This window comes from Corvus hawaiiensis, chromosome 3 (genome assembly GCF_020740725.1).
Source record: "Corvus hawaiiensis isolate bCorHaw1 chromosome 3, bCorHaw1.pri.cur, whole genome shotgun sequence".
NCBI lineage: Eukaryota > Metazoa > Chordata > Aves > Passeriformes > Corvidae > Corvus > Corvus hawaiiensis.
The window spans coordinates 90,676,082-90,884,732 of record NC_063215.1 but is presented as its reverse complement, the minus strand read 5'-3'; the positions used below and the strand labels follow the sequence as shown (position 1 = coordinate 90,884,732).

The 208,651-nt window shown below is 41.2% G+C and overlaps 4 protein-coding genes and 1 long non-coding RNA gene across 9 annotated transcripts; 3 read left to right on the top strand and 2 right to left on the bottom strand.

Moving 5' to 3' along the window:
* Positions 1-1,323: 1,323 nt before the first annotated feature.
* On the bottom strand, positions 1,324-144,966 carry LOC125323790. Its single transcript, XR_007202648.1, has 4 exons — positions 144,727-144,966; positions 136,467-136,628; positions 90,613-91,088; positions 1,324-3,347 (listed from the first exon to the last, which is right to left on the bottom strand). It is a non-coding gene; the product is annotated as an uncharacterized LOC125323790 (long non-coding RNA).
* On the top strand, positions 11,097-52,735 carry EPAS1 (endothelial PAS domain protein 1). 2 transcript variants are annotated; one of them, XM_048299059.1, is made up of 17 exons: positions 11,097-11,170; positions 16,233-16,423; positions 26,611-26,762; positions 27,348-27,432; positions 27,752-27,814; positions 27,924-28,042; positions 28,138-28,340; positions 37,404-37,510; positions 42,842-42,989; positions 43,732-43,940; positions 44,265-44,452; positions 45,331-45,441; positions 47,103-47,587; positions 48,704-48,827; positions 48,913-49,030; positions 49,566-49,745; positions 50,464-52,735. In XM_048299059.1, the coding sequence occupies exons 1-17, from the start codon at positions 11,112-11,114 to the stop codon at positions 50,613-50,615; spliced, it is 2,694 nt and encodes an 897-aa protein (XP_048155016.1). In that variant the 5' UTR covers positions 11,097-11,111; the 3' UTR covers positions 50,616-52,735. The 2 variants fall into 2 exon arrangements, with proteins under 2 accessions (XP_048155016.1, XP_048155017.1); XM_048299060.1 differs by lacking the exon at positions 27,752-27,814.
* A 195-nt stretch (positions 144,967-145,161) lies between the features above and the next one.
* RHOQ (ras homolog family member Q) lies at positions 145,162-167,641 on the top strand. Of its 2 annotated transcripts, none has more exons than XM_048299071.1 (5): positions 145,162-145,360; positions 145,517-145,575; positions 160,593-160,757; positions 161,494-161,589; positions 162,335-167,641. In XM_048299071.1, exons 1-5 carry the CDS (start codon positions 145,219-145,221, stop codon positions 162,488-162,490), a joined length of 618 nt encoding a protein of 205 aa, XP_048155028.1. In that variant the 5' UTR covers positions 145,162-145,218; the 3' UTR covers positions 162,491-167,641. The 2 variants fall into 2 exon arrangements, with proteins under 2 accessions (XP_048155028.1, XP_048155029.1); XM_048299072.1 differs by having other exon boundaries at positions 162,339-162,426.
* PIGF (phosphatidylinositol glycan anchor biosynthesis class F) lies at positions 156,417-180,132 on the bottom strand. Of its 2 annotated transcripts, none has more exons than XM_048299068.1 (6): positions 179,644-180,083; positions 178,357-178,448; positions 177,404-177,520; positions 172,801-172,909; positions 162,913-163,046; positions 156,417-161,557 (listed from the first exon to the last, which is right to left on the bottom strand). In XM_048299068.1, exons 1-5 carry the CDS (start codon positions 179,869-179,871, stop codon positions 162,933-162,935), a joined length of 660 nt encoding a protein of 219 aa, XP_048155025.1. In that variant the 5' UTR covers positions 179,872-180,083; the 3' UTR covers positions 156,417-161,557; positions 162,913-162,932. The 2 variants fall into 2 exon arrangements, with proteins under 2 accessions (XP_048155025.1, XP_048155027.1); XM_048299070.1 differs by lacking the exon at positions 156,417-161,557 and adding an exon at positions 180,090-180,132 and having other exon boundaries at positions 162,672-163,046; positions 179,644-179,891.
* On the top strand, positions 180,105-184,881 carry CRIPT (CXXC repeat containing interactor of PDZ3 domain). Of its 2 annotated transcripts, XM_048299073.1 has the most exons (5): positions 180,106-180,207; positions 181,061-181,126; positions 181,547-181,601; positions 182,266-182,369; positions 184,408-184,881. In XM_048299073.1, exons 1-5 carry the CDS (start codon positions 180,192-180,194, stop codon positions 184,470-184,472), a joined length of 306 nt encoding a protein of 101 aa, XP_048155030.1. In that variant the 5' UTR covers positions 180,106-180,191; the 3' UTR covers positions 184,473-184,881. The 2 variants fall into 2 exon arrangements, with proteins under 2 accessions (XP_048155031.1, XP_048155030.1); XM_048299074.1 differs by lacking the exon at positions 182,266-182,369 and having other exon boundaries at positions 180,105-180,207.
* The last annotated feature ends 23,770 nt before the right edge of the window (positions 184,882-208,651 follow it).

The window sequence follows — 208,651 nt, the reverse complement described above, 5'->3', positions numbered from 1 at the left end:
TGCTTCACAGGACAACTGTTCTCACTAGGGGAGCACACACCTTTCTGAGGAGGGCTGGCAGTGGTCTTGAATGTGCAAGGGATAGCATGGGGCTCACTGAGCAGATAGCCATGGGAGCTTGCCATGGGTGAGGATACAGCAAGCTGGTGAGCAGAAGCATGGGAAAAAATACTTGAGCATACAGAAAATAGATCCTGATATAAGGTTTCTTCTAGTTTTAGTTTTTCGGGTTGTGGGGTTGGTTTGGTGGTTTTTTGAGGACTGAGTTGTATCTACAACTGTATACAGTTGCAGTCATGTATGCTTCTATGAAGGTACGGCTTAATAGAAGGTGCATTTTTATCTTTTTTAAAAAGTTTTTAGCAGTATCTTTTCCTCTTCCTTATGATACCCCTGTGGGAATGAGAAGTGTATCTTTCCTGACAAAGCTACTGTGTGTGCTGAACCCTTTTGTTCTTAAAAAGTGTTATTGATGGAGTTAAACAGAATTAATCTTTGTCCTCCTGACAGTTCTTAAAGCCTGGTTAATTAAGATGATCAGTGCTTGCATAACTAGAACTTAACAAAGTCCAGATATTCCTGTATTTCAGGCACACCTGCACCTTTTCCTCTCTGTGAAGCAAGACACTTAGGGTGAAAAGTTCTTGACTCCTCTCTTTATCTAATTCTAGCTCTGCACTTGGAAATGTTTCCCATATTCTTGAAGTCTTTCTACACTCATGGGATTCTTTTTTGGTTGTGTGCTTTCCCTTTCCTCTCTCTAAATCTGCTGATGGCACTCCCAAATCTTTATCCCATTTTCTGAATTGTGTTATCTACTTCCTCCAGAGATGGTTTGATAAAAATCTGGTTTCCAGTTCTCTCCATGTTTCAGGCTTCTGTGTGGAAGAGAACATCATTTAATGAACCTCTGTTTGTGGTCTTTCTTGCTTTTTAATATGGTATTAATTTCAAATGCTGCTCAATATGTTATTTATTTTTCTCTACTGAAATAGATTTGTATTGAGGCATTTGGAAATACTGTATCACAGACTAGCTAGAGATTCATTGTTCATGGCCTCTGGAATTATGTGAAACTTTCATTGTTTTCTATAATAGCCTTATAGAAAGAGTTACTTTTTTTTCCTTGCAGAGCCTTGTTTTGTTTAAACATTTCCCAAAACTGTTGTTTCTACCAACTTTCTCTTCTAAATCTTTATCTTTCTTTCTTGGTAGCCAAGTAACAGAGCTGATGTGGATATCTAGATGTTCCTTCCCATGCTGAACAGTCACTGCTTCTTAATATCTGATCTGGTGTAAGGAGTGTGACATGTCCCAGGAGACTCTGAGAGCAAAGTATTTCCTCTTTATTGGCATTAACACAACACAAGAAAACATAAAATAGAACTTATTTTGAAGAGCTGTATTCCAATCTCCCATTGGCGCAAGTCAGGATAACTCTATTTAAGTTAATGTGATAAGGTAAGAATTGATCCCAGGGACAGGTGTGGTGTGATTCCCCAGAGAAACACCTGGGGGGGGGGGGAGGGGGGAAGAAGACCTTGCCCTTGTACTATCTCAGGCTAATCCTTCATCCTGAACTCTGCTGGTTCCCCCCTGTGTCCTCTTCCTTTGTACCACAAGTACCGTTGTTTGGCTAGAGTTTCAGATGTTTTTTGCTGTCCCTCATCTTCTTGGGTTCCCTGTTTGTGTGTGGGGATGAGTGTCAGTACTGGATCCCTGCTCCAAGCGGGAGTCGGATGGGTCAGACATGGGACATTGCATGTCAAGGATGTTTTTCCCAGTCGTTTTGTTGCTGTTTTGTTTTTAATGCTAAAATGAGGAAGTGAGGAGTTTAATATTTCAAGAAGATAATTTAAATAGCTGCAGCTCCCAAAAAACATGGGAAAGACATGTTTTTAGACTGGTTTTGCAAAGCTGTTTCAGTCAACTCCGCATCAGAGGGTATGCTCTATGGCATTCCATCCTTCCCATGTAAACACTAGGGAGGGAGAGGTCACAGAAACAGGCTTTGCAGCTGCAGCCTGTAGCCACTCTTTAGTTTTTACTGTCCAGAGCAATCTGTCTGTGGCAGTGTTTGTGCCCGGCACAGCGAGTGCTGACGGTGCGTGATGGTGAGTACGAGTGAGCGCAGAGACTCTGGGAGCACCTGAGCAGTGACTTGCTGTGGCTGCTACCTGTGGAAGGCAGAAGGGGAAATAGCATTCACCAGATGCAAACACTGTTTTTTCTGGGAACTGGGGTGGGGAGTGTTTGTGTGTGGCTTTTTTTTCTCCCTAAACCCCACAGCTTATCTTGATTGTTTCTCTGTCTCTCCTTTCCCCTCTGGCCAAACTCGACTTTGTAATTCTTTGCTCTTTCCTGCTTGGCCTGATGTTTTCTCATGTTAAATGTTGGGTTTGAATTTGCACCTAGTTTCTGCACAAAACATAGCAGTGATGCAAGATTCCTTGGTTAGGAGGTTTTTCAGAGTGTGAAACAGAGACTGAAAGTGAAGCGGTATTGGGTTGGTACACCTATGGGCCCAAAATAACTTCAGACCTTTAAAAATAGGCAGTAAGAAATAAATTATAATGGAGGAACAAGAAAATCTGTACAAATATTTTGACAGTGAAGGTGACTGACCAGTAGAGCAACTTTCGAAATGTTGCAGTGGGTTGGCTTTGGTTCCCCATCCTTGAAAGTTGCTTAAGTTGGTCAGATTGTTGTTTTAAAGAAATGCTCCGATTCAAATTGTATTAATTCAAGTGAATCCTGCAACCTCTGATCTACAGGTTAGACAAGTTGTTGGCATTCTTCATTTCTGGGCTGATGAGGCTTGACGCTGTCATTCATCCTTCTCCCAGAGCTGTTAGCAAGCTAGAGCTTCAGGGAAACAAATCTTCATTCAGGTTTTTAATAAAACATGCTGTAACAATCACAATGAACAAAATCCCTGTGTGTGCAGAGGCACAGACCTCCGCCCTACTTCACTATGATTTGGAGCTTAATTGAAAATATACAGATAGAGGAGAGCCTCTTTCTTTTTACATGGTGGATTGATTTTGTCCACTGTGTTGTTAGAAAGGTTTTGTCAGGCTTTTGTTGTTTAAAACTAAACTACCTGTTCTCAGCTGTGGTAAACATTTATTGGTAGATAATTAAACTTTTATCAGTCATGAAAATCACCTGTTTGATTCTTTACAGTCTGAGATACTGGTTTCCTCTTAAGTGGAGAAACTGTGGTTGAAATGTTCATCCACATCGGTTTGTTTTGGTAATGGCTGTTGTCTTACAGTCCTTGAAGGTTTTTCCCAATGTTTTCAAGTTTTCTTCAAAATAACCAGAAATTGATAGAAGTCCATTATCTGTATGAGGAAATGATAATAAGAACAAGGGAGAAAAGTTTATATAGGTAATTGTTATACACAATCATGACTAAAATGGCTTTAATTTTTTTAAAAATGTGTAATAAAGTCAATAGTATGTACATGAAGTGTACTTCTCCAAGGCTTGTTATTTTATAAATGTACCATTGACTAAAAACTATGTTAAATCAGGTTAAGTCACATTTGTACAATTTAGATTGACTCTGTTAGATGTACTATGCCTTGCTCTTTAATTATGACTCTTGTTTTCCATGGGCCTTATTCTTGAATGTGTTTCACAGTAGCATAAAGCTGTTGCAGTAAAAGAGTTAAATATTTATTCATGTTCTGTATTCTGTATGAAAGGACTTTTTTTTGTCCTGTCTATGAAGGGGTAAATATATTTTTATAACTGCTCTTGGCCCCAGCAGCCTGTTCTGTACAAATGTAGCTAACTGCAGATGCACACAGTTCAAAAGAATACATTAGCACAAGAAGCCATGTTCCCTTTTGGATTCAGCTTGTATCAACATGTGTACGTGGTGCTCTCTCTGCGCCTGTCTCAGCCCTCCCCTGCACCTCTGGTGGTGGTGGTACAGCTGTTTCTCAGCCTACCTCAGCTTTGGCCTCTGTAACATCCCAGTTGTGTTTTCTAATAACAAAACCATGATTTTTTGGCAGTGAGTACAGCTTTTTTTCTTTTTTTCCTTCATTTTTTTCTTTTTATTTTGCTTTTTCTGAGAAAGCAGTTGGGTTTTGGGAAATTGTGCAGTTCAGTTAATTAAGTTACATAATTTAGGGAAAGGATGAGAAGAATAAAAATTTTATTTTCCAAGAGCCACTGTAAGGAGGCACAAGGTATGTTTACAAAGTAGTGTTGGTAGTTACTGGGATGAGAACACCCTCACCCCTGCCTTGGGAGAGGCCATCTGTTTTGTGTAACTCTTGTGGCCACTTCTGTGTGTACTGATCCAGTTGCATGCATTTCAGTGTGTGTATGTTGGATATTCTCATCAGAAATTTGGTTATATATGGTTAGAATCGAAACAGTGAATATTGAGGTACCACACCCTGACAGATGCACAGTTCTGATAGATCTCCAAGACCTGCCTGGTTGTAAGATGTTGTTAGGTAAGCTGACAATTGTAGATGGTATCAAATGAAACAAAAAAGTCTTGTTTCTTTTCTGGAAGAATTGAGTTCTTCCTATCTGTGCCTTTCATAAACAGAGTTTATCACAGCTGACTCCTGCCTCCTGCCCTCTTGGGGTGATGGGACCATGGTGGAGATGAGAATCAGGCCCAATATATGCATATGTGCCTTGTTTGCTTAAACTTAAGGAGAACAAAACCTCCAGCAGGAATAATGCCAAAATACAGATATGTTAATTCATAGTTCTGAAGTAAAACCCAGAAAATATTAAAAAAAAAAAGTGGCCATGTGAATTTATCTTTGCATATGTACAGAATTTCTTCCTGGCTTTGCTGCTTCCCATTTTCCTAACTATTTTTTTCCTTTTCCCAGAGTAACCATTTTTTATTGTAGCTACATAGCAGTTTAAGGAGTTAGTACAGTAGGAGTAGGGCAGCAATAAAGCAAGAAACACCAAAAGAGGAGGACTGCATCCAGTTAGTTACAACACAGACTGCCTTTATATCAGTTCCCTTTGAAAGTTAGTGTTCAGCAAGTAATTATTCAGGGTGATGTGTCAGTGGAGCTAGCGGCCCTTTCCCGACAGAGAACCAAGCCTTAATTTTTAAAATATTTGAAATACTGCAGTTGAGTGTTGAGGGGCCACAATTGTTTCCTCCTCAAGTACTGGAGTTTCCATGTCCCTCCGGCTTCTGCCACAGCCGTGGGTGTGGGGAGGCAGGTCTGCAGTGAGAAGGCTCCTCAGGACTTTGCCAGGAGCTGAAGGTGTGTGTTTTGGGGTTACTGGCTGGCCCCAGGTTACATCACACCAGGCTCTGATTTTAGCTGTAAATTTAGAGGAATTGCCGAACTTGGCTGAAGTGGCTACTGCTTTTCTGGCCAGGTAGCTGAAGTAGTCTGACCCTTCAGTTTCAATCCTTTTACTTTGTAGTAAGCGAAGAACAAAATTTACCCCAGCTCAAGCTACTAAATTTCCATTTTTATTGACTTAAACTAGTGGCAGATTTTGAATATTAATGAGAACTCAAAATCACAGCATGCAAAGTTATCACTGTTCCAGTTTACCTGATGACTTAGGAGGAGACAGACAACTGAAGAGCTACTGTGTAAAATAACAGCCCTCTGAAAAGAAAGCAGGGGCTAAGAATGAGCTGTGTCCTGGGATGTTTGTACAGACAAAACCCACACCCCAGAGGGCAAAAAATGTAGCCTGGCCCTCAGAATCTGCACTTGATCATTGTTGCAGGAAGTGGAGGAAGCTGTGTTACAAGGAATGATCAAAATTTAGAGCATCTGTATTGTTATTTTCAGGAATTATTATTCCCTGCTTGCCAAAGAAATGGCTGTTAAATCTGTCTTTCTGGATATCCATCATCTTACCATGGAGGGCCAAGAGATAGAGAAGGAGAAATCATTAATTTCCATCGTTACCAAGTGCAGGCTAAAATGATGAAGGTCCAAAAAGTAAAGAAGCGTCGGCATTATTTAATACAGATTTTATTGCAAGATCTGTTTTCTTAACTTTATTATTAAAAGATTTGACACTTTGGGAGGACAAAGCACGACTTATTAACAGACAATGTTGCAAAGTAATTTGAATGAGTATTTTGAATGTTCTCTAAAGGAGACAAAACATTTTCATTTAGGCTTGTGCTCCCACTGCAGTCTTTAGAGCGTCCGGCACAGAGACCTCATGCTTGAAACAAGGCGAGACAAAGTGGCTGAATTTCTGTTGTCAGTGCTTTGCTGCCTTTCTGTACAGAGCTAATGAGTAAGGATGCTGTAAAGAGCACCATCCGAGAGCAGCCCAAAGCCTTAGGAGAAGGAGCTATTTTTGTGTTCCCAAGGCTAGGGGCTTCACCTGCTCGATCTTTGCTCTGCTGGAAACCTTGCTGACTGTGATGGAGACAAGCCTCTGTGAGAGCATGGCCTCCAAAGACTGGCTTCCAGTTTACAACTGCTTGCTGATTTCAGAGACACATTTAATTATGGATTATTTATTGCTTCTTTTCTGTCTGGCTGCTGTTTTATCTGAAATATTTTATTAGTTCTAGCTGAAGTTGGTAGGAAAAAAATCACAGCTAAAATGCATTGTGGTGGACTGTGTAGCAATTTTTTAAATTGTGATTATATATTTACTTTTCAATCCCTATAAATGCTCACTATCACGTATTTACTAGCCAATACACTTTAAAATTTCAATTTTTTTACTCTGAAAACTAGGATGTCTGTTTGAGTCAGCTTACATGGAGAGCCTAGAGATGCACAAGAGAAGAAAGTGCAGAGAGGTTTTGGTGGATGGCCTCTTAACATGGCTCTTTTTGGTGAAGATTTCTATGTCTTTATGGCTTGCTGATTTCTCTTCAGGGGTTGGAGAACCTACAACATATTGAAGGGTGGGCTGTTTATTTTCCCTGTGTTGTTTTTATGTACTGAAATATTGTAGTGAAAATAGCTGGGTGGGGTGTAATGAATGTTTTCAAAGACCTTCCTTTGAAAGAGGCCTTTTTCCAGCCCTTGGTGGTCACCACCCATTTTCCTGTGCTGTGCACGACTCTCTCATTGTTCCTACCCACAAAGGCCCCTTGTGTGAACCTGTCAGCAAATGTGCCAGCAGGACGAGATTAAATGTCCTGAGATACTGATCCAAGCCTGCTGAAGCACCAGGGTTTGGCCCCACAAATGTTGGTGGGTATTGCCCAAGGCCCAACACAGGGTTAGATCGTAAAACTTGGGATTTGTCAACAATGCTCTGCGCGTCTCTCTGAACCATTTACGGTTGAGTGGGCTTGGGGCTGAAGCGTCGGTACGCATATCACTGATAGCGAAGTCATGCGGTGGCAGTGCTTAGGCGTGAAATAAAGCTTAACTGAAAAATTGTCCCTGTTTACCTGCAGCTGCACCATCTTGATAAATAATGGTGGTTGGGGTTTGGTATGGGCTGGGGCTGTGGTCAGTGCCCTATCAAAAAATGAGGCTGGTTTTGAATTTAACTTGGGGGCCCACCTCCCCACCTCCCCCCCCAGCCTGCGAATTGCACTTCATTCACCTTTAGCTTTAACCCGCTGGTGAAGAGATAAAGCACATCCTTTGGTATGTGTTTTTTAGAGTAGGTAAATAGTTGGGTTATCTGAAAACAGATCTTAGCAATACCTGCTGAGCCTTTGAGCAACAATGTGTATGGACCTCTAGATTAGCTGTCAAAATTGACTGATTACTACAAGTAATGCCCCAAGATAAGGATCTGTAATCTCTCAAACACAAATCATTGATAGACATCTGGGGTTGTGCATTGTCATAACCAACCTTATCCCCACACTGCAGTGCAATTCCAGGAGAGAAAAGCAGAGTGGTACATTTATTACCAGCAAAAAAAAACTTGGCTGATTTAAAAGCAAGTTCAGTTTTGGCCCATGTTGAAACAGTAATTTCTGTTGTGTTGTTTAGAGTGTTTGGTGCTGGGCCTCTTTCAGTCTTGGAGGTTATCTCTGAAGCTTGCCTTGGCTGGTGTCCGAGTTGATTGCCACAGGGAAGGAATCCATGATCTTGATGGAGCAGAGCAATGCAAAACCAGTCTGGGGAGGGAAGACCTGGGCTGCCATGATTGGCTAGTCCACTGAGATTTGGCTATATGCTGTCTTCCTTGTTTCTCTCCAAATGTCTGTAATATTTGAGAAGATAAAGGTCTTGTTTCACTGACCTGTTCTCGATGTGGGCTGCAGCAGCTTTAAAAGGTGACCCAGAGCTGTTTTGACCCTCTCTGTGACCAGCACTGGTGCTTTCTGAGCATGCAGTGACTTGGAGTAAGACACTGCACTTCCTGAAAACTAAGCCACAGTGAAGTCATCTAGCCCTGGCAATGAGTTGGAAAGGCAAAAAGGCAGTGCCACTATCTGCTCTAACAGCTGATCAGCAGCCTGGTATCTTCTCTGCACGCTGTGGGCCTCAGGTGGTTGCATGGGGCTGTGCCTTGCCCCGGACACAAAGCATTTGGCACATCATCTGAGGTACCAGGCTTGTGCTGGTGTGGCAGCTGCGGGACAGGCTGGCACTCACAGCATCGTAAAATAATCCAGGAAGAGATTAATGGCTGCCGAAATCCTAATACTTATCTTTCTGTTCAAGGTACTCATAAAACTAGAAAAAAAAATGGAAGAACATAAATCCTGTAGACATTGTTTTGCTTTCTGTGATTAAATTTATCAGACTCTGTTGACATATTGTGAACCTAAATGCTTAAAAAAATGTCAGTGTTCCTGCAGCCTCAGTGAGGCTTGCAACATTGAACTTCCAAAGTGCTACATAATTGCTGTGGTAACTTCAGTATTTACTGCGATACCTTAAATTGCACTTGCAAAGTGTTTTTCTTTCAGTAGCTGCATTAAGCACAGTTAGTGGTATAAAAAAAGATGCCAGTGCTATAAACATTGCAAAACTGTATAGGTATAATGCTTTTTGTCTTAGCACCACCTTTGTTTGTTTGTTTGTTCGTTTTCAGAAATTAGTGCCAAGAATGTTCATGAAAATAAATAAAATACAAATCCAGTACAGTTTAATTATTATGCATAAAGGTACCATCAGAGCTTCAGACACTGAAGAAGTTATAGTCTTATGTGTGGCTTTAAAGTATATACAAATTTATCCCCTGTAAAGAAAACCTATTCCTGGCTATGTTACTGTCAGCTGTGAGGGTCTTGGAGTGATATGGACTTAGTGAATCATAAATATGCTCAAAGACACCAAAAGTTTGGTATTCATTTAGGCTTCATCTCTTGATACTGTAATTGTAGTTGCCAAATCCTCTATTGTTGTGCCAAGCATCCTAATGAGAATGGAAATGAGTTCTTCACTCTTAATGTAGTCTCCTCCCTCCTGTGTCCCTGAGACACTCAGATTTCTCATTTTCCTATCATCTTGCCTTTGGTTTTAAACTTAGGTGAAGGAATTGCATCGATATTGCTATGGCAGTAGGTGCCGAGCTTTGCTGAACTAACAGGGATTTGTTATTTAATGAGTATGTACAGAAACACAAGAAATTCCTCAAACAAGCCAAGGAGCTGGTGGTGAGTTACTCTTAAGTCAGGGCAGCTTTAAAGGAAGGGTGGAAGATACTTCATTTCCTTATTTTTGTAATAGCCCTTTCTGTTAGTAGCCTTTCTTGCTTGTTACCTTCGAACTCTCATTTCCTTTATTAACGAATTCCCCATTTTGGCATCCTTTGTTTTGTCTGTGTACTGGGTACTGTATCCCAGTGGGCAGTAATGCTGCTTTAGCACTTCAGCACTCCATGAGCACTCCACATACTTCAAACTGGTTTTGGATTTTTTCCTCCTGCTGAAAATAACTCTGTGTCCTTCCCTTTCCATTTGCTCTTGCTGGTGTGCTGAACCTGGGCATCCGGTGTCTTCTCAGGCTTTAGAAATAGTTCTTTTCACTGGAAAGAGGTATAAGGAGGGATCTGCGTGGCACTGTGTTTGGGTTTCCTTCACAGCTTTCATAGTTTGGCCTGAGTTCCTGGGGAGTGAGTAAATTGCTGTTTCTAGCACTTTTTATTTACTGATGGTCACTTTTATTACTTTAACGGAGGGAGCTTTCAAAAGCACAGCATGCCATCCAGAATAAACTGCTTGTCAGGTAGAATGGTTACAAATACTTCTTAAAGGAATTTTAAGGCTAAGTAAGCATGACTGCTGGCTGCTTGGTGTCTGCAAGCTCATCTCTGGGGCAGTCAAGTGGTGTGGTTCTGAGATAGCTATAGAGTGCCTCACAGTCAGCAAAACTCCTTTTTTATTATTCTGGTTCAAACCAACTAGGGATTTGCCAAGCAGAAAGTAATGCAAAATATAAACTCAACAAAAAATGGATTTGCTAGTTTGAAATAAATATTTTTTTAATCTAAGGTATTACTGCCTATTAAAATACTTTTATTGAGTTTTTACAGGTTTTAATATGAATTTTCTTTAATGCTAAGCATCTGATCTTTCATTTATCTGTACTGTAAAGTATTTTCTTATCTTTGCATCCACAGAATGCATTTTTCTTGTTCTGCAAGTTAGCATTTGACACTTTAACTCTAAACCACTCGAAATGAGCATTTGCTACAGAAATTTCATGTGACAACTTAATTAACTGTGGATTCTTGACCTTTAAAGTGCTGAAGCTAGAAACATTTAATAACCAGCCATTGGATATAAAGTAATATGCTTGTTGTTTTACTAGCTTGCATACATGGCAGTTTGAAGCAAAGTCCAAGGGTCACCAAAATCATGAAGTAAACTCAAGCGAGTCTGTCTGAACTGCATAATTCAAAGTGCTGTCTGGATGTGTCACACAGAGTGTAGGTATGAGAGAAGGCTACCGGGTTACTTAGGAGATATTTTTCTGCAAGGTGTGCATTTCAGTTTCTCTGAAAGCTTCAGTGATCTGGAGCCTGCACAGTGGGAGTGTAATTCAGTGCAGTTGTTGCACTGCTGAATCTTAAACAAGCGTGTGTGTGTGTGTATGTACACAACCTGAGTATCGACCCACGTGGACTTGTGAAGAGCAGCGAAACCCCGAACAGAAGATTGCTGTCCTGGCAAGTCCCTCCATCAGCTTAAGAGGAGACCACCAATGTCCTTGCCAGGAGGGAGGACCCCTGAAGCTGACTGCCTGGCACCCTCATCAGCTGAGTGCGTACCCAGGGCTTTGCAGGGGTTGGAACAGCCTGCAGGAAGGAGCAGGCAGATGTATTGGGTGGAGGTGGTGGGCAGGGATCACCGGTGGGGATGAAGTGCTGGTGGGATTGAAACTGCAGAGAGCAAATACAGTCAGGCAGTGGAAACAGGACCGAAACCTCAGGTCAGTCCGTGGCTGCTGAACTGAGGAGGGTTGTGTGGGTGCCTAACCAAACTCCGGATCAGTGACGCCGTGTGCCTAAGCTCCTTGCAGGGATGATCTGTGTGCCCCATTGTTTGTAGGGCTGATCCTTCCTGTCTCTGGGTCGCAGTTACCTTCTGAGGATGCTGCAGGAGGGCAGTGCCAGCACTGCAGCCCCTGGCTGAGGCTGGCTGCCTCAGCTATTTTCCTGACAGCTGGAGCCCAGAGCTGTCACAGCAGTGGGCGCTGGGAAGGCAATTCCTAAGCTGACACAGTAGTTTTGCAGGATTGTTTAAAACAGATGGGTTATGTGGAGCTTCATGTTTTGCCAATAAATTGCCATCCTTGAAGTTTCCAGTCCTGCAGTAAGAGAGGCTTCAGAAAGTCAGATTATGATCTTCACCCCGGGTGTGCAAGACCTTTGTCTGGAGGCATTCCTGCTGATTTCGGTGAAGCTGTGTTGCAAGGGCCTGCTGGACATGAGCAAAGGGATAGGAATCTGGCTCCTGGGATCCATGCAGGGCATTCCTATGTCACCTGGGATGTTTTCACCCAGTGGGATGAAGTGCTCTGTTCCTGGGCATGGTTGTACCCTTGGGACTAATTTGGTGTTTGGACTCTGGGAAGAAGCATGCAGAACTGCTTATAAAAATTTGGAAGCTTTGCCTGGGAGTGTAAGTAGTTGCCAGTTGTTTGTGATCTTTTCTCACGTGCACTGGCCTATAAATTCTATTTTCAGAGTGCAAACTAAACCCACCAGGAGGGAGTAGGAAATCATGTAAACAGCTGTCCTGAGGGTACAGTGCCACACTTGTGTTCTGTGTCACAGAACTGCCTCTGCCTCCGGAACTCTTCTGTTCCCAATGGCGTGCACACCCATAAGCAGTGCAGCACCAGTGCATCAGATCCAGCAGCCCTGGGAGAGTCCTTACTGGGAAGTGGCACTTCCCTGTTCCTTCTCCTCAAGTCTCCTGACCACCTTTTATGTAGCCAAGTCCTGAATGGAGTCACCAGACCCATTCCTCAGCTTGGCTTCCCCATTTCCAAAAGAAATTTGACCTTCTTCATTCCTTTCTGGGTTTACTGGGACCAGTTATGCTGTGATTGCAGTGTGAGGGTGCATGTACGGCTCAGTGGAGTTTTATCCTGCCGGATCCTGGGACTCCTGAAGAAGCGAGTGTCCGGGAGCTCCCAGGAGGCTTGCCCTGCAGTACCCCATGGCTTTGGATCAGCATACAGGTGGCTTCATTCATGGTGGCTTTCTCTGCTCTTCCCTCTGTGCTTTTAGAAATCTGTCGGAGTGAGCGAGGTTTCTGCTTGCGTTGCTGTCTCCAAGCAGTGACGCACGTGTGTGCTCTTTTCTGCCACATAAGTGGGTGGTTTATGTGCTAGGAGGGAATGATTCATAAATTAGCTAGAGCCCAGGCCTTTTCTCTATTGCCTGGGTGATGTGTGAAGAGGGTTCAGTGACAGCCTTTCTTTCCTCCTGGCCTTCAGTCGGGTAGGTCGCTCAGCAGTCACACTGCCACTCTCCAGCTATGGGTGGTCCAGTCTCACCCAGGGTGAAATCCTAATCCCCTGTATCACATGGGGGTAACTGCAGAGAGAATTACTAATGGCCTGCAGTCTGCAAACAAAAATCATGCAAATACTGCTTTTTGCAGAATTCTGTCACTCAACTGCACTTTTGGGAGTCTTTTGCAACCAGGACAAGTAAGCACGGAATGACCATCTTTTACATGGACATCCCTGGGAGGCACAGCAAGCAAGCATAGATGGACGTCTTGAGTGGGGAAATGGCACAGGGGCATTTTGAGTCTTGGTGGACTCATGCTGGGCTGGCTACAATAGCAACATGACTCAAGGGTGTGCTGTGTGAGGGGAGATGGGGAGGAAAATTGAGGTGCAGGAAGCCACAAGGGGAGAAATGCTTAAAAAGCAAGTAGTTTGTTTATTTTAAATGATAGTGAATGAGCAAAAAAGTCTTTTGAAAGCAACAGGCAGGCTGATTCCTCCTCTTGTTTTTTCATGTGAGGAAGCTCTTGTGTGGTATGTAATGAACGGAGATGTCTCTCTGCAGAGGACCTTAGCAGGACAAGCAGAAGCAGTGTTGAGGGAAAGCATCTGTCACAGAGAGAGAAAATCTTTCTCTGCTCATAGTGTTAATTGTTAGAAACCTTGAGCAACCCATGGTTATTGAAACCAGCTTGTCCCATTAGCCACACTTCAAAATTATATTTACAGAGGTTAGAAAACTAAATATTTTTCTTTGTGGCTGGAGTGGTGTCATGAGAGACCCTGTCTTATACAACCTGTTTTTGCTGTATAAATTGCGACCTGGCTTTGGCCTTGGTTCCCAAAGTTTCATATTTAAATGAGGAAGGATTGGATCTTGTTTTGCCCAAGTTGGTTCTAAAGTGAAAATTGTGGCCTCTAGATTTAGAACAGAGCTCAAACATTTATGGTTGAAGTTATATTTTTCAAGCAACAATTGGAAATGCTCACAAATACTGCTACATAGTTTTTGTTCTGTTTGGTTTTGTTTTGCTTCTACTCATTTATTTTCTTGGTATAATTAGAAACTGAGAAGATTTGTTCCTGGTCCATCATCTGTATAGGCACAGGGTAGGCACATTTTTCTTTAGAGAACAAGACATGTTTCTGAAAGTACCATCAGTGTAAGTATTTTACATGACTCTCCTGTACCTAGCACCTGCCCCAGGAGAACATGGGGCATTTTCTGTAGTATCTTCTCCGATAGTTGTAAGAAGGGACTTTTTTTTCCACATGGATGTAGTATGACTCTTACTTGGCCAGGAGAAAAGTAATGTTAGTGTAACCTTGTGAATATCTGATCCTTTAGATTCAAACTTAGGTGGGTTGGTGCTCGCTTCAGCGAGACCCCTTGAAGTAATTATTGAAGTTGGATCCTGCCATTATATACTGAAATGTGTGCAGGTCTCCTCCAGCACATGCTTCCTGTAACACAGACGATGTTATAAAACATTCACCTTGGGCAAAATAATTGTGAAAGAAGTTTGCTGAGGGCTGATCACAGATCTTGAGAAGATACTGTAAGGATTTGAGCCCCTTGCCCTGTTAGCACACCCACTAGTGAGCACCTGTCTGATCCCACGTATGTGCCCAACTTCATGTGTTTTGCAGGACAAGGGCTCTACTGATGTGTTGTGAGCCCCCTCCTGCTCTGAGTGATGATATTGAGTGTCCAGCCTTGTCGAGCCCCAGCAAACACCTCGCTGTGACTTTACTCTTGGCATTTAATGTGCATCATGGCTACTTTTCCTTCTTATTAATTTATGAAGCCTCCTGTGGTTTCAATGCAAGAAGCTTTTGCAGACTGCCTAGGTCTTCCAGAAACAGTAATCTTCTTTAAAATACTCTGCTATGTATTAATACTCTTTTTCTATTTTAGGCAGTTTTGCATGAGACCAATCATGATTGAAACAGTTTCTAGAATTAAGTAATGGGATTAATACTTGTTTTCCTCATAATCTTCGTGCAACAGAATATATTTATTGAAACTTTGTTTTGATAGGGTGGGGTTTTTTGGTGGATCCATTTTTAGTTTACAGGCTCATTATTTTATATTGATGTTGGAAAAAACAAGTTAAAAGCTGCTTCATTTTTGGGAGCCTCGCGAATGGAGAGAGGTGCTGCTGGTGATTCTAGAAGTGAATGTGCAGCCAAAACAGCAAAAACAGTGGAAACATTCTACTTAGCACCCTGTTCTGTGCTCATTCAGGTGGCACTGGTGGACTGTTGCAGGAGTCAGCCTGAAAAGAAATGTATTTTGTGTTGGTGTGACTGCAATCCTCAACTGCGAAACCTCAACTCATGCAAGTGTAGGAACTTGTAGTATCAGCAGAGCTACGTGGGGTTGAAAAGGCTCATGGTTTTAAATGGATTCAGATGCTTCATGTTCTGAAATAAGAATTGTACTTCATTAAAGAACGTTAGAGTCAGTAGAGTTCGCTCTTAAAATGCTCTATCCCAGAACCATTATAAATGTATTCCTTGCGTTTCTCACATGTTAAATTTAGCTTTATGTCCCTTGGTGGCTTAATTTTGCATACTTGCTTCATAAAATGTCTTCCCCTTTGTTATTTCCTGCTCTTCTGTTCTCTGTGGAGTTTGAAGGAGGCTGGCTCTATTGGTCATGTTATTTTACTCACGAAAGGATCTATTTTCATAGACAATGGAGAGATGGTGATTTATTAGAACAGCTTCTCCAAAGAAGGGCTATCTTGCAAGCAACAGCATTTTCCTCTTTGTACCCTTCATGGTCAAGGAAAGATGGCTTTCTGGACGAGTTTTGGATTAAGAGCTGAGACAGTTCTATAGACTAACACAATTCGATACTCTACTACTACTTTTATTTTAATGTGGAGTGCAGCCATTGAAACTTCACAACATTGTTGTATCTATGACACAGCCGTATTCACTGTAATTATTCTAACTTTAAAATGGACTACCACCTCATCCCAGAGTAAGTAAATTTAGATTGAACAAACAAAAAAATTATTTTTAATGCATCCTGAATCCCAGAAATAATATTTTACAATTTCATTTTGAATTTCCTGCCTAAGGCAGATCTCAATCCTGTTACATTGCGTGGGGATTCAGGGTGTTCAAAGGCTGACCCATGTACAATCGGAGCCCTTTCCAGCTGTGGCAGTGATCTCCTAATTCCCATTTAAAGGGCACAAATGGGTATTAAAGTCTGGCCAATTGATTTCAAACACTTGACAGAATGGTATCTTCTCATTACTGAGAAGATACACTCTTGTAAATGCCTCTCAAGTTGTGAACTGCATTTCAAGAAATGCTTTTTCCTTTCTTTTCTTTACCTGTCAGAAGCAGTTCTGAACGGAGGAAGGAGAAATCAAGAGATGCAGCAAGATGCAGAAGAAGCAAAGAGACTGAGGTTTTCTATGAACTGGCACATGAGCTGCCCCTGCCCCACAACATCAGTTCCCACCTGGATAAGGCCTCCATAATGCGCCTGGCAATCAGTTTCCTACGGACTCATAAGCTTTTGTCTTCAGGTAAGATCTGGCTAAAAGAAGTCAGTTGTCAGGCTGGCTGATGGCAGCTTGGTAAGATTATGCGTGCTCTTCTCTGACTAGAGGGTTACCACAATAACAATTAGTGCAGGTTTTTTTGCGTCTCTAAAAACCCTCTGAGAACTCTTGAATGTGGTTTATTAATCTCGGTTATGAGACTTTGAGCTTTTAAGAGTTCTATCAGAATTCAAATGCATGCCTTAAGCTTCCATGCTGAAACAAATAACTTTTGATTTGGCGTGGCAAGCGTGTTTGTGCCTGCACATTCAAACAGCAGCTGGGACGCTCTGAAGGTCCACTGCTTTGTTTGAAAGGAGTAATCGTGCTATCCACTGGCAATGAGTAGGTTGTTTAAATGGTAGGTTGTTTAAAACTAGCTACACTAAGATAGCTAAAACAACTTCTAAATACTTGATGTGAATGGATTCTACACAATCAGAGCCTTGCTCACGTTGGACTAGTAGGAAATGCAAACAAGCATAATATTTATAGCCTGTGAAAACTGGTAAAATTAGGAATATTCTTATTTTGCCCCTATATTTGAATAAGCACTTTGATGGAAATATGTGGCTTGAGTAGCCTGTAAGATCAATGAAAATAACTGATGCTTCCAGAACTTTCACACGGTGACCTACAAGTGTTGAGAATACATTAACACAACAATGCCTGCGTTGTTTGTGAATGGTAAACCCAAAATTTTGTCTTTTCCTTCATTAATGGCAGGACTCCCAATAAGGTCACGACTGCACTTCCTCTCCTCAGAAAAGTTGAGTCATACGAGAGCAATTACTTTAATAAATGTTATTAGGAAGCGTCCCATTTTGTGGTTGGATTTTGTTAGTCTGAAAGATATCGCAAATTTAATTCTGCTTCTGTGTGCTCTGTAATTTCTTGTAGCACTTTTGGCTTTTGCTGAAGCCTGCTGTATAAAATGTAGGTATTTTCATCTTAGCTTATAGAATGTGATTTTATCGTGTACTTCTGTGAAAGAGAAGTTTATTTGCTGAACAGTGTTTGGAAATCATCTCTGATTTTGTCATGTAACTAATACTTGAAGTTGCGTAAATAGGTAAATGTTCTTAAACAAAGCCAGTTTGTTAGTAACTTTCTCATAAAAACACAGCCTCAGCTCTTCAAATATTTATATGGCATGAACTAGAGACTGACACAGCATAGGAAAAGTAAACTTCTGAAAGGCTGTAACCGATAATATAAGTAATGTGCGTGCCTGTGAAAATTGACATGAAATAGTCGGATGCAGTCATCATCAGAAAAATACCTTTGCTTACCTGCTAAGACTAAAGTAACTTTTCAAATGAATTTACATTCCTCAGTGAGGAAAGAATCTACTGATTAAAACATTTGTTTTGCTGGTTCTATAGTGCTAAGGCTTAGACTCATTATTTGATGAGATTTGATAACAATTCAGTACACATGTATAATATTCATACATACACGTAAAGATATGATATATCTGAGTGGTATTTCTGTGACAGTGTTTGAAAAACAATGTGATTCATGTAGATAATTTACATTTTCTTCAAGTACCACCAGTACCCAGCAGCAGAAAAGAATCTGGACATAAAATCTTACAGAAGCGACAGGCTGTGCTCTAATATTTCATGCTTTCTCTGTATTAGTTATTTGCTTAGCCTTTAATCTGATGCCCTCACTTCCTCAGTCTAAATATTAATTTGGAGTAAGTCCTCTCATGAAAATTTGTGTTGTTAGTTAAATGCAGATTTGTCCGTGGCTGCATCTTTAGACACCAGAGGCGCAGGTAAGGGTTTCAAAATCTTACATACTTATATTCTGAGGAACTGAACTTAAGGAACTTAAGGAACTGTAAAAGGACATATTTTCTGGAAGTTTTGGGTATTATTTTCTGATAATGAAAATACGTTAAAATTAAAGAATCAAGTCAGAAAACCTTGCCTGCTGCTCATCTACTATTCTGAGTACAGCTAACATATAAATTAAATTTCCTGTCTTTGTGGACTTCTGAATAATGTCAGTCTTTATAAGGACACTGGCTTTCACTAGAAGGCCATCCAATGTAATTCAGAGTGGTAGGTTTTGATGCAGCTGGAGGCTCACGGATCAAGAGGTTCGCTGCTCATCCTGTTTTGACAAGTGTGAAGCAAGATGGATAATGGGCTTGGGCGATGTTTGTGCTGGTTCTGTTCTTGCTTCTGCTTTGGACCCTTTCTGAGCCCCAAGCAAAGCTGCAGCAAAGGTTTCATGTGCATGTTCAGCAGCTTGGAATTTGACCATAAATTTCCTGTTGCATTTGAGAAGTCTGATTTGACTGACAGGGAGCATGGGGGACACTGTCATCTCTTGATGGATGAACTGGGAAATGGGGAGGTGGAAGTGCATGAGAAGCAAATGCCCACCTCAGCCTGCAAATTCCCTCTTTGCTTTATGTTGTCTTTATTGAAATGGTTTTGATTATTTGGGCTGGACACCTACTGTAAACTGGAGTTAAGTGAGAGTATGTTTCTTGTTTCTAATTTCGTCTATCAAAACCTACTAGCACACCATATTTTATTTTGTATTACTGTTTGTGGGCATGATTCTCAAACACATCACACATCTCTCTGTTTCAAGGCAATTTTGCCTGAAGCACAGAGAACAAGGCCTTTCCCAGGACTGTACCCTCATCTTTCTGCAAGCTGATGCTCCAGGTGGGATTTTGGAGATGGCTGTAGGCAACTTGTGAGTCTCGCTCCACTGGCTTTGAGTGTCTCATGCCCTTTCCTATTATTCCCTGAGTTGGAATAGGGCTTTTCACTTGTGTAACTTGGGCTATTTTGTTAGCTGTGTCTGCATAGTGATCATTTATCTGTTGGGAAGCCAAGACCTAGGGAAATCTATGCCCACATTCTTCCAGCAGGTGAATGGCAGAGCCTCTGAATCTGAGCCCTCATTGAAAGCTCTCCCACTACGTGCCTTGAAAAATCCCGACTTCTGGATTGCAGAGTGCACGTCTCCTGCAGGCGTTGCAGGGCCCGAGCTTGGCCCTTGTATCCTATCATAATAGGAAATAGCTGGTTGTATATCTCAGAGTTCAAAAGGGTAAAAAATACCAGGTTTTGCTTTATAAAAGTTGCTGCTTTACTTAGTAACACGTTTCCCTTTGATTTTCACAGTAGGCAATTCTGTGTGGGAATGTTGGAGAGGAAGCCTTTAACATTTAGAAATGCAGGCTGTTCGTCTGACAGCCTGATTGAGATTAGTATCACAGGAAGCAAACTGAAACAATAGCTTTATAACACTGTTTCCATGTTGTGCACAGAACAGTACACAGTATAATTGGAATGCTAAGTAGAAATATTTAATTATGATCATCTTAAATATTTTTCAAGATGTCTCCTAATTCTGTTGGCATAGTACATTTTTGCCATCGTCACATTCAAATGTTTGGGATAAATTTAGACCTGATCTTTGTTCATTTCAAGTAAAGGTTTTGATCCCATAAAGTTGCTGCTGAAAATAGGCATTCTGATGCTTATCAGTAGTAGAGCTTTTGGAGTTGGGATCTTATGTCCTTTAGTTTACTCAGAAAAACTGTTAGCAGTACTCTTCCCATGTTATTTTCTAGTACAGCTAGTAAGTAAGGCTAATGCTTTTGGGGGAGCTAATAGATGGCAAAAGAGAAATAATACCTTTTGCTTAAGAATGGCTGCCTTGGTTAACAGCTAGCATTGTGATAGTTGCTGTGGCTGCCTCAGAATATTCTCTTTTTGTCTGAATATGAGGAGGAGAATCCATTTTAGGAAGCCTGTATGTGCAGTGCCAATAACTTTAAGTGTTTATTTGAAGCATGCTGATGCTAAAGGTGTTAGAGGAACCAGAACTCTTTAGTACGGTGAGTTTCTCTGTGCCGGGACTACAGACTTTTTAATCAGGCTAATCAGGCCAACACAATTTTATTGGCTTGCCTTAATCCCATCCTGTTGTGTGGTCACCTGGGTGTCTTTTCTGTGCAGAAATCCAGCAAAGGAAACTGGCTGGGAGTTGCTCTTGTGTAGGCAGACAGCAGCAGAAATGGGGAGGGAACAGGGATGCAGACAGGAAGTTGTTTGGGAGAAGGGAGGCCACAAGGAAGCCAGTGTGAAGTTGTTTCAAGGGAGGGAGACAACAGAGCCGGAAAGCCAGCAGGGAGCAGAAGGGGAAAAAATAGCTTTTCTCTGGGCTTTTAAGGGAGAGGACAGACTGTAGGGAGAAATGATGTGGGCATTGTTTTTGAATGTCTGGACAAGCTGCATCTAATGTCAGACCATTGTGGCATAAAACAGTGCTTTAAAAATAGCATGTCTACTTGGTTGCTTTTATTAAATTGGAAAAATAGTTTTATGCCAACCATGCTGCTAGGAATGAGAGTGAGCTGGGTGCTGAGTGCTTCAGCTGCTTGAAGTGATGTCCCTTTTCAGGGAAGGTGCACCCAAAGGTCCTATGGGACTCAAAGCCTGGTCTGATGGGGTGCTGTATTCCCACCATTCAACACTGATGGCTGCAGGACTCCAGCAAGTTCCTGGGAGCAGCATCTGAATGATTTGGCTAGATACAAACTCTGCAATCAAAACAACACTAACAAGTGTTTTCTTTATCCAAGATTGCTTGTGCACTTGGAGATAAGAGCCCTTCAGGAAGCTTCAAGTTTAAGAGTAGCTTTTTCTTGATGTATCTAAATTGAAAGCTTTTATTGAACACATTGAAAATATCCCCTTGAACAGGATGTACTGCCCTGTCAAGACAGAAAAAAAGGGGGAAAAAAATCAGTCACTCTCCTTTGATGGAAAACAAGAAACCAGGAAGAGACAAGTCTGTCTCAAAGCTGCTCTCTCTGATGCAGGATGAAGCTGCTGTTAGATCTTCCCTAACTTTTGCCTGCTGGCATCAGGCAGTTTTTACAACCCTCCTCTGGAGTGGCAGCTGTAGCTTGGTATCTGTTATGCACAACATGTAAGCAACTTACTGGTACTTACAGGAACCAGGACAAGAGACAAAGCCAGGAAAATTCTGTGCAGGTGAGGATGTGACCTCCAGTAGAAACACATTTTATCATTGTCTACCTCTGAACAGACCAAAAAGACCCTTTTGAGTCAGATCAAAGGTGTTGAGAGGAGTTATAGGCTGTTTGCTAGGAGGTTGTTTATACCTGCGCAGTTATTTCTTGTAAGGAGCAGCCTGATTTTTGAGCCTTCAGACTTGTTCCAAGAGGTTGGACTGAAGGAAATGAGCAAGCATCTACGGAAAAAGTGTTCTTAAACTTGGGAACAGTGCACATCCTGACAGTGAGAATTAATCAAAGCTTGTTTACAAAAGTTATTTTTAGCATAAAAGGTTATCATAAACACTGCAATAACCATTTGCTGTTACAGTTCAAAGTTTCTTGTCAATGAATAAATTCTGTTTGGTGGTTAGAAAATTTGTCAAAATAAATACTTACCAAAATTTAATACAGACTGAGACATGGACTGAAAAATACTGTATCAAAATTCAATGCAGTAAGAAATGCTGCCTTGGGGCAAAGTGAACAGTGGATGACCCAGCAAATGTTAGGACATGGGACACTGTTGCTCTGTTCCTGGTTCTCCTGTAGCTCTGACAGTCACCCCAGGAAGGCCATGGCAGTTTTATGAGGCTTTTTTACAGGTTTCAACATCTCCCAATCTCACCTAGACAGGGATTCTCCTCCTGTATAGGCTTCCCAGTGTTAAATGAACACAATCTTGGCTGGGCTCCATCAATCTAGCTATAGTATGAACAACAATATTACAGCGCTTCATTCTGCTGAATGTGCTGTTAATTTAAACTGGCATATTTGCAGTCCAGTCTCCCTGCTACACTGTCATGAGAGACTCCTATTAGTTGAGGGGAGGTGGAAAAAGTTGTAGAAAAAAAACAGACACACATCTTTATTTCAAAATTTAGCTAGAAGCTATTTTGAAATGCAATGCTAACAAAGAAAAATTTTAAAAAAATTAAAAAAAAAAACCACCCTAAATATCAGTATAAACTGAGTCCCACTGTTACCTTTCTTGAAGATGTGCAAAAACCTGGCAAGTGTGCATGAGGTGCTGCTCTCTGAATAAAGTGACCTCAGACCTACTGGAAACCAAAGGTTGAAGTTCTGCTCTCACCTCCTCATGCTAACTTTGCACTTCCATTTGGTCCCAGCTTTCTCAAATATTTTCCATCTGAAGCTGAATTTTCTTATGTTTGTGCTCCAGTTCAGCCCCAAGGTAAATAAATGAAGACAATTTAAAGCAAAGTGAAACACAATAGGGATTTCAGGGAGGAGCTTGCAGTAGCCATGCCATTATTTGTTTTGCATCTGCAAAATAGATTCCTTCTAAAGCAAACCAGATTTTTGCTAGTGGCAATGACTGAATTGCTTCTGAGGTATCACTCTCCTAAAGTGTGTATATCCTCTGAGTATTAGTAGCTAGTGCTTTCCACAGGAGAAAGGGAACATGCTCTAGTGCTGACACTGCACCCATAGGAGGGACTCCTATTTATTATTTATATTACTATAATTATACCGAGTTACCTGATACAGGGCATACCAGAGCCGCCACAGTGCAGCCCAGCACATTTCTTTGCTGCAGACCGAGGATCCTCAGGTAGCTGATCTGCTTCAGCGGGTTGGCACAGACGACACCTTCTGGGACTCTGTGTTTGCAGCCACCGCAAAGAACCGGGAAACAGTCGGGGACACGAGCACCTTTGGTGTGTCCCCCAGTGCTGCAGCTGCACTGGGTAGGCTGCTGGGGGCTGCTTACGGGGGACAGGCAAGGAATAGATGGGCAGCAGAGTGGCTCTGGAGGTACTTGGCACCCACCTTTATGTGCCTGATAGCGCCTGCAGTTTCCTCAGCTTTGAAACGTGAGCACGCCCTATTAAGTACTACAAGAAACCCGTATCTGCCAGCTCCCCTTTCCTGCTGCAGCCAAGCTGCTGAGGAGAAAGGAGAGGGGTGCAGTGGGGTTTATTGAGTTACCAGGGAGGCTGGAGTGTGTCTGCAAAACACCTTGGTTGTGCTTTTGGGTTAGGTTAGATGGGGTGCACAGCAGCACAAACAATGATCTCTCCCTCCTCCCCATCCACATCACAGATGCCTCCAGCTGGACAAAGATAATTTTAATAGAAACAGTTGAACTCTGATCCCACAAACCCCGGTAACTACATGCTTTAAAGCTGACTATATCTTTAAGTGCTGTGCTCAGCTCGGACCTTAAGGGTTTGAACCTGCAGCCCTGATGTGAGTGATCCATGTCCTCTGTGTGTGTTTGTATAAGTAATATAATTTATATACATGGAAAAGCAAACTCAATCATCTGATAATACAAGTAAAGTGTTTGTCTTTCACTGTTGGAGGCATTTAAGAATACAAATGCTTTGAATAGCCTTCCTGCCTTTGAATGGTCATGTTTTGTTAATGCAAACTTAATGAGCTGGGAAAAAAAAATGGAAAGGAGGGTCTGGGGTTAGAGCTGAAAAGTCATTTTTTCTCTGAACCCACACTTGGCTGATTGTCTTGGGCTATAGCCATGATCCCTGCTGAATAAACCATTTGTTTGCTTCCGGAAAAGTAAAAAAAGACCCTTGACATTCTTTACGCAGTAGAAACAAGCTTGGGAGCAGATGGTCACTTACCTCTTTTTTTTTTTTTTCTTTTTTTTTTTTTTTTCCTTCCCTAAATGTCATTTTGGTCAAAGTGCATACTATTCAAATATATTATTGTGTATTTTCTGTATTTTAAATGCTAGTCCTGATGTAATTTCCTGAAGTCATTTGCTTTGTACTGAGGAGGAACTGGCCCTTGCATGTGTAGCCAGAATTGCAGTGCAGGGACGTGAAATGATAAATCCCCAGCCTGTGCTGGCCATCCCTGGAGAGTGTCCTTTCTTCCCTGCTACTAAACAGTCTTGTTGAGAGGCAAAGGGTGATAAACCAAGTGCTCCCCATGGCTCTGGGGCCGAGTCCATTTCTTCCCTTGTTTGCACGATGCGTGATGGGCTGCTGCGGGGAGGGATATTGAGAAGCAGGAGGATGCAGCAGCCAGCATCATTTTTGTCACCCTTCATCTGTTCCAAACAGTGCTCGGTGGGCTCTGCATTGCAGAAGCTCATCCCTCTTGGTTCACTTGCAGTCCATCCTCAGGCACTAGCAGATGCAGTTCCAGGAGCTGTATAGATCAAACTTATCCTTTAATCATCACTCATTAGGACTTCAAAGTACAAACTGCATTAGTTTGGCTCAACCTCTTCCCTATTCAAAAAAGTAACAAACCCAAACCATATAATGTTTTACAAAGCTTTGCTCTATTCCTGCTTCTAGACTTCTTGCAAAATGAGTATTTCAACAAGAAACATGAAGGAAAGTGATCAGTGTGCTGTTTCATTGAGGAAAAGAACAAAAATGAATTAGTTTTGTCAAGTGCTAAGAGTATGTACCACAGAACAAACTGTAAGCTGAAATTGCAACATTAAACCAACAAGGAAGAGCATCTTCTCCAAGAAAATTGTTTGTGTCCCACTGTTCTTGCGAGTAAGGCTGATGCAATTATGGTTGGAGCCTCTGGACAGCAAAACTGGTGGTGGGCCCAGCCTCGAGCCTGTGCCACCAGGAAAGGGCACAGAAAGCAGAATTGTTTCAGCTCTTCTCCCATCATCCTTGTTGCCATGGGCTCTAGGGCAGCTTTGATCTAGATGAGACTTACTCATGGCCTTATATCTTGAAGTTGGTTATTCCTTATTCTGAGACAATTAGGTGGGGTTTTGTTCTTCATTTACCTGCTTTTTCCCTTCAAAATCAGAGCTTTACTATGACATTTGCAATGACTGATCACAAATGAGCAGGCTAACTGACAAAACTGTAAAGATAAGCTCATCACAGCATCTCTGAGGTACACAGACCAGATACAATATCTCTAAGTGGTTTTGTAAAAAATTACTCCAGAAGTTTCACATAAAACATATCAAGTAATTATTGGGCTGGCTCCTACGCAGAAGTTTTTCAATGTTAGTTGTCTGCACGTCATTCCCTGACAGCTTATTACTCATGGAGCTGAGACATGCTTAAAAGCATAGAAGGGAAATGGGCATTTGTGTGACTGGCAGCAGAAGGAGCAGTGCCTTTCCCCTCCCTCCCTGCCTGCAGTTTTGCCACGTGTCACCTCCCATGGCACGAGATGGGCTGTGTGGAGCACACATGACGAGGGCATCGTGGTGCCATCAGCTGTCGCTACACTGCAGCCCAAAGGTACCAGAAAAATGTGTAACCAAAAAAAAAAAAGCTGTAATAAACATTCTAGCACGGCCTTAGATTTCAGCTGGACAGTGGCATGTCTTTCCCAAAAATGAGTAAGATGCACTGGGCTCATGAATCTGCACAGGCAGACATCTGGGACATAAGCAGAGTCTGAGGCTCTCCTTGCAGGACAGAGGAAGTGGGGGTGGATGACAAAGCTTGTCAGAGTTTGGTGGAGTAGAGCATAGGAGGTTCTAATGTCTGCAGATGAAAAAGCAGGTATCAGTGGGATGGATCTGTGGTTTTCTGAGGAATACTGAGATTTATGGGATGACAAAAAGATTCACCCAAAATGACTTCAAGGGAGCAGTTTCCTACTTTTTCTACTCAAAGTAGTGTTAACAGATGTGTCTGTACTGAGTGAAGAGGTCTATTTAGACATGCTTTGTAGGAGCTATGTTTGAACTTCTTAGAAAGCCTGACCTGATGGAAGAGTCCCGTTAGATGTAAGGGATGCACAGATTTATGTACCTTCTGTAAGATTTGCCCTCTATCTTGTGCCTCCTGTTAGGAGGTACAAATGTTGCATGTGGCCAAGAGAACGTGCACAAAGAAGATGCACTTCAGTGCCTGAGTCTGTAGGTGTTAGTGACTGAAAGCACATCTTGCAGAAACATGCTAAAGGTGAAGAGAGGATCTTGCATTTGCCAAAACATTTTGAAAATTATCTCCTGCCTTTCTAGTGATAAGGGTATCCCTTTCATATACTGTTCAGAAGGCCCCACCAGAAGGGGTTTGTTGAAAGGAAATTTTAACAGTAGAAATTCTGTAACCAGATGTGCTTGCATTGCAGAAGGCTGGCTGGGGTGCTGAAGGCTTTAAATGCTTTTTTTGCTTTTTTTTCTCAGTATGTGCTGACAATGAGAATGAACTAGAGGCAGACCAGCAGATGGACAACTTGTACCTGAAAGCTTTGGAGGGATTTATTGCCGTGGTGACACAGGATGGAGACATGATCTTTCTGTCAGAGAATGTCAACAAATATATGGGTCTTACCCAGGTAACTTGTTCCCTTATGCTTTCCTCTTTGTGATACAGTTCATAGAAACAATTCTTACGCCTAAATGCAGAAAACCCATCTGTGTGTCACTGCAAAGAAGACTGGAAATAAAATGTCTTCTTTCTCAGGCAGGTACCCTGCACAGCAGACAACACGGGTTGGAGGTTCCCTCTCCCTTCCTACCAAGTTGTAGTGTCTTTGGTGACTGCAAAGTTGCCTTCCTAGATATTACTGGGGAGAAGAGAAGGCATTTATTCCACTTGTGCCTTAGACTATGGGACAGAGCTCTTTTGGGTCCCCCTTTTTCTGCTTTGTGGATTGGGAGTTTTCTCCTGTGTTGAAAATAGCAAGTGGTGTTGACTGTTAACTGCACTGTGCAAATTCAAAGATAAGAGAGTTGTTTTGGGGAGAAAATGAGGAGTTATGCATAGGATAAACAAAGGGAGGGTCGTGGGATTTGTGCCCGTGAGCATCCTGTTGATGCACTTAGTTCTAGTGACCAGTTTCATTTGAATTGTATTTAAAAACAGATAAATACTTTCAATTGCTCTGATTTGGCTAAGTGTAGCTCTTACTTCTACACAGGTGGAACTCACTGGACACAGCATTTTTGACTTCACTCATCCATGTGACCATGAAGAAATTCGAGAGAATCTGAGTCTGAAAAATGGTAATAATGAAAATACAGAAGTCCCTGCTTGCTTTTGAAATAACCAAATGAAGTAAATGGCTAGTAGAGATCTGTTAGTCATGGTAAAGGGAATTTTCAGTAATCATTAAGTGTTATTCAATGCTTTGCAGATTTGTTTTGTTTTGCCAAATATTTTTAAAATATGATATTACTAAGGAATTGTCTGTTTAGTATTTTCCTTCCATCAAGTTTAGATGGGTATAATGTTTTCAACTGTCATTCTTTGGAAAGTTTTATGTGCTGCAAGCTAAAACATAGGTTTAAAACGCACAAAGTCCTATTTACATTGTACTTAAAGTTTTAGGTCTGAGCTCTACTAACTGCTCTGCAATGGTTGATGCATCTTTGATGGTCTCTGCAGGTAAATTATCTGAGAATTAGTCTGTTATTTCTGTTGAATGCTTCATGCTTATAAGTAGGAGAAAGCAAGAAGGAAAGTGAGAAAACTCACTTGCCTTTTCCTGATTCAGGTCCAGGCTTCGGAAAGAAAAGCAAAGAGACGTCAACTGAGCGGGACTTCTTCATGAGGATGAAATGCACTGTTACCAACAGAGGCAGAACTGTTAACCTCAAGTCTGCTACATGGAAGGTACCATATTTGAGCCAAATTAAGTGGTTTTGATTTTTATTGACATTTTGATGTGTAGAGAAAGTACATCCTAAGTTTGGTTCTCATCATTTCAGGTTTTGCACTGCACTGGACAAGTTAAAGTATATAACACTTGCCCTCCTCACACTCTGTGTGGGTATAAGGAGCCTCTTCTCACCTGCCTTATAATAATGTGTGAGCCTATTCAGCACCCTTCAAACATCGATATCCCCCTGGACAGCAAGACCTTCCTGAGTCGCCATAGCATGGACATGAAATTCACCTACTGTGATGACAGGTAAACTCCACTGGTTTTTCCTTTCCATAGGTGTTTTTATCTTCCTGAACAAAACAAGCAGGTCTTCCAAATGTCCTCTGTGGTCCTGGTAAGCAAGGACTAGAAGAAAGTACAGCCTGTTACCAAAATGGCTGTTTATGGCTTACTTAATTCACTTTAAATTTCAGTTTGGGCAAAGCAATACTCCTGATGTATTTCCTCCTCCTGCCAAGTGAGAAATTCAATTTTACTGAGAAATGTGAGGCAACTTGGAGCCACAAACATCAGCTTCTCGGGGTTTAACACACTGAAGGGTATACAGGATTTCTGTTCCCGTGTTTTAGAGCGTGCCCCATGGGACACCATATGGACCTTAGTCAAGGACTGTTTTACGGTTGGTTTGGCCCAGGATGCTGTTATCACTTAGCTGGCAAGTACTTCAGGCTCTAAATTAACCAGGAATTGCTAAGGCATCCAGAGTACCTGGCTGCTCTGAAATGGAGTTGCAGCCTCTTGCTTAACGAAAAGCAAACAGCCTGTATTGGTTATCTACATGCGCCTCTTAGTGACGAAATGGTGGGGGGGAGGATCTTGGATCAGGCAAGGGGCTTGTCCTCTGCTCCCCACGCTTCACTCTTGAGTGGAAAAAATGGAGATCCATCTAGTCTCCATGTGCCTGACTAGTGCTGGGACCTCCATGGCCTTTCATGCCATCTGCCTCCTCTGCCTGTCTAGGTACTAACAATCTTCCATGCATGCGAGCGAGCCAGAGATCCCTTCCCATGAAGTGTCTTCCAGTCCCCCATTTGCCCAGAGAAAAGTCTTGTCTTTACTGCTGTGGATTTGGGGTTTGTTTTGGGGTTTTTTAAGTTTATGACATCATCCCTAAATTCAAGATGAACTTTTGAACTGCCTAAAGAAATTGATCTCCTGAAATTCAGAGATGCTAGCAACCTCTGAGGTCTGGAGGCTTATCAGTGAGATTATACACATGCTTGCAATTTACACAAAAACTCACAGGACCAACAGCTTTGCTGTTTTCTTCAACCTTCAAAGGTTTTCTTAAACTTTGCTAAGTAAGATTATTTTTTTAAACAATGTGATGAAGCGGCCATATAAAACTTGCAGTGTTAGCAGCTGTGGATGAAAGCAAGATTTTAAGTGTGAAACCTGTGGCTGACCTTCTGAACTCTCTGAGAACTGAGCAGCAAGTGTGCTTTAACTAGAAATGGTCTCTGATGTAATCACAGTCAGACTTCTTTCTTTGTTAATATTTTCAGGATGAAAATATTGAGATATCAATAGGATTTTGCTGCTGGAGGGAGAAGCAACAATATGGTAGTGACTCATTATTAAAAGCAATGTGACTCTGAATTACTGGGGTCATTCAGTGGCAGGCTACAGGAGAGTAGCAGAGGATTTTGCTTTATTGCAGCATTCACATGTCTCTGCAAGACCTAATGCATAAGCCATTATAAATGAGAATTAGAGGGACTGATGCTATCCCATTAAAGATACACATGCTTATTTTTTAAAAAATTATATATTAGGCCCTGTCTTAAATAGTGGGTGTTTGATTTACAGGGAAAATGTTTCACATGGCAGTGAAATACAACAGCTTCCTGTGGAGGATTGAACTTGTAGGGATTTTAGAGATTTTTTCTTTAAAACCAGACTACAAAGTAGTACATCTTTTACTAGATAGTTTTGGTTGGATGTTTCATTCCTGTTTTATTCAGATCTTGATAAAGCTGCAAAAAGCCAGCCAGGGCAGAGAAGGAGGAGACCTCACAAACCTTTCAGGTTCTTCACAGCAGATCCACCTGGCTCCCACTTCCCTTCCAGAGGGATGTTGATTTCTCTCCAGCAGGCGACACTTCACAAGGCACATAAAAATGCAAAACACTCAGCTGTTCTTTTCAAATTCAGTGCTGCTAGACAAATTGCATTGAAGGAGCAGCTTATGCCAAGAATGTAAGTCCAGGCTGGGGAGCAGAGGAGGGAAGGCAGCATGTGCCAGTGTCTTTCCTATGTACTCTGTCCTTTCTGCAGTGATGCAGACGGTGTCTTTCCAGTTCAGGGCTGGTATCATTGAGGGCAGTGTGCCTCCTCTGCCAGGCTTCTGCAGTGGTCCTGGTATTGTCCTTGCAGTTCATCTGGTGTGGATGATGCCTTAGGTTTTAACTTTTCTATTTTTCAAATCCTGTACTGGCTAGTTTGTAACTCTGAAACTTCATACAGCCTGTTAGCTGCTGTTCTCTCATGCTGGTTAGACATGACAATCCATCTCTAGGTTTTCTCTTCAAGGGCACTTTGATTGTCCCAGGCCCCAAAATGTGTAAACTATAAGCCTTTGAAGAGGAGGAGCAAACTTGGGGCAATGACATCATTAACTGAAATTATAATTGGAGAATTAACCCTGGTATGCAAATGAACCAAACTTATAAAACTGTGAAGAACCCGTGACCCAGGGTCTATCTTGGGTGTGGTCTTTTGACTGCCCAGGCTGTACCTTTGAAGGCCCTTCAAATAAATACCTCCTTTTATTCTCTTAATCTTTAGCCTCTGTTTTCAGGTAGCCACTTCCAGGCATCATGGACAGGTCTGCTTCCAGGGAGCATTAAGTTTTTATTTTCAAAGCACTCAGTCAAAGACGCTCTCAGATTTCTGAGTATAATCTCCTTAGGGAGGCCCATAGTCTCTGTCTGACAAAGCAACATACAAAATACAGGCTGGCTACCTTGCAGCACTTGGTGACAAAAACTAGTTGGCTTTTGCCTCGGAGGGTACAGGGTAGATGCAATATGAAGCAGGCAAGACTGGCCATCATTTAAAACATGTGAGACAGTAGCCCATATAATTTGCCTTCCAAAAATAAATTATGTATGTGGGCCTATGACTTGGCAGTGGTTAGGTGGGATATGTTTGTATTCTTAAAACAGTTTTTGCAAGGTGATGAGCCTGTAGAGAAAGGTTCATGAGATATGAATAATAAATAAGGGTTGTTCTGTTAAATGCCTGCTTCAGCCATTCCTGGAGAGTGATTTAAAAATGTTCCCTTGCTCCACTTATCTTGGCTAAGTGGTTTACAGGAAGGATTATTTTAGCTGTAATACAGAAATGCTGATCAGTGGTACAATTTAATAATCCAAGTGAAAGCTTAGTTCAGCTGCACAATGCTTTTGTGTCAGGAAAGTTTGCCAGTGAGCGTGTTCTAGTCAGAAGAAAAGGCATGTCTTTGTACAAAGGCAATTTTGTTACCTTGGTGGCATAGCTACTGCTTGGTCTATCTTCATGTGCAGGGCCACGGGGCCAAGGAGTAGGTAGAAATAGTGGCAGTGTGTTCCTGTTGTGGAAAAATCCACAAAACGAAAGTGAAAACTGTACTTGAATTTGATAAAAACCCCCAAAACTGCTTCAGGTGCCCAAGCACAGACGGTTAGTCTGAGCCATTATGCCTTAAGTACATCAAAGGAAGACCATATGCTGTGGATTGGAGGGAACCAGGGTTTCAAGAGCTGTGAGGGCAACGCGCCTTTAACCTTCGTCCCTGCGACCTGTGCAGTGCTGGGGAGGGGAGAGGGAAGCACTCTCCCTTTGCCTGTAATTGCCCTGGGGAGCATGTGTGAGGGGAGGGAAGAATGGATAAGGAAACAGATTTGTTGTGCAGGGGGTGAGATGCACAGGTGCCAACTCCAGAGGCTGCGTCATCAGTTGCCCTGGCACTGGCACACTGAATGGCGTATGTCTCCGTTACTTTGAAGGCATAGCTTGCTGTGGGGAATCGTATGTCCCTGAATACTAGAAACCAAATTAATTATATACCCTTTTCTGCTTTTTCTTGATTGGGACATTTTAATGGTAAAGTTGAAGAAGACAAAAGGAGCAGTGGAGGATAATGTGGTGATTCAGAATAGGACGGTGTAGGAAGATGCAATGCCGTAGTGTTGGTCCCAGTTAGATTTCCCACATGAGTATTCATGTGGCATCCAGGCTGTGCCCAAATGAGAGGAAACTGAGTTTTCTTGTGTTTCCAGTCATGTCCCAGTAAATAAGAAATATGCAGGCATAGGACTTTGGATGAGGATTTAAGTCAATTTGCCATTTGACCTATACTTGGGGAATATTCTTAAGTTTAATGAGAATGCAAGGAAACATTTGAATGGACCTCCTGTCCTTTCACTCCTGCTCGGGGGAAAATGCAGTATGAAGATGAGTGAAGTGGTGATATCTGAAGCCAAAGATCCACATTTGACAAGACTGACTTTTGGTATGTGTCATATTTAAGAGTAAAACATGACCTACTTCTTTTGTTAATAACAAAACCTTGATTTAGGTAGACAGAACGAGTAGGAGTGACAGTCCTGGTGGAGATTTTCATGTACACGTGTAGTTTTTTTGCCTCACAGGGCAGATACACCTGACCAGGCCATCCATACTGCTCAGGAGTGGTCAGGAATCCCAGGATTTTGCATTTTGGGTTTTTTTTTTCCATTGGCTTGGGTTAGAGTAGAAGCAGCCATGAATATTTTTGAGAGGAGATGTGGTTAGTTGGCAAGACTGCCCTGCTGCCTGCTCTAGCAGGCTGACAGAGTGCTTTACCCCAGGCACGGTGTCTGTGTTAGGCTTTATTATTTTTTCTCTTTTTTTTTTAACTCATTCTGCTTTAAGTATAACTTTGTTTTGTTTGTTCCCTCCAAGACCATTTTAACTTCAATACCTTGGTAACAGTTTGAATACAGAAGGACTTTGTTAAGAGATCCACACCCTCACACACAGAGTCCGCACAGGGCCCGACAAATATACACCCAGCTATTTTTTATGAGCAGTAAACATTAGAGCAGTCTTTCACAGAGCCTGACTTCTCAGTTCTGATGGTTCTTACCATACTATTTTAACTCAAGAAATGGTATACAATGAAAAGCTTTGTGTTCCTATAAAGGGACAGAAAAGCACAATTTTAAGAAAAAAAAAAATACTTGAACTAGCTCATCTTGTAGGAAATGCACCCTCAAAGCAGTGAGTTTTGTTTGCTTTGCCATGTCTCAAAGAGATAAAATAGGGCAAAATTGTGCAAACCTAGAAATAGGATTCAGATCACTTGTTTCTTGATTGTGTACCCTAAGCACAAAACTTTGCCATTTTTCTGTGTCCCAAAAATAAAATATTAAGATACTTATATATATTGTATATATAAGGGAAACTGAAATAGTGCTCAAAACGCACTTGAGTGGTGGCAGCTGGGACAGATCTGCTACTGCAGATGGGTATTGCCCACCTCTTCACTGTGTTTTCTGAGATTTTGACCTCTGTACATCATGATGACAGGTTTAGCTCAGAAAACTGAAGTGCCACTCTGGCAAAAATTAAGATTCCCCCAAAGGTGTGTTTGTGAGAAATTTGTGTTCTCAGAAATGAGCTGGTAACAGGAAAATAAACAGCCTTGCAGCCCACCTGTCGTCTTCAACAAAAAAAATTATTATTATCTTACTAATTAGCATTCTACAGATGCAAAGGAAACACAAAGCCTACCATGGCAGGAATGCCATCCAAAACCACCATACAGTTTGTTTTCTAATTTTGTCATTCCACAGCTTGCACAAAGAGCAATTTTCTGTCTGGTGTCTAAGCAAAAGTGGAAGTCTTGTGCCTGAACTCAGTTTTGTAAATGATCCCTTGGTGCCATGGGACACAGACGTTTCCCTGACTTCCTTAGCTGTGTACTCCTCCTTCTCATAGCTCCGTGGGATGCCTTTTCCTTTGCATTTAGTCCTCTGTGTGTTCACTTGGCATTTTGTGTTGCTGAGGCTCCTGTGGAGAGCACATGGAGTTTGGAGGGTGCACCTCACTGGCAAACCTCAAAGTGATGCTCAGGTGAGGTCAGGGCAAGGACCTGTGCTGAAACACTCACTGCCTCCTGGCCCAGGGGCTGCTCAGGCTCTTGGCTGTGCCCAGTCTTCTTCCACAAACATCTTGGGAGAGCCACAGGATGGATGTGATGGATAGCGGGATAGCTGCCCGCCTTGAGCCTGGTGTATAATGTGGCACGAAATACGCTAATCTGATTTCCAGCCCTGCACAGCCTGCAGCCTGTAAGATTTTTTTTAAGTTTTTCAGGGTCAGCTGCACCACTGGAGGAATAAAGAAAGTTATTATTAGAGGGTGTGAGCTGCCAATTTATGCACCCAAAACTAATAGAGATAACAATTATTGGAGAGAGAGTGTTTGTTATAAAATAGTGGTATTTTAAAATGTATTTAGGAAACACTGTCAGCCCGTTTTAGGGGGGTTTTGTGTGTGGGAAAAAGGAACATTCTACAATTTTTTTTAAAAAATCATGTCAATGCTAGGAGTCTTCAACGAGAAGTATAATGAATCTGAATAGTGTTAACAGATGAACAGATAGGTCAATGAGAGCATAGAGGCTGTTTAGCCATTTATTATTATTTTTTAAAGTAACTATTTTAAAACAATTACTCTTTATCAGTATTTCACTGTTACCAGGCATCGGTTTAGAACTTAGCCAGTGTTGTGGGGTTTGTGGGTAATTTTTTGATACCTTATTTTTATCTTTTCGTGTAATATGTAGTTGGTTGTAGTAAAAAGATACTACCAACCGACCACTTGCTAACTTCCATCCAAGATTACATTAAATCTAATTAGATTTGTCATTGTCACAGCAGGATTGCACCACAAGTCATTTTGTGCCATGGAATGACAAGAAGAGTAATTTTATAGTGAGGGTGCTCATTATGAACAGCAAGGAGCAGTTTGAGAAGGGGAATTACAGGATTGGAATACATAAATTTTGTATAGAGATGACAATTCCCATATAAGAAGAGTCCCTGAGCCTGCTGTACCGTGTAGTTTTCGTTTGCTGTCTCAGTTCCACTGTTCACATCCATGAAGGCTGTAATGTGGGTTTGGATTTGCACTGCTGCTGCTGGGTACATGGTGCTTCTGTTTTTTCCCCATTATCTTCATTTCCTTTTCCTTCTCCCTGCTCAACCCCCACTTGGCTCTCAGCTCCCAATGACTGGATTAAGAGTAAATACTCAACTTCCTGAACTTTAAAATCCTTCCCCTTGCGATGAGCTCCAAACTAACTGGAATGGCTTTATGATATTGTGCCATTATATAACAAAAGGCCATCGTTTCTGTTTTTAAAGACCATATGTTTACACTGGTCCTGCCAAAGCCTCTGGTCACTTACTTGTGTCCCAGCTGGCTGTGTAAAGGCTAGCAGCAACTGTATTTTGTGAGCCTTAATTTTGTTAGGACTCCTTCAGTGTTTGTTGTTTTCTCCTGATGATTCAGCTTTGATGACCAACTCATGATGAGAACTACTTTTCAATATGAAAGAAAAAACAACTGTGGTTTCAGAAAAAAGGTAGATTTGAGTGGGATGCAATTTAAAAGCTCAGAAGTTTGTCAGCAGAGAGTAAAAAAAAACTCTTTGAAACCTGGATTCAAACATTTCCCCTTTGTTGTGTAAATAAAACACAATAATTGTGACTGTAAATAAAACTAAACACATAAACAGAAGAGTAAGTTTTTGAGGGGAACCCAATACAAGCTACAGCTTTTGCTCAACTAAAGTTTTATAAACCCATGTTTGTTCCATGGAAATCAGGACAGAGAATAGTTTTCAGAGTGACAAAACCAAGGTGTCCTGGGGCTATGAGCTATAGAGTTCTGTGGAGGGGGAGGTGAGGGAAAAGCTGACTCAATACCTTGGCGTTCAAGCCATACACAAAATAGCCCCATCTTATGTGTCTTCCTTGCTGGAGGGGGATCCAGGAGATGAATACCATGCTTTTGCTCTGTTTGTCTAACAGTATTTACATGTCTGTCTTGTAAAGACATGCTTGTGTCTGGAGGGCTAGGCCAAAGCTGTCCTTCCAGGGAGCACCCAAACCTGAGGATGTCTCTTAAAAGTAGCAACACCACAAATCAACTCTGGTGGTGGCCAGATAAAGCCATTCCGAGTGAGTTAGTGATGAGGCACAAAACCTGGGCACTGCCACTGACAGCTGTGAGGTGCTGCAAGATGTGACCATTCCTTGCAAACCTCCCAGCTTTTAAAGGATTCTGACAGCTTCACAATCAGTTTGGGTCCTTTCTGCTGCTGTTCTCTGTATTACAGGTTATTGTTAGAATTTAGGAGCTAGGAAGATGCATGCAAGAGTGTCAGTCACTGTCTTGTAAACCAGAAGATAATCTTTGCTTTTGAATTAATTTCATGTACTTTTTTAAACTCACCGTGTTTCCTGTAAAGTTGTGTGTGATGGTATTTCCAATTGAAGTACATTTTTTTTCCACCCCCTCATTAGAGAAAATCATCTGCACAGTTTGATGACCTATTTTCATTGATTCAGGAACTTGTGAGAAATCCTGCCTTGTGTCAGAAATACTCTGAAAAAAAAGTCTAGTTTTTGAGATCATAGCTTTCTTTGTGTAAAATCCTACTTAGTTTGTGGATTAGTCACCCAAGTAACCTAATCCATATGCCAAAGTTCTCAGGTAACTGAGGAAAGACTAAGTAGACGAGCATTTTTTTCTTTTAACTGCCCATAATTTCTCACCTGGCATTTTTATTTTATTTAAAACAGTGCTCAAAGTGGTGATTTAACCCTTTTGTGTATGTTTTTAAAATGTATGCATACTTTTAAACCTGGTGGCGCCAACCACTACCCCCTCACACATACTTGATTTTGAATGGTGGTCGTTGGGAGTTTCTGCATGTAGTGGACAGCTTGAGAACTTTGTCAGTAACAAAACTTGATACTTTCTATTACAGATAGCATGCAATAGGTATAAGAAAATTGGCAATGCACATACTGACATCCTTAGGAATTTTTATTCCAGTAGTAGTACAAGGCAGTTTATTCTGAACACGGACATATTTCAGAATGTGATCAGAAGTCCTCTACAGCTTCTCATGTGTTTGGAAGCTCAGAATTTCTCGTATTGCTTTTTTAATTCTCTTAGTCTAAGGACTCGAGCTGATAGCTGCCCTGCACATGTAAGCATAAGGCTACAGTGACCTGAATTTTAAATACTTGCTTTTTTTTGTTAAACAAGAATAACAGAGTTGATTGGATACCATCCAGAGGAGCTGCTGGGTCGTTCAGCATATGAGTTCTACCATGCCTTGGATTCAGAGAGTATGACCAAGAGTCATCAGAACCGTAAGTCGTGTTCTTATTTTTGTTTGTAGTTTGCATGTAAAGCATAAATGGTGGGTACCTCAATATGCAGTTGAAAATACAAGTGCATTTTGTGTGCAGATACTCTCCAAGAGCAGTATTTACACCAGGTTACTCTGCTTGTCTAGCTGAAATCTGGTGCTGGTCTTTCCCGAGGGTCTGTTTTTTGCCATAATTAAAACTAAACTTGGATGTTAGAGAGAATCACTGCCCCTCTAAGGTATAGTGCAAGGTTCAGCTGAAAATTTGAAAAGCTGAGGTAGGCAGTTCTAACCTGGTGAGAAGGGCATTTACTGGTGGCCAAGAGAATTGGGATTGTTCAGCCCAGAAAAGAGAAGGAATTGGGTTGATCTTCCAGTACCTGAAGGGAGCCTACAGGAATAATAGAGAGGGACTATTTACAAGAGCATGTAGTGACAGGACAAGTAGGAATGGCTTCAGATTGACAGAGGGTGGGTTTAGATGAAATATTAGGAATAAAGTCTTTAGTATCAGGGTGGTGAAGCACTGGAACAGGTTGCTGAGAGAGGCTGTGGCTGCCTCATTCCTGGAAGTGCTCAAGGCCAGCCTGGATGGGGCTCGGAGCAGCCTGGTCCAGTGGAAGGTGTCCCTGCCCATGGCAGGGGCTGCAACTAGACAACCTGTAAGGTCCCTTAAAGATCCCAAACCATTCTATGTTTATCTTTCTCATGTGCTGTTGGGCTCAGCAGGCAGAGCTAAAGGGAAATAGGAAGAGCTTATTGCAGTGTTCTTTCAAATGTCTTTCTTTTGCTATCAAATAACAACTATCTTCCCCATCCAAAGTAGATGTGCAAGGAGATTTTCCAAAAGGGATATTCGTTATACAAATAATACCTATTGCCAGGAACAGCTGCTTCTTGTTATGCCTATGGGAACTGCTCCCATAGCTAAAACTGTTCTAGCTGTTCTTAAAGTAAAGTACCTGAATTATTCTGGGAGCAGGGATCAGATCCAAGATCCCTCTCTTCAGCAGGCCACACAGTTACAATTTCCATCTCTCTCACATCAGGTGTCTTAAAATAATTGGATTTAAATCTTTAGTCTCTGTCCTTAAGAGTTGGTGCTTTGGCTGGAGACAAGGTGGTACACTAATGTACAAATGACATTTCCCACCCTTGGCTGTTATGGCCCCCCGAACCAGTTTATTGGAGAGTTCTCAGCAACACATCACTAAAACCTCTGCAGATGCTCTTTTTATAGAAACAAAGCAAAACAGCTAGACTGGAACCTAGAAGATCATAAAGAAAAACCCCACACGCCTTGTAGTTGCTGTGATGAAGGTCTCTGTCCTCAGGAAAAAGCCCATTACTTAGGTCACATCTGTGGGGAATTGCCTGCCAAACAGACTTACAGAAAATATTTCTGTACTTCCCAGAGAAAAGTTGCAGCAAAGAATAGCTGTCTGACCTTAAGGGGTTAGCTCCAATGGCAAAAATTCAGGACAGTTTTAAGTTGAAATGTTTCTTGAAAAAAATGTTTGGCAGTGTTGAAAGTTGTATGCTGTAAAACAGTGTTGATATGAATCATCCTGTTTCCAAAGCTGCTTAAAAGAAAAAAATAGATCAGCCAATACTTAGTGAGAGTTATCTGGGAACGTAATTTTTAAAATTGTTTCTTAGGTAATATTTTAGTGGTTTTGCCAATAAAAATGAGTAAGTGGTATTTATAGATAGGATGTTCATACCCTATGCTGGGCTATTAAAAGTCATCCTGAGAAATCAGGGGGTGTGCTGCACTGGTACTTTTGAATCATTGAGTTGGATTTCTAAGAATGGGACACCACCAGGGAGGGAATAAAATGGGAGCTGGCAATCCATTTGGTAACAGGAAAGGGAAAGTGAGCAAGCCCTTGTTGGTTATCCCTATCTAGTTAATGAAACGGGAGCACTGAGTTACTTGTCCATGTAAAGATTTCTGGAGAGTTTCTAGTACTCACCAGGACCAGGCACTAACAGATGTTTCTCCTCACTCCAGCAATTCAGTTAACCTCACAAAGTGCAGGGTGTGTGTCTAGATGCCATTTGTGCCCACTGAAAAGGGCCATGTCCTGCAAACTTGCTGCAGGGTACAAGGTCTGATCAAGAAGCAGAATGAATGCAAGAGTAAGTCTTAGAGGGGTGGTGTTGCACCAGCAAAAGTCCTCAAGGCACCGTAGAGGTTATAAATGTTTAGGATCAAACTGTTCCATAGGATTTATGATAGCACAGGATCAGCACGGATTATCTTTTTACTGTTCAAAGCACAGGACCAAAGTCTATTGCTGTGATAAATGTCGTTGCCCACAACAGAACCATCAGTTTAAATCACCAGCAAATTTGACCCCTTTAGTTTTTCTAAGATAAATAGTACCTGTGTCTTCTGGGACCATCAGGCTTCTTACCAAGTCGGAGAACAACCACAAAGACAAAGTGACAGCCAGCTGCAACTTGACAAAACACACATAAACCCTTCAAACGGGAAATGCCTGGATTCCATTGTGTGCCATTGAGGTGCTGTGTAATGCACAGGGTAACCAAGCAGGTATAGAGCTTATACAGACCTTACTTGTTCCTCCAAGCATGTGGCTATACAGAACTTACTCATTTTCCCTGGCCACGTCCTCAATCCAGCTCAAAATTCATGTTCAGCCCACTTGCATTTATTAAACAATAATTTTTATTAGAAATACGCTACGTATAGAGTATATCTCCTTGCAGTAATGCAGTCATCAATTCTGAGTGCCCACCAGTTAGTGTTGTAAAGATGTATGGGAAATAGAGGAAGGAGACCAAAGTTGGAAGGAAAAACCTCAGATTAATCTCTTGCACAAAGCAGAACTCCTTCCCTTTCCTTCCTTCTAATTTAGTGATAAATCATGCGTCTTGCAGCTTTACTGTACTGCAGGGTTGGGGTTTTTTTCTTGAGGTGAAATAGCCTCACGCTCAAGCAAGCCACAATAGTGCCTGTGTTCATGGCTGGAAGTACAACTGCAGAGCGAGCACGGAAGCCTTAATTAGTCACTATCGCGTGGAAGATGAGCGTGCGCTTGGCAGTGCTTCACATACCCCGGGTTTTATGTTACACAAGCAAGATGCAAATTTCTGTCTTGTTACATAAATCTACAAAACAGATTGACTGTAGAACTGTATTTTCTGATTCAGCAATTAAGAATCTACAATCTATATTTAAGAATCTATAATCTATAATTAAGAATCTTTCCACTAAGAGCTGGTCTTGTTGCCATTAAAGCCAGTGGGAATTTAGCTCCTGACTTCAGTGGGGAGCTGACTGTCACCACCTGGGACCTGCCACTTGGTAGTACATAGCAGAAGTTCAGCAAGCCTTGCAAGGGAATCATGGTTTTGTGTTCTATTAAATTCATCCCTGCCTTCCCCCTCTCCACACAAAGATAAGGAATATAATTGGAGCCTATTTCATTGACATGTAACTAGTTCTGCACAGATACAGGTAATGTATACTTTATAAAAAGTTTTAAAAAATAAAGAGAGAAGTGAGAAGTTCACTTTGAAGGCAGGACCTTAAATGTAGCATTGATAACAAAGTCAGCAGTTACAAGTGTATTAGTAATTTATGAGATTACCCCATGGAGGGATTCTGCTGTACTTTATTATATCAGAACATGACATGCTTTGAATAATAATAATAAAAAAGATTAAAGCAGTAAAAAGCTTCTTTGTAATGTAACAGGCGCCTACACTGTGACTCTTATTGATGAACTGATGATTAGGAAGCAGTGTAATTATGTTTCACAGTCAGAGCAGAACAGTCCAGTCACTAAAACACTTTGAAATGAAAGCCTTTTGATTTTGTTCCACCAGAAGTATTTAATCAATAAAAGTAATGTTCTACTTTGTCTAAATAAATTAAATGAAGGATGATTAAATACTCCTAGGAAGAAAACAAACAAACTTCAGAAATAGAAGGATAAACACAGCAACAATTATCTGCAAAACAGTTGTTGTATTTTACAGGCCTGGATTTGTACATTTGTATGGTGGCGATGTAGGAGAGGCTGACAATAAATAGCTTCTGTTAATGGCCACATTCACAAGGAATTTTTCTGTAGAAAGACTACAGAATCAATTTCCCAGTCCTCCTGAGTCAAATTGCATTATTTCTAAGGCATTAGTTTGATGGCATACTTCTTTTGGATGTAAAAGCTGTTTAAAAGGAAAGGTTGCCAATGTGTGGTCAGGTTTAGTTCAGCCAGTTCCCGTTTCTGCTGCTACTCAGTGTGACTATATCTGCTTACAAGTACAAACTCTTATTAGTGTGAGTATTGCTTGTCTACTCCAGCTCTAATTTTATTGCCATTGATCGACATTATTTTTTCTTCACTGACAACTTTGAATTACAACAGACAGGACATCATAAAACTTTACATCTCAGAAGTCCAAAGCTCCCCACTGAAAACTCATTCTCTGCAAATACTGCAAAATATTGGGGGATAGCAGGGCTACAGATTTCACCGTTCGAACATTTAGAAGCTTTAAACCCAAGTTGTACTATTGTCAATTTATTGCTTGAAAAACACAGGACAGTTCAAAAAACAGAGTTAAATAAACATTATTTGATTTGGTCACATGGATCTTGGTTTCTTCTAGGCTGCTAATTCCAAGCTTGCACAGGAACAACACAGTTCAACCAGAGGGAGAAATACAGTAGTTCAGCTTTTTTTTGTCTAGACAAAGCAGTCCTGTTTACTATTCTTAATTTTTATACTTTTTTAAGAGTGATATTACTACCACAAGATCTTAATTTTAAAAAAATTCTTAGTGAAGATAGCTTTTAAATCATCTGATTCTTATATTATCAATCACCTAAATAAGGAAACTATTCCTAATTTTTTAATTTCCTAATAATTCCTAAAAACCAAAATAGTTTCCTCAATAAATTCACTTTTCTACAGGTCAATTTGGAAGCCCAAACTGAGACGTGTACAGTACAACAGGGACTCAAGAAACATGCAGTCAGCAGGCATTATTTTGGGAGCAGTTGGAATATTATATTAAATTTTTAAAATTCCACATTCTGATCTGAAGATTCAGACCATCTCAAGAACTCAAATGCCGGAACTCAAATTTTCAGTCTTGAGTAGAAGCGTCAAATGAACAGCCCCTTTCATGTTTAAAATGGCTGAATTTCCCCAGAGTTAAGCACATCCTTGTTAAGAAATGCCTTAGTGCACTTCTGCATAATGAAAACTCAGAAATGGGTGTATTTAAAACAAGTGTTACATGTTGTGTGTTCCTGTCCTGCTGCATTATTTATATCTCTGCCCCCTTTTCTCAGTGTGTACAAAAGGTCAAGTAGTGACGGGCCAGTACCGTATGCTTGCCAAGCACGGGGGATACGTATGGCTGGAGACCCAAGGAACTGTGATTTACAACACCCGAAACCTACAGCCCCAGTGCATCGTCTGCGTCAACTACGTGCTGAGGTGGGTTCAGAACACATGTGCATTTGTGTGCCAGAGAAACGCAGTATTTGGAGGAGCTTTTCAAGGGTCTATTTATTCAGCGTTGTTGTTCTGAAATCAGCTTAGTCATGTTTGTTCAGTCTTGTTTACTGATGTTAGACATCAATGAAAAATGTGGCATGCCTGTTCACATATGCGCTGTTGAAATACACCACAGCCTTTCTCCTCTGTAGAGCGGCTGCTGTGTTCATGCAACCCAGTGTAAGGTCTGCACCGAGTATTTTATTGTGTAACACAACTGCTAATGTGTTTTGTTTTTCTAATGCTGTGACCAAGAGATAAAACTAAGTAGTAATTGTATCTCATGTTGCTAGGAGAAGCTGTTTACAGCCTCAAAAATCAGGACCAATCAGAAGTTTTGCCTTCATTTGGCAAAACTCAAGTTTTTTTGGTCCTAGTTGGGGCCAAAATAGGAAATACTTATTTGAGTAATAGTCATTACAGCCTCAACTACATCCCTTTAAAAAGCAGAGCAACAAAGCCCCGAGTATTCCCACAGAAGTCCTGACCACACTCTCTGCGTCATCTGAGATGGTGGTGGCTCAGCAACGCTGGAACTGTGCCTTGCCTGTCGAGAGCCTGGCGTGCAACCGAGAGGCCGAAATGCTCCTATAGCCCCAGCCTCAGAAAGTTTGTACTGCCGACTTTATCCACATCTTTCATCTTTACAGTACAAAATGCCTAAAACCTATTTTCTTCTTAGTGAAATTGAGAAGAACGATGTTGTGTTCTCCATGGACCAAACAGAATCACTCTTCAAGCCTCACCTGCTGACAATGAAGACTGCCTATGACAGCGGCATCCCTGCGACAGAGAAGAGTGACTTCTTGTTTACTAAGCTAAAGGAAGAACCAGAGGAACTTGCTCAGCTGGCACCAACACCTGGTGATGCCATTATTTCCCTGGATTTTGGTTAGTATTTGTATAAATTATTTTTGTGCAACAAAGAACCACGTGTGAACCTACATTTAGAAACTTAATAGACAAGGTCTGTTTGCCGTGTGTACAAATTGGGAGTAATGGCTAAAAGAGCCCACATGCTCACACCAGTGGAAAATTTCCGTGAATGAGAGCAGAATCAGGCTTTCTTGCTGACTAAATAACATGCATTAAGTCTATGCCAACTTATTGTCATGGCAACTAGGAGCAGTGTTTACTTTTAATGAATAGCTGCAGTTATATCATAACACTGCACCAGATAAAAGTATTCATTAATATTGTTAAAACTCCATCCAGGAACACAGAAGTTTGAGGAAGCCCCTGCCTTCACCAATGCTGTTTTGATACCAAACAAAGCATGGCCAGTGGAAGTGAAAAGCCACCCTGCTCAAGGTGAAACACTGACAATACCATCCTTTACAATGCCTCAGATTGCACCTGGCAGCAGTACTCCAAGTGCAAGCAGCAACAGTAGCTGTTCCACGGTAAGAAGAGCTTGAAAAACATTAAAAGCCTGTTATGTTTTGGATGCAAATCCCATCAATATATGTAGACATTTTTGTGTTAGCAGTCCTGTCTCACTCCTTATTAGCAAGGCCCAGCATATCTCTATCCTTCCTATATTGCATCATGCCTTAAGAATCAATAGCAAAACTATCAAATGGGAACAATATCCTGGCTTCACACTGCAGTTCTCGTTGTTGCCCAGCTGTCCCTCAGTAATTACTGTAACAGATAAAACAACTAGCAGGAGAACATGCTACCACCTTTCATGTAGTTAGCCTTATATAAAAAGCCAGTGTAAAGCCAGTGGCTTTATAAAAAGCCAGTGGCTGCTGGGAGCATTGCCCCAGACCCATCCTCTTTCTGTTAAATAGAAGCTGCAGCTTTTAGGAAGCTTAGCCAAGTCAGACTTTTGAGAGCAGCTCCTTGGAGTTTCCCACTGAAGGAATGAACATGCTTACGTGGCACTGCCCCCAAGAGCTAGAGCCACTCTTACCAGAGGGCATCCAGTCTTAAGAAAAGCATGGAAGTATTGCTAAGTACCTTCTTTCTTGACAGTAGTATTTAATGGTGCACATTTCTTGCTCCTGGTCTAAGTTGCCAAAAAACATTTAAAATAAGAGCACAAATAGGTTCCTGTAATGAGTGCCTATGTTTTGTATTGACAATCTTGTGTCAGAAAAAAGCTTATGATAGAAATGGACAGTTTGGGATTCTGAGGGCACTAAATATACAGTCTGGTCATTCACTTTTTGTAGGAAAGATCTGTTACTGAATAACAGTGTGGTATAAATGTCATGATGCTGAGGCAGTACTGTGGTTGTCTTCCTGCCTATAACAAATTGTTATTTCCATGCAGCCCAGCAGCCCAGGAGATTATTACAGTTCTGTGAATGAAGATCTTAAGATCGAGGTGATTGAAAAACTTTTTGCCATGGACACTGAATCAAAAAGTCAGTGCACCTCCCAGGTAATGAACTTTGTCTTCCAAAAGCCACCAAAATCAGTCCCCTGCTGGTAGACAGTACAGCTGCATGTTTTGTGTGCGGATATTGGGATACAGCATGTAAACCAAATCATGTACACCAAATCTTGGATGCACGTTAACAAAACAGTGCATTTCCAAAAGCTGCCATGTCAATCTGTCCCTTACTCTCTGAAGCACGAGGTTTAGAGTGTTGCTGTGGTGGCATTGCTAAGAAAGGATCACCAGAGAGCTTTCAAAATTTGGAGCCTTCTGTAGATTGGATAAGGAATATAAGCAGCAGCAATTTGTTTTTAAATCCAGCCAAATGACTAATGAGTAAACATCCTTTCTAGAACAAAATATAAATGATTCTTGCAAAACAAGCAAATGAGAGAGGAATGCCCCCCATAGCATATATCTCCTTTAACTACAAAATGAAAACTCATTTAAGATATATTCTTCCTGTTTTGCCTCTTGAAGGTTTTCAGAGAGACTTGAGTATTATGTGCACAACAGTAACACACAGTCTTCATCTCCCGCATTCTAATCATGGTGTAAGTGTAGAAATTTCCCCTATAAATAAATAAACCCACTGTTGCAACATTACAGCAAGTGAGCTAGTGAGTAAAAGGTGTGGGCCTGATTCAGCTTATGTAACTTTAGATACTTAATTGAAATGCCTTTGTGAAGAGCTTATACTTTATAGTTAAGAGAAAGGAACAGGCATCACTGATTGGTAGCGCAGACCTCACACTCATCTTCATCTATTAATCCTACAGAAAGTTTGGGGTGCTGGGGTCCAAATTTGCCAACACAATGTACAGGCTTAGGTAGGTTGTAATCCATGTTCTGAAGAAATTTTGGCTAAGGCTGGACATAGAAACAGAAATGAAAGCAAGAGAAAGAGTGGACAGATAGGAGAAAAGTGTGGATCAGGATGAAACTTGGTGCAAGACTTGGCATGTGCAAACTTCAGTATTGTCAGATTCAGCATCTGCTTGTTCAGGTGTGTCCCACCACATCAGCTGCTTTGGTGGGAAAAACGAGTGTTAGAAAAGTGCTGCAGAGGTGTTATGAGCTGACTGGGGGACCAACATTGATTATCCCCTCTGTTCAGCTCTGGTCAAATGCCAAGAGAAGTGACTGTGGGTATGACTAGTCCTCCAAGGGAAAAAAGAATACAGTGTGATAGTATCCTTCTGGCTAAATTTTTTCAACTTTTGCATTTTTAGACACCTTTTTTTTTATGTAGCTGGTTTATGAGAAAGCTGTATTTTCTATTTTAACATGAAAAAGCCTGAGGTTGAACTATGTGCCGCATGTTGCAGAGTCTTGGCAGACAAGTTATTCAAAGCTTAGTGAAACAACATCTACTTCAGATCACAGTGATGCTGGAGGCTGCATGCAAGCTGCTTTACCAAATATTGCTCCTCTGGGAGGTTTTTTCCTTTGGTTTGTTGTCTTAATTTTGCTGCTGATGATATGAGCATGTATGCTAGCACAGAACTAAGACGTCTTTAAACAGGAGTTGGCCAGTTTCATTAGGTAAATTTGGCATACAGTGATTTTTCATCTTTGCATCTGTTAGTATTCCGTATCACACTAACTGCCACAACTGTTACTAACTTACAGTTTCTTTATGAACTTCCTTTATCTTTGCACAGACTGACTTTAGTGAACTGGACCTTGAAACCTTGGCTCCTTACATTCCTATGGATGGAGAAGATTTCCAGCTCAGCCCCATCTGCCAAGAAGAACATCCTCTCTCTGAAAGTGCACAAAATACCCAGCAGAGTCTAAGTAGCATGAGTACCATCTTCCAACCCCTCACTCCTACTTCACAGAATCAGTTCCTCCCAGAGAAATATTGCCCACAGCTAGCAAATGAAAAAATGAACTCTGGTCATGGGTCCCTATCATCAGTGTTCTTCAACAATATGAGTAGGTCATCACTGCCACCACACCATGACCAAGCCAGCACTCCCCTGTCTTCGATGGGAGGAAGACCAAACATCCAGTGGCCACCTGATCCCCCATTAGAATATGTTCCTGCAAAATGGAGACTCATGGATAAATACTCAGGATCCCTATCAAGTTCCCCCTCGGGGCCACCAATAACTTCCCAGAGGGTGCCCATATATAAAAAAAGGTGCGTGTTTCTGTGGTATAACTATGTATATTTATCCAGAAAATATTTTGGGAAATGAGAAGGGTCGTAATCTTGAAAATAAATTTTTCTCAATTCAGCTGAAACAATTAGTTGTGATAGGCATCAGACTGCAGCTCTGGGGAAATTATTGTGGTGCTCTCCCAGTGGCAGTGAGTCTGGAGGAAGCAGAAGTCGGCTAATTTTGCATTGCCTGTAATGATACACAAATGAATTTCCTGCTGGTCCAGTTAAAATTACACCAGTAATTTTGCAAAGCTTTATGCAATTTAAGAACAGTACCAAAAAGACTTACTGGTCCAGCAGTAGCAGGGACACACACATACTTTCTTACCTTGCATTTATTTTCTGCATAACAGAAAATGGGGAAGAGGGAGGAATGAAAGTACATTATTGCTGGCATATGTAGATACTACAGCCAAGACTTAAATTGCAGGCTCTTTTTCTACAACCTTTTTGTTTGCTTTCGTACACATGTGAACGGTATGTGATGAGATGTAGATCAGAGGGTGTAGTCCTAGAAGTTGCCCCATACTAGAAGTTTCTCTCTAGCTCTTGTGTTTTCAGCGTTGGTCACACTGACATGTTCAGGAAGTACATAAAATAGCGATGGTCATTTTAAAATGTGAAGCTGTGCAGTTTGCTTCCTGGGATTTCTTGCTGGCAGAAATACCAGTGTCTGAATGCGCATCTGGAAAGAAAGGGTTTGTCCCCAGTCAGCAGCTTGTTCATACTTAATGTGTAAAGTATGAACTGTGTTCATACTTAGTGCATGAAGCAAGGGGACATGCATGGCTCTCAAATCTAATTCTTAAGAATTATATGACTTTCTTTTCCACAGCATTTTTCTGTCTGCCTGGAGATACCTAGGGGCTGTTTATGCTAAACTTTCCTAAGTCTTTGATCCCAAACATCAAAAGTTTCTAAAGATGGTGGGATGACTAATAAAAGGAAATACAAACATTTGATGTTTTAGATCCGTCCACTGACAAATCTCAGACACCTTAAATGTCTTTAAATGAAAGAAGAATCTGTATATATGAACAAGATGATTTTGATCTGCCTCCCTGGGCACTCACAAGGATCTCTTCTCCACAGGCCCCTGGATGCTTTTGGACAACGAGGCATAGATGTAAACCCAGCAAGACTTGCTCTGTCCAACAGTTTGAAACTGAAGCGACAGCTGGATTATGAAGAACAAGCTTTGCAACAACTGAGTGGGGTAATCATAAGGAATGCATCCCCTTAACAACTTTGGACTCATCACGGTCATCAGTGTAATTGTTTTGCTTCCCTTCTCATTCTAGGGAGATCCATCTGTCATTAACCCATCTCACTTAATGTGGAAGAGAATGAAATTTCTCAAGGGGGAAAACTGTTCCTTGGTTACAGAAAAGAAGTCTCTCAGCACAAGTGTTCTTACTGGTAAGACAAAAGAAAGTGGTTTTGCAATGTTACATATTGAAACACCGTTTTAAGACAAGTTGAATAGGGAAAAAAGCTCTTTCAAAAGGAAAGGTAAATAAGCTGTGTAAATATTACACTAAGCTAAAATTAAAGATCAAGTTGTATCACTAAGAGCTGAACAATTTAAAGGTACATTTGATAAATACCAGTTAGTTGGCTTCATGTACGTTCACACACTTGCTTTGGAGGGAACAGAAATCAGCTTAATGGAGCTGTGTTTACCTCCTGCTGATCCAAGGTGTGAATATCTCAGAGCTAGAACAGATACTGCTGCTCTGCAGCACTGTGCTTCCTTACACAAGCATATCTTGACTGCAATACTACTGCTAGAGCTGGGGCTGTTTCTAGACTTCCTTTGTGATAAGATGCAGATTTTCCTATGCTGTGACACCACCACACCGAGGTTCACTTTGCTTTGGATCAGTATAATCTACTATAATTATTACAATGGCTTCATTTAACTTTCTTTTTTTCCCTACTATGTAAATAACAGATGAATTTTTCTGTAACTCGAGAGGTCTGAGCCAACCAATGAATCAACTGCAGCAACAGCAGCAGCATCAACCCACCTGTGAAAGTCTGGGTGAGAATTTGAAAGCAGGAGCATTTCCCCCTCTGTTTTACAGCTCCCATTGTCACGACTACAGTGTCCAGCCAGCTCATAAAGCATCAGGTAAGAGCTGTCAAACACAGAAATTGGAAAATGTTGGTATTTTGTTCCAATACTAATAAAAGGAAATTTTGATTGAAAAAAAAACCACACAAAAATATGGAGGAGGATAATAAAGCAAGATCTAAATATAGCACAAAAAATTAGTTGTGTGGTTTAGTATGAAACTGTAATGTTTACATTTGTAGTATATGAGAAAAGTATTTTTATGCTTCATTTCAATTAAACTTAACACCTTTTCACCTTGGAGGTCCTGTCATCCTCCAGCCATACTCTTGTCTTGTGACAGAATTGATTATTGCATTGTACTAAACAACTCTGCTGAAACACTGATACGGAAGTTTGTAGCTTAGTCTTAACATGTGCCTTTTAAATGTTGAAATAAGTAATTAAAGGGGACGTGTATCTGTTCTTTTTAATACACGAGGGGAGTGGGTGTCAATTCAGAGACCATGTCTTTTACTACAGCTTTCCTCATCTGCACCAATACAGTTTTTCTCAGAGCAATCAGAATTTGGGGTGGAGGTGAAAAATTGCACTTGTTTGTGTGACACCCTTGCAGCAGTTTAAGGCAGAGCACGGGTTTGCTCTGACACCTGGAACTACTGGTGGTTTTATTGACATAAAAACAGAATGAAACTGGTGTAAACAGAAGAGGTGGGAGGAAAAAAGTGCCCTTTCTGGTCTCAGCACCATAACTTGCTTCACTGCTGTGTTCCAGGTATGACGAGTCGCCTGCTGGGGCCCTCCTTTGAACCCTACTTGTTGCCTGAGCTGACGAGATATGACTGTGAGGTGAACGTGCCTGTGTTGGGCAGCTCGATGCTGCTGCAGGGCAGCGAACTGCTCCGAGCACTGGACCAGGCGACCTGAGCGATCCCGCAATATTCCATGGCCTATACTGTTCAAAACAGCTTCCGTTTTTAAATATATTTTTGCAAGTAGACAATTTCTAATACCAGTACACTTTTACAGGATTTTACTTAGATATTGAACCTGTCCACATTACCAAATAGTGGCCTTTTGAAGTTACTCACTTTATTATTCATATTAAAGAAATACATCTACTGTATTTTCTCTATTGCAATTAAAGTGGTGTTTAGAGAGTTTGATTACCCTCCCCTTATCTCATTACCTGTAATTTATATTCTGAATTTTTTTTTTTTCAAATTTCATGCTATTAAAAAGCTGTGGTATAAATGCCTCATCATGTGATACTTTGGCTGCAGTACTGCAAAGATATATTTTTATTGCCAAAGATGAATTAAACAAATTTGATCTCCAACCACAGTTTTTTGTTGATCTGCCAAATTAAAATCCTTTGAGTCTTTCTGTTTTCCAGCATTTATTTTATTGTAACTTCAATAACTTTTGGAAAAGCATACTAAGGAAAAATCCCAGCCTTCTGCCTCCCATCCCTATCCTTCATTTTTATACACTTTGTTGAAAGAAATGTGAATGGTGAAATGCCATGTTTGTGGGTATCTGTGAAAGTTGCACGTTTTAAGCTTTTTTTCTCAGAAGCAAGCCACATTCTCAGCTGCCTTAACCTGGCTTAGCTCTACAGCCAAGGGAGTCCTACAGATTTGCCCCAGTGGAGGATTTAGACCTGTGTTTTTGTTTGTGTTGAGGTTTCTTGTTTTGTTCTTTGTTGTTGCCTTTTATTTTTTACACAAAACAGATTTTTTTTTTAATTATTATTTCTCTCTGGGTCAGTTGTTAATCATCTCTTGGTACTTTTGCTATATCTATGACACAACTACTTTAAGAGCTGTTTCTGCTAGAAACTTGCAGTATTTGTTATGATGTTGCTGATATTTCAGGAATCGGAGCAGTGGCCAGTACTAACACCTCTGATTAATGTTACCCTTTTTCATTTTGTACGCTAGCTAGCAATATAATTGCAATATTGAATCAACAAATCTCAAAGTAGTATTTCCCAGTGTATTAGGCTAACTCAGTTATAATTAGATAAAAAGAATTAGGGACTGCATAGTGAGATGAATAGCCAGCAGGGAGGTCTCTCATTTTTACTTGCCTTGCATTAATCAGTAGCTAAAAAGTCATTAAAAGGCAGCCAGACATTTTCAGAGCTCCTTTCCAACTATCATTAATTGTCATACACGTACTTGAAAAATAGGGCTTTGAATCCTTTCAAAGGGTTTTGAAAGTTCAAGTTACAACATCTCTAAACAGCAGGAAATATAAGTAAAAGGCAGATGAGCAGTTCTGACTTTAAAATACAGACTTAGATCTATGTTGGGATGTATCATCTTGTTTCCTCCACTGGTATAAATCACTGTAGATTCACTGAAGAAAATGAAACAGTGGCAAAGTACTAAAGGTAAAACTCTGGCCCAGAAACTTAGAACAAAAATATTTTTGAGACTTCTGAGTCTGCTGAAGCCTGGTATATAAAATTGCTTTTTATCATGCACTGACACTTGCATAGAGAGAGCCTTGGGTTCGTAGAGCACTTCAGAGTTCGCTGTGTTAAGCGAGTCTTAACCACACATACCTAGAAAAGCTGAAGGCCTTTTGTTATGGGTACATGATGTAAAAAAAATATACTCCCTATTGTAGGCAACCTTTCAAGAGTTTATTACCAAAAATAATCTACTCCTAAAGTGAAGTTATTACTGTGTGGAAAAAATTTATTGTAAGGATCAAAATGTGATGAAAATTGGCCATCCAGATTTGTCAAATTTGCAGTAGCACAGACTTAAGGCTTCAAGGATTAAAGACACTTGAATACTGCTCTTCTGTTTCTTATTTGTGTAGTTTCAGCATTAAAAATGTTATACCCTAACAGTTTACTAAAACACTCTGAAAAAATATTCCATGTCTTAATATTAATCATATTTTTATCATAATTATTTCATAATCTATATTGCTGAATTCTTATTGACAATATTATAACTGTATGGGAACCTTAACTTGATAAGGAAATGTATTTTGACACTGATACCTTATTAAAGTATACTGATCCTAAATTCTTTGTGACTCATTTGCTATGAATTTGTTATTTGTTGTATCATTGTAAAACAAAAGTATTTATTAAATTATTTATAGAAATTAAAGGTTTGCACTGATCTTTGAAGACTGAAAGAACAATCAAATGTCACCCATATTTGAGAGCTCGGAATGAGCCTGCCAAAGGTCCATACTGCTTTGTAGAGTTTACCCATCTTTCTTCAAATGAACAATTAATGCCCTGCAGGCCACTGCCCTTCTGAAACTTGTCCTGTGTCTCAGACTGCTGCTTCCATGCTGAGGGTGCCTTTTGTAATGCTACCCTTACACTTACCAAAAAAAAAAAAAAAAAAAAAAAAGGGAAAATTAAGACTACCAAATCACAGTTTAGAGGCTGAATTGCCACAGTTCCCAACCTGAGTTTTGGTGGAGAAACAGAAGCCATCATATTCTAGCAGTCCTGACAAACCCATGATTAATGGGCTTTCCCCATCAAATCCTTCCAAGCCTCTGCTTCACCCTCACAGTCGATAATCCCAGTGCTGTTAAACAGGTCAATCCTTTTCCATATAGAAAATGCCAGTTTTTTCCTGTGTAATTACACCAATTGCATAGTAGGAGGACAGACACATTAAGAAATTCATTTCCAAACATGCACTTCAACTGCAGGGCTGTGTGAAAGCTGTTAATGCTTGACCCTTCTGATAACTGCCTTTGAAACATTCAGTGCCCATACAGGCACCAGCGAGCTGCTCAAACAGCAGCAAATCCTGTGAAGAGCCTGCAAAAGTGGGCTATCATTACCTCCTTTCTTAGATTGGACACTCAGTAGGAGTAGAAACCAAATCCTTGCCTCTATGTCTGTTGTAACTAACGATACAAAACTCTCCCTTTTAAAGTATCCCCTTAGTCTTGGGGACGTTTGGACAAAGACTAACTCAGTATAGCAGATCTTAATCCAACTGAGTATTGGAAAAAAACCAATCTCTAAAATGGAGGTTAACCTGTTCAGATCAACTTCTACCTTTTAAAGATTGTAATAGCTAACTGTTAATATAAATTATTGCTGTCAGGAAATTTTTTTTTGGGGTATCCAAACAGCTGATTGTTCACACTCTCATACTTAAGGTGGTCCTGCATTCACCATTCCCATGTTCAAATAGCTGAAGGAACATATTAGTAGTGCCTTGAGCTGCTTTTTTTCTTTCCCCCTCTACAGCTAAACACTTCTCATGTTAGTGAGTTTTAGTGGTTTTTCCTTACATATATGAGAATCGTGGACAGCTAAACTCTGACAGTACAATTTACATACCCCAAAGACCCAAACCCTGGTCAGAAACACAATGCAACCTATGTATTAAGAGCTGAGTTTTGTTCTGCTGAACAGGGATTTATTGCAGCTTTTAATTTTTTTTTTCTTCCCAGTAGGCCAGAAGTGCTTAAAATTCAGCGTACATCATCTTTCACTGCCTAAAAGCACCATTTCTTGGCATCAGACTTTGTATCTCTAACAGCACACCACTGATCCTAACAATGTTATTCAACACTCATTACATTCTGCTGAAAAATTGGCCTGTTTTGCCAAGCTCTCATGACTTGGGCTGGTCTCAGTCTCTGGCTGATTATCAAGTCTATCGTCTTTTTAAAATGATCAAGCAGCCATTTCTCCTAGAACACAGATTTCACTCAGGTAAGATTCATAATGTCTATCAAAGAAATGCTTGTAACAAAATACATGTGATTACTAATAAAAAACCAAGAAAGCCCAGAAAACTTGGATAACAAAGTCCAACTGTCTTTTCATTGGAGACACAGGCTCCTAAGCCATACTGAGATCGGCAGACACTACGTGATTCATCACACTCACTTGGAGCAGCATGCAGAGTACAGGAAAACTAACACACAGATGCTCCAGTTCTAGGTGGTAAAGGTTTCATCTGTTACTTCTACCTGAGGAGCTTTATAAAGCTATTCACAGACATGCCACATGCATGTGTGTGTGTATATATTTTTTAATTTTTTTTTTTAAGTACAGTGGAGAACTGGAAATATTCCGCTACTTCTAAATAAACAGCTTATTTTTTCTTCCCCCTCATACCCTAATTATAGGCTTCCTAAGGGAGGAAGAAATAATTTCTAAGAAAAAAAGCAAGTCCTTAACAATATTTTATTAGGACACTGTCTGTCCCACATCCCTGTCCTGCTCCCTTAGCACAAACCTTAGCAAAAACACAGCACAAAGGCTGCCTTTTGGGTTCCTGGGGCTGCATCTGAGCCCACCCTTGCCCGCAGCAGGGGGGGGGCAGGCGTGGATTCTTGCTGCTCCGGGCTCAGTTCATTGATGTTTCCTTAGTTAACTGATACAACAAAAGCGCCATCAGAAGGCTCCAGTAACTGGGACATACCCCAGTTTTGGGTGTTTGCATTAAAAATGCATTCAAATAAACAAAAATTTTTCAAAAGTGAGAAAAACCTTAGCTACTGTTTTTATGTTGTTGTTTGTCTGAAAGCCAGCCTGAAGTTTTGGAAGCTTGTGATGTGCCACAGGTCTCACATGGAACATTTTCCTTGAAGAAGTCCTAAATTCCTGTAATCAAGAAGCTACTTAATTCCCTTCAGTCATTCCTCCCAGTTAGTAATGTGGCTAGCAAGTCTCATTAGGGAACAGCAGCACATGCATGAGCTTGGCTTGCAAGGACTACAACACTGCAAGCCAACCAACACCAGTCCTTGACACGCTGGAAGCAGCAGCAGCTGTGTCGCACCTTGTACACTATCTGATGTGGAAATTCCTGCATCTTAACTGCACCTGGGTTGCATCTCAAAAATCCCAACTCCTTTTAGCTTTATTTAAAAAAAAAAAAAAATCCCAAATCATCCCCCAAACTCCTCACTTGAAAAGCCTGTGTTTAGGTCTTGGAATTACAGACAAAGCTGGCAAGATAGATCCTCAAAGGCACCGGCACCAGAAACCAGAGTGACTTTGCCCCACCAGGCGTATTTTAATATTTGGGGTCTGGCTGTTGATCTTTGAAGGACTGGCACTGGCTCTAGGGACTGAAGCTGTCTCCCCACAGCACTGGCAAAGGCAAACCAGAAGAAAACTACCTCAAGCATTGCCTCCTCCAGGCTCATTGGTGTCACCCTCCAGTGCGCAGTTCCAGGACTAAAGGTCCTAAATAAACCACAGCAGCACGGCACCACCATCTTGATGGCTTGTTCATCCATCAAACATGGAAAGTCCTCTCGTCTCTCAACAGCTGAACACGTTTCTTAGCTGCAGCAAGCAACTGCAGACAATCACTTAGTCTTGACTCCTGTCCTTTTCTCCAACCCTGATGCCATTCCTTCCACTAGCCCCTGGTCCTTACATAGGTCTGTGGTTTCATTATTCTGTTTTCTGCCTCATGCTGCCTTCCCCTTGCCCAGCTCACCTTCCCTGACAAACCTGCTCCAATCTGTCCCATCTCTACACAGCCCTCATTGCAGGCAGCAGTTTTCTGTGAGGATTTGGGGAGTTGCAGTGTGGGTTCTTTCTCATCATGTCCTTGCCTTGGCTTCCTGTTTGATATGACTATCAGCCAGACTCCCAAGCCCTTTTCACCCAAATCTCAGCTTCTCTGGTTCTTGAGTTGAGCTCGTGTTAAAAATGTCCAAACCCCATTCCCACTCTAACCACGGGGCATAACAGATCACAATCCTTTGCCTGACATGAAAGCAGATTTAATGCTCCAGCTCACAAGAAGTCAGTGCATTCTCCCAAGAGCTGCAACACCACCCCTGAGTCATTTCATACATTTTCCTCAGCTGTTACATGCCTACTTCCATTTGCTATTCAGGAAAGCAGTGGTGGGGTATGAATGAAAAAGGTTCTGCTGGCTCACAGAAAATGTAGTGTCTCTTTTATCAGCCCCTTGACACAGTGCTTCAAGAAAAATCCCAGCAAATTTCAGATGTGCACATAATTTATCCTGCAGTTTTGGAAATCAGAGCAGAGCTGAGCAAGTTTCCCAGATGGCTGAACTCTGGTCTGTAAAGCCAGAACAATTTCCCAGCCATAACAGGAGCAGGATGGGTTTGCTCTTTTAGTCTTATCAGCACCACAGAACTAACACTAGTGGGAAGAGAATCCATATTTGTGGCTCCCCAAACCTTCTTCCCATACAAATACTTGCTTGTTCAGGACAAGAGTTAAGCCTGAGACAGAGAGAGGTGCATACACTTGTTAGACTGCTGCCAAATGCTGCTATGCACTTGACGGACACCAACAAGCTCACAAAGGGTGTGATTTCCAAATCCAACTTATCCATCAGTATTTTCAGCCCTGGACAATCCTTATATGCTCACTCCAGAGTTTGGCTGCGCAGAATTTGGAGAACCCTGGGGTGCCCCAGAGGAGAGTGATCTGTGGGTATCTCTCTCTGTCTAGTTATAACCCCTAAGTCAGAAAAATCAAAGTTAAGACTCACGCAGGAAAACTAAAACCCACTCATATGTCCACTGGAGAGAGTGACAGGAAAGTGATTACAATGCCAATTCAGCAGAATTTTCCAGAACAAAGCTATTTTTAAAGACATTGGCAGGAATGCATTTTCCCAGTTACAACTGTTTATGCAACTGAATTATATTTTATATTCTCTAGTGGGGGGGAAAAAAAAAATCAAACAAACCCAGCAGCTTGAAAATTATGCTCTTTTTTTCTCAAGATGTTGGTAAACACCAAATTTGAGATAGAAGGGGAAAGCACAATTACAAAAATCCCACAACTGTCAAACCCCCAGACCAAAGCACACAGCTCCCTGGCATTATTTTGTAGCAGAAGTTGAGCAAAATTCTAAGTGGCAAACCACAAAAGTTGCCTCATATAATGAGCCTTATGATCCATACAAATACATATTATTTTAGTTCAGCCTCTCCTCCACACAGCAGCACCACAACGGTACTACACTGGATCAAACGAAGCATAAAATGGGTGTCGTCACCATCCATTTTTAGATGCATCACATGACATCCATTGGCTTTTTCCTGGAAGAGCAGGCAATACTAATTGTGTCTATGCTTTACTGCTAACACAGATAGTGCTGTCCTTAACTGCAGCCCCCAGAACACACCAGGAGTTCACAGAAATCAAACCAATGGAAGTTTACCAGGAAAGCAGGTTGCTCTTCTTTATTTTAACTTCAGCTGCAAACATCATGAAGAGTTTTCCTGTGCCTTGCTCAACTACAGAGGTGCTATTTTTAAAACATATTTACACCTTCTAACACAGGTTGTTGCTCACAACTTCAATTTTAATCTTTAGTCAGTTTTTGGAGTGTGCAGTATGATCTATTTCAGGGCCATTTTGATCACCACAGAAATCTCAAAGATGAAAGTGACACCAACACTGAATAATTCTTGGTGAACTTCCCTCTTCCCTCTCAAAACCTCTCTCCTGCAGAAGAGATTCTTTAATGAGAGGCAAAACCTTGAAAAACTGCGTGGTGGGTTCGCTTTTATCCAGCACCCCTTTTTGCCTTCCCCAGATCGACAGCAAACAGCCACCCAAGCACTCTGAAAAGTGGACATAAACCTGGCTATTTTAACCATCAATTGTATCTTAATATACTGAACAAACACTTTAACTTGTACTTTCATTTTTAGAGGGACTTCTTCAACATCCCCCCTTACACATTCTCCCTCCCTTCATTCAAAACAAAGAAGAAATCATCTTAAAGTCACTAAAACACTTGTCTGGGTAACCAGCAGAGGAACCAGGAGCCCATGAAATATCTGGAACTCCTTGGAAAGACAGGGAACAGGGAATATTCAAGTCAACAGTACTCTCATTCTTCTTTCTGCAACAGTCCTTGCTGGGCAGGGTTTGTTTGCACTGAGGTTTGTATTAGAAACACACACACTTAGCTAAATTACACAAATTCCACAAACCTATGCTGAAAATAATAAACAGAGTGAAAAGTGCCCATGCCCAGCACTCAAGAGCCACAACAGGTGCCTCTGGATGGCAGACTGCCATGATGGCCATACTCAAAACACTTGTCCCAAAACCTGCTCAAAGAAGAGATCCTCCTTCCTCCCCCTTCCCTTTTTCCCATATAGTCCCCCCTTTCCATGGAAACATCTCAAAGAGTATTTTGATCCTTATAGGCAAAATCATGTCCTGACTCATGTCTGGGAAATAAATCCCACGTACCTACAAAACCTACATTACAAAGTGGTTGCTAAGGGGTGACCATTCACAAGACCCTGAAAAACGGGTCTTCTGCAGCCTGTGGCAGGAGCTCATGCTCTCCATAGGCCCTCCTGATCCTGGCATGGGAGCACCCAGCACGCTGCATGACCAGTAGTAGCTGTGCCCAGCAGACACTGCTGCTCCTCGAGTCATGGGCCAGAAGGGCGGTGGCTGAAGAAGCTGCACATTTCATGTGCTGTCCCCAACACAGGTCACCTCTACAACACCCACCTACTTAGGTTTGATGTCGGTAATGCACAATCCACTTATATATGGAGCAAGGGGGTAAATACACCTGGAAATGCATTACTTCCATGGTTCATGGAAATACTTTGTGGCTGCGCATTACAGAGCAACGCCATTCACAGCAAAAGCCGCCTAACAGGAAATTGCCCCAGGGAGCTTTCCAAACCCCATACATTCTACTGTCACACTAAACCTCCAAGCTTCACTGCCCGAAGGGCAACAGCTTAGCACACCTCCTACACCAATGTCCTACCCTGTTCTTCCCAGTGAGACAAACCAAGACAGCAACTTGCTAGGGCTGAAAGCAGCACTACAGTCACACTTGTGCTCAGCCCCTCACTCACAATGATCACACGGTGATCATACACCTCTCCAATTTGCAGGAATCCCCAGCCATACCCTTCCTTTCCTCACTACCAAGATGGCAAACTCTCCTCCTGAATGAACATCTCCAGCTCACTTTTCCACAATGTCCAACAGCATTTAGAAATCCTCTTCCAGATGCTCTTATTGGAAATGCAGACGCCACAATTATGAAAGGAGTTCTGGGATCCCAACTGTACTAGTGTGACTCATCTTTGAAAGAAGTATTTCAAAATACTTCTTCGAAATACACCAAAACGTACATTCAAATTACTTGTTCTTTTTTTTTAAGTGAGCTACAGAAGAAAAAGGACATGAAGTCACACAGTGACGTGCAGCACACACACTGCAGTTGGACAGACCTAGTTTTGACAGTACGAGATGCATGCAGAAATCAATCAGTTCATACCTAAAGAGATATGGGCTTGTGTGACTAATCTCTGCTAAGAAAACTAGGCATTCAAACCCAAATTTTAAAGCTACTATGTTGTAGCTGTACAGCTACACTAAAAACAGGAGATTGCTGCACCTGTACCACACAGTGCCAGTAACTGAACTAATGCTGAAAGAGGAAAATCACCTCTCTTCAGGATCTCCCATCAAGATCCAAACAGGTATTTTTGCAATAACCAAGGAAACAGGACAGAGTGTATTTGAAAGCAGAAGTCAGGAAGATACAAAGAGTCCTTTCTGAAAACAATGCCAAGTATTCTCTCAGATTTTTAAATAGAAACAACAAGTAGCCCATCATCCATTTCTACACAGTTATAACATGTTCCTGCCCAACGTATGTTTTCTACTGATAACTTATTACATCTTCATGTTTCTCTGCTCTATTAAAAAAAAGCCAACCAACCGATCAACCAAGCAACCAACCAAAAAAAAACACGTGACAGGCTCATTTGGATTTTTCAGCTTCTTGTGTCTCCTCTTAAAAGCTACAGAAATGTAATTTACATGCTCTAAAAAATGAGCTACTTTAAAAGCTTAACTTTTTAGACAGCTCAGAGAAGATGTCTGTCATCCTTTCATTTCCAAGCAGCAGTTTGTGTAGATTTTAGTACAATCAATTCATGTCTATGTCATGTTTCATTTTCATGCTTCATTTTACAAGCCCACTAATCAGACTAATGAGGTTGAATGTGAAGAAATCCCTTTGTTTCAAGCTGAACAGCCTCTGAAACCACAGTTATAATGGTCTTTCTTTGCTTATTCATTTCCTGTTTGCAAGTAATTAAAAAAAAAAAAAAAAAAGGCATTACAGTGTTTTTCTGCTAAACCCTAAAGGCAGAAAGCCATTGTAGTACAACATCCCCTGTAATTTGCAGGAGCTCAGGCTGTATGTTCCTGTAAGGGAGTCACAGTGCCTTCTGCTTTGTGAGCATGCTTAAATGAAAGTAAAATCTTATTAACTTCTTTGGGAGGGTCACGAATATGTTCTATATATTCCAAAGTGGGGGGCTTAAGACAGTCCAGTGAGCAAATGCCTGTCTGCAGGCAGCAGGGAATTTGTGCTGTGCTGAGCACACTCCCACATGGAGTCATCAATACCCCACATGCCTGTGTACAACATGTCTAGGACCTGCCTGGGGACTGGGAACTTCCTGGCTCCTTGGCCCATCTAAACCATCAACCTCACATATACAGATAATCCATGGCATGAGACAGAAGCTAGAGGTGAGGAACGGAAATTCCTACTCAGAGAGCCCACCAGCGCTCCTCGGAGCTTTCTGTCACGCGTCAGTAGGAACACAGAGAGATGCACCGAGAGACCTACAAGGGAATACACCCAATTATGGGACAGTGCCACTAAAGGCAACACTGTCTACCTTCCAACAGCTCTAATAAATTTGAAATCACAATCTCTAAAGAATTGAATTTGCTCATTCTGATGTTGGGTTCTTTTTTTCTTTGACATCACATACAAGCAAGGTTTGGTTTTGATCCTCTAAATGCCTAAGGAGCTGCCTGGACCACCTGCTGAACAAGTGACAAGTACATTGCAGAGTTAGGGGATCACGGAGCATTCCACCAAGGTTACTATGCCACTAGACCTGCCCAGAATGAATATAAAAGGTTCAACTATGGTTCAGAGTTCTCTGAAAGAAGCTGGATATACCTGTAAAGGGGCATAGAAACGGAGAGGGGGCAAGTTTCTCTTTTTAGCCTGTAGCATGATGACAGCACAAGCAGCACAGTGCTATGGTTTACATCTGAGGATGGTCCCACTCCCAGTCAAAGCACAATATCTATAGACAAAATCCAGGCAATCCATTTCCTCCTAAAGCTGTAAGTCAAAAATAGAAGCACACTCCTGCTACAATACATCCCAGGGTATGACAGAAGCTTTAAGTCCTTCACAGATCACCAAGAACATCAGTAGGGCTTTAGGGAATTAGTCATACCAATTACTAACCCTCCTGTCCCCAGCCAGACCATAGAGAAGGGATGAAGATGTCAGAAGACAGATTTATGATTGCACAGCAGAGGCCAAAACTACCTCAGTATGGTCTCTGCCTGGCCAACCTCCAGCACTTTCCTTGGGGAGAGGAAGAACACCACAGGTGAGAAGACAAAAAAGGCTTTTCACCTCCTGCTCTTTCCCACTCCTGGAGCAAAACCACCAATCACGTAGCAGCATCCTCCATATCAGGTGGAGCCTGGCTGCAGAAACAAATGTGGAAGAACTGGGGCAGAGTCCATGGTGGGTTACAGCACCAGTCTGATGGCTGCTACCCCCACAGCATGTGTGCATGACTATTAGCCAGAGCCTGCAACCACCCAGAGTAACCAGACATTTGAAAGTGTTTTTGCTTTCCACCTTCATCGGAAACAAACCTGAGCCCTCAGCAGCAGTACCTTGGCAGGAAAATAACTGAGAGCTGATGGATCTGAAGAATTCTGTGCAGAAAAAGCATTTTAGCTTTCAACTATCCCAAATGATCCTCTGATGTTTAATTAGGAATAATTAAAGAGCAAACAAAAAGCCTGAATCCTTTCATGAATACTTCATGGGTATATGCTAGTTATTTCAAACAGGAGCTCAGTTCTAGGGTGCCAGACTCCCTATGCACAGGAGCCGAAGAAAAGCAAACTAATCTGTTAAAGAAATAGAGCAAAAAGGTGTCAGATTTCTTCCAAAACAGTGGTAATTTTTGTCAACAAACTGGTTAGGAAGCTTAAACAAGATGCCTGACTAATGACAGACAGTGATTCCCCACAACCAGCCTCAAGACACAGGTGTTATTAAAAATCAACATGTAGCTTTACTGAAGTCTTTAAACAGTCTACTGCCTCCCAGACACGGGAAAAGAATAAAACTGCCTGAGCAGCTTGGGTTTGGCACAGAAAAAGAGCGTTAATTAAGGAGTTGGGTTATTCCCAAACCGTGCTGTTTAAGAAGCCCCATTATACCTGCTGCTCAATAGGTGGGATCCATTTTCTTTCAGCAGTGCTTATGTCAGATGTTAGTTGAAGACTGTATCACAAGAAATACTCCCTTAAGACAAACTACTCTGCTGAAAAGATACCAGTCATGTTGCTGGGAGCACTGCAAGGGAAGGTCACTGAGTATGTGGCTGAAGAGCTGGAGATATGGCAACACACACTCAAGCAACTTTAAAGCTCGAAGATGGAATATTGTTTAGAGCCATCAGAGACACAGGAAGACCAATAGAAAAGTATGATGGTACTCCTCACACCAAGGGAGCACAGCCTCTACCATCCTACTACACCTCCTGACTTCTCTCTGGTTTTTGGCACAATCTGTGTTTTGCCGACCTGAAGAATGTCCCTTCTGTGCTGCCAGATGCTGTTCCCACACTGAGGAGAGCCGGAGAGAGTCACCACCTCATGAGCATCCCCAGGCACGCTCATCCTCCCATGGGGGCACGGGGAGAGGACAGGACAGAGCCCCATGGCTTTGGCACAGCTGTAAGGGCAGCAAGCCACACGCCACTTGTGAAGCAGCAGACACGTCGCCTCTCCAGCAGATGTGGAAGCCTGCGGAGACCTTCCTGTGTGAGGACGCAGCTGGCATGGGGGCTGCCCCCACATCCTGCCCCCACCACTCCAGCTGCACGGCCCAGCTGGGCACTGCTCCGGCCAGGGGGACCAGCACGCACTGGCACGGGAGGGGTGGCGGGCACAACAGAGACGGCCAAAAAGCAGCACGGAGAGAGAGTGGAGAAGTGAACAACAGCACCCTCACCACAACGTTGTACCTCTTCTTAGAAAGCCTGTGCCCCAGAAAGCCACAGGGGCTCACCTTCCCCCTCCATGGCCACAAGAGCCTCCTGGGTGCACCAAAAGTCACCAGGGCAAGTGGCAGGAGCATCAGTTTTAGCAGCAGGACTGAGAAATGGTGACCAGGCCAAGCAACCTCCAAGGGCAGCTTTTGCTTTATTTTAGCACCAGGTCTGCAGACCTTCTGAGGGTGCTGAGGAAGGCCCTGAAGATTAGTCTTGAGGCTACATTCAGAAACTGAGAGGGTGTGCTGCAGGGGGAACAGCAGGTTCCTGGCTGCTGACTATGGGAAGGAAGGAGGCTCTGCAGCCACACTGGGAGGCACCCAAGGTGTGGAAGGATGATGGGGCTGTGACCCTGTCTTCCTTGCCTCATGGGTCCCTTCAGATCTGAAGATCTCTGGTGCAGGGATTTTTCTCTCCATGCTGGTTTTCTAAGTACCTCCAAGAATGGTACCTTGAAGGCATTTGTGGCTCTGCAGAAATTTCCATAGATATAAATTATACTAAGCAAGAAAGAGGAATTTTAGTCACAGGATGACAATGTAGAGCAGGTATTTAAATCAGCCTCCACCTCTAAGCACTTACTACTCACCAGTAATGCTGTCACTGTACTGGTGTGCATTTCTTTTTTGGCCCAGCAATGCATTACACCAACATTACGTATGAATCCCCCAGGCAATTTCTGGTTACCTCTTCATGCCCAGCCCATCTTCCCTTGCATCTACAAAACCAGCATTTCACACAAAATAATCCGTAAGTCTGCTGACTAGAGCACTTCCAAACTAGAGAAAAAGCATCACAGCTTCCCCCGTGTTCCCAAGGGCATAGCACTCTTCCTGTGTGATGGACAGCCTTTCTATCTACATATCATAAAGAGTGGCAGGGCTGAGTCCCTCAGCATCAGTTAATATATATTAATTTAAACCACACAAACTACAGCCTGATGCACTGATCACCCTGGACACAATGAGGTCCAAGGCAGTCAGCAGACACCCCACCCATTGCCCCAGGCAAGATAACAGACCTGCCCTTGTGAAGCTAAAATGCTGAATTTCATCTAGAATCCCAGTCTTGCAGATGTTCCTTCACCATCTCCTGGCCCAGCTGCTGTTCTTGCAGTTTTTAAATACTCTGGAGGAACCACCATATCTTTCTGAAGGAAGTTCAGCTGCACAAAGTGAGCAAAGACAAACAAAACTAAGTAACAGTGCCTCAATTCCATTTCAAAACTAACAACCGTACATAGCTTGGACAAGCAAAACCATTTGCAGAACAAATGATAGTCTACAGCTCACCAGCAGGAAAGGTCACATTGTTATAGTTATTCTTCATGCTTAACCCTTCCCATCTCATTTGTTTTTCCATTCCATGTCCACAGATAGTGCAGTCTGACCTCAGCACGGAGACTTTCAGAATTTAACCAAAACACGTGAAAGACTGAAAGACTGTTTCACTGATTTAAACATAGGACATTGACCTTAAAACCATCCTGAATTATTATCCATCTTAGGAAAGCAAGAAACAAGAGATACTGTACTACCATAGGATTTTCAGCTACAGCTGTTCAATAAATTTAAATTTTATTTCACTTTTTTTTCCAATATTTTCTGCAGAGAAATTGTCAAGAAATACTATAGAATATCATGAAGGGTACAGACTTGGAAACAAAAGAAAAATAAACACCGAAACTCCCAGATTACCATCTCTCCCCTCAATAGCTTTAGATCTAAAAGAACATGTTTAAAGGCAGAATACTTATGCAGTGGGAAATATATAGAGCCAAATGCTTTAGTGATTATAACTGGAGGTAGGGGGGCAGTGAGGGAAGACAGGTTCCCCCTTTCCTCCCATATAGTTCAGGCAAGATTTTGGACCTGAAAAAGTTTACACATCCCAAAATTAGTTACATTTTGGGGAACAGAATGACACAAATACATTATGAAACAGACCCATATAGTTTAACAACAATAATGGAACATCACAATGTTACCTCATTTTTCTTGGAGTTTTTCATAACGTGTTCTCACCCATCCACCCTTCATACTTATGCCAGGGAAACACACAGCAATAACTTGTGCATATTTTACTCTACAATCTTTCCTGAATATAAAAACATTCTTTTTCTTAAAGTGTTCTTACTCATTCTTCCAAGAAACATTAACATCAGCTGATCTGATCAGGGACAAAGTCTCCCCAATGGTTAGACAGTGTTTATACTTACAATAAAAAAACCCTCACAACAGATTAAGACCGCTGGGATGAGTAAGCAGAAAAGAACATCTAGACAAGTGCAACTATGCCGTATGTTTCTTCAAAAAAACAACTGTGCAACACTGAGCTGAAAAAGCAAACTCTATGCCTCTCCAGTAAGCACTGGGGAAAATGACCTTATTTTTCTACACAGCTTGCCCTTTAGCAATTGTCATTTGAAGGACAGCAAACCACAGGCAAACGAATTTGATCATCCCCCAAGGATCCCTGAAATAGTTCAGCCCTGATAAAAAGTTCTTAACGGGCTCTTCCCAGAAGCACGCATATTTTGTCGAAAGCATTTACCTAAGAAAAGTGAAGCAATGAAGAACACAAATGCCGGTTTATGTAAGCCCATTCATGTGCAAACATGCGCATAAATACCAAAGGCTGAAACTGTGGGATCTTATTCGAGGGTACTTAGAGTGCAAACGTCTGACTTCGTGCAAACAAGATCTTAACACCTGAGGTTCTGCTGACTGGAACTTAAAACTCCCATGGTGAGAAATCTTGGTCATGATGACATGCAGCTGTAGTCAATATTTGGCTTCTGAAGGCATCAAGTGTTTTGCATATATAAATGTTGACAATTTAGCTAAATAAATCTCAGACATGCATAAAGATAAATTATATTGAATTTAGTTACACATACACAGCACTATACATAAAGCTTGTCTACTTTCAGTTTTATATATGTAAAAACACTTTAACACCTTTTTTTTTTGTCTGTGCTACTCAGTTTTCCTAGACTGCACTGAAAAGATGCATTTCACTGACAGAGGGAATTGTTTACCCTTCTCAGGGATGACAAAACCCAAATGGACTCTGGTCTGGAGACTGAATTATCTGTGTAAATGTATGATTTAGACAATTTTGAGCAAACCTAGAGATGCGAAACCATCCTATTCAGAACATTTTCAGTCATAGTATGAAATGCAAAGAAAACAAAACTTCATTACATTTTGTTATCCATAAAGACAAGTTTTTAAAACTCACTTCTGAATCCATTGGAGAGAACAGAGGACTAAAGTCCCTTCAGAACATTTCCCTGCATGGCTTACTTATCTACGGGAAATTCATAAAACCCTCATTGTGATAACAAGTATGATCATCGTTGCAACTGCTCCCACAATTGCCAAGATGCCTTCTCTATGAAGGAGAATCAGGAATTACAGACGTGTGTGAGAAATGTTAGACCAGTGGTAAAGTACCTGTGACCTTCCACTACAACCTTTTATTTCTTTTCCTCAACAACACTTGCTAGCTAAGAAATCTCCGGTCCCTGAATTCTGAGTACCTGTGATGAAAGAAAAGCCTCTAGGTCATATTCCCACAATCCAGAGCTAGACTATTTGAAACAGATCCATATGCCACTCCTACAGTGATTTTGACGAGCTGAAATCACTAAGTAATGATGCCCAGGAGGTATTTTTCTACCCTCTGCAGAGCCATCAGCATCATTTTCAAGATTCTCCATTACCCACTACTGATAGACCTTTCTATCACCACAGCATATTGCTGCAACTTACATTCAGTCTAATTTCCCCTCAGTTTTATGCCCTTGTTCCCTAGAAGGATGCCAAGAATCATTGCGTCATACCATGAAGCAACTAACTTTGCCAACAGGTCAACAGCAGCTGCTTCTGAACATCTGGCTTAACCTGTTGCCAGGAGCATAATTATCACCTATAATGCTTAACTTCCTGAGATGTTGGCAAGAATCACAATTTCTGGTATGTTTTTTTTACCCAAATAATGGACAGCAATTATCAGAGAGAAACTAGAGACTAGAAGAATTCCTCCCTTCTAGACCTAGGTGGCAAAAGCTGTCATCTCAAGATATGACTTAATGTGCATTTTGGTCACAGTATTTAAAAAAACCCAAACCACCAAACATCATTCTTTCAATACCAGTCTTTCTCCTGGTTCATTCTATTGGCAAGGACCGGAGACAGATTATTACACAGGGCTACTCAGAGCCGCCTCTGAAACGTCCTGAGAAAGGGCCTACCTTTAACTGTACAAAGGCCTGATAAAACACACAGTCATAATGAAAAAAAGATGAAAGATCCTTGGACTAGCTAATCTATTGCTGATTTTTCCTGTTGGGTTTCACACTCTTGTCCTTTGCATACCAGAACAAAACCTCTCTGCTATCTCAAATTTTTCACACCCCACATGGGTTTGACTTTGATAGTCCCATGGGTTTTGAGCACATACTAGTCCCAATATTCCTCCAGAAATCAGTCAGGGCTTCTCCTGTCTGGAAGATGAGAGTGTGAACTGTTCCCAGTGTAACATTTGATATAGCTTAAGATTATTTCCTCTTCTGAAAGCAAATTTATGACAGAGAAAGATGCTGAGAAGGGAAAGGAGTAAATGAACTTCTAATACTGCTGAGAAGCTGCTGGGCAGGCAAAAACCTCATGTTACATTATTTAATATTTATTGGCAAATAAGGTAGAAATTATTCCCCTCTTTCACATAGCTTTCTATCCAGTAGGAAGGCTTCTGTCCAAGTTCTTCCCATCTTTTCTGAACACAGACACTTCTTTGTCAAAAGTGATCCTATCACCAAGCTCAAACATCACTCACAGTTTGTAGCCAAAGGCTTGCCTGTCTTGAATTCACAGGTATCTTGTCTCCATAAACCGTCTTTGTTTTTATTCATTAGGTCATCTACATAATTTGTTACGGGGGACAAAAGGATGTAAAAGTATTGCCAGAGCTATTATTTTACCTTTTTCCCACTCCCCCAAACCAACTCTCTCCTATGTAGCCTGTGAAAAATGCACAGTTGAGAGCTACTAGCCAAATTCTAAAACTGTATTCTTTCTTGTAAAGTATGACCATTAACTTCCTCTCTTGAGTTTAGGGTTTTTTTGCAAAGTTGAAGTATTCACCTCCTGTGTTTTTGGTTATGTTCAAGATTTTTCAAGCTTGAATTCACAGACTTTAACCATGCTTTGCTACGAATGGGAAGTGAGCATGCCCAAGATTAACCTCCTTTGTTCCTTTGCCCATTGGGGATTCTCATACTTTAGAAGGTGTTTCAAAACTATAAACCACGCTATTCTTCTTTTGTTTACGAACCTAGAATGTCTTCACATGCAATGTCTTTTGTAAGTGTTGCCAAACAATTGTGGAGACTTCATTAGTAATTCTATCTGCTTTGTCATAAATGGAAAAATGGAACAAAGAGTTATTCAGTTCTGGCCAAAGTAGCATTCAAGTGATTTTTCATTTTATTTAATTCACAGCTAAAATATAAGCTGAAATATAAAATGTAGTAATGCAGATTCCTTCTTCTGAGAATGAAATTTATCCCTTACACCAACATGTAGCTCCAAGGTAGCTCACAGAGGAAATTACATAGCCTGTCTTTGCTTTAGCTTTTCAGGGAGTAAAGTGAAAATAACCATTGGTTATTTTGAATAAGATAAAGTATTTAGAGACAAAAGTGGTCTATGTAATATTTCTCATTATAAAGTGCACCACTGTTCTCCCACCTTCGATATTCATAGCAAGCATTTAAAGGCCATGAATTTGAAGTACCTGTTGTTAAAAGTCTTATCCCACATGCAGCTGTCAGTGTGGAATAAGAAAAATACTTCTCAAGCTGTTTTTATTGTGCATATCTACAGGTCACAGGTGAATACCTATGAGACTTGCTATTGATTTAAACACAAAATAAGTGTGGATGTGAGAAGCACACCCAGATTCCAGTTTACAGTCAACTTGTGTAACCTCTTTCGAAGGCAGGTATTTCAGAGTGTTCCGTCTCTTTACCTATCTAGTGTTTTTCTAGTTATTTCCAAACACAGAGCCAATCTCATGGAAGTTCAGTATTTTAGACAAGAAACAACCTTTTTTTCCCCCAGAAGATAAATATTTTACTGGGCAATGCCAATAAAATAGCAGCTCAACAGGACCAGGAACATCAGATACTGATCTTGTAAATCTATGGCTTTCAATTCTGCCTCTAATTATGGAATAGCGTGGATTCAGTAGAGCAAAAAGGCATTTTCTTGTGTCAACAGGACCATAGCAATGTTCAAATACTTTTTGTGCTTTGGTTTAGTATCTTATGATACATCTGTTGCTTTTAGTATTCATGTCTCAATCCTGATTCACATTCAGTGAACCGGGTGAACTTGATTCATGCCTATGCAGATGGCCATATTCAGGCTCATTGGCACATCTCACACACCTAAAAGATCACCTGCCCCGTGCCTCTTGGCTCACATATGTTGCTTAACCAAGCTGTATTGTGCTCCATGTAACAAAATATCTTCCCTTTTCCAGGAGGCCAAATACATTACCTGCCCTTCGCTGTTCATATCGACTTGTGTATTAGCACAGTGTCTGTGTTAGCAAGCAATAACAGGGACCTCAGTTCCAGGCAATCCAGACTTCCTGCACTGTGTTCAGGCAGGCAAGAGCACAACAGGGGTTCTGGTTTTTAACCTCTGCTCTACCTCCACAGTGCTGCAGCCATGGCAGAGAGCTGTACACATCTCCAAACACACTGTGTTTGCCTTGCAGCAGACTGAACCACAGCTGCATCTGTCCCTTCCTCAACCCTCCAAGGGCTACCTTTTCTCATGAAGAAAGACAAATACCACTGGTGGGAAGATCCAAGCTGGGGAGGAAAGGAGAAGTACGAAAGCTGTATATTCAGGGAATGCTGTTCAGTGCTCAGTTTCTTGGTGAGAAGAGCAGGAATGACAGATTGAGACAGAGGAGGAGAGAGTGATAAAGAGAATATAGCAGGTGAAAAGAAGTGCTGAGATCTGCTATATCACTGGGGTGTGCTCCAATTTCACATGGAAAGTGCAATCAATCTCTTTTTCATCTAAATTGAATCCTGGATTTCTATTACACTTGCCAGCAACCTGCATGCAAACTGCAGAAGTTTATACCAAGTACTGCATTTGATGGAGGTCTGTACTGGAGAGACAGGAATAGACACTGAAAGGCACTGACAGGCTATTCAAGTGCTTCCAGGAAAACACAGCACAGATATTGACTCATCAACAACAGCTCCGCACAGGCTTCCTGTGAATCCTCACACATGGACATGTATTTAGAAACTAAAGGCTCTAGTTCAGCCCACTGCAATTGATATATACATGCTCTGTAATTTCCAGATCTTGTATCAACAGGTCTTTTGGTAAAGCTGCCTTGAAAGGCGCAGTTTGCCACAGATTAGTGTTTTTTGCCGTAGCCAACTTCAAAGCCTCCCTCGAGCGATCAACAAAAATTTTGTATCTCTGGGATGTAAGGTTTCCTCAGGTACAGAATAAATGAGGCTGAGCAAGATGAGCAACAGTAGGACGCTGTTTAAAAGCTGATATAGGAGCAAAAAGCAATGTTGAAATGCAAACAAAATGTAGTCTTTTTGCTCTCTTCAAGACTAGTCACTAACTAAAAAAAGGTGGCTTCCTCCTTTCTGGGGAACAGATTCGATGTTGCTGCATCTGTTGTGGCTTTATTCAACACTGCTGAGCAGCAGAGAACTGTGCACCTTTTGCAATGCAAATACTTTTTTTCACCTCCCAGTTGCCCGGATCCGCCCCATTTCCAGCTCATGATATAATATTCCAATACCTCTGTGTCCACCCTTACTTTCCGCTAACAAACCCGCCCCCCCCCCCCCCGTCATCATTGATGTAATATTTAGCTCAAAATGCTGTTTATTTTTGCCTTTTCTAAAATGCAGAGCCTTTCAGAATACTTTCTCCAATCATGTATGGTAATGGACATGAGACCACAGCTGGATAAGCTGCAATAGTATTAAGTCACCCTTCTGCCCACTTCTCCCTACAGTTTCTTCTACAGCTACACAATTAAAATATATGTAACCAGGAGTGGGTTGTGCTTTGCAGTTTGAAGCAGACACACAAAGTATGGAGAATCCAGAGAAGCAAATATGCTGCTCTAATCTCCAAGGAACATTCAGAAGATACAGCTGGTTAAAGCATGGTGCTAATACCAGCAGGTTGTGGGTTTGATCCCTGTACAGGCCATTCACTTAAGATTCAGTGATCCTTGTGGGTCCCTTCCAACTCGGAATATACTGTGACACTCTACCTTAGACATGTTTTTCACCTTACGTAAATAACACAAGTATCACATTGGAAAAGTGATTAAATACACTGAAATCTTAAAAATAATCAGGTAGGCAAATCAAGTTCATACAAATTAGAACATTTAAGCAACATAAGGAAGGAATAATTAGGAGAATAAGAGTGATTGCTTACCAAAACAGTAATAAAAATTTTATTCTTGCGAAAGCAGTTGTATAATAAAGGGTTGGGTTATCCAACACACAGGAGATCCTGACATGTCAGTGGGGGACAAATCAGGCAGGAAGAACCAGAGACTACTTGACTACAAGGCAGGAGTTTCTCATATTCTCCTTATCTTTTAAGCTATCTTGCCAGTCAAGGAGGATGTGCTCTAAAGCCAAACAGTCTAAGCAATGTGTTGAAGCCTGAGAAGAAATTTGTAGCAGAACAAGCTGAACTCAATCCCTTAATTATTGGGTCATCACTCCTTACCAACACCTGCAATATAAAGATCTTTATGTGGCAGTTTAAAGAGGAAGACCAGTTAGTGGATGAACAACAGAGGTTAGTTGCATACTGCAGCATTACTGTGCATGGGATTTTACTCCAAGGGAAATGGTCTGTAATGAAAGATCCCAATAGTTTTGTTGCATTACAGAAGCAGGGTTCACACACTCCCACCTTGCAAGTAAGAAGCCTCAAGCAGAAGCACAAAATTTGTCACTTAAGTCTAGATTTCGTTTTTTCTAAGTAATTTCACCTCACGATCAACTTTCCACTATAATACTGAAAGAAATAGGTTGGTTACGATTCTAAGGGAAATGCCCAGGAATTTCTATCTCCTGTACAGCTTTAATGGTGTGGACAGCAGCACAGGCTGACTAATGAAGTGAGGTGTTTGAACTGCAACTGCAGATTTCAGTCCCAAGATCGAGGGTACACTGCAGGCCAGTTCAGGTCTTAGCAAGCAGAGGCCAGACAGGGATGAATTCACCTCACCATGTAAGAAGGAGTCTTGGAAAATAAAAATCTTACCCTTCACATCGCCTTGCTCTGCTGGGGACGAGGGAAGACAAGCATGGTAAGAAGACTTCTAACCAGATGATATACTTATTTTTTTCCACTTGTAGGACAGAATCCCCTATATCACCTTGTTTGTTGCTGGAAGACAATCCCTGCTACACAGGCTTGGTGGACTTATCCTCTCAGAGCACTGCCTTTGCTATAGGCAGGCAGATGTTCTTCCAGTCCTGGAAAGAACAGGCACTGGAGAATGCTGCTGGGATTTTTCCCTAAACATCCTTAGGAAGTAGACTTCAAACAGAAATGTTGCTACACTAAGTACCAGATGTAGCCACGTGCTCCACAAACATGTTTTAATGATTCCAAATTAGGTAGAGTGGCAGGATGGCACCAACCAACTCCGGGGCAATTTATATCATCTTAAAGTAATGACTGGGGGAGGAAAAGTGAGAGTAAAATGGTAACCTGCACTTCGAATATTCAACCAGCAAGCACAACAATATCAAGGGTGTGAAATGCTTCACAACACAGCTGAGGATGAATTGCCAGGGTTCCTCTGCCTACAGAAATCTGTGATGCAGAAAGCTAACAGATTTTACTCAGTTCATACAGAGCTTTGACATGGGCTATATCTACTTCTAGGTCCAGACTGTAGACCTGATAGACTGGGTAGTTATAGAAGAGGGCCCCTCTGTATAATTACTGGAATCTACCCCAAAGATTTTTTTTGTGTGTGTGCCCTCTCCTAACAGTAAGAAAGAAAAGTCCTAGCCCTAGAAACTGAACCCTAATGGTGCCTTACATAAGACCCCTAGCTTCATATTTTCCACAATATATTTTCAAGAGCTTTATTTTTGCAATACATAGAAAGTATTTGAAAAGCTGTGACCTGAAAGAGCACAGAAGTTCATAGTGACGCTGACATCTGCTTAACCTCACACCTCTATTTCTGTTCCTACTACAGCTATGACTGTCACTGATTTTAATCAGTGTCACAACCTTTCATATTAGCTCTAGAACACAGAAACATAGAACAGAGAGGGGAGAAAGAAAAAATATGGCAAAAATATTACTTTCTGTATTTAATTATCAGCATGACCCGTCTTTAACCCAAACACTATGGTTAATAGGTTTCCTGTAGCCAATCATGTGATTAGCAGCTCTTGCACCTGTTGGTGTATTTAGGCATATATTTTTGAGTTAACAGCCAGTGTCCCTTTCTAAAGAAGCCACGACTACATTTTAAATTGCTTAAGTCAACTTCCTCAAGCAACCACAAAGCAAGACATTCTCGTGGGAAAAAGAAAAAAAAAAGAAAAATCTGCTAGACATCAGTTTTCACGTCAGAAAACCTCAACTAAACCCTCCAATTATTTTACCAGAAGAAGGGAAAAGCAATTAGAAGCTATCTGGTCAAAAAAGAGAGTAAGAAATACAGAGTGGGATAATAGGGTCACAGGTGGAAAAATATCTTTATCTATGTTTTATCTTCACTTTGAAGTGCTGTTGCTTTACCCTGATTATCATAGATAACAAGTTCTCTGAGGGCAAACATTGTAGTGTTCCTGTACAACTGCTCAGAACAATATAACTAATTCCCATTTAGAGAGAGAACAGAAGGCTTCTGGCACAGGGCACCTCACAGAGTTGCTCTAACAACTCTCTTACGTGTTTGCACTTGGAAAATAATATCACCAAAAAAATACAAGTTGGGGGTCTTTGGTTTGTTGGGTTTTTTAAAGAAAAAACAGAGTAATTTACCCTATTCCTCCTTTCCCTTGTGCCTCAAAGCACTGTTATTAAAATAGCTTTTGTCTTCCAGGTTATGTTTCAGGATCAAATTTTGTGATAATTTACATTACTCCTCAAGTAACACATTTTGATCTCATCCTCATCTCCACTCATTCCTTTCTCAGACCTCCTTGATGGGGCAGAGCTGGATTTTCACTCCCTGCCCAAGCAGCACACCCAGCTCCTTTCCCACCAAAGGTGTAGGGGAATGACTGTGTCTGAAGTGGGTTTCATCCAAAGGCTTTGTAGGTACTTTGTACGTAGTGTCACCACACAGGGTCCTCCCTGGTTATCAGGCAGTCACTGTGACTGCGTGACTGCATTTGTTCGAGACCATTGGTACAAGGACACGGAAACAGCTTCATTTAGGTGTCTTCTACTGGTATTTGTTCATGGTTTCATATACAGGAATGAATGGGAAAGATACTCTAATACCAAATACCACGACACTGGCACTACCAGTTCAACTGTATTTGTGGGTTGCATAAAATACAATCCTTCGGAATAGTTAAGGCTGTGTGTTTATATTTTTTCCTTTTTTTTTTAACCATGGACAAGACCCAAGATACTGACTGTCATTATCAGATTCTGGCTTGCAGTCAACTGATCCCTTTGTATGTCCACACCAAGCTTTTGCACGAGTTCTCACTGGGCACAGCCCTCAGCTCAGGCTGCTCAAACTGAAGCAAGCACTTCTTCATAAAAGGCTGCTCTGTGCTAAACACGCAACCACTGCTCAGCGTCACATGGAAGAGAAAGAAACAAATTGTGAGTCTTTCTTCCAGCTCACTTTTTTACTTGGAAAAGAAGCCATTTCTGCAACAACTAAGGGTGAAAAGCAAACTTGTTATCAGGTCTGACTTTTGCCCAGGCGAACAAGGAGGTTGGTAGCTTGTAGAAGAATTTGGTAACTAGATGATACAGAAGTGAGAGGGCATCTGCAGGTTTCACCTTGCTACAGAAAACAGCCTGACAAATAACTAGCAGGATAAGTAACCTAACCCACCACAAGGACAAACCTGGGAGTTTGTTGCCATCATCATCAGATAAAGCAGAAATTGTGTTAACCTTCATAAATGCCTCCTATCTCATCTCCCCATGAAGCCATACGCTTCCGTTTATCATTACTGCCTGTATAACATGCTAGTGACAACCAAGATGTGGTTGTGTTGCCCCGGGGTTTATTGCTTGATTTCTGTTTTTGAAGTTGTTGTATCTGCTCTGAGTACTAATTATGGTTTTGTACTTATGGTTTGAAGAGTGATGTTTAAAAAAAATAGTGAGCAAGAGCAGAATTGCTAATACGGAAAAGTAGTTATGCTGGTTTGCCTTAGGTTTTGCCATATAGTTTTGACAAGGGTGATACATGTATTTCTCAGGCACTAGGCACATTGGGTAGCCATGACAGCTACAGATTTGGGGTTTCCTGCTGACTCACATTTTTTCCCTTAGCTATTTAAGAAGTCGAAAAGAAAAGCTCAGGGGTGTTAGGTTATGTGATAAAAATTCATTTGCACACACCCAAATAAGCATAGAGAGATGGTAGCAGGAGGGGAAGCCCAAATAATACCCAGCCCTGGCTAGACAAAGGAGCCATGAGCTCACCACAGCCTGATCTTCACAATCCTAGAGGAATGCAGAGTCACTAGGGCAGGAACCCAAACTAAGAAGAGGAGACTCTACCTACACCCCTCCCAGGGCTGTCCCAGCAGGGCCTCAGGCCCAGTGTCCAGGCAGACAACCCATCAAGATGGGTCAACACTAGAATGCCTTTTGGATGGAGGGGGGTTGCTGCCCAGGGATATAGCACACATTGTGGAATATGGGGGCACAGCAATTTGGGATTGCACAAGACTTTCTACAGGATGTTAGGGAAGGCACCAGAGGTGGAGAAAGGAATGGATTTAGGTGATTTGGGATGAATGGATGTGGGGAAAATGAAGAGATAAAGGAATATAAAAGACTGGTCACATGCAACCAGTTGCCTCTTTGGTACACTTGCCTGGCTGCACCCACGCTGACTCCTTATCAAATTAATTTCTTACTTTTATGCTGGGTGAGGGATTCTATTTATTATGCATGTGTGTGTACAGGGATCTGAGTGCAGCTAGTGGAGTCAGATCCTGGGTTAGAGTGTCCATGTATCCATGGAGTGAGCGCAGGTGTGCAGGGGAGCATGCAAGCGCAAGCAAGGCCTGAGCTGAACTAGCTGGTGAGTGAGGAGGTGAACCAGCCTGGAAGCCAGGGCTGTCTCTAGGGGCTAGAATACACGGGAGTCAGCCACTGAAGACCAGGGCAAAAAATACATATGCTTTTTCCCAACCCCTCGGTAGAGGGCCTCTGCCCTGCTCAGCTGGAAAAGGGAGCGGCATGCAGCCTTTACTAATGCTTGGGAATACATTGTTAGCCTCACTGATGGCTGGACCTGGGAATGCAGCTGCCTCACCTATCTCGCACTACTGGTGGTGTATTTTCCCGTAACACAGTACTCTTTTCTGGATTATTATGACTTGCACACAAATTGTTGTCACTACTCCATACCACAGGTAGGTTTCATAAAGTACTCTAATCATCAAGTGGGACCTATATGCAACAAATTATTGTTTCAGCATCTTGCCTTCTCAAGTTCACTCTGACTTTTTAAAAAAATATGCGATGGCTACTATACTAATAATTCTCTGGAACTTAGATCGAGGCAATTCAACTGGGGAAAAGAAGAGTCATGAGAGAAAGAACCATCTATTATTCACAGGAAAGAGTAAATGTGTTTGCTGTTCACAGGCAAATCCCTGACTGGGATCATGAAGAATCTCCGTATCTCTTCATGTATCCACTATCACACATTAAGGGCTACAGCCCTTAATAGAGATGGCCATAGCTCTCCTTCAGCAAAGAGGAGAAGTACTTTTCAATACTGAAAGCAGTCAGAGAAGACTCTGCCTGAAGCGTGTGCAGGCTATATAAACAGGAAAGGAAACACAGGCAGGGAGAGGCTGAGTGCCTTTCCCCAGGTCATGCGCCAGAACCTTGACAGAGCCAGAAATAGCACTCTGGCTTCCTGAGCCCCCTCCATCCCACGGCACACCTGGTCTCCCACACAGTTAGCCTGCAGACATCAGTCTTGGCTAGAGACACCGTTTCAGACATCAGTGCATCTGGACAATAGAGCAGCAGCAGCCTCCTCACAGGAGCAGCATCTTTACTCTTTTCAAGAACTGAAGTTTTAGGAGAAAGTATTGGGATAGGACATATTGCACAACAATGATGATATTTTAATATTCTTAACTCCAAATCAGTTGTCTATCCTTTCCTGGAGAGCATTTAAAGGATTTGTTCTTCATTGTAAACTCATAGTTTCTCCACCCACGTAAGAGGCTATTTTTAATCACTGGACAGCATCACCACAGAGTCTAGTTATATGTCTGCTAAAAAAAGCTCCCATTTTAAGCACTAATAAACCAAAAATCATAGCACAAGAAGAAATCACTCTACTAGACAAACATCAAACACAATACACAGCATTATTGTTTGCCCTTCCCTGTGAACAGCAGAGATATTTCACCCTGGAAGTCATTCTTAGTTAAGCAACTGAAGTACAGTACTCATTCTCCTCATATTCTGTGTGATAACGGCAGTGTCTGAAATGAATGCTGGGGTCCCAGGCCTGTATACCCACAAGCAAAATTCATCAGGTGAGAATGAGAACCGTATTTTTGATTCTTGGCCCTTTTCTATCAGATGCAGGGCAGTGCTTGGGTTCATCAAACAACTCAGAAAATCAGAGTGCAGGCAGTGGTGTCTCACTCGAGAGCAGTGTGTGCGTCATTCCCACCCAGCAGCATATGCACTTGGTGCTCTACTTCATACCCCCAGGACTGTCTGGCTGTGTTAATGCAATAAGAAGGTGTTTTGGTTTCAGTTTTCTCATTCCTACTGTAGCAGAAGGATTTGGGGGAGGGTTTGAATTGTAACCTAAGGAAATTGTATATAAAGTTTGTTCTTGAGCCTCTGGGCTGCTTTCTCTTCCAGAAGGAACATACCTCAGCTAAATAAAATGACCCCTCCTTCTCTTCCAGGTTTGAGCTAATTACACATCCATATTATTCTGCACCCACAGGTTGCTACCTCTCTTTGCAGTAAAAACAGTCATTCAAGAACCAAAAAATGTAACACTTTTGAGTGCACCCTGCCTCGGTGCATGCAGCCATGCATCACCACCACACCAGTGTCACCAGGAACATGTCCTGCCCCATGCCATCTCGTGCTATTCTGCTTCTACCCCTGCCTCCACCCTGTACATTCCTACCCTGTGGCTGAAGCAAATCCACCTGTAAAGCCTCCAAGCCCTGGGAGCAGACTGCTGTCACCTGCTTCCCATGGCCTTTCAACTTCTTTGTCCTCGAGGTTTAATTGTCAAAGCTGAGCTCTCCTAGGCATGTAGCAGGAGTGGCACAGCCTAGGCTCCCGCCTCCCCAGGAGAGTGGGGCACGGGGAGAGGACAGCGAAGCACAGCTCGGTGCCCAGCTGCAGCCTCGCACCAGGCAAGGGAGGAGGGCACCAGGCATGCTGGGCAGGCTGTGGCCTGGGGAAGAACAGGGGAAAGGCTCCTCTCATCCTATTTCTTTTTTGAGGTGTGTTACTCCCACTTGGCAAAATCTTGCCATTCTCCTCGAACACCAGGCTACACTGGGGCTGAAGAAGGAAGGGCCAAATGTTTTGATGATGCACATAGGGCCTGGAGTAAACCCAAGTGAATTAATAACGCTACACCTGGGCACTGAGTGCACACGCGGCCTATTACTCGGAGGCTGCGAGCCAAATGCCATTAACCTCCAAGGCAGATCATTATTAGACCATAACACCCAACCTGTCATGTATCATTGTTTCATTAACACAGTTCTGGAAAGCCTCTAATAAAGTCAGGGAAACTGTTGCCTCAAAATTAGCAGAGATTACAAGATTTTCCACGTGGATAGTGAAGAGAAGAAAAGGAAGTTTATTACAATAATTTTAAGGGCATTAGAGATAACTGTGATAATTTTGCTTCTGATCTGAAGCCTACTGAAGGCAGTAAACAGGCTCCCATCCTTTGCTTCTGAAACGGTGATTTTATTATTATAAATATGATTCTCCCCCACTCATTTCTTAAATTAAATTAGAGGTTGCCCAGCCCAGAAGAAACCTGTAATGCATATGCCAAAATATTTGCATGGCTGACAAGCTCTGTCTTTGACTCTTCATGAAAGGCATATAATTGTGTTTAATGCAATTTATTTGTCATTAAAGAAATAAGCTTTGATCCAAACATCTTTGCAACAGAGATCCAAAGAAACTAAGACTCCAGGTCTATTTTAAAGCAATGTGCATTTAACATTCATTCCTTCCCTTATCTGATTAGGAAATTTATTCCCTAGTAGATTATAAAAATATAATAACAACAACGAAAGGTTATACTTACGTAAGTTTATTGATGCCTTATAACTTATGCCTGATCGAGTTTGCTGTTGGACTATTTATTGTTTTAAGAAGGGTCACTCTCATCCAACTTGCACAAAAAATCTTCAGAACAAACCTTATTGACCATTCCACCACCAGCAAGTTTTAGATAGCATCTAACCAAGTAGGTTTCCAGTGTTTCAATGGGTCTCCCAATGTCAGCTTACAAAAACCCCATGAAATTTAACTGAGGAAAGAAAAAAAATGAGAGTTTTGAAAAACTTTAATTGAAACACTTTTATGAATTATTTTAATGACAGTGTCAGCTTGTCTACATTGAAGACCTCTGCAGCATGTGCAGGGCCAATGTGGTCATGGTACTTCTGTCCACAGGGGAGGAACAAGCTACTGGTTTAGAGGGGTTTTGTGTGGGTGTTTCTTTTTTTTTTTTCTTTTTTTTTGGTTAATCCAGATATGAGAAAAGTAAATGGTCCAGAATGCGATCAGTTAAAAAAAAAAAAAAAAGAGAGAAAAGAGCTCCAACAACAACCAAACAAAAAACAAAACCCCAAACAAGACAAAATCAAAAAACCACAAAAAACCAATCCAACCAAACAAAAAAAATACAAACAAAAAAAAAGGGGAAAAAAAAAAGAAAAGAAAAAAAGAAGAAAACCCCTCTATAATAGAAAAAAACTGAGGTTTTTTTTCCTCTGCCAAATGCCTCCAGAAAACTTTCTGTGGGAGTTAGAATATTCATCTCCCAGAATCTGGCCCCTAATGAGAAATTCCAGTGTGCCAAGCCAAGAGGGGAAAGGATAAAAAAAAATGGAAGCAAATTCTACATCAATTGTGAAATAATCCAGATCATCTAATTTCCTTCTACGTCTGTGAAATATTTATTTGAAAGGAGAAAAGTTACTTAGAAGTCATGATTGCCTAAAGACAAAGAGAACCTTTAAAGATTTGACTTTCAAACTGGTTCTTATCCATATGAAATTTAGTTATTACAGTGTCTAAAAATCACTGACACACACAGTAGATGGGCCCATCTTTTGGCAACATCAGTCTCTGCAGCCTGGGTAAATCTGTTTCTGGCACTGGCAAATACCAGATGATGGGGGGGGGAAAAGCGAGACTAATGCAAGTTACTCTGCCAGGATCAGCACAATTTACAGGTCTCTTGTGGGACTCCTTAATCCTGCACTCCTGAATCCATGTGAAGTTCCAGTACTTCCAGCCTCTGCACAACTGCTTAGACGACATTACAAACCACATCCCCTTGCTTTAAATCCCAAACGAACTAAAATTTTTCAGATTCCCTGGATCTCTGATTATAAGCAGCAGCAAGAAAATTCCTTTTCATCTTCTCCTTCCTTGTGGCATCAAAAGACACTTGTCCATCCTTTCTCAGCAGCTTCTTTCCCAAGAAAGGAAGTCCCAAGCCTATCTGCTGTACAGAAGCTGTTTGGTGCCTTTGACAATTACTGTTTCTGTGATCTGAATCTTCTCTAGCTCTGATCTACCTTCCCTGATGTGGATCAGATGACCTTAGATGTTTTCTGTGCTGTTGGCTTTTGACTATTTATCCCATTTTGTGAAGCCTTAAAGCAGGCAACAGTGGAACCAAAGGCCCTTCCAAAGATCAGTAGTGAGGAAAGCTGGGTTTTACCATCATCACTTCTTCAGGGTCTGGCAACCAAATAAATGCATTCTTAAAAACAAACTAATACCACACTCCCAAATTCCCTCTGCACCAGAAAAAAAAAAAAAAAATCCAAGAATTCCAGGTTTTCATTCCAAGTCATGTAATTTTTGAGTGAGGCTGAGTCAGATTTGTTAACCAATTAATTACTTTTTTAAAGAGAAGACAATCCTAGAACAAGCCCAATTAGATAAACAGATTACTTAAATCAAATTTCTAATGGTACCATGCTAGTTTGAATTATTATGAAGATCCTTTTAATCCAACCAAACCAACATAGAAATTGTCCTGCTGTAAAGACAAAGCTACTTTAGAGAACCAGCACAGTAGAAAGCTCAGTCCCAGTGAAACTGTCTCTAGAATACACTTGTTAGTTTAACCCTACTTTTAAAAGGACCAAAAATATAATGTCAGGCTCCTGAGTGCAAAAGATCCATTCTGGAAAGTCTGTTTTTCCATATTTTTTAAAGGAATAACCAGCACGTGCCTTTGAGTGTCCCAAGAGGTAAACATGGGTTTCTGTCAATGGAAGGACAGAATTATCTGCTTTTGCAGACATTTTCCACTCCGTTCCCTAAGTTCACTGAGCTCTTCTATCATGTGTGTAAGGATGTGATGGGGATGGAAATGGAAACACCAGAGTATGAAATGCATTCCCTCTTGTCCCATAATGACCACTGGCTGGGTCTTGCAGGAGGATGCAGAGCTTGTTACTGCTGTCAGACCCAGCAGTGGTTCAGGAAAAACTCTGCTCGTGGAGAAGTAGAGCCCAAGCTGGCAAGTAAATACAGCTCCACTAGAAACACACCAGTAAGCAAAGAGTCCCAGCTCCACAGGGTCTGAATTACAACACAGGGACAGTTTCAAGTCCTTCAGATCTCACCCCCAGTCAAGTGAACACTGAATAAGCCAGGAACCTTTACCTTATAACCAGAAAGTACAGGTCCAGGCCTTTGGCATGTTTTTTAGGGAATAGTTATAGCTGTGATGACATTTCAAAAAACTGTGGAAGCCCAGCCACAGATGCAGAGATGAAGCATTCATAGCATGCATTCTAATAATTTTTGTTTACACAGCTTAGGAAAAAAACCCCAACTAAAACTAATTCCTTTTCGTGTGGGAATCTGCTCTGGTTTAACTCAAAGGTCATTTTTAAGTCTGTGTGCATTTACAGTGCTAGACAAATATTTGTCAAATATACAGGCTGCTGCTCTCGTTTGAAAGATAAAGGTTATGGGGGGAGGGGGAGCAGAGGGGAGGGGAGGGGAAAAGACCCAGCCAATGCAGAACATCGAACTGGATGAACCTTAAGGAAAAGCATCCATCTGCCAGCGAGAGACACATTCCCGCTAGCAGAGACTGCCACCTTTTGGAGAACCGCTTCAGAGGCCGAGCAAAGAGGACACTCGACCTTTCCCATAAATTTCCAAGCTTGGTTCTGCATTTGTGTGTATGTCAGAGTCAAATGGCCTTATCTTCTCAACTTCCAGTAGAACTAAAAAAAGAATATTTAGAAGAGGATCACTAAGCTCTGCTAGGTTTTTCCTTTGTTTCTAAAAAAGCAAGGTATATTTTGTTCAGTCTGTTCATCTCTGCTACTAATATTTTTGAATCTCAAAATTACTAATGATTCATACCATTCCAGCTAGGAAAACTCAATCAAATTTCACAGAAGAGGAAATACCTCAGATCTCCAAATCCCAACTCGCTTCCTGAGTATTAGCAGCTGCGAAAATGAGGTATATTCAGATTCATGCTTCATTTGGGGACAGCAAAGGAGGAACTTAGCTAGGACTCTTCTTGGCTGGGAGCAGCCAGCCAGCCAGCCTGGATGTGGCTCTCCAATAACCACTGAAAACACTCTTTTTTACCCCAGTGCTGACCCCAGACACACAAACACAGGGGTCATTACAGTAGGTAAGCAAGAAGTAAAATAGATCACAGATCAATTGGGTTAAAATGTCATTGACTCTGCTGCTCTTTTAGTGATTGACTTGTTCATGCACAAGGAAAGAGCCCACAGGGAGAAAACTTAATACTTTCCACTCTTCACACGTGTTTTTATGGGTGCTTTTGGAGCATGTGTGAAACATCACTGTTAAAGACACTGCCCTAGGATTTTTGGATATGTTTTACATGCAGTCTGACATCAAAAGTGGCCCCTGGGTTTAAAAAAAAAAAAAAATCAATAATGAAAAAAAAAACCAGCTGTTGTTTAGGAAAATACTCTTACTACATCTTTGAAGTAGAAGCAGAAAATTCAGTAATTTCTGCTGTCCTTCTTGCGTCTCTTGACAGAGAGGCTTTGGGTTTTATTTTCCCTTTAAAAATGAATATCTGCCCAGTTCCAATCCTAATTTGACTGAGACCTCAGGAATATTAGGTTCTTGTAAGAGTTCTGATTATACGTAGGGAAAGGAAAGAGCCTGAATACCTCAGAGAGGAACAGACTGCAGCCAGAGCTAAGCCACACCATTAGATACCAGGGGCTGTGCAGGAAACGTGGTGTCACATTTTATCTCACAGCACAATCTGTAGCTGTGCCCCACTCAAATCCCTCTCCTGACCTGCCTTTTTCTGTTTTTATAAAAAACAGTCTTTGCACTGACACTGCCTCTCCCTCACTTGCTCTCTCAAATAGTCTCAAATATTCTCTCCCTGCAGTCTCAAATCACAGCAGAAATCTTCTGTACAGTCCCTGGGGGCAGTGATGCCAAGGAGTACATTTCACAGGAGTCTGCCCTCCAACTAAACTACCTTCCAACCCTGTGAAACGCTCTCTTCTATCGCAATTCTCCATTCAGAAGAATGAAAGGACATTGCCTTTCAGAAGGTGAAAAGCACCCATGTGATGTCCTTGCACTGTGAAAGGGAATAAGGCACAATACTGTCATCTGCTGTGTCTCCCAGAGCAATCTTCCCAGCTGCTGTCCCTACTAGGCTGCTACCTTCTTGTCCTCTCCATCCTGCTCCTTGTCCTCAAGCTGAAGAGGGTATTGGAGGAAAAAGAACATTGATTCAACTGTACCAGCCCCAGAATGGCAGTGGAGTGGGAGCTAAAAGACACCCTGCTCTTCCTGTGCTGATGATTTTCCTCTCCAGCAAGAAAGGGAAGGCAAGAGAAAAAGCTTAAATTCTCATCTCACATGAAGCATGCTGAGAGCTCACTGGTTAGAAGCCACAAGCCCCAGATCTGGAAACATCAGAAGAACACAAATATAAATCACTCTACATAAATCACTACAAGCTGACCTAGTCTTCAAAATGCAGTGAGATGTGTTAAATGCTACCAAAAACTGACTGGCTACTTATTTCCATTTTCTTTGCTGAAATACCATGGTGGCTACAAGCAACTGAACCCTACATAAATTCAAAGCCCAAGCCAAATTTTGCAGCAGCTATTCTAGATTGTATCCAATCAGAACAGCACTTGTTCCAATTTTGATGTTAGCCAGGGTTCAGAACAACTGAACTTAAAAAAATTGTTCCACCATAGCTGAAAGTTTAAAGCATCTTAGGAAAGTATGTTCTTAAACTCCTGCTATTAGAGTGGCTACTTATTCAGCACCTCTGACTTATGGTTTGATGCCAAAATAATTTTCCACCCCCTACAGGCTCTGGAAGTAACATGCTCCCACCACCGTAGGAGAATGTTCTCAGACATCCATTAACTTGTGGGGGTAAAAGGAAAAAAAAATCGGGCATTTTCTTGTCTTAATAGAGAAATTGTTCGTTGCACAGGAAGAACACAGAAGATAACTTATTTCATCCTTGAAAACCTAATCTTGTCAGAGACAGACATTCAGAATATTCTTTTTTAAGCTGGATATCTTCGAAGGCTGATGTGATTTTGGTGAGCCAACCAGTGTTAATCAATTAATTTCCTTGTTCTCCTGTGAAAAGATAAAGCATTTTCTCCACTGGAGTTACTGTAGCAAAACCAACAACAGACACCAATGCAGTGAGCTGAAGAACGCTGTTGGGAATATGTGACAGTAAAGGCTTGAGTGAACCTTTGTTCAGCAAAGAAACAGGATCTGGGATAATCCCAAATTTCCAGTATTTTGTTAAGAAGTGCCATATAACGTGACCACAGACAAACAAAAAAACTAATCTAACTCATTGAAGTCTGCAACCTGAAGGCAGGTAGGCTCACTCTGAGAAGATGCCCCTGAAAACAACTGAAGTGAAAACAACTGGAGCTGCTGTGGCCTCCTTGAGGTGCCTTCAGCACTGTCTGGATTGCCTCCCTTCCGCAAGCCTGACTGTCTTCTACCCGTTGGTTTACGCTCAATGTCAAGGACATGTTGGTTTGGTTTGGTTGGGAACATGGATCAGAACGTCAAGAATCTCTCCCCTGGCCTCAGGATATCCCATGAAACTGGGCAAAAATCAGGTTTCAGGGGAGTATTGTAGCAAAGTAAAATGGATATGCTCCTAGGCCAGCAGAAGCATTCAAATTTGTCTTCTCCCTAAAACAAATAATAAGCTACTCACCAAAATCTGTCAAGTCAGGCTTTAACAGCAGGATAGCAGAGTGTTCTCAACCATACCAACTTTGTGTCCTGTTAAATCACCTCAGAAAATTATTTTTTAAAACCTTGAGAGACGAATAAAATAAACGTTTTCTGGTTTAGGCACCAGAATGAGGGTGAATGAACAGGTCTAGACTAACTTGTCAATCTAGCTAAATTTAAACAAATATTTCAGCATTATTTTAGCTAAAGAAAACTTTTAGGCCTTGTTACCCTGGTCATATTACTAAAAGGATGTTACTTGTAACATTTAAGTAGAATGAAGTTCAAAATCATCATACATTATCAGCTAGAAGATTTAGGACACTGCATATTAACACAGAGCAAGATTTCCTATGGCATTGACATCCTATGGCATTGAAATTCCTCCCAATAATTCAGCAAGGTTTGATCATCTACATCCCTTTGGCTCCTTGGAACTCTACCCTTGCTAGAATCAAAACAAAAGGTTGATTTATTTCTAATCTTCCATCAATTTCCCTTGCTTCTAAAGGAAAAGAAAAAATTAAATAAAAAACCCCAAGACCTAGAAGACAGTTGTCTACTTGGAGCTGAATATAGCAGAAAGTATTTTGATTATTTCAAAACTTTCTAGTGATTTCTCTGGAAGGAGAACCAAGCCCCTACTCCGGTAGGAAAAAGAAAAAAAAAAAAAAAAGAAAAAAACCAAAAGGAGGGTGTAAAAGCAACTGATGGCCTCCAAGAGAGGGCAGTCTCAGACTAAGGATGATTCACAGAGAGCAGTGCTGTTACACCTGTTCTCTACCATATTTTACTGTATGTATCTAAGAAGCTTGATGTTTATATATCACCACCGAAAAATCTTGGGTATAAGTCAAAACTTACAAGTTGGCTGCTGCAAGTTTCAAAGGGGAGGGAGATATTTCCCTTTTACAGATGCTGTAAGAGAAGGAACAGCGTTCCACACACGGGTTTTGTTCAACAAAAATGGCTCATAAATACTGCTCATCTTTAAACACACACTCAATTTTATAGAAGCCAACTCACTTTGCTTCCAAGGTCACTGGCAGCAAGGTCATGGTGAGATACAATCACACAGATTCTGCAAGATCAAATACCAGCAGAGCAAAAATGATTAGTTAAAAATTTGCAATTTATGTAACACTTCCCCTCAAAGACAAAGGTTTCTGAGGCTTCTTTGTCTGGTTGGTTTCAAGTCACTAGGAGCTAGCTAGACTGTGCCAGCCCTGCTGTCCATTTTTCCTTCTGAGCACAGGCTTGACTACCTGAACAACTGGGGAGAGAAAACTACACCAGACCAGAGCCTTCTCTACTTTTCTTCAAAGCCATGTCAGCCCCCAAATACAGTCCAGAATCTTCTTTCTTGCCAGTGAACAGACTGGCTTCCAGAAAAATGCAAACCTTTCCACTAATTTCCACCACTTCAAACACCTCCAAAGCTTTAGACCCCTCCTTTTAATACTGATACTTCCAGCCAAAGCACCAACTGCCTGGTGGTGGTCTCCAGGCCCTGGGGAGACACCACATTTTGGGTGATTACACTCAGAAGATAAAAATATTATTTCCTGGTTGGAAATAACCCAAGTTGTATAAGCCATTTACCTCTACTGACACCAGTGTTGAAAGGCAGAGCCACCAGCTGACATGCAGGAAGCAGCACCCAGAGCTCTGAGCACCAGGGGTGGTGGTGCTTGTGTCGGAGCCATGCAGAACAGCAGTGCACTGGGGACAGACACAGGCTGCCCTCAGGAGCACTGGAGAAGTGCTTACCAAACTAGGGATGGAGGAACAGCTGTGAGCATGGCACTACTTCAAATTATTTAAGTAACAAGATCCTGATTAATGTCTATGAACGTCCTGCTAAAGCCCTTAGTCCGGCTGCACACCATCACACTTAGCACCTGTGAGATTCATCTGCTCTTGCCCTGCAGGTGGCAAAGCCACAGACAGGTTCACCAGTCAGAGAAACTAGAGTCCCGTGAATCTTGTTCCTTCAACCAGAATCACCCTCATCATCTCAGAGATGCATCTTGTAGTTTTTCTCTATCTCGCTCCCTAACGCATTCACATCTTTGTTCATGCTGGTGACTGACTTCAATGAAGTCTCATCTCATTAATTTCAATAAAATGGTGAGAAAAGTCACACACTCATATGTCTTCTCCAGTAAGGCAGACCTATGTGGGTATCAGGAGTTTCAGACAGCAGTGAAACTTTCAGGTGCAGAATGCAAAAAAAAAAAAAAAAAAAAAAATGCAGGGGGGAGATATCTTAATGAAAATTGAACTTCTTTAAAGAGTGTGATTTCAAGGCTGCATAAGAAAACAAACAAGGACCTATTTTCTTGTTTCTCTCACTGAGATACTAAAAAATCCTTCAAACAAACAAATACTCCTTTGCCGCAACCAACTCCACCTTTGCTGCAACAGAACAGCACCATGGGAAACACCACTTTTATCTAAGGTGGTGCCCAGTGTGCAGACCCGAAAAGTTTGGTGTCTGAAATGAGACTTTTACAGCTACAATACGCCATTGGCCTCTACAGTGATAATCCTCTCGAGTGCTTTTACAAGCCAGAGGAGGTAAGGTAGCTACCACTGAGGTTAACAGAATGATTTTCACTGGTTTCAGTGAAAGCTAGCCTCAGTGCTAGTCTGATCATCTACATGGTAAGGTCCTTGGACAAAAGCATCAAGGCAGAATTTTGGAATTCTCTGTGCAGCAATAAAGTAAGAACATATCTCAGGATATCATGGCTTTTAAGAAGCCAAATCCCCATTTCAATAACACACATCCAAAGTTGAGTATTTCAGGTCACTTTAAAGGATTTGACTCCATGAAGTGCTAAGTGTGCTTCAAACAAGTGGGGAATCCCAGAAGTGCAGAGTTAATTACCCGAACCACAGCACTACAGACACCTTATTTTTTAGGGAAAAGCCAAGAACACAAGTGTTTATGCAGACATGGTGCATTTCTGCAGAAGGGTAGTATCTTGATTTTAAACATGCAACAACATGTCAAAGCCAGCCCTTATACAACCAAGCACACACAAAAGGATAATTCAAGAACCTTGCTGTAATTTAGGTTAAATGGATCTCGGGAAAGAAAATGGAAGGTGACAGAGAGCACTAGGATTTAAGGTGTGAGGCTCTTTGAAGGAGTCTGAGTCCAGACAAGGCTGTGATCCATGGCATCCCAGGTTCAAACACTTACCCAGTCAGGCCTCAGTTCCCACCACCAAGAGGAAGCCACCTGCATACACAAACCCACACTTTTTACACCTTAATATTGTACTTTGGAGAGTCATCCTCAGGACCGTAATGCAAATGGGAACCTACCTCATTCTGTAAGACCTACAAAGAAGATTCTATAGCTGAAGGCAGCAGGCAGGACCTAAAATATTTTTCTCCAGCAGCAGCTTATGTTAATCTAAAAAGTAGTCTCAGAAGACCTGAAAGCCTCTTCTCCCCACTCCCCCCAAACCCAGAGTACATCCATTACAGCTAGAAGCTGGCTACTTATGACTACCAACAAGTGTTGCACTGGCCTTTAAGCCAGTCCCAAATGGACTTGGAGCAAAAGCATCCAATCGAGACCAACAGCAACTCTTTATTCAACTAGCAGAATTGCACCAAACTCTGCCACAGACAAATTGCTCCATAAAACCAGCGGGGCAGGAGTCCTACCACCTGCCTTTACTGACACCCTCCTTCCTCACCTGTTCCTACCATGCTCTGGGTAACAAGGAGCACACACACCTGAGCACCCAGGCACTGCTGAGCACCTGGGACACTGCTGCAGCTTGGCAGAAACAGTTTTTTCTCATCCTATCTCACCCCACTCCTCATAACAGCAACTTGCAAATCACTCTTAGCAAATTAGTACAGGTTTTCTATCTGAGCAACACTTCTGGGATTGCATTGGTGAAAATAAGTGAAATTAACATTACACTCTTCAGAACATGAAAATCCACCCACAGCATCCTCCTTCCTCTTACAGAAGAGCTGGAATCACTCACCCTTGCGTAGTACTGAAGGTCTCCAAAGTTTCTTTGCGCCTCGCTCTCAGGGCCAGCCCGCGCTTTCCCTCCGACGGCCACTCCCGACGCTCTCAGCCAGGCCCTGAGAGTCACAGCCCGCCCTGCCCTGCCCCGCTCCGCGCTGCCAGGGCGGGGCTCCCGCCACGCCTGTTGTGGGGCAGTCCCGGAGCACCCGGGGCTCGCTGGCAAAGCACGGGAGCTGCTGGATCGCTGGATCGCTGGATCGCTGGATAGTTGGATCGCTGTGTTGTCCCGCCTTCCCGGCTCCTGTGGCTGCGCTTTGCTGGCACGGCGGGAGCCAAGGCTCCGGCTGGCGCACCGGCCGCCGTCAGCCGGGGCTCGCCCGGCCAGCCGAGCTCTGCCGCGCTGGGACTGAGCACTGCGGGCGATCTCCTGGAACGATCTTCCTTGCTGCTGCACTGCCCTTGTCCTCGTCCCCTTTCCTTAGCCTTCCACTGCAGAATTAAAAAAACAGGAAGGTTTTGATCAGGTTTGTTAAGCCTGTGAGAGGTAGGAGCTCACCTTGGGGTCCAAACATCCGTCCGAGCTCTGAAGTCACCAATTCACTGTGCAAACTTCTGGCAGCAAACCCTAAAGCCTTCTAAAGCCCCCTCCAGCTTTGAGTTTAGAGACATTTCTGGCTAGAGGGCCCCAGAACGAAGTTGCTAAATTCGAAACAAGTTTCAGTCAACTCGTGAGTCAGTGCCTTCCTTTTGCTTCCAAATTTGCCCTTTGATTTGCTGCAGCCTATGGGAGAATGCCAAATAAAAGGCGTGAAATGTAGCCTTGACTGAATTAACAAACTGTTTTGCCAAGGTCAGTAGTTCCCAACTTGGGTACTAATAAATCACAAATCAGCTGCCAAAAATGTGGGAATTATTATTCATTAATTTGGGGCTCTTCATGTGGCTTATGAAATTTTAGGTACAGCCCTGAAGGTTAAGAAGTATTTTTTAACTGCTGTGGTTCTCTTGAAATCAAACCAGCTGTAAAATACTGCCCACGTTTAGGCTTAAAATAGCTGAAACCACCATTTCCTGTGGTTTCACATGAAACATACACTTGGTGATGAGTGTGCCTACTGTTGTAAAATAAGGGCACAGGGTATGGTCAGGCAACTCAGAGGGGGTGTTTGTCAGCCCACTGGGGCAAGAACTGATTACAGCTCAGAAGGGCCTGAAGCAGTTAGGGAGGATCTTGGATTTTTCTGTCCTTTGCTGTATTGCTACTTCTCGTGACTTTATCAGCAATTATTTTCAACAGCTTTTTGAGCTGCAGGTTCCAGAAGCTAGGCAGCTACACAGAAATTGCCACTTAAAAAAAATAATCTAGCTCTCATCATTATGGGAATAACTTTGGAAGTATAGCATAGGTACCCACCATGGCTCAGAGAGAACCTATCAGGGAAAGGCTAACCTATTTTGCTCCTTGATTTTATGATTTGGGGATATATTTGAGACTATTTAGCGTTACCTCCTGTGTGCAGTAATTAAAATGCAAGAGATTCATTCTTCCCCTCCCCATAAGTTAGCATTGAATGAGTGTTAAAAATAATGCTTTTGTTCAAACTCTCTATTCTGAAACTTTCAGCAGTCTCACATCTGTGACTGTGTATTTGAATTATATTAGATGTAGATGGATATCATCTCTCCTGTTGATGAAAACCCAGGAGTTACCAGCAATGAAAAGAAGTATTCGAATTTGCTCATGGTGTTATAAATCATATTTCTATACAGGTTATATACAGGAAATGTTGTCAGATTCAGCAGAAGGACCAGCTTTGCCACCCAGTTGTCTGGGTGACATTCTAATGATTTCAGTGCAAGAAGAACACAGATTTGAAAGCAGCTTATTTTCAGGTCTTGCTTTTAAGTAATTAAAAAAATAAAGTGAAATCACTGCCTCCCACAGAAATACTAAAGCGGTGAGGGGGCCTCAAGTGGTTTTCCTGGTCGAAACACAATACAAAGAAAATGAAGACTGAGACAAGGCTTATTTAAATAAAAGACAGTAAGGCATGTATATGAGGATATATAGATGAATTATGCTCTGATCCTAACAACGCTGGAAGGTTGCTAAGATTGTACTTACTTTAACCTGACATACCATATGGTAGATGACTCCTTACCTTTTCTCAGCTGGAAATGTCCTCTACTGAATGACTACAGCTGTATGAAAAGGGTCCAGTCATATTCTCACTAGACAAAATACCTTTTATTTGGGCTGTATTTGATATCTTCCCTTATCAGTATGGAAACCTCAGAAATCACAATACTTCAGCTACAGAGAATGCATGCACTCCCAGTACTTGCTGGTCTGTTGGTGATAGACACCATAACTGCAGAGGGTGGCACAGCAGAGGACAGTGCTTCTGTCCCGCGGCACAGACAGCCCTGATGCAATGCAAGGTGCCTGCCCAGCACAAGGGAGTGAACACACAGCAGAATGTTAAATTCTCCTGAGCACCTCTTTTCAGGGTAGTAAACTCAGCTCTGAGATCTCTCTGTGATAATTTTTTTAAAGGTAAGCCCAAGTCATTGTGTTAATCTAAGGAGATAAAATAGAACACATTCCAAAATGATTTCTTATTGTGCATAACTTTATTGGATAGATGAATGCCCTTGCATGATGCCAAATATGTTAGTGAGACAGCATGAAGTCAAATGATGTCACTCAGTCACAGTTTTCTTGAGGAAATTAGGTCATTTTCCATAATTAGGCTACTGTGTGTATAATAGCTGAAATCCTCCATGTATAATTGGTGTAGTGAGGAAAAAAAATAATTAAAAAGCTGAAAAAGAAGGGCAAAGAGAGCTGCCTTTTTTAAGAACGTTTTTTCTTATTTTTGTAATAATGCTAAAGCATCTTCAAGGATGTTCTGGAACAGAATGGGGATATCTATGTGCTGACAAAGATGTAGGTTAAGGAAAGGAGTGACTGAGAGTAAAGTAGGCACATACTTGTAAGGCATACTGGAGCCTATAGCATAGTGGCTAGGGGCTTAATTCTCATTTATGTTCATCACGTTCCTTGCCTAGATATGAATGTAAAAATTGATCACTGAATATGGGCCTGTAGGCAAATCTTCCAAAAATCTCACCTGTAGGCTTTTGAAGAGAGAATTTGTCAAAAATCACTGTGTACTTATACAGCACTCCCTGTGGAGTTGGCTAGGGGCCACCAGGAAGTAAGAACAGTGAACCACACTTCTTTAAAATGTAATATAATCGATATCCTTCTGTAGCTCAAACAAGGAAATCTTTCATGGAAATCTACCTTAGGTTTCTTACTGCCTCCAGTATAGTCAGAGCACAACTTGTAGGCTATATCTAGTCATTAGCTAGAAGCCAGTCCTATCCTTTTAACTGACTAGAACCAGACTGACATTTCAGCATGTGAACTGAAAGTCAAACCCCTTGTTTCCAGGTTTGTAGTACTTGCTGCAATTCATAGAAGTGGGTATAAGACATAGATTTCATATCTGAGAAAAGATTTGGGTAAATAAGTCAATCAAATTGTTATTGAGTTTGAGGAAGAGGAGCAGAAGAGAAAGAAAGTAAAGCAAGTTACTGTCATGGCTAACTGATGTGCAATGACAGGGTAGGCAGCAGGCAACAGACTCTTCTTCACAACTTTTCCATACAGAAAATGTGAAACCAGCTGTCCCAGTTCAAGGGCCAGGACACAACCGCCACAGAGATTCTGCCCTTGGCTGACTTCATGACTGGTGTGTTGCCACAACAAACTAATGCTTGTTGTTGGCAAGGTCATGTTCTGTCACATTTCTGTCTTGACCCTGGGGCAGAATCCAGGCTCCTCGAGGGAGACAGAGTTTACCACCTCTGTCACAGACTGTCCTACTCAGTCACTGTTTTCTCCCTTATAAATATGTTGTGGTGAATATATATGTTGTGGTGAAGCTTTCTGCCAGAATTTGTGTGCTCCCAGAATGTCCTTGTGCACAAGCAAGTTAGCTTTTTCTGGGAGGCAGGTTTATTGGATCAGATAAAGCAACATGAAAATGGCTATCCCCATTTCAGTGTTCCTGAATAGTTTCTCATCAAGGTGTTGGCCTGAATCTCATAGATATAGTTAGCCCAGGAATCACTGCACTCTTCCCTATTCCCTATTGTAGACATGCCAGCATTTCAGTTTGCCAGCTATGAACTGGAATTCCTTGCAGAGACTGGTCACAAGTTCACTGTGACTTTGTGATACAGTAAAAGATGTCCCTGTAGTAAGGTAACATGAGGCCTTTAACAATCTTACAAAAGACTTTCTTCTTTGTTATTCAGGCATAGGGAGACAAAGTTCTTCTATTGTTATTACTCTATATAAAGAACCTTCCAGAAAAGGATCTATCAATTCCAGATTATAACATATAAATAAACACAGGACCTCCGTTGCTTTTTGCCCTGTTCATCTATCACATATGCTAGGGCAAAGCAAGCATATTTGCTCGGTAGGTGATGTGTGGAGAGCTGGATGACAGATACAGTGAAGATAAGAAAGACTAATGGAGTTACTGAGACCACTTCCTGTTGAATCATTTATCAAGTGTTTTGTCAGTTTACAGATTTTCCAAATCCCAAAGCACACTGAAGACAGAATGATACACAGTTCTCTAGAATTCCATCATTAGTTCTAGCTGAATATATTAGTTTTTAATTGCTTTTGCTGCCAATGATCAAATTACATAGTTAAACACAGGTTCTAGTTATTGAATAATCAGTAAAAGAGCAAGAAGGGATAGAGGATACATGTGTATTTGCATATTTACCTTATGCTTGCCATATGTGTATTTTCTAAGAAGACACTGAAATAGAGCTGTGGCAGTCTCTTTGCTTTTATTAGTTAGCTTCCCTGAATTCCTTATGGAGAATGCACATATCATAATGCCTTAAATGCTTTCTAATTACATATTTGTTCAGCAAGTCTCAAGACATCCTCATGAATTTCTTTCCCCATAAATCTTCAAGAACAGCAAAAAAGATTTTCATCTCTGTCCAGGGATCAAACCTTGTAATGCAGTCAGGAAATCAATTTGGTTTTGCGGAATGACTTAACTGGCAAGTGGGAGGCATAGGATACTGTTTGGCAGACATAACAGTAAACCTCCTACAGTAAATAGGTACTTACAAAATCACTCATTCTCCATGTACCCAAGACCTTTCAGTTTCAAACATGCTCTTGTCATTGATTTACTGTCTTAAAATATGTCTTCATATACAAACCAGAGAAGAAGCTAATGTAATTTTTCCTTGCACCCAAAGAAGAGGAAGCTGCAACTCCCATTTTCAAATTATGGTCTCTATTGCGCTGTTTTGCTTTCCTTTTCTCTCTCCAAGATTGCTGTCACTTTGCCAGCAGAGCTGAAACTAACACATAGTAGGACAATATACTGTTGCCTTAATTTTTGCTGCAGTTATTATCAATTTTTACTTTCATTTCCTTTTTTATATAAGTTTTCCATAGTTGCAAGGACACAGTAAGGTACATAACAGCTGGGATTACTGCATATGTTAAGGGAGTCAGAGATGTTCATGCCTGAGTAGGAAGTGTCTCTTCACTACATATTTCAATATCTGAAGATAATTTCTCTGTAAAGCCTAGTGCATCTCATATGAGCATCTATGCTGAAGGCCAAATTTAGAGTAGGATGTCAGTAATAAGAGATTGTGAGTAGGTGCAAAGAATTCCAAAGGAATTCCAGGAGTTGAATTTTTGGTAGTCAGGCACTGAAAAATTCCTACATAATATTAATAAATGGGCAAGTCAGCAAATGGTGTTGCATGTAGACACCAGCTGTTTCAGTCCACTCAGCTTAGGCAACCTTCCAATACACTGGATCAAAATGCTGTTATTTGGAAAAATGGGATAGGGCTGGCAAAGTATTTCCTTAGACTGCAGCTTTTAGGCTGTTAAAGTAGCCAGGTAGTCTTCCTCAAGCACCTCTTAGGAAATAAATGATTACCTGCTCTGCAGGACACACACTATTGCTATAGATTTTTATGCAGTTGGGTTCATTTGTGGTTAACAAATTAATCAATTATATTAATTAATGGTATGGTAAGGGGAGTTATCTCCTCTTTCCATATGGGGAATTGAGTCACTGGCTAAAACAAATGACATACCCAAGCCTAATCTTTAGTCTTACACCTTACCTGTACAACCATCCTTCTTTGCTCATATTTTCTCCTTCCAACTGCAGCAGTAGATAAAATAAAATTCCTCTTAGAAAGGAAACAAGCATCACAATTCTCCTATGTGCATTGCTTTTTAAAAGCAGACATAAAGTTCCTGATGCACAGAGGCATTAATTCCAGAAAGAACTGTGTGCAGAGGAAAATGCTGAGTAGATACAATAACTACATGCACAATCATTCCCATGTTGGGATCACACTGCATTCACTGGACAGTCAATCTATGTATACTGGCAACAGCAACAGGACTTCCAGGATGCCAAACATTTAGAAATTCCAGACAAACGCCAAGTTCTTCTTCTTTTGGTCAAGCAAAATTTACATGCAAGAACACAGTACATATTTCAGTAAAACTGAAATACACATAACCCTCATCAAATATAAAGGCCAGAAAATGGCAATAACCAACATTCCCAAACCCTTTAAAGGCTAAGATGCTTTCTCTATGTAGTTTTTGATCAATCTCCATGAACTTTTGAAAACTATCCTAACCTACTCTGCTTCACTGTTCCTTTTAGTGAATTTTGATGACCACTCGGAATATACATTTGAATTTCCTGAAGATAAGGACAAACGTATGTATGTACACCCTGGCTGTACATACTAGATAACAAAGACAATACTACTTAAAGTGTACTGAGAGAGTAATCTAATTTTACCATGAAACACATTCTTTTGTTTTTTCTACATCTTATCTAATGAACTCAGGATCTGTTCCTTTGCCAGCACTGGGATACTTCACTTTCATGAGCTGATTTATCATGGTTGTCTTTCTTTGCGCATCAAGAAAAGAGCTCTTCAATTTTGTACAAACAGTGCAAAACTATTTACCTGTAAAATCTAATTACCATATACAAACCTACTTACATATCTACATATATGATTATTTTAAAGTGTTTGTATGTCATGAAGGACAGAACAGGAAATACATATAATACTGTGACCCATTAGGGAAAATTAATTTTCTGAGTGATGGTTTGGTTAAATGATATTGGTGTTTTAGTAATTTATTAAGATATTAAAACCCTTCAGGGATCAGACTATCATCTAGACTAGTTTAGCAAACCTCATTTTCTTCCACGATATTCTGCTGGTTTTCATCATCTGAGAATTTCACCTAGAATTTTTCACAACAATTCTGAGGCACTATAGCTAAAGCAGTGTTCTTTTACCCCAAAAATAATGACATACCCAAATCCAGGTAACTTCTTATATCAGTAGCTAATGGAATGACAGAATTTTTTTATTACGTGTGTATTTTGGAGCTTCCTTAATCTCACACTTTACTCTGTACTCATTAAAATTCTAACTACTCTTCAGAAAAGCTTATTTGAAGCCTGGGACCAGCCCCACTCACTTTGGTGAAAAGGTGCAGCGTGGCTTCTCCCACGGCAGGTATTGAAACAATGCTGTCAAGCTGTTTAAGCTTGAAAGAGAGTTGAAAGATGAGAGTAGAAGGCTGTGCTTGTTGTGTCTGACTCCTCTGAGAAAGCAAAGAAAGCCAACATGTGTCAACAGCCAGGTCAAAAGCCTCATCAGTTTGTTCTTCCTGAAATTTTATACTAAATTCTGCAGTTATTCAAGGTAATATTAGAAATTACCTCTGAAAAAACCATAAAATTATTTGCAAAACCTGAGCTACATTTGCTGCTGGTTTCACTGCAGTCAGTCTATGTATCACTGAAGCATTAATGAAATTTTTGCTTCCAAGTGTATTGCTCCATGTTCTAAGTCCAAAGTTTTGTTTAGCTTCTGGATCACTGAAAGAGTCTGAGCTAAGAAAAGGCCAATCCTGAAAGATGAACACATCCTTTCTTCTGTTGGCTGTGGGCCAACACTACAGAAATTATTTCTCCCATTGTTTACACCTACAAGAGTTTCGCAGCTGCCTGCAGCTGTGTTGGAATACAGGATCCCTTCAGAGAATGACAACTGACAAAATGTCATTTCTTCCTGTGTAAATGTTGGTTGGGGGATGCTTCACATTTGAGGTACTTTCTGCTTTTCTCTCTAGAACCAAAGCTTATTGCATTCGTTATAGACATAGAAGCTGGCAAATCTCTTTTTTTTTAATATTCAGGATATCTATGTTCAGATGAAATAATTCACTAAAATTAGTGTTTAGAAAACTTAGCATACACAATGTAGCTACTTGAGAAGCCATCTCCAGCATTCTGAGAGCAGAGCGGTACCACTCATGCTGTTACCAATTGGACCCTGCTCAAGCCTGAGACACCGTCACAGAGCTGACACCAGGATTTATTTGGATACCTGCTCTTATTATCCTCCTACTCTGGGAACTGGCTCACGATGACAGCTGTACTTGGAAGTACCCCCACACTAATACGACTCACATTAAATGTCAGCCTAGTTACTCAGCATGCTCCAGCTCATACTACGTGGTCAGAACTGTCTCAGGATGACATTAACATTTGAGATGTGTTTCTCAGTTATCAGCAATTCTTCTCCAAAAAAAATAGTTATTACTTTAAAGAGAAAAAAAATCACTTACCAAGATATCAAGACTACAGCATGCCTTTATATTTGGATACGAAATACTGTGAACATTCTCCATTTCTTCTCTTTTTTCAAATATATATTTATATACACATCTGACATTTCTATAAGCTTTTGGGGTGGTGCCTTCCTCTTTTTGACTAACTTTACTGGACACTAATATGTCTGTTTTGATACACATATGTCTCTTCTACCAGAACATTACCATATAAACCAAGTCAGATTATTCAGTTAAAAGCCAAATTGTTCCTGGCACAGCTCTCCTTCTGTAAATGGAGCACATTACTTATTTATCTAGCTGATTTATTTTTTTGAAAACAAAGCAGAATTCCAATAAGAGCAATGGAAGCACAACAGTACTTCTCAGTCCACTGGGTGGAAGTTGATAATTCAGGACACACATATAAAGAGCAATTTGGGAGATGATGCTTGGCATTTTAGAGAAGCAAGGCAAAAAAAGAAGGCATGAAAACCCATGTAGGACAAAGACACAAAAGAAGAAACAAGTCCAATACTTGGACTGAATAAAGAAAGCAAGCTAGCAAATAGCTTTAAATGGCACTTGCTCCCAAAAAACAAAGAAAATTAATATCACCAAGACTCAACTCCCTCATGGAGAAGACCCAGAAACAAAGAACAATAGATGACTCAGAGAGGAGCAAAAGATCAATGAAATATTAACTGAACATAGACACTCTCGATGTGAAAGGCAGTCTCTGTCTTCAGTCTGCATTTGTGTGTATTGCATGGAGAGGAAGCCAGCCCTGCACCATCCCGTGGCACGCATCCCCTTGGCAGACTGTAACCCTGCTAACATCATGTCTCACAGCTCTCTTTACTTGCCTCATTCTCCTGGCAAGTTAGAAAAGTCCTAGAGAACATCTGCCTTTTGGAGATTTTCATTTACTGAAAAATTTAACAAGCAACACAAGCTTATCCACCCAGCCTTTCCAGATGGCTCTAGATCTTCATATTTACTCCTTAGTATAATTCCTACCAGCACAACTCGTCTTTATCATTGAGGCTATCAGCCTCCTGTTTCCTTACATATTTTCTGTCAGCCACAATCTCTAGAGAAACTTCCTAAGCATCTCCCTTTTTCAAGAAGCAGATCACAGAGCTTCCCCTTCAATAGTTCTTTGAGGCAACTAACAGATGTTCTTCTAATACTAACTGGGAGGTCTCTACCTGGTAAGCACCTGGCCCCATTCCTCAGCATCTCTACTGCTGCCACAGGCAGCCATCTCTTTAAATGGTGGTATCGTGCAATTGTGGGACAGCGCAGAAAGGAATGTTGTAACAAAACCTACACAGCATAAGCCAAGAAATGGTGCTGACTACCCAACACAGTCAAGCCTCCTTTACACCCAGTTTAAAAGACAATACTTATAAGCAATGACAGCCTTATATAATGAGGAAGAAGAGTGCTGTATGACCCTAAAGTGACCTGCTGCAGTTGTCATTCCTGCTGCCAGATAAACTACTGTGGCAACATAATAACAGCAAAGAAAATGCATCAGTCTGTAAAGCTTGGCAAACCATTCTGGAGTGAGTCCAGGAATGACAAATGGGTTTGCACAGCCAGATGTAGCAGCATGAAGTGACTAGGCTGTATGGACAAAGACATAACAAACTTCAGGGAAGTGTCCATCACCAATACAGTTATAAACAGTTGTCGTGTTGGGAGATGGAACACACACTGATACTGAATACTGTCATGATCTGTGTTTCCAATTAAATAGCAATTAGGCACTTTGGAGTAGATATGGATATGTAACTGGACAGGAACAGCCTATAGGAGACTTTCCTCCATTACTGGGCTTGCTGCAAAAGCACTCTACATTGAAAAGTTCTGGTGCTCTGGTGTGTGTGCCTAATTATAGCCTATATTGACTAGATGGCCACACAATATATTATCAGTATCCAGAAACAAGCAACAGCATCACTAACTTACTCTTGGACACAATTTATCCCCCCTTGCCCCACCACCAGTGGGGAAGCTAAAGGAGCAGTATCTCATCTAGATCATGAAAAGGAAACCCAGAAATAAACAGTCGTGGTGAGAGAGCAGAGAACATCTGCTGCAGCCCTGCCACAAACTCGTGTTGCAACTTGTGTTTGCAGAGAAGCTGATTATGAGTCAGCAGTACGCCTGGGGGGAGGACGGTCAATGGCGTACTAGGCTGCACTAGTGAAAGTGTAGACAGAAGGTCAAGGGAGGTGCTTATTCTCTCTGTTCAGGACTTTTGAGATGACATCCAGAGTACTGTACCCAGTCTGAGCTCCCCAGTGCACACAAAGACACTGTCAAACAGAAGGAGGTCGATGGAGGTATCCTAACATGACTCGAGAACTGCAATACATGAATTAGAGATCTGTGTTTGTTCAGCCTACAGGAGAAATGTCTGTGCAGGTATCTACCTGCTATATTAACTACCAAATGGGTGGTGGTAGAAAAGACCAAGCCAGATCCTTCTCAGAGACACACTGGAAAAGGCTGGAAGGCAAGGAGCACAAGTCACATCCAGGGAAATTCTGGTAAATTCTAGCAAAACTTCACAGTGAGAACAGTCCAGGACTGGTGCAGGCGCCCAGAGGGACCAAACAGTCCTTGTGATCACAGGCTCAGAGCCACTTCCAGCTGGAAAAAACAATTTCCAACTCCTTGTGTGGGGAAGCATTGAGCTGATCTGAACATTAGCCATCACTCTACGAAGGGAGTTACCTTCAGCCCACCAATTAATACCAGCTTGTTTCTGTGTGTGCCAGTGGCTCCATGCTGACTGGCTGCTTCATTTGCAGTGCTTGTGGAGGAACTCAGGCTGTGCTGGGAGCTGAACTTCTGGCTCAGGATGTGGGAGGATGTGGGTTGCTGGTGTGTGATGAGAAGGAGAGAAGTATGAAATTTGATTTGATGGTGCAAGTTCACAAATTGCACTGAGAAGACAATTTGTAAGAGTGAAGAATAGAGTAGGTTATAAAAGAGGGGTTTCTTTTTCTGTGTACATGCCTTTTCTCTCATGGAAGGAGTAAAACATACCCAGAAACTCGGTGTTTCATGAGCCAGATTTTAAAATCTCATGGCTTTTTTTAATCACCTGCCATGGAGAAAGCGGAAGAAGAAAGTACATTTATGTTTTTGTGAAAATCAAAAAACCTAAAGACTATTCTGAAAATATTATAAAAATGGTTTTTATCAGTAGTATTGGAGCCATCAACAATACATGCTTTTTTTTGTGTAAACCATGGTATTCTCCAGAAATCAACTAACTGGGAATGAGAATAAATCTTTTGCACCCATAACAGCTCTTGATTTTAGCACCATTTTGGTGATAAATGCCTGTTTAGATCATAGACATATGATGTGTTAGCATTATGCTTGAGCTTTCAGAAATTAGAGATGAGGTTAAAGGTTTCAAGTCAATACATACCAGCAAAATGATATATAATAGCTACTGTGTATGACCATCAGGTTCTCTGCTAGCAGTTGTAAGAGGAAACAAAAAAAGAAAATAGAAGGAAGAGATTTTGAAGCAGAGTTATGGCTGTTTCACACCCAATATCTGAAGGAAGGTGAAAGAGAAAAGAAATGATGCTCAAAAGAAAATATCTATAAAAGAGAAAGGAACCTGTGCCAACTCTTAAGAAGAGATGATGGATTCTCTATTAGCTCAAATAAGCTCATTGCTGTGAACAGTGTCAGAGCCTTTCAGCCTTATCTGTACAGTCTGATATTTTCCAAAAAGGGGAAAAGCAATGTGAATAGGTCATTGGATTTTCCTGTAGGTATCCCATTAGGATAATATATGGAAAAATACATCTAAATGAACATTTGTCAAAGCTGATTAAAGAGCTTTTGCTGCCAAACAATCTGAAAGACTTAGAACATCTTTGAAGCATGAAGTTTACAGAATATTATGGAGGATGTGGTGGGATTCAGAAACAAAAAACCAAAACCCCTAAATGCAAAAGGTGTTTGAGGAGGAAATGGAGAAATTATGTCAATAGTCAGCCCATAAACCAGTAAGCAAGGATGGGAAAAGGAAGGCTGGGCCAGACACAGAAGGAAGTATCATCCCCAGCTCAGTTGTGAAATGCTTCTGCATTTTGCTAACACCTCCTTCCTTCAGAAATTACTCTTCAGAATCATCTTAACCTGTTTTAAATTAGATCATGAAATATGCCAATAGTGCAAACATATTCACAGACAAAGCCAAAACACTCCTTGGAAAGCTCAAGTAGATGAGGTAGATTATTAAAATATGATGAACATATGATGAGTTCTGCCCTGAAGAAGGAGGGCTAAAGGTTTAGAAGAAAAAATAAAACAACTAAAAAATATATTCAGACTGCTGAGAATAATTCACTTCATGAATGACTTCAGTTTTTTACCTACGTCCTAAGGAAGTTATTGCAGCAAAGTGATCACCTGACACAGACTGTTCAAGGCCTTATACCATTACATCCTCAGGTCCTCATCCCCCCTTGCTTGACAGGGCATCAAAACTCTAATTCCTGTGGACATGGGCCTATTATGTGTTTGTCTACTTTGCACAAAATAGAACCATAAAAGCTGCCTTCCACTTTGACAATCCTAACATCTACCAGCACAGCAATTAGACTGTTCACTTGGAGACATGTGAACATATAATTGGTATCTCTATTCCAAATCAGATGAAGGATTCAAATAAATCCCAATTCTACATTTCAGTTTTGCGAAGAATGTCACAGCTTGAAACCCACAGCTCCAGCAAACGTGAATCCTATGAGGAGAGCAAAAAGCTGTCTATGAAGAAACACAGAAAAGTCTATTCCTCCACTTAGCATTTTCAGATGGTTATCTTGAAGGTCAGGATACTGATGTGCAACTTCTGAATTCCATTGAGCTACTGTTGAATGCTATAGTTCCTAAGTTTCTTCATGGTGAGTCCGATTGCTGGTTGTATTCACATTTCTATTCTATGCACATTGTGATGGTGCTACTGAGTACTTTCATCTGCTCTTCTGAAATAGCTTTGACACTAATTTTGTTCTTCTTTTTAATGTTTAATTTCTTTTGGAGATCCATGAAGTTATCCAACAATGACTACATCTGCCAAAGCCCAAGATTTATAGTTTTCCCTGTGAAAAACAACAAGCTTTGAGTAGTTTGAGCACCCTCGTCAGTTCTTTCTATCACTTCTGTGTACTTAGCAGTGTAGACTCATGCTCTTCCAGTATTTCTTTTTGCCCCATGTCTATTACAAAAGAAAACTGCCTGCCTGTCAGATATTTTCCTGTCTCAGTTCCTTTGAAGAACAGTTCTCATAATTATTCCTTTTTGTTCAGTTCCTAAAGTCTGTTTCACTTCATATGCTACAAAAGAAGCACAGATCATCTTCTTTTCTTTTGATGTTCTCAGTCGTCTTGATTAAAACTGTTCATAAGAAATGGAGAATAACCAGATATTTCAAAAGTACATTTGTGCTTAGCTTTTCAGTTCACAGGGAGGAGAGAAATGGCATAAAGGAATCAATACCTTAGAAACACATTGTGAAACTCTCAAAGATAGATGATGGATGTCTATCTAATGGTGACAGCATTTCAGGGTTTGCTGCAGGCCTGTTGTTATAGTCTAAGATTCAAGCTTCTTCACCGTTTTCTATCTCCTTCTCCTCTCATCTTTTCTTATGGAAGTGCTTGTCCAGGTTTCCTGCACCTGCTAAATAAAGAGATCTTCAGACAACATCCACCAGCTGTGCCAGTTTGGCCAAATTTAGAAATATATCCTCTGAGAGAAGGCAGGCCACAAACCACCCCTCCCGCACCAGCTTCGGGAAAAAAGAAACTTTTTCCTCGAAGGAAAGTGAGAGAGATAAAAACTATTTATTTATCAAACACACTGGAAAAGTATAATAATGCTAAATAATAAAACCTCCTGCTCTGCTGAGAGAAACCTGGGGGAAAATTCAGAGTCCTTCCGTAGATCTCTCTCTCCCTCCTTGGAGCTGGGATGGGGTGGTGGGCCCACCTCCAGGGCCAAGGCCTTGGTAGAAAGTCCTCCCGATGTATTCTGATGTTGAAACAGTCCAGCAGAGGAAAAAAAAAAAGGAAAAAAAACAAAGTCCCAGGAAAACAAAACTTCAGCTCTCGGTCTCTCTCTGGAGAAAGAAAAAGGAGCTGAAAAAACTGGCCAAAAGCAAGCCGGGTGCCTTCCCCACTCTCACTCTGCTGCTGCAGCTGAAAATAAAGTCACTGTCTCTGTGTGACCTTGAACAAGCTAAAAACTGCTTTGAAGAAGTTTTGCTCAGATTTTCCTTGCCCCTCTCAGGCTGAGTTTAAAGGCACAGAAAGGCACAAAATTAATTTCTGGGCGTGGGGCAGCAATAGGGGATACACATCACAAAGTCACCCCAAGACACCAGCCTACTTCAACTGACATCAATTTGAAAGGGCACAGAATTAGGCAAGTTTACACACGATGATGACAGTATTCAACAGTCCTTTCTTTAAAACATTATATGCAAGTCTAACTAGAAACCTTCAGTCCTGAAAACAACAAGAAACACTTTAAAGGTTTAGTCAACATGATACAGGGCCCAGAAGACAGAAGGGGATGCAAAGCAGAAGAGTCCATGTGATATGACAGGACTCAGAAGTGAGGTAAGCTTCAAAAAATGAGGTGAGACAGTAAACAGTCTAGTTTTCTCTAGCTTTTTTTTCTGCTTATAAGCACAAGTGACTTTTGCTCTGAGAAAAGAAAGGCAAGCATGCCACAGTCATCCTGACAGACTTTTGTACCATCACTTAGAGCTCAGTCCTACATTGCTGCTGCTCTGGCATTTGGCACAGATGACAGGGGGAGACATTTCAAGCAAGGGAAGGGACACGAGCCTCTTAAATTGATAAATAAGTTTGTGAAAATGACAGCCAATAAACCAGTTAACATTGACAAACTCTATTTCATTCACCTTGGAGATGCTAAAATATCAAGAAAAATGCAAAAAACTTCAATCTCATTCTCAGTTTACTTTACTGGGTCCCCTCTGCTTTTTTTTACCTTGATGTCAGGAATCTGGGTCCTCAATTAAGTTATCCTAATCCTGATCAGTTACAGAATGGATAAAAGACAAAGTGGTAGAGAAACAAGGAGAAGCTCATCTCTCACTCCTCAGCATGGCTTCCTCCTGACAAGCAGAGACTCCCTTTTCTCTCTAGCCCAGCAGAACTGCAGGAAGGTTCCTGTTACTCACCACTATCTTCAGCTCTGAGATCTGACTAAAGGAAGCAAATCCATTTTTCCCTTCCTTGCCCAGAACTGTCACTCTTCGCAGATGCCTGATGTCTCATCAGTGTCCTCCAACAGGCAGCTTCTTCTGCAATTTCCTTTTCAGCTAACTTGCTGTGTGGTACCTTGAATATACTGTCATACCCTCTGCAAGGAGGAGAGGCCCACAGCCCATTCTCTCCCACACTCCCTCTGGAGCATTTACATACAGCCACTCATCTTTCCAGAATTCCTTGCTGTGACTGCCTGCCTGGAGTGTATAGCCCCAAATCTCTTTGGTTAAAGGGGTATATAAGCAAAGCATGGCAGAGGTTGGAACCTACATTACAGAGGTCACATTTTTTTCTGAGGCAAGGGAATACTCATTCAGTCAGATCAAAAATACTCTGTGACTGAATAAATTCTGAAGAAACTGAAGAGGAGATTAGAGGACCAAATCCCAGGCAAGGGAAAACAAGCAGTTGTGATGGTTAATAGACACAAGGACAGCTCATAGGAAAAGAATAATGAGACATGGAGCATGATGTAACAGAAACAGGCCAGATGGCGGTACAGCTGTGGGGAAACTCAGCTAGCTCTGAAATGAGTCTTCAGTTATTCAGACTGCTGACTGCAGACCCAAGCCACTGACTGCAAAACAAGCTCTGGTTGTCTCAAGCAAGTGGCAGTTTGTTAACAATTACCCAACTGAAAGCAAAAGGGAGCAGGTGATAGTAAGAAATCTGCTACGGCAAGTCAGATGAAGAGCCATACAAGAATGTCCACAGCCTCTCTTTCTTTCTATGACACAGATTTAGAGACACTTTAGAAAGTAGAAATATAACATACACCGTAAGTAACTCAACAGCTAATAACTTTATTTGGTACTGGATTATCCAGTTAACATCAGTTCCAGGAAATCTTTTGAGGTCATGCAATACCTGCATGGATGATTCAGTGTGAAAACAGGAAAACAAATCCATAAATAGTTTGGAAAATGTAGTAGTAGTTTCTGTGATATCTGTGAATGTTTGTAGTCTACCAGTGATAAAAGCCACAAAGGAAAATCTTAACTCTAGTCTAAGTCAATTCTCATGTGAATCAGAGTAATTCTTCAGAGACACCAGTGCTATCAAATTACTAACTTTCATGCTAGAATTTAGCAGCTACCTGCTACCCAATATGCAGCATGGTGCTGTTCTTACAGTAACAGAAGTAAATGGAGCAGTGTTTCAGTTTTAGAGCAGTGTGCTGTATGTCCCAGAAGTCTCTTCTGGGGGAGTGGGCTACAGAAGAGAATCTCCAAAGGAATGAAAAATGAGAAGTAGCAATGATTTCAAGTGACTCTGCATACAAGTTCCTAGAAACTGTGCAAATTCTACTATTATCTGAAAGGAGGTTGTAGTGAGGTGGGGGTCAGTCTCCCAAGCTACAAGCAATAGAACAAGAGAAAATGGCTTTGAGATGCACCAGGGGAAGTTTAGATTGGTATTAGGAAAAAATTCTTCACCAAAAGGGTTGTCAAGGATTTGAACAGGCTGCCCAGATTAGTGGTTGAGTCCCCATCACTGGAGGTGTTTAAAAGACATATAGATGAGACACTTGGGGACATGGTTTAGCGGTGAATCTGGCAGTGCTGAGTTAATGGTTGGACTCAATAATCTTAGAGATCTTTGACAACCTAAATGATTCTATGACCCTATGATTCTATGATTTAACTCATCCTCTGGGATTTAAAGAAAAAATCTGCAGCTGATATAAAAATATACAGAATGTTGCTGTTTCTGCCTCTGGTACTGGAGAAGAATTTCATGCACAAGAAAGGCAGAGTTCAGTGCCAGAATATTCAGAGACATTTAATATCCATCATCAAACACCAGCTGAATGGTTTCCCTAAGTAATGCCATTAGCCTGTAATTCATTGACATTCTCCCATGCAGTTCAAATGTTTTTCAGTGGATCATGACAAGTGTCACTGACAAGTGCTTGCCCTTGAAATATTCATGGCTGAATGTCATTCAGATGGGAGGTCAACTGTCCACCACTGTATGAGCAGTGCTGGGGAAGGCAGAAAGAATGCACTGGTTTTCCCCACCTGATTAAATCCTCCTACATGTATCATCTATTTTTGCTCTTTTTGCCTTGCAGCCTATTGAAACATCACAGGATATTTATGTGTCCCAAAAGCAGATTGCTTTGTTATTTGCACTGCTTCATCATCACACTCCTTATCTACACAGAAAAGGAACTGCTGTTCTTTTTCATTGAGAAGCATCAGCTGCTTGTTACTGTATTGACTCTGTTATACATAATTTTAAAAACTCTGGAATTATTTACTTGCTATTAGTTCTTCCTCTCCAATATCATCCTTCACTGAAATTTCTGATCATAATTCACCATGTTCAGATGTAAGGATGAACGACACCTTATGAGGAGGATTAGCATGTGATATGAGCTGTATGTGTTTTCTTCTGGTACTTCACTTCTGGAGAACTCGTTCTGTCCTTCAGATGGCCTATGAGCCCTATAAAATATTTCACCGATAATAAACTGGTTTTAAAAAAAAAAAAAAAACAACTAATTGAGGATGGTATAAGAATGGATGAAGTGAATATCTACCACAACATTTTATCAGTTTCTTGGGAGCTGAAAACTGTCTTCCCTGATGCTATGTGCAATACCATCTTAAATACCCCAAGCAAGACCAGTCTGACTTTACCATGAGAGGTTATTCTAGAATACACAACAGCTACTGCCAGGAACATCTGACATGATGCATTTCTCTCTCCATAATTCTATGTTTTCTTTTAATGGGTTACTACTCTAAAAGGAAGCCACCACCAAGGAAAAAGGGAACCATTACTTTTTAAAAGTATTGGCATGATCTTGTGCTGTGCTTCCTTGAAACAATGCTGACCAGTTATATCAGTTACATTAAAGAGATTTCTGCCAGACTGCTAAGCAAGGGGGAAAAAATTAGCAAAAGAACAGGGGAGCAAAGGATAGATATGGCAAGAAAATACTAGGAAAGATCTGTTTAAAGGAAGACTGAAGTTCCCAGGTACTTAGCGTACTGCTGGGATCACCAGAGCATGGCATGGTTATTCAGAGAGATGAACCAGTTCACCAAGACACTCTCCATTTTTTATACTGATTAGAGCCAACTGAAGGGTATAAAAGGGATTACAAGGCAAGGCTGCACTCAATATCTGAGAACAAAACTGAGGAAGTCAGTTCTAGTCCCATTTTTGTAATTCAGCCTGAATTAGACAAAATCCATGCTGTGAGCCTAGAAACCATTTAGAAAGAGAATATTCATGTCTCTCTCCAGTAATAAATCATAGTACTCATTTTTACCAGTTCTCTATGAGCCTCAGCTTGGCATGACTGTAAACTATTTAGATTATGCAAGCTTAGACTTCACCTCAAAATGAGCAAGCGAAAAGAAGAAACGTATATCAAAACCTCATTCCCCACTTCTAAACTCAATTTGGTAAATAGAACCAGCCATAAATCCTGCAAATGTTCTTGACTGGTTCTTTTCCATTAAACTTTATCACCCATGCAAGTCCGGGTTATCAGCTCACACACACACTAATAAAGAGGAAGAACTTTTACAGCCGCTAGAAGGTGAATTAGGAATGTTATATTTGATGTAAAGTTTGATGCAGAAGAAACAGATTTTACATCTGCAGTACTGGCTCAATGCTGTTGCTTTGCAGCTAGGTTGGCATTTTTCACTTCAGGATGAAGAAAGTTACTACCATACTGCAGTTCCAGTCCACTAATTTTCTATTGCAAGAGGACACCTAGACACCCACTGTTAAATAGTATCACCCCCTTTCACCATAAATTATCTCTCTCACTCCCCTTGTGGAAGTCTTTGTGGCTTATAAGCTCTCTACAATCTTTCTCTTTCCAGCACCTCCATGAATTTCTGGTCTACCAACAGTTTACTGTTTGCAAAATCCCCTCTCATGAGGATAAAGATATATATTTCATAATCTCTCTTAAAAACCTAGAAGAAAAGGGAATTACAGGCATGGTTTCCCAGACAGACTCTGATCTCCATACACACATTGTCTTTTGAAAAAATAAACCAAATCAAGCCCAAACAAATTATTTACTTTATTGAGAGAATAACCTCGATTTCAATATAAGGCCTTAAAGATTACTGATTGTGTTGAAGATCTAGGTCCTTCAGGATCTGAAATCCAGAAGGACTTCTTAACAGGTGTAAGAAGTAACTCTAGCTGATCTACAGGACCATGGAGGGCAGTGAGGAAGTTTTACCTTTAGTTAAAGAGTGAAGAGATATGCTGCCAGTTTTAGCTATGGCCTGTGGTCTTACCTCCATCTTAGTCCCTTTTATGAATGTATTGTCCCACAGACTTCTCATGGAATAATTCCACTGATGAGGGTTTGTTTTATAATCTCACCAAAAAAATTGTGTTCTGACACAAAAATTATGATCAGAGCTATCCCATGGAAAGCTTCATACTTGCATGTGCTTCTCAGTGTGCACAATAACCACACTACTATCTACAATTAAAAACAGATACCAGTCCTAGGACCTCTAAATTACAGCTGAAGCACAATTTGCAGTGAAATAAAGGATAGGCATCTTGCACCGAGCAGCAAGCAGTAGCAAGAATTCTTAGCTATTTTCAAGACCAAAAAATTCTGAGGACAGTAAAGAACACTGACAAAAGCTTAAACATTTTGCTGTAATAGAAAGCCAAAGCTGTTTCTGGGCAAACACCTTAGCCTGTTGTCAAACACCTTAGCTATTAGATTAATTTCTTGTATGGTGAGATGTATGGAGACTACTTCCTTTCTCTTTGCAGGGTGAAAACTGGAGAGGGCCTGACCATTAAGCCAATGGATTTCTGTAAGCATCTTGGCAACTCAGAGAAGAATGTCAACTGTTTGGAAATAAAAGTTAGAACATGCAATATGATTGCCACTGCAGAAAACCAGAAACTAACCAATTTAGTCTCTCCAAGCAGGTCTTACTGAAGTGCATTGTTAACATGCCCTAAAGTATTGATGAACTATGACAGTTTTACAATTCTTTCCCAAACACAAAACATTGTCCAGCCATTCAGTCTGAGCTCTGAGATGACTATTTGCAAAATATTCATCTCTTAAAGTCTAAACTTAGATTCTACAATACACAGCAGGAACAGGACCAGGGTTAGGCACAGGCCTTCCTATTTTCTTCGATCTGGGGGCAGAAAGGATCTGGTCTGGCCTCTGGCATGATTTAAAATGACTTTCTGTCTTCTTACAATCAGAGCCTGCTTCACTGAGCCAGTGGCCTTTGTGGAATTATCTCTTGTCCTGCATCCTTACTCTAAGGGATGCCACCTTTGTGGGTGAATAAGGTTGATTATCTTCCCTCAATAGAGCACAATTTTAAAAATTTTTTTTAGGGAACACTGTTAATTATCCATGCAGACTGATGGCAGCTGAAGCAGACCCGAAAGTCAGGTCCTTACACACATTATTAAGGATTCCTTTCAAGACAGGAAACCAGTTTGTTAATCTTCCATTGTTAATTCATTTTCTTGGGTGATGAAATGAGCTAAATGGCAGGTGCTGGCATATGTAGTGGAAGTGTGCGTAGGAACAGGAAAAGTGGATGAAAGCTGCTACAATAAAGAAGAAATTAAAAGAAGCAGCAGTGCCATGAGGACAGGAAAGAATTAAGCAGCAGATTTAGGGTGACAGGCATGATGATGCTATAAGAAAAGAGGAAACAACATGCAGTTCAGCATACATAAATTATGCATAACCATAAAATGAGAATTGAAACAGCCATCACTAGAATGCCTATGAGGTGAAGCATTTCCTATGGGACACAAGGGTAACAAAGCAGGAAAATTAAGTGGCAACCATTTTTAAATACTTTTCACCATTTCAAGTCAAATGAAGTTTTTTGTATTTTTTCAGATGCCACTTTTTTTGAGAACGTACTTGGTATACAGGGAAACTGTTTATCTGTGTATAAAGTCCACGTAACAGCGACTTATTAAATGTGTCTGATAAAAAATCCATTTAGGAACCTATTTTACATATTGAGACACACTAGAAACGTCCTTATTCTGCTCAAAATGCCTCCTTGAGCCCAGTGGAATACGGGACCTTCGGGGTGAAAAAACAGCTCTCCTAATGTGAAAATTCAGTGCGTTTCCTAAGAATTTTGGGAACAGTAAGGAGAGACTTTCAAGCCACGACTCCGCTTTCCCGGTGAAACGTGAAGATCAGTTTTTCCGCTCCCGATGGCGGGAGAGGGGGGCAGGGGGGTGTCGCCGGACGGAGCGGCCAAGCCCCGGGCTGGGGGGGCAGGACGGGGGCACCTCACACGTGCAGGCGCTGCACCGACAGCAGCCGCGGAAGTCGGAAGGTGCCGGCGGCCGGAGCCAAGGAAGAGACAGTCGGCGGCACACAGAGTTCGATTTAATCGCCCCCGAGGCGCCGTCGGCCCGGCTCCGCCGACGTGACCGGCGCGGCGCGGTGCCGGCCCCGCTACGTGCGGCCCCGACCGCCGCTCCCCGGGGCCGCCGCGCCGCCCCCCCGGCTACGTGAGCGCCGGCAGCGCCCGCGGCGGGGGAGCCAGGGCCGGCCCGCCCGGCCCCTCCGCCCGGGCCCTCGGCCGCGGCCCCGCGCACGCAGCCCGGCCCCGCCGGCGGAACCGGGGCACGGCGCGGTGCCGGGAGGCGCGGTCCGTACGCGAGGAGGTGCGCATCGCGCAGGGAGCAGCGCTGACCTGCGGAGGGTGAGGTCACAGAACTGGGATGAGTCCCAAGTCTGTCCATTTTAGGGATGAAGACTGGGGATTCATCAGTTTGGAAGTGACTGAGAAAGAGGGATCCGGGCTATGGGCTGCTATGGTTGCAGCTGTGAGAAAAAGGATACTGTGTCCAGTTCTGGACTCCTCGGGATAAGGGAGACATGGAGCTCCCGGAGAGGATCCAGCAGAGGGCCACAAAGATGATGACGTGTCTGGATCATCTCTTATGAGGAGAGACTGGAAGCTGGGCCTGTTTAGTCTAGAGAAGAGAAGACTAAGGAGGGATCTTTTAAGTGCATATCAATATCTCAAACACAGGTGCCAAAAGGATGGTGCCAGACTCTTTTTGGTGGTGCCCAGCAACAGGATGAGGAGCAGTGGCCATAAACTAAAACACAGGAAGTTCCATCTCAACATGAGGAAGAATTTATCTTGAGGGTGTCAAAGCACTGGTACAGGCTGGCCAGGGAGACTGTGGAGTCTCCCTCTCTGGAGACATTCAAAATCCACCGGGGTGCATTCCTGTGTAACTGGCTCTAAGTGACCCTGCCTTGGCAGGGTCATTGGACTAGATGATCTCCAGAGATCCCTTCAAACTCTAACAATTCTCTGATTCTGTGAAATGTGATCCTAGGTACTCCCAGTATGCAATGCCACAGCAGAAGTGTGAATGAATATTCAGTAGGCCATAGCTGAGATGCTACCTGCAACTCTGGTTAAGTCATGTGATTCTGGTCACTCACTTTCAAATACAGGTGAACTGGGACTTGCATACCTGCTGAGAAGATTTAAAAGCAAGATAAGGAGGATGGAAGCTTTTGCAAAACAAAAGGAGAGGGAAAATAGAAGATAGTGAATACTTAGCTAGCTAGAGCTCTATTAGTTCATGACAGATTAGATAGATAGATAGATAGATAGATATTTGCAGTAGCAGGGGAACTGGACTTGAGCAGGGTGTAATTTCTAATCTGATAGATGGGCCAGGAGTGCCTAGATACCTCAGTGATAAATCATGCAAATAAGTAAATACATGAACAGTAATGATATTCCTCATATACTTATGCAGGGGCCTCCAACAGCTGTGCAAACGTGAATGCCAGACACATATCTATCACTCAGCAAAATGCTAAGCAGGTATTATTGGCTTCATGTTGAGCTGGGAACACTGATGTATAGAGAGGTTGAGTATCTGGTATGAGTCTATTCCACAGGTTTTCTTTTCAGTAACCACAAAGATCCATTGGGCTAAACTGGCAACACACAAGCTCTGGAGGGCAAATATCCATGTAAAAAGCTTTCCTAGAGCAACAAGAAAGGGGTCTATACCTGCCTGCTCTAGGAACCATCCACTGCTTAAGAGGGGATGAGGACCCTGTCAGTTTCTCAGGGGTGGCCTATGTTGTACTGTAATACTGTATTCTTTATATGCTGGGGATAATAGAAAATAATCAGAAGCTTCTCTGTCAATTAAAGCAGCCTTGAAGTGGCTCTATATTTTGCTTGGGCACATCACAATAATGGAACAGTGTTCCTCCTGAGTGAAAGAACCATGTAACTGAAAAAAAAAATGTTAGAGACAGAACTGAAAGAAACCACAGTGACCCTAAATTCTCTTTTTACCACAGTAAATGCAAGTCTTCATTTACATTCAACCAGCAACAAAAATCACTTTGCATCAGCCATTCTTCACTGGCCCATACTTTCCACATACTTGTCCATGCTATCAGCACAAGCCTGTAACTACAGGCAATCTAGTGAAAAAGCAGACATTTTCCTTTGCTAAACTTGGCACATAAAGAAAACACAAACCAAAACCAACCAACTAGCAAAACTCAGTGACAGGCTTTTAAGAATTCATCAAAGGAAAAGTGTTGGTCTGCCTGTGTAGGCACTGCCCTCATAACAAAGGCCAGCTCTCAAAATACACATCTGCAGTAGGGAAAAAGGCAAAGTCTCTCCCTGCTCTCACACAATCCTTCATGTCCCACACCCCAACTCAGTGGTCTCAGGCAAAGCTAAAACACAAACCTTTTCATCTAGAAACCAACATTCTGCCATTATACCTGAATTCTGGGCTGAAAAAAAATTGTAGAGAGCAAATAATGCATCAGTCTAAAATAGGTTCTCTGCTGTTTTCACTTTTCCCCCACAGGTTATATTTCTGTTCCTTGAATACCCATCTTCTTCCCTGAAGCATTAGAAGACCCCAGCAGAGCCCCAGCACTTTAACCTTCTAGCACTTCTGATACCCACAGCACTCCACTTAGTGGGAAGCCGAACCTGACCTTCCTCCATGATGCTGGGTAAACCTGGGGAGTCCGTACTAGTTCTTTCATTGATTTGCTACAGTGTTTGCACAAATGAATTCCTTTTTGTCAGTTTTCTCCACTGGAAAAATAATGGTTCATTTTAATCTCATTATGTTTGAGTGTCTCCTGAGTCTCTTGTCAACCAGAGACAAGACATTTCCCATGGAATGGCATCTGTTTACGTGAGTTTTATTACAGGTGAGTTATTGGACAGCTTGAGCTCATAATTTTTAATCCTATCTACTTATGTTTCTGCAAACAGATCTCCATACTTCCTTTGCCTGGGAAGTTAAATGAAAGAAATTTTTTTAAATGGCTTAAAGCAACCTGTTTCCTACAGCAGACATCATTTTTCCTTTCTGTGAGGCATTCATCATGACACAGCACATACAGCAGAAAAAAATTCTGGTCTGGACTCTGTAGCATTGCTGTTGAGTGACTTACACCATTGCTAGCAGCCACCAAGTGAAATGGTTGTGGAAACCTTCTCCTGGATCTGGATAAATGATGCCAAATGCAAAGCACTGGAGCATTGTATATTATATCCTTTCTCACACGTTCTAGGCTTCACATTTTGCCACATACAGTATAATTTCCCCATGTTTCTAAGCAGTAGTCATGTTTGTATTTATGCCTGCATCAAACAATTCTATAAACTCATGTGAGGCCAAAGCTTGTCCTAAATGACTAAGAATGACAGGTAGAAAAACCTATTTATTTCAAATTTATGAATGCTGGATAAAGCTATAAAATTGCTGTACCATGGGAAGGTTAATATTATAGTGAATCAGCAATTTTCTACCACAGCTGGTGTCATATAACTCCCTGAAAAGGGAAAAATGTCTAAGTGAGTCACTGCCATTAATAGTCGTACATTTAGAAAGGACTGAGGAACTGTCTTAGAAAAAATGTATGACTATCCTTGCACCCACTGGTCTGTAAGAGCTGGAGATGTGTCATGGAAAAATCCCAGAAAAAAAAAGGAGGAACAAAGAGCAGGAAGTGGCTTTTGAAAACAAAGATGTTAAGAGTTCAAGGAACTCAAAGGAGCACACTTAGACCAAGGGAAGTCTTTTGACCATTGTACCACGAGAAGGAAAAGGTACCTTGTTCTGAGAGAAGGAGATGGGGTTTGGAGTATACACAGACAGTAAGTGGCAGCCTCCCTCTTGGGAGGGAAGAGGCAGGAGAGAAAAATATGAAGCTGAGCAGATTCTTCATGTCACAAAGGAAGTACATTCGTGAAAAAGATGACGCATAGGAATATGGTACTTATGGAGAGATGCAGGAACTCAGAACGTCTGCAATGAAATCTTTCCACAGAAACTAAAAGGCATGTGTCTCCCTCATTGGTGGAACTGGGTTTTTTACCCAAGAAATCTGAAAAGCTGTGGATCTTTGGTTTGTTGTTGTTTCAATTTCAAGAGCTCGCTTTCTTCTGTCTTCCGGTTTCCTGCATATTCAATCTCACTGTGTTAGGATGACTGTTCTAAATTACCTGGTCTTGGCCAATGGTCCCACTTCCAAAGTACTCTCCAGGCAGAGTAGCATTAGGGCCAAGTTACAGTCATCACAATTTGTCTGTTCATTACCGCCTACTCTGGCTGCATCTCCCTACAGAAAGCAAAATAAGTGCTAGACTGTGATAGGAACCCAGACAAGAAGATAAAATGGTAATAGGGAAAGGAGCATCTTCACATTAACCTTTGAGCTGATGATTTCCAGTTGTGAGTGTGCACTGAAGAAGAACAGAGCACAATTTACAAGTCTGTTTCTTCAGTATTAACATGGGGCTGCAATGACCATAGCTACACCCTTTAGCAGTGGAAACTTCCATTTTCTCTTGCCCTTGTGAGGAAAACTGAGCAAGCAGGGGGGTAAATGGCCCTGCTTTGTCTCCCCGGTGCAAACCTCAGCCCCAGTAAAGACTTGCCAAGCATCATCTCAGGTTTTCGGTGCTGATACACTGAGGACTGGCAGGCAGTTCAGTGCCCTGTTCTCTAAGCAGTGGCAATGGCAAGGAAGAAGAGGCACTACTGGTTAGTTGCTCACTTTTTATGGACTGGCAGAGCTGTATTCTTTGTTAGTGGTCAGAGGGATAAGAGTACTTCAAAGCTTTAGGGGAAAATGGTATCAGAAACTTATAGGTGGGGAACAACAAAACAGTGGTGCAGTTGCCCTTAGTTTTTAGTTATCTCCACACTGGCATTAGATGTAAAGAGAAACCATGAGAACTGAGCCATCAAATAAAAATGCTCATAGATGTAAATTAAAGCACATTTAATCACAGGTGAAAATTGTGCTTTTTAACTGTCCAGAGAGTATTGATGCATAAACATTTCTTGTGCAAGAGCAATAAGGTCCCAAAGTGTTTGATTAAAGAAGGAATGTTTGCCAATAACAACAGACACAAAAACTGAAGCCAAAAGTTTTATATGATCACACAGTATTTTCAGACATGAGGGCCATGTTAAAACATGACTTAAAATTGGCAACAGCTATTTCTTAAGGACCCTGTCTCTTGGTGACATTACTCATTAACTCAGTCTTGCATTGTTGACTCATTCAGACTCTATCTAAACAGGGAGAAGCTTACATGCTTCTCTTTTCAGCTATGAAACGTAAATGTTTTATGAAGGCAGAAATTGTGGTTAACATGCTACATGCTTGAAAATACATTAAAAGTCTCATGACTTAGCTGAAAGTAGCTGACAGGAAGTAGAAGAAAATGGGAGCTCCCCCAAGGCATTAAATATCTATCTCTATACCAAAGGTATGCTTCTGTATACAAGTTATCCAGGCATGAGGTCTCAGAAGAAAAAGCCAAGTGATGCCTCTTCACAGTTCAGCAGAAAGCCTAGTAATAAGAGAGAAAACCTGTAATCCAGTAACAGAGACCTCACCTGAGAGATGTGGAAACAGCCTGACTTAGAGAAGGGACGAGTTGTGTCTTCCATCTCTTAGGTGAGTGTCCTAATCCATAGGCAATAGATGATTCTAGGATTGGAGTTTCTCCTTCTGTAGCAACTTCTGTTGTGAATCAGAGAGTAAATATGGCATTGAGGAAAGCAGAAGGAACCTGGCCTTACAGCTAGCTGACAAGAGTGGTCATCTAGAAGGTCTGAGACTCACGAGACTCTGGCCTTCTGGACTCAGGATGCCATCTTGCACAAAGCTCTCTTGTAAGCCAAGTGAGTACTTTAGCTACCATGCCTAGACTTACCAGATCCACCTGGAACATACTTGTCCTGTCCCATTAATATTGCAATATTGCAACAGGGGATTTGGTTCATCTACACCTGCATCCTAATGGGCTGTTTTCCCTCTGACCTAGTTACTAGCCCTAAAACTTTGATTGTCTAGGTCAAGCTCAGATGCATGCAAAGTTGGAAAGTCTAAGAAAGCTATGAAAAAAAAACATAAACCCTTGCTTTCTGGAAAGTTCACGGTTTCATTTGGTACAAAATGAAGAAATACCTTCAAGACTTCAGAAATTTTAATGGCCTGGGAAAATGATTTCTTTAAAGTTGTAGTACTGTTGTAGACAACTGTAATAGAAATGCTGAGTGGTATGAATGCAAATTGAGTGTGGAAGTTCTGGAAGGGACCCAACTGCCATGCTCTCTGCCACCATCTTCCTAGGGCAAGTCAGGAGCACTCCAGGACCTCTGTGTCATTATTGCAGTGAGTTAAGCCTGCTAGTCTTAGGACTCTTATCCAGGCATGTCTGCATGCACCCAGTTTTTGGTCATCTCCAGCACATTCATCTCCTCCTCTGCCTTGGAAAAACATTCTGGACTAGTTTGGCCAGAAAATTTGTGCATCCATTTTCTATGCTGTCCCTCAGAATTCCAAAAGCAAAAGCTTAGGTTCTTGACTGTATTGAATCTAAGAGAAGACAACTCTAACAATCCCACGGATGACTGTCTTAGTGCAAGTGTTACATAAATGAATAATGTCTTCAGTCCTAACTCTTTGTCATGCCCAACAACCAGTAGATGGAGCTTATTTACCAGCACTGGAAGAACCAAAGAGTCTCAATTCCAGCATTTTTTGGATGGTAAATAGCAGCAAGTCACACTAATGATAAATGTATTGTACTGTACCTTACAATGCACATCTTAATGTACAGCAGTGGCCTTGGTTGGGTCATTTTGTCAGTCCTTGAGTTTAAGAGATAACCCCTTGTGTCATGGATCTCAAGGTCCCCAATACAACTGAGAAAAGAATGACTAGATTCATGTACCTTGAAATGTCCTCATTTACGCACTCAACAAAAAATCTGTAAGAAATCCTTCCTTCGTTTTCCACCTCAAAACTTGCTGACTGCAAAGCAGAACCTCAGACTTAGGAATTAAACAGCACAGATTCCCCTATTACCTGGAGTTCACAGATAAAAATCTTTTCCATCTGGAGTGGACTCACAATATAGTTTTTATGATTGTGGCTCACCCTTTCCGGAGTCCTGTTTCCCTTGAATTGCTAGACACTGCTCTGGAGTGAGGACAAAACCAAGCCCTGTGGCCGAGGGGAGTAAGGAAGCCTCCATCCAGGGAACATGTGTGCTGGCCCCGCAGGGCAGGGCAGGGCAGGGCAGGGCAGCGCCTTCCCAGAAGGAACACTTACAGGCTGCTTCTAAAGTCTGGGGGCTAACCTGTGCCTTAGATACTGCTGCCCTGCATCACTGCTCTTAAACCAAACCAGAATGACTCAGCACCTCCTGTTGCTCTAGAACAGCAACCCCAAACCTTGTGTGGTGTATTTTTCTGCAGTTGCCTCACAGCAGCAGCCAATGGTGAAGACTGCAGTGTAAGAAAACTAACAGGCAGGGCTCTGAGCCTTCACTCTTAGAGCACACGGGCTCCTTATATGAAACTTTATCAGGACATTTAGATGCAGCATCTACATATGTTCATTTCTAAAACAGAACCCAACTCATAGTTCATTTGTCTCAAAATACAGTCAGGTAATTTTTTGGATCACCACTTTTTTTTTTTTAACAAAAGGTTAAGTCATTTTAACTATGGACTTTGTGCATGTGTGAGTGTGAAATGTGTACATGGGCTAAAAATTCTGAGTATTTGTGTGCAAAATTTAAAATAAAGTGTTTTTAAATGAAGTGGTTTTTCCCTCTTATCATAATTTCCTGGCTTTCAGGAAACCTTTTCTTTCTAAATTTTTCTAATTCCATTTCAAAAAGGAACTTGTATAAGAAAATATATTAAAAAAAGAAAATGCAAAACAATTAGCACATTTCAACCATCTCATCTAAGAACGCTGCAGATTTTACTTGGGCATTTCCTGCCTTGAAATCTGTTTTGGCATTATCATACAGAGGTAAGTAATCTGCTGAGAGTACTTTCTGCTCCAAGGGTCCCTCTGGGCTATGAAGAACTGGTTTAGGACTGACACATTGGCTTTTGTCCCAGCTCCAGCATCCAGGGAAGATCAGGAGCCCAGCTTGTAGTTGCTAAGCTCGGGGTAGTCACTGCTTCACAGCACCTTAAGAGGGGCAACACAAATGACCCCGGCCCTGGGGAGGCTCCAGCCAACACTAAGCGTTGTTGCAGCCCCTGCAGGACTCCAGGGCATGACCCCAAAGGTAACCAGACAATTTTGCTCCCAGGCCTGCAGTGCACAAACTGAATAACAGTGTAAAACCCTCTTCAGCACTAGGATATAGAAGCCAAATTTCTTCAATTTCCGTTTTTTTCCCCCCAGTGAAAATGGGATATACAAAACAAATCCGGTACTGCTGGCTCTTAAAGATTCTGTTTAAGTCACAGACACCAGTCAGGTGATTACAAAGTAAACACTTTCTTTTCAGGCTTCCAGCTCTCATAGTTATGAAAACTCCAGAACAAGAAGCCAGATGACAATTTTAAAAGCTCTAAGGCTCTTATATCCTTAAAAAGAAAAATCTCATGATTTTTAAGACAATCACGATGCTAGAATCTGAGTCATGATTTTTGAATATTTAGCACGGGTGGGGAAATCACTGATTTTGTAGCACTAAATGTGGTGCATGCAGTCCTCAATAGAGTGGGGCACGAGCAGCCTCATAGGAGCAACCAGGACAGCAAAGGACAGCACAGACAGCAGAGGTTCTGACATTTCGTAGATTTTGCAGCCCCTGTGACAGGTTAGGCACTTGCTTACAGAGGGTTTTGAGAGTGGCAACATCACATCCAGCTCATAGCAACAGCAGGTCCGTGGAGAACTCATCTTTGCTGGCTTGAAGTTCCGTGGCTGGCTCGTTGATATCCAGCCAAAGTTTGCTGATGTATCAAAGAGTGTACTGCTTGCTCTACTGATGTATCAACTACAAGATATTTCAATGACCTTCAAACATGGTGCCTCATTTTCTAAAATAAATCAGTTTCTAAAGTTTTGGTTAGAAACAGTTTAAAACTTTTAACTTTCAAGCCTTCATCTTTGAAGAGGCAATGGAGAAACATTCCTTACTTTGTAATCATTCACTACATGAGTATTGAAACAGAAACTCCGGAGGACTAGAAGTATAGAGATCAGTCACTTTCTACCTTACATGCAGCTATTCACTGGGCATATCATCAGCTAGTATATCCCAAGGGACACTCTTGAAACTGGCACGGTAACAGACTGTCCCTGATTTTCATGGTTTTTTTGTCTGGGGTTTTTTTGCCCCTAGCATATAGCTTTCAAATGTAAACTTACCTACTAAATTTTAACCAAGGAAAGATATTTGGTTATTTTGAGGGTCTCAATTGCTGCCAGTCACTAAAGTAAGAATTAGATGAGAACAAACATCTATTAGAAAAACCCTCTCCTTTCTCAAAAGAATGGAATTTTCTCTAAACATGCTTTGTTTTGACTCCTTTAAAGGTTTCCATTATTTCAAAACCAAAAAAAAATCCTTGAATTGCAAACAAAACAAGTGAAAATTGTCAAAATAACCCTTTGGAAGAAATGTGCATCTCTCTTTTCATGTGATTATGTGAGTGCTCACTGTCAAGGACCAAGAGTTCCTCAGCCAGGCAGTGCTCAAAGCAATCAGATCCTTTTAGGCATCAAAGTAGGCTTTAGCAGCTGCATTGTTTAGTCACTGCAAAGGAAATATTAACTATGTGGGAGATGGTGTTGTGTGGAAAATCACAACACTGTGAAAGGCCAGTGTCCCCAAAGGAGACAGAGGAGCCCTGCAAGAATCAACTTTATTCAAATAAAGGGAGAGAGGCCACTCGGCCATACCCTTGTGGGGTCTCTCTTGATTTTTTGGTGGATGCAGCCTCCTTTAATCCTAAATTCCTGACCACATGTTGCCCTCCTCCCTTCCCCATTGGCTGAGGTACTGGGAAGGTACAGCCACCTACTATATATTCCCCCTTTAATATGTATCCCTGCTCATCATGCAGGGACCATCATGCAGTATGACCATTAAAATTTGTTTTAAGCGACCCTGGGCAGACAAGTGAATATTCATAAGTCTCTTAAGCCCGTACATTTCCCCCCCAAAGTTCAGAAGTTCAGCCTGTGCTCAGTTCTGCAACAAACTTGCGCAGCTTGATTTTCATAAGAACCTCCACATCCATTCTTCCAGAACCTGATAGGTTCTTTCGGATCGAGTCACTTGTGAAGACATGAACACCCAATTCTCCCTCAGTGTCCTAATGACTCCCTACTCCATGCTTTGTCACAAGAGGAAGGAGATGATCCTGGCATTTAGAAAGCTGTTGCAATTTTTCTTTGATTGAGGTGTAGACACTTTCTTGGAAAGTTACTAGTTACAAAGATACTATTCTTGGAAAAGCAGTATCTTTGGAAAATTGTGCCAAAAGGAGCTGAAACTCTCTTCCATCTTTATTAATGGCTATACATAAATTAAAGATTGTGTTTCTGGAGCTTGCCTTCAGAGACACTTTTTGCTGTAGCTAACAGTAGTTGCTGTAGTTCAGATGGGAAAAAAGATAGTGGTATTGATGTGATTTTGGCTTGATATGGTATCTCGAGATCAGGTTTTAAAATCTGTGCCCAAGGTTCTCCAGTAACCTGAAGAGGAGAGATTTCAGAAACAGATGCTTTGTCCTCTTGGTTAGCATGAGTTAGTGAGAAGCCTCATGGCAGAGTGCTTTGCAGCTGAAGTTTCATTACTCTGAGCATTAAAATCTCTTGAGAACTTTCCTCTGCCAGCAGAGGTCATGCCAATATTTTCTTGTATGTTGAAATCTTTGCTGTTCATCTGCTGATTCTCTAGCATCAGAGCATATATAGTACTGGTATCCATCTCCAAAAAAGCATTATGATTTGACTTAATTTCCTGGGATTCTTCAATGTTAGCTGCCTCCTGCTAAGGATTTTTACATTTACTTAGAGGACAAGTTTCATACCTGCCAGGTGAGATGAACTCTGGCTGCCTCTGGCTGCCCATATCTGTGAGGTTGCTGATGTTCAGTAGCTGGGTTTTTTTAGTGTCTAAAGATGCCTGAGAAACCACAGTCAGGTAGTCCTTGCCTAAGAGAGCTTATGAAGCAGAAACTTTAGAGAGAGAAGAAGGAGATTTTTTCCCTGTTCCTGCTAACTGACCGAGTTTGTCTGACATGATACCCTGCTGTGATACAGGCAGAGGGGAGCAAGAAGCATAAAGCACATATGTGGCTCTAGCACTTGCAACTTCTTTATTGTGGGCAACCCCAAGAATGACCCTGCCCTTCAGAACTGAGTGAGGCAGGACATTCACTGTTAACCACTTCTGTGCCTATCAACAGATGGGGGTGAGAAACAGAAGATGGAAAGGAAGGCATGGACACAAAGACAAGGTAAAGAACAAAGTGAACTGCTGCAGAGCAGCACCATCTTATGAAGTACCTCTGCACTTTCAGGGACACAAGGAGATACAAGTTGGTGGCCTATTTATCTTATATAATGTGCACAGTACATCTAGGAAGTGACACTGCTGAAGTTACCACTAAAGGAGCATTGTAGTTACCACTACTTTACCATCACATATATACTCATAAAACCCAGAAGTATGGATGCCTTATAATTTACTAATATTTCTTTTTGGTCAAGTTTGACAACTGTGTTAGGATGAGGACCTAGGAATCCTGATGTTTCTGTTAGGGAGAAAATCTGCTCACACACAAGTGAAGCCACCTGCCTTTTGTGAAACTTCGTGCAAGCCCGTTTGTAAATTGTGTAGTTGAATTTACGCAAGATGCCAACTCAACCTTGATGTGCTGCTCTGTGACATTTACCTTGCATGTTTCTTCAAGTCACAATGGGGAACACTGAGAACACTGCAGCAAAAGGAAATAATTTCAGGAAAACTGCCTGGGTTTTTGAAGGAATCCTGTGCAGTGTTAGGGAAACACTGGGAATATAATGACTTTTCTGTCCTTCGGTGTGATTAAGCACATAAATGCTCTGGGTTTAAGGGCACATTGGTAACTCAGATGTTCTGGTATTTGAAGCTGTAGGATATATGTCAGTCTAAATCCAGATAGCCAGGGATTAGTATCAAGGCTTATTTTAATACAGAAGCCACACAGGATTAAAGGAACTACTTGCTTTTCTTCTCATAGAGAGAGGGTGAAAATAACTCTTGAATAGCTCAAGATTTATGCATCATTTAAGTCCTGTTCTGATGCTGCTAAGTAGAGCATTGTGATGTATCTCTGCATAAAGGTGACCTTAGCACAGCAGGAGTACCCCAAGGTGTTTATCTGGCCCCTGCCAGGACATGTGAGAGAACTGAAACTCTTCTTACAGGCAGATTTACAGCACCAGCAAGAACCTGATTGAACCAAGAATTCTCCAAGGGTTTTCTGGCAAAACCCTCAACATAAGTATTTTATTTAAATGTTTATTGAAAAAATTTACAAATAAAGGTATTTGTATTATTTAAATGTCTTCCACATGACCACTTTTGAATCTGCTTCTAATCTAACCCTTTAAATCAAGTTATTTTTATTTTAAATTAAACCTCTAAATTTGGATTATACCGTTTATTGCTGATTTATATCCTAAATCATTTGCTTTCTACAGTTATCCAAAATAAGACCCAGGCTGCCAGAGACTGGCATGCTGGAGTTTCTGCTGGAGCCTACCTGCCAGCATATGTACAGCAGTCTTCCACGGACACATGAGATTAAACTCCCTTTAAGGTCAATAGCACTGTTCCCCTGTGTTACTGAAACAAAATCTCAGTTACAAAGAGTTTAAGTCATATATATCAATTATGACACTCTAGTCTGACTTCTTCCAAAGGACTGAGCAAAGAAAGTAACCCAGGAATTCCTGTTTAAAGTCCAGAGCTCTCCTCTGAAAAGTAGGCAGGCTTCTAGGAAGATACCCTTTCCTGTCACAGAGACTATGAACAACAAGGAATTCAGTACACCCAAATATCCTTCACTGTTAAAAGCATGCAGATGCATGCATGAATTGTAGTAAGAGTTTCAGATATTCATAACATGCTAGATCTCTCACTTCTAATTTTTTGGAGTCTTCCTTCCCACCTTACCATGGGGTTTATTGCCAATCTTTGCATTCACAAAGGCAAACTCCTCTGATTATTTTTTTTTTACCCCTTAGGGAAATTGTATTTTGAGCAGCAATCATGACACTGAATAAAGGCACAGAATCTAGAAACTCTGGATTGCTGGGACTCCTGGGACTCTGTGGGAGCAGAAAAGGCATACTCGTGGCTATGAATGACAATGTGGGACACTCAAGCTACCCTTCCAGTTACTTCTATGGGTCCAGAAAACCTAGAATCTGTGGGGAGGCAAGCAGGAAGGAAAATACCACACATGTTCAATCCCCAGCCTTTTGTATCAGCATAGAAAACAGTCACAGACTAGCTCCTGACACAAGAAAGCAGGATCAGTGCATCGCTATCGGTCTGAGGGACAGATAAACGCCACACTTAAATACTCATAGAAGAGTTGTAATCATTTAGCTAAAAAATATTGCATCACGCTTCTTTAGTTCAATCATTGCAGCAGTGTGTGTATGTACATACTCTGTACTAGTCTGAGGGAAACTTCACCAGGGTAAGCAGGGTTTAAAGGAAACACACAGTAAAACTGGTGCAATATCATCGTTCTAATGAAACTGATACATTTCCTCTGTGTAATGAACTGGTTTTCAGACTCCACTGCCTTGTCTGCACCATCATTTATATTGACAAAAAAAGGGTACCTTACCAAATTAGCTGGGGGAATACTTCTTATCAGATCAAAAATTCTCAAGGCAACATCAAGGCTAATCTAATAATGACTTAATGGCTTTCCTGTTAGGTTTTTTATTTATAAAGCAATCCAGGAAATCGCAGGGACTATAAGTCAGTATGATTGATCTCCATAAGCCTATGAGTATGGGGGTAATTGCTTATTTGCCATGTGTGTGTTTCCATCAGGTTTCTTAGCTAAGCAAATTCCTTAGTGTAAATAATTTTGTCAAATGACACAGGGACAGATTCTGTCCAGCCTGCGCTTTGTATGCAAGGTGCCAGCAATTCTAAGACTCTGTATCTGCGGATCCCAGTGAAATGAAACCTTGTTCAAGAGTCCACATGACTACTACCATCTTACTAAGTACAGTGAAGGTCCTTGCTGCATCCTCCTGTATAACAGCGCTGGAGTAACTCTGGGATGCTGCGGCAGCCTGGTGTCCTGCCTACTGGAACAGCTGACTCCTACTCAGCTCAGTAAGCTACAGTCCTCAAAGGCTGACAGCCTGAAGAGCCAGAGAGCACCCAGAGGATGCAGTATTTCACAGATTCACCCCTGGAACATGGCAGGGATCAAGCTCCAGCTGTGATACACACATAATGTGCCGACTCTGCAATTGCTCTGCAATTCATTGTTGGGGAGGTGTTAAGCTATGGAAAACAAAAGGCAGGAGGAGGTGAAAATTGATTGAAGGTCTATTTCATTTCTTTTGCTAGATGGCCTACTAAACATACAATGCCAGAAAGGTCTAGTTCTGGCCTTTGCTCCTTCAAGACCTCCCATCTGACACATGGGCTGTGTGGAGGAGTATATGCTCCACAGACCCCAGCTAGCTGTCAATAAGCAGAGATCTTATTTGTTTAAGAACTCCCATTCTTGAGTAGCCCCAGTGGCGTGTGGACAATGGAGTGCAAATTCTTGCCTTGCTGTCTCTCTCTAGCCCCAGGAACAGGGAGTCCAATGCATCTGCAAGTTTTGAGGTAACCAGAGGCCACAATGCCATGCACAGACACATGAGAGGAGCTGGGATCTGTCACAGTCCATTTGGTTGTCAGTTCTATTCTGATACCTACAAGAAACATTATCCCTTGCTTTGTACGAATGAGCTTACTTGCTCAAGATTTGTATTTGAGGCATGACTCTAACGCTGTCTGCCTTAGTTATTCAGCAGGAAATCCGCAGTCTCTCACTGAAATTATAGCAAGTCCCATATTTGCTCTGTATACGTTATGTAAGAGTTACTATTCTGGGCTATGCTAAATTTAAAAGAGAAATCTATCAGGGACTCCTACCAGCAACTTGGGCATTGAAATGTTCAGGAGGATCTCCTTCTTTGATTAGGCAGATTGTGAGCAGAAAAGCAGAGTCTGAAGCTTAATTTATGTCCCAGTTCAAGTCAAAAGAGAAAATTGTAAAGCCCTAGACATAATGTCAATGATACTATCATTTAATTTACCCCCAGAATAAAATTTTAGTTACACTGACACACAACATTTATAAGGGGGCATATCCTGAAGCCCTCACCAATAGATTAAATTCCTTTCCTAGACTGGCTAGGGAGAGTCGGGTGTGTAAGTGATACAAACCATGGATGGCCTACACTCAAGCCATGTAGGCTTATTAGAACCTTGTGAAAATAATCTCTTTTCACTCCTGAATGTTCATGGCTTAGGTGGGGCTCACACACAGACCTTAGGTGGGGCTCACACACAGTACTGCTTTACCTCCTAGGAGTGACTTTTTAACTACTTTTAAGTGATTAAAATGTCAAGTGAATGCCACAGAATATGTGAAAGATTGCTTGTTGCTTTCACCCTATCAGCATTTTACCAAATAGCAACAATAATTTGATATCTACTTAATTTACCAGTGCTAAGAAAATTAATGGGGGGGAAAAAAGAGATAAACACTAAGAGCTAGATATTCAAATGTTTACTGGCACCTAAGTGCATGGCATAAACCTGTAGAAACCTAGATGTTTTGATCAATGTTTGTAACATAATGAATATACGCTGTCTCTGAAAACTTTTCATTCAGTGACATAGGACAGCAGACTGTACACAGCCTTGAATAACTCTTTTTGGAAAGCTTTAGCAAGAAGGTGGATAAAGTGAGACTCCCCGAAGGACGATGTTGTGACAAACAGGTCAATACCTAAAACCATGACTGATCCCACTTTGCTCTCTATCCTACTCCAGGCAATCTCATTCAGTTCAAATCCAGCTCCAAAGGCTGTCTATGAAAGGCCTCAGAAGGTGCATGAGCTTTCTGTCCAGCGCTTCCTGAGGTGCTCGGTGCCTTCCAGAGGGGGAAGCCCATTCCGACCCCGGGTAAGTCAGCTTGCTCCACCAGCATCAGGGTGACACTGCCGACTGCCACCAGCATTTGAGGAATGACAGATCTGCTCAACACGTTATTTTTCCCAAATACTCACTTTCAATTCAACGTCGTACCAGAAAACACCTTATCACGGGCCAGGCAAGGTGAAAGAAAGGCACCTGAGTATTTTAAATCTCAGTGAGATGCTGAGAGCTGAGTTTTCAGCTTTCAGGAGGAGTTGGGGGCAGGCTCACCGTGAACAGGAATGGTGCATATTTATCACCGTGGTTTTTCAGATGTTCAGCAACCGGTTCATTCTAGTGTGAGCAGCAGTTCTTGGCTGCTGGTGTGGTTTCCACCGGGAAGGTGCCTTCCGATACGCTGGGAAGGAGCTGGGGCTCATTGACGCACCTGAAAATCCCCATCTCCACCCAGCATAGGGAGGCATCACAGGTGGGCTACTGAAACTGCTGCTGCTCGCTCGCTGTGCCGAGAACCAGGCGGCCCTACAACACTGGGAAATGCTTGTCTTTCTCTCCACAACGAGAAGGACAACGGCGTCCTCAGCCGGCGCCGCTCCAGGCCCGGCGGTGCCGCGTCCCCCCGCCACCAGCCCTCAGGGGCCACAAGATGGCGCCGTGCGCGGCTCCCAACATGGCGGCGGCGGGCGGCAGGAGCGGGGCTGGCAGCGGTGCGCTGTCGCCGGCACTGCTCGATTTCCTGAGGGAAAACCCGGAGCCTCGGGTGTGACAGCCCTGCCCTTGGCCTCAAGTGTGATGGAGGACAGACACTGCTCTTGCTGGGGATGAAGGCTCAGCCACCCGAGCACACTCCAAAGGACTGGAAGACCCTTGCTTATGGTCAAGTAGTAATACCTGCCATATGTGTAAGACACACACACGCAGACCTCTTCTTGTCCCCAGATTATCAGTTTTAAATTTTTTTTCCTTTAAGAAACTAAGTAATAATACAAAGATGTTCGGCAAAGTCTTGTAACAGGTCAGCGACAAAGCAGGACACGAGCAGCAGGGCACTGAGCTGCTGGTCCTTCTGGGAATGCTCGTGCTTCAGCTGGGATAATCAAAATAACCACTGCTGTATGCAACCAGGACTTTTCAAGCAAAGACCTTCATGGTGAAACCCAAACGTGACTGAAACCCCCTGTGTATCAAAAGCAGAGAAGTCCCAGCCAGTTCTGGTGTGCTATCAACATTAACGTGGCTGAGTGGGCTATTATGGCTCCAAAGAATTACTGCTCCTGATAGGTGAGAATAGTCGTGCCACATTTCAATCGAACACCAGGCTAAAGAAAAGAAGGCTTAGAGGCAAGTAGGTGTACAAAAAATTCTTAGTTTTTATCCTTTGGAAAACTGCAAAGCTGTATGGAAAGTTTCAGGTCCGTAGTCCATGAATAGCTGCAAAATGCAGGTGCATTACTGAGAAGACTCTAAAATATACAAAAATCTCTGCACTTTTAGAACACTTCCCGTTGATATAGCTTGTAATGGAGATCAGTGCCAAAGCTGGGATTGTAATTCAGGACTTTTACCTCTCAGCCAGTCTCAACTTCGGTTCCTCTATAACAGTGCTATAGAAAATTATCCCCATGGAGCCAATTGCACCTTTGGAAATTTGGAAACGGTGGGGTACCCCTTCCTGCTGAAGTGGTGTTCAGCTGTTGAGAGAGTATCATACTGGGTCTTCCTCCAAGGACCCTTCTGGGAATTGCATAATCCAAAACCTATGCAAAAAGGTGTGGATGGGCTTAGGAGTTCACTCAGTACCCTTGAAAAATCTCCATAAAATTATATGTTCTTCCTGGATGCTCAATGCTCCTGTGAAATCACCCTGCCAGAGCATCCCGAGTGGCTTCTGGGACAGCATCAGGGCAGAGATGGCCTCCTCGCGGCTGCAGCATCTCTCACAGATCCCCTGAGGACATCAGAGCTTGCAGCAGCGCCACTGTCTGCGGGGTAAACCTGTGAAGAGTCATGGAGGCATTTCTCCCCTCTACTGCGCCTCCTGCAGATTTTTCCTTGGGAAGGAATGATCTAAGCCCATGGGATTTGGGATTCAATGTTTCTACCCTAACAACAACTGTAGTGCACTTCCCAAGTGGAGGTAAAGAGTTTTGCTTCACTGCCGCTGTTGAGCAGCTGTTAATAGTCTGTATAAAGTATATCTCTGTGCCAAAATTCAGGCTTCTCCTTTAAGTAACTTCCAAACTAGCCTTCTGGAAATGCCTTCTGCTCGTTTAAGTGCCAGCGCTGCCCTCATCACGGGGGGAGGAGGGGAGAGAGCCGAAATATGAGGTCATGTTCTAGTCATGTGACTGCTGCAGCATCTGTCAACTGCGATACAAATACTAAGCCATAACTGTGCATTTATGACTTTCAAACCTGCTCAGCAAAGTCTCTCCTCCTCTCTGGTGCCTTTGCCCTTTCTCTACCTAGGGATTGTCTTAAAAGTTGCCTAAGCAAACCTGCTCCACAAATCACAAAGCATACATTTTGATGGTTCTGTTGTACTGAATATGGCACCACAAAAATCACATTCTAATTAAATCCTTTCCCTGTAAAAAGCTTCAGGACAGTCTCTTGGGTGGGACTGTTTGGAGTGGCAAATTTAACTACTGTGCTTCAGGATAGCTCTGAGCCTGTTAGGCTGAGCAGGAGTGAATGCAGTCTCCTGCCTGGAGCAGCTGGGGTTTGAGAACTTTTTCCAAGCTATCTGCAAGATTCTCACCTCAGCTGCAGTGTGGCTGTGTAGGTTATGTAATCATTGGATAAAGTAGTTCGGGATTTGGGGTTTTTTTTTCTGTGACTGTTTTATGACTACGGGGATAGCCAGATCTGTTGTGGGTTACGTCAGGAGGTGCAGCAGCACACCAGTGTTTTCTCTCTCTCTCTCTCTGCAGCCAGCCTTCTGTATTGCAGACTCAGAAGCACTGCCAGCACAGTGTGAACACATTCCCATTGTTTACAAGTTTCCATTTTTATTTGGTGAGCCATGGCAGAGAAGAACGAATACAGACTGTGTATTGGGTAGCCCCCCAATTATTAGAACCAGAGATGTATTTAATTGCATAGGATCCAGCAATATCCAAGTGTTTGTTGTGAGTAGTAAATTCATCAGAACTGTACAAGGCCTTATAGATTAGCCCTTGTATGACACAGATTGCTCATTATGTTACCCAAATGCAGATTTTTTAAGGAGAAATATAAGAATTATGCCAGAGTTCAGCTAGCTCAGCAACTTAACATCAGCAGAGACCAAGGTTGATGCTTAGGGAACATTTCTCTCAGAAGAGTTTTTTTTCTCCTAGAACATTGTAGCATTTTTTGGCAAAGTTGAACAGTTTCCTGAGTCAGAGGTTGCATATGGATCATCATATTTATTAGCCAAGGGTGTAATCATCCTTCACAAATCTTTCCAATCTTTTTAAAGCACACTTACCCATTTTTGCTGCTACAACTGCTGGCTATGAGTCACAACAGCATTAAGCACCATGTTAAAGCAATTGTTTTCTGATTGTTTAAAACCTTCTGCTTGGCAATTTCCTTACTTTTCAGTTCACATTTATCTCATCTGTTAAACACCATAAAACCACTGGTCACATTTGATGAGTTATAAACTGATGCATTATTCTCTCCGCACTCAGTAGAGAATCAGGGAGAACAGTAAGCAAGCTATTGAACTGGTGGGAAGAAGAACTACGATCCTTGCTGGCAGCATTTGGGCTGTCTCCAATGGCTGGTGGTGATGTGGGAGAAGAGCTGTTCTCTGCAGCTACCCTACAAAGCCCATCACATGCCCCTAAAGAAATCTGGTAAAGGGGGAATGCAGAACCTCTAAGGCTCTTGTAGCTGTTCATTGGAAAAGGTGAACAATGGAGAAAGAAAGTTCACCAGCAGTTCTCCTCAAAGCTTTGAATCCCTTCTGCTTCTGCAGAAATAAACCAGATACTCAGCTCTATGCTCCTGCCTGTATTCCCTCAGTTGAAGAAGACACTTACCCAGGTGACAGTGAGTATGAGCTTAAGGCAGGCTTAAGATCATAAGTAAATGAACATTCTAAAGCATCCTGAGGTTGTGTTGGCCCATAATGCTTCAGGATGGAAATTGCGATCTCTGGGAAATTTGTGATCCCTGAATAATTTTCACAGAGCTTACAAAAATTGGCAGAGGCTAATGCTGGCAAGGGAGAAGTTACGTGGACCTTGAATACAATTTGCTAGCAAAGTCCGTAGTGACTAACCCAGCTCTGACACAAGTACCAAGAACAGCAAGAGTGACACCATCCTCTAGGCATACCCAAATTTGAATCTGCCTCATCCCATGCTTTAGTGTTATAATTAAAAGGCATGCTGTGAATGTGGTGTTTGCAGCCAACTAGGGATAGGAATCGTATCACATCCCTTGGCAGAAAATGGAATTGTATGTCTGTAGGAACTTGACATATGAGAAAATTCGAGGGAAAAGATCTGTAGAAGACAAGGGCAGGCTTTATCTTCACTCCTAGGTATTTAATGAATTAGGAAGTTCTGTTAGGCCCAGCTTCTCACTTTGGACTGTTTGAGGCAGTTCAAGCCAAAGGCCGAGAGTTCTGAGTGTGTCAGCTGTGGCAGTTTGGTGTGCACTCTGTCCTCTGCTTGTCTCCTGGTTGCTTCTGACTCTTCCCTTGCATCCTGCATCCCTGCAGGAGCTGGGTTTTTCTCAGACTGAAATCTCCTTGAAGACAGCAATATCTTACTGCAGGCCATAGTATGACAGAGCCTCTAACTGCAGCAGGAGATGTGTTACTATGAATGCCTTCGTTTGTATATGTCATGTTTTGCATTTGATAAATGAGCTGCGCAATGAGAGCCATTTCCAGATGCAAGAAATTCTCTGAGAGCTTCCTTAATAGAAAAAGCATTTGATGCTTGAAAGAGCATAGTAACAAGTTGGCACTGCATCTAAGCCTTTTATAACAGTTTAATTCACACCCTCTCTCCAAATGTAAATTAATCCAGATTGGGAAATGTTGGAAATCTGAAGCAATGTATGTAATTTGATACTAGCATACGGGTGGGGAAGGAAGAATGAAAGAAAACATCCTGCTCAAATCCTTGTATGAGCATTAAGCCAATGTTTTCAAGCCTTCTGGTCTTGAGGCTAATAGTGCTGCTGACTCCAACAACCAGAAACTGAGCATCAGGCCCTAAACTTCCATCCCTAGATCTGCTGAAAAATTCTCTAGTATTTAAAACTTTACAGTTCAGCTTTCCACCTCTTTTTTAAAATCAGGAGGGCAACATTTTTAATAAAACCAAACTAAGTTAGGACTTTGGAAATTACAGCTTCAGAGCACAGATTTTGAGGAAAAAAAACCTCTCAATAAAAACAATATGGCAGAAAAATACAATTCTTGCAAAAAAGTACTTGCTGTGCATGTGTGGGAAAAACACACGGATACAGACTGAATCAAGTTTGGAAATGCTTTTGTCCAGTTGCTATTCTATAGCATGGCTCCATTTTTTTAAACAAAATTTTCCCCTCTATTACTGATTTTTAAAAAGCAGGCCACTTCCCATTAAAATGTTTCTAGGCATACCCTAGCAGAGCAAAGGCTGGCATCCTGCAGTCAGTCATACAGGTGGCAGAGCACTTGCATAAAAGCTGCCATTAGCATAAGCACTCTTCTGCTGGTTCTGCTTTTAGCACTTAACCCTTTTCCAAGCTCTCTGGAAGGGATGGGTGTATCAAGTCCCAAATCTGGGAGTTGTCTGGGGGATGAGTCTGTGTTTGTGTAGGTGATGCAAAGGAGATGGAAGGTACTGCAGATTACCATCTGAGAAGGCATGACCTGGTGAACAGGACTGATTGACTGTGGCTGCAAGAGAAGTAAATTAATGGCTATAGCAGTGGTTTTGCAGTCTGTGCGTTAATGCAGCACCTTTGCATGCAAACACACAAAGCTGACTTCCACGTAACTATGCTACATCCAGCCCTACTGCCAGGAAAGGACCTGAGGTGTTGATGTTATCTCTGATTTCAGAGTAGTCTATAAGGTCGTTCAAAATTAAGGGCGTTCATAAACACAGCAGTGTTACTCTCTTAGGGGGAAGGTGGCCAATATTACTTTCCTCTCCTGACTTTATAATGTACAGTTATTTCTGCAAATGCTTATGTCCCTGTGTCTGTGTCTTTGGATTTCTTGTGGTCAGTAAGATAGATATTAGAGACTCACACACAGGAAGCAGCAGCCTCTTTATCTTTTCCAGCTAGAGGATAACTCGAAGAGTGCAGTTCCCTGTCTGAAAACATGAAGGAGAATTTCCTACTGGCTTTTATGATAACATGAAGCTGGATGGTGACTAAGGGAACTGGGATTTGTCTGAAGCCAACAGACTTCAGAACAACTCAACCAGCTTGAAACTGAAAATATTTACAACCATTACTCCCAGGATTTTGGCAGTCATTCTAGTGAACAGATGATCATATTACTTACTTCTGGGAGAGGAAGGGGGCACACATGGGAACATGTGAGGAGGTGGCCAGTTTCATTTAGGAATTTGTGAACTCAAAAGCAAGCGCGTTTTGACCTGTGAAGAAACAGCTCTCTGAAAATATTTTGCATGGCTTCAATCACACTTAATCACTGGTTGCCACAGAAATCTTTCTCAGGGAGAGTGCTGGAGTCGTCTGTGCTTGAATACCTTTTTTTCCTCTCCTGCACTGCTCAACTGCACAAAGGCTATGTAAAATTTATTTCTAAAGCAAGATTTGTTTTGTTTGGATTCATCCTCTGACCAAATTCAGACATCACAGGAGCTGATGCAACTGGGCTGACTCATGCCACTGCTGAATCCTTTTCGAAGTCTGTTACTATAAGCTGAAGTCTACATCAGTTTTATCTCCTTGAGCTCTTGATACTGCCCAGCATCTACCACCACTTTCTGATGATGGTTTAATGGGTGGAAGGAGCAGTGAGTTTCGTGGTAGGTGTGCTCCTGCGTGTTCATGAATATTCACAAATGCCTCCTGAGGTGTTTCACCATTCTTAAGTTGGCACAGTAATACCAGTTTTCCAATGAAAAACATTTCTTCATGTTATTCTTTGAAAACTTCAAATGCTTGAATTGACTTTAAAACATTTTTTCTTTGCCCTTGCCACCACAGCATTTTCCAGCCATCCTGAAAGGAGAGTTTTCAGGTTCTGGAAATGGAAGGTCAAGAAGGTTTCAGTTACCTTTGAGAGATAGCTGTGGTATACAAGTTTACATCAGAGGATGGAAGTGGTGAGAGGTGTTCATCCCCTGTTTCCACTGACACCACTGGTCCTTCCTCTCTTCTCTTCTGTCAGCATTATTGTTGTGCCACAGCATTTCCATCCTGTTACAGAGCTCCAGAACTGAAAAATTCAGTAATGAGTTTGTGGCTGAGTTTTGACAGAACTTGAACTAAAGGATTAGATTATCTGTAGTCCTAGGTCAAGACTCTATCTTTCATTCATACACAGCTTGGATCAGTTTTGAAAGGTGTTCATGTACCTCACAAAGAGCTCACTCAAATAGTTCTGAAAACCCAGCTGTAAAATGTGCCAGTGAGATCCACCAAGTATTTTGTGATAACTATCCTTTTTATTTTTCTTTTTTTTTTTTTTTCCTGAAGAGATAAAAGCTGAGCTCAGTTGAAAACTGGTGTGGCGATTGTGGCTTCAAACAGTTACGCATACATTTGTAAAAGCTGGTTTCTCTCTATACCTGCTAAAGAAGCCAGCTCACCCTTAGCTTGTTTTCTGACTCTCATTTAAAACAGAACCCATGAGAGCAATAAATAAAATAGCAAAATGGTGGTGAACACCATTCACCTGGTATAAAAGAGTCAGTCAGTAGAAAAGTGTTCAAAACCAAGCTACCATCCCTCACACAGAAAAAACCCAACCCAGTCTACCAATGCATCTAGTCCTTCCTAGAAATTTCAGGACTCCTCAGAAATTTTTTCTCATCCTGAATCACAGACCAACACATTGCAAAGATGCTCTCTCAAATATATTTTAAGGAACAAGGAAATTGTGAATATCAGGTCTTTAAAGCATCTTTCCTTTTTACTGACTGACAAAACCCCTTAATTAATGCAGAGTTTGGATTTCCTGGCAGTATTTGGAGCTCTTATAAAATATCAGCTTCAGCAAAATTCAGACTTTTGGAAGCCAGGAAATATAGAGTCTAGGTCAACATTCAAGCACCCTTTATTTCTCCCTCCTGAGAGCTGGCAGTGGGAACAGGGAACTGGCAGTATTTGGGGAGTTGATTATTGCTGTGTCAAATTGTAGAAAACTTAGTAAACTACAATTGTAGTGAAAGTGGGAGGTCATACCTTCAGATGGGGCCTCAGGCCCACAGCGCTCATCACTCCTGTGGGTGAGATCAAAAGTGCAAAGTAAAGTAGGAAAAATATTCTGTGGGCTTAATAATACATGTGTGGCTAATGGTGAGTCGGGGGAAAAGATAAAACTTAATTATCATGGAATTTTTTTCTAGGAAATTGGGTCAGAGCATGCGTGTAAAAGAAGTGTCACTTCGAATACAGTCCACTTTTCCAAAGATAAGGGGTGCCTGAACTATAGTAGTTACAGACTATGTTCTCTGAAAGCCACTCACTGAAAAGGTGAATTATTTCCATTACAGATATATTAAGCATTGTTAAAAAGGTTGAATTGAATATTAATTTATTATCCTCTGTATTTCCTGGTTTCTCAGAAGTTTGAATTATGCTGATATCAACTTCATGGAAACAAGTGAACAGCCTTAACCATATGTCAGCAAAGTTTTCCAGCAAAGTAATGTTTTTAATAAGGACTATTTTTTTTTTTAGATCTTAGAGGTTCTTTAGGTGCTTGTAGTTACTATTGCAACAACAGCACTAATGAAATTAAATAAACATGTGACTCTGAAGCCCTGTTCTCTCCATTGTTATATGGAAGGAGGTTGTCACCACTCACTGAAATCTTTGGCATGTGAAGTTATCAAAACCGTGGTGAGAGAATCCTCAGAATTTACAGTTCCACTTCTATTCAAATAAATACCTAAGAAGAAAATAATGGGTCTCTTCTCCCTCCCCTCCATTTCCTATCAGGATATACAAAACCCTGCCTGAGAAAATTTCCAGCATGCTCTTCTCTTCCAGCCCTATTAAACCATTAGCTTTTTAGAAGCTATTAGCACCTAAGGAGTTCCTAATGCTTCACAGCGAGCTGCTTCCAGCCCATGCTCCCCTGCACATGCTAGATTCCCCAAGCCTGGATTTCTGTTCTCAGGGCTGTTTTTAACACACTCCAGCATTCACCACATGGCAGATTACATGACAAGTTGTTGAAGAGGAGAGCCAAAGAGGGACCTATCTTTCCTTCCCAGTGCAAGGTGGGTTTGGGTCCTAAAGCAGGACTGAGTGGGGCTATTGCGGGGTTGCCTGCCTTCCCACTCATTTCTCATGTTCTCCACCCCCATTTCTCAGTATCCCATCCACTACCATTCCTTACCTCCACATGATGCCAGACTTTATTTCACTAGGAAGCAGAATAACTGTTGTGGGTTAACATGTGGCCACATTTTTATGTGTGAAACATCTTAAATCAAGAAAGATGTTTTTATCACCATTTGGCTTTACAACTGAATCTTACTGACTATAGAAGACTAACTAGTTTAGGGACTTGCTTCTGTCTGTCAAGCAGATGTAGAATCAAATTCAAAGAACCTGTTGAAAGAAGTCCAGACTTCATTAAAATTCAAACTTGAATCCAGGCTTCATCAAAGGTTGGGGAGAATCCATATGCCAATTCTAGGCTCAGATTCATTTATATTATTAAGTGAAATTTAAAAGGTATTTTTTCATGCATATATAAATCTAGAGCTGGAGGATTTTTTGGTTAGTTAGTTGTTTTTTGCACAAAGGGAAATATTACCAGATTTACCAGAATTAATAAATAGTAATTACTAGTAAGAATCAAGGGAAATAATTTGCATTGGAATTAGTGCAGCTAAATAAAAATGAGATTTGGAACACATAGGCCTTGCAATGCCTTGCAATGATGACATCTATCCTAGTAAATTAAACAAAGTCAAAGTGTATTATCAAACACTAAGACTCAATTGTCAGCACTGTGCCATCCCTAGAACATGTTTCAGGGTAGTTTTGAGTGGAGCAGCACCATGATTCTGCCAGGGAACTCACCAATGCCATGTAGGACTCAATTTTAACTTTCCAGAACCAGATATTTTGGGGGATTTGTTTTGTTTCAAAATACAGGAAGGAGCCGGTATTCTTTTTGCAAATTCTGTCTGGTTCGTGTAACAATAGTTCTTCTGGTCTCTGGCAGTGAGCCAAGGTTTAAGATTTCCATTTCATTCTCCTTTTGGTACACCATGGTACATAACAGCCGTGCCAGACTATACAGTCTTGAGCATTGGGATGGGTCAGAGGTGTGTATTTCCGAGCACCCATGAAAGGGATGCTCTGATGCTGTGGGGATGAGCCATAGAGGTGGCATCAATGGAGGATGTTGAGTGCTTAGTCCTCTCTTCTGTGCCTGGAACTCGTGGTGACTCTAGCCGTACAAAAAGCCCCACCATGATGCAGATTTTATTTCCAACAAAATGTTTGGTGAACTACAAGGCACTGTTTTCACGTTGGCCTGAGGAAAAAGAATTGCTGCTTCTTGACACTTAGCCCAGTGCTAAGTAGCTGAGTAGAAATTTAATTCTGTTCGGGTTCCTTCACTGAATATGAAATAGTACCAAAAGTGCTCTGGCATAATTTATTTTATATTTTAATACTCTATCTTGAAATTCAAGATTTGTCAAGAAAACTGTGGGAGACAGGTGCCCTAATCTCACCAAATTTCCAATGGATTTATTCTCTCTGGTGCTTTAAATCCTTGTGTAGAAAACTGAATTTTATGTTGGCCTGAAAAAACCACAAGATTAATTTTAGGCATGGGCCTGGATCTGTGGACTTCTCATATTTGAAATTTAGTACCCCCTCAGAAGTTATCTGAACCAGACACTGTTGTTCCTTTTTTTGGTTGGCTGTTTCTTTTTTATTTTTCTTAATATCTCTTTTACCGCTGCCGTGAGTATGAGGGAGGACACAAGCTGTTCAGAGGATAAAATTTCACTTTTATGAATATTTTTTAGATTTGTCTTTGGTCTAAATACCAATGCAATCTGAAAATTTTGAAATCCTTAAAAAACCCCAAAACTTCTGCAAGAAAAATGAAGCTGATTGAAATGTTTGATGATGGTACCTTTTCATTTATGTTACACCATATTCTAACACTATACTAACTTAAATTGAAACCATGGTGATTTAGAAATTAAAATGTTTTGCTCTGAAAAAAGTAAAAATTGGATGCTTTGAAGCTGTCAGAACATTTGTATGCCTTTCTTAAAACATTTTCATGGAATTGACATGATTTCAAAAGGTATTCTTCTCAAAGGATCTGATTTTTCAGAGAAAATGTTTCCACTGATGTATTTTCTTTGACCACTTTTAAAGCTCCTGTTCTAGAGTTATTAAGAAAAAAAGCACAGAGCAGTGATTGTGACACTTCGCAGTGGCAAGTGCAAATTTATTTTTAAAACATTGTATCTCATTCTCAGCAATGCCCGGTTTTGGTCCTGCTGCTACTATTTTGCTACTATTTTGCTTTTGTGAAAACGCCCATCTCAGTTACATCCATGCAAAAAGAAAGGAAATGTTAATAAAGGATCACAAGCTGCAACAGCATAACAGAATAAGATGAGACCTGTGCAGGAGCTTTCTAGATAGGGGAGTACACTTGGTTGCTCCCCGGAGAGAACAAGTGATGTTTCCCCTGTTTGCAACATTCATCCCCATTCTGAGAAGGGGACCTCTACAGGTACAGTAAAGAGCCAGTATGCTCTAGCAGGTGACTGCCACAGATGACCTAAAATGTGTCATCCTGTCATTCTGATTTCATATAGTGCAGGTCCTTGCTTGGAGATGCCACCATGTTCTTGAAAGACACGAGGAAGGCAAGCACGCAGCTGTGACCCTTTAAATTGAGAGGAAATTTGAGTGGAAACTGACATTCAGAAGGAATTGGATCTGCAACTATCGAATTGCCTGTCCTTTTTTGGCACGTTAGAAATATGTGATTTTTTTCCTCTCTATTAGCTGAGATACAGGCACATTCTCAGCATTACCTAATCTTGGGTAGAAAAACAAACCTGTAATGATCAGATTCATAAACTGTAAAAGTGGTGTTCTCAACATTTATGAAAACAGTAAGTTATTCTGACTAAAAACCAGGCTTGTGTTATGTTCACTAAGGTGTAACCTTCTGCTTAGGGACAGCTCTGCTCGAGGATGAGAGATTGATTGGTCTGAAAGACAATATGGTGCAAACAGGGCATTCAGATGGCATTGCCCTTTTCACTGACTGTCCTGAAGACTTAACATTCCTTTTAAGTCTAGAAGTTTTTTTAGAGAACCATAAACCGTGGCTCCAACCTTCCACAGACGGGGGTGCCTAAAAAATTAATCCTTTGATGGAGTTTGTGGGACTAATTTGAATGGTTTTCATACATTGCTTTGAGCTATGACTGGGACTTGGCATTTTTAGGGGTGTTTCCTCAAATATTGGCTATTTCCATGAAGTCATTTCACCCAACCTGGGAAGATGTCCACCTCTGTAGTGAGATGCATGGCCACAATCTAGTGATGCACAACAACCCAGTGACAAACCGAGGCACCGCAGTTTATCTGGCAGCTGAACAGGAGAATTGGGACAGAGAATTGCTGGAGTGCACTCACAACACAGAGTGGCAGCACAGTTGATGAAAAGTACTATATTGTGTAAATTTCTAGGTTAAATTCAGAGACATGTCAATAATGGACATGGACAGATCTATCTTTTCAAAATATGTTGATTGCATGGTTCACACCACTTATTCCCTAGTTCCATAGACCAAACAGGTCTTTTGCTGCTTGTACTAAGGCCTTGCTCCATCCCTTTCTCTTCTATTTTCCCTGCTGCTGGTAACTCAGATGAAGGGTTTTTGAAGGATTCTGCTTCATTGTCCACTTCCATGTTCCTACTTGCAAAGTCTGTGTACCCCAGAAATTACTTCCAATAAATGTTTAGCTGCACAATCATTATGGAATTTCACTAGACCTGTGTCCTCATAGGCTTCCCATCATTTATTAGACCTTCTCTACACATTTTCCTCCACTACTGACCTGAATTATTTGGAACCTGAATAATTTGGAATTATTTCTAAGGGTAATCTAGTTACATTTCTCCCTCCCTCCCATATATGCATATGAGGCTGTGCTCAGCCTCATATGCATATAAAAATTTTACAGAAATCCTACAAAGAAAAATTTTCATTCCTTAAATGAAAAAATGGGCTGTTCAGTACTATACGTGATACTAAAATAACCATTCAGTACATAGCCTAGAACTAGTCAGAAACTCTCTCTTTTGTGAAAAATTAGATGGAGCTGTTTTTCATTTCCTATCAACTTTATAACAAACAATGAGGAATAAAAAATACATTTTAAATGTCAATAAGATGATAAGTGTTTCTTTTTAACATTACATACTGGTTTATTTTACAACCTTATGAAAGACATTCGGGGAAAATGGCTAGATTGAGCGTCTTTAATAAAGATATTTAAAATAATATTTGTTATAGGTAATTATTTTAACACTCTTTATATTTGCACTCCTGAATAATGGAAGCATATTACACAGAACAGATTGTTAATCTATATGAAAGAAGGATGTGATAAGGTATCCGTTGTGCCGATACAGCTGAACTGAAAACCTCTACTGAGCCAGTCAGTTGACACTGAGCAGAGGCTCTAACACGTTCTTAGGGAGCTGCTGAAAGTCAGAGAAGTATAAGACAGTAAACGAATTCCCAGGAACTTTCAGAGTGGATATTCTCCTTACAGTTGCACCCTCCTTATCCCACTGCTGTAGGTGCTGGCTGGAAAATGACATCTGCAAAGGGCGAAAAACAAACAAAGCAAGTACTTATGCTGTGGATGGAACCAACGGTCCTGTGCCCCTACAGATGATTCCATAGAGCCATATCACTGTGGGACTCTTGTTAGGTTTTATGAAGTCCCAATCCTGCAGCTACATGACTCCCTGGCTGTACAACCAGCCAGACTGGTTAGGAGAGGGACGAGGTGAGTGTTTCAGTTTGCCAGTTCTGTATCTTCATTTTCTCTAAATATTTAGAGCAGACTAATTGGCTATCCACTGTCTGAGCAAGAGGGAGGACTGGGTGAGAATCATTTGGCTGAGATTGTGCAAGTTCAAAATGATGATTACAGGATTTGGGAAGCAACACTAGCAATTAAGCAAGCAGCAGAGTGGAAGAAGTGTACTTCCCATCGATTGTGCAGACGGCAGCCTGGAGTGCTGCTGCCCAGGAATGCAAGTGTTGGGTACTCCTAAATGTACCCATTGGCAAGTACAGCAAAAGGGAAGTGGATGTCACCAGGGCCACTGAGTATCTGCATGATTTCAAGTCCCTCATGGATCCCTGGAAACCTCTAAAGCAGTTTTCCTGGATGTGGTGCCATAACCCATCCTGAAACAGCTGCTCATGTAGGACATATCTGCTCATTAAGAAAAGTTGTTGTCTGGGACACCTGTGTACTGAGTCCCGCGCTGGCTGCCAGTTGACTGACTCTTCAGTAAATCCAGCTTTCTTTTATAGCTGGCATTTTCCAAGGGCTGAGGAAATTCCTCCTGGGGCAGCTTCTGTCTGTTCATGGGTTTGATGCTCTCTGGTGAATTATGAAGAGATTGCACCAGAGCAGCCTTGGATGTCCTGGTCGCACCCTTTGTGGTCTGAAGACATGAAAGCTTGACTGACTAAGCTGAAAAACTTGCAAAGTAATAACTTTTGTATTTTCTCCTGGTTTGAAAATGTGTTTTATTGGGTATTCAGATAAGCTTTGTGCAATGCGGGATTTGCATTTATTTTCTCCCTGAAGCATGTCAGATCAAATAGAAACACAAACTACACAACACGGAGGTCTCCTCGTGGCTTGCACTGTTGTGTGCTGGTTTTGCTGTAATTGGATAGGGCTTATAGTATAAATCTGGGAAAACTGTAAACTAAAAAAGGCAATTGTTTCTGTCTGACTGTAAACGTATTTCACACCATTTGAAAACGTGAGGTTGGGAACAGCTTGCTAGGGTGACAGCCTAGTGCCACCGAATAGCGGAACTTTTGCCACTGACACTAGTGGGAGCATGATTTCACTCATTTTTCATGTAGTATCTACTCTTTCTAGATCTTGTCCTCTGGTCCTTTAGCCCTGAAACGGGTACTCAAGCCTGCTCAAATGACACACGTTGGTGTTCTTACATCTGTTCCCACTACTGAATTTCAGACCCAAAGACAATAAGCTCAGCGCAGAACAAAATCCTGTCTCATCCCGTTGATTATTTTCATACTTACCGGCACAGTTAGGGGCTAATACCAGAGGATGCTACCGGAGTTTCCTTTGTACGCATAGGGCGGCGGTGGGGGATCACCACAGAATCAACGCGGCCCCGCTGCTTGCGCGGGGCAGGGGGTGCCCGCAGCGCCCAAGTAACTTGCGGGGCGGGGAAGCGCCGGGTGCTGCCGTGCATGCGTGTGCGGGCAGCGGGGCCGGGGCTGCGGTGCGAGAGCGGCCCTCGCCCCGGCCCTGCAGCCCCGCCGCCCGCCGGCCCCCGCGGGGGCGCCCCTCCCGCCTCCGCCGGCCCCGCGCCCGGGCGGGCGCTCCCTGCGCGGCGCGGCGCGGCCGGGGGAAGGCGGCTCCCGCCGGGCCCAGCGCGGCGGCGGATGGCGGGGGGGCCGCGCCCGGCGGGGGCCGGCGGGGGCGCCCGCTGAGCGGCGGCGGCGGCGATGCCGAGGGGCCCGGCTCGGCGGGGCGCGCCCGCGGGGCCATGAGGGCGGGCTCCGGCCATGGCCCATGGCAGCGCGGCGGTCATGCTGAAGTGCGTGGTGGTGGGGGACGGCGCCGTGGGCAAGACGTGCCTGCTGATGAGCTACGCCAACGACGCCTTCCCCGAGGAGTACGTGCCCACCGTCTTCGACCACTACGCAGGTGAGCGGGCGGGGGGCCCCGCTACCGCCGGCGGCGGCAGCCGCTCTCTCCCCTCCCTCCTCCCTTCAGCCCCCGGCCTTGCCCTGCCGGGGGGGGGGGGGGGGGAGCGGCCGGGTTTTCCCCCCCCTCACCCGGTGTGTTTCTCCCCCCTCGCAGTCAGCGTTACCGTCGGGGGCAAGCAGTACCTGCTGGGGCTGTACGACACCGCCGGCCAGGTGAGTGCCGAGCGCCGCCCGCGGAACCCCGGCCCCGTTCCCCCGCCGGGCGGCGATCCCGGCGCTGAAGTTATTCGCAGGGCTGTGGTCCGGGCTGGGCAGTTCAGAGGCGGGTCGGCGAGGGTGGGGGTGGATTGATAAAATCCGGCTTTGAAAGAAAACCATCGATCCAACCTCGATTCCCGAGGGCGGACAGGAGGAGACGGGCTTTATTTTTAGCGGTGCTGGGGCCGAGGCGCCACGGCATCGCCCGGCGCTGGGGTGGGAAGATGCCCGGCGCCTGCAGGGCAGTTCTCCGGGCCGGGCATCGCCCCCGGCCAGCCACCCCCTTCCCCGGGGTGCCGACCCTCCCGTCGGCCTTCAGGTGGGGAAACGTGCCCCGTTCAGCACAGAGGGCACATGCTGCCTCAGCCGCCTCGGGTCGGATGGAGAGCCAGGCGGCCGCAGCTTGCCCTGGTTGTGGTTTACAGCACTCAAATAGCTACAAAGAGTTGTTCAAACTAAAGGTGGAAAATAATAACATGTAATTCTCAGCCACTGCCTTTGAGATAACCTGGGTTTCTTTTGCTGTCCCAGACAACTCAAATGGTTCATTTGGTTAAGATTATTACAGGCAGTTGTGAAAGATGCTTTTGATGTCAGCATGGCTCTTAAGTAACTTTAATGATGGATAAAATGCTGGATGTTTGGAGGGGTCACTGGCCTAGTGGTTTCTAAAGGGCTTCGTGATTCAAGTCATCTCTTCCTTAGCTTAACTTGCATGGCGCCAGCAACGGGCCGAGCATGGTCTCCGGAGTATTCCCAGCTTTCTGGGGATCCCTTATTTGAAACAGTTTGTGAAGGGCCTGGTCCCAGGAGGTGCAGGCATCTCCCAAGGAGGTGCAGAGCATATACGGAAACACAGCACGGGTTTCTGTAAAGTTGTGCATTCCTTATACTAAAACTTCTTCTTACAGTGTGAGCATGTGCTTTGGTCTCACATGACCTCAGACATGCTTCCTTGTTGTAAGGAGCAACTAGTAAGATAATCTCGCTGAACTCGCATAGACTGAAGCCGTAATTTTTAACCATGTTATTCCTATACTTAATTGAACAACTGCTGCCTGAATCAGTGTACCTTTTTAGATCTGCATATAGCCTTGAGTTAGGGAATCAGCATTTAACCAGCCTTATATCTTTGTTAGGCCTGAAATAAGTAAAAAACCTCATTCCATGAGAATTGTAGGAAACAGTGCCATTTCCAGAAAGCTGATACCCTGAAGGGTGAGACTCTTCCCACAAACACTGACTTCATGGTTGTCATCTCATTGACATAAACACAAACTAGTCACATTTAAATGCACTTCTTATTACTATCATAGTCCTGTTTTTCAGTAGTAATTGGTTCAGAACATGGCTTTAAAATGTTGCTTAAGTAGGTTGCAAGTGAGGATGTAGTACTCAGACAAAGCATTTGGTTAGTGTGCAAGTAATTTTTTTTTTATAATGAGCATTGGAAAGTGTGAAAGCAACCCTAGCACTTCTGTAAGTGTGCATAATGTATTTGGGGATGCCGTCTCAAACTGCTTGTGCTGGGCTTGTTGCTACTAATGTGAGTATGTGTTGTTAGCTCCGTGTAACCTTAACTAAGGTGGTTTTGTGGTATCCAACTGCCTGAATGTGCTGAGTGCGAACCCAGGGGACCTTTGGCCTCCTCAAAAGTTAGTAGGGAAAACTGGCCAGTTTACAACAAACAGCAAATGAAGGTGCTCTTGTTATACCAAGAAAAACTTTTCACTGTGAAGCTGTATATAGAAAAAGTTGAGGTAAGCTTTTTTCCCCATTCCTGAAAAGCTGAAATCTTCATTTTGAATTCCAGGGCAGTTTTTGAGGCACCTAGGAATAGATCTTGCTGGCCTGATTCAGAGGACCCTCAGTTCACACAGGGTATTTTAATGAGGTTACCTTTACAGATATATCCGGTCTTGGCAAAACTCCCCTTTTAGTCAGACCTGTGGTACTCATAAAATCTTTACCACTATCCCCATCCCACTTCAGCATGTTTGGGGAACTGGTGGACATCTGAGACTGCTCATGGGAGCCCCATCCCAACATCCAGTACAACTAAAGAAGGGAGTCTGTATCAAGATGCCAGTCCAGCAACTTCATTCAGTTAAAAGCTGCTTTGTCAGAGCAGCTGACAAGCCTGTCTTCTCAAAGCTGTGCAGTAATAGAAAACTTACATTAAAGCTTAAATATATACAGTAAAGAGCAGAAAAGACATGAGTTGATAATGTCTTCTCTGTGTTGAGGAAACAGCATGCTGTACCTGGTACATGCCTGGTGCTTCCACAGACTTCCATATGGATCGGATGCATTGCTGCCCAAAGTTGGGATTTCTATGCCAGCATACATCAGTGCTTTTGTCTCTGTCACCCCCAAATAATCTTATTGCAAAATATTGGCCTGAGAGTAGAATTTTATAAAACTTGGCTGTGCATGATCGCTGTGGTAGCTAAGCAGTCCACAATCATCATCATGTTTATACTTCCAGCTCTGGACAAAGTAAATAGGTATAATCTACAGGTCTCAGTTCAGGGGGAAGAGGAGTGAAGGGGTAAATGAAAGCTCAGATAGTGACCTACTCTAAATCCATGCGGAAAGCCCATAGAAGAAGAAGAAAGATTAAAGACCTTTTGATTCATAGCTGGTGAACAGCAGGCTCATCACCCTAAAATACTGACTTATCAATGTGTGGGTCTCTTTAACTTGCGTGGTTATGTATTTAGCAACTTGTGACAGACTTTGCTTCGGCAGAGGAGTTGCAAGCTTTTGAGTTCCTGCAGTACTCATTTCTAGCTCACTTCTTCACAACACACACAGGATCACATGTAGTAACCATAACGATGACATAAGGCCTCATATCTTCATGAGTTTAAAATAGGTTGAAAATAAATCTATTAAAATCCCATTCTTTTCCCTGGTAATATATATAGCAAGGAAGAATGCCACTAGTGGTTCACAAAGTTCAGTTTATACACAGGCCTCTGGGTGTGTGTGAGTTCAAGAAGGCTTTTCTCTGGCTGAAAATACTGAGGCCCTGGTTCAGCAGAAAATAGCCAGTACAGCTGTTGGGCAGTGGAGGCTCTGAGAGCCCATCTGGGTTTGCAGCTGTGGAGGTGGCCTCCCATGTCAGGAGGTGGGTGGGAATTTGGTGCCATTCCTCCAGCAATTCCTCCCACAGGTGGAGCCAGCAGCTCCTTTTAGCCTTGCTGCTTGCACTGGGTGGGCTTAGAGCAGGTCTTGGTTTCCGCAGAAGACGAGAACTGTGGAACCTACCTGCACTGAAGACTTGCATCAATGCACTGAAGTTTAAACATGAGGTGCTTGTGATATTGATGCTTGGATGCGTCAGGCTTTGCAGCAGCCTCTTCTGGGAGACTGTGTGGCAATACTGCTCTTCATTGAACAGGGCTACATGGCAAAATCAGCTTGGGAAGAGAACCATGGCTTCATCAGGGGTCTGTTAAGATCACCATGCTGGAGTGCTTTTGAACTGCTGGCAAGTGATTATCATCTTGCTCTTCCGTAATATCACAAGTAATACTCCCAACTCTCAAGATGTTAAACACTTTTGGAGAAAAGTCTGCAAGCACTAGCAAAGAGGAGTGCCACATGTCCCCTTGCCATGTCCCAAATGGTCGGGATAAATGGTAGGACACAGAGCAGTTGCCTTTTGGGGATTTTGCTCTATATTGAATGTTGTTGTTTAAAACGGCAGTTGGAGTCCATCCTCCTGCCAGTTCCTTTTGCTATAGGATTTTCATTCATGGTGTCCTTTTCTTCCAGTGTGTGCTGACCATGTACAGGGGGAAGTCTTGCTCTGCTCCTATGTCTTTGCTGTGCAGGATGGTTGGGACCTAGAGGAAGGATGGGGGCGGTGCCATAGCAGAGCCTGTACTGCTCGTGTTGCTCTGGGAAGAGAGATGCTGAGGCATGGCATGGCTGCTTGGTGCAGGTTTGGCACCAAGCCAGCATCTGGGCAGTGCAGAGCAGGGTATGGTGAATCTTACTATGGTGCAGTGCCTCATAATAACATTTACATCCCTCAGCATCACTTACTGTTGATACTAGTGGGGCCTGGTCAGACAAAGCTGAGGTAAACTGTGTTCCTTGGCTTTCTGCTTTTATACCTCTGCCTTAAAGGCCCTAATATGTGGTCTGATAAAATGAAGCTCTTGGTACCTTCTCACCTGTCACCAGAACAGTACCACAAAACATGCTAAGCACAAGCGCAGAACAAGCCACTTCTTGGCACGTCTCAGCTCAGATGGTCACACTGGTTGCAGCCATAGCCATCTTAATTCATCTTAACACTGATTTTTTGGTTGTTAACTGAAGCCTTGATGCTAAAGCAATTCTGTGTTAGAGCTGGCCAGGCTGCTTAAGTGTGTAAAGCTAACTCAGGTATTAGGGAGATGAGTGTCCACATTAAGGAGAGGTTTAAAAACAAACTGTTATAAATGTGAGGTGTGGTTATTAAAATGGGTGGTCCCTAAACTTGTGGTGGTTGCTATAAATAAATAGCAGTAATCTTTATACTCCTTGGTGGCTGTTTGTCTTGGCTTTGGAAGGTAGCCCTGGTCTAGCCCTAGGTACCACTCCAGTCTCTTACTGAGAAGAGAGGCAGCTGCTGGTCTGTTGTGAAATAAGAAATGTCCCTCCTCAGAGCACATTGCTACTTCTGAGTTGCCCCTACCAGGCAGCTGTAGCTCCAAATGTCAGCCTGGAGCGAAGCAGTCTCACACACTGCAAAGCCTGCCACCCTTTACTGCAGAGGTGTAAACACAGAGACCTCCAACATGATTTTGGCAGATCTAGACGTGATATGTTAGCAACTAACATCATGTCCCCTTTCTGCCCCCCCGCACCTCCCTCCTCCCACATGTATTTTCCCTCGCTCCCTTTACATGTCCCAGCCGAGCTGGCAGCTGGCACTGGGAGGCTGTGAGCTCATGAGCTCACTCCCGGCCCAGCGTGCTGGCCTATGAATAGCTCAGCCTCCGCTGAAGCTGTCCTGTGCCTCAGGATGTTGCCAGCCACGTAGATTTAACAACTGGATGTATGCAGATAAAATAAAAACATGCCTAGATTGTCCCTTTGCAATTTAGGTTTTTCTCCTTTTAAGAGGAGGTGAAATGCCTAATACAGAGCTAACAATCTCTGTATTTGGAGCTCTCTAGATAAGGGTTTAAGCAAAGACAGGCTTTCTCTTTAAAAGGAAGAGGACTTTATACCTTCAGATTTGCTATTAAAAATGGCCTTGCAACAATAATACTCTCAGCGCAAAGCCTGCATCTAAACGCCTCCTTGTGAGCTGTGACTCATGCTTTGAAAGCACGGTAGCTTTCCTAGGATAGGTAAGTACTGTTATCACCAGATGGGGAGTTGCAGAATGGGAGATGGCGTTCTGAGTTCCCAGAAGCATACACTAGATAGATGTTGGAAACTCAAGACAGGTACATTTCATTTTTGGACTGCCAAAAGCCCCACAGTACTTCTGAATAGCGACACTGAGTTATGTTAAAATCAAACCTGAGGGATGCATTCGAAAATGTAGATCCAGAATATCTTTGCCACATTAACAGCAAGTTAATGACAGACCAAAATAAAGAACACAAAGCAAACCAAGCTTGACAGTTCTCTGAAACTTCCATTTTTGATATGTTAAAAGCACATTTTTATGAAGACTACTGACCAAGGGCAGACCCTTGCTAAACATTGATTACATGGGCAAGTAAAAAGCCCTTTTTTTTCCTGGGTTAAGAGTCAGTAGATATCTTTCAGTTTGTGACAGAATTCTGTCTGAATTTTACTTATTTTTAATTTCTTTGACGCACAGTGGCCTCTTTCAATGCTGTCCAAACATCACCAGCTAAAAAGGAAATACTGAATACAAGGAATAGTTACTGCTCTTCCAGCACAATGTTATTGCATATCCTCTTACTGCGCAAGTTCATTTTAAGATGGTGTGTGCACCTGCACTCAGCTGAGTATCATATAATCTACAGCTGTGCTGCAGGAGGCAGGAGTGATGGAATGGGACAACTGGGTAAGGTAGCATGACTTGCGGAGTTTTTCTGATAGAGAACATATGAGATCCTGGGAACTTTCATCAGGTCCATAGTCAGACTTCTCCTTTGAAATTTGTTTCCTTTGCAAAGAGCTCTCTGTATTTTGGTAAATAGGAGAAGTATAAAAAAATGCAGTTTTCATTTACAGCCTAACTCCTGATTCAGCCTCCAAACTACATCTTAAAAGAAAGTAAATATCATTTAGATGAGAGCACTGTCTCAGTAGCACGGACCTGCAGTGTAAAAGAGCTTACAGCGTGTTAGGGTCTGATCCAAAGCTCTGTTAGCTGGCACCCTACTGCTGATTTCAGTAAACTTTGTTCCAGTTCCTTTATTAAGAACACATGGACAAAGTGGATGTAAAACCTACTTCAGCAATAAGGTTTTGTCAGTCCCAGGTATGCAAAATGACGAGTCAGCTATTCCTGTCCTCATACACCACTACCTAAAAAACCTAGGAAATTAAAATGGTTTTGCCCTTTGCTGCATGTCTTTAAACTTTTGGCCTTCATGTATCTTCATGTATCAAGCTTTCTCTGTATCTGTGGGGTACTAGAAATTAATCTTTCATTTAAAGGTGAAAAGGATGTGCTTTATAGAGACTCCAGGAACCTGGTAATTAAGAAATAATATAAAGCACACCGATTCCATATCCTGCAGTTCTACTGTGAATTATAATCTTCGACATCTCAAAAAAGGATGCTTTGGGGCAGAACATCAGGACTTTTTTTTTTTAGGCCTCCAAATTAGCAATTGCATTTCTAACAAACTGCTCCTCCTCTAATGAGAAAAAATGTAAAATAAGGACAGAGAGGAGAAGAACTGTATCTTTTTACTGCTCTGTTCCATGGTTTTATAAGCAGTCTATTTGTTTGAATTAGTGACTGGGTGAGCTGCGTTAAGAAAAATGTCTGAATGCTATGTGACACTTTCAGCAGTTCTGAAGAGGTTTTGTCATTTGACACTTTTAAGTTACTGTCCCCAGTCTGTTTTAATCCCGCTCCATGCTGCATCTGTGCTGTGGCACGTGTGCAATAATTCTTTGCTATGCCTGGCACTCACTGGTGTGCACATAAAAATGCAGGTGGCAGCATTATTCTCCAGAGCAAAGCAACATCTGTCAGCATCCTAGGTGAGTGTATTGCTTCACGTGAATAAAACACAGACTCAGAGAACCTCAGGCAGCTTGTGCTCTAAATTAGATGTAGCCATCAAGACTTTAAGATCATCATTAGAATGAACTTAATGCTAATTCCTTGTTGGTCTGATTTCCAGTTGGGATTCAGTGTTGGAATCAACAAGGGATGGATGCCAGGTGTGACCTGGAATGCATCTTCAGTTACGACCAAGAGATAGGCCAGCCACGGGCAGTGAGATGGCTTACGAATTCCCTATTTAAGAAAGAAAAACCATAGGCAGTTTTTCAATTGCCTTAACATCTGCTGAGTGTTTTACCATGTTCTTCAATGGAAGCTGTTAGTCCTACCAAATGGGACTTGATATAAAACAAGGTGCAGAAGACTCTTAGGAACTCCTTTAATTCCAGAAACTCTTTCATTGTGATGTGTTCACTCAAGGTGCAGATGATGGCCCTGGCACTCTCCTGAGAAGCTGTGTGATGGGAGCTAATCTTGAGGAGGCAGTGTGAAGCTGTAGTCTTCTATCTGTTGCTCAACACTGGACTGAAGGGGTTTACTTATAAAAGGTGAAAGGGAGTGGGACACTTAACTGATCAGTCTTGCTTGTCTGATCAGTCTTTATATAGATAGCAAATTAAAAGACATGTCTTACAGGGATAACAGTGTTAAACCAACTCTATTCTATAGGCTGTTTTGCCTGTGAGAACAGGTCATATTCTTCTGTGAAAATAGTGAGAGAACCCATCTTTCCAAAGAGCAGGTTCTGCAGAGGATCTGACCAGATCTCCATGTCAGGGTGCATTTAATTTTTTAACTTTGATTTGCTGTATCTGAAAGAATGGAAAATCCTGATTGTTCATGGCTGCAGACACAACAACTGGGGTGAATTCCTTTCCTGGAGAAAATGGAAATCCGGTGTGGAAAGAGTGCTGTTCATAAAGTCACTGACAGTGAGAAAGAAACACATTGCAGGACTGAGATTTCTTATGGGCAAGGAGTGAAAGGGTTTGTCCACGGCAGCTACTCTGCCACTTCTTAGGAGCTCCATAGTGGGTAGGCAACTGGCTTAAGTGAATGTGTTGAAGTAGAACTGTGCTTGCAGTCAGCTGAATACATGTTCCATTGATACAGATGCTAAAATAATAAGCCCTAACAGAGAAAATTCATGGACTTTCACTTTTAGACAACCAAGAAGAAACCAGCAAGTCGAAGTTCTCATGGTGATGGAGAGAAGGGAGTGTGCTATTGAGACCATCTAGGAAAGTAGTTTAGCATCACCACATGGCTAGATGTAGCATTTGGACAGTATTGAATCCCACATTAAGGCTGGGATCAAATCTGATCGCTTAATGAAAATTTTGTGTATAATAAAAGAAACATTCTGTTCTTCCTGTCTCTAATGCTCTAAAATCCATCTTACTAGGCTCCATCTTCCAGCTAGTTATTTCTCTCTATCCAGAAAAGCTTTTCAGACATGTAAGCAGCTGCACAGTTCCCAAATATGCTACGAGGAAAGTTTTGTTTAAAAAAAAAAGGTAATTCACAAACCCTGGGCTTTTTCAATGTATAATTCATATGTCCTTTGAACAGTCCTCCTCACAGGAATTCAGAAATGGATTTAGATCAGTTTACTTCATTTTTAGAATACAATGGAAGAGCACTTACCCTGCATTCTTGCAGCCTTTTCTAAAAATTAAAAATAGATGCTGGGCCCAAACCAGCAGCTTTTTGCACTCTCTGGGAAACCTGTGCGAACAAACCACAACTGGGCAATTCTGCTTTCTTTAGCAATGCAAGCTGTATCCTCAGAAGCCTGTGAAGAGACAGAGGGTCTGTAGTGCACTTTTCCCCTGCAGCCAGGGAATAATCACTGCATCGCTCTTGTTTTGCTGTTCAGAAGCTAGGGGCTACAGATGTAGGCAACTGGAAAATCAAATACAGTCATCAGCGTAGCAGAGCTTGGGCTGCGGAATTGGACAAGCAGACGTTTTATGGCAATGCAGTGTCAGTCCAAACTGCAGCTTTGTGCCAAATGGTCCTGCGTTAATGGTGCCTGGTGAGTGGCAGTGCCAGGAAACCAGCATCCTGGGGGACACTCCACTCTCCTTCCTTGCAAAGGGTTACAGTGTTACTCAGCCCAGACTGAAAAATTTGAAGTGTGTTTTTTAGCCAGGGAAGCAATTTGTGCTTGGCATGGGGCAGCACAGGCCACTTCCCTCTCTCTCCTCCCCCACCAAGCATCTCATAGAATCAGAAACCACAGGGTGATTCAGCAGAGTGAAGTCTGTTTCCTGGTGTGCTTCTGGAGTAAGCAGTTGCTTTCAAAGCCTTCAGAGGCTTTGCCTGGTGCTTATGGCAAAGCTGCAGATCAGCCTTTAATTCCAATTTGCGGGAGATGGCAAGATGTGTCCAGAGGTAGCTGGGAGCTGTTACTAAGTCCATATGTTATGTACAGCAGTCATTATGGTTCACTTGTTATGTTTTCCAAAATATTACAGGGAGTCTTCTGAAACAGAAACTTATTTTCAGGTAGGAAAACTGAAAAATGCAGTCTTGAAGGATAGCTTTGAAATGCATTTCAAAACTTGAAATATGGCAATTCATAGTGAGAGAGGACTTCTGACTCTTGTTACTATGAAATGGTTAAAACTTAGACTTTTACCTGGGATTTTACTCTGCAAAACTCTGCCTCACTGAGCCCCTCTGAGCAGTAGTGATTTACCCTTTGCTGCATGAAGGTTGGATTCCTCTAGCAACTCTGCCTGATGTCTATTTTTGGCTTCCCCTCTAAAAACAGATGGTTGGGAGTGAGAACCTCTTCTTACGATTGGTGTTGTAAGCTGTGAAAGCAACAGATGGTTGCTAACACAGAGATCACAAACCCAGCGGTTTTGAGCTCCAGTTTTTCTTCCAGTGGTGCAAGCTTTATTTTGTTTCCACCCATCTACTTTATACCTCTTGGAATAGAAATAGGTTTATCAAGGGTATGTCAGTATAACAACTGGAGGTGCATTGTTAAAATTTCATTCCTAAGCTGCAAAACACATAAAATAATCCATTACTTCGGTTCTGTCAGAACAAGACACTGTGTATTAAAACATGACACATCTTAGGCCCCTGCGTCAGTGTTAATGACATATCAGAATTTGGTTTCTCCTGTTTTTTTAAAAACACTAGCAAGGAAATAAAAATCAAACAGACAGATCTAGGTTAACATTGTCTTTGCTACTTGCAATGGCAGACCTGAGAGGTGCGAAATTCCTCAAAGGTCTTGGTCAAGATGAGGGAAGATATTGGCTGCAAAGGACTAATTGCCTTTCATCTCTCCAAAGTGGACAGAGAGACCCTAATACCATTCCAGATGAGAAGGAGGCCTGTGGTCTCACATTACTGACAGCAGGGTAAGGACCTCTGTCTCTGTGTCCATCACTTTAACTTGAGCTGGGAAGAGCGTGATACCACAAGTCAGGGAAGCTACAAGGTCTCTAGTATGACAGAATCTCTGTATGCCTGCACCTCTCATTTCAGTTTTCTAATAAATATAAGGAAATAATGCTTTTTGTGGGTCAAGAAGGTTGTCCAGAAATAATTATACTTCACTTTGTCTGAGTTTATTTTTTAAAAAGTATCCCACTGCACATAAGCTGTGTACATCAAAGGCTTTTGGAGTACTTTGCAAAGACTAATGCATTATTAAACCAGCAAACCCCTACAGATGGGAAGATGCAAATAGAGAGAGGATAATGATTTGTTCAGGACTACATACTGTGTCAGTGGCAGAGTTAGGAACACAGTTTGTGTGGTTTTAGCTGTGTCTCTCAGCTGATATCTATCTATAGAACTGGGTAAAAGTATTAGTTCAAAATCAAATGCATGACTTGAAATGGGGCACTGCAATCTGCTTTTGGTCTGAGCAAACCCATGAAATGAATATTATAATGCTGTGGAATTGCAATACCATTCTTCAGTCTGCATACAAAAAGTTTCTCAAGACCTCTGTTTATGAACAGGTAAATGTTGGAAATAGCCAGATTTTGGACATGTTAGAGCAAATCCACTTCACCATCCAAAATACAGTATTCAAGTATAAGGCAGCAGAAAATCTCAGGCAGATTTTTAGGTACTGTAACATAGGAGACCTAAAGATTTTAAGGAACCAAGATTTTAAGGAACCAAGATAAAGGCAATGCTAGACATACCTGTAGCCTACCATAAGAAGACATGGTAATTTAAAAGTCTGAACTTCCACCCTCCACTCTAAAACAAAACGCCCCATTTGTAGTAGTTGAGAAGCCAAGTCCTTAGTCCATCTCATCTCCTTTTTCATGTCTGTTGTGTACTGGCAGCTGTCCTGGGTTTCCACAGGGATACTAGGGAAATGATGAACAGCCCTGCTGCAGTGTCATGTCTTTTAGAGGGATCACAGCTCCACAGAACATTAATTAAATCAACATCCTTGTGTCCAATTTTGTTTGGAGTTATTATAGCCCTCGTATTTTCTGTCTGTATTCACCTGCTTCAGCAAACAATTTTTTTAAAACTCTAGAGTATGTTGGAGAATGAGCTGTTTCACCATTATAGCCTGGAGTTTTTGAGACTTATACTGACTATTTTGATCCTTAGGGGCTTTCTTGCCCATCTTACTCACATTCTTAAAATATTCCTGCTAATATCCTTAAATATTTTTAAAGCCTAAATATATATGCAGTGCCTCCCCCAATCAGATTGTCTAATTAGTCTAATTGCTGTATAGGGTGGTGTGTACATGCACTCAAATAGGAATTTATGTTGACTGGCTAGGATAATCAATTTTGGTGTTGCATTTAATTTTAGAATAAACCACATTTATTTCCCTTACACTAGATTCAGGAAATAAATTATAGTTGAAGCAATAAGATTTTTCCAGGCTTCTCTAATATTTTGTCTAAATTAATTTGGTATTTCAGATTCTTCTACCAATTGCAGCAGTTATGTTGGCCCAATACATCAGTTTTACAGGTTTATTGCTGTTTCTGAGGGGCTGTTGGGAAGCGGAAGGAGTCTTTAAGCACAGATGGCCTACGAGATGCTGACAAAATTTAAGTTGGGTTTCTCTCAGGAGGACTCAGGACCAGTCCAATCATGTGGTGGGAGGCTTTGTTAGAACTACTGCCACTATTAATATTGATGCACACCTAATGTTCAGAGCACAGACAAGGTTTAAAGGAGAGCCTGAGAGCACAGACATGTTTCAAGCAGCAGGACTGGTGGGTACAGCCAAATTTTCTGATAATTTAAGGAAGAGTAAATGCAGTGAAGCCACTGTAGCAAATACCATACACATCTTTGGCTGTGGTACATGATGTATCCAATCACATTGTACTTGCCTTCAGTTTAACTTCTTAATTACACTGCATGGACCCACAGCTTACCCAGTGCGAGTGGGACAGGGTATAAATCAAAAGGCACATAAACAAATGCAGGAGCAGGAAAGGAGATCAGACCTGAGACTGGCTTTAAGAAAATGATTAATATTTGCTATGAATAAAGGTCCATCTGTAATTTGAAATGGATTAACTAAAGAGCTATTTTAAGGTTAATGGACTTACAGTAATTTCTGCTGACATGAAATGCTTTCTCCACTCCAGCGTTTAGTGCAGGCAGTATTCTAGTTACCGTAATCCAAATATGACATTTTGAGAAAATGTAGAGTATAGGGATGGCAGCTCTTTGGTGGTAGGAATAAATTACAGCTTTAAACTAGATTTTTAAAAAACACAACCTATACACTAATACCCCACATATGATTTAGAGCTGAATTTGAGAGCAACTGATGGATCTACTGTACGTTCTTTCATGCAGGTTGTGTACTCCAGGGAACAGAGTAATTGGCAGTTGGGAAGCTTCTTTTAGGATTTTGATCTCCACCCCAGAAAACAGAGTGCAACCCTGAGCAGGATCTAGCTATATTCAGTAGTAGAAGTGAAACGTAAAATACATGCCAAAAAAACCCCAACTGAATATTGAAGAGTTTCAACTTCCTGTCTTGATGTTCTTGAAGTTATTTCTGCTTTCTGTGATGAATGTCCACAGATTTGGAAAAGACAGGGTTACTGTTTTTTTCTTCTGAATCAGGACAAGAGCCTGACACTGGCAGGGAAAAGGCCTGTCAAATGCTGTAGCTTCACAGTGGTGTCAGTTACTGTAGTTATGGAATTGGGAAGCCATGTTAACAATTAAGAATGCTCTAGCTAAGTGACAAGCCTGTGTACAAAAGTGACAGTAGAGTGGATACTCAAAATGGCACAAGAGTATGACAAGTAATGATCACCTCCTTGCCACTGCAGAATTTCTGCCTGTGCTTGTCTTTCCTCCAGTTCACAATGAGAGTAACAGCTCTCTTCCCATAGCTGTTGACTTCCAAATAGAAAGATGGGTATAGCAGAAACTGTTTTCTGAGGAAGTTCTCACAGTTTTTCTGATATTCTAGTGACCATGTTTAAAACCTAACAAATCAATGAAGGGTGTTTTTGAGGGTGTGACTGTAGGTTAATAATCTGGTAATGTGGCTGTTGCCAAGGAAACAAAAATTTAATTTTCTGACTCATTTCAAACATGGACTTGAATTACATTTCTGTCTCTATGTTTAATGAACAAATCATTCCATTATTTGTGAGATTTAATTAAGATGGGGAGTTTACATGGGGAAGAGGGAGACTGCTGCAGCTGCCATAATAAACTGGTGTTTCCTGTGGAAGGCATAAATCCGGCATTTATCAGTGTCTCTGCAATGCCTGGGCTCAGTCTTAGTTATCTACGTTACAAAAACCACCAAAACCCTATGGTAGGAATGGTAAGGCATCGGTTCACTGCCAAAGACCAAAGGAAGCCTTGCAGAGGGAAGCTGGGGCATGTTCCCTCTGGCTGTTAGCTAAAACAGAGGGCAAGAATCCACTTTCTCCCTTGCCAGAGAGAAATTTGATTTACAGTGCAGGCAATGCTCCCAGGTACTTGTCTTGCCACACTATTGTATGCCCTGGCAGTAGGGCTGCTGGCTTTAAATGCTGTGGTTCTAAACATCCTAAATAAACTTTTCACAGTAACTCCTCCCCTAAACCCCCAACAAACAAACGAACACAAAGGCATTAATTAACCCTGTTAGTGTTCTTGACCCTGAATTTCTGTTCCTTCTGATCCTTTGCTGGGCTTGCTAATAGAAAGCACAGTCTAGAGACAAAAGAGGTCCCTTCTGATCCTTCCTACTGCCCTGAACATTAGCAACAGGACTGTAAGGCTTCTACAATGAAAATTCTAAAGAGGGCTTTAAATATCACCTCTATGTATGATCCAAAATAGAACATTTAAATGCACTGAATAGCCTTAATCTAGCCTAGCTTTGTGTAACCTGAATGACTCTACAGCAGTCTCATCTGCTCATTTCTCTACAAATACTAATCTTTGATCTGCAAGTATGTTTGAACCATAAGCCTTTTGGTTTTGTTCCTTAAGTAAAAACTTTTTAAATGGTAGTCTTCTGTATATTCTCATAGAGAAGTTTCTATCAGTATTAACACATTTTTCAAAATACTTATATTGACATGTAGTTATCTTCATATGTAGATTTTGCTCTAACAGTGACACTAACCTGGAATAGTTTTAAACATTCAGAAAGTTTACCTCAACAACCCTCATGAAATGCAAATACAGTTTCTGAATATAACTGTTAAAATTAACAAAATACAGGCAACAATTTAATATTGCAGATAACAGAATTTTTCTTCCTTAGGAAGACTATGATCGTCTGAGACCTTTATCTTACCCTATGACCGATGTCTTCCTTATCTGCTTCTCAGTGGTAAACCCTGCTTCATTTCAAAATGTGAAGGAAGAGTGGGTACCAGAGTTGAAGGAATATGCACCTAATGTTCCCTTTTTACTAGTAGGAACACAGGTATATTTGGTTCTGTTCTACTTTATTTAAACAATTAGGATCATTGTATGGTGCCTTTTCTCTGGGCTGGAAGTTCAGGCCCAAAAGGACCTGAGCAGCACCTCCTTCTGCCTTTGGAGGAACAACCCTTAGAGGTGGCAGAAAAACCTAGATATGTCTTGTTCTCCAATGAGCTATCTCCACTTTGTTAAAAAAACTTACGTCCATTGTAAACAGGGTGGCAAGATTGGCTGCATGTCTCCCATGTGACTTTCTAAAAAGTCACGGGACTTATGGACTAGAATTGTCTGCTCATGCCCACGTTACTGGAATTACTGGGTCTACAACTATTAGTCACATGCAACATTTGCTGAAGCAGAGGAGGAAGGGGAGAAGTGAGACAATTTCCTCTTGTTTTTTGTGGGTAGTGGACTGGGCTTCATTTATGAAGTGACCCACATGTTGGTGTTACCTTTGGGTTAATCTTTCAGCTCTGCATTTGGTATTCTAAGATGATCACATCTAATTGAAGAGCTGAATACAGAATAAATGTTTGTTCCTTCTGGATTAAGGGTTCACAGCTTAAATACAGGGCTTCTGAATCAGGAAGGGTCCATGATTTGAATCGTGACATGACTCCATTTTTATAGAGATAATATTCCATTAAATAATTCTCCTTTAAAATGAGGGTATCATATTGCCTGCTGACTTTTGTTTAGAGGAAGTATTCCAGCATGACTTCAATCTTTCTTGCTAGATTGATCTCCGTGATGACCCAAAAACTCTGGCAAGACTGAATGATATGAAAGAGAAGCCCATATCTGTGGAGCAAGGACAGAAGTTAGCAAAAGAGGTAAACTGGATACTCCTTAATGAAACCAAGTAACAACAACAACAACAACAACAAAACCCCCCTATTTCTACCTGACTTTGTCTTCCTTTACCACTTTTTGCATATCTTTTACCAGTCCACATATGAAACCTTGTGACTGCTTACCAGTTAACAGTACTTACTTACATTAATGAATAAAGGTAACAAGCAGACTTATGTAATTACACTTCTTGTTAGTAGTAGTTCTAATTTTCAGTGTAGACACTTGTAAAAGCTATACAAGCTATATAAATATTAGTCAATACAATTAAAATCCAGACTGGTTGAGGCTGGAAGGGACCTCTCCTGCTAAGCAAAATGCTGGAAGCATCTTTTAGAAATTATTTGAAAATGTCATACTACCATTTTAACTACTGTGTGGATAATTCTTACCAGGACACTTACAGAGCCTTTATTTTTGAAACACAAATGGGTCATGTAATTCTTTTTTTGCTCTTTAATTATTGAACATATCTTAGGCCCCCACTGCCAATCTTAAGACCATATTTGTTTCCTATATAAACCAACCAAATTAAATACCTTCCAGATCTTTGGATGAAACACAAATCTTATTTTCTCCTACAGGGGGTGCACATGCATATAACTTTTTTAGATTGCAGCCAAACATTGTAATGTTACTATGGGGGGAAAAAAAAAAGCAGCAGTGCCCAGACGGAATTGAACAGCTGAGACGTACTGCTATTGAAATAACTTACTTTCTTGACAGATAGGAGCCTACTGCTACGTGGAGTGCTCAGCTTTAACACAGAAAGGACTGAAGACCGTTTTTGATGAAGCTATTATAGCCATTCTAACTCCAAAGAAACACACAGTGAAGAAGAGAATAGGCTCAAGATGCATAAACTGCTGTTTGATCACGTGAGAGACATTTGACAATGGCCAGGCTTACTGTGAAATTCTACTGATTTTAAATACAATGCATTAAGTACACAGAGAATTTGTTACAGGTTTGAAAGCTAAACCTACGATTCTGCCTTCTACAACCAGTGAAATCCAGAGGATTAAAATCAAACTGAACGAACTTGTAATAAGAAGCCACCACATCTGTTACAAGTATTTTATTCAGACTGGAAGGTACAGTCTCTCAGGGTTACACAGTCTAGAGGAAGCAAAAACTGCACCATGCTGAAACGGCAACTATGTGATTTTATTGAGTGGTGATGCTTGGCCTGAAATACTTTAACTGAATTTGGACAGTCTTCTGCTTTGACTATATATATATATATATATCTTAAAAAAAACCAACTTTTGCACAGTCTGTATGGAATCTGCACAAAGAAATACCTTGTCTCTCTTTGCTCCAGTTATCTGCTTTTGTATGTAATCTGCTTCCGGTTCCAGTGTATCCACAGAGGTGCAATAATCAGACCAGCCGTATAGCCAAAGGTAGCTCCGAGGGAACAGGAAATGGGCCATACCTGAGGGGAGAACGCAAGGTAAAAGCAGACAATGAGGAAAATGTCTGTGGCTTTTTGTACTTCATGAGCACAAAGTCTAGGTACTGAAAGACAGTAGTCTTATTCTACTTTAAAGCTGGATGTGCTTTCCTAAAAATGCCAAAAGCGTAACAATCATCTTCATGAACACTAAATGCTGTTGTACAGTTTTTAATTAATATGCATTAAAATGTAAGCAGGCTTCTGGCTATTGCAGACTTTAGTTTGATAGTCCAAAAACTATGTGAAAAAACCCCCTTAGAAGTATTTATATCCCCTGAAGCATTCAGCTGACCTAACTTCCTACTCTGCTGCATACATTTGGATACCTACAGACTTCTCAGCAATTTCTCCTTTCAATCTCTCATGGTGTTTTGAAACTTTTAGCTGTGTAGAGATGAACTAGTATTCAAATAAGGCCAGAGACTGAGATGGATAGAGGCTTGTTGGCTTTTTTTTCTTGTAAAGTATGTAAAAGCATAAATTTCCCTCTGGCTAGCAGTAGGGAGGGAACATAAATTTGGAAGCTGACTGAACATCTTGCACCCAGATGATCAAACTTGTAGTAAGCCAGTTATGTCAAAGAGAGCTTTAATTATAAGCTCTTATTTTCTATTGTAAGAACAGGAAGCCAACTCAATAGAGCCGACTCACTTTAACAAACCATCTTGTACTGAACCAGAGTAGTAATGGAATTCTCCCCTGCCCTTTATTTTTTTAATTGGTATTGATTTGCAGGGAGGAGTGGCCAAACCAAGACTTAACCAGTCTGTCATCAGATGTAGCTTGTATTACCAGTCCACTACATACTGCATTTGATGAAAGTCTCAACTAAGTGGTGATTAAAATATTTATTGTAGAATAAACACAATTCCCACGCCTCTTCAAAATTCTCCTTTGAATTTTTTTTTTTTTTTGCAAGGACAGTTTTGCAGTTCCTGCTGTACTATGCATATTCCTAAACAAAGTACAGACTGGACTCTCCTATTCTTTTGTTTTTTAAATTAAGGGGGATATTTCCCCCCTCTGTAGTACTTGAGACTGAGAAATGCACTAGACAATAGAGGAAATATCCCAATCTCCAGCCTTCTTTTCTACTTCACTTTGACTTGCAATTCATGAATATCAAATGAACTTACTCTTAACGGTCCTGGTTCCTCCTTTCATTCATTTTCCTAGCTCTGATTCTTCTCTTCATTATCACTTAAAAGAATATATTTATTCACATCCTTTGATCATGGGAATTTTAACTATGAATAAGAGTAATGTATTTTGTCCTCTGCTCTTTCATCTTCAATCTCCTCAGCTGTTTCATCTTCACATTCCTTAGCATTTACAGCTTTATATGTTATTTGGAGGTCTTAAGGAGTGTAGCAAAGATGACTATTAAACAAGGTGCCTTAGGTACTCTTTATTGACCTTGTTTCATTCTTTCATTCTCATACATTCTGTCTCTGCTGCTTGTTTTTGTTGCTGAGTATTTCAGCAGTTGCCTCTCAAGCCAAAGATTTGCTTGTTTTCATTCATTTACTGTGTGTTGTAGATCATCCATAAAAAGCCTTGAGAGGCTTTGGCATGGTAAGGTACTACACATATTCAAAACTCACATAAGTTTGTGGCCTTGGCTAAACTTACACTTCAGGTGGATCTTTTCAGCTTTTAAATGAAATGTAATTGTTTCTAGCATTTTGCATATTACACACGTCTAAAGGACAAAACAATAAAAAAGTCCCTGAAACCCTTCCGCTCACTCAGTAACATTCAGATGGAACACAAGTCATACTTTCTTACCCACTGATGAAGTCAAATACCACCCTAATATCCACAAAACTACGGACAACAGCTTCTTAACTTTTACATCAAGTTACTTAACTTGCTTTTACATCAGATTTGCTGAGTGATCAATAATCAACCCTTCATGAAATTTTTACCTACATTAGGTGAATTTGTAGTTGCCTATTTGCTTTGCAGAAGTATAGGTAGATGATGGACTCTGAATTGATCATATTCCCCTAACTAGAGAGTGAATATCCCTGATGACCCAATGACCCTGTATATTGTGCTATTTTGTGTATAGTGGGTGATTATTGGTATGATTAAAAAGATCTCTGATGATGTAGCCTCTTTCACCTGACTGAACTGCAACTTGGGACATGGTTTTTCAATAGCTATGTAACTTTTAATATTAATTATGCCTCTGTCTTCTAAAACATTCAATTTTTGCTTTGGTTTTTAAAAACCAGTGTTACCTTACATAAGTTTCAAGCTCTCTCTTAACAGTTGAGTCTCTGACCTCTGAACACTCACGAATGGCAGGTGACAAAGATAGGGAACGAAGGGAAGAAACCATAAAACACTCCATCTCCGGATCTATGAATAAGACAGAAAGAGACACCATCTCATCCCTTCTAGTGGCATGGAACAGAGGGGTACTAAGCCAGGCTCTTGCTCTTACTGTGCTGCTTGGACAGCCCAAAGTAGTTCTGAAGGCAGTTTGACTGGCCTTTTGAAAACTCCCTAAGCACAGCAGTTAAAAGCCTGGGCTTAAGAGCGTTGCTGTCCTTACGTTATTTTCTCTAACCCTCAAGACAGGGCAAAATCCACTAACAAACAGGTAATAATACCAGTTTTGCACCTTTTATTCTTGGCTGATGGCTTTTAGGCTACATATAGCCCAATGCACCCATGGGTATATCTAAAGCAGCAAGTTGTCAAAGACAGATAAGATATGGCTCTTAAGCACATTGGCTGCACTAAAATAACACCACTTCCACATGCTTGTGACTGTATATGAAAATGGGTTGCTTTTTTCTGTGGAAGTGGGTTGCTTTATTTTGTATTAGCTGCTGGCCTCATTTTTCTGAGGCTCTCACTTTCTTCTGGACTTTTTTAAATGACTTTGACTTACTCGATTGGCCTGCTTTTGCCCCGTCTTTCATATTACCTCAAACTTGGTTTAATGTCCTTGACTTGGTATGAACTGCCTGTAAGTGATAAAAATCTAAGCAGCAAATATCTGTCTGCCTGTTCCAAGAGATTCCATTCTGCTTGCTTAAAATATGCAACTTGTAATACACCCCTCTTGATCTCTGAGAACTTTTCAGCTCAGTTCCTCCTTACTTCATGCTCCCTTCTGCCTTGAGGAAGCTGACATATCCTACCCCAGTACTGATGTCACATCTGGGCTGGGTCAGCAGCAAGAGAATAAGTTAGGCCACATGGCCTAGCTGCACTTTTGTTGAGGGGAAAAAGGCTGATGTGGAGAGGAAAGTGTGGGGACTACAGGAGACAGAACAGAACATTTTTCATGAAACTGTCATGAAATGCCTTATCTGTCTCAGCAGCTGGGAAGCATCAGCTACCATTCTCACAGCCTAACACAAGAATCAGTTTACATATCAAATGCAGGATGAAAAGGGCAATTTTAACAACCTGTAGATGATTACTAGGAACCTGAACAGCAGCTTGGCAAAAACAAATCTTAACAAGAACAAAAAACACATTTTAAAGGATGGAGCATGAGCCAGTGGTTAATGCAAAATTATTCTGACTTCTGCTATTAGCTTAAATTTTCTTTTTGCATTTTCATCTGGCAGCAGTGTTAGGACTTCACAGGGATTTCTTTAGTCTAGCTAAACAGACACTGCAGAACTGCAAGGTTTTTAGTATATATTAGAACTCATTTTAAGAATAATGACTCGAAATAGGAATTGCCAACCTTTCAGGACACAAGTGAGCTTGTTTCCTCAGCACTCTTTAGAACACCTAAGATTCTATAACGTGAGAATGCTTAGCATATTGCATGGAAAGCAGAGCACGTTGCAGGATCTCAGCAAGGTATCTAGCTCTGCTGGACTGTGCATGTAGCTAGTTAAACCAGAATTCTGACTGCATGACAGTTCTGTCATCTATTACAGGTCTGTAACATGCATCCCATGCAAGGGGAATTACATAGACATTGATAAGGACATAAAGGCCAGATTCTTATAGATCAGAGGAGCAACACAATGTTTTTAAAGATACCATGAAGTAAGCAGCTGCCTGCTGGAACTTTCATTATACAAATGCAAATACAGTGGGGCAATCTACTGTACTTATTTCTTTTTAGTAAAATTAAGAGTGCTTTTCTCATATTCCTAAACACATTTTTTTTGGTATGCTTACTGTTTCAAAAGACCCATTTGACTGTCAATTAGAAGGCTATGTAATTATTTTTGTTTCATTCTAAACTGAATAAATGAGCACAATTATTTTCCCTCCCTGTTTCTCATATGCCTTAAATTCCTAATTGTTTAGTCTGTACTGTCTTAAAAACTTCAGTACATGCCTTTAATCTATTTTGGTTGCGTGCACACGTTAACTACAAGTGTCTTATCACATTGTACAGAATGTGTGTGTTGACAAGCACACACCAAGAAGAAAGTGTGAGGTTTTTTTCAGGCTGGCATTTGTAACTAGAAGTTGGTTTCATGGATTTGTGTTCTAAAGTTATAGCAAACATAACTGCCTTTGATCTCACCATTAACGTTTACATTTAGAAAACACCTTATTAAATAAACAATGATAACCACACTAAAGTGGAACAAGCTTCTACCTCTGTTTAAAACAACTACAACTGCATATTATCCCTTCTTCTCATATTAAGCAACTTCTCTTCTAACAAAACTTTCACAGTAAGTAGTAGATCCAAAGAGAAATACAAGAAGGAAACCCTCTGAGCTGTGTTAAGAACCAAAGTAGTGTGAAAGTTTATAGTCCCATTTCAGCTTACTTGAGTAAGCACCAAGAACTGTACCCAAGATTCTCCGGATGACTTTTCAGGCTACAAATGTCTGAGAGGTATCTAAGGCTAATATTTACAGTCATATTGGCTAAATTACATGGCAGTCAGTCAACTCAGGTGAGCTATATCAGCACTACCTATTATGTTTGCAGCATCCACCACGAAGTAGGAATATAGCAATTTTACTTCTACCTAATAATAACACTGTAAGCAGAATATTATTTCAAACTCACTTTTTACCACTAGTAACAGGTACTACAGCTCAAAATAATGCTACAAAAAACCCAGATGTTTGGGAGGGTATGCACACAACAAACCCAGAGACATGTTTTAAAAGTCTGTTATCAAACATGCAATAAACCCAGGAACTTCCCAGTGAGCTAAATCCAGTTGTTGTCAGTGACGAATGCTGTGTCTGGAATAGTAGTTCCACCACATATAAAGTGTGCTGATAAAGTTGTGATCTTTAACTATACCATCTTGTTCTGCAACTAACTTCCTCAGGCTGAGTAGAGAAAGGATGTGTCTAGTAACTCCTACATCATCCCCTTCTGTTTCAGTGGTAGTGTGCTTTAAGGTTCCACTTCTCAGTGACACGTGAGGCCAGGATCCTAATCACATGTGGTTATTAAAAGTACACCATCAACTTGAAACAGGCAATCTGGAAAAACTAAGCAACTGTAACAAAGGAAGTTATTTTCTATTTCTTTGTAGAACTGTCCTAGCTAACTGTAACCCTTACATACCCACTGTGCTTCAGCAGCCTAGAGGCAACTGGAGATGGATGTACAACTCTTTAAATTGTCTACAATAGCCTTATTTAAATGATCACAATTAAGTGTTGCAAACTATTATAAAAATTGCTGAAGAATAAGATAACAATCTCAAAACACTGGCAAAATTAGTCTACCAGTCTAACTGAAACATGCCTGGAAGAACAAGTCTTGGAAAGTTTGCTGGTTTGGGTTTTCTTGTTTTTAATACAGAAATGTAACTATTATAGCGCCTAACCTGCATTCCTGTAAGACAGTGATCTTTACCTTTATCTAAGACAGGCTGAATTCTGCAGACCTACAACGAGGAACAACAGTAGACTAGGCCTCCCTGACCAACTGTTTTGCATAGTTACAATTTTTTTCTTAAAGCTAGCAGAGGAGTAACACACATGGCATGTTTACAAGTTGCTTTAAGAAAACAACAGAATAATGAAAAACAATGAATCATAGGACACAAACTGACTTTCAGCAATATATTTAATACTTCTAACAGAAGTGCTTTATATATTTTTCATTTCCATTCTCAAACATTATTCAGATAATTAATGTTAGTTTATTTCTGAAACAATATTCTGTTCCTGTTAAGTAATATTTACTTAGCATAAAAGTTGTTGTATGCTTAAAAAAATGCAATTAACATTATTATTTTTAAGGGTAGAGAGGCACACTAATCTGAATATCCCCTGTATGCAGTATTTTTCAAACATAAACATGGAAAATAAAGTGAAGATTTTCTGAGACATCTGTATTTATCTCAGTTTTGTTGCATGTCACAAGAGGTATGTATAAAGAAGCAATATGTTTCCTTTTGTTTTTAAATAACTCAGGATGAAGTAGCATTTGGGCTTTAGCCATTAGCACATGAACTGGAACTCTTGTTATGAAATTCATCATCAGGTTTACTCCATAGAGCCCTGAAGTACTTTGAAGTAAAAGCAAATTCTAGTGAAAGATGCATAGGACACTGACATCTGATTTTCTGACCAGGTAAGATCCAGGTAACAGTACAACAGACTTCTCAGCTTCTACTGATACATCTCAACCACGATGTAAAGCAATGACTACCAGGTAATTTTCCAGTTCTTCTAGTAAGTTTGCAGGAAAATATGCCAGTCCCAATACAGACTGCCAAGGGCAGGGAAGCAGATTAGCAAAAAATGAAACCAATGTTGCTTTTTCTTTGAAGGACACAAAGCGGCAAAGCGACAGCAGAAGAACTGCCCTACGTGTGAGTGTGGCAATTCAGCCAAGTATCTTACAGAATAGTGCAGACAGCTTTAGCTAATACTCTACCGGGATTCCAGCATTCTCACTGCTCCCCTCAACCTCTTGTGTGCTTTAGGTGAGTGACTACAGACCATGTGCATTTGGAGCTATTTCTGTGAACAAACCAGACTTCACAGAAGCAGCTTTACATTCTCCCCTTCCTCAATGATTTGCCAATTTAAAAGTTTACTGCAGACACTCTCAAACTGTCTACAGTTTAAAGTGTAGATACCAGATTTGATCAAGTGCTAAATCCTGATGAAGTGGAAAAACGTGCCAATTCAAGTGCTTAACTTTTTGTGTGAACCTTGTGCCATACTATATTGTTCTAACAGAGCTAAATCAATAGCAATAGCATTTTTCCTCCAAATCTCACAGCATTTTTTTGTACCAGCTGGATATTACGTGTTTTTGACAACTTTTGGCATTCCAGGGCTACTAAGAGCCCAAGGGCAGCAGCAACAACCCTTTGGTTTGCTTTATCACGTGATATTTCTCAGTTATTGCTGATCCATCCAGTTCTTGTAGTACCAATTTCACCTTGTCTGTGACAGTCCCCCAATAATGAATTGTATGAAGTTATAGGTAGCAATGCAGCTGTGTTTCCATCACCTGTTACGCCACAAATACTAACTATAATCAATACCAACATCAGAACCAGATTTTGCAATAAGCAGGCTTAAAGGCCTCAGCACTGCTTTCTAAATAGTAATACCACTTTAGTCTTGCCTGAGTAGTAAGATTTAAAACACATTTTCTGCTTTAAAGCAGAACCATTTCTACTACAGATCAAAAAAAAAAATTGTTAACAGCACAAAGGCTAAAATACAAAAAGGAAAACAATCACTAATGAAACCTCTTTTTATCTCAAAAGCTGGTCTTGAGTTCAAAGACTAAGCTGTTCCATTTGAGTCCATTTTTGGATAGGAAAAGGGTAAATCCAAAACTGTAATCCTCAGGCTCTCTGTTTTTAGGCTAATATGAGAAAGAGCTGATGTCAGAAGCTTAATACTTTATTCATGCAGATGTCTAGAATTAATTTGGTTTTGACTGGGTTTGATTACTTTTAAGTCCACATTAAGATCTACATGATTTCTTTCAGACCTCGCTTGGGACTTAATCTGAGAGTCAGAAACTCTCCCCTGCTAACTTTGGTATTAGGAGTATGTCAGATATGAGGGTGGAGATGGTGAAGGAAAAGGGAAATTGCAGACACACAGGGAGCATTGGGGAGCATTCATACCCAGAAACAGCCAGTGACAAGTTTGGGCATCTGAAGTTTCTGCAAACACTATGCGGTTCTGAGGAGTCAGTATTTTTAGATGTTTAAGTGTAGATTACAGAGCTAAATTTTCAGTCATGTTTGGCTTTTATTGATTTGGAAGAGTTTTCAAACAGAAAAGTTTTCAGACCATTATCAAACTTCTGCCTTCCACTATAGGAAGATGTGAGGATGGACAAAAAGTTAAAAATTAACTCTACCTTAAGTATCTGTCTTCAGCTATTAGCATCTTTGTTTTGTTAATCAGAGTCCCCTGACTTCATGTGATATGAGCTTTCCTCATATCACTGCTGCATAAAAGGTGAAGTTTTTATACACAGCATATTAGCAAAGTCTGAGATTTTAGGAATAAAACAAAACCTGCCAGATGTGACACGCTGCTTTAAAATCCCACCTGAGCAAGGAAAAAGTGCTTGCCTTTCATTGGGACAGGGAAGTGAGTATGGCTTGGCAAGAAGATAGGAGATTGTATTTCAATGAATCCCTTGATTTTTGGGTTACATTCATGTCTGTCAACAATTAATTAGTGCCAACACACACCTACATCAGACTGATGATAAAACATCTTGCAAGAGTAAAACCAAGTGTTTTCAGGGAAGAAAACCCCAGATTTTTACTCAAAATATTAACCTACTCCTCCATTATTTCTGAAATACAAATTTTAATGTCTCATTACACTACTGCAATAGAAGACTAATGGCAAAAAAGCAGGCTGTGAGCTACTTAGGGAAGACAAATTTTAATTGCAGCTGTAAGCCACAACATCTCTACAGTATCACAGAGGAAAGTGTGCTGCCTGTTACACTGATTTCTGGAAGAAACCTCCGAAATCATCTGCTTACAAACAGGCCTGGTAGACACTACTCAGCTAAGAGTGTATGAGTTTGGTAACTGGATGAAAAAAAATATCCAGTGAGCACATCTAAGAAGAAGTACTAGTTACTAGTACCATCATTTTATGGCAATTGCAGACTTCAGTTATATTTAATTGAATCATGTCTTCATGCCAAAAACACAGTAAGAAAATAGCATAAACATTTGAATTTATAAAAATAGAATCTGCAATGCCAACTTCACATTTTTCTTGTTCAACTACAAAGCTACTGTCTGCCTTCCTTTGAAATCAGAAGTGTTTAGTACAGTGCTTTGGCTACACCATTTTAATAAATCGATCCAAATCCATTGAAAATACCTTCTGTTAAGTGCTGTTATGGGAGACAGAGGGGAGCTAAAACACAAGGAAAGCATCCTTCTTTCCCTACCCATGAGCAATAAAAGCTACTAGCCTGAAGGCAAGCTTGAAGCCATCTTCACCATTTCACATTTCTCCTCCAGCTTGTCTAGCTTCTGCTTATCCAAGTCCTTAGAGCTCTATTTCTTTATAAAGTTTGCATGCAACAGACACTCACAAGTCTGTAACAAAGAATTTACTTAAACTGGAAGTAAAAATAACATATTTTACTTCCTTACACCCTAAGCACAGATGCTTCCAATGAGTTGACATAACTCTGCAGAAACAGCTTATGACTAAGTCCAATACACCTGTACAGCTTCAGAGCAATTTTGTGTAGCATGCATCTCCAGAAAATTAGTATTTTGTACATTTATGATAAGGGTGTACATACTAACCTGCCAAGGCCGATCCCAATCAAGAGGAATAGGAAAGGCTCCAAACCAAGCTCCAAGGATACTGCACACAGAAGTAATCTGTAGACTGCTTTCCCAGATGGACATAGCTCTGTAAAAAGTGTGTTAAAAGTTTTCAACAACAGCAAAAGTTATCATGGCAGAGAGTTAGATCAGATTTCTCCCAAAACTTTTGAGGCTATAAACAGAAACAAAAATTCACATATTTGATAAATAGCATGCAGGTTTTTTCTAAACCATACAAACTATAGATAAAATCTAAGTTGCAAATTTTAGCTATAATTACAATCTTTTTATACCACACTTTCGGGAATTTTTTTTTCTTGAGATGTTTACTGCAAAAGCTAATTTATTTTACCTGGAAACACTCCTATTGAGCTTGAAACACTGCTAGACTGAGCAAATAAATCTACCTCAATAACTGTGTGCATTGCAGGGAGAGGCAGACATGAAAGGGTACTGTAGGACTGCACAGAAAAGCACAAGCACAGTCACAAAGGATTCTGTGGTGCAGACATATTTGATGACTATGACAATTTGAAATTTAAAATAGAAGTTCACTATGAGAATATTTCAAAACAAGTTTCCATCAACTGAAAAGAAACACTGCAAGTAAATGCAACTGCACATTGCAGCCAGGGCATCCAAGTTCAAGTACACTGGCTGCAGGATAAATTTTTTGCACACTAAAGAACTCTTACACTACCAATCATGGCACATATTATAAGAGACATTGAACTACTTCAGTTCTCAGTTTATAGCCTTCTACCAGTACTGATTTCAAAAGTTTTTGGAAAGCTGGATTTCTGTTAAACAGATGAGCACTTGCTACCATCAGTGTACCAATGGATCGCTCTGCTTTGCTCAGGCCACGAACATTTGGGTACTTGGTACCAATTAAGAAATGAGCAACAGAAGATCAGAACACAGTAGGTACAGTTCCAAGAGAGGAGAACCAGGCTAGAATCCCTGCTCCAAATCACTACAGTACGAGATCTGAGATTTAAGTTTGATACATCTCAGATTATAAATATACACCTAGCTTCAGCTAACAGAGGAAAAATACGTGCATTTTTATGGCTTGAAGACTATATTCATAGTAAACTCTGAACTTTGCATGTGCTGTTGAGGTTGCGTGATATGAACACTTGGTTTTGAAGAGAATAAAATTTCTGACTTTACTTCTGACTACACACTGCTGCATTTGATATTGGCTAAACAGCTCACAAGTTTAAAGCAAATGTTTTTCAATGTTTGCAAAAAAAGGTCCTGCAGACTACAATACTGACAGTGCAAGTTTGACATTTTGAGCAGAACTCTTTCTTCTGCAATAACACAATCCCTTTAACTTAGAACACTCCAACTCACAATTCTACCAGCTTGAGATTTTTTTTCTTGAAGAGAAAAGTCCTGATGTACCTGTAAAACTGTTTACGAGTCTGCACAAAGAAAATTGTTGTGAATTATTTTCAGAAGCTGAATAATTGAGCAGAGCTGCTAGGCAGAATGAGGAAGAGAACATTCACTACAGCCTTAAAGCAGCGAAAGGGACAACAGAATACACCAAGGACTAACCGAGGTACAGTTATACCTCACCAGACATCTTGTGTGTGTGGCAGATTCACCAGAGAGTGCTGTACCATATGGAGGTATCAGAGTCCAAAAGCAAAACAACAGAATTAGCAAGGCACAGTGCCCAAGTGAAAAACAGCCATTGGCAGTTTGGCAACTATTTCAGCTGCTAATTGAACCACTCTGCAGCATGGGCTGGCTACCCAAAGACAACCTGACTTGTCCTCCAGCATTATCCTGAAGGAGCAATGCTTCCATTACTCACTTTTCTCCATGGAATGACAGCTATTGGGATTTTTGCAGGTATTCTTTAAACCACCACATAAACTCCTCATTTTCATGAGGCTAACAACTGCAGCAATGTTTATAAACTTTGCATTTTCTAGGTTTCTTTCATTTTAAACTATGAATAACTAAGATACAACTGCAGACAAACTAGCAATATTGAAGATAATAAATGAACACTAGTGGCAGAAAGGTCTTTTGAAGCCTAAAGTAACTATTTAACCCCTTTAAATAATACAATACATTCAGTTCAGCTTTAAATAATGTTTGAATTAAGACATTAGCTGACATAAAATAATCTACTGAGACAGCTCCTTCATAGACAAGGTTTGGAATTCTTGGCTGCAGCAGGACTAAATACTAAGCAGCCCTTGGTGTGTGATGATGCCCACATTTACAAGGGACATTTCAAGTCTGTAAGAGTGTGCAGTTCACAAACAAAGTGACAGAAGAGGCATAATGAAAACTGGAAGGAGCCCTAACACCATGGTTTTATACTATTTTTTGGCAATATCCAAATAAAAATCTCATCTACCCTGGTGACACCTTATAATTGCTATTATACCAGAAATTTCAACACCATTTCTCAGAGCAGTGATTTGAAATAAACAGTCTCCAGAAGAACGAAAATAAAAAAAGGCCACTGAAAACTGATTTCTTAAAGACTTTTAAGCAGGAGGCTATTTCAGCTAAGAAACACTATTTAAATAATAACCACGTGCTGCCACTAATGCTGATAACCCTTTCTGTAGCTTTCAGTTCCCTCTAACTGCTCACAGAGCACATGACAGCATATGGTCAGTGTCATGACACTGACATCAGCCACAAGTCTAGATGGCAGAATAAGGAGTCCAGAAGTGCTGGCATGGGCCCACCCCTTTCCAAATGCAGAATTAGTGAAAAGGGCCCTATTTATAGCCACCTAAGAATGGAAGGGTTTGTGATGTAGAATATACGGACTTACTTTTCTCACACATTCTATGTGCACATAGGCTTAAGGTTACTTAAGTCTAAATTGCACTCAGGTGCTTTTAAAACACATTCTTTTTTCATATTAAGCTATACACTTAATCAGACTTTCAAGCTTACTGTTCCAGTGCAACTCAATTCCCTAAACTCTACTTATAAGGCAAGTAGCTCTGTTTTACCCCACCATCCTTTTCTTCCATTTAACCAGTCCCATCTCATTCCACATGGCTCAGTTAGAGACAGCCTTTTAATACATCATGTCTACACTCATCTCATGCCCAGACATAAGAGGTTCCAATTTCATGAGGTCAAATGAAAAGACACAGGATTATTTTTAAATGAGCAGCCTGCTACAATCCATTAAAAAAAATTGCTACAATATTTCTTAATAGTCTATATTCACTCAAATGTAAACAAACATGATTAACAATAGACATTTTACTCCAATAATGTCACATGGCTCACTAGTATGAAGTACTTACAAGTCCTCACAGCAAAAAATGTCAAAACAAGACAACTGTTTCCTATGCAAAAATTGTGCTGAAATGGCATTAAGATCTAAACTAGGGAAGAAAGAAATTGACAGGCATTCAAAATCTACCTGGCACAGACTGATATTGTCAAACATCTGTTACTTCAATTCAGCTGTTATTTCCTGTTGTAAAACCTCCCAAGATGACTAAGGGAATCAGCAATGATATATTCTGGCTAAACAACTCCTTGCTTTTATTACACTCTATTTAAGCCTTCCACTGAAAAAAACTGTGTAAATTACTTGAACAAGGACTCAAGATATTTTTCATTAAGTTGAGAACTGAGATAAACCAGAATTCAATACGTGAAGCTGGTATTAAAGTCTAGCTTTGTCCTTGTTCTACAGGAGTGCAAACCAAAAATAATTCCATAGGTCAGCAGCATAATACAACTTTTCACTTTCTTTTGAGATGAGACTTCACCATTACAAACTATTAAAAGGGAATGAATACTAAAATCTTATTCAATCTCAAGCATATGTGAAGCCTGCTTCAGTGTCCCAGTCTTTCAACCATGCTATTATTTATGGAATGAAAAAAGGCAGAAGAAATGGAAATCTTCTGAAAAATACATTATCCTTGATACATGATAATGCCATGGCTGCCACTGGAGGTGAAAAATGTGGTTAGAAGGCTCATTTTACTTTAAACACACTCCTGAAAAAATTAATGCTTGAAAACTCTGACACCAAAACCAGCTTTCTTTGTAACTGGAAAAAGAGCATGGGTTAAGATTACATACTTAAGAACACAGTAATTATGTATAATTTTCCACATTATATTCAAGTTTAAAACAGTGCGTGTTTTGGCTTCCTATTCCTACTTTCAAAGTTGTATTTATGAAGGTACTATTGAATCATGTGCAAGATTCTCCATGCACAGCTCAGTGTCAGGTCTCCCCTTTATTTGACAACCATCATGTAGGACTGCACAATGTTTTTACTCCAGTGGAATATGTGTTGGAAACTTTACTTCCTTCAAACACATACAAAGTGAGATTTAGCATCTGGACACCAAAAATAAAAAGCCATTTTTCTGAAACAGTGTCTTCAAATAAATCTTTCTTTGTCAGAGAAGCTTTCATATGTCTGTAATCACAAATACAAAAACCATCCATCATTCAGGAAGTTTCCTTTTCTTTACAAAAAATTCCATTAGATATTGTTGACATCAATTCTGTCCATTTCTATTCAGAGAAATATCAGAAACTTTAGATTAGAACTCACCCGTTTTTACTAAATACCCGTATCCATGCCTGTATGTTTGGTCCCAGCAAACACAAGCACTGTAAAGTAGTAAAGGTAGACAGGAGAACTGCAAACAAAAATGTCTCAGTCACTGACCTACAAAAAACCAGAATATTACAAAATTAAGTGAGGTGGTTGCTAATGTTCTAAGAGTTCCAAGATTTAGGAAGAAAAAAGCCCCTCTAAGTCAACTTGTGAAAGTGTGTGCTTTCTTAAACCTCATGCAGAAAAATAACTTATTTTCTTCTTACTCTGTAGAATAGTAAAGGAAGCTGGAAACAGTTCTGCTGTTACCTCAAGAGTGAAATGTGGTAATATTTTGAAATGCCTGACACCTGTAACATTTTGTAAAACCACAGGTGTACCTCACATGGATCGCTACTTCTAAACTGAAGTATGCTTGGATATTTACTTCATTATTCCATTTATTTTTCCAGTTTGGTGTTATGATAGCAACCATGAAACCAAACTACATGATGCTATTATTAGTCAGTAACTTAGTCTATCTCTCAAAAACCAGGTTGCTTCGTATTTTTTTTAAACTTTCATAAAAGTTAAAACACTAATATCAAAAGGATGGAAGATATGCAAGACAGGTGTTTTAGAATCTTATGGGGAAAATGACTAAATGAAACTCCAAAAAATGTTTGTGCCCTTATGTTTACCATAAATAGTTTGTTTGTAACTGTCTTACAATTTTTACTTACAGCAGTCTTGTTTAAGAGCTGGCTTCCAAAAAAAACAAACTGAACAAGCCAACAAAAAAAATACCACCAACAAGAGAAAGCTAAAACAGCCACCCTTCATCCCCCAGCTAGGAGCTTATCCCTTAACTTCCAGTGTACCAGAAAATACACAAGTACTTATACCAACATCTGCAAGGAGAGCTGCCCCTTAGAATGTTTAGAGAAAGAGAGGGTCTTCTGACTTACTCTATGAGAGGTGCTCCATAAAGAACAATAATCGCATGAAATAGTATGCAAGACATGAAAAAGTATATACAGCATTTTAGAAATCTGGATATCTAAAAAAGAGCAACGAAATATCAGAATCATGTTTCAGAACAGAACATAAGTAACACTCACAGTCTATATCTTATCAACAGCACTGTACTCTACTTCTTTAATTTCAGCTACAGCACAATATAATAGCATGGCATATTTCAACACAGTTTTCCATATATTAATACTTTAAATAATTAATTTTAAAAGATCGCACTCCATCTAAAATTTTTTTCATGCACCCCATTAAACAGGGCAAACATACAAAAAATATAACCAGAAATGACAAGATAAACAGAAGTCATTTTATTAGATATTTTTACATTTCTGTTTTACATCTGACTGTCATGTCCATTCATTAAAAGGCAACTCTCACAAAACGTGAAAAAATATTTCAAAGCAAGAAAACATACAATATAAAAAACCCCTGCAACACAGAAAATCAAAATTACATTAACTAAAACTATATTTTGAACTTGGCATCTTAAATTCACTGCATCTTGCCTGGCTCAGCAGGTCAGGAGTGCAAGACTATCCACCTGATTTCAAAGCTCTGGGGTACTCCTCCACTGCTGGGCAAGTCGTGTGCTGCTCCAAAATCATTCTGTTCGAAAGTATTTCATTGGGATTCATACCTTCAACGCTCCCTGTTGCAAACTGTCACTACAAAAAGTTTCTCCCAACTTCAGATTCTTCTGTATGCAAATTTCATCACACAAGGAAATCCAGCCATTTTAATATTTTCCATATGATTTTTAAAAAATTGTTTAAATGTAATGTAGTATCTCTTTTATGTCTCAGATTCTGAAACTATTTTTTTCCTTTAAAGTCATCACACGAAAAACGTGCGATAACATTTCTTCTTGGTATATCCACTTATCAAGATGAGTCAGGCCTGGACTACAAAATGAGTTCTGTGCCATTTCATTTTACCAGGTTTTGCCAACATACAAATTCTTGGGACTGCAAACGACATTGTATTGACACGAAAACGGAAAGCATAGAATCACTCACCTGAACAGGTTATTTACAGGTAGAGAAAGTTTAACATCATGAAAATACTGAAAAATTTGTTTCAAAAGGTGCTACACTCAACTCACTCATGGAAGATGAGAATTCACCACCAAAAATTGTTTTCTTTCTCATGTGATTATTTCAGAGAATTTGCTTCCCCTCTGTATTGTCTGGTAGCAATTTAAGAATTAAAAAAAATCTTACCTTGTGAGCAAAGGAACTTCTCTTAGGAGTCTGACTTGGTTTAAGGACTAAGTGCAAGATTATATTAAGGGTACCAACAGAAACAGAACAAACACACAGCCACGTGAGGTGCGTTCCCAGGACGCTGAATCCGTCCAGGAAGAAAGCGGGGCCAACCGCGGCCAGGACGATGGACACTGCGCAGAGCAGGTTGGCAGCCAGGAGCCTCCTGATTTCCGCCCCTCTCATGGTGTCCGGGCAGCGGCCACCTGCAAGACACCGAGTCCCACCCCGTCACCGACGCACGGCAGCAGCGCCGCAGGGCAGCATCTTCCCCAGCCGCGCGGCGCAGGGCAGAGCTCTGAGCGCAGGCCGGGGGCGAAGGTGCGGATTTTGGGGCAGGAGAGGAGCGCTCGCTGAAAAAAACAAATCCCGCGCGGGCCGCAGGCGCCCCTCCCGCCCCTCACCGCGGAGCGCACGGCGCCGCCCGGCAGCGGAAGGCGGCGGGGCCCGACCGACGGCACCTCCGGGGCGGTGCCGGAAGCGGCGGCGGCTGCGGAGGGGCTGCCATGGTGTGCGACAAGTGTGAGTACGGGGGTGTGGGGGCCCTGCCCGACCTGCCGGACCCTGCCCTGCCCTGCCCTCCCCGTGGGGGTCCCGGGCTGCCCCGAGCGGAGCAGCAGCCGCGGGTCCTGGGCTGCTCAGGGCGGGCCGCGGGTGGCGGCTCCCGGCAGGGCCCGGTGTGAGCTGTCATTCTCCCCTGTGTGAGCTGTCATTCTCCGCCTGTGGAGCGTATTAATACACATAGTTTAAATGATTCTGTCCTCTATCAGCAGTAGCGTGAGCAGCAGGAACGGGAAAGTGATTGTCCCCCCTGAACTCGGCACTGCTGAGGCCGCATCTCGAGTGCTGTGTTCAGTTCTTGGCCCCTCACTACAAAAAAAGACCTGTGGAGCAGGTCCCAGGAAGGGCAGCGGAGCTGGGGAAGTGTCTGGAGCGCAGAGTCTGATGAGGAGCGGCCGAGGGTGCTGTGGTGGTTTAGTCTGGAGAGGAGGAGGCTCAGAGATGGCCTTGCTGCTCTCTGCAGCTCCCTGAAGGGAGGGCGGAGCCAGGCGGGGGTCGGCCTCTTCTCCCGGGTAACCACCGACGGGACAAGAGGATGTGGTCTTAAACTGGGATGGGAAGGCTTAGGTAGGACATTCAGAAGAATTTCGTCCTGGAGAGGGAGATTACACATTGGAATGGGCTGCCCAGGGAGGCGGTGGAGTCACCGTCCCTGGAGGTGCTTAAGGAAAGCCTGGATGTGGCACTCAGTGCCATGGTCTAGTTACATGGAGGTGATTGCTCACGGGTGGGACTCGATGATCTCAGAGGTCTGTTCCAACCTAACTGATTCTGTGCTTCTGAATCTTTTCCTTTGTAATGTTTCCTTATGTAGGCGAGAAGAAGCTTGGGACAGTGATCATTCCCGATACATGGAAAGATGGTGCAAGAAACACTACAGGTAACCTCAGGAAGGTTTAACAACTTGGTTTTGAGGTATTGTAAAGCCAGTTGGGCACCCGAGCTATGTCACCATCTTAAGGCCAAAACTTTATATTATTAATCAGGTTAAATATTAACTTGTGTACTTTCCCTCCCATGCTGATTTAATGCATTGGGAATTTATTTGTCCAGGACTCTTCAGTGTTGAACTTGTCTGTTTTGTTTTTTGGGTTTTTTTCCTTCTTGTATGCAAGGACAATACACAGAGTATTTAAAGGCAGTATAAAGTGTTCTGTTATCCTGTCCCCTAATGCTGTGCTGAGTGTTTTATCTCTCTCTGTAACTTTATTTGCATATGTGTAAAAGTTGTAAACAAAGATTTTTAAAGTATGCTTGGAACTGGGAGATTTATTCAGTTATTGATTTATTCTTTTTGTAGAAAGCGGTGGTCGCAAATTAAATGAAAACAAGGCGTTGACCTCAAAGAAGGCAAGGTTAGTATTGAACGCTGATTTTGGCTAAGAACATCAGTTAGCAAACTAACTGAGGCCTGTTTCCTGCATACCTGGGCAACTACTCCAGACTTGTCCAAAACACACTAAGTAAATAATAACTGTGGGGATTATGGTATTTGATTTGTCAGTACAAATGCATCCATCCATATTTCATGGGTGCTTTCTGCTCAATCTTAGAGTCTGGGCAAGTATTTTATTGCAGTTCTCACTGGAATTGCTAGGATTTGATGGTTTTATAGGAGAGAAGCCGGGAAATGCTTATTTTCTGTGCTAATATTGTCAGGATAATCTCTTGAGTATTTCCTTCATGTCTGAGGGACTTTCTGTTTGCAAGGGGGCAAAATGCTGCTGGAAGGTGTTTAAGTTCAAAGTCATGTAGTATCTTAATAAAAATACACATTTTTAGTTCTGCTTTCATGAAGTTTTTGTCTGTGATGGAAGAAATGTTTCTTAATGGGGAAAGTGGGAGCTTTTCTGCATACTTTGTGCAGCCTATTAGAAATAATTCTTGTGTGTCCCTTTTCTAAATAACAGTTTTTGCTGGAGTTTCTGACTGCACCCTCTGGCTTGGACTTTTTAGGATGAGGCAGAAAAAATACTTCATTTCAAGGTGTATAAATAAAATACTCTTCCTTTTTCTCAGATTTGATCCTTATGGAAAGAACAAATTTGCAATATGTCGCATTTGTAAGAGTTCTGTCCATCAGCCAGGGTCCCACTATTGTCAAGGATGTGCCTATAAAAAAGGTGAGTTTCACTGAGTGCCAAAATACCCCAGTTTGGCTTGAAACCAGAGAGGAAGTACAACACCTGAATTTGTAATTAGGAAGAGAAGGCTAAGATGAGATTTAATTACTGTCTTCAGCTACTAATAGGACGGCACGGGGAACATGGAGTCAGACCCTTCTGAGGTACACAGTAATAGATTAAGAAATAGTGTACACAGGTTAGAATGTGGAAAATTCTAATTACATAAAAGGAAAGCAATTTTTCAGTGTGGGAGTGATCAAATATTCTAGTAACAGAGGTTGTAGAATCTTTACAGGAGGTATTCAGAGCATGACATGAACAGTCCTGAGCCAGCCTTATCCAAGTTGGCTGTTTTGAGTGGGGCAGGACTGGAGACTGAAGGAGATTCTTTTAAACCTTTGTAGTTCTGTAATTCTGCTTCTTTTAGAATGTTTGTGGTATCTAAATCAGTAGATTTGGAAAAATAACTCTAAACTTAATCTTGGCAATTGCATGGAGAACTGTCATCTAACAAGTTTGATTTTCCTTAATTTAAAAAATCCCAGGTCTTGTAAAACTCAATTGCTTGTTGCAGTCCCTCTTCTGCTCACTTCTCTCTTGTCCCCTTTTTATAACAGCTAAATCTAAAATTCCTGGGTGGGGAAAAAGCATCATGATTTAAGGCCAAGGAATCATTATAGCACATAAGGTGAACTGATTTTTAGATGTAGAGCTACAGCTAACCAGTAGTAAGCTTTGTTTATGAAATTAATTGTTCAATAAATATGTCCTGTGTCACTAAGCCAGTGGTTTAGCAGCCTGCTGTAGGAATGTTGCCTGCTAGGTGCTCACCAGATGGCTGAATCCCAAGTGGTAGAACCTTGTTCTCTTTCTTAAATTTGTGGCTGGCTTGGGTGGGCTTCGGGATTTGATCTTTGTCTGCTTGTGTATCCTTCCAGGTTGAACCTGTCTTCTTCATAAAATTAAGACCTTTCTAAGTGCTTTAGGTTGTAGCTCTAACCATCAAAGATGTAATTGGGGCATATTTCTCGAAGCAAATGCAGTCATACAGCTTAGTGCTTCAGCTGTTGCATATCTCCAAAATTGGGAGGCAATCTTAAGTTAATTACTCCTCAGTTTAGACTTGAAGTCAATATTTAGTGGGCTGAATTTTGGTCTCCAGAGTAAATCATGTGGCATGTTCCCTGCTGTTCTCTTCCCTAATGGACTGCTAGATACGTGTCCAGTCATGATGTCAGTATATGAAAGCACACGATTGGGAGAGAGCAGGAGTAGATGCCACTTGACATTTTTTGTCTGCTGGTCAATGTTTGTGTAAATTGAGAAGTGGTCCTACGGATAAAAGATTTAGCACCTTTCTGCTTTGGAAGGAGGGGGAGAGATTGAGACAACCCACTCCTCTGCCAAACTTGTGTACGTTTTGGTGCTCTGGTCTTTTGACTTGACACTCCTAGAGTTTAGGACAAAGTCCTTTGGGACATCAGTGTTCACTTCTCAAGTATTCTTGCTCCATAAATACCTTAATTCTGTGAAAACGTGTTCTAAACTTTCTCAGTTGTCTGAAGCCCCCCACCTGTTAATGCCCCATTTAGCAGTCAGTTTGTTGGTGACTGTATTTTCTTAGTCCTGCTACTTCCTGTCCACCTCATGCCTCATTTGGCTACAGGACTTTAAACGATTAACAATACACCATTTTTACCTGTTTGTCAGATGTGAGCCTCTCCTGGCTCTCTTCGGGCATTCCAGCAAATTACAGAGGCTTCAGGCAGTATCGTGAATCATAATGCTCTCAAAATAGAGCTTATGTTCTAAAGTGGAAGCATTACACATATGCTGCAGATACTAATTTGTATTAGGAGTTACAATGTTACTTCTAAGTTCATAGTATCTTTTGAGAACATGCACAGATAAGATTGTCAGTGAGAGCCCATTTGAACAATTTTTTTTAAAAAGATCTTTACAAAAACAGCAACTGTTTTTGAAGAAAGACTGTAATGATTTTAAAATAATTTACACACTTTTTGTGTGCTTATAGGCATCTGCTCCATGTGTGGCAAGAAGGTCTTGGATACGAAGAACTACAAGCAAACTTCTGTCTAATTGTACTGGCTAGTCTTTTTATGAACTTTAGCTTCTGTGTCTTTGTACAGTAACTCTCTCTAAAATCATTTGTGAATAGTGCTTTCTGGAAGATAGTACATTTACTTGGAATGAGAGGTAAAGACAGCCTGATTATTTGCCTAAAATGTACATAATATTGGATTATTGTTGGTTTAGCACTAATATTAGCTGGTATTTAAAGGTAATGGCTTTCAGCAACTGATACAGTTCAACAGGAATGAGAAGATCCTGGTAGATAGGTTGAAACTATGTTACCATGAGAACACAGATCTTTGAGATGAATACTCTTTTTTTTTGCCTATCACAAGTCTTCTGCTTATCTTACGGTAATGTTTTGTAGATGTATAAAATATGAGCTTGCATCACCTCATTAAAGTATCTTCATTTAGTTCCATGCCTATAAGTATTTATAATTATTCTCTTCCCAAACTAGTACGTCCTTGCTCTTCAGATTTTAAAGCAATTGTCCTGTTGTATTTTGTTTCTGCCTACAGTATGGTTGGTTAAATCACAAATTGTTAAGCTACTGAAATCTGGTGTGTTGCCCTGCCAGTTCTTTCTTTGGCATTGTTGTGGTTTAGCCCCAGCCAGCAACCAAGCCCCATGGAGCTGCTCACTCACTCCCCCACCATCAGGATTGGGGAGAGAATTGGAAGGGTAAAAGTTTGAAACTCATGGGATAAAGACAGTTTAATAGGGAAAGCAAAACAAGGAAGAAATTCATTGCTTCCTGTGGGCAGGCAGGTGTTCAGCCATCTCCAGGAGAGCAGGGCCCCTCACCCATTACGGTTTCTTGGGAAGACAAACTCATCACTCAGAATATCCCCCCTTCCTTCTTCTTCCTCCCACTTTATGCCCTGAGCATGGTGTTGTGTGGTCTAGAATATCCTTTAGGTCAGTTGGGGTCACCTGTCCTGGCTGTGTCTCCTCCCAACCTCCAGGCAGCCCCAACTTCCTTGCCATTGTGGCAGTACAAAAGGCAGAAAAGGCCTTGGCTCTGTGTAAGCCCTGCTCTGCAATAGCAAAAACATCTCTGTATTATCAGCTCTGTGTTCAGCACAAATCCAGAACACAGCCTCAACAAGCCACTGGGAAGAAAACTAGCTCCACCCCATCCAAAACCAGCACAGGCATTAAGACTGATCAGCTATTCTGTTGTTAGCCTCCAAGGCGACTTTACATACAGTGTCAGGTGGCCCAGGGCAATAAAATAATGAGCATCGATTTCTAAATATCTCAGTCTCATCATTTTCTAAGTTAGTCTGGCTTTTAAATACTTGCTTTGAAACTGGCTCTTGAATTCTATGATGTAATTGCTTATATACGTGTCAAATTTGAAAGATCAAAGCAGGCTACCTGCTTTTCAGCTCTGGTTTGATACAAGACTTGAAGTGAGTCTCTGAACATGAGAGGCTGACTGTGGCTCTGTGATTCTTTTGTCCTTTGCTTAGTTTCTACATATTAAAGCAATTTCTGTTATGGAGCATAATAACTACTGCCTTTGCATGTATTTTAAGAAAAAAGAATCATTCATTCTTAATTAATTCTTAATTTAAGGGCAAAGAATTATTCATTCTTAATTCATGGTAAAGATTTTACTAGACCTATTTGTTTATTCCTCCCTGCAGCCTCCTCTTGGCAATTTTATGCTTCTGCAACTGTCTTTCAACTGTAACAGAAAAACTATCAATGGGAATTTCCCTATGAATAGATATTCTTTTAGGTTTCCTTTTGTTCTCATTACTGAGGAAATTGCATGACTAATGGAAACTTAAAAATTGCTGTTCTTTCTGTGGGGCAAAATGAAGAACACTGGGCACATAGTTATCCTCTTTGCTGTTGCCTTCCTCATGCTGTAGTTGTGCTGCAAGTAGCCCTCTAAAGGGGATTGTCTGACATTTTCTGTCATCCTTAACTATCCATTGTTGAGCATTTATCACCAAAGTTTCTTGTTCAAATGTGTTGGCTTCCTGCAGTTGCTAAAGAGGTAATTATTTTTGGCATTTTATATTTGCTGAGAAGCTTTGTTGGGATAGTGGAATGAGCTGGGTCTCCCAAAAGAAGAGAGCAATGCTGCTGCTTTTTATTGTAAAAGCTTCTCCTACTGCAACAATTGCATGGAGATACATGGATTAGCTAGCTGGGGAGAGCTTGGTGCTGGCCACTTGTTTCCAAACACATCAAGGAATTCTCATATTAGTGTATATCTCTATGACTCATCCTTTATATGGGTGAAACGAAATTGTCTGTAATTGGCTTCACGTTTTGCAGCAAATCTTGTCAGCAGTGTGTGTGAAAATTTCAGATGGCAGATTCCCCAACAATCCCTGAACTCTTCAACCTTTATGGGTATGTGCAATAAGATTGATTTTTACTATTCTGTGAATAAAACTTGTCTTCCTACAACTGGCCACTATCTCTATTTCAAAAGCCTGACATCATAATTCTTGAATGAATTGGTATGAATTGGATGTTTATTGCACTCTGTGACTATTGGCACTGAATGAACTCTTACCTCCTTTTGAAACCAATTAAAGAACAACAGGAATTTAAATAATGTGATGCTTGGTTCATAATTATTTAGTGAATTGAGCTTTTGTACATTTGTGTCCTATTACTGGAAAGCTGTTTTTGCATGTTAGAATCTCCTTTTGTTGTAAAAGAAAGACAGGTTTTGTTTTGGTGGGCTTTTTTTAATGGTGGATACAAACTCTTTTGTTTTTCCAGTGGTTTTTATGTGCTCAGGATCTTTCATCTGTAGCTCTCAATGCTCCTCAGCTTCATGAGAGTATCAGTTCCAGAGATCTGTAAAATTTGCTGATGCAACAGTCAACTTTCAGAAAAGCTAATTTTCCAAGCATTATTTTGAAGTCTCACTGCTTTAAATTTAGATCGCAAGGCATCCATCTCCTTAAAACCTCAGAGATGTACCACAGTTCAAGGCAGCCTGGACAGAGGAGCACTTAAGGGTGGCTATTAAACTTATATACACCCTCAGTATAATTGAATTTTCATGTAAAAGCATATTGTTGATGCTAAAATTGTATTGTAAGGATGGGACGTCTTTCCTGAGACATTATGCAGTGAAAAACAAAATAAAATTTGTAATGGAAAGTTGCCAGTTTTGTTTAATATACTGAGAAGAACACAGTAATATTCCCAGATGATCAGCCTGTCCTCTAAATCACAGGTAACATAAGAGATTTGTGCTGCCAAATTTAGTAAGACTAGAATTTTCTTTGGTACAGCTGAATTCTTACACTGTCCTTGCTGTTCCTTTGTGTATCCATTGGCCAGAGCTATTAGTGAGCTAAGTATAAGCAGCATTTTGGTGCAAACTATTAAGAGAACAATTAGCTACATAATGCTACTGTGACTGGAGAAGCCAATCAGATGAAAATTAAACAGGAGCTGTTGAAGGGTCCTTGTTGTGTCAGGGTGTTCTCCCATTCTTCCCCCTGTTGTTTTGTTTTTTTAACCCTGCTCTTCCTGCTGCAGGAGCTGGAAAAAGGACCATTCAAGTATGATCATTTGGCAATATTGTTCCAAAGCATTAAGACTATTTTAATTGTTTACTTGTAGAAATGTGGTGGTGGTTTTTTCCATCTTGGGTTCATTCCTTCATTAGCAGAATAATAACCAGAAAGACTTTGTCTTCTATACAAGGATGTCACTGACCACTTTGCTTTCAGTTTTTCTTGAAAATGGCTCAGACTAGCACCAAAATCTCTTTTTTTTTTTTTTAATTTTTATTTTTTGGCAAAATAAGAGATATACAGGTTTCAAATGGTAAGTCTGTTGCACCTGCTTGTTCTGGCATCACTCCTGTCATCAGCCCATCTCTCTGCAGTGCCTCAGATTGTACAAATCTTCCAGTTCTGCTCTACCCAGAGACACTTAGGCCACAGCCCTCTGCCAATCTCCCCACAGTTCTGGGCAAGAATGGCTGGTGCCTTTGTATTGTCAGTGGTCATAAGAGGGATGTGCAAAAATTGAAAGACAGCTGTTCAAAATAGTGCAATGAACCATGTTGCTTTATTTTTCTAATACAAAGCTGTACGTTTCCCAGACACAGAAGATTCCCCAGCATGGGAGATTCATTATTCATTGAAAGACACAAGCCAGGAGCATAAGCTCTTTACATCTAGAATGACAAAATTTAGCTTATGGTAGGGCCTCTATGCTGTGAATGAAATTCTGCAGCTACTGAAGTCTTTAGAAATCTTCTTGACAAGTCATTGCTTTTCCTGGATTGGAACTGGGCTTCCTGATCTCCTGTAAGTATATATGGCCTAAAGATGGACCTTTTTCTGTCATTTACTTTGGGTGTTGGAGAATCCAAGAGTGGTTTTTGGCATGTTGTTCCCCAGGCACTGACCTACCAGTTGCATGATAGAACTGGCTATTCAGTGAGCACTGGTTCAGTGTGGGATCATGAGCATATCTCCTTTGCTTAAGAGTTTCTTACTGGATCAGTGGTTTAGAAAATAAAGGTGGCCAGGTGCAAAAGGGAATAGTAGTGACAGAAAAACTGACCCTGAATATCATGGGAGAATGAACAGATTGCTGCTTCACAGCTGAGGTTTGCTATTAAGCAAAAGTATTTTTGCTCTCCCAATTAGCAGGACTGGTTGGACAATATGAGAAAGCCAGATGGCAGGCCTTCCAAATAACAAATCCTAGTATTCCTTTTTGTGGGGATTATAGCTGTGCCTCATAGGAAGACCAGTTGGTTTTGAACTGCTTGTCTTCCTCCCAAATATGTGCTTTTATGGAAGAAGTTGTCATCTAAAATTCATCAGGAACTGGTTTTTTATCAACTTCTATGGGAGGGGCCATAGTTCACTTTGCAGAATGTGTGTTCATCATGTCTGGCTAATGCAGAACACGCAAGTGCTCTGTTGACAGGGAGCACTTACTTCTCGCACTTAAGGGCAACAGAAAAAGCTCTGTTGAAGGAACCTGAAATCTTGCCAAGAAACTGAAGAAAGAGATGGATGAGGTGTTCTCCATGTGGGCATTGGTAGTAAAAGGTTACTTTGTTACATGGTTCAGGAGGACACTACTGACTCTTGGTTTTTTGCCTTGATGCCATTCATTTGTGATAAATAGCAAGTAGATTTTTCAGGCACTGGTGACTTGGTGACCAAATAAGTACCTAATTGAGCAGGCATTTTCAGACTGACTTTCTAGTAGAAAACTTCTCAAAACTACTCCTTCCTTTCTGTCTCTCTCTTTGCACTAAAACATGCAAACTGAATTTAGCAATGTTAGTGACTCACTAGGCATAAGCACTTCCAGCAAATTCACTTGCTGTATGTTCATCTGCCATGTGCCATTGGGAAAACAGATGCTGAGGAGGGTTTGTTTTCTGCGTCATCACGGTGCTGATGATTAAATATCATTATTGTTAACTGTTTCAGGTCACATGCAAACACACAAAACTCCCATTTGCCATTTTCTACTGGCTAATGGGTCTCATCACATGCATCTTAAATATATCATAACCAGCCCAGTGTCCAGGAAATCATTACTTGCTGTTGATTTTTGTTTGTTCCTTGCTGCCATAGAAGGTAAAGATTTTAAGTTGATAGAGCTCCCAGATTGTGTCATGGATATTTAGTCTTCTGATATGTTTACTACTGTTCAGTAACACAGCAGTGCAAATAAGACTATGTGTGACAAAAGGCTTGGCTCTCTGGGAGCTGGCTTCTAGCCCAGTCCAATTGTCATCTTTTATAGATTAAAATTGGATTAAGCAAAGTCTTTACTCTGACATCTTAAATTGTCTGTCTTTCTATGGGAGGCTTTTGAAAAAATGATGATATGACATTTCAGTGATGAATAGCTTTCATTTTATGGCTTTCAAAGGCATTGTTTCCTAAAGGATGGGAAGTAAAAAAAAATTATATAGGAGACCAGTTATTTCTGCTGATTTTTAGATTGGTTTGGTTTGGTTTGTTTGTTATTAGCGTTCCAAAGATATCTTTGAAAGATCAGGCATATTTTGTTTATACAGTGGTGTCAGCCTGAATTTGAAGTGAGCCTGAAGCTGTGACTGAGTCGCTCTACCTTAAAATAGATCCTGGTTTGGATAATGAGATGTTAGTAACATTAATTGCTGCCCTTCTCATCAGAATATGTGACATATAAATTCAGAGACTCACCAAACTGGCACATTTCCCAGCCTATCTTAGAAATAGTGGGCAGGTAAGTAGATCAGTATGGATTTACATAAATTTGGGAGGGCTGCCCTGGAGAGGAAGAAGGGGGCATCATGTTCTCAGTCTGTGTGGCATCCCGCAGTGCTACTGTGGAGGCACTGGGCAGAGAAGCTCCTGGTGGTAGCTAAGGAAAGAAGTGTCTGTTAGTAAAAGCAGCAGAATTCAGGTTCTAGTATTCAAATTTAATTTCTGTGGCAAACTCTAAAACATTACAAATAGTGAACTGTCTTTGAAGCTTCTAGAAAAACTTTTTAGAGAACAGCAAATGCAATTTATTTCTCCAGTTTCTGCTGATAATATTCACAACACTCCTCTCCCACCCTTTATTTTTTTGGATCCAGATTTCCTGGGTAACATACAAGCACTTGTTATTGGTAAACTTTGAGTAAGTGCAGTACTAATACTTGCACTGAGGAAAAAATAGATGACTAGGTATTATGACACATGAATTAAAAAGAAAAAACCAGTTTTTAAAGACTGCCACATTCATTATAAAAGAGAAAACCTTTTAAATTATTTATCTTAGCTGAATTAAAAACAAATGATCACGCAGATATTAAGGTTATAAACCAGCTTGCAATCTCCATGCTTTTTTATTCCATGAAATATTTCTGAAGATTGTGTTGTGTTTTGTTTTGGTTTTCTTCAGAAACAGCTGGGGGCCAGGGACTTTTTTTTTAAAGTTTATCTAAGCAAATAATTAAAAGTTTCAAGTCCTTTCCAGTATGAGACTATATATGGCAAGGTCCTGAAGATTCTTTAGAGGTGAATATATAGGTTAGCCAGGTTTTGACAAGTGTGCTTGTCACATGCTAGCTGTGAAATGCAATTCTATAAACACTGCTCAACCATAAAGTGCCATGTGCTCTGGCTTTATTCCTGCCTTTATATTTGTAATAAAAAAGATCACCATTTGGATTGAGGTAGAAAATGGTCGGACTAGGAGCAGTAAAAGTGTGTGGAACACAGGCTCACATTTCTGTCACTGAGCGCTTGGTAAGCATTCATTTTCCCCTACAATCCCACACCAGGTGGATAGATAGGAAGCATTCAGCTGATCTGTCCAAGGCTGGTGAGGAAGTTGGTGTCAGGTTGGGGCTAGAACTCACTGAAAAGAGCTGTGGCATATGCAGATGTCTGGGAGATGGCTTGCCTCTGTGTGCCCTTTCCATGTGCAATACTTTGGTACCTGTGTGACCAGGACACACTACGACAGGAGTTTGACACAAGAAGCACTTTAATGAGGGAATTAGTTTGAAAAACAGAGCAGAGTTTTCATATGGGATTTTTTCCCCCTCGAGGTAGGTCCATTCAAACAGTTTTCCATAACATTTTATGTGTTAAGTTTCATACCAGTACTTAATGCTTTGGGCTATGCAGCTGTTTTGTTTATGTAAACACTTCCTCTGTATAACTGGTCAGCTTTCAGCACTGATTAAAGTTAGGTAGGAATTTTGACATTCATTGAACATTTCATACATAAAACTATCAGTTCAATTTGTTCTTACTTGAACACATATGGGCTATGATATATTATCCCAATTCTGCCAAAGATTAAGGCATATCCAGCTTGTTGTAGGGTGTTTTGTCAAGACATTGGGTCAATGGGATTACAGTGCATTGAAGAACAACTATATCTGAAAGTACATTTGCATTTGAAAAATGCTGTATTCATAAAACTGGTGAAACTAGGAATGCTGAATAAATCAATAATCCTATAGGAAAAAAACCCCCAAAATCTAAAGAAGGTAAAATTTTGATTCAAATTCAAGTTAACAGTCAGATTTTGTCACTCTTCCTGATGCAGTATAGTATCTCTTTCTCCCAAGTATTGCTCCTCATTTGGTTTAGAGGTGCAAATATCTAAGGGTAGTTAGGGACCTAATTCCCATTAAATTTATTTCATTGAGAATGCATGCTCACATCAAGCTGTGTAATAAGGTACTGCACAGTCTGAATAAGGTACAACATGTGGCATATCAGAACAAGTGGTATTTTTTATATACCATCACTATCTGATTTACTGTTACTGCAGATTTCTTTCCAGTAAAATTTTAATAAAAATTCAGCTTGCTGCTAGTGGGTATGTAGTGACACAATAGAAGCTGATTTTTTGTGTTACCTTGTTGGTTCTGTATTCCCTTCAAAAAGTGGGAAACTGCTTCTGAGCTGGAATTTCTAGCTAATGGTAAATAAATTGCCCTCACTGGAGGAATCAGGCAGCCTGTTAACTGATGACTGAACATTTTTGATAAATCAAAGCAGTCTGATAGTGCAGTACTGATACACATTGCATGGTACTTCATTGCATGATACAGTATGTCATTCAACCCTTCTCCAAGTTGTCTTAGAAGATTAGGTTAAGGAAAATTATTAAAAATGTTTTTGAGAGCTAAACAAATATAGGTTTGTACTCTTCTTTGGATTCTGCAGAAGGCCCCGTAACATTTCTGTGTATTAAAGAGTCCTAATTTCAGGATATAGAAGCATTTGTGTGGAGGAAAGGGGCAGTTCTGGAGGAGAATGTCTCTCCACAACCACATATCCATATTTCATTGTAGTTCACTTAACCAAATTTCTGCTAGTGACTTTTAGGTATGGGCACATAATTGCCTTGCTGTTTTTCTGATGGGCCATGAGTTCCAAAGGGCAGCTTAACAGGTAGCAGTTTCTGGAGCATTGTAGCGTGTTTGTCTAACCATGCCAGCTGGGATTACTAGCTTGCACCTGAATTCTGCCAGCCAGAAAGGATAGAGCACAGTGGAGAAGCAGATTACATCAATCTTGTATTTTCTGGCTGTTCATAGGCAGAATGCTGTCTGGGGAGACTGTCCTGGTTTGAGACAAATTCGGAGGAATGTCCAAATTTGAACGTCCTCTGATAGAGTGCAGGTTACAGCCATCCCTCCCCCACTGGGTTTGGGAAGAAAAAAATTTTCTCAGAGGAAGGTGAAAGGGAAAAAAACTATTTATTTAACAGACACAATGCACAATGGGAAAAGAATAATGCTAAATAATGAAAGCTCTCGCTGTGGAGAGAAACCTGGGAAGATGTCAGTCCTTTCTGTGGGTGTGTCTTTGGAGCTGGGTTCTTGGCATAGGCCTCTCCAGGCTGGAGATGTAAGGTCTCCCAGTGTGTTCTGGTACTGTTGAACAGTCCAGAAGAGAAGAAGAAGCCAAAGTCCCAGGGAGAAAAAAAAGTTTAACTCTCCATCTCTCTCTGGAGAAACAGAGCCAAAAGCTGGCTGAAAAGCAGCAAAAAGGGTGCTTTCCTCCACGTTTGCCGCCACAGAAGCACGCAGAGAGAGAGAGTGACCTTGGAGCACAAAGTGCTTTGAAAAGTTCGTCTGGCTTTTTTTCTTTCTCTTGCACCCAGTTTTAAAGACAGAGAAAGGCACAGGAATCATGTCTGGGTATAGAGCGGCGATAGGGGATACACATCATAAAGTCACTCCAAGACAGAGACCTTTTTTAATCAAGGCATCTTTTAGAAAGTAATCCATAAAACCCTTTTAAGTGGGGCTGAATCCTCAAGAGCAGGGCTTATTGGTCTAAGGAAGTTTGGTCATCCAGTTCTCCTTGACATCTGGGTAATGCCTGTGTGTCTTAGGGAATATGTAGTTAAGTTTTTCTTCTGTAGGCTTTGGTAGTAGGTAGGCTGAGTTGGTTTGGTTTTGTTTTCTTGTGTGGGAATGAGTAGGTCATTTTAGATTCTCACTAGTAAAAAGTTACAGTGGCACTGTGCTGCGAACAGTGAGAGAATACCTTATCTGTTTTTTGTTGCGTGGCTGTGAATTAAATACTTTTATTCTCTAGCAAGAATTTTAAGAGACTGCAAGGTGCTAACAAATAGTGAGAACAAAGCTGTGAAGTCGCTGTTTCTCTGATACAGTTTCTCCAAACATAACACAAACACCACATATGGTAGCTCTAGTGTCTGGCAATTGTTTTTACTGTTGGTGCTGTCGAACTGTTGGAGTCTGTTTTCATTTAATTCTTGATCAGCATGAGAAAATTCTTCTTTGGATTTTGAATCTTCTTGCAAGACTGCAAAATAATCATAGAACAATTAGCAGTGGAAAAAACCTCAAGGTCTTCAAGTCCAGACTTTGACCAAATACCACCATGCACACTAAAGCATATAACAAAGCACTAGGTCTGCTTGTTTTTTGAACACTTCCAGGGAGTGTGACTCCACAACTTTCCTGGGCAGGCTGTTCCAATGCTTAAAAATGCTTTCAGTGAAGGCATTTTTCCTAATACTCAACCTGAACTTCCCTTGGCACAACTTCAGGCCATTTGCCCTTAAAGATACTGATGACTGTCCTGCTGTTTGTCAACAATGAGCAATACAATGCATATGCATCCATAAAATGATATGTTAAATCTTCAATCTGAGTTTGATATTCTAGAATATTATGTCTGGACAAAGGTTCACAGGAGTATCATTCTTAACTTTTGAGAACAGCTCTGAAATGTACTTTTGTGCAGATAAGCAGCGGTGCCCGTCTCAAGACAGAATATCCCACTGCACGTGAATTGGCCTAAAATGAAGCACTGGAGCACTGCTGTCTCCTCTGTGGAGCTAGCTGCAAATGACTTCACCAAGGTCATGGAATCTGGGTCCAAAATCAGCTTTGGCAGCTTGTACTTGTGAAGTAGCATGGAGATGGTCCCGCTGTGCTCCAGGCACACACCATCAGATTTGAACACCAAGAAATGAAGTAGTCTGTTGTGCTGAAAGCATTTGTGTCATGCTTTGAAAAGCCAGTTGGTGTAGTACCAAGAAGGAGTTCTGGGCTGGGAATATAGATGATCATACACCACCATATCTAATCTGACTAAAAAGGCATTCAGACTTACTCATAATATCCTATGTACTAGTCACCATTGCTGTATTCTTTGTAGAATTCTCTCTCAAAATATTTTTGTTTAAAAAAATACTCAGTTGCTGTTACAGTTTAGATTATGTGACTGTTGTGGCAGTTCTGGGGTGCATTCAAAGGTGACATTAAGGACTCCCAGTCCCATTTGTATAAGCCAGTGAAATACCTGCCTCTCTTTCTGCAGTTCAGCTGTGGTTTAACCTATTTGTTCCTCCCCTCCAGCCAAGTCTATGAGGCCAGAGTTAAACCAGCACCCACTTATTTTAATACATATTTTAAACATTCATAAATTTTACAATCTTCTAAGGTCAACTATGAAAACCTTTGCTTTTTGTGTAACATGTCTTTCAGCCACAACAAAGAGATCTTATTTTACCAGTGTGATCCATTTCCAATGCATTATCAGCCTTGCTGTCACTGTCATAAAGCAACCTCCAACATCACAGTCCGTTTGTTGCAGTTACAGTAGGAATACAGTAGGGTCACTGGCAAATGCTTTTTTTGGCTTTGGGGTATATGGACCATTTTTTCAAGTGTAGGGAGTATGCTCATTATTTGACAGCATCATCCCCTTCAACAGAGAGGAGAGCTCCTGTATTGTGAGAACTCTTTTTTTCTACCCAGAAAGAGGCACCAGTCTGGAAGTTACAGGTATCCTTGATTTGTTTGCAAAAGTGATCTGGCAAACCTAGCAGATGCCCAGCAGGGCCATCAGCAGCTGCCAGTAAAATATGTACATATGGTGGTTAGATCTTAACTAAGCAGACCACAGAACCTACCCTTCATACAGGCCTCAGCTTCCTGCCAAGTCCCTGCCCACCAAGAAGTCTGGGCAATAGGAAAATATTTGCAGCATGTCCTTGAAGCTATTTCAATTCAGGGTGAGGTGCCAACTCCTCAATTAAGTACCTCTCACACCGAACACCCTCCTGCCAATCTTTTCCTTGTAGATGATGGCAAGTGTTTTGTGTGCAAGGTTTCAAGAAGTCTGATTGGGAAATGCTTTCACAAAAGATAGCATTTCTATGGCACAACACAGCCCTGCCAATAAAAAGCTGCAATTACCCATATAAACTGTAATAAAATCGTATTATGTAAGCTGTAATTTCCTACCAAAAAAAAAAAATTCTGAGATAATCTTTGTTACTGGTCTAAACAAATCACAATCTATCGTTGGCACTGTTCCTGTTGACTGTGAATGACCCTTGCCTGCTATGAGAAGGCAGAACTTGAGGTGGAGATGGAGTTTTACCTGTGTACCTTGCAGCTGCTCCCTGAAGGTAATTTTTCTTTGTCAGGTTGGGAGGCAATGCAGAGCTTTTTATCTGCCAGTTTTGTCATGACTCAAGGACACACCTGCAAAAAGAAAGGGTCTAAGTGTTGAATAACCAGTAGGAGTGATCCTAGAAGGGAAGGTGAAGATTAAATAAAGTAATGAGAAAAGAGGATTTCTGTGCCAACTGAATCTGTGGAGCAACCTGTGATCACAGCAGTATCGGTACAAATCAGAAACTGTAACCACTGAGGTCTTAAACTGTGGTCTTCAAGCTTGCAAGTCTTCCCAGCAATACTGATAGGAAATTCACTACTGCATCTGAAATAGAGCCTAGTAGTTGTAGAGGTAAACAGGGCACATGTATTTTACAGCTGAGATGCTAAGGAGCTGAGAAACTTAGTTCCCTCCAGTTTCAGAATAACATTACCTTCATAACATTGTGAAGGATGGAATGCCCAGGAACAATCATCCAGCTCATGAAGACAAGGTGACATTTTAAATGGAAATTTTATTTTGACAGGCATTTTTATTCCTATAGCTGAGTATTTAACCTGATTTTATTCAGCTAGTAAAGCACTACTTCAATATTCTGAATGTTTATAATACATTTGAATTCCAATTTTCATGTAAGCATAGCTTAACACTAATCAGGAATCAAAAGTGAATTGACTCTTAATATCATTTTTTTCTAGCATAAAATATAGACATGAGAAATCAGAATAAATACATGCCATGTTAAGTGATTGTGCATGAAGAGAACGTGTCTTACTGATTAGCAGAAGGAAGCCCCAATGTAATGCAAAAGCTAGGTTCTGTTGCAAATGAATGCTACATTACTAATCAATGAGACTCCAGCTCTTCCTGTGAAGTAAAAACCCCATGGAAATGGAAAACGATAAAATGATCCAAGTCAGGAATTTCCATTTGCTGTATTAAATCATAATTAAAACAGTGATTCAAGTTATTAATCAGTCTCTTTTGAGGTGCAGTTTATGCGAGTCTGGATTAGAAGCTGGATTTTTCCTAAGGCAGGTAAGTATATTTTTGTGTGTTCCAAGTCATTTAAGCTGCCAGAGATTCATATGGAGTAAGTACTGGGGCCATGCTGTAGCTAAGCAGTGTGAACACAGCAAAAGTGTATGGCTGAAAGTGAAAAAAAAGAAAGTTCACTGGTTAGAAAAAAAGAATTTTTAATTTAAATGGCATTCTAGCGAATAAATGTAGCAGGTGTTTCAGTTGTGGAAGGATCTGAAGATTAAGTCAGTGAATGTAAAATTTGGATTAAGTTTTTCTGGCTTTGGGCAGAGGTACTTCCTTGGTGTAGTTTGCATAGTGTTTTCATGAGCAATACTTGCCCTGTTGTCATTAATTTCAGTGGGAATTATGAATGCCTGAAGAAGAGCAGCAACTTTATCCCTGTTCTACTGATGGCAAATCAAGGCACAGTGAGAGGTCCTTCTAAATGTGAAGTCTTAGAATACTTAGAATACTTTCAAAATACTGAAGAAATTACATGGATTTATTATATAGGAAAAAAAATCAAATAAACTCTGAAAAGTCAAACCAGAACCCCAAGTTTACAAGTAGTGAGTATGCTGAGGGCATGAGAAAATAGGTCTCCCATGCACTGCAGCAGTAGAGGAATCTCTTCTCAAACATTTGAATTACAACGAGAGCAAAATCAAGTTGACACATAGAAGCCATGATCCCCAAATGAAATGTGAGCCACAGCAAAAGCACTGGATAAATCATTCTTTCTTTTCACAAATAAAAGGGTTCAACTCAGAAAGCAGTGATAAAAAAGAAAGAAATTTTCCAGCATTAGAGAAAATGAGCAGAAGGTGCAATCTATTGAAGGAGATTTTTTTGAGTATTTTTCACACTTTCCATAAAGTACCTTTCTTTTGTGTGCACTTCTTCCCTGCACTGTCTTCCATTTTTTTCATTCAAGTTCTTCCTTTAAGTCATTGCTGCAGTACTCCCTAAAAAATGCTTTTGCCAATTATTAACAAAGTTACAGTATTATCATAGCCTTAAACTGGCCAAAGAACTGAGCAGCTTGCCAGCGGAAAAATAGAGGTGAATCTCAGAAGGCCTTAGCAAAAGAAAGGGAAAGCACAGTCAGATTAAGTATGAAGGATGAGCTCTGCAAATATCTCTTCTCATCATCACTCTAAATGTTCATTCCTTTTAAACTGCTCCTAGATGTTTCTTTGGTCTTAAGATCACTGTCTGTGAGTTCCTTCTGGCCTGCTGTATGACCTGGTTCAGTGAACACTTTGGGACCACCATCACTTTAATCATGTTAGCCCAGGCAAATTCCATGTGAACAGAGGTAATACCTATATGTGAACAATTTCAAGATTTGGCCTTTGGTTTTGGTATCAAATTGTTACACGTAATTGAAAGGGAAGCATCTTAGAAGGCGGGTCTGGAATAGATTCTCAGTGGATGAACAAAATTGGTACAAAATTGGGTTGTTGTTTGTTCTTACTTTCATTTCATTCATGACTGATGTGTTTGTAACTATTTGCTGATTTTTCTTTTTGCATGGTGATAGCTTTTTAAATGGTCTTTAAATACTGACTCATAAAGGTCCCTACTAAAAGGCTTATCCTTTACATACTTTCAACAAAAAAAAAAATAGGAGAATTTTCTAACCAACTGCTATGTGAATATCCAGAATTTAAAAAAAACCCAGCAGTGGCAGTGATAGAAGTAATGTGCACAATTGGTTTCCAAAGAAAAATGAAGATTTTAAAGCTTACAAATGTAATCTGTGGGATTAAAAGTCAGATTATTTATCATCCCTGTTATTAAAAATGGAGAAAAGGAAGCAAAAGCTCAGGGATTCATAAAATTATAAAAGCCCTCCAGCTTTTGGCAGCAGGACCTTTTAAAAAATAAACTTGTTTTCCATTAAAAAGATTCTTTATACATCTGATGTGGCAGACCCATGAGGTTTAACAGGCCGTGATAGCAAGAGGATATCTCATTAAGTAAAAATGATTTCTCAAGAAGTGGTAATATGGTGCTTTAAGAAAAGAGGAAAGCAGCCAGCTGCTGGCTGCGTGCTTCATATCAGGAATGTCTGGTTTTCCTAGCCTTAGTAGGCACATGTGAAAATCTTACTGCTCAGGTCTGTAGGGCATATTTCACATACTGCAGGAGACAATGGGGGAGAAGGTCCTGAAGATGTTCACAGGTGAGAAAACAGCAAGCATTTTCCTTTTGAACAGCAGAGCAGCATAAGCTAATGAGGTGTGCAGGGCTGATAAAGTACTCAGACATTTTATGAGCAGTATGTGGTATAGCTGCTCTTGCAATAGTTCCTGTGTTGTAGAAATCTGAGTACAGCAGATGAGCAGCAGATCACATACGGAATTAGGGTTGTCAGTAATCCTTCTTGTAACAGTAATAGAGCCTTGGAATTCCAAACATCATCCATTCACCAAAGATACATTCTGTATATGGCACGGGCTTCCCTCTAGAAAAAACGTGATCTGGTGCCTTCTTACATAGTTTTGCAGAAGGTCTTCTAACCTCTCTTCCACTTTGATTTCATACAAGGAACAAGGCAGACTATAATGTTGTCATTTAAACAGCATATTTAATCTATTTGCATGTGAGTTCACGATAAAACTAATTTTGCTGACATGCTTGCATGACTTTTCCCTATTTAAATTTTGACTTTTTGGACAGCCTCTGGCATTAGTGGAGTGCGGATTCTGTTGAGAGAAATGTCATGGCCCAGAGAATAATTATCCAGCATAATGAGACAGAGGCATTAATGACACTAAGCATTTCAAAGTGAATCAGTCCTCCAAACTATGCAGCTGATTTAAAAATCATAGCATTTTACCACAGATCATTCTGGGAGCAGAGACTTGGCTGCCTTATTTTTGAGCTCTTAGGATTTATTGTTTTCCACCTTTCTCTGTAGTTTTAAAAGCAGTTTGTTTACTTTTCTGCTTTTGTTCTTTTTCTTTTTTTTTTTTAAGATGAAAGTGGAGAGTTTCACATAACTCTGGAAATTTAAATCAGCAGATTTCATTTAATTCGAGTCATTCGATTGTGACCAGCACTGGGATCCTACCTTCTCTCCAACTCAATAAAGACCCAGAAAGGGCAAAACCATCTGGTTTTTATATTAGGTTTTCACTTTCTGGAATAAATCCTGGAATAAATTTCATTCTGATCTTCAGCTCTAGCTCAGCTTCCCCTGCAGTAAATGAAATAGCTCCCGCTGATTTCAGTGAGAGGTGGGGCAGGCTCTCACAAGCAGCACAGTTTAGTCACATCTCTGCATTCAGAAAACAGTTCAGTACTTTGTGACAGTTCCAAACCCATTTTAAATGTGGGGAACATATTTAAAGAAGAGCTTTAATGTTGAATCAAACCAGGCACACAAAAGTGCCTGAAACAACTTCCTTTTAGGTCAATAGGAGTTTTCCATTGACTTCACTGGGCATTGAATCAAGACAGAAAAATCAAAACCATAAATTTAAAATCTGAATATAATTAAATAAAACTGATAGCCTTTAAAAGAGGTTCTAGGTGATAAGCTTCCTACATTTCCAAGCCAAAATTCGGAGGCCATGTGCACAGTAATACAAAAAAAATAAGGCAGAGTGCATTTAAGTGTGTGTGTGAGCTGCTTTTGTGCTCATAGCATAAGTGAATAGATTCAACTATAGCAGCAAATCAAACTTAAATTATCCAATGTATTTTTAAGCTATATAATGTGTGAAAAATACTAGATGCATCTTTTTTCCAGCTTATTGCTGCAAGCAATATTTTTCCAAAAGTCCTCTGGAAATAATATCAGCAGCTTTGGATGCAGTCTGTATCAGCACATTCAATCAAAAATTCCTCAAAGCAGGACTTGGGTGATGTCAGTAATAGATATGTCAAATCAGGGCTTACAAAAACTCTACACAAATGACATTTACTAGGACTGGTTTCTGTTAATGACAGTGCATAGGCCTGCATTTGGCAAGCAGTTCAAATAAAATGTAGTCATTGTGCACTGGCAGTTTTTCTGCTTTTTCCTGCTGTCACTAAGATATGCCCAAAGCTTTCCCCCTCTCAGTCCTGACATGCTTTTGAACAGTCCTTCCTTTTGAACAGTCACTGGTGATGATAACAGCAATACCATATGGTACCAGATGAGGCCGAGTGACCCTAGTCCACAAAAAAAAGAGAAAACGGAAACTGCTGCCACCACAATCTGAGACTACTGTGTGTGGTGATAGGTGCCAGCATTGCTACTGTCTTTTTGCCAAAGTACTTGTCTGAGTACCAATAAAATGTCTACGTGTGACCAGAGAAGATGAATATGCCATCAGTAATTCTGGGGGATTCTGTACAGAAGCAATGAATAACATTACAATTTTGAGTCTCTGGCTTTTCTCACATTTCACTTCCCTCAAAGCTTTGTATTGGACTAGGCTGTTTCTGCTAAACCTTTACTGTTCTGTGGGAAAGCTGTGAGTTTCAGTTTGCAAATGTTTATTTGGGTCTGAAACTGTTAATGAAGATTTCGCAGTGACTCAGGAAAGCTCTGACTGTGATTCATCAAACCTGTACTGAAAATTCTTTGTAGAGGCAGGTGTCCCAGACTGAGAATGCACTGTCCTATGCTCTCACGTGCTGTATTGACAGGCTTTGAGATGTGATTAATTCTCTCAGCAGAATTCTTGAGCCTTTTAACTTGAGTGACTTTCAAAGTGATAAGATGTAACTGAGCTTTTATTCTTACAGTAGTTATTCATGCATTAATCTCCACCTCAGTGTATTCTTAGTTATTTCTTCCTGAAATTTATCCTCCAGATTACTATTCCCCCTTCCTTCTTGCCTAGCCATGTCTTCCACTCAGAATATAATGTTCTCCATGACTCATATTCCAGGCAAAATGCCATTCATCCTAACAGAGTGAAACAGAGTATATTTCCCTCCTATTAATTGTTCAGATCATTTTCTGTACTTTCAAATAAATCTTACTGTTCTAGCTATCTTCTAGCTGAGGCCCTCATAACACTTCACAGCGTCATGGATTAGACCTCGTAACTTCACTATGAAGCATGGAAATACTAAGATTTTTTTTTTCCAGCTGAAAAATTCAAATATGGATAACTTTTAAATTTGTTAATGGCTATAAACTGGTAAATGGGCGGTGATCTGGTTAAGTATTTATTTATTCCTTAGCTCCTTAGCCTAACACTTACTTGGTACATAAACAGAGTTTCTTTAGGTGAACATGTGTGTAAAACTCACACTTGTGGAAGTGAAAATTCTGGCATGGTATCACATAGCCAGTTTAAGTTGGGAAGGAAAGTTAGGAAACACAGTTCTGATGCCCAAGGCCATTCTAATGATCTATAATAGTACTGTATTGTAGGTTGAGAACACTGATGTGGTCTGTATCACAAAATGACCTTATTTCTGTAAGCTGCTTGCCAACTCTAGACAATGAACATTCTTCTCACAGCTTGCTCATAGATGTACTCACCAGTTCATCCCTCTTGAGCCTGAACATCAATCTGAGAGCAGTAGCTGTTTATCTCAGTCATTCCTGACAGCTTTTGAAGGAGTATTACGATGGATCTATTTCTAATCTCGTGCTGGGAGTGATGTAGTTGACCTGTGAATTATGTATTATTCACATATATCTAGTGGATCTGTTGCTGTTTTTTCTTTTATCTCCTCTCATCTCCCATTAAAAAAGGATAAATAAAAAACATTTATTTGATGTTTTGCTTGTTACAGGGAAAGTTTTGCTTATTGAGCACTGCAGCTCATTTATCTGCAGTATCATTTAGTTTGAAGACTCCTGGCTCTGGGCTTGAGTTGATGCTGTGTAGGTGGTTTTGCAAGGACACCTAGAAATTGAAGTTAGTCTTTTGAAGCTATTCAGTCTTTGACAGATGATCTGCAATGACAATGTTAGGAAACAACACTCTGTCTGTGAAGGAGTGCTTAAAGGCAGGACTGCTCAGCATCAGGGCAGCAAGGCTGCATTTGGCCTGCAAATGCAGCAGTACCCTCCAGCTTGTGTTCATCCCCCGAACATGTGAACTGTAGTCCTGTGTCAGTAGTACTCACCTGTGTACTCAGGACTTCCCTGGATTTTGGGGAGTGGTGTTGCAGCAATCAGTTGCACGGACAGGTGTGGCATGAAACTTGCGGTGGGTGGTTCTCAGAAGTGAGTTTTTAAACAAAGTCCTTATTTCTTATATTAGATCCATAATGAATGGATAATAGATTCATCTCCTGTCATTGGGTCTCTCTTTTTTTAAAGAATATTTAACCTAACTTTGCAAAATGCAACGGAGTCAAAATGAGATTGAAATGACCTCACCCTAATTAGCTGATCTACAGAAATGACACAGGGCACCCAGTGGGCATGTGAATTAATCTGCAGAGAAACTGCACAGGAGGTCATAGACTCACGTATGTTTCATAAGAAAAGCAAAGCAAATTCCTGAAATATTTCACTGCAAACTGCTTTCCAATTCTTAATGGCAACTCTCAGTCTACTCTAAACTTTCTCAGGGTCTCCACACTGAAATTAGTGGAGATCAATCACACAAATGTCAAATAGGTCCCTTCACTTTTGATTTATAAATACATTTATGGATTGCATTAGTGCTCTTGGCTGCAGAATCAGAGCAGAGGCTGAATGCTCAGCAGACGATCCACCTTACTCATTGCCAAATCCTTTCCAATGTCACATTTTCACGAGAGCTCTCCCAGCCTTCACCTGTTGTCTGAGTATGAGGGATATGCTTTCATCCTAGATGTAAAACTTTGTTTGATTATGCCTTCTGTGTCCAGTTGATGATGCCACCCAGATAATTCTGTATTATTGATCTGTCTTCATTCTTCACAACTCCTTGGACTTTGTTGTGTCTCCAAATGCCATTGTCCATTAGGCAGAGATACACTGTTGTCCCCCCTTTGGAATGTTTGTCAGTCCCCACCACAGCTTCTGTACACAAGTTTGTTGAGGCAGCTGAGTTCTGGTAAATGCAACACGTACAAACAACAGAGACAAGGTGCCTTCTGTTTACTCAGCCTGCTCTGTGCTGGGCTGCAGCATGTTTTTCCTGTGTCCTCTGGGCTGGGTCAGCCTGCTGGGGAGAGGCACCTGTGGTCCTGCGGGCCGGTCATCGAGGAGGAACTTCCTTTATTTACGTACACAGAACTGCCACAAAACACACAGAGACAGCACTGGGGAGGCATCACAGCCTGGTTTCAGGGAACAATTTTACATCAAGTGTGGATCCAAGGATCCTTCCTAAAGACTTGGATCAGAAGGCTTTAAGAAATGGTGCTTCTCTCCACTGAGAAGATAGACTCTCTTCCAGCTACATTGATATCCACGAGAGGCTCCTTACGAGAATCCTGAATGCAGGATTGAGATCTAGCACCTGTACTGACAGATAACTGCATGAACTGGGCACTTTCCCCAAGACTCAGATAACTCCACAGTCTTGCATATCCTTGGCAGACAGACACTCCTCTTCCTCAGAACTCCGACTGAGTACAAACAGGAAAATTTGGACTGGGAAAATCAAACAGTGTCAATAACTTGAAACAATAGAGTATTAGAATAAAAAAGCTGATGAGGTATGAAATACTCCTTTTTTTTGACCTTTGCTTGCTATTAATTTAATAACAGTCTTCCTGCAAACTATCAGTATGATAATCTCACAGATAATAGTTTTATACAAATTGCCTTAAGAAAGTATGATACTGGCTTGAAAAATGGCTACAGATTTTCCCCCAAATATTGCTGTAAAGCAGTATGCAGTGGATATTGCACATTTCTGATTTAAAGTTGGTGTAATTTGTTTCTCTTTCCTGAGAGTTTGGTTGTATAGTGAGACCAGTAAGAGTACTGAATGAGCAAATATAAAAATTTCTGTTGAAGAAAACACTAGATCTGTGCTGATAATGTCCCTGTATTGAAACTTCATGTCTGAATTGCTGTTCTCTCTGGGGACTCTAACAATAATTTAGCTGTGACTTGGGTTACTTAGGTTAGTACCCTCTTGTACAGATTTTTTTCACTGTCACTTCCTTGGTATTGAGACTTTCTAAGAATAGATTTTGAACTAATTCACAGAACTACAGAAAGACCAAACTACGCCGGTATTGCTGGTAAATGGAATATTTTTGTTGCTTTTCTTTATGTGTGAACCCTTGGCACCATCTAGCGTTTGAAAACGCAGACCAACTCTCAACCACTGAGTACAGAACATCACTACAAAGAGCTTTCAGCCAAAATAAAAGCTAACGGTGCTCTGAACCATCACCTAATTAATTTCACACAACTGTGTTTTTCCAGTTACAAAATACAAATATAGCAGATCAGGATACAGAAAAGACTTCCTGTGCTTGTGATTTCCAGTCCCTTGTTTCTCCCATGATGTTACACTGGAACTAGTAGATCAAGTCAGTGTCAGAAAAGAACATTTGTGTGCCCACTAGTGGCAAATGCACAGTACTCTTCATGGAGGTAGGTACGGTGTTAGATAAATCTTCAAGCACAGCCTGGATGGAGAAAATGATCTTCTGCTTCTGCTCTAGACTGGAGCTGTTCTGCAGTTTCTGACCCAACCATAACAGCAGCCCTTTGCATTCCACATTTAGCTGCTCATTATCCTTCTTTCTAGGGATTGAGGTTTACCTTCCAGTTCTTTCATGAAGTTTGGCAGAAACAGAACCAAAGATACATGTAAATGTATGTATTAGTACAAGTGCTACTCTGCAAAAATCTACCACCAAAACCTTTCTGCCAACAGTTTGCATTTCATGAGTTTGCTACCAAAGTATTTGTTTTAGTAAGATGAGTAAAGCGTGTATTGTTTTAGCATAGAATTCTATGGCTTCTAACAAAGCTGAGACAGCAGTCTCTGATTTCTGGTACCTCGGGGCCATTGCTTGCAGCAGCTGAGTGAAAAGATCTGTGTGAAATGTACAGTGTGTCTAGCCAAGTGTGAAAGGGAAAAATTGCTGTGACAGCAAATTGCACTTCCTTCTACGTGCTGCGAGAAATGTGGGCAGGCAAAAAAAAATGACATCCCTTTGTCAGTTAATGGCAGGCCAATGAAAGCCAGGGAGAGGAGATACAGTTTTTAACTGATAGCTTTGTCTTGTTCTTGTGACTCCATGAATGTGACCCAGCTGCTGGTTATTGAGGTATTGCCAGGAATGGCTGGGAAAAGACAATCTGCTATAGATAACTGGAGCTAGAGGCAGAGGATGTGTGGAAGACAGAGAACAGAGAGGATATTCAGCATTTAAACTTAACTTTATGGATTCTCATACATATAGTGAATTTTGTTATGTATGGAACAGATTATGAGTGCTTTTCTGGAAAAGTAATCAGCTTGACTAGAGAGTCTGGCCCATCATTAAGGAAATAATTGGGATTGCCTTTCCATGGCTGTCAAATAATTTGACACCTGGCCTAAGGCTGACCTAGTCACTCCCTCACTGATCAATGGAGAGAGGCAGCACATTCAGGAGATGATTCATACCTCATCTCTAAGACATTTATTTTGGAATGGGGTGAATCCAGGGCTCAAAAGGTAGTTCTTCTTTTCCCAGACTTTTCCCTTTCCCAAAAGGGGCTTACATATGACACCAGTTTTAGATGTTAGGTGGGATGAAACCTCTACTAATTTGGAGGTGGAAGCAAGGTGAGAAGAAGCCCTGAAGAAAAGCACACCATTAGTGGCGCGAACTCCCTCCTCTGGTCTTTCTTCAGCACACTGAGAGTGAAAGGCATAGGCATGACAGTCTTGAGACCCATGACCTGTAGGTATCTAAACTGACCTGCATGTCCTTGACATCTCTGTTCCCCACTGCCCTCTGCCCATGGACTCTATTTACTTCTGTTTCAGTCCATTTTGATTGTATTAAATGACCTGATGAATGCAAGGATCTACTCATAAAACCAGCAGCAGGAACAAGTCTTTCTCTGGGACTGATAGCACCCAGGTCCCCGTGCAAACTATTTGACAGCATTATCCTTGAGCTGTGTCTAGTTTGGTTGTGGCTGGTGGATACAGGCCCTGAGGCCCTCTTCCCTCACAGCTGTCACAGCATGACATGATCTACCCCATGATCCACCCTCATCTGTCCCTCAGAGTCAGCTAAAGACCCTTAAGCAGGGCTCACTCACCACAGCCCTCTCTGCAACGAAGCACCCTGGGTTATGTGGGTCACAATCTGAACATGAGTCACTGACAAGGCAGGATTGCAAAACCAACAATGTTCTGGGAAGTTTTAATAACAGGACCACACATAAGCCAAAGAAGATAATTTTTGGGATCTGTTTGGCACTGTGTTTTTCTTCCACAGACATTTTGGGCACTGTGTTTTTAAAAGAATGAAAACCTAGAGAGAGCTGAGTGAAAAGTTGACAGGCAGCTCAGAAACCCTGAGCTCTGAGAAAGAATAGAAGGAATCTAGGCTGAAAAAAAAGAGGAAGCTGAGAAAAGGGAAATTACAGGAATCTGCTGAGTATGTTTTCAGTTGTCATGAAGCCGATTCAATTGGCTTTGTACCACTCCAGATACAAAGATAAGAAATAATTACTTTAGTTTGTAATCACAGAGATTTGGATTAGCAATTAGAAAAAATGTCAGGTTAGAAGAGCAATGAAGTAGCGTGAGGGAATGCTGCTTGTGATCATTGCAGAATCACCTTAACTGGCAGCTGTTAAAAAATAAGCATCTGTCAGGAATAGCATGATAGGCA

Excerpts from the sequence above, each read along its gene's own strand:
- CRIPT (XM_048299073.1), top strand. Across the intron at positions 181,127-181,546 it reads TGGTGCAAGAAACACTACAG|AAAGCGGTGGTCGCAAATTA; the intron begins GTAACCTCAGGA and ends TTCTTTTTGTAG. Across the intron at positions 181,602-182,265 it reads TTGACCTCAAAGAAGGCAAG|ATTTGATCCTTATGGAAAGA; the intron begins GTTAGTATTGAA and ends CCTTTTTCTCAG.
- EPAS1 (XM_048299059.1), top strand. The coding sequence starts at position 11,112 with ATGTCCTTGCCAGGAGGGAGGACCCCTGAAGCTGACTGCCTGGCACCC. Across the intron at positions 37,511-42,841 it reads GACCAAGAGTCATCAGAACC|TGTGTACAAAAGGTCAAGTA; the intron begins GTAAGTCGTGTT and ends CCCTTTTCTCAG. Across the intron at positions 42,990-43,731 it reads TGCGTCAACTACGTGCTGAG|TGAAATTGAGAAGAACGATG; the intron begins GTGGGTTCAGAA and ends TTTTCTTCTTAG.
- RHOQ (XM_048299071.1), top strand. The coding sequence starts at position 145,219 with ATGGCCCATGGCAGCGCGGCGGTCATGCTGAAGTGCGTGGTGGTGGGG. Across the intron at positions 145,361-145,516 it reads CGTCTTCGACCACTACGCAG|TCAGCGTTACCGTCGGGGGC; the intron begins GTGAGCGGGCGG and ends CCCCCCTCGCAG. Across the intron at positions 161,590-162,334 it reads GACAGAAGTTAGCAAAAGAG|ATAGGAGCCTACTGCTACGT; the intron begins GTAAACTGGATA and ends CTTTCTTGACAG.
- PIGF (XM_048299070.1), bottom strand. The coding sequence starts at position 179,871 with ATGAGAGGGGCGGAAATCAGGAGGCTCCTGGCTGCCAACCTGCTCTGC. Across the intron at positions 178,449-179,643 it reads GAAGTTCCTTTGCTCACAAG|ATATCCAGATTTCTAAAATG; the intron begins GTAAGATTTTTT and ends GCTCTTTTTTAG. Across the intron at positions 172,910-177,403 it reads CGGGTATTTAGTAAAAACGG|AGCTATGTCCATCTGGGAAA; the intron begins GTGAGTTCTAAT and ends CACTTTTTACAG.